The sequence below is a fragment of the Hippichthys cyanospilos genome, chromosome 4 (assembly GCF_059441005.1).
Source record: "Hippichthys cyanospilos isolate Australia breed blue-spotted pipefish chromosome 4, RoL_Hcya_1.0, whole genome shotgun sequence".
Lineage (NCBI taxonomy): Eukaryota > Metazoa > Chordata > Actinopteri > Syngnathiformes > Syngnathidae > Hippichthys > Hippichthys cyanospilos.
In genome coordinates this window covers 21,529,346-21,817,703 of record NC_142372.1, presented here as the reverse complement: position 1 = coordinate 21,817,703, position 288,358 = coordinate 21,529,346, and the positions used below count along the sequence as shown (strand labels likewise).

The following is a 288,358-nucleotide window of genomic DNA, read 5'->3' as shown; positions in this document are numbered from 1 at the left end:
AAAACCTAAAATATGTTGTTTTGTTGGTTTAAAAACAGTTTCTGGATTCATTTTATAAAATGGCGCTTTTTTTTTACAAAAACTTGCATTTTTTTGCGCCTTGTCCCCATATAAATTGCTTTAAAAATTGGAGCACATATTGCAAATCAAAATTTCAAACAGTCTGTCATAAAACTTTTATTGTAACAAAAACATGTATAACTGAAATGCAGTGGTAAAAATGGAAGATTTTACATGTTGATCAAGTTTTTATTTCTTTCATCCCCAAACGTGAAAACTCGCGGTTTATGCGCTGTATAAGGTGCGCTGGATTATAAGGCAGAGAAATTTTAAGGCATTCAGGTGCGCCTTATAGTGTGAAAAAAACAATAATTACCTTTAAATCAGCTTGTCAGTGGTTTGGTCAATAAAGCCCAGCATATCAAACCTCTGTTCCAAGTGTCTTCTCAGCCAGTTAGGTTAACATTAGAATGCAGCTGGTTCATAAATTCAAGCTGGCTATATTCAAACTTGTATTTTGATTTTTGTACAATCAAGCACTCTATCCTAGATAAGTATGAATCAATGCCAGGCTGTGTATAGCCACGAGGCCTCATACTGTACATCATGATGGAAGAATGTTTAGTTTTTCCATATGAACATCATAAATGCAACCGCCGATCGCAGCTTCTTTCACACTTACAATGCAACAAATTAAAATCTTTTACACACAACCTCATGCAATCATTGTTTATTCTCTCACCTTTAAAACAACATCTCCCTCCTGGATGTTTCCATCCCTGGCAGCAAGGCTCTCAGGTGAGATGTCCTTCACAAAGATGTGGCTGGCTAGCCGCAGTCCATATTCTGCTTTCGGTGTTGAAATACAAAACAAAAAAATGTTAGCAGAGAAAAATGTGACTAACTTTACGTCGGCGGTGTCCAAATTACGGTCTGTGGGCCATTTACAACCACCATCCATTTTTCACCGGCCCACACCGCATATTAAACATGACATTTGAAACGCCAAATCGTGGAAAAAAAGCGGACAAATAATGAAAACATAAAAATAACTATTTGCAACAATCCTGATCTAAAACTATTGTGAATAAAGATACAGAAATTTGATGAGGAGAAAAAAAATTACGTTTCTTCAACGTTATGCACTGTTCTAATTTATGAGGACATCATATCAATGATCCTCAAGTAAAAATGCCACCCAAAAATCTTTAAAATTCCTTATTTGCCTTATTACTTTTAATATAAAGCTGTGTAACAGATCATCACAGGAACTACAAAATGAGGACACTTAAAAAGTTTGCGTGATGGATTTTAGCATATTAAATTAATCTGTCAGAATTTTTAAGTGGCCCTTGAATCCCTCCATTTTTCTGTATGAGGCTCTCAAACTAAAAAGTTGTAAAATTGTGTAACCTATAACAGATTGTGTTCTATAATGTACAGTCAGGTGTTTGGGTGGACATTGTGCTGCACACCTTCATTTTTCCGCGACTTTACAAGTGTGACTTTGGAAGGCCTGCTAGGAGCAGAGGAGGCTTGAGACCGTCGATCCGAGCGCGGCGAGACGCTCCTTTCCCGCGAGGCACTGTGATCCCGTCTTCCGCCGCTGCTACGTTCACGATCGTGCCGCCGACTGCTGCTCGTGCCGCCGCTTGCGCCGGCGTAAGCACTTTGGCCAGCACGACCACTGCGATGCTCATAGCCGTCTTCCTCATCGCTTTCCTCTTCCTCATGCTCTGACATGGTCTCCCTGTCCCCTGGCCGAGAAACGGGGATCTGCACTTTCCTTTTCCTCCGAATGGTCTGCGAATTAAAAAACAGGAGTCTTAAGGCACACGGAGTCACAATGTTTCACAATGGCATTACAAAAATTAGCATTAGCAGCATGACAGTACAGCCAGAATTTAATCACTTGCCCTTCGGACGGAACTCATCTAAGTTGATACATGGGCCTGTTTGAAATGCATGTCCATAAAGCGCACGGATGTTTGAAATTGTCCAAAACCCAGATTTATAAACATGAATGTAGGTATTTTTATTTTAAAATACAATATTTATCTTCTAATAAGAGGCTAACACAGCTAATGAACACAAATGAACACAATGAAAAAAAAGTATTTTGTCAACACTTTCAATGAATATCTCTTTCCATCTTCCATGCTAATCAATCTACAAAGTAAACATGTTAAAAATGATTTCAAAATATGTGCAACATAAGTATTATATAAAGACTCACAGTTTGGTCAGAACACTTCTCTTCCCAACTTCTATGTTTATACATGGAAAGCTAAAATAGCCTTGACTGCCTTGTGGCAAAATATTTTCCTCGCGAAACTATTTATTTAACATTATCTATTGACAAATTTGCATGTTCTCTTTGTTCCAGCGTGGGTTGTTTCCGGGTACTTCGGTTTCCTCCCAAAAGCTTAAAAACATGCATGGTAAGGCTAATTGGACACTGCAGATTGCCCTTTGGTGTGTTTGCGAGTGCGATAGGTTGTTAGTCACTGTGTGCCCTGCGATTGGCTGGCAACCAGTTCGGGGTGTCCCCCGCCTACTGCCTGAAGACAGCTGGGATAAGCACCAGCGTGCCCGCGACCCTAGTGAGGATTAGCAGCTATAGAAAATGGAGAGATCGCTTATCTAATGACATTGATCTTTTGTCTGTCGCAATACAAGGCCTCTGGCACGGATATTGATTGACCATATATGTCTGTGATTTTGCATTGCATTGTAGACCCTGCCATATTGCATGTGCACCAGGATTCACTTCAGAGTTCATGCGGAATCATAGCTTAACTAGTTGCGGACAGTTAGCTCCAATTGAAAACTAGTTTTAGACACACTGAAAGGTTCAATTTTGTTCGGTGGTTGGTCAACACAAGACAGTAAGATTAAAAAAAAAAAAAGAAGACAGAAAAGAGGGCCGCAAAACCCTTGATTTTCAAGTGTCAGACTTACTATCTTTGCATTTTTGCCACTTTTGCGCAGTTGTTGCACAGCATACGCATGCTCTACGTTGTCCATAGACACTGCATTCACCATAACCACGCGGTCATTTTCTCTGAAATAAATAAATACATAAATACAATCAAAGATAATTAACACAGAGAAAGACATTTTGAGGGGATGTCATGGAAACCTACTGCAGCAACCCCTCTGCTGGACCTCCTTTTAAGACGTCCGATATCACAATGGATGTCTCTCCACTTTGAAAATGGGGGTTGTCTCGCCCACCTGAGATGGCAATACCAAACCCAAATCCAGCAGCCTACACAAACAATGACAAATCACAATATATTAACATGACGTAAAGCACTCCTTCAAACATATAAAATCAATTCATGGAAAGGGCTATTTCCATCTTGTATTTGTCATACTGTAAAAAATGTAAGACAAATATGTTCGTGAACCATACTTCCGCCCACTGCAGACAGCTCTGCAGAAGGAGGTCATGCGATTTAAACTTGCACCCACAAAATCAGCAGAGCGCCAGAAGGCCACTAACTGCAGCCAACAATGAGCTGCTCCTTCAGCTTCACTAAAGCTTCTACTAATTAGATTACAACAATCAGGCCAGTCTAGACAGGTACTCTAGTCAACTTGCTCCCGGGGCACAACAAGATCAATTGGAAAAATAAAAACTACATAACTATATTCATTCATACTTCTAGATGTGTGCGCAGTATAAAACCAGTTCAATACGTCATAGGATACACATCACAGGATTTCATTAATTAGCCGGGCCTTTATTTCCGTAAACATAATGATTTATTACACGCACTTTTGGGACATTGTATACTGTTAAAATCATGGCAACATTTTGAGAAAGGCCATTTTCTGCTCTAGCATGACGGGGTCCCAGTTCACATGTATTTTATTGGTTGAATAGACAAACATTCCCAAAGTCACCCTTCAAAAATGCATTGGAAGTATACCCAGTACAGGTCTTTTATAGCTGCAAGAAAGAGGACCAACTCATATTTTCTGCTGGCCTATTATTTGCCCCAATACCTTGCTCAGAGTACAGCCTTCGAAGCCAATCAGTGGTTCATACTCATTTCTTCTACGTATTAGGATTGGGAGGCACAGTGAGTCTAAGATAATGAAATCTGAACCAGACAAAAAGCAATTCCAAGCATCTCCCTCTTTGCTTTGAGCAGGAAGGAAGAGAAAAGAGGTAGTTAGGAAGTGGTTGCTGATGTCTTTCTTCCTTTAACTTTGTTTCCTGCCATCTGGGCTCCTTGACTATTGTTCCAGCACCATACATCCTGCTCCTACAGCTGGTCCTCTCGGTACGAGGAAAGAAGACATATGATTGGGTAAAGGACATTGAGGCAATGTAGAGGGAGATGATCAGAACAAAAAGGAACTACTTGGCAGTGAGGACACAAGATATGAACAGGGCAGAGGGAAAGACAATAGAGAAGAAATGGCAAAGTGAATTATAGGGCTGTAAGCACCTACCCTGTGAAGGGTCACTGTGTGTTGTTCCCAGATGACGGTTTCTTCCATTGCTGCACTCTGCAACAGAAAATAAAAAGGAGACATTTATTATAGCAAACGATAGTCAATGATGTGGAAGGTATTTCATGTAATTTTTCCATTTTAATAGCAGATCAGCTATATAAAACAGATAAAAGCACTGTGCACATTCATTAAAAACAGAGCAGCTACAAAACAACTACTGGTAATTAAAATACATTGCATCAAAATCACATAACGCACATAACATATTGCCTTGTGAATATTTGAGTTCATTACAAATGTGTTGTGAGTTTATCATTGATTTGCCTTGTTCTGAGTCAAATCACCTGGTGCATTTCGCGTGCCAATTTTGATTTGCATGAAGCTTGGTGTGTACTTGTTTATCGTGAATGTACAAAACTTAAGGTCACATTTCAAGTCAAGGGATCGGGAACCACAGCCCTTTTTGCAGAAAATGTCAACATTTAGCTCCCAAACTCCAGCTCATTGACCCCAAATTTGAGAGTTGCGCTGCTATCAAAAGGTACACCAAGTTTCAAGTTTATGTTTTGTTAAAAAAATTCTGATTTCTGTGGTATTTTGTCATGGAATGGCCTCATTTCTATTATATACAGTATTATACTGTACATGCAAAATATGGTATCATTGGATGCAAAAGGTGTTGCGATTAAGCAAGTAAACATTGTTTATATTGAAGGGAGACCTATGAAAAAGTAAAGAAAACGGTTGTAATAAGGTAGACGACGTCTTGATTTGTTTTCATGATGGGGACCCATAAGTCCACATGTGAAAAAATAAGGCACAACATCAATTTAAGTACAGGGCCACAAGTGAGGGAGCTATGAAAAGCAAGAGTAAACGTGCACATACTGGATTACTCCTGGCTGGGTCATTTGAAAGAGCTGAAGCAAAGATCAAGTAATTTAGCTACTGATCTGTCACGGTGGATTAACTGACGCTACACAAACATCTATTTCTATCACTTATTTTCCAACATTTGGTTGCAGCAACTGTATACTCACTTCTGTTTCCTCATCTTTCAAGTTCTTAAAATCACAAAAGAACAAATCGAACTTTAAGCGTTCTTTGCCTGGACCCAGAATGTAATAATTAGGTCTGGAACTAACATTTGAAGAGTGCTACGTCGCTTGCCTTAAATGTGTTCTCTACATTGCTTGCTTCCAGCTGATGAAGCACCGCTGCTGTCAGTTGTGTCTGCCTGTAGGGAGTGAGGTTACAGCTGTGTGTGGCAGAGTGCTGAGTGCAGTCCAATGTGGCAAGAGAACGAAAAGATATAAACACCACCATGCATGGTAGACTGCACATTAACTTCCACTTCCATAATTTGGCCTTCAAAACATCACACTGTGCTATCTGTCCCCGCCATCATTGACAATGAGTGTCCCATCCTTTATCAGTAAGTTATAGTCATAATTTGGTCCATCATCTTCTCAGCCCATACTTATTACGGTCATTACCTTCCGCTTTATTAATATTGTTTGAACGCACCAAAAAGTGTAATGACAATGGGTCATGGAATACAGAAGCCTCTTTTACAGGATTGTGCAATGTCCACCATTGGCCCAACGTCAATTTATTTATACGGAATATAATAAAGATAGCTAAAAAAAACATCTGGCACGTAGATTAAACATTCCTCTCTAACAACTGTGCCATAGGGCCTGCAACTGACCAAATATTTCAGAAAAAAATTAAATAATGACAACTAAAGACACACGTAATCTCAATTTAGTGAGATACCTGTAGATAATTTTTCAAGCAAAGCGTTGGAAGATGAGTACCAATACTATCGGCACTGGGCAGATACCTAGCCTAATTTGAAGGTATCGGAACCCGAGATGGCAGCCGATACTAAAATTAGCCGTTCTGTTGAAGCAGTTTAACAATCTAGAAAGTACAAATTATAAGAATAGACAGTGCCATTCATTTCATGAAACTTCAAGGAAATGTTGTATTGGAATAGGTAGGTCTTTCCTCAAAATGATGTTATTTTTTTTAATTTGTTTTACTTTTTGTTTATTTATGGGAGAGGGTGTCGAGTACAGATAGGACTAGTGTTCACAAAAAATAGAATAAAATAAAAACATAATTTAAGTGACCTTGTTCACCCCTCGTAGATATTTTGCAAGGAAGCTCATTTGTCTAAGGCACAGATGTCAAAGCCCAGTCTTCGTGGCAGATATCACTCTCAAAAGAAACCTGATTCATATGATTAGGACCATTTACAAGCTCCTGCAGAGCTTTGTGATGAGCTAATCATTTGTATCATCAAGTACAGTATGTTGGTGAGGGAAACATCAAAAACAATCGGGATCCTGGCAGTTGAGGACAGAAGCTTGACACAGTACTCATAGGACTGCTGTTGAAGAGTAGTGTTTGGCTAACGCTGGTATATTTACATAAATATGTATTAATATATACTGACCCTGCTACGAATAAATAAACAAAGAAGAAAAAAGGAACAAAACTAACTGCACTTACCATACTGTACAACATAAGTTGTTGTGGTTCTACACATCTCATGGTTTGCAACAATGAATCGTTTGGCCCCATCCTATTGAAAACAATGTTAACCCTTTGACCTTAATTTCCATGGCAGGTCTGTGTGGATGTTATTTATGTCTATAATTGGCGTGAAATTTGGGCGTCCCCCAAAACTAGCCATCCTTCTCGAGCGCACTGGAGGGCCTCTGTCTGCCACTACAACTCTCACAGTAATGCTGCTATTGTTCCAAGGGTTCTGACCCATTTAGCCATTGCTCCTTCTGACATTCCGAACACATCCATTTCTCTGAAGTGTTTTGTGATATATTCAGCCATCCGTTCACCCATTCAATCATCTAACTGCCCAGGCCCACCATGGGGAACTACACGAGGAACAACAGGATGATTAGGTCATGGAGGTCAGGCAGGCGCCCTTGTCCTTGAACTGTGGGTTGTGGTGTTAGGCACAGAGGTATAAAAAAGAAAAGCATAGCCAATGACTTCTTTCGCTGATTACCCAATAGGGACGTATATAGTATACAAGTAAAGACTCGCTTTTAGCATGCACTCTTTAGCTGAGAACAACCTCCAGAAAGGGAGTGTCATGGATCAAATGAACCAGGAGTTATGAGTGAGCAAACAATCTCTAGAGATACATCCTGGGGCAGATGTAAACAATTCTAAACAATCAACTAAGAAAATATTTTGAAAACAAGAAACCCCCTAACCGCGGGTACATGGCCTGGTACCGGTGCGCATTCGACCTATACGTTAGCATACCAAATGAGCTCACAAATGAGTTCATAAATTGTGAACTTTAGATCTCCACAGTTTTTTATTTAATTTCTCCTTAAACAACAATAGTGTCAAGAAATAAAATTGTTCAAATAAAGCAACAAACTGTGTGTGTGTGTGTGTGTGTGTGTGTGTGTGTGTGTGTGTGTGTGTGTGTCAATAGAATTGTGACCAACCTGGTGCTCTGCCTGTCCCTTAGACAAGTTTGAATATTTACTGAAACTGCAGCTTGCACTGTCATTGAGACTATCATGGTAATTACTATTCACTGCAATCTGAAATGATAATTAATATGCTAGCTGATTGAGTGTGAGCTATAATCAGCATCCCAAGCATGATACAGTGTATCCGGGTGGAAGTCTGAGGAATAAAGCAATTATGACAAATTAGTATTTTATCATCTGCTTTTACTTTCATCAACATTTTTGTTGAACAATCTGACAAATTCGGCAGCAAAAGCCTTGTGCTCTCTTTCACAAGAATCTACTTTGTTACTAGACATTGCAGGTCACACAAAGAATGCAAACCATGCACGTCTCATTCTTTAAACAAACAAAGCACAAAAATATTCATGGGCTATAGATCAAGGTTTGTTTAAGTGAGTACTGTAGTGTGAAACAATAGTGTACTTGATGTTGCCCAAACTAATGGTAGCCTAGTGTATTTATACTTCCATATTAGTCAGGCTTGAACTATGGCCAGTAAGGCCGGGGGCTGGGAAACAAAGAGCAGCAATCAAACCACACATGACTGTGCATACGCGCGCGCACACACACACACACACACACACACACACACACACACACACACACGATGTACAGGGTCTCTTTGTTCAAGCCTGCCTTGGCCTGATAAAAACTCACTTAGACTCTTCAAAGGCGAAACCACGGATTTTAGGCATACTGATGAAGTGAATGAAACATCAGTAATGACATGGACAATGATTACATGCTAGGAAAAGCCATAAAACTCTCGGCATATAGGACTTGTGTCATCATCTTAAAAATAAATACAAATATATCCATTGCGAGTTCACACGCCAAAAAAAACTCTGTTGCCAAGCATCACCAAAGAGGTTAGCCAAAAACAGCCACAGAGCTTGGTCACATAATCAACTTGAAGGCAGTGAAACCCCAAATCGATTTTGATCGCAATCACCTGAATCCGAATACGCCTGAAAATAACACATTCCTTTCCCATCAGAACAAGCCTTTCTTAAACAAATTGAAGACTACTGTAGAAATGTGAAAGAAACAAGTATTCCATTGTGGCCAATGACCTGTTATCCAAGTTGCCCATTACTTACCTTTCTAGCATCCTCTTAGCCGAAGCACAGGAATGATTCAAAATAGCAAGCGGAGTACAAGCTCATTATCCACTTGAACAGGACACGATAGTACAAGTTATTTTTTGCATATTTGAATGTTGGCTAAGATCAGAGTGTGCGTCTTCTAGAGAGAAGAGTGAGTTAAAGCCCTTCCAATGTTTTAGATCAGTGTTTCTACACTCCTTGACAGCCTGAGGCAGGATGTAAGCGAGAACAGCCACAGCACCCACAGGAAAACACTGTTTCCTGTTTGCAGGAAATCACTTCAGCTTCCACTGAAAAGTTGAAAATTCCTCCTTATATAGCTCACCTATTCTTATGGCCTCGTCACTTTAGGAGGTCCATCTCTTCTTTCAGGATTTGTAAGCAGACAAAAATCCATAATTTGGCTGTTTGTTGAGATTCTGCAGTATAGTGTACAGCTGGTGTGATTTGTTACGGTATGCAAACTTGAAGGGACAACATCTTGTAAGTTCAGAAAAAATGGAATTCTATGAATTCTACATCTAACATTAATTTCATTAATACATAACTCCAACAAGAAAGGCCGCCCTGTGCCAGCATCTTACATTGCACTAGGGCAGTAGTAGTAGTACTGATAAATAACTGAATTTTCAGTCATCCAGAGATGAAACAAGAAATCAATTTAATTGGTTAAGATTTATTATTAAAATAGCTGCCAACTAATTTAGTCATTGATGCATTGCCAAACTAAGTTTGTTTTACTGCAGTGGCCCGTTTTTGTTTGTGCAGTTTTTCAGAATCAGTGTGTAAGCCACTGTGCGGTAGTAATGGGTCACGGGTGGTTGTAGGTAACCGGTACGTTTGGAGAAGTAGCAAACAGTCAATAATGAGCCTTATTTTATGTCGTGTGACTCGGCAGAACACTCACTGCACCAAGCAAGATGGCGACAGTCAGTGGGGGTGGTGAAAAGTTTCCCACAAAAAAACAGAAACACAAAAACACAGGAGAGAACGCTTGACGAGTCGTACAAAGCCTTGGAGCACTTTTCACAAAATCATCTAAATCGGCAGGCAAAATTTGAAAGACAAGCTGGCTTGGCATGGTACGTTCTCAGCCAATCATGTCCACTTCCTGGTTTGTCGGCTTTAGTACCACAAATCAGCGACTGGAGCCTAACCCGAAAAATAGTGGTCGGATGATTGATTTGAAATAATCTACTATCACTCGGCGATAGTTAATTTCAAAGCAATTTTTTTCAAAATAGTGTGCATTCATATTTATTTTTTTGAATACTATTGTGCATGGTAAATGTTTTTGTAACAAATGTGATATCGTTTGTTTAAAAATAATTATGACTCAATGTTTATATGATCAAGAAAAATGGCAACCTAAAAAAAGCAGATTTTAAGATTATATATTTTAGAGTTGTATTTTCAATATCGTGAAATTTTTACTAAAGGTTCTCATACCGTCAGATTCTGATATCGTCCCATGCTTAGTCAGGTATAATTTTGTGAAGCTGTAACAGTAAAGGCCGACAATTCAAGTACCTTGTCTTTATTCTAGTGTAAAGCCTAACCCTAACTATGAAAACGCATTTTTATTACTGGTTTGTTAAAAAAAATACATGGGAAGAGGATGCTGTAAAATAATAATGACATATTGAACTGCAAATTGCAATATTGATTGGGAGTGTGGGGGTGATGTTTTATTTATTACTTTTGTTTTTAAATCAAAAATCTTCAGCACACACAGACAAAAGACCAAGCCCAGATACTGTGGACCCCAACTACTTTGGGGATAGGAACCAGGCTGGCCTGTGACTTAAAAATCTGTGTATAATTAAAGCCAATTGAATGCATTGGGGAAAGAACTAATCTTCAAAAACTAGAGAAACCTGCAACATATGTTTTTCAAGTAAAATGGGGGGTTGTGGAAGATTAGAGTGGGATCCATTTAACTCTTTCCTTGCCATGGATGATAATTCTCATCATGTAAAATACTTATGTTGTTTGCCAGTGACGAGAATTATTTTTCATGAACTGATGGATGAATAAATCTGCGGATGTCCAACTACAGGTATGCAAGGGTTGTGTGCCAATTTTCTTTTTTTTTTTTTTTGAACAGCACATTTACAGTTATGCAAGCTTCATAGTGTACCCTTGACCACTTTGCAGCAAAGTGACATTTGAGAAGCCAGGAAAGTTAACACGATGATGAAATAAACTAGGGAGTACTTTGCTGGCGATTAATGGATCCTTCTTCGATGCACGATTAATAATCAAGACTGACACAATATAATAGAAAGCTCTGATGGACAGAGGCCACTTTTAGAGTAGGTTTTATGACTGAGAGAAGCGATAGAGGACGGCCAGCACTGTGCATACACATGGATGGGTAGATGAGGGCAAATCGCCAATAGGCAGATGACAATGATGATGATGATGATGAGCCTAAATACTGATGTAGCGTTGCGCTAGCATGCTTTAATACGCTTTCGTTAATTAGTCTCAGCATCTCAACTCTGTCATACATCTCTTTGAAAAGCACCACAAGGACCCCTTTCAGCAGATCAAACTGATAAACACATTTACGCACCTCTAACAGACTGACAACTATCTGACAGAGACTTCCTACTGGACGGGTGGTGAGGCCACGAATAAAATACAAAACCTATAATCCAGGCTTTTGGATTAAAATGTTAATCTGAGCCATGCTTTCCTCTGAAGACTATTGCTGCTGCTGTCTCATGACAGCAGATGCAGAGAAATAAATAGAAGGACGAATGGACTAAGGGCTTGTTGGATACAAAACGGGAGACGACTGTCACGTCCGTGCATCCGAATCTTACAGTGCACCGCCACATTCATGAAGACATGCCTCAGTCTCAGCTGCATGTCAACCATTGAGGAAGGCATGTTTTTTTCTCACCCTCAACTACAGATGGGTAATATGGTTTAAAGCAAAGTCAGATTTTTTTCCCCCAAAAAAATTCTCATTCCCTATTTTGATCACTTTTTAAGCTTTAAATTTAGATGAAGTAAATTACATAAGTATTCAAGGCAACTTTTCATTGTTTCTTTTGTATTTCTACTGATGCAAGTTTTTTTTTTCCCCGCCCCCCCTCGTGAGCATGCTTGCACCAACTTCTACAGAAATAACAGAAAGACAGAGGACATTTTTGGTGGTACTGATAATTCATTCATCGTGAGTAAAATAAATAAATAAATAAATAATCAAAACATGAAACCTATAAAAAGATGACCTTTAGAACAGTAAATGGCATGCTGAATGTACATCAATTCAACATAAAATTAAACTGCATGACTCAACTTGGAAAAACCTAAGAGCATGAGTATTGCGGCACTTCTCCTCACAATCTTTTCTCGGATTTTACAGGTGACACAAGGGGACCCCAGCAAAATATTTGTGGCTTGGGCGCATATCTTCGGACTAACATCTCCAATCTCAACAAATGACTGCTTTAAAGACTTTTTATAAAGTTTGTTTTTGGCAATGTTTAGCGAGCACCATTGACTCTGAGACTGCTTTAATGAAGGCTCATTTTTTGGAATATACAAAACAATATGACATTCATTACGTTGTGTTGTCTGGTTCTTGGTGTTAGTTAGACTAGCTAGTTGTATTTTTGAAAAATAGTAATTGAAAGAATAGAAATTTGGAATCATTGACTGTTTTCGTGAAGTACCTCCTGTCTGTTCACGTTTGCGTTAGTAATAACTACAATAGGACTAATACTTTTTTTGGCAGATGACGCTGCACATGGTCAGCATCTTGACGATTTTGACTGTGATCATTTTGTCGCCCATAACAAAAATATCAAAAGTATTTCCATAAAGCAGTGTTACGTGCACATGACGACAAAAAGCTACAGTAGTGTATCTACTGACCCAGACACATGAAAAGCCTTTATTCCATCTCATGTGCAGCTTATCTAGCAGCAAAGTCATCCCAACTCAACCATAATAATTGTTCTCTGCCATTAGAGGCAAAGTGCTGGGAATGAAAAGAAAAGGCAATATTTTGTATTACCTTTCATTTGATTATCTTAAACATGACTATGTATGTAGATTTTTTTTTTTTTTGTATACAAATACTTGGGTCTCTGGAGTACCTGCCCAGCTAGTTTGAAAGTATGCAACAGGGAACTATAACTCAGTCCATTCCGTAATTTTTAAAACGTAGACAGCCAATTTACATAATACAACCCATACATCAAGTTTCTCCACCCACATGACTTGGCATGTGGGTTGGAAAAAAAGTCAAGCAAGCAGTGGCCACAGTCCAGCTGTCCAACAATACCAACCAAAAGGAAAGCTGAAGATCTACACTGTCGATCTTGGGGTGGGCAACTGCTGCCCTTGAGGGCCGGGCCGGTGCCCTGCATTTTCCACTTTTCTCTCCTAACACACCTGACTTAAGCTCATCAACAAGCTCTGCTGGACCTTGAAAATAATCCAAATCATTTGAATCAGGTGTGTTTGAGAGAGACAGGAAAACATGCAGGACACCGGCCCCCGAGGCCTGGAATTGCCCACCCCTGACAAGACATGTTATCACCATTAGCTTATGATAACCAGCATAACTATGTGAAGTCCTGCCTCTATAAATTAAAACATTAATGGTGCATGTTTGGGATGAAAAGAAAGTTCACCCATCTTTTTTTTTTTTTTAATAGTGTTCAAGGTAGACGTGTTTCTATGTAAACATTATGCGAGGGCAGCTCTTAAACAACACTATTGTGAGGGATTTATCTCAAAATTAAGCACCTCTGCAGCTGGCATGCAATTCCGATTCCGCATGAACAATGCGAAACTAAACAAGAATGAAGGTGACCTATAATTAACAATTTTGGGGAATAGACCAATTATGAGCTGGGCTGATCTATGCTGGTCTATGCGCTCTTAACTTCTCTGAACTATTTATTAATGTTTTTACCAGTCTTTGGAATAGACACTGCTGGCCCTGGGATCTGTCTCTGCCTTTTATTTTTCTTTGAAATCAAACTTAACAAGACTTCAGTTGATTTGACACTTGAGAACTTTATTTATTGTTGAAATCTTTGGAGATATTGGGAGTGCACATGAATGACAGAAGAGGGGCCTGGCTGAGAAAAAAAAAAGAAATGTATACGTGTGTGTCCGTATCAGTGTATAAGAAGCCGTTAATACTATAAATAAGCAACTTGGTTTGAGTTTGATGAGCTTAGGGAATGAGTGACATAGAGAGGCAGCTTCGTAGGACAACCCTGGCCTGGGATCCTACTACATTGTTTAAAAAATATGTAAGCCTCTACTAGTATTTAGTGTTAGTCTTGAAGTGTCAAACTCAAGTCCACAATCGCGTGTGTCCAGCATGTTTTAAAGGTTTTTCTTTATAACACATCTGATTCAAATGATCAGGATCATTATGAAGCTCCCGCTGATCTAGCTAATAAGCTAAATAATGTGAGTCGTGTGTGTTGCAAAAAAAAAAAAAAAACTTGGAAAACATGTAGGACAGGCCATTGCGGACTGGAGTATGACTTCGGGATCAAGAGGGTTATGGTAAATAAAAGCTTGTTTTTAACATCCTATAATATGGGGACCCACCCGAGGCTATTCATACGAAGCGGCCAATATACATACAAATTTGTTTTTTGTGCCAAAAGTTGGGTTTTGGGCCTTTTAATCAGGTGTGTTTTGCAGTCTGTTCCACTAAAAATATTTCACTGTTAAAAAAAAGAAATAAAAGGAATGAATGACAAAAAAGCTGTAAAATGTGGATCCCATTAAATGTGTTATCCTGCAGCACCTTTTTTTAGTTTCATAGAGGGATTGTGCTATGTAATTTATCTGCTTGCAAATCTTCATATAATACAAGTTTTTGACAGACGTGGATCTAGATACACATATGACAAGTTATGATATACTGTACTGTTAGTATGCTCATTATAAATTTTTGGTTACTTAATCATTAAAAATGTAGTTGAGTGTGTGGAATTGATTTGTTGATTTATCTTGGTCTTATTGCAACAAAGCTAAATTAGAATGTGGAAATTATTTCATCATTTTGCTCATCATTTTATGAATGTCATCTTTCATTCATTAATCACAGCTTGTGAATTTGGCGGCGCTATTAGATCTGGGCTTGTGGTTCATAATCCAAATGAAACAAAATACTTGAATGTAATTTCCACTAAAAGGTCTACTTCAAAACATATTTTTTAATTATGTACAGGCACAAAAATGTATGTATAGATCATAAATATTGGCAACACCACAATTCAGTCGACAGCGGCTTTAACAACCAAATATTTCAAATTAATTTTGATGTGCAGTGGTATTCCTCAATTTTATTTTTTTTTTGATTTACATACTTGCTATTGTGTCGTAATTCAGCAGATACATATATACAGTATGCACAACACGGTAGAAATGCAAGCACTAATCTAAGAAATGACTGAATTTTAGATGTACCACAACGAAAATGTAAACCATTCTGAAATGACAGGAACAATGTAAAATTAGGGTGTTAAGGGGCCGGTGAACCTTCAGGCTGAACAAAATATTTTTTTATGCTTTAAAAGAAAAAGAAAAGAAAAACACAACAGATACAAGCCACACCTTAGAAGAGAGCAACAGCATGCCAGCCTCTGCTAATGATGACTTCATAACAAAAAGTCAAAATCGACATAATACATAATCGACACACCTTTCCTTAAGTAAAGGAAGAATGAGGACCATCACATTATTTTTGCTGTGCAAACATCTAACGTCTAAAGATAAGTATGACAAGACATTAAAGTTAGCTTTTAATTTCACACTCTTGCATTTGCCTCTATTACACAACTTGCACAACTACACTAACATGACATCATAGTGAATGCCTCACACACAAACAAAAAAAAAAAATTATGAGCCATGCCACTGATTAAAACATTTATCCAGTACAATCAGTCATCTTGATATTTCTAAAACATCCATCAATATTCTGTATCTGCTTATCCTCACTAGAGTCGGTGGCTTGCTTAGGGCGTCATTTAAATCATTTTCTCTGATAGTGAAGTCACTCAAATCAATGGCTCAGGTCTTGGTTTGCAGCCAGAATGGTGCCTCGTTCACAAGCTGGAAACCACATCGACAACCCCCAAACACATTTGACAAATTACAAACGATATCAGACATCAAGTAAGCCCACCTCTGTAGTAGTTGGCGATATACTTCAATCACACTGAATCATGATCTGCTAAGAATGGTATTGGTATTTGCAAGTACTCAGAAAGTGTACACTCATACTGGTATTGGCCTGAAAAAAGTAGCACAGAACATCCATCCATCCATTTTCTATAGCCGGTTATCCTCACAAGGGTCTCAAGTTTGCTGGTGCCTATCCCAGCTGGCTTCGGGCAGTGGGCGGCGGACACTCTGGACTAGTTGCCAGTCAATCGCGGGGCAGGCTAGGACAATCATCCACGCACCCAATCACACCTAAGGACAATTTAGTGTGTCCTATAGACCTTCTGTGCATGTTTTTGGAATGTGGGTTGAAACCAGAGTGCCCAGAGAGAACCCACGCAGCCTCGGGGAGAACATAGATACTCCACAGAGGAAGGCTGGGGTCAGTTGGCATTGGAACTCAGGGCCCTTAACTGCGAGGCGGACATCCTAACCACTCATCCACCAAGCCGCCAGTATAGAACGTTCAATACTAAATTTGACGCATTCCGCGTGAGCAAACCTTTTGTGCTGTTTTTAACTTGAAAGCTGCCTTTTTAGCATGTTTAGGATCATTCCACAAATGTTCAAAAGAATATCGTGCAGATGATGGCTCCTAAAATACTCCAATGTGTTCTTCTCAGCAAATCTTGTGTATTTTTAGCTTAGGTCATTATACTGTTGGACCCCATGACCTGCAGCTGGGAATAAACTTTCCGACACTGGAGTGAAACACATTTCGCTCCGGAATGCCTTGATAAAGTAGTCTTGATATTTGCATGTAGCCTGCATAGATTGTAGACATCCTAAGCCTACTACAGCAAAGCAGCTCCAGAATAAACCTTCATCTCACAGTAAAGCGTAATCTTTTCTATACCCTGTCCATGCTAGTATAATGCTAATGATTTACTATTGATGGTCACTATGCTCCGTAGGTGGATCTACTGGGAACTGCACTTTATGGTAGTAGAAACTAAATGCAAGATAGGCACGGAGTTATAGCCAGTTCCAAAATTGAAACCTTTGTATTCAGCTTATCTACACATACAGTCAGTAACACCCCCCCCCCCCCCACACACACACACACACACACACAGGAGCCTCCCAACTCTTTCGCCCTCTCTCTCACAGATACACACACAAGTACACACACACACACGCAAGCAAACACACATTTTGGAATGTGTAGATAAGGGGACGTTGCCTCACTCTCTGCCAGTTTCTCATTGAAAAAGGTCTCCACCTTTTCAAATCCTCACACTTTGCTTGATTCATTACAATTTCACTTAATACATCCTTACAACTTTGTTATTTCTACGCTGAGATTATACCAAAATCTACACATACAAATTAAATAGTTACCACTGAAATCAAACCTAAAAGCAACAGGTCAATAAATACTAAAGAGCTTGAGCAACAAAACACATATGTTAGCCATCTCATTTTCCTGACCATTGCACAGCTTCTATAATTGATATGACTCCATTTGATTGGATGTTGAAACAAAATAACTATTCATGTTAAATACAGTATCTTGAATGCAGGCAGTGGTTCCAAATCATACGGTAGCTGTATCTGTGACTGACAATACGTTACCACATCGATACCACATTCAGGCAGGCAGTATTAGTCAAAGTGGTTAGTCAGAAAGGGTGTTCCTGGTCTGCTGTACGCAGAGTAAAAAAAAAAAAAAGTGACAGGAGATACAGCACAGGTACACCTTGTCTTGATAAATTTAGTGACAAAAGCAGTATTCAACCACCCAAAGTAGCAGGCATTCAGAGTATTTGATGAGGAATATAGTACAATAACATAATTAACATAATAATTCCATTGACTTTTCAAATTGTACATCATTTTACAAACGCAAAAATCTGAACCGATAGTTAACAGTCACATTACGGCATGCAACAAGAGGCCAAGCCCACTCAATGACATTCCCAAGACCTCTGAGGACTTTGCTACAATAGACATGTTGTGGGCCACAATCTATAGTGAATTAATGAGTTACTGTTTGACAGGCTTTTTTTCCCAAGCACTTAAATAGCAGCATAATTAGAAATTTCCAAAGAGCTGATTGCCTTGGGAAGGGGGCGCTTGCATTCTTCATATGGAATTCCAGACGAACGTCAAACATAATAATTATGAAGAGGAGACAAAATGTTGGATTATCTATGATGAAGGCTCTCACCACTTTGGACAGTCAAAATCTGAGTAATCATATCTGTGTACAGCGGAGCCTCAGTGAGCAACTGCACAACGAGTAAGATGGATAATGTGACATATTTTTAAAAAATATGATTGGCAAAAAATTGAAATAAATTTGAAAGGCCAAAAATGACATTTTGACTGCTAATTGATTCAAATGTGCTTCAAAGTAAATAATGTATTTGGTTTTAAGTAGGCTTCATTTTTTTTCATTGGTTTGCATTGAGCAAGTAAGTTAGCTGTGTTGCCTGTGTGCCAAGGTTTTGCCATGCTTTGGGTGAATGTTTTATTTACTTTATTTATTTTAGTTTATTGTTATTATTTTTAAGTATCACACCTTGAAGCCTTGTTTATATTCTGCTTGAATAGACATGTTTGAGCAAACATGCTGAATAATCGTGATTTCAATATTGACCAAAATAATCGCGATTATTATTTTGGCCATAATCGTGCAGCCCCAGTATAATATTATCTATTGAAAATCTGGTAAAAAAAAAAAAAAAACACTTTCAAATTAAACGACTATACCACTTAAACGTTGTCTTCTACTCAGACTCCTATTGGCTGACAAGTTTCAGTTAAAAAGTCAACAAATTTTCAAGGCAAGCCAAACTTCAGCAGCGTGAATGTGTCAAAATCAGTCCCATGTTTGAAACACTGATATTTGCTCAAGAAACTCAAATTAACTTGTACAGATGGAAGATCATTAATGAAAAAAAAAAAGTGCTATGTCCATGTTTTGGGAAACATTACACTTAACAGGCTTTACAGGCTTAACATATATTGATTTTAAATCCGTTTATGTAAAATTAACATTTATAATTAGGACAAAATAATAGTAACAATTCTGAATACATCTTGGGATGAAATCTGTTCCGTCCGCTTTCTCGCTTCCCTAACCAGCTGAGCCATGGCAAACACAAATCACCCTTCACTAATCCACAGTCCCTCACACACAAATCACCCTATGTCAAATCTCTTATGCCTGAAATAAGAATGACGAATCCTCGTAGAGAACAACCCTGCCCTGTCCAGCACTGCCCTTACCCGTCAAAAAGACCAGTCTGGAGTGTAAGTGTGAAACAACTCCTTCAGTATTCCAAGGAGCTTGATTCGAATAATGCTTTGAGGAGGGGTTTTTTTCAGCTCAGATCACCCATTTCTTTAGTTTGCATAAAAATCTGGATTTTTACCAAAGGGAAAAGAAGTCATGCCAGCTGCAGCAACTCAGGTACATAATATTCAAGCATGTAGTTTTATTTTGAAGTTGCCAGCAGCACCTGGTGGAGTGGCAGCTGTTATGTCTTATTATGTCTTCCTGACTGCAGTTGAGCCGCCGCAAACTGATGTCACCGATAAACACAATATCAACAGGAAATAAAATCATGTTCAATCAATAATTCAGGATACTTTTGAAGTACCTTTAATTAATTACACTGACAATTGCAGTAGTGACATTTAGTAGCTAGCTGCTAATCTCTCATATATACCAGTGATGTGCCATCAGCGTCTTCAAGGAAACATCACCAAAAGCACTGAACTGCATTTAAAACCGCGCAAAATATTCTATACATTTATTTCCAAAAGACGAATCCAAAAGTCCAATCAGATTTCAGCTTCTGTGTGTTAATATACCATCGTAACCTTCCCGTGGCTTTCAGACTCAGACATTCAGCCCCCATTTAGTTAAAACAACAGAATCAGACCTGGAAATAATCAGATTTTAATTTTCAATACCTGAGGCCTCAGGACATCCGCACTTTTGTGCCCCACGACTAGCATGAAAAATTGGTGTGGATCCTGACCAGATGTCACAATTAGTTAAGTATGTCTAATGCCAACAATGAGCCAACAAGTATAACTGGAACTACAGCAGTGAGTCAACACACAAATCCATAAACCTAGCTAATATTTAGTAATAGCATACACAGCTGCAGCCAGCATACATGCACATACGTACACACAATACATGTAAACTACACGCGTGTTATTTTTTTCTAAACTCGCGTGTTGCATTTTTACTTTCTAGAGATAATCAAAAAACAAAGCTGATAAAATGTATATAAAGTACTGGTTAAAAATAGCCCGTTGAGTAACTCAGTGAAGTTTGCAAACATTAAGACGGTCATGATTTGTCATTTTTTACTAAGCATTGGAAGAGAGAATCATTAGGGACCAAGATCAAATCAAAAAACAGGAATCGTCCAAATTCAAATGATGCACAATCAAAATTGTGACATACGAGATATTGGCAAATGCCAGCTAGAAACAGGGCCCGATATAAATACAAAGTCATATTAGAATACAAGGCTCATTTTTTTTTTTTTTTTTTGCAGGCTCTTTTCAGGAATCTGAAGCAACAGTTTTTTTATTAAAGAATAATATATGATTATCGATTATTATTAGTATCATTATTATAGTTATTAATATTTAATACATCTGGCCATTTTATGTTGAAACGAATGTTTGAAATGTCCGACTGCATTCGAATGCACCATACGTCTTGTTCTAACATTAGCAGCTCGCGAAGACTTGTGCCACATCATACAATGGCAACGTAACTGAACCGGTTTCTAGGCATATCTGTGCGCTGATGTTGGTAGCAAGGTAATGTGATGATGATATGAGATAAAGAACCATGATGATTGTTTAATACGGTTCACAGATGAAGTCTAAAAAAACCTGGCACTACTGAACACAAATGAAGTTGTGGTTCAAAAACCATTTGGGACTGCTGGCGGGAGATTGATCGATTGATAGTTCAGCGATTCCAGGTGTTTACATAGGCACAAAGTCAAAAATTTACAGAGCAAACAACAATGCAAAAAACGCTTATTTCCAGGCTTAGAATACCATAATATTAAGTTGTGAAACCCTATTTGAGTGTCCTAGCTTTGCTAGAATGGGCGTGTAATGCGGAATAAAGAAACTACCAAGACAGGTTACATAATATTTCCACAAAGCTTTTGAGCACTAGAGTGAATTGATGAATTATACATTACTAAAACCAAGACACTTTCCGATTTAAATTAAAGCATGAGCAACCACGTTATACAATACAAGAGACCCGTGCCTTTCTAAACTAATCACACCTCTTTTTGCCCAAAACGTAGCGCTAAATCAGTGACTTTAAATACTGATCAGTATATTGTTGCTGGCAGGCAGAAAACCTGAATGTTCATATGGTCAATTTCATATATTTTCACTAATCAATACTATTAATCTCTCACCACATCCTCTGATGTACTTTTTCACAGACTGAAAATAGCCTAATAACATATATCCGACCCCTCTTGAAAACTCAAACCTCTGAAAAGTGTTATCAAACTAAATGTCTCCCTTTACCCTGTAGGAACATTGCAGACATTCAGAATGACACAGGTGCGAGAAAACGGGATTGGGACATCTTTGTGGTATGCAGGCATGGGCCGATTCTGATGGTGTGATAACCGTGCACAAAATATCACGGAGTGACAGTATCGGCGTATTAAAATTGCAGCTCTACTTTTTTTCATTGCACACAATCTACAGTATTTTACTTTTCAACACAATATTGAATATTTGGTACATTAACAAATGTGTAACATGTTTAGTACAAAGAGATAAAAAAATTAATTCTCTAATTTTAAGATGCCCTTTTTTCCCCAAAACGTATAGGTGCAGCCTATAAATTGTAAATTAAAGATTAGATTTTTTTTCAATACCAATTGACAGACATTGATGAGTCAGCCACAGCAGCAGAGTAAAAGCAAGTTTGTGTGACTACCTTGAGCATAAATTTGTGTTTTTGATTAAAAAAATGAGCACGTAAATTTGCCATTTTGAAGTCGCCTTTTTAAGAGCCATGTTGAAAGATCCAAAAGGGACATGCTAAGCATCATAATTTGATTCAGATTAGTAATCCAATCATCTCTCAGAATTTGGTGACATCATCAAAATTTCACGTATTTATTGGTTTAAATTCCACATATTTATTGGTTTAGACATGCATATGTGTCATGTCCTCCAGCATGCTGCTTTGGTCTGAAGGGGTTCAGACAAACACCCCTCCCCACATCCAGTTACTGAAACCATGAATTTTAATACCTCAATATGTCATGTTTTCCCATCTGTGCTAATGTTATAGAGTGTGATGGGAGTTCAATTATGATTTCAATCACAATGCAAGGTATGTTGTGAACGCACCTCGAATGCTCCATTGAGAGTTGTTTGGAGAGATTAGACTTTTTAAGATATGGCATGTGACTCAGATTATGAAAAGTGCATCAGGCACGCCCCGACCCCATTTGTCCATTCACCCTTGCAATAACCTCTTTAGAATTGCTTTCAAGTATTCCGTTCGTCCTCTTTTCCCTCTCGCAGAAATACACTTGTCTCATCTGTTCATCAATGGTTGCGACAAATCAACTCATTTATGCTGGAGTGTCAGGACACACTTAACACTGAGTTCAGAATTCAACCAAAACAGGTCAGAACAGTTGAAGATGTAAACAAACAGGAGCCCTGATGAAATAAATCGGCCCTAGCTGTTGCTTTCATAATGGGCAAGCCCCACACCATCTGGCGACTTTTTACAACTTACCCCATAGCACGCATACATTCGGTGCATAGTAAAGTTTTACATATGTTTGTAAGGCCGAAGTTACTCCTTCGACTATATGAATTTGTATTACAAAGGCATGTTTGCTCCAAGCAATTTGAAAGCTAAACCCTAATCTGGTTTGGTTTCCACCACGGGGTGTTTTCGAGGAGGTGTACGCTGCGTCAGCTATGTAAATAGAATGACATCATACCAGCAGGACACAGTGTAGCTGAAGTGAAACAAAGAGCAAAGATGAAAGTATACCCAGTGTTTCATGTTTGTTCAGCTTTCCAATGAGCTGTTTATTATCAGAAGGCAAGCTTTCTTTAAGATAATACATATTCTTTCCTTCTCACGATCAGAAAAAAAAAGTAAAATATAGGTATAGCCCATGTTATGTACTGTAAAGCCACTTTAAAACAGTGCAGTATATTTGGGCTGCATGATATTGGGGAAAATATTATATAATATGTATATAATTCATAGTTTTTCCATGAGACAATATAAGGAAAAAAAAATCACCGCATTATTACAATTATTTGTAATAAACTACTGTTGTCCTCCTGCTGAATGACAACACAAAAGCTTGCATCTAGTCGATTTCAGACAAAAGCATGCAATTCCATAGGATAGTATTAATTATTGGACATTTTTTTTCTTTACACATATCATACATTCCATTATCGCTATGCCAATTTTTTTCTTTATATATTGTGCAGCCCTACAATATATGATGAGAGTGGCAGAAACGGATTGCCTAGCGCTTTGTGAATTTTACAGTGCCTCTTTATTGGGCTGGATGAGGCATGGGCGAACTACGGCCCTGGGACCATATGCGGCCTGTTAAGCTTTTCAATCCGACCCCCCAAACTTGAAGAAATTATCAATCAGGAGAGTGATTGTGTCCATATCCTGAAGGATAGCAATAATAAGAAAAACTATTTTGTTCATTTAATTTTCAGTTACTGGAAAATTCATTTCAAAAAGTTAAATACATGGGAGTTGAATAACACTGTTGTATTGCTTTGGTAAAATTTCTACTGAAATTAAAGCACATATATTCTAGATATCCTGAATTTTTCTCCTCGAGGTGAATCATTAAAATACTCCATCCATCTGGTCCTGGTCCAGCCTATTTGTGAAATTTTCGAACCCTTTGTTGCCCTCGAGTCAAAATGTTATCCTTCCATCTCAATGTTTCGAATGTGTTGTTTAAAATTAGATGTGAATAAGAAAGACTGCATAAAACAGATAAAAACAAATACTGTATAAGGATCTTGACAATTGCTTCTCAATGTTATGTGTATCCTGGCCACATCTGCTGTGACTCTGACCTAGAACAAAACCAACATGCTATGCTCTGTTCCTCCTTGCACTTGGTCTTCTAATTATCTTTCCCTCCTTCAGTGATGTAAATGGTGGAGTTTAATCATCAAAGCAAAGCAGTGGCTGTTCTTGCCTCACTGTGCAACACTAATTAATACCACCTCCTGCATTCAAATGCATATCTCACTCATTTCAATCTTGTTTTTTAAAACAGAAGCCTGAAGACTAGTGGGTCCAGTGACATTCTACATAACACCAACTCCCTTTTTGCATCCATGAATGTAAACAGGAATGCCAATTGTATAGGCCTGTATTGCTTATATATATATATATATATATATATATATATATATATATATATATATATATATATATATATCTCCTCATAGTGCCCTCCTGCCAATCTATCATGAGGCAGAAGTAAATGTTTGGATGTTGAAAGACGAAGCCCAGCACAGACATATTTGATTCACAGATGATTTCTCAAAGTGACAACGCATGATGGAGCTGCCGCGAAATTGAGTGAGGGCACGTCCACATGTAGCCTTGGATGCCTCTTTTATAAATCTCCATTGCCTTGGCACAGTCTGCTAATCATACAGTGGCGTCTGGGCCGAGGTCATAGTGTGTGAGGAAGATGGCGGTGGTCTCCTTATGAAACCCCAACATTAACATTTACTATTTTAGTGCTTTAAGTATAGAGATGATTCAAGGTGAATGAAGCGCTACTGTAAGGTATTATTCTCCCTTATTACTGTAGGGCGGTAGCATAAGTAGGTTGACAAGACGGCGATTTCACCCCGAAGGAATGGTTTCTGAACAGCTTCATAATCATGGTCAAGTAAACAGCACTCCTCAAAATTTATAACTTATAAAACACAAGTAAACAACAAATACACGGTGCTCCTTGTGAAAAAAATATAAAAGTTAGGTCTGCAGCCCTGCCTTCAGTGTACATTTGCAAAGCATAGGAGTAAGGAGAAAATCTCAATTGCATAAACTCTGACCTATTACTATCAGCTAGCATTTTACAATCGGAAGTTCTACAACCAACCAACATGTGCACCACCACATCACTACATTACAGTTGACAAAGCTGGTTTCGTCTAACTGGAACAACTGCCCAAACCTGAATTTCGCCACCTATAATAGACAAACACAGCACATTCCTCACTTGTCAAAGTGAAAAAATTAAAAAAAAAAATCTACATACTGCACGGTACTGTTGAACACACACACACATATGCAGATGTAATAAGAGGATTGACCCACTTGAAAATTCACTCAATGATCTGTTTACAAAATACTGTATGTCCTTCAGCTAATGTATGCTAGAATCAATACAATGTAGGTACACCATGTAACTGCAGCATTATAGGACAACCCCCCTCACCCCCAAAAACACATATCGCACAATGACAGATAGGAAATAGTTTGCTGTCTGTAATGAAAAGTACTGACCTAATTTCATATGATTCCGATTTTAAAAGCAAGACAGGAAAAACATAATAGTGGTTGCGCAGAATCCTCAAACCGTGGCAAATACCACTTTTCAGGAAACCAGTGAACAAAAAAAAATGGCATGTGTATCGAGCCATAAACGTTGCGTTGCCAAAAAGAGCAAGCCACTATCAACACAAGCAACCATCAAAAATTTAGGTTGCTCAATCTCTTTAAAAACATAACAGACCCACAGGAGACTGAAAAACAGTACCGATTTATTACAAAACATGGTGCTGACCAAGTTCGGACGGGAGGTTTGTGTTCCGAATCATGGTTTGGCAAGCCCTGATGCTCATTAAGATAAAAACATCAGAGTTTACAAAAGAACTCCTTCAGGTCACAACAACTAACAGCAAAAAATTGAGATCAAGAACACAGACAGCGGCTTGAATTTATACTTAATGGTAATGCTGTTTATTAGGGATCAGAGAAACAGGTGGATTCATTATTTCTATTATTATCTGGCAAAAATAAACCACGTACCAATCTAATACACCTCTATCTGCTTTGACTTTGCTATTTTCCAATCAAGTACTGTATGGTATTCGTTAGGATGCCCCGTCCCTGCTCAAATCTGTTATGACGTCAGAGACTTTTGCAATCAACAGGTTGTCTTCTGAGATGCCACATGGACCCGCGCATGGTCATTGTATCAGTAAGTAGATGCGTGTTATCAAGTAGAACAAACAGTATAACTTCAGCTTTGAAAGGGGAAAGGAGGGATGTCTGGGTCCAAAATATGCTACTAAGTATTGATTTCAGAATAACCTTGAGCTGTACACAAGCACCATTTTACGCGGTGTCACTTTTATAACAAACTAGCGAACTTTTATAGCCACACGAACAAGGAATTAGAACGAATACTTCCCACTCGTGCTCGTTTGGCGATTCGTGCTGAAAGGACACAAACGCTGGGTCGGTTTAACCAGCGCAGAAACCCACCTTATTGGACGTTTTGGAGGACATTTTCCTCTCCTGTTCCGCTCCCAAAGTGACAGCTTAAACCGTAGCGCTGCCTTTGTTTTTGATCGTCACTTGGCCTAATGCAATATTTCCCTCCAGCTGCCGCCACGCCGGGCCGTTGTGTTATTTTACTTTATCCGGTAAACATGTCACGGAAAGCCGTGAGGAAAGTCCAAAGTTCATTATCTTATCGTCGGTGCCTAGATCGGTAGCGTCATTCCAGTCCGATCAGGGAAAACGACGGTCTAAAAAAATACACACACAAAGGCGTGACTAAGCTCACTTTGTGTGGATGTCTCGTAGCTAGTGTCCACCCCTGGATGAAAAGTTGGGAAGAGAAGGCATCCTCACTACGACGGTGTACAGCAATGGCAGGCGGGGTGAACCTCTCCCTGCTCTGGGCTCTGTGAGCAACTGCCGTGTCTAGGCAGCGCGGAAGAGACCATTACACAAACATAGGGGTGTGTGCAATTGGAAACGACGATAAATGTGGACAGGTGATAACATAACAAATGAGTAACATACTATTTTTGTTTATAATTATTTTAATACATGGCTACGCTGGTCTCTATTTGTGCATTTTTTGCTTTTATTTGGCATACTTTTAAGGATGTCGATAAAATTATCACCCCTGTTGTCCCATGGAATACACAGTCCGGGATACAATGAGGAGAAGCGACGCCGCTGTCCCTGTTGATGCTGAATGCTCACTTTTCTACTGTATACAGTGATGCAAGTGCTATATTGTTGTGAGACGAAAGCCTTGCCACCGATGTGTGCATGGGGAAAATACTCGCAATTCGATTCTGTGAAAAAGAATATTTTTTAAAAATCTGTGGAAAAGGTTCGTGCCGTTTCTGTAAATATGTGTTGGATAATCATTCTTATCTTTCGTGGGTTATTCTGGGACTGTGCATGTGTTTTGTGTACAACAGGAATAACAAACAAATACGTCATACAAAAAGAGAAAAATGGCAGGATTGTTTGTGGTTGATAAGTCATCTCACAAAAGCCATTCAAGTCAAGTTCATACGACTTCCCAACCCCTACCCTCAGGATATAACATACCCACCTTGCATTGTTTTACGATGAACTCATGTTCTAGCAAATGAAAGTTTCAATATAAATGCCAGAATGTCAGAAATGATAATAATGTGATAGTACATGTCAGATACATTTACAGAAGTAAATGGTGGAATAAACATGACACACCCTGACTTTCCCCAAACAAATTCAGTAATCACATTCTCTAATCAAGCTTTCGTAATTATTATTTCCTCTGCCTCGCTTCCTCAACGGGAGAGAGGAAGGCTCAGCAGCAGTGTAGGTGGTCTTGAAGTTAATTCCCACCAGACCTAATCCTACAAGGCTAAAATACTACCACTCAGAAGTCATACTTGTCCCTGGGCTTTGCAGGGAAGAAAGACCAGGTCACACTACATGAAGAAACAATGCAGATAAGGCACTCCAAAACCTGTTTCCACGCTTTCACTTTTACAATTTAAATCGCGTAAAGTGAGTTTCCTTCCACCCAAAACAGCACTTGGTAAAATAGATAGCATACAAATGTTTAATACAAGCAAGATACATACGAGTATTGATGCAAGTCGCTCGCTCCTTCGGAAGCTCCTTAAGTGCCTGTCAGGATCAAGTAGTGCGGACAGCAGGATGTTTAGCATGATTATCCAGGTAAATTGAATGTATTATATAAAAAGGTGAATTAAAGATCCTTTAAAATGATGACATTACAAAAGGCTTCCTCTTCTCCTTGCCTCTCACTTTAATCCACACCTGTGATTGTGCCTCAGATGTTCTGATAGAGAGAGGAAAGTCATTAATGACAACCCACTGGCATCAAAGTTATCTTTGTCTCATATGCTCGCATCCCTGCTATTATCTATGCCTCTGTCCGTGTATATCGATGCATCTCTCTCTCACTCTCTCTGCGACAAGCATATAAAAGCATCACACAAAAAGGCTCAAAGCTCAGGTGCGCTCATGGAAGAGTAGACACGTGCAAATCAGGCGGCCATGTAGGCCTACATTCGGTTGAAACACATCACAGGGTTCACTCAACCTAACAACTTTAGCAGTGAAAGGGCTGCAGACATCCTAACACTGTGCAGCTGCCTGTTTATGCACACACAGGCTGAAACAAAAAAGAAGCTTCCCTGCAAGCCAGTTGTTTTCCGTGAAAGTTCTGAGGTAGATGGTGTATTATTATCTCCATCTGTCTTGAGTTTGGGTTCTGAGAGAGAGAGTGTGTGATCCCTCCATATGCCCTGTTGACTCAGGGCCATCCTGCAGGTCTAGCAGAGGGTTTTGTTTCTTCGCTCTAATTGAAACCTTCTGGAGACCACGGGAAGGTTTATATCAATCTTTCACAGTACTGCCGAACAGGTAAACTGTTGTTAGACTCTCAATGCATGTATTCATTTATTATTTATTTATTTATTATTTATTTATTTATGCCTCCTTCCAAAACAATCCAAATACGAGTGCATACTGACATTTTGGCACATTAAAGGCTCGTATCCAAATATCACTTCCTTGCTAAATTTTGCGACGGTAGATTAGTATCACATGACAGGATTAGCAGGCTCCTCTCAAATGCACCTCCGTCCTTCCAGGTCAATATTGTTCAAGCTTTTGTGGGAATCCATGCAGTGAAGACAAATGTGGTTTGTCCTCAAAAGGCCATATTTAACATTTTAACACCCAGACATGGATTCAGTCGATTGATTGAAACCATACTAAACATTAATGCCTGTGATGCAATCATTAAAACAAAACCAAAAAAAAACACCAAGCCACTGAAAACATTTCCTGCTTACCTTAAACACAGACTGTAGAAACATACTCACCGTTGGTCAGTGCTGTTATACAGCGTGGGAAAGTGGCCAATGTGTCATACGCTATATGTTTATAAATGGCATAGATGAGGGAAGTATTACACCTCATACATCATTAAAAACGTTCCATTTATTGTGTCTTCCGTATTCATATGTACCTCATTCATCACAGCCTCCCCTCTTCATAAAGTTCAACCATTGATGCCAAGATTGTGACTAAAACATGACCTACAAATTTTGATACAGTAATTTTTGAACAGTTACAAATGTTTTCTTTTCCCCTTGTTCCACACTTTAGCTTTAATAGCTATTAACGGCTATAAACACTGCAATGCGCTGGAACTCAGATTTTCTGCAACGCCTCAAAGCTTATCTATGGAAGACCAAAGAGTCCAGATTAAATTAATCAAAAATCAAAAACGTTTTGAAATAAACACCATTTTGATGAAGAACAGACAAATAACACTTGTGGCCATAAGGTGAAAAGGTAATGCTGTTATGAAATATGTTCTTACCATGATTGAACTTCTAATTACTGTAATGTATTAGTACTAATAAAAAAACAGCGTTATGAATGAAAAAAATACTTTTTTTTTTTAAACTCATAAACTCTTGGAAGATCAATGAAAAGTCACTGTTTTGAAAAGCATGTTACGATTATAATAGACACTATATACTATTTATTATAATAAAATGAGAATAATTATACATTAAGGAAAATTAACATTTCATAATATACCTTATTTTTCATTATAATGACTACAATATACATTTCTATATACCTAGTATACCTATATATACATATATACATATATATATATATATATATATATATATATATATATATATATATATATATATATATATATATATATATATATATATATATATACCTATATATATACCTATATACTATATATATACCTATATACTTCTTTTTTTTGTCGTGAAAATCAAAAACTGTATGTATTTCAATTTTTTGAATTTTTTTTTAAGTTGGACTCTTGGGTGTCCATACTTTACAAATTCAGTTGTACTTTTTCATCCCAATTTATTAATAAATGTGTTGTTCAATTGCATCTTAATTGAAAGCATTAATTAAGATGCAATTAAACAACAGATTTATAGTCATGGTGATAATGGTGACCCATTTGGACATGACCGGCGCATTGCTACATAAGTGATCATCTGAATACTTGTTAACACACATTGAATTATCATTATTATTATTTGTATCGTAAATAAGAAATCAAGCAAAACAAAAATCACTACTACTATAGTCAGAGAACACTGTGTGTATGCGAGTTTATCATCAAATACCTAAAGGACAGTTCATCCTTTTCCTCTCATTGTTGACTTATTTGCATACAATGGTAATCCGACTGCAAATAACAAAAGGTTACCGCCACAACTTTTTCACTTTTTCTGTATGACACAGTTTGCAATCTTGGAGAAATCAATCCTACTTGAAACATAATCATAGAACTTTTCCTAATTTGCCATTTCAACGTGTACTAGTGACATCTTTGATCCTCACCGGAAATCAAATGAAAACAACAATCCATCACCTAAAAAAAGAAGCCATAAAAAGCTTTACTGGAAGACAAAATGACAGAAAGTTTTCTGCAGTAACACAAATGTGTTAAATAGCTTGCACCAGGCTGCACATATATGTGATTTTTATCATCACATTCCAAAAAGGTGACCCAGGTAGCAGGTGGGTGTATGAGAAAGTCCTGTTGGCAAATTATGTTTTTTTTTTCCACAGTTTTTTTTGTTTTTGTTGTTTGTTTTTGTTCTTTGTTTTGGCTGGGGAAGAGACACTCAGTTTCCTCGCCTACATAAATAACCGACAGATATACAGTAATCAACAAATCTACACATATTTGGATCTTTGCAAACACAAATGCATACTCTTTCTAGTAACTCAACACTTACACCTTTTTTAAACTGTTAGCATCGCACCCCAGATATGTATACAGTGGAAAAGGCTGTGGCAGAATTGTCACATGCAGCAGGGCATGGCTCAAGCCGGAGGCAGGGGACAGGGTGCTTTTCCTTGCTAAAAATCTATTTAAAAAAGAAGTAAGCATACAATTCAGGTCTTGCATAGAATGGAATGGAATGGAATGGAATAGAATACTTTATTGTCATTGTACAGCTGGTATTCTGCGAATTTGGCACAACCTTATCCAAATAATTTTGTTAGTATTCTAAGCGATACAAGTTGCAACGTTTCTCTTTATCAATCTCAGAAATTTTTCTGCTACACTACCTTTGTTGACAGCAGAATTTTATACAAGGCAGTCATTTTGCACTTTAATTCTAAGAGGTTATGTATGTTGAATGCCTTGTATGTTAAATGCTAACTTTTTTTCCATTTTCTGCCATTTTTATTTTATTAAGACCGAATTGATCAGCCACTCCTCCCTAAAAAACAACAATTGGATGATGTGATGTGAAGTTTGTGTGTTGAGAAGTTGCGGTCATTCATAGAATAACTTATTTACATCAAACTATTTTGAGCGTGTCCAAATTATTTCGTCCATTTAAGAATGTAATTACAATTACCATATTTTCCGGACTACAAACCACACCGGTATATAAGCCGCAGCAGCAAAAAAAAAAAAAAAAAAAATCTTTTGCCACGGATAAGCCACACTGAACTATAAACCGCAGGTATATGGTGATAATATGAAACTTGTAAATATTCTTGATAGCATTCTGTCTCCCGTTGTTTAATTGATAGATTACTTTAGTGAACATTGCACAAACTGCAAATATATAAATAAATAATTAATACAATCATAAACGTATAAATAATATCATATATACTGTATACCGTATATCAAATTTACACGTCACAAACCTTTATACAAGATCTTGTTTCATTTAGACAGTTTTTTAAAAATATGTTTTTATTACTATATTTTAAAACTCTTTTTGAGCACAGCCATTGATTCCAATCTTTTCAGTTCTATTTCATAGCTGTTCCATAAACGGACTCCTTGAAACACATTTGTTTGACCGGTGGGAAAAACCAGCAGATAAGCCAAGCTGGACTAAAAGCCGCAGGGCTCAAACCATGATGAAAAAGTAGGGGCTTATAGAACGAAAAATACGGCAGTACAATCTTCTTAATTTTTTATTAGATTGACATGCAAATAGTGTACCTGGAAAAAAAAAAACTGTACTGTCAGTTGATCATATTATTACTACTTTTGAATTCAAACCCAAATGGGCTCAGTTGACCACGAAAGCAAAGAAGCTGGCCAATTTATGTCAATACTTAAGGAGTAAGTTATAGCTCACCTCAGAAAAAGTGCAATAAAAGCATGAACTTGCAGCAAATTGACATATTTTCAGCAATTCTTAGTGCGTACTGTACATCTAAGATAATTGGAGCGAGAGTTAATCCACATAAGAAACACACATAAGATTTTGAAGTTTCTAAATCACATGTACTGTGCTTTCAACTTGGAAAACGGAGTAAGGTTGAAATGGAGACTAACTACAATTCATTTAATTTGAAGCTATCTTAACAGGTATCCCTTGTGTGTATTTTTTTTATAAGCGAATGTTTAAACTGAAATTGAGGTTTGCTGACAGATTGTTGATTTTTATTCTTGATCCAATTCAAACAAAATTTTAGATCAGGGGAGGTATACTTTTAGGAAAAACAGCTGTGTTTTTTTGACCCAATCCACCCGGCCATCTTCTAACAAACAAATCGACAGATGTGAGTGAAATCTTAACCTCCTCAAAGGAGGTTTTCTCGTACTTACGTAGTCACTAATCCTTTGCAACAACTTAGAGGACTTACACTTGGAATATGCAAACATCAGGCAGTGCTTGGCAATTGCTTTGCTTTGTTTTAGAACAATCTCAGCACTATTACTATCATCATATGTCTTGCTTATTTTAGAATTTCTGCACCCATTTGGATAAAAGCAAGACTCTCAATTGGACTGCAGATTTGTAGCATTGCAAACTCCTGCATACGCTAGTTTTGCCTACGTATTGAATTGCTAACGCTTTACTCGTCTTAAAATGTCAATGGATACAACCAATTCAACCAATTGAAAACAGTATGTTTTATACCCCTAGCTTCTGCGTTCAACTGCTCTGTAGAAGTTAATGCACATTTTTATTCAAACATTCATTGATTGTGTTTTTAAGATCGGCAATCTCACCAATGATATTGCGTGCAAATATTTGAGGCATTTTTGGGGTCAAAGTTATCTTACATTGATATATTATCAGTGTGCGAATTGTGTATTTGTTCAATCTATCCATTCAGTTTCTATACTGTGCATTGCTTCTGTTCAGGGTCATGGGAAGGTAGAACCTATCTCAACATGGTTATTCTCAGTCACAGGGAATATATACAAGCAGACAACCATTACCATTCCCAATCACACTACCATTGAGCAGGACTCAAAACCATACTCCCGCACTGGAGAAATCACTGGAAATTAAACCAATGTAACCAACACATAATCAGTCATCATTTGACTCATTTGGATTCTTTTAACTAATCAATTCAAAATTATTTCAAAACTAATCAACTGCCTTCAAAGTCACCTAGGTATTTTCCTATTTGTACTAAATTCCTTTTTTATTCACCTGGCTCAAACTCTTTTCACTATACAGAGATTGTTTCTTCCAGACTTCTGACTCACCCACCATGCATAAACAGGTACAGTAGATGCACATCCACCAAAAAGCGATGGGTTTTCGTGGAGTTGGAATGTGGCGCTATTTCCCACATTGTGGCGTTTTTATGAGACGTCAATCCTTAGACAATTGTTTGGTAAACATTTATCACTTTGAATGTGAAATTAACTTGCATAGTGGATTTGGAAGCTATACTGATCGTAATCAGTGCATCCAGCTCTTCTAGCAGGCTACTTTGAAGGAGCATGTAAGTTAAGAAAGTAATATAAGCAGAGTGCTGTGCATATTCAATATAATGCATATTTGGAGGCGTTCCATCATCTAGTGTTTAAACGCTGCCTAGAGTCCACTTGTTTAATTTACTGTCAGTGTCAAAACACATGTTTGGTGAACGTCTCAGCAGTTTGTTCAAGAACATTAGCGGACATACTATATACAGTATCATGAAGATCAAGGAAGTCACCACACAGGTCAGGGATAGAGTCGTGGAAAGGTTTGAAACGTATTTAGATTCCAAGCCTTGAACCTCCAAGGAAAACCATTCTATCCATCATCCAGAAATCGGGAAATGTATGTTACTACTGCAGACCTACAACACATGGCCACCCAAACTGACAGAGCAAGTGAAGAGAACCCTGCTCAGACATTCTCTCGATCACATTGGAGGAGCTGCAGAAATCCACAGCTCAGATGACACTCTGTCCACTTGATATAAATAAATACCCCAATACTAGCCAACCTGATTTGGCTTCCAGTACACCTGACATGTGATTTTAAGGTGTTGCTAATTACTTATAAAATGTTACCATCACCATATGTTCCGTCTCAACAACCTCTGTTACAAAATGCCGGTGTGTTGATGACCCCGCAGGTTAAAAAGAAATCTGCTGGATCCTGGGCTATTTAAACCAGATGAAAAACATATTTTTACATTCGGGTATTTAAAGGCTCTGTTTGACTGCAGATTTCTTCTGTTCCTTCTTGCCCCCTTCTCCTACTTTGGATGCTGCTGTACAGACCTGCATTAAGTTTTGAGATGGAACCAGCAGGCCAGATTGTGAGGAGAATCTTACCCGATGGTATCTCCTGTCATCATGGCATCTTTGCACTGGACGCTTATTGCTTAATATGACACAATGTGTTATTTTTGGCACTCTGCATCAAGTGCAGCCAGTTGAGCTTCCTGGGATTCCTCCCAGTTGCGGTCCCCTCTGAAGGTTTCTTATTTTCCCTTAGAAAATTCCTTCCGCGAAAGTTCCTTCCTCTTCTGGGGGCTTTGCTCAGGCGATACCGTTGTGTATTTGGTATTTTGTGTTAAGCTATCTGTGATTTCTTTCACATCTGCAAAGCCCTTTGAGACTGGTGATTCAGGGCTATGCAAAGAAGAAAAGCATTGTTGAAAGGTAAAAGAAGTCCCATTTGCCATGAAAGGGACAACATAAACATATGAAGATGGTGCTTTGGTCAGATGAGACCAAAGTTCTTTTTTTTTTTTTTGGCAAAGCGCTATGTCTGGAGAAAAAAGTGGCACTGCTGACCATTCTCAAAACATCATCCTCACTGTACAACTTATCAGTGTCTAAATGTGCAAAACATGGTAGAGAGAGAGACCCAGAAGTCTTACAGCTGCAACTGCAGAGAGAAGTGGTTCTGTAAATGAGGGAAAAAATGCATGCATCTAAGATTTTGAAATGAATGTTATCATTTCTGTTCCACTTCACCGTTGTGTTGGTCCATCATATGAAGTCTAAATAAAGTACATTGGAAGCAGAAAGTGAAAATGTTCAAAAGATATGAATACTTTTTTAAGGCATTGTTAAACAAGTCTAATTTGACACACACTGACAACGACCTCACTGATCGGTTGAGAGTTCAATTTATTTGATGATCTATTTACGGATATGTTTGACAATGAACAAACACTACAGCATAGGACAGGTTATTTTACAAAAAAAAAAAATGGTTTAGGCATAACCAGAATTATAACTCCTCTAAGGTCATTCAAGTTTGTGGATGTCAAAATATTACCATACGGACTTTTAGCGTGATTAAAAGGCTGACGAAAAGGCATAAATAAAAGTGCTACTAAGTCCCACATAAATTGAGAGGCTGTTCAACAGCTGCAGCTTCAGTTAGTCAGTGTCGACTGCAAACAGCAGCCACTGAGGTGCCATTTGACACAAACTATAAGTGGCATGTAATTGAATTTCATGGAAGAGCAACGGATTTAAAAGTCTAATCTCAAGAGCAACTGCAGATGTAGTGCTGCCACGCAGTAAAAACATAAATCTATCAAGGTGGGCATTGAAACCTATAATTCAGATACACTTTCATAATGAACTGACAAGTGTGAGGTTTACCAAAGGAAATTCTCAAATGGAGGAAGAATTCTCAACAAACGCAAAAGCAAACTAATTGCATTTATAAAGATAAAGTATCATGGATTCATCAAAAGCATGGTATCAACAAGGTCATTTATGGCTTGGAAAGGCCCATGAGGTATGGTGGCCTAAAAGGCAAATGGTGTCGTGGTCAAACTGGCAACACTTTGGAATCCATAAAAACACTCAAGATTAAAGATGAAGAAATCCTGTAAACTAAACCTGACGGTTCCTAGTGAAAGATGATCTACAAATGACCTTGACCACAAGCTAATGTAACACTTTCTAACAGGAAAATGTGGGTGTAGAGTCAAATGACTGTGAAAGCCAAACAACATGCAAACATACAATTTGTAAAGAAATTTGTCAAGTACTTAAATGGAAGGAAAACAGATTGAGCATGTATGGACAAAAGTAAGAGAGAAAAAGAAGAGAGGAGGGTTATTACTAATTTAAGAAGAAGAAAGGTTGGGGAGTAAAAGAAATAGGCACAGTAAAGCCTTGCAATGAAAGGTTCACTGCACTAAAGGTTGAAAAGTTGATTGTGAAACGTGTTGCAGAGAAAGACAAAGAGAAGACAGGCAGACACTATAGAGCAGTGCTTCTCAAATAGTGGGGCGGAGACCCTGGGCACGAGGTGATTTCCCTGACCCTAGGAAAAAGGCTTTGTTTTTGTCTTGTGAAGTGTAATTGCAATAAAATAAGAATTTTCATCTTTTTTTATTATTATTACTTTTTTAGTTCCAGGCACTTTGGTGCACTTATTGTAGTTACTTTTTTTCTGTTTTAGAGTAATCTGTAACCCATATAAATGCTGTAAAAAATTAATTAACAGTTGTTGAAAGATGTTTTTTTTTTTTTTTTTCTTTCCTTGGGGGGCTTGGCAAAATATAATTGAGAAGCACTGCCACAGAGGCTGAATCAATGAAGGAATGTTTCAAGTCCAGTGAGGTCAGCTTAGGCCCGAATAAAGGACCTCCCATCAGTGAGTGACTCTTGCCTTGGTACTGCCTGTTACTGCTGCATTCCAACACCATGAGTGAACAGTGGGAGCTTCTTTCCAAGGAAAGCAGTTGCACACTGCGTCATGCTCAAAGTGAGCTTGAATATTTCATGATGAGATGTGTCTGTCACATCATGCAATAATTCTGCAAAATCAATGGGATAAAAACCTGAAAATAAAGTAGTAGCTACCTGCATTATGACCAATAAGATTTCACAAGTAAGCAATAATGTGGCAAATGTACTTGTGATTACAGCAGTTTGTCAGTTCCGTATTTTGTGAGAACAAATATTAAGATATATACACACATAGGATACCTTTCTACTCCCCTTCATTTGTCTACTCAAAGAGTGTTACAGCAGATGTACTTATTTTTTTGCAGACAGCTTGACCTCCACCAAATCAGCGCCCTCAACAGCCACTTAAGTGATTCAGGGTATGACATCATATGCTGCAGTGATGAGGGCACAGAGTGTTTTTGGTAACACAAGGATAAGCGTTGGAGGATGGTAATGGGAGCTAGCGAGTTAGAGAAGCGTACGGGGACACGGCAGCCACGGGCCCCGCTTAAAGCCTTGTGGTGATGAGATGCGATGGGACCCGACCGTGCAGAAGCTCCAAGCCTGTGTTAGCTGACTAATCCTCTAGCCGTCCAGTGCCAGGATCTAGACTCATCAGCTTTGGTGTTCTCTTGTCAAGACACATTTTTATAACGTCCCACTGGTCATTTCTAGCCGCTAATGCCCAACACAACAGCCCCTAATGCCAAATGATTACGCAGTGCTGTTTTAGCACATTTGTCGCCTGAAAAGAAAGAACGAGCCACAAGGCAGTGATGGGCTGACTCCCTGCTCAAAGGACCAGCTTGATGAACTCAGCAGAAAGGGAGTGGACCTAAAAGCCACTCTAAGCCACCTCTCTTGGGGTGGGCACTGTGGGGGCCTGAGCTGGGTCATGGTCGAACTGGGCGATGGGCAGAGATTTACAGTGCCCTCTTGTACAGTCTATAGACAGGTCCTGTGCACTCATACGTGAGGAGAGACACAATGTCCACATCCGCATCGATCCGGCATACCAAGTGGCGAGATGTAAAGGTTAGCTATGTAGCAGCACTTGGCAGGGAGGTGTGTGCAATGCCATGCAGGCGGGTTGTTATATGCTAAAAACACAATTAGAACTATTATATGCGTGGCTTCAAATAATAATGCATCATGTCATGATACCTAGAATAGATACTGTTAATTGTCATGCCAACGCTAAGGCCCTTTGTTAGGAAAGGAACCCTATTTAAGGACTGCTTCCTTAAATAGGATTCCTTTCCTAACAAACTATGAAGAAGTATATAGATAACCTTTGTTAGCAGTGTTTGTTTTCTGCATTTTTTCACGTATAGTAAAGTCTACTCTCTGTATGGTTTTACTTTACCGAACCTTGATAATTGGTAACCAGTGGATATTCAGATAGACAGCGCTACAAACCTCTAACAAAAACAAGATATATAATTGGGATGATGTTATTGGGATGATATCAGCGAACCACCTGGATACACTCTTGTATTTGTGATTAGCTTATGTGCAGTTTATGCAAACTTTGCTGCATGCCAAAGTTTCAGATATATATGACCATAGCACATATTATTTCTGATTTGCTTGGCATCAGTAGCTAATAACAATAAATTTGATAACTTTATACTGTATATGCGTTACTTAAATGCTAAAACATTTATCAAACAATACCTTGACAGAAAAAGAGACAATAACAAATCACAAATAGGAGTGTAATATTAGGTAGAGGATAATTCTCAAGTTCAAAATCTGTTTTCCTTTGCCAAACTACAAACGGAGGAACAGATGTTATCGACTGTTTGCTTAGCGCGCTCACCTGAGCTCCCTTCAGTCAACGTGTGCCACTGGCCTGACCATGTGACTCATGCAGCAAACAGCAGAGGTGTGCACAGCATCATTTTGCTGGCTTGTCAGTTTCGATGCCCCCCCAACCCACTCCACTTATGTCATCGGAGCTCGGCCATTTATTCAAGCCAAAATTTCCATCGCTCTATGTTGCTAGCAGCTTTAGCAACACAGTGTGATGCTAGATGATTATTTAGAAGTTTCCCTTTAGAGATGGGAATAAAAGTCGAACAAGTCAGGTGACTTAAAACACCCCCTTCAAAGCTTTGCCGAAACCATGTTTGCGCCACGGTTTTCTACATGAACCTTTCTTGCAGATGTATGCAGTGTTGCAATGGCAGCAAGGGATTAAGACTCCTCTAAAAAAAAAGGGAATATAACAACTCTGGGATCAATTCCAATTCAAAAAGAGTGACAAAAATAATGTTCAATTACTACAAAGTGGGAAAGGCATACCAGGGAGGTACTTTAGTAATAAAAACTACATATGCAAAGACCATCTTGACATATGTTTGTGTTTGACCACCACCTAGTGGCCAAATAGCTGATACTATCTGTGGCCAAAAATACAATACAGTATTACGACAAGAAGTTTCCCAAAATAAGTAAAAGAACACCCCAAACAGCAACCAGGCTGTCATATCCAAAAATCTGTAACCTGTAACTGCAAACAATTTTTAGTGGCTCAATTTTAGGTACAAATTTTAACCAGAACAGGGCAGTCAAGCACAAAACTTGCCCAGTGTGCTCATCAAGAAGAATGCAAAGAAAATAACATAGAAACAGCAGAAGAGGAAGTTATTGACATCATAGTAGCTAACAGGCAGCCCCACTCTCAAGTTTACTGTTGGAACTCATTAATGGACACATGGAATATGGACATTAAAGACACCATTACATGGTCGTGTAACATTATGTAGGTGTGAACTAAAAGGTAATGGGTTACTCATTTGATGTAATAATGAATAGGATAATCAACTTTTTAAAAGATTCAACTGTGACAGCCCTACTTCCTGCGCCACCATGTTTTACTGTCGTGTTTAGTTGTCGTGTTTATTTAGATTAGACAACATAGTGTAAACACAAATTTGTCATAAAACCTCAGTCAGTTATTATCAGGAAATCCCTGAATTAATTAAATCCAACGCAACATATTACACATTACTTATTCCATTTTGTGAGCTCCACTTAAAAAAAAAAACATAGATTATCTCAATATGGGGTGGGGGGGCATTATGCAGACCACAGCCACAAGGCTGTGCTGTGAGTCATTGCGTTGTCATGCTGTTAGTCAGTATGTACTGTGCAAGAGAGGCAGTCACATGGGAAGGTCAGACTGTATGACACACAAGTGTTCTGCGAAACAACATAATTTTTAAACAGATTCTATCTGAATCACAGCCATCCATTAACCTTGAGGTATATAGAGCTGACATAGTACTTAATCATTAAATGCCATGTCCCACAGTTCATGTTTTTTATACAAGAAATTACTATTTCGATGTACTGTAATATATCGTATCTGAGTTATTCTGTTTTTCCCCAGTAGCAATGCCCGCTAAGCTATGTCTTATGTTTTCCATAAAGAGAGGTGTGCTCTGCCTTCAGCTGATTCTATTTTTGGATACTTCTGCAGCCAGAGTGGAGAGGCACTTTATAAACCTCACAAGCATTTTAAGATATCCAGCCCAAGACGTCAGTCTATTTCTGACATTAGATCAAGAAAAAAAAAAAAAAACAGAGTCATTTTTATATTATTCTGAGTAAAATTTTGGATGCGATTGTATATGTTAGACTAAACACTGTTACTACATTTACTGAATTGGCTGATTAAAGTAAACAGTACATTTTGTGCAAAAAACACATATTATTGCAATAGCTGCTTTGGTTGATAATCCTAATAATATTTGGGACGTTTAAAATGGTCACAACTTCTCCCGTGTATCATAAAGGAAGATACCTCAGTTAGAACATCTAGCTTCAGAATTACAAAACATTTAGACACAAGCTCCATGAATAAAAGATCTTCACATGGGCATCAACACTTGAGAAAATAAAAATAGGTCCGCATTCATTTAACTTTCCAAAATATTGGAGCTGCAGCTCATCATACATTTTGAGCACATCTCTGATGTACATTGACTTCTGCCTATGTCAGCCCACAGGGACGCTACTACCTGTGTGTGTCTCTCTGCATGCATGAGAAGCTTGCAACTCAGCTCATTTGCCCTTGTAACTAAATTTGGCTAGAGCTTCAATGCGGACTGAGAGCAGAACCAAACTGGTGTGACATCTCTGAAGGCCGACAGATCATCTACATGACACTGCCACTGATAGGAGAGAAGATATTGATTTAAAAAGCAGCAGTGCTGAAATGAGATTCCTATGCGTTATGATTGGGTCACAGGCATGCACCTTGCTTCTGTTTTGAGGACAACGCGCCGAAGAACGACATCCACGTTTCAAACACTCGAGACTGAAGTCATCCTAACGGCAGCTGACCCTGTGACCCCTTCCTCCCTTCATCCTCTCTTGCTGTGATAACAGAGACATTCCTGGGCTTGTTCCCTGCCTCGCAATAGGCCTCTCCCTTAATTCCACCGGTGTGTGTGGAATGTTGGACAGATGAGTGGAGCGGTCAGGGGGATGGAGAGGAAATGAACAACATTTAAAAAAACGCAGCTCTGAAATAGTTCTTGATGTCTGGAAGACCGGACTGCCCACAGCAAGGCGGATTAATGCAATGGCGTGCACACAAGCTCACAATCAGATAACACGGATATAAACTGTGCTAACTGATCAAGATGGTGCTCTGTAGTTGGGCTATGTTTGTATAACACAGCAATTAGGACAATTTAGCGGTGAAGCCCTCAATTTCAGTGGAACCTTTAAAGTCGAATTCTCCAGATAGTTCATTGTGGAATCTAAACAAAATGCTTGGGAAAAATATGCTTATGGAGTTGAATACAAAGCACATTTACATATACTTGAGTGGAATTGAAAATTACATGAATCGACATTGGACTTGCCAAAGTTAAAATACAGGATGCACGTTTTACGTTTTGTAGCGGGTGACTTCTTTTTAGAAGAGTGAAAATTAGGAACAGTAATATGGGAAATGCGCATCTATAAGTTGCATTGATTTGTTCGTTTTAATTGGTGATCAAATGGTGTATGGTGTAAACAATGTTAAAAACATACTTAACACTGCTGGGTTATGATGGCAACAAGAGAAACAGAATATGTGGGATTTGAGTCCTTACTTTCATGCGGGTATCAAGTATTGGGACTGTGCTCTGAACATCGCTTCAAGATGTGACAAAAAACAATTAAGTTTAAAACATTTAAATTCTTTAGTTGAATGCGTGAAATTCAAAAGACTAATCAAAATATCAATTAAAATAATTCCATCTATTTTCTATCAGTCCTATTTGATTTCTCATAATTCTCATGGGAATGTGCTCAAAACAGAACTAGATTATTAGAAGAGGCGCGGTCAAGAGAATGATGTCCAAAGACTTGATGTTCATAAAATGTATTTACAGCGTGTATTACTTTCTTGAAGTTTTTCCCAGGAAAGCAATTCTGGTTGCACCATGAAGGCCGGCACCAATATGACTCTGAAACTTCCATCATGTACTGCCGAGAATCACTCAAACAGAAAATGAGCAACATGAGAACATTCCTGAAAGTCAGACGCTTGCCGTTTAGAGCTTGGTCAATTTCCAACAAAAAAAGAGGCACAGAACAAAGTAAAAAACATATAGCCTATAGTGTTGCCAAAGGTTAGGTGAGCAGAGCACCGGCATGAATAAATGTCAAGTTAAAGGAAAAATTTCAACCTTTAAAAAAATGCTCTCATCTGGGTGGCAGAGGCAGCCTGTTCTGCTGTAAAAGATGAGGGGCAAAACAGATGAGAAAAAAGGATATAATGCACTGCAAAATCATAAATCTTTAAAATGCCGCTGTGTTTGTGGAAATCAATTGCCTCCACTGGTTGCCATTTAATTTATGAGGGGCCATTACGGATAAACCATCAGCAGTGATGTTGAAGGATTTTCTGAAAAGAGAGGTAGAACCTGCAAAGTCTCCAGCAGCTTGGTTTGACTCGCACAGTTAAATTCCTATCTTGTATCACTGCCCACCTGCTGATCCCTTCGCCAGACCATTTTATTAAAAGAAAACAAACAGAAGAAATAACATGGACGTGGGAAATATGAGGGCAGCTAATCTGCTTGAAATATCACAGACAGTGTGTGAGCGTCTACTAAAACCAAGTCGGGGCTATAATAATGATCTCCTCACTACTCTAAAGACATCAAAAGTTATTCCTATTCGGTACGAAGTCAACTCAACTTTATTTGTAGAGCAATTTAACAAAAACCTGCATGAGGATACCTCAATGAACAATACTGTAGGAATCTGAAATGAAAACTCACGCCAATTTTGGTAGCACCTTTCAAAGCACCCCCCCCCCCCCCCCAAACTAGGAAATCTAACATTCGGGTAAAGGAGCAAAGTAAAAAAAAAAAAAAAAGGCAGGGCAATGTTTTGGGTGTTCAGGAAGCTGAAAGAGGAGGAACTGAGCCATGCAAGGCGAAAATCCCTATCACCTGACTGATCAGTCACCCCGTTCCACCTCAAAACTCACTCCTATTAAAATATTTTGACTAGACACCATTCCATAAATATGAGGCGAGATGCTCAACAGCGCAAAAATAAAACATTACAGAATGTTGTGCTTCTTGTTAATGTTATACTTTTAACTGTGTGGCATGTGCGCCAAGAAAGGTCCCATGCATGTGCTTTTTAAAGTATTTGCAGATATCTAATACAGTATAACCCCATGTTCATTAACAGTAACATTTACATAAATTGGGAAATAATCTCACCGATTTAAAGTACTAAAATATATTTTTAAACAGTAATTTAGTCAATCAGTGTTGGATTAGACTCCTCAAAACTTATAGTTCCTAAATCGTCATCTTCCCCAGACATGTTTATCCATGGTATACGTCCAACTTGTGGGAAAATTTTAAGGTTCCATAATTTGGTTGCCTACGTGATCTGGAATAATTTGAGAGAACTGGCATCATTTTCATCAACTGCAGAGATGGGTAGTGAGTGCCTTCATGCTTCATATCTTCGTTAATTTCCATCTCCTATTTGATCCAACATGTCCACATAGTGAGCATGAGAATGTGTGTCTTGTTGTGTATCGTGTGTTAGCCGGTAACACCAAAGTCAAGACGAATCAGTATCCATCTCTGTCTTCTTCCCTGTTCGCCCCTCTGATGATACACATATCTGCCACAGCGCCTGATAGTGAGATCCCCAGTGGGTAGTTCTGGAACGTCAATTTCGGTTAATTAAATCTTCCTGACTCCGCTCTGCTCATGAAGTCCCTGTGGGAGACACAATTGTACCGGCGTCTGCAGATGATCTGTCACAGGTTTATGCCTGAAGCGAAACGTCCAGATGTATTTTCACTTCGGATAAATTCAATTATTGCATTAGCATAATGAGGATATTGATTTGACATTATATGTCTCTTTTTGTCGAAGCTAAAATTCAGAATTCCATTTCTTCTCGTGACACTTGTCATTCACAATACAAGAGTTTCAATTTTACATCACGGACATGAAAATGTACATCTACAAAGACAAATGTGTTCCACTTCCAAACTACGTTTGCCACTGCTGCGATGAGAAACAGCGTCTTCGTCCTCCGATGTAATTAACTCCGAGGTGATGGGTGCCTTGCCCCATGACACGGTGTGGCGATAGTTAGTGGGGAAACGGTGCCCTCTGCAGGAAAACATCTGGCATTGATTTTTGTTTTTTTCCCCCTACAGAAAACAACATAGTGGCCGTATTCGTGTAGTGTGAAATAGCGTTGACCAGGAAACAAGCGTATGCGTGTCATTACAGCATTTTTAGTAATAAATACAGAATTCATGGACTGCACCACATAAATCGTATACACTTTAACGTAATTCATACTTAAAAATTGGAAATGTCAAAGCCTAGCACACAGTATTAACAGGAAAGGCATAAATGAATATAAATTATTTCAGTGTCAGGCATCAAAGACTCTCAGTATAAAATAGATTATACTAAACAAACATAAATAAAATGAAAATACATATTTTTGTGTGTGTTGCTAAGAAACAATTTGACCTCACAGTTGAGAGGTTTTGTGGGTTGAAATTTGAGCACGGGCCTTTCTGTCTGAAGTTTTCATGTTCTCCTTAAACTCTCCGACCTATAGAGAACTGGCAAGCACTTGGAGGTTATACATAATATGTTGATAAGCAGCTATTGGAGATGGATGGATAGATGGATGTTAGGTTTAATGAAGATTTGCCTCTAAATCCTTCATACAATTTTAAACATGTCGGTGTACCCCATCTCTCGCAGAAAGTCCAGTGGGATAGCCTGCAGCTTACTGACTCTCTACTGAATCTGCCTCACGGTTCAGAGGTCCAGGCGTCAATTCCGTACTCATGTGCATCATCTCTGGGCACTCCTCCTACATTCCCGAAACATGCATGGTAGGTGTAGTGGACACCAAATTGCCCTTGGGTGTGATTGCGAGTGTGAATGCTTGTTAGTCTCTGTGTGCCCTGTGATTGGCTGGCAACCAGTCCAGGATGTCCCCCGTCTATTGCCCGGAGACGGTTGGAATTGGCACCAGCAAGCGAGCGACCATAGTAAGGATAAGCGGCTACAGAAAATGGATGGATATAAATCAATGAAAAGTACAAAAATCAAATTAACTAAAACAACACATGTACCTGGAGAGAAAAAGAAACATTTAAAAGACCCACTAAAGCATAGTTGTCAAAGTCCAATCCTCGAGGGTCGATATCCTGCATGTTTTCGATGCTTCCTTCCCAAACACACCTGGTTCAAGTGATTAGGATAATTTTCAACCTCCTGCAGGGCTCATTGATGAACTAATCATTTAAATCAGGTGTCCTGGGGAGAGGAAACGCGGAAACACGTTGCTCCGGCCCTCGATGCCCGAAGCTCGACAAAGGTGCACTAAAGTAAATTCAGAGATTTTCTCTTCATTTGCATCAGGGGCTAAACAGCACAATTGAATTACGAATGACTGAAGTCTAATTACTTGGTCCTTGTCTACCAATACTGCGTGGTGTGGACCATATGTATGTAGCATATTAAGCATTTCTGGTGCAAAGGTGTCACGGCTTGCATGTTTCCAGTCCTCGCTTGCTTCAAGTCACTGGGAGGCCCTCGAGATGAAAAATAACTTGCGTGATAACATGGGTTTGTATTACAGGTATATTTGTTAGCTCAGCGCTGGTGCTAATGCCATCTAAAGTTGAAAGATGAAGAAACAACTCCTCCAGGCAACTCTGTGGGCTGTGATTCAGCCCTGTGCTCACTTGGCACCTGGCGGGAGATGACACAAAGCTATGGTCATGGGGAGTTGAGAAAGTCTCAAGCTGTGGGACGAATACTTGCCCCCCGAAGGACAAAGACTTGAAAATAGAAGCATACTATATGGAATTAGAGGTTTATGTAATCGTTTTAAGCCTTGTACATGACATGATATTACTTATTTCAAATTCAAATGAATGTTTATTCAAACACAGATATGCGGAGAAAGTTGGTCTGGTTATGTGCTATGCGGTTTTAAGAAAACAAGGAAAAAAACCTCAACTTGTACTTAGAGAAATACGGTATGTTGAAATTAAAGGTTCAAAATCTTTTATCCCTTTGATAGTATTTCTGACAAAGTCTTTCACACACCCCTAGTATCATAATTTTCCAATTGATTGTGTGTATGGTTTCATAACCTCAATTTTGTTGAATCTGCATATGAACAAGGTTATGCATAAAAAAAGTGCTTGCATTCAATGATCAATAGCTCCAGTACGTGGAGTACCGTGCTCGCTCATTCAGTTGACTCAAGATGTGCTTAATGACCAGTTACTCAATAGAACATTTCAAACATCTATAGAAATACTAATTCCATGCACCAAACAGCAAGGACTGGTCTGTGAGCACATTGCAGGGGGTACATGAAAACATATGATTATTTACTTGGCAAACCAAAATCAGAACAGAAGCGTGTCAACACAAGTTCCAGAGGTTGGGATACATACCGTATTTTCCACACTGTAAGGGGCACCTAAAAGCCTTATTTTTTTTTTAAAAGCTGATGGTGCGCCTTTATAATCAGGTGCGCCTTATATATGGATCAGTATTGGGATTGTAGATGGGAAATGAACTGATAAAGTAAGCTTTACTTTTTTTTGTGTGTTTACAGCTGAACAAGGTCGGTCATATTGAGATTTAGAGTTACTATTTGAGTTATTATTGTTATTACTTTCAGTGTTACTACATTGTGATTGAAAAAGTATTAAAATATGTCATTAATTGAGGGTGTGCCTTACAATCCGGTGCGCCTTATATATGGAAAAAGTTTTAAAATGTGTCATTAATTGGGGGTGCGCCTTATAGTGCGGAAAATACGGTCTTTACTACACTGGCACAACACCAGAAGCAAGCATACACATTGGATCATGGTGAGTGGATTGACCAGTTAAACGCTGTTAAACCGTCATCCAAGATAGCGTGTTGCTAAAGAAATAACGAAACCACCACTCACTACCAATCATCACATTGACTACTGATTAAACTTGTTTTAAATACTCTTCCTTCCTATACTTCCTTCCTTCCTCCCTCCTTACCTTCCTCTTGCACTTTATGGTATGTAGAGCCAACCAAAGTAACAAGGTCTCTCCATCTGGGTCTATCATAGATGAGATGTTGAGCTTATGCCGGGGTCACTTTGCAAGATTTAGGATCCAGAGCTATTACATGCGGCCAGCGAGTGCGGAGGGCACCTCTGGGTCATCTCCAGCCAGCTTACTGGAGATCGAAGACTGCAGTTTGAGTGAAAATGTATTACACATCTCCATTTTTAGCAAACATGTTGTGTTCTCCAGATTGACCGATTATTGGCCGGCCGATTATCGGGACCGATATTTGGAACTTTGACGTCGGCCTTTTTTTTTAATCCAGTCGGCCGATAAGAAGAAATCAATGTAAATGTGTTGCCTTTAAGGCTGATTCAACGGGATGTTTTTTTTTTTTTTTTAGGTATATTAAGGTATATTTTTGTCATTTTGCCGATAGAAGTACTTTCGGTTTTGCCGATGACGCATTTCCTTTTCCGGGTTTGCAGGGGGCTGTTCTTATCCGATAGCATTTTATCTGACAACATGCTCGGTGAATTATCAGGCAGGAATGCCGTATGTCTACTTTCATTGTATTTAACACATATGGGTATTGATATTAAGGCATATTTTCGTCGTTTTGCCGATAGAAGTACTACCGGTTTGGCTGAAAACGCGTTTCCGTTTCCAGGTTTGCACTATTATTTTTCTATTTTTCTATTTTTCTATTTGCATGGTTCAATCGGGCCACGTACACACACACACACACACGAGTTAAAATATTTTCATTACACATTTCTGACTTCAAGCACTCATTTGTGGTTTGTGTTGAACAATTGTGACAGTAGTTACAAATACAGATTCTTTGTAGATTTTTGTTGATTGAAATACTCTTTGTGTGATGTGTGAAATTTACAGGATTTTCCATTTATAGGGACATTAAGTGTGGTGGAGTAGTGGATAGCAACAACTTCAAATCTACCTAATTAACCTAACATGCATGATTTTGGAATACGCAAGGAAGCTGGAGTGCCTCGAAACGAGCACGAGCGTAGAAAACATGCAAAGCACACATAGAGAGATTTAAACTCAGAATCGTGAAGTCAGCGCGCTAATCACAATACCACTGTACACCTCAAAGCAAATGGTATGCATAAGTCTTCAGCCACTTCATGCCTGTATTTGACCCCGAGAGGTCAGTTCCATTCCTGCACTGTGGAGGTCACTCAACAAGAATGCTGACTCATTTCCTTGTATCGAAAAAAAAAAAAAAAGTACGTCCTTTCACTCCACGCCTCTTCTTCACTCCAGTGCAAGGAAGCATTGGCCAAATCATTGAGAGGGCAGTTTGACTGATAATTGGACATGCCATCTGGTCACCAACGAAATAATGGATGGGTGACATTCTTTAATCCCCTAATATCACACATCAACAAGGCGTTGTATTCTTATTCAGGTTTTATTTTGGCCTAAATTTGAATCCACTAAAAACCACCCCTTAAGTCAAACGTCCCATCTCAAATTGCTTTGAATTTGACAGAAATATGCCTGAATACACACAAATTGATACATTCCTTCCAAAACAACAGTTGTTAACTGATTATAAGAAGTAAATAGGTTTGATCCTTGTTATTAGGGGCCAGAGGCCAACTCTGCCTTGTTTAATGGTGTTGGTGTTGTCAAAACTGTGAGATGAGCACATCCCTCAGCAGGTAGCGTCCTGAAATAGCAACTTTGATCCTAATGCTGCACAGCACAGCCTCTGGCTTGTGACGACTCCATCCTGAGAGCCCCCCCGTCCCAGCGCAAGTAGTCGCTCGCAAACATACACGCAAATATGCACGTGCATAACAGGGACAGACACACACCCACTCAAACACACACTACCACACACACGCTGTGTATCTCCATGCATCCATTCGCTCTGATTAACCCATTTCCTTCTGGGCTTTTTCCCCCTTCTATTTTTTCATCACTCACTTCAGTTTCCAAAGAAGACAAACCAGAATGTGAGGTTGCGGGTCGGCATGCCAACTTCCTCAAGGGAGGGCTCACTTTACAAAGTTTTGTATTTCTGGTGGTCAATTTAGATGGGAGAGGACACCAAAAGAGCCCGGCACAGGAACACTAGACATTACCTCCACACATCCAAATGCAATCGGAGCTCTCAACACCATCACGTACCATCTTTCTCCTTCACACCAATGTGATTCACATCACATTTATATACCCTTTACATTCATTGGTCACAACAGTCGGAAGGATTACACAAGCTTGAAAGGCAAGCAGGGCTCCAAAGGTAATCACGATAATAATAAAGAAATAAGGATTTACGAATTTAATCGTGCTCACGTGATAATCGATGAAGTACACATCTAAGAATCAATTTATTTGTATGGTTATACAGCAGTAAACCGCCAATATTATGTAATTGAGGATAGTAAGCACAATAAATGGAGACTTTATATGTAGCAGTTCTCCCTACATTACTGGAAACTTCATTAACATGATCTGTCTAATACACCTTCCATACATTTTTTAGAACATGGGAGGAACCCAAAATGCCCACGGACGCGGAGAACAGACAAAATCCACGCAAGAAGGCGGGAGCGAGCGGCAGTTGAACCTGGGACCTCTGAGCTATGAGGGCGGATGTACAAACTCCTCTTCTCTCTCTCTCTCTCTCTCTCTCTCTCTCTCTCTCTCTATATATATATATATATATATATATATATATATATATATATATATATATATATATATATATATATATATATATATATATATATATATAAATGAACAAACTAATAGTGGCAGATGATGCCTCAGGAAATTAATGTGTTTTGGGATTGAGGCCAAATCATGTTATTTTGCCAATTTCCTCTTTTGAGATATCAAATTTCCCTAGTTTTTAACTTGTTCAAATGATGATATCCTTAAATGCTATTGGGATTTACTTTCCAGTGGTCTTTCAAAACTTCCTGCAAGTTTTTCTTAGGTACTGGTTGCATACGGTCAGGTGATTCCAACTCGACAACATTCATATCGCTTTAACTTCGGCAACTTCTACCCCCATGTAGTCTCTTTTTAAATTTGACAGGGAATTGAGTTTGGAATTAGAACGTGTCAAAATCTCTATCCATAACCCTGTAATATCTATTTTCGGAAACATAAGCCCGATTTTGTGAAATGCAATTAACGTCAGTCAAAAAGTTTCGCGGAGCAGCGATAATCAAAACATTTCACATATTATAAACATATTCGCCAAAGTAGAAAAATAATGGAAATATATTCTAACAAAATGAATACACGTTAAAATTAAGTGGCATGGCTGCTCACGACTGCTCGTTTCCCTTACGTGACCTCCCGGCATAAAACTGCCCATTCACATTACTTATACCTCTTTGCAATATCACATGTTCCTCCTACACCTCGGGCGAAACACCGTGCAGGTGTGGCGCAACGGAAACAGGCGAGTGTGCCCGTACTCAATGCTGTGGAGAATCCATCCCATCTTGTTAGACAAGCCTCTGCTGCCACATGTCATGAGAATCACACTCAAGTCCTAGATGAGCCCGTTCCTTTCTTTCATAACACAGCACATCTTTTAAATGAGTCAACTACTTTATACAGCACATAAACTTACATGCCAGGGGCTATGTCAGGCTAAACAAAGCAGGAAGCTGAACAAAATTGCAATAAACAGTAAATAAAAACACGGCCAGTGCAGACCGAGGGGAATTGTGAGTGCCGTTCCGGTGCAATTCAACTGCAGACTACAAAGTGTTGTCATTGCTTTTAAGAGCCTTGCATTATTCATTGCAAAACATTTCTGCTCCGAGACCAGCACTTGAAACGCAACCATGACACAGATGAAAAGCAAACGCAAAGGTGAACTGACATAAAAATGTCATTGACACTGAAGGTCGCAGGTCAGAGGGTCCAGCAACACATTGAGGAGGGCTCTTTTTGCATGCACAGCGCAAGCCTAGCGCCAAACAGAGTGTGACTTTACACCTGGGAGAAGTTTTCTTTTTGGTATTTTTCCAGACTGGCACAGGTAGAAGACGACATCTGCGGCTTTTGTGCGCCATTCTAGCGTGGAATGCTAATAGTAGGGAAGTGGGATCAGTGCTGACTTTGTGGCCACATGAACATCACCAAGATTTGGTTTTCAACAGATCTGTTGTTGGATTCTTCTCTTTTGGATCCTGCCTCACCCTTTCATTCGTTAGCTGATGATTCCTCCAGCATGCTTTCTGCCTTTCTACTCTTCCTATTGAAAAATGCTGACCTGCAAGCTCTCGGATGTGACCAATCAATAGCATGTAGAGGACAAATGACCGCCAGACATATATGAAGACACACTTTCTGCAATGAATGCAGGCCATTATCACCCGAGTCATTCCTTTAAGAGGCACACCAAGAGTGATTGATTAATTTAATTTTATGAGAACTCTTCTATATGACCCGGTGTTAAATAAGCCCTTCTAACTCCCAGGCTGCTGTGCGTGTCATAGATCACGGTTTCATCTATGTATAGAGCCAGAATTGATTATTCCTGCCCTTTCTGCCCGACATTACTGATGCACAGTGCTGTTGAATGATCTAACATGGGGGCAGTGAGTGTGTCATTATGCAGAGCACTCTGTGTCTTGAAACAGCTAATAAATCACTGCGATCAAACTGAAAGCCGTGGGGAGCCTGAGCCAAAGCCTATAGATTTGCGACCGGGTAATGTGAAACGCAATTAATGAGAGATATTCAGTGGCTGGCAGTGACGGCGGGCATAAACTTGCAGTCTGCACAAATGAGCAAACATTATGAGCTGAAAAGGTCTACTGATGAAATGGAAGAAGAAAGCTGCATAACTTTGGGCTTTTTTCCACTCCTTGGATAAATGTATTAAAAAAAATGTGAAACTGATATGAAGTGTGAAGTGACTGTTGAATTTAAATTGACTTGAAGATAAGAAATGTCAACTGGCAATGCATATTGCCAAAGCCTTTAGGTCTAGAACCTTCAGGTCATTTACATCTGACCTTGTAATGGTGACTTCAAGTGAATGACAATGCCGTTCTGTAGTTTGTAGTTTGAGTGACAATGAGTGGTATGTGTTACACATTTGTGCTCTTCTTAACAAGTCTAAAAAGTGAATAAATAGGTCATGTATTGGACTTAACAAACGTTGTGGTTTTCACTACCGTTACTACTTAAATTCACATAGTTGGTCATCAAACTTACCCTAACTAAAACATAGCTACTTAATTAATTCTTAAATATTTAGAACATAAACGATCATTTAAATGCATGTGTTTACATCAATTTTCATATGTCAAGTGCCAAGTGAAAAAAGGAAGCGCATTATTTCAAGCCAAGATATCAAATTGTTATTTCCTTGCATTCCTAAACGGTCATAACACAAATGAATTTCAGTAGTTGAATGGAATGTTTCGGTTTTTATTCTCAAAAGAAGCTCAGCGAACCGACTCTTATTCAGCATTCAGCATTGGTCTCTCATTTAAATGACATGTGGTCTAATACTCAATGTATATTTGGAAATGCATTAAATTGTATATTCTTGCAATTATTAGTATTGGTAGCAGGCTAGTTAGTAATTCTGCCTCACGGTGCAGAGGTTGTGGGTAGACAATTACCTTTCCTGTGTGGGGTTTGCATATTGTCCTCGTGCACTCCAGTTTCCTCTCGCATTCCAAAAACATGCACGGTAGGTATATTAGACACTATAAATGTGCCTAAGTGTGTATAAATGGTGTTGCCTTTGCATGTAGATTGTAGACTGACTGCATAGTAAGTTGTCTGTGCAATTGAGTTTGAAGGTAGTAAACTGACACATTTGATGCGTAAATGATGAGGATCGTATTTCTGGTACAATATACATAGGTTAAGGAAACACTTACACTACTTACCTCAACAATTTTCAGGGCCAAAAAAATTACAAGATGTAAAAGCTGTCAGTGAAAAACATTCTAGGAAAAACAGTCACCACTGCTGATGGGAACATCCTCAAACACACATCCTAATTTCCCCTTAGGATCAACTCTCTGTGGTCCATAGTGAAGCACACTTTGCCACACAGTGTATTAGACGACATAAGTCTGCAATAAATAATTACCATGAGAATTCCCCGATGATTTGACTCATTTTTAAACTTTTCAGCGTCTCCCCACAGCCTTCCGTTCTCTTTTATCACACAAAACAGCTGCAAGTAAAAGACAGAAAACACTGCATTATGAAGTAGATCATTTCTTCAATCTATTATTCATGCAAAAACTTATACCCATGGACTATTTGAGGTGGATTACTGGAAGGTAGGAGAAAGGAAGCTAATGTATCTGGGTTACATGTTCTAAGCAGTCGATAGTGCTGCAAGCTCAGTGGGATGAAATAGATACGAAAGCTTTTTTTAGCCTGCATCTTCTGTATTCTGCATGAACAAGGAGACATACACTTGGTGGGTAGTCACATAGTCCTGTCATCTCAGTGGAGGTCATGATGTACATGTTCTATATGCTCTGTTGTTGATTCTGTTTGCTACTTTAAGGAGAGAAATCATGGAGGGGAAAGCAGGAAGAAGAGAGGTGGAATTCAGAAAGAAATTGGCAGGTTATCTGGAGACTGTGTTTGAAGGCAGTCCTTGCTCAGGGATAGCCCTAAAAGATAAAAGTGTGAAGTCTGATTACTCCCTCTCCAAATATGGCCTGTCTTTAGAAAGGCCTGCCAACTGCAGTATTCACATCAGAGTATGAAATGGTTTGTACACCACAAGGGAGAACAAAATAGGGAACGTAAACTATGCCAGAACACAAAACCCGCAGATACTGTGAGAATAATGTGCCTATATCAATCTCAATAACCAAAGTTTGAGCAGTGCATCATCAAATCTGTTTCTCACTTCATTCAACCTCTTTCAGAAAAGAAAACGTGCCAATCGCCCAGCTAAGCCACCGGATTTTTAGCCGTAGCGCTTACCAGTTCTAACATAGCCAACTTTTTCATACACAGACTTTCTGTCTGGCCGAGACAATGACAGAAAATACTTGTCAAATTAAATTCTATTTGTAAAGTACATTTCATATGGCAGATAAACATATGATTCAAGATAAGTAACTCTGGATTGCTATTGGCTATAGGATTCTAGTCTATGAAAATGCTTTGATGGCACAATGCAAAGCATATGGGTGCCCCAATAATAAAAGGAAAAACAAGGACAAGCAGTACTTTTGTGTGCCTAAACCTATTAATTCAGATTGCCTTTGCAATCATATTCATTTTTTTGGATTCTTGGGAAGATTATATGCAAAGTGCTGCCTGTGTGATGTCCTCGCTACAGTGTTAATGATGTGCTAACAACGCAAAGGTTAGATGTGACAGCCCAAAGTGGCATTGGCATTAGTTTTTTTTTGTGAATATGTACAATGTTAGCCGCAGCTAATGCCAATTTTATGTTTGTTAGTTGCACGGTGTAAATTGTTGGTGGGAAGTGTGGATGAAATCAGTAAAGATGAAAAGTGGAACAGTAAACATCTGTGCAAAAAATAGTGTCTCGTTTGTGGGCAAACCGGCAAATTACGAAATTATAAAAACACATCATAAACTGTAACAAATACTGTGGACATCACAGGTTGTGATACCGTCTTACATTACAGTCTTGTTGGCGCAAGGGCTGGTGTCTCATGTCTCAAATTATATGCCAACAATTTTCTCTTTCGTGTCTTGAATTTTCTCTCGTTACTAGAGACAAGAGTTTTCTGCCGAGGCGTTTTGTACCCCGGATTTTTTGTAACAATAGGCGTTTGTAAGTAGAGAGGCCACTGTGTAAGGAAACAACCATTAACACTTGGATTTTTTTTTTTGGGGGGGCGGGGGGGGGGACTCAAATGGTTTTAGTTAGCTTTTATGCTGTTTTGATCAGTTGGAGCCAATATCAGTGGCTGCTCTGGGGGAAAAAATGTGTCCAATGAACCCCTGAGGCTCTCTGGCTGATCTCCAGCCATTGTCAACCGTGTCCATCTCCTAAAAGGTCTCTGCCAGACATTTGAATTAAGCACTTTAGCCATAATTTGCAGAAGCCTTACTACTTTACGTATCAGCCTGTCTCTCAGCAGCCCTTGACATGGTCGACATTTATGTCCTTCTCGCGCGCTTGAAGAATTGTGTCGGGATCAGTGGTGCAGAGTAGTTTCTTCCACTCTTATCAAAAGCGCCTTTTTATGATTATTTTTGTAAATTTAATTCATCATCTGCTCCCCTTTTACAAGTGCTCCAAGGTTCCATTCTGGAGCCAATTCTATTTTTTCTATATCGCCTTCTCTTGGGCACTGCTATTAAAAAGCCTAGCATCTCATTTACTTTTTATGTGGATGGTTTTCACATTTACTTCCCTCTGAAGAAACACAACCCTGGCACTTGTACCTAGCACTTGCTTAACTGCCTGGCCCACAACAAAGCTTGGATGGACCTAAACTCCCTCAGTTATGACCAAAGTCGGCTTGATGTGAAATTCTATAAAACTCGTAATGTCCCTAATCTCTTGTTACTTCCTTGTATGAGGCCTGTTGTCATCACTCTATGTGTAAGAGTTAACCATAGGATAACAGAGGAACACTTCAGCATCATCTGATACATTCAGTGTGTGCTTTTACAGTAATTACGGACACGTTGTATCTTGGCCAAGTAAGACTTTCATAATGCTCAGTCCATCTGTGCTCAAAATCCATCGACGCTCGCTCAAACTCTTACCATTGTACGCTCAATACTTTTTTCTGCGCTCAAAAACTTTTTTTGCACGCTCGCGATTGTGGCACAAATAGAACGCCGTACTACTTTTACTTAAGTAGATAGATCTGCACGTTTACTTTTACGCAAGCCAGTTTTTACATGGGTTTCTTTACTTTTACGCAAGTAAGCAATCTGTGTACTTTTCCCATCACTGGTCCAGGGCCGCCAAAAGCAGCCACGGCAAGCTAGCATTAGTCGCAGTTTGGCATGCTTTTTTTTGGGGCCATAAATTGTTGGTGTCTTTCCCAAAACAGCTTCTCACAGACATACAAATATACATGACAGACAGATATACACGCACACACGCAAGTAGGCATGAATTGACTGCTGTAGAGAGTGTAGCTCAATGGAATGGACAATCCCAGAGTTGGTCAGGCTTTTTAGCATCAAGCAGCTTATCCAATCACATATTAGATTAATACTTTTTTATGAGAGTATGCCAGTCATAGAGAGAGACATACGGAATATGTTGTGTGCTCATCTGAAAGCCTAGTAAGAAACATTGCATAACCAAAGGTCATTGTGTCATGCTCGTGTGTGTGGCTGTAACAAGTGTGGATGAAAAATATATATTTTTAATTCAATGGGTATGTCATGTTTAAGCTGTGGTTCAGTGACCATAGCCTGCTCTTTGCGTTGTAGGGGAGCCTGGCAAACTGGGCAACAATATTAAAGCTGGACCTGGTACATTTGATCCAGATGCACAGTCGATGCACATATGAGTGATGAAAATGTTGATCAAAAAATTGTATGCTAGCCCTTTTGTTCGTTTACTATATCATATAACGGGTTTTACTTACAGGGGGGTGTTTGCAGTTAAACAAAAACAACTCAGAGTAAGTGTTACATTCGTTAGTTTGTTTTCCTTATTTTCTCTCCCCGATGTCCCCTGGTATGCTTAGATCTCTGGTTCAGAATAGTCTGATTCTTTTGTTAAAAATGAAATCCAAGAAATTATTTTTTTTTAAATTAAATTTTGTGACATCTTGCACAAAAGATTTTTTGACAGAAAGAAGCTCATTAAGCTCTAGAATTGACAATTTCTTTGTACTCAGAGCAGGTTCAAGACACGCTGTGCTTACTTCACCAAAGCAGACGCAGAACATAACTGAGACTGCACAAGTCGGTATGAAGTTCCTTTCTTTTTATACTGACTTATTTACACATTTACTTATATTGTATACAGATAATACATGGTATAGAGTGTTATAATGACTTTAATATAAGTGGATTTTAAAGCCTATAATAACTGTTAAAAGTGTTTAAGAAAAGCAAAAAAGTTTAACCGCTGTTGATGAACGTGTACATTTGCACCTACATTGGAATCAAGCAGATCAATGCTGTCTAGGCTCTTGCTGCGGTGAATGCGACCTTTGATGCGGCGCAAGGAAGGTTTCCCCTGGCTCATGGGCAGGGAGAGGGTGGACATGGCAGGCATGGCCATAGCACCAACCCCCCCAGTAGCACCTATAGGCCCATCTGAAGACTCAGGAACACCAGAGGGTGAAGTCTCCCCGTCTGATGGCGTTACCCTGCAAGAGAAAGAGAGAAGACATGTTGATATTTTCTTATTTGCAACAGTAGGGTCATATCAACCGTGCTGTTCAAATAGAACGCAGCTATTTCTCTCATAAATTTCAAGCTTACGCACAAAATAACATCGTGTTGACCCAGATTCCAGCAATTCTCAATACCGTGATTTAAATTTTCAGCGCATGCAGCTTGCCAGCAGTAACTGATGCATATTCAAGAGAAAAAAAAAAAAAAGAGATCTGCCTTGGGAATCAAAAGAAGACAACTTGATGCCTTTTAAAGGACATCCTCTCCTGTTGGGTGAGGTGACAGTCAAGCAAGTGTGAGTAATTGGGCTAAATGTCAGCAGGCTAGCCTGCAGATGGTTACAAGGTATGGAGCATCTATTTGTCTTCTATACTAGGCCATGATGCTTTGTAGTTATAAAGAACTTGCCATTAGAGTTAGAAATAAAGTCAACAATTTTGGATGAAAAAATAGTGTTGTATTTCGGTGTTCTATTAGCATCCATGTATTCATATTTCTTGGTTATTTCCAGCTTTGTTTCCATACTAATTATCTTCTTACTTCTCCCTTTAACATCACAAGCAATCTTGGGACCCATGGCTGGCCAACTAAAGTTTGAGTACGATATTGTAAGCGCTTACATGAGCTCAAGTCTTTAGCCTATGGCATCTTAGTGACACTGTGATGCCGACCAATAGCAAACCAGCATGGTAAAGATGCCATAACGCCGACCAATTGCATGCCAGCATCTTAGGGACGCCGTGACACTAACAGAAAGCAGACCGGCATCTTAGTGACATTGTGGCACCGACCAATAGCAGACCATCATTCTAGTGACATAAGCAGTGACATAAGCAGTGACGCATGTAGTGAGTATGGAGTAGAGGCACTGACCGCCAAGTTTGAATTTTGCAATTGTTGTTGATGCCGTGAAGCGGGAAAAATGCCTAAAGTAGGGCCCAAAGGACTTCGTATTCTACTTCGTAACATAAAAAAAACGCAAGCCAGGGACACCGCAACCAGGGGGGCCGCTGTGGTTTCACTTGTTGCTTTTTCATGCGCTTCATAGGCCTTTTTATTGAAATAAAAGTTGAAGCTGCTACTGGTCAGTGTTGGGAGTAATGCATTACAAAGGTAATGTAATTACTAGAATGCATACATTTTTGCTATAACGCAATAGTGTAATGCATTACACACAAAAAAATTACGATTACAAACAAAAAAAAACCATTTTACTCGGTACAAATGAGATTAACGCGATGCATTACAATGCATTTTTAACATGAAAATGGTGTATTTTCCTCAAATTCGCCAAAAACACTGCGAGATTGGCAGAGAAAAGTCAGGAGAAAAATGTTTATTTCCTTTTTATGCTATCTGCTATTGCAGAGATGAGAGTGGCAGCAGCAGACAACAGGTTGAATATACCGTATGCTATAGTAACATGAATTCAGCGAAAAGAAAACACGCGGAGGATTGAAAGCGGGGATAAAACAAAACAGAGTCATGACAGAGTCAGAGAGTCATGACAGAGTATGACATACATAGAAGATATGCTGCTTCCACAGTGGATTAACCAGCATTTTGAAACTAGCAATAATGACAACGTATGCCATACTGTAGGTGTCCAACTCCAGTCCTCGAGGGTCACTGCCCTGCATGTTTAACGGTTTTCTCTCCTCAACACACCTGATTCAAATGATTAGCTCATTAGTAAGGTCTACAGGACCTTGAAAATGATCCTAATCACTTGAATCAGGTGTGTTTGAGAGAGAAGGTTAGAAAACATGCAGGACATCCCTCCTCCAGGACTGGAGTTTGACACCCATGAGGTAAGCTAATTTTCACTGTACATTTGCTATAGTCTATAAATAGATCTGGTCAAGGTGTATCAAGATGAAGCATACAAAAAAATCATGTTAAACTTTACATTAAATACAATAATTAATTACAATACAGATAAAATGATTTGTACTGTTTTTAGGCATAAGCCAACCTTCCACTGGATGTGTAATGAGCGTAATGAGCTACATTTAGAACGGCAAATCCATATTTCCAGTAATGTTGGTGGGAGTAATATAAAAGTCATGCAATATGCCTTTGATTTCAAATACCGTCATATTGTAAGGTAACAATTTACTCTGAAACAATTTCTTTTCAAACGGTAGTAATAAGTAATAAATCATGCATTACAGCTTTGACGTAACCTGCCCCACACTGCACTACTGGAAGCACAGGCATTTTCTTAGCACATTTAATAAGTCCAAAGGAGACTCTTATTAAACTGCAACTTAGTTGACTTTTAATTTCTTTCCCTTTCCATTCCAATATATGACTGCATTGTGCCTTTTTTTTGCGGGCTGCATAAAGCAGGATAACACACTTTCACCCAGCTCATGGTCAATTTTCAGATGTGTTTCTTCAAGGTGAGGGTAAATTCACTGTGCTTTTATAGGCTCTCATAAGCTTATCTTTCAGAAGTGGAATGGGAGAGCTGTGTCATGTTATTACATATACGCAGAAGAATGTATGTATATATACAGTGTATGACATTAAAGGGAATGCTTTTCATGAAGAACCCCTTGCGTTATGTTCTTCCTTTTTATTGAATCTATTTTCTACTTGTTGCTGGTGAGCTGATGAGGAGCGAGGCGCACTCTGAACTTGTCAATCACATTAAGACAAACGCTATTTTATGTTCACATTCATAACTCGAAACATGTTTGTGGAATGTGACGAGAAACTGGGATGCCCTGAGAAAACCCAGGAAAACGTGCGAACTCCAAAATGTAATCCCTCAAGATCACAACTGTGAGGTGTATGTGCTGAGCACTTTGCTCACTTTACTTGTTTATTCAATTAGAAAAACAATTGGCAGCAAAGGGGAGGTACTCATTTACACATTGAAAGAGATGCAGCACTTTTAAGTCTGTTGGGACAGCATTGAGGCTCACGGAGGTCGAGGCTGCTCTATGGTTTTGGACTCCACTTGAAGTTGTGGCTTTGGTCACAAGACGGGATGCTTCAATACGAGTGGTAAATCAAATATTCATAATGCTTCCCTAAATTAAAATGGATGAAATATTTGATGAATAAATACGTATGTGATTGTTTTTGAAAATCTCTGCCAGCATTGTTTTTCATCAAAATGATTAGTAAAAAATAATTAAAGACAACAGCTGATGTGCTTTTTAGTTCAACAGAAATTAAATAATGCTAGTCTTAGCATTCTTACCATGAAAATGACTGTAAGCATCCTATGGATAAAAAAGCAGAGAAGACCTTAAGTAGGTCATAGAAGAAAACAAACAGAATGACGTTTTTTTTCAGTGCATAATTGACTCCTGGCAAAGACAAACGGAATGGACAGTGACTGCATACGCTTGTTGACTACATGCAGACAATCACTTGTCCTATTGCTAACCTGTGGTTTGTTTTTTCAGTAGATGAATGGAGGGATCAATAAAAGCACAGGTGAAGAAAAAGATTAGCTTGAATTGTATTGTAATACAGTTTGTAAGATTTCTTGTTACCTCTTTCGTTGCCACTGATGGCTATAGACATCAAGATTCATTTTTACTGGGCTGCTATTGAACAGCAATGTAAGTAAAAAATAAATACATAAAAATATCACTGTAACTGCACTGGCAATACATTTATTAAAATGGCCTCTTAATAGCCCAGAATAACCTTCTGTCTAAGATAGTGAACAGAAATCAAACACACTAACAAAACTGTTAAAACTCTTCTCTCATTGGTGTCACTTGAGAAAGTACAATCAAAGTGATGGTGTGCACAAGAGCTCCACATACATGGAAACACCTCCATGTAAGCGCAGTATTGCTCCAACAATCAGTCATGAAACGTTCCATCCATCTGGTTCAAGAAAATTTTTCAACTCAAAATCTAGCCAAAATCTTTATTGAACTTTGGGCTGCGTGATTGTTTTATTTTATTGTCCGTCTAGAAACATAATGACAATGAAAATAGAATCTGGGAAGAAAACATGAAAAGGAGATCTTCTGGGATTCATTCATTACTTTGCGGTCAATGCTGTGGTATGGAATATTCATGCTTTTTATTAAAAAAAAAATCCATCTTGGGGTTATCTTACTTACAAAAACATGTACATTATTCATAAAACATATTTTGACTTATTACTACACTTATAACAACAATTTGATTTGTGAGTTGTCACAGTTTATAGACTTCTGGATAGGTATTGCCTAAACAGTGCGTAGAATGTTAAAAAAGTACAATGAGTACAATGTTAAAAAAATACAGTCTAAGGTTGAGCAACAAACTCACCTCGGACATCTCTCACCAAAAAATAGTTCCAAGTAGTAACAACGTTCGTGCTCACACAAGTGTCACTCACAAATTTTTAACAGCCACACATAATCATCAGTGTTGTATGTACATGATTGACATGTAGACCAGTGGTCCTCAAATGGGGGGGTACTAGTACCCCTGGGCGTACTTGAAGGAACTTCAGGGGGTACTCAACATTTGAAATAAAACAAACAAAAATCATTTTCAAATAAATATTGAATTAATTAATTGTTTCAGGAAAAGTTCATAAACACATTTCTGTTTAGTAGGTTATTCAATTTCAATAAAGTAAAAAACCCAGATTCTTCCTCATACTAGATTGATTGCACTTAACTTGTCTCGTGCCACCTCTTGTTACCTGTCAAGTTAATGATTTATTTTTGTGAACACATATCTACTACAATCCCAAAAGAGGACACTTTAGGTTGAATAGTTTTCTTTGGACAAATATTTATTCATAAATATTTCTTTTTGAGAACAGGTCTGACACTTTATGTTGATTATTTTTTGGGGGACAAATATTTATTAATACTTACGTTCATGATTTATATTTGTGAAGATATCGCTGCTTTAAGCACAAAACAGGAAACTTTATGTTTATAATATTTTAAAACCTTTTCTATTGTCAAAAGGACACTTTGGTTTGATTATTTTTTTGTAGACAAATACAAATAAAGTTTGAAAGCATCTAACATTGAATAAATCAGACACTGATGGCATGTTTGAAGTTTTTTTTAACCCAAAAATACTTTGCACTCTTTATGAAGTACTTAGCTGAATAGATATTTCACAGGGGCTACACCACTGAAAAAAGTTTGTGAACCACTGATGTAGACCACCTTCAGAGAATTAATGAAAATCAACTAAAAAGCCAGCAATATAATGTAGTCAAACTGTGTGGCGCGGTAGTCACCTGATTAGTGTATTTGCCTTCCGATATAGGAACCATTCTGGGCTATAAAATCTTCCTAGAAGTGACACCTACTTTTTAATAAATAAATACATAAATAAATAAATAAATAAATAAATAAAGATTATATACTGTGTTATCTTGCCACTTCAAGCTTCCCTTTTTGCAGCTTCAACGTTTCTCTGTTTTTTGTTTTTTTTTAATAGAAGAATATAATTTTACAGCAGAACCTACTGTGGATCTGCAGGCAGTGTTAGCGGCCGCTCATCATGCACTGTGTTTTGTGTTGTAAAAGAGAACAAAGTTTGTTTATATATATATATATATATATATATATATATATATATATATATATATATATATATATATATATATATATATATATATATATATAGAATACACAATGAAAAAAAATGTTGTGTCTTGACTGCTCATGAAGACCCTAATGTTACAACTATTGAGACTGACAGATGAAAGTAAAACATGCGCGCATTCTTGAGGGTGGCCTCTGAATGATTAATCGTGAGTGATGCTGCTGGTTTTTGGGGCAATATATTGAGTCACGCCTGTCATGTCACCGCAGTTTGAAGTCAGTATTTTTTTTTTTTTAAGAAAAAGGCAGACACACACAAAAAAGCTGGAGCACACTCACTGTGTCCCTAAAGTAACCTCTTCAGTGGAAAACAACAAAGCACGCGTCTTGTGGTACAGAAATAGAGAAATAACAAGAAACATTGACAGCAGTGAAAAGTAGTTCATGAATGTTGCATGAGACTTAAGCCCAAAATAGAATATATGCCCTAAATTAAACAGGTCAGTAGCAAACTTCATCAATCACCCAGGATCATGAAAATATGTATATGCACGTGTAATTGTTGTAAATAAGAATAAAAATAAGTACATGTAATTGAACTATAGTTTTGACTTTTCAGATCATGCTTTAATTTTTATTAACAAGCCCTAAAAGGGCAATGAAGTCTGTATTCATTGTTTATACAGTATAGCACGCAGCTGTCTCTTCAAGAAGCCAACTCACTGTGAGTAAACGTGATATATTGGAGGAGTACCTGGGTTCACTGCTTCAGACTTATATTAGCTAACACTTTATTATGACAGATGTTCACATGGAGAGCACTTTTCTCCACAGTACTTTAGTGAGGGCTACAGGGACATCAGTGTGTCATTTAACAATTCGGACACACACACGCATACACACGATATGCATGAGGTATCCGCAGGGTTTTAAATATAATTACCACTATGTATTATAGTGTAAAACGGTTGAGATAAAGCATTATACACTTTAAGCTAATGAGATGCCTTTGTTTATATGATCCAGTCCACAATGGGATGGTCTTGCACCAAAAATAGCTCCACTGAAGCAGTTCACTTTGTTGGACTTTACACGCTCAGCAGCCAAAAGCAAAAGTTTGAGCATTAAGACAACAAAGACGAAACAAAAGGAGACAGGTGAATAAAGCATGAGGGAACATGAGGCTGGAAGGCGAGATAAAGACATAGGGAACAAGGGGAATGACCATAATGCAAAGAGACAAAGGACAGAGGGACACTGTCAGTGTATGGCTCTGAGTGCTTCATAACGTCTGACTCTTCAGCCTGAAGTGATGGGGGCCGTTGAACATGCGGGGCCCGCTCCAACTGTAGCGGGCAGGAGTGACGAGAGAAGCGTGACACATTCTGCTTGATTCAGGCAACTTTGCTGATGAGCCCTTCAAATACTTCTTATTTGGCTCCTTGAAAAACATGGGTAACTTCAACCAATATCAGTGAAAATGGCTTTTTGCAAGGTGTGGCCTCCCATTCATTTTCTACACCAGGTGTCATTTGTACCCTTAAAAAATGAAAGCAAGTGCGTGCGAAGGCACCGGCTTCTTTGATCGAGTCAGGGTTCATCCTAGGTCGCAAATCTTTACGAGATGGTTGAACTTTTTGTTCAAAAACATGTTCAAAATTTCCTTGCAACAAGAGCAGTTCAGGCAACCATCTGGCTAATGTTTGCAAACTTTAGTGAACCCTGAGATGAAAAAAAAGAGCCATGACTTGCGCCCAGAACGCTTACCCTTCAGGGGCATAGGAGTTTTAAGGTCACAGGTAAGGTGATGCCTGTTTCAGCAGACTTTGTGTGAGAGACAGTAAACCTGGACTGGTTTTCAATTAGGGCCGTCTCAATCCGACATTGTGTGTGTAATATAGTCTCATGTTTGAGGTTGAATCTTCTATCGAAAATGGTGAAGGAAAAAAAGTTTTTTTGAGGGCAAAAAGACAATTAAAACCAAAACAATACGTCTGAAAATGGATGTTGTTATGACGCAGTCTGTGTCTGTCTGAATTTCAGATGAGCACACAAAGGTGTCAATTGGTAGGCAACTCCAGTACTGTAAAGCATTTCAGCAGGTCGAGAAACGAGCATTAGCATTAGTGTTAACGAAAACCACTACAACTATGTATGCAGTGTATGTGGTGCGTTCAAACACAGCCAAATATTTCAAACTAAGAGAGAAAAAAAAAATCTGTTAATGCATTAAACTTACACTAAGGAACAACATTAACAACACATGTTTATATGTGGGCTTCTTTCTTCTATAAACGATGACAAGAATAATGATGCGGGTGAAATTACTTCGGTATTTGATCTTATTCGAATCAAAGCTCCATTTAGTCACTTACAATACGTAATGAAATAACTACGCCAAAAAAAATGAAATAAAAACATGTATCATTCCAGCTGGTATCAAATCGATATCAGTATTGGACAGTGCTCTAGGCCAGTGGTTTTTCAGGGAAGTACCCCCTGTGAAATGTTTTCAGCCAAGTACCCCTTAACCAGTGCAAAGTATGTTTGGGTTAAAAAAAAAGACTTTTTAGAAGATTTATTAAACTTTAGAACCTTTCAAACTTAATTTGTATTGGTCCACAAAAAAAAAAAATCAACAGTGTCCTATTTTGCATCATAGAAGAGATCTGTTATCAAAAAGAAAAACAATTATTGTGAATAAATATATGCACTTTCAAATGCACTTTCATGAAGTGCCGCCTTCCTCTGTTCATGTTATTCGACATACAATGAAGAAATGCGTCAAAAACTACCTCAATATCGTTACATTAATAACACACACCATGTGTTTTATTTGGACAGCCATGATATGTGTGTTTTGTCAAATTTACCCAAAACTGAAAAAAAAAAAAAAGGGGGGGGGGGGTGACGTTTGTCAAAAGACGTGAAAACATGCATATTCAGGAGGGTCAGAAGATTTGAACTTTGATCTGTGGGCAGTAGTAGCTTTGAACTTGATTTACTATGTGAATCACATTAAAAAAAAACAACAACAAAAAAACAGGGGAAACATTGTTCAGTGGTAGAGTCAATGTCTCCCAACTGAAAGGTTGTCGGTTTGAAGTCAGAAGCCTTGTTATTTCATCAAGTGTTGTAAGTGACTAAATTGAGCATTTATTCAAATATGTTGAAGTGTCCTTGAGCAAGACACTGAACCCCCCAGTTGCTCCCGATGCTGCGTCAACAGTAGGTAAATGAATTATCAGTGTAAAGCACTCTGAGTACCTGAGATAGAAAAGCATTATATAAGTGCAAGTCCATTTTCCATGTACAATATATGGCCATGTTCATAATGTATTCCAATAGGAAACTGCCAGTTGTTTACAATTACTGTGCAGAGTGTGTATATAGTATTACAAAAGTTGTTCAGCAAAGCCATTTTAAGTGAACGTTAGCTCAAAATAAACATGGCAGCATTCTTATGCATGACAATTGAATCTATGAAAAGAATTGTCTATATGTCAAAATAAAAAAAAACACCAAAAAAAAAAAACACCTTCCATTTTCATTTTAGGATAATTCAATAGCTAACACCATTGGTGTTAATGGGGACACCCATTAACAGGATTATTAGGATACGCAATGGCCACAACGCTTTATTCCTCCAGACTGGTAACAGCAGCAGGAAACAAAACATAAAGTCAAGGAAACACATTACACAGCCTGTTAGTTAGGAGTCAGAGTGTGTAAGCCCATTTAAAGCCACCTGGGGAGAGACGGATGGGAAAAAGACAGGATCAAGTCTGTGCTTGGGCCAGACAGGCCTGACAGATGGAGCGTGGAGATTAGGCATATAGACATTCAATCAAATGAGGTGGGATGCGTGTCGTTTTCGGGTCCTGTATGACCCCTGCAGTGAGGAACTACTTTTTTTTCAAAACAGACAAAAACATGATGTTGCCAAACAACTGTAAAAAACACAATAGTGTTTTGTTGGGGTTTGCTGAGAGGACAAATAGCAATACTAAACTACACCTCATCAACTTCATTCCCAGCTTGACAAACTGAAAGAAATACACATCTCAGCAGTTTACTTTAACAAATGTAATATTACTGGGGGTAGGTGAAGCGCTGAGAATCACTATTAGCTATCATTTTCTTTGCCCATAAGCGACACATTAATTGTTGTTTTCCAATCTCTTTAGATTCTCTTTCATAGAGAGGTGTAGATTGGATACATATCTGATCATTTGCAATCCCATTCTGCCATTTTGATATTTCAATGTACGTGTGAAGCAATATTGCCACTCCTGGTTCCAACTCCGCATCCATGACATCTCAACTGATGAAAGAACAAGAATTTAGATTTAGCCTCAATCCCAAAACAAATTTAAAGATGCCATGAAGTTTATATTCCATCCTCTTGATTTAAGACTTTTGTTTCACAGCAGTATTCCTCATAAACATTTTTTTTCATCTCAAAAACAAAAAGAAAATGCTTTGCTGGTTCAACACTTTTTTTTTCTTTTTTTGCATTCAATGTAATCCAAAAGATTTTTCTTTTTATAGATACTGTCCAGTAATCACGTGACACTCAAAATATGAGCTGCATATATTATGAGGCAAGGGTAGGGTTATTCCTGATTGTCTTTGTCATCTTCATGGTTAATAGTGTTCATATTAAATTGTATTTTCATCCCACCTAACACAGCATGAAGTAGACTTGTCTCTGCCATTGACGGTTGATGTGTGACATAGCGGTTGTGTCCTCATTAGAAAATATTGCATTAAATGACAACCATAAGAAGTGATCAAAACATTGCATTATATAAATGACATTAGTACTGAACATTTTCATATACAAGGCATTTCAAAACTTTGCCACGGAGGAGAATTAATACCAAAGTGTTTGCGACAACTTGCTTTTATGTTTTGAATACGGAAAAGTAGAAACGGGCTTCTTAAAAAAATAGAAACTGACAATTATAAGAATAGCCTATTAAAAAAAAAAAATCATGTATAAGGCACATAGGATTATATATTATATATATATATTTTATATATATATATATATATATATATATATATATATATATATATATATATATAAATATATATATAAATATATATATATATTACATATATTATATATATATATATATATATATATATATATATATATATATATATATATATATATATATATATAGAGAGAGAGAGAGAGAGAGAGAGAGAGAGAGAGAGAGAGAGAGAAAGAGCGAGATAGATAGATAGATAGATAGATAGATAGATAGATAGATAGATAGATAGATAGATAGATAGATAGATAGATAGATAGATAGATAGATAGATACAGATAGATATACGTATATAGATAGATATATATTACTTGACGAGAAAAAAACAAGTTTTCACCTGAACGTTAATCACACTTCTACAGAACATTGAATTAACTAACTTAGTCCACATGATCCTAAAATAAAATACACCCAACGTTAATGATTATGAAACTGTGATTTGGCTCCTCCAAGTGAAATAAAAAAATAGGTCATATATGTGAATATAAGTTCTAAGCTATGTTAAAAAGATGGGTCTTGAGCCTGTCTTTAAAAAGAAAAACATTCTATGCCATGAGTGGGAGAATTGACAGAAAGAGAAGAGAATTCGCCCCCCCCCCATGCCCTTATTTATAGATAAATCTATTATCAATAAAAAGCGTAAACGTATACCTAAACCTGTTTTCTAATTAACATTAACAAAAAATATAACATAAACGTTCAATTTTTTACAGTAGTTATACAGGCTGCAATTTAGTCTAAAACACAAAAAAAATAACCAAGTGGATCAGAGTGCGTGAAACTTAAAAAAAAAATAAAGTTAATAATGCCAAAAATATAAAATAAAGATGAAAGTTTTTGTTTTATTGCAATTACACTTAATGACAAAAACAAAGCATTTTCCCTGGGGTCATCCGTGCGCTCCCTGGCATCACCTTGCACCCCAAAGGGAGGCCTTCCCCACTATTTGAGAAACACTTCGTTAGCATGTGTTTGTAGGGCAAAAAGAGTTTAAGGAGATACGCAGGACCAAAACAGTTTAAACATTTAACAACCAAAAAAAACAAAAAAACCTTCAAAAAACTTTAAAATCAATCCCAAAACACATGTGGAACCATCCATCTATCTTATTTGGCCATTATCCTCACGAGGGTTGCAGGCAGTAAGCGCAGTACATTCTGCACTGGTTGCCATCCAATCGCAGGGCATGCAAAGACGAACATTCACACTCACATACGCAGTTTAGAGTGTCCAATTTACCTCTCGTGCATGGTTATGTGGTTGTGGTAAGAAACCAGTGTAACTGTCCTGTAAAAGGGTATGGTCCACATGAGGATCCACAGAAATTATTTTAAAATGGTGTAATGTGTTTTAGTGATGTGACTGAACACATCGTGTCTTTTGAATGGTTCCTATTTGTGAACGATGACTCAAGTCTTTGTAAGGACTTCAAATTGACTGCCATCTTTGTAAATTACGGGCAAAGAAGGACTCAACAAATGCCATATAGCAGTCACATTTGTAGTTTTTGTGTCGCAGGGTTAATGCCATTCCTCTTGAAGTTGCTCTTGAAGCATTACAGACCTCCTCTGTTCAACTAAAGGTTCATCAGAAGAGTTACGCATTGCTCAACTTTCATCCCAACAACTGTGTATCAGGAGCAGAGCATTACGGAAGTTAATTCTATGCCACCGCCAAAGGGAGAAAGTAAAAATTAAACAATAAAGACCTTAAAGTCGAACCCTGAAGCACACACATTTTTTTGACCAAATAGGTAGTTATAATCCCATCAAGATGGTCACTAAGTTCACTCACCATTCAATCAGTCAAAATTCTGTATATTCTTCGCAAATGATCTCCTGATAAGGTCTCTAATTTGTTCGGAGTATATCTAATGGAGTGGGTAGTGAGTCTCCTAAGCAGCGCCTTCTCAACGGCTGGGTTTTGGAATGGGGAAAGCTAAATGTGTGTGTGAACATCAGAGCAGCACTATGGTAAACAGATTAAACTGCTGTCAAGCGATGTCTATGAACTGGACTCCTGCTATCACGAGCGAGACATAAATCAGCCAAAGAGAGGACAAGAAATAAAATAATAAATGGCATCTCTGTCAGGCAGAAGTGGAGCCCCTCTGCTGTGTCCTCTATTTGAGGGACAGCAGTGATGTATTTCCTCTTGTCAGCTCCCTGTGAGCCATGGTGTCAGTCGTGAGTCACCACAGGTCAAGAACGCATGACTCGCAGATTCCAAAAGTCATTGCTGCTGTGCCTCTAATGGGGAGACAGTGAGTCTCTGATGGGCCCCTCTTTCCATTCAATGCCTCCCGAAGAAGTTATGACTCCACCCTTACAAAGGTAGGATATATCATTGGCTGAACTACACCGACAATCAGTGTCGAATGAAGCTATTGTCAATGTTTTCAAGCGGCCCTGGGTGACTTTGGGTAAAACAGTTGAAGAGAACTTTTTTATTTTTATTTTTTAGTATAAATGGTCAAGCCTGAAGCAAGCAGAAAGTGCAAGACAATGCATTAACATGGCTCACTTAGGAAAGTTTATGGACCTCTGTAAAGCATATCTCCACTGATAAAGATATAACAGGTCATGCTGAAGACACTATTTAAACATTCTCATTCAAAACTAGCAACTAACACTGACAAACTAATTTAATTTTTTCTTGCATTTTTTTATGACAAGGTTATTTCCCAAATAGGTATTTCATCTTCTGTTTGACGCCTAGTCAAAGAAAAAAGAACATGGTCATAGTTTAACACACCCAATCATCCCATGAACCTATCCTTTCTCAAGCAAGAACTTTCTCACAAACCTTGCATCACAACATACTTTCCAGGGTATATGCAGTGTCAACAGGCATGGAGAATCTGAGCAGACAGAACAGGAACGCAAAAGACACTCTGGCAAATGGGAGCAGGACAGGCAGGCCTATCTAATGAGGGCGTAATTGGCATTTACAGTCTGTCGGTACCATGGACCCCTTTCGGTCTCCGTCGATCTGTTTGTTCGTCCATCGTTCTTGGAAGTGTACTCAAACCGTAACACTAAAAAAAATAACAATAAACCTCTGTCATCTGAATAAAGATGAAACTATTTTGAAAAATCATTATTAAAAACATGTCTTCTTTCAAACCATAAAACAATTAAACCTTTGAAAAACTTCAAACAAAAACAAAAACAGAACTAACAAATAAAAAACAAACTCGAGCAGGCGTGTCCATTGTGTCGATCGCGGTCAACTGTGGCACCGCCCGCCTATGGTTAGTCGATGGCACGACATCAAATAGCAGATCGTACTTTGTAGGATCAAACTTCAAAATACAAGCGTTTCAAGGCCGGTTGTTTCATAACATTACTTGATAACCAACATTTTATTTGGAAGAATTGTTTGGCTTCCTCGGAACGTTTCGAAATTATGAAATTACAACGTTCGGACAGGCAGCAGATTCCCGCAAGTGGCATCTAACTTTTGAGCCAACAAGTTAAAAAACTGATCTCGTCTCATAGTTTCTGCCCAGTAAATGTGTGTATCCTGCCTGAGACATTTTACTCTTTCTTGCCTGAAAGGTGAAGCGGTGAGTGCTGAATGCCCAAGTAAATCCGAACGAGTTAGACTCTGTCTCTCACTGCAGTTGGGCAAATCTTAACACGTTAGTGACACTGCCCAGATGTGTACTTGCATTCATGGTGTTTACTAAACTGTGTTTTGTAATATGCTCAGAATGTGATAAGAATAAGAATTTCCTTGTGTGGTATTACTATGTACTGCATATGACAAAACTCTTGAATCTTGAAGTATTAAGCCATTTTAAAAATTTCTCTCAAATAAATACAGAGTATAAATACAAAGCAATTCTTGTCAGCTTCATTAAAACCAAAGGAAAAAAAAAAAAGAAGAAATGAATATGAGTTGGGAGTCTGAATATTTTCAACTGAAGGTATTTTTGGAAAATACTGTATTGGGCTGCACTCAACAAAAAAAAAAAAAAAAAAAACTGTGACATGTTAGATATGTTACTCTTTTACTTAAACAGAGACACTCCCAAAAAAAAGATATCGGCATGGACCTACTCCCACAGGATGCGCTGAGAGTGGGAGGTAGTAAGGGGCCGAGCCGTGAGTCATTTAAACCCTTGTTAATCTGTTCCCTTTAGTGGTATAAACCATTTGAGAGGAGATTACAAACTCTCTGCCCAAAGTAAGAACATGCGAGTTCCTGATGGAGAAAAACACAAACACACACAAACGTGTATCAACCTCCCTTTTGCTAAAATACACGGAAAATTGTGATCTACAAAGCAGTTGGGTCATTAGTAGGGAATCTTCATCCGAAAATGGTTTTTGGCCAAAAGATAATCAAAGCCAAAACAATAGGTCCCAAAAACGGAGGTGTTGAGACAAAATCTGCTGCCAGCAAGCGTCTGTATGAAGTTTAGATGCGAACACAGGAGATAGAGCGCTGCAGCGACTATCAAGAATCTCAGCAGTTGGAGAAAAGACAACTTTGCCCAACTTCAAAATAAACGCACCAAAAAATGTGTGCATGACCATGCGCTTTACATAGAAGGCTTTTATTTTGCAGCTAATCTTTGTAGCTAGAGTAGGAGTGTGGCTAGCTTGAGTCCTTCCAGCTCTGTTCTTATCGCCATCGCTTCACAGAGCTCAGTGACTGTGGTTAACATGCTAGCTAATATTAGTTCTTATCTTCATCATGTTATATAGTGCTGCCCTGTATGCTTTTAGCTCCTTCGCATTGTCATTTGTGCAAGGTATTTCCCTTGAAATCAATAGCTTTTGTAATTTAGTTTTATCATTGACTTAATGAAATTTACCTACATTTTTGTACATTTTGACCCCCAGCCCCTGGTCCGCAGTAAAAATCTCAGGGGTTGACCGGTCTGTGATGATATATAGGATGGAGACCACTGCCACTAACACTATCCTGTGGTTCTCAAATGGGGGTACTGGTACTCTTAAGAGTACTTGAAGGCACTCCAGGCTTTACTCGAGATTTTAAATTAAAAAATAATCCTTTAAAAATAATGATTGAATTCATTCATTGTTTCAGGAAAATATAAACCCATTGTATGTTCAGGAGGTTATTCAATTTCATTATTGTAAAAAGCCAGATTCTACCCCTTGATAGAATGATTCAACCCAATTTCTCTTGTGCCACCTCTCGTTACCTGTCAAGTTAATTATTTATTTTTTGTAAACACATCTCTACTAAGATTCCAAAAAATAATATTTTTCTGTGGACGCATATTTATTAATGAATTAGTTCATGATTTTTGATATCCTCTGTAACCCAAAAAGAGGACGCTTTGTTTAATATTTTTCTGTGGACAAATATTTATTTATAATTTGTTTTTTCCTATCAGTGCAGAGACTTTATATTCATTAAAAAAATATTTATTAATAATGAAGTTATTTCTTTTTAACAGATTTCTTCTGTGATCCATAAGAGGACATTTTAGTTGATGATATTTATGGGGACCATTACAAATGAAGTTTGAAAGGGTCTAATGTTTAATTAATCAGACAGTGATGGCAAGTTGTTGTTGTTGTTGTTTTTTTTTTTAAACCCCAAAATGCTCTGCACTGGTTAAGGGTACTTGGCTAAAAATATATTTCACAGGAGGAACATCTTTGAAAAAAGGTTGAAAACCACTGCTCTAGTGCCTCTAGTTAACAAAAACTAGTGTTAAAAAAAACAACAACAAAAAACAGAGCACATTAAAATGAATCCCTCCTCAGACCTGCGCATGACACTGCGTGAGATACAGTCATTTCCTGTGAGGCGATATCCGACGAAAGATCTATTTTAATCCTTGATTGCTTCGGTTTTTGACCAAATATTCCTCTTTTTCAATTTTTTAGGTTACGGCCGAACATTTTTATTTCAGACGCACACATATCCGTAGTGTATGTATCACCAGCAAATTCAATTATATTCATTATTATTACTTACTCTGTGAAAACCTCTCACAAGACTGCACAAGGAACTGGACGGTTAAAAAGCAAAGAGGGAACAAAAAAAGAATACATTTCTGCACAATTTTGGGCAAAGTTGTGATATTCATGACAGGCCCACCCCAGACTTGGACTCCTGCTGAGGTAACTAATACGCATCATTGTCAGTTTGTGTCGGATTACGCTTCAAGGCCTCTTTGAGTGGAACTGGGCGAGAGTAGCAGGAGGACAGGAGTTATGAAGTAGAGTGCATGTGTGTATGTCTTCTTTCCACGAGGCAGGATGTGGGGTCAAGCGAATGAGAGGGCAGACTTGTGTGTGCGAGGGAGTGTGGTTTTGTGTGTTGTGGGCAAGAAGGGAGCTGACTTAATGCATCATTAAGCAGGTGGACTGGGAAGACCAGGCTGAGCTGTCACTCTTAGCGAGTAGCAGACAAGACATCTGGTCCATGATACAAGAGGATACGCCCACGTGTTAGGAAGAGCGTCGGACAGTTTAAAGAGACATCAGCAAGCTAATTACTATTTATGAACGTTCTCAAACTAATTACACTTACAACCGCAAAAAACAAACATGTCAACCGGCATCTTGTTTAGCAGATGTCTTCTGGGGAAGGCCGCTTAACATGCTGATTTTCCAAATCTTCCATTTCCCGGCCATGAGCAGAAAGGTATTCAAATGGCTTCAATTCGAGGAATCGCGCTTGCTTGCAAAATCCAGCGATCGACCAAGTCATCTTGTTTATTTGTAGTTTGAATCTGTTTTTCGGTGTAACTTTAATCTCAGTCAGAGCTCGAGCTGTGTTTAGTTGGATTAAAGAGTATCAGCTGCCCAATGGATGGGCAGACTTCCAGGTGCACAAAGTACTTTTAAGTAGTGGTGCTGTATATGGTTTTAGTCAAATGTACGTAATGAAATTATCCTTTGGGGTAGTGTGTCCTGTAATTAAGAATTAAGTCGCATCCTCTTCAAAAGCGCCATGTACTGTACTGTGATTCTAAACTACTATTTTTACAAAGAATCTAGAAAAAAGCTTAATATGCAGTGTCAACTGGGTGTGTTTTGAAAGTTTTCAAATTCATTCTAAAAATCTCAAATTATAATTAATAATAAACTTACACACACAGTGTTTGCACAAAAGTATTCACCCATTCATTTTGAAATGATAAACAGTATTACAGACACTGTACAATTGAAAGAGAAACTACAGAACCAAACCACTAAACTTTGTGAAAGGTGGCAAAGATGTCCAAATCCAAGGCACAGGGGCCAGATTTGGCTCTCAATTTCATTCTATGCAGTCTGTGACGGCAGATCATGTTGTGAATGTTTGCGTCATGTTCCTTGCTAAACAACAACATTGTCTTTTGATAAGTATTGTTGTATCGCAAGCATTTCTTTCTTTCTTTTTTTATTATTTAGTGGCTTCTGATTTCAAAACTAATTATCGTTGTATTTTTTGCGGCAATATGAGGCAATCACACATATATACTGTATATGTGTTCACAGTCATAGCGGCCCCCTAAGGAAATATTAACATGATATGGCTCGCAATAAAAATGATTTTGACACGCCTGTGATAAACCATACAAATATTTCAGATAGTTATTACTTCAATGTCAAATTTATGTGATAGTTAGTCCTGTATTTACAGTCTGTGAGATTACGCAGTAGCCTCCCAGATGTTAAATGCAACAACAGCAAACAAGACAAGGAGTACAGAAAGAGAAGACATTTTGTCCCATCTCTGTGATCTCACGGGCCCTGCACGAATCGGAAAGAGATGCAGATTGACTCTTAAAAACCGATGCTGGATTTTCTGATTCGAGTCAGAACATGAAATAGCACTGTTGCATGAAATAGGAATAGCGACACCCACGAATGTCTGAGCCACACTCACATCTCAGTGTGTGTGATGCATGTGTGATTGGGAGGAGCGCATGCATGGTGTGAAAATTCTCCTGTTGACCAGAGTACAACAAAGGAGCCTCGACGTACACTATGCTGGTTTTACCGGCTCTAGTCCGTCTGGTACTCTGCGCTATAGTAGGGTGCCGGATTTTCAAAATTAAAAACTGGGGCACTATCATTTCGCTGAAAGTCAAATATGTGATACGATCTCACCCGGAACTATTGTTTACAAATGTAATCACTAGTCAATTTGGTGGCTGATGATTATGTTTATTACTTTGGCAAATACTTGCGTAAAAGGTCAAGTACTTGTGTAAAAGTTCAACAGCGCCATTCTGATTTTGCATCGTCAGATAAATGATAAAATAGTTCCATACGTAGCCGCTGCTACGTGATCACATACTCGACATTGATGTTTTGTTATTGAAAGAGTATTTGTAAAGACTTTCGTTTTCTTATCGACACCGCTATCAATCGTTGAATGCAGACACGCTTTGCCCCTGCTAAAGCCCCGGCAAAACGTATTCGGAACATGAAAATACATTGGGACAACTAACCACAGCTTGCATTAATTCTGTGTTTCTATGGATAATTACAAGACTCGAAAATAGGAGAAAGGTCACAAATGTGATAAGAGATTTGACTGTTCAATTCTTTTTGTAATTCATTTATCGCATGACTCGCTTTGATCGCCGCAGACTATTCATAATAGGTTTGGCTTAAACCGGGAGTGTCTCTGTTGCATCGCTTGCTGTGGCCGCAGAACTCCATCCTTAGCGAGGGGGCGGAGCCGCCGGCCGCACACCTGTCACACATCTGTCACCAGCAACCTTCTTAGGTGCTATTCTGAATAACACATTTAGTCTTTTCAAAATGTGATTGTGTAATTACCTGCAATTGTGATGTGTATTGCAGCTGATTCATGCATACGCACAAGAAAACCAATGAGGCACATTCATACTGGATCTCAGATGCGATCGATATTTCAAGATCGACATTCTGCCGAGATGCCGCCTCTAGGTATTGATTGTATGTGCTACAGAGGTTAGAGAATAGGTGGACAAAAACACGTGACTTGCGGTAACATTTTTCCACTCAGTGGCTGCCATGCTCACAATAATGGTGGAAATGATTAAAGTTGGTGGGTGAAGCTTCCCAATGCGTGACCCTGGCTTCACCACAAATAACGATGGACATGGCATGCAAGGGAATGCAGGGAGTGACTTCATGGAGGCGCGGAAAGCGAAGGCACACCCTGGATCAGCTTCGCTTCGTTAAAGTAGCTGTCGGAGGCAATACAGTAATCCAGTTTTAATGGCCATGCCCCTTCCCCCACCCTGATGTAATGGCCACAGACATAGCGCCGCGCCACTCTTAAAGAAGAAGCGTCAAAACCGAGTCACCGCTATGTCCCTTGCATCCAATTTGACAGCATAGGCTAAGGAGAGAAATCAAATCCTTTCCCTTGTGTGACTAAGTCGGGCATATTACTCCAGGCCAGTGATTCCCAGCCATGGAGCAATGGGACCCTTGTGTGTTGCCATATATCATCAGGTGTGCCGTGGGAAATTGTCAGTTTTCATTTCATTAGTCCACAAATTATTATCTATTAATTGCCACTGAATTCTTTCATATCAGTTACGGCGATCCTAAAAAAAAATGAAAGGCAGAATTGTTCAGTGCTTTTCCACGAGATGGCAGAAGATATCATAAATGGACGTATTCATATCGGCCTGTTCAAGAAAGCGCCTTTCCACCGGATTGTTGCCATTTATGTCCCTAGACAATAAATTGTGTGAATGCACAAGAAAATTACTTGCAAAGTACAGCATTTTCAGTTGGGAAAGTGTCCTGCAAATTCATTTGATTGTTTATTTAATAAAAACACTTTGGCGGGTTGTATTTTGGAATGGAAATACAGACACTGACTGACTAGTTACAATAATGCTGACAATCAAGATGGATGAAAATCAATTTTATAACCAAAATCAATTTCTTTTTTAAATATTTGTTTTTCTCCCAACCGCATGTACTTGATACATATGCACAGTATGAGTAATCACCTTTGGCTTTGATGCAACCGGAAAAGTTGAGGCTCAATAAAACATAAATGACCGTTAGCGATGTATCTGAAAGGTTCGAGCATTTCAACAAAAATACTAAAGGAGAATGACAAACCTGTGAGACAGAAATGTCTTCACAGGTACTCTGGCTCATTTAATTTCTGACAAACACAGCTTTTGGAGAAAGTAGTTCTGAAATAACGTCATTTTGATTGACTTTTGCAAAACCTGCCGTGAACAGAAAGGCTGGCAACTAGAACAGTCAAGCAAGTTGAAGATAGATATTTTGGGGGGGGGGGGTTTGTTTTGAGTCCAGGGGCACCCCAACATTTCTTGAACGCACAGAGAACATTGCAATCTTCAAGAAAGGAGATGCGGCCTTCACCTCGACATGCTGAAGAGCGCCTCCAAATCCAAGACTGTGCTTCTGCATCAGAGAAAATAACCAGCCCTTTTTATCCAGAAGCCAAAATGAAATTAGGTCAACAAAAAAGTGCCTTTCAGGTAAAAGATGGAAGCAAGATTATGTGCGCACCAAGTTTGTACATGTAGAGAGCATAGCCTAGTCAGCTATGAACGATTTCAATCTAAATCGCGACTGCAACACTGATCTCAAAATGACACACAAACCTTTTTTTTCTTCATGATAACCTCTGACGGTTTGTTTTTAAGTGCATAAGGAGTCAGTGCATTTGTGCCCTTCAAAAGCATTGATACTTATCATGTTACAAACATGCATGGTGGTGATATTAGGCAAGCAGACGATCCGCGACATAAAGGGGGCACCACACATTGGGGATCAAAATCAATTCTGCTCATTACTGCACTTTGTTTCATTGATCCGGTCGTATTCAGATGGATTTGCTTAACTCTGGAATTCACACTGTGACTGAACTACGGTGCAAATCAATTCATAGATCTTTGTATCTTCCCACCTCCATCTACTTGTACTTAAACAGACAACTCAAATTCCAACACTTTAAAAGCTTGGTCAAACATTACCCATACACTGTCCAAAAAAGTCTAAATGCTTATAGACCAACGGACTGACAGGTGGCTTCTACCAGAAAATGCTCCTGTGAATGAGTGGAAGTCAAGAACAGAGGACGAAGATGATTATGTCATAATGTAACTATGACTGTTCAAAACACAGACAATCTTACTTGACAAGGTTTGGTCAGAACTGCCTAAAGATGAAGTCATGACTGTTCTTTTGAACATTTGAACAGGGATATGCACCCTGGGACTCACATTAGGAGAAGGAGCACATGGGATCTGGCTCTTAGTACTGATTTGTTTTTCCTGCAATATTGTGTAAATACAGTAGTGGAATATTTACATTGGGTAATTATTGTGCATGCACAGAAATGTCTTACAGTTTGCATTATCGCTTATCATCTAAATGATGAAGTTGATGATGACAACCGAAGTGCCGGTTTGCTTTCCACAAAACAAGATAGGCAGATATCGATGATAACGCGTGCATGTGCGCGCGTGCGTGTGCGTGTGCCCGCGTGTGATGGCTGATGTTGTTTATGTACCATTAAAGCAGACAACTGGTCAAATGGAGTGGAAAATCATACGCACGCATAATGAGTGAAGCCTTCAGCATGCACATGAAGGAAGCTACTGAATAAGTCATTATGCAAGTGGATGCGCTTCTTTAAAAAAACAAAAAAAAATCAAAGGCAGAAATGGGAAACGCGTAGATAAGATGGTCTTGAAAGGAAAACAGCTGGTGGGCTTTAAATGAGTGTGATTGTGAGAACACCTGCCCGGTATTGTGCACGTGTGAAAGTAACGCACGATCATAACAAACATGCAAAGTGAGCCACGCACGGCTGCACAGGAAGCCAGAGGCGCGCGCGCGCGCGTACACACCTAAACGTGCATGTATGTTGTCAAAGGTAAAGAAAAGAGGATTGCGCCGGAGAGCAGCGATGCAGCTACTTCCGTCAACAGCTGCTCATGCTCAGCTGCAACTTTGACACCTTCCGTGACTACAACGCTTAAGAGGCTCAAATGAAAGCTAGCTATTTTCCCCAACACCCAAGAAGATACATGCATGCACGCACGCACACGCACCGAGCCTACTGTACTGTATGTACACTTCCAACTCACCACAGCTGTCTCTTGGCGGGGAGGCAGTCTTTGTTAGAGGCTGTCACTCCCATGGCCATCTGCATCACCGTGATGTATTTCTGGTACTTCATCTTCGGGCTCCGTCTCTCGACTTTGGAGGGAGCGCTACTTCGAGGAATCCGCGCCCCGCACGAGCGGCGCAGGTGAGCGTGCGTTCAAATGTCTCCAAAGGTCCCCCGACATCCGCCGCGCGTCCGGCGGCGTCAACGGCGCCATTTCCAGGGGGAGCGGTCCCCGGGGAGCCGAAGGAAAGGTACCACGCCGCCGCCACCCTGCATGTCTGCGCGCTGCCCCTCTAATCTCATTAGAGCTCAGAATAGATTGGCTAATCCATTCAATTTTAGGCAGGACGGGCTCATTGTTGAGGCACGCCCGGGAGCGGACACTTGTTTCCCTGTGCCCACCCTCGATTTTGTTTAGTTTGATCCCCTCGCAAAGAGTGAGGAGAGCAGAGTCGGAGAGGATGCGGCGGCGGCTGCATCCATGAGTCTGTGAGGTAGGAAGAGGAGTGCGCTCACAGAGGAAGAGAAGAAGGAGGAGGGAAGAGGGGGAGATAAAATGCTTTAGGAGAGGGGGTTAGAACCTACGAGCGGTGAGAGAAAATCTCAGCGACGATGGGCGCCTTTTTGATGTTTTAAATAGGCAGAGGGGAGAGAACCAGAGTGTGAAAATGATAACGAGCGTAGGAACACACAAGTATCCAACATGGCACAAGATAACAAAAATGAATTTTCATTATTTTCTTGTTGTCAGCTCTTTTGAGGAGTGAAATATTTGACATCAGGCTGCCCTAAACTAACAGTATTTGGAATTACCTCCATTTTTTTTCATCACACCTATGCTAAGCTGTAATACAAAATCTAAAAAAAATAGTGAAGCACAATTTGCTATTTCTTGATGTTTAAGATTTCAAATCAGAGTTGCGGTGCTGAACAGGAAAACATGAAACATTTGGATGTTATGCTTATGATGCTCATGTTTCCTTTCTGAATTCTCAAAGAGAATTCCCTTTAAAAAGGCTGAATTTGTGGGTAAATGGCTGTTTGATTTGAAACTCTTCATTCTTTTTCAGAAGGTAAAATGTTTCAAGCACGAACATGACAAGAAGAATCTGCGTTAATATACTCCATAAGGCTGCGTGGTATCTTCTCATTTTGATCACAAATGAGCTGGGAAATTCACAGACTGTCACATCTGGGTAAGGCGGGTGAAGAGAAGGATTGTGTGGGACCCCAACAAATGTATAAAATTGAGAGAGATGTGGCTCAAACAAAGAAGGTTTAATGAAAACTGAGGCAGAATCAACAGGAACAAAAATAATACGAAATAACAAAAAATTCAAAACTGAAACAAACGCATGGGAGGCAGCAGGGAACAGAGACAGGAAGGTAGGAACTCCTCGGGGGAGATGGTGGACTTGGCTTAATTGACAGCAGACAATATCCCGACAAATAAATTGAAACAAAACTGGGACTTAAATAAAAGAAGACTAACCAGGGAAACATGCAACAGCTGGATGGGAACAAGAGGCAGGGGAAACCACTTGAATGGACAAATGGTTGGGGACATGAAGACAGGTGTAACTAATCAGACTAACTAGATCAGGGGTCAGCAACCCGCAGCTCCGGAGCCACATGCATCTCTTTTGTCCTTATGTTGCGACTCTCAGTGGTTTTGGAAAATAAACAATGCTTGGTTTAGATCGACGACGCGGACGGCGTAATAAGAGACGCATTTGAATTGCGGTCAATGACGTTTGTATGCTTGGGTGATAAGGCGACATCTAGAGGATGTGTTTGGTGCGAGTTGACACGAAACATGATGTGAGACAGCCAATCAGTTTTGGGAAGGTAATAACAGGAAACGGAAATATAGTGAGGCCTTCCAGATTAAAAGTACACATTTTCAGAGTAATATATAACTGAATATTAAAAACGAACGCGCTTGAAGAATTCTGAACGCAAAATAAAAGTCATCTTAGTACCCCTGCGGGTGAGCAAGAATGGACTCAAACGTTGAGTCTGTTTGCTTGTTCTTTTCTTGAATACAAGATGGTAACAACCTTTGTTAACACAAACCCCGTTAATAACGAATGGAGAACGCAAACAGGAAATACAGTGTGGCCTTCCGCATTCAAAGCAGGTATTTCGAAACAAGGTAACACTGTTAAGTGAACAGTACAAACTGGAGCAAATCCTCCTGCCTGTCTGCCTATACATACATACATACATACATATATATATATATATATATATATATATATATATATATATATATATATATATATATAGAGAGAGAGAGAGAGAGAGAGAGAGAGAGAGAGAGAGAGAGAGAGAGAGAGATACCACATACACCACCATAATGTACCACATTTGTTACGGGGGCAGTAGAGAGGACCCAAGAGCACGCACGGACTGGTAAGAGCAATGACGGAACATTTATTGAGCAGAAGGTGCGGGCAGTAGTGGGAGCTGATGGGAGCATGGAATAGTGGTGGAGGTTTTGGAGTCAGTGGAGCCGCAGCTTGACTGGCAGCCGGGCGAGGAAAGGCGGACGGGACGGGGGCTTGGGCAGATTGGTTAAAGCGACAGGCTAGCAGGTGGTCAGATACAGGCAGGGTCGAAATACCGAAGGTCCAGTCATGTCGGCAGGCTTAGGTTTAGACAATCTAGCAGGTGCTTGAGGGTGTTCCTGGTTCAAATACTGAACAGGTGATGAGCTGCAGCTGTGGTGATTTGGCTGATTGGCAGAGGAGGCAAGCAGGTGTGGTGAGGTCAAAAAATGAGTTGGCTGAGCTGGGGAACTGTGACAACATTATTTTTATTAAAAAAAAGCAAGCAGACTGAACCAATGTCTGAATCCATCCTTATACGTAATCGCATATTTTCCGAAGTATAAGCCGAACCGGTATATAAACTGCAGGTAATAAAATGAGATATTTCTGCAAAAAGATGGTACATGGAAGTTTACTCGTTTTCTTTTTCATTTTTCCTAATTGCCTGCCAACAGCAACAGCCTCTCTTTAACAGACTGAACATGCCTGCATGTTTAGTCCCAACGTATTAAAAGAAAATGGATGGATGGATAGTTTCAACACGAACAGAATACTGTTAGTTAAATAGCAGTTCAAAATCAAAATCAATACTTCAGCACTTCAATACTTCACCTTTTTTTTTTTTATCTCCCTATGTTTGATGGATTAGTTTATTGAACATAAAAACACATTGCAATTCATTTATACAGTCATTAAGACATGAATAAAATCATACATACTGTGTACTATGTATAAAATTAACACAAATTTACCCAAAATTGTATTAATTCTCTTATTCAATAAAGACATACTTTTTTAATAGTATATTTTTAAAACTCCTTTTGAGCACAACCATTGATTCACGTTATTTCAGTTCTATTTCACAGCTGTTCCATAAATTGAAACTTCAAACACACAGATACACACATTTGCTTGCTGGTGGCTAGCAAAAAAAAAAACAAAAAAAAACAGATAAGGGCTCAAATCATGAGACGCGGCTTATAGTCCGAAACATAAGGAATGTATATATATATATATATATATATATATATATATATATATATATATATATATATATATATATAAAACAGCAACCCGATAAAAAACCCCAAACTGACTTTGACAGTGAAAGATGCAGTTGACCCTCACAATTCATTTGGGTTCAGGACAAAGGGGCTGCCATGAAAGGAAGATTCCAGTAGAGATCTGAGAGGCAGGCAAGGATCCTTGAAGCGTGATGCCGGAGACAGCTGAGTAGTACACATCTCAAGAAGATATGAGGAAACATTGGCTCAGTCTTGGGAATGGTGAATTCACCAGATCCTCAACTCCTAAAGGCTCAACATAGTAGAGTAGTGAGTGATCCAAAGAATGTTTACAATGGTTGTATGTATCACTTACATATCTACGAAGGCAACTTTCATGATGAAAGATACATACAGGTTTTGGAGCAACATATGCTGCCATCTTAACAGCATCTTTTCTAGGGATGCTGTTAATGCATGCTACATGTTTTGCATGCTACATCAGCCCGGTCTTAAACTAAGAGTGCAAGTACTAGACTGGCCTGGCAGCAATCCAGACCTGTCTCCCATTGAAAATCGAGGGCATATAATGAAGAAGAAAACATGACTACAGACAGCAGAAGTTGTCAATGAATAAGCTATGTTAAATGGCCAGATAAATATTTTTCCCACTTCTATATTATCGGTAAATCTATATGTGTTGTTTTAACAAATGGTTGACTGATCTAAAGTGTTGAAAATACCTTGCTCTCTTAGTCGATGCAATTGTAATTGTTGAGCAAATACGCCGGGTTTGGGATTTGTAAAGTGATGTTTCGAGTCAAATGAGAATTCCACACAACACCAGCAATACGCAATGTATTTAGTGAGATTATAATGTCATGTTCTGCCTCCTTCTTTGTTGCGTTATGTTTTCTTGATTTTTGGTTTTAGTTATCATTATTTCTGTCATGTTTTTCTTGCTTCCCATGTATCTCTCATTAGGCTACTGTGTTCACTTGTGCATGTCGACGCTCTACATTTTGTCAACTATCCTCCGGTTGTGTCTTGTCACTTCTGTCTTGTTCATGTGCTCCTTGTTGTCTCGTCAACTGGCCTGCATTTTGTTCTTTGCTTTCTTTCAGTCCGTGTTGATTCCTTGTTGATAATATTGTTGTTTTGTCCTTACCTTAGTACTCTCATGTTTCATGCTACTGTGAGGCCTGTTTTCTGGTTTTGGTTAGTTTCTGTTTCTCATTTTTGAACTTGTTATTTTCAGCTTGTTTAATCTAAATAATATAATAATATGGCTGCTTTTATGTTTTCTTTGAATGAAATTGTTTTTTTGAAAGCGCATATCTGCCTTGCGTCCCTTCTTTGCATCATTTACATGCACAGCCATACTTCAATAATATACTGTATATACATTATTGGTTTCCTATGAATTGAAAGGACCTTTACAAAACAAAAACAATGAGAGTGGAATTCATGTTTATTTTCTTCTAACTCTAAAGACTTAAGCCTATTTTATGTACATCAATGATTGGCAGAATTATAAACACAGATTATGATGTGCGTGAATTGTTTACCATGCATCTCTTAATGTATACTAAGCATGTGATGCCAAGTTCAGTAAGTCATCCTTCCGCGTCTCACAGGCTCTGTAAAGATGCATATTGATCCAACGATTGATTCAGTGTCAAATTGAGATGGCCAGTAAACATGAGTCTTAAGTGAGTTGTCAAGGGCAAAGAAATCTTCCACGAGCACATAAAAGTCATGATACGGTTACTGCATGCTTGTTTACATTCGACAGAATTGTCAATATTTCAGCAGTACGATGCAGGGACCATAAACGGCCACACATTTTGGGGTATCTAAGACAGAGACTGCAAAAAACATGAATTTTTAATATTCAATGCATGTTTTTTGTTCTTTTTTTTAACCAGGTAAAAGCATGATTTGAACAACCCATTTATGGTACTAAAAAAAGACCAACCCAATATTTGGGTAATTTAAATGAACTTTCAAGTTTGATTTGCTAAAAACAACTCTAACAATGGATCACAATTGGGTAGATTTGTATTTAACAATCCAGAAAGTTGGGTCAATTTGAAACAATATTCGGTCTGTCCTTTTTTGATTCATAATTGGGTTATTTTTAACTGTTTTTAGATTGTAATGACATTAGATGTCAAGCTTTAGTTAAAACAAATATGTTTCTTTGTGTTAGGCACCAGGCATGGGAACGATTTCAGATTCAGACAGTACGATAACCTTGTGCATAAATATCACGGTATGACTATTGAAATTACAGCTCACTAAACATATCATTTTAAAGTCTTCACATTTTTCTACATTATGAAAACAGTTTTATTTTGAAACAAGATTCATAACAGCATTTATTAAAATAACAAACATTTACCATGCTAAATTAAAAAAAGATACGTAAATAAAATTATAACAAAACTTTAGTGAGCAACACTTGCTCACCAATAAACATATACATGAATTCTTCCTAATTGAACACACCCGATTTTAACTGAAATGTGGGCACTTCATTAGTATAAAATAATATTTTTCAAAATGGTCATTCAACTATGTGTATCAATCAATAGTACAATGTGGATTCTGTCATTTTGTGTTGACTATTTCCCCACGCAAGCACACATGTACACAAAAACAATCCTCGTGTCACTCCGGATCTCTTCCGCTTCTGCACTACGGAAAGCGGAAGAGATCATACGACACCAAATTTGCATTTGTTTTGAGTAAAGCCGCTCCGTTTGGAATACTGCTTTTTTGTGCCAAGTAACATCCGAGATTGCCAGTGAAACACCGCGTTAGACAGCTAGTGGTGACCGACATTCGTGTTGAAAAACACCAGAAATTGTCACGGGGATAAGAGGGAAAAGAGCACATGAAGACAGGTGAGCACCGTTAAAGTTTCTTTATTTATAAGCGGATACTTGCTGACGTGAAAACCGCTGCTTTGGTGGATAGCCAGGACCGGGCGAAGTCAGAAGGAGGCGGGCAGTCGGGTGGCTAAGGGCAAATAGGAACGAGATACAGGCTAACTTGTAGAATCGGCAGGCTGGTGATCGGGTTCAGGCAGGGTTGAAACACTACAGGTCAGATCAGCAGGCTATTGGACAGTCGCCGGTGGACAGGGTCGATTCACGGGTAATCAGGCAGCTGCTGGAAAACTTGGTGTTGCACATAGAGTCTATCTGGCAGAGGTGGCGAGGAAGAGACTGGGTTTTATAGTGACCAGCAGATTGGCAGCAGCTGTTGATGACTGTGCTGATTGGCAGAGGAATAGAGCAAGTGTGATAAGGCTGAAAATGAGGTGACTGGACAGGTGGACTCTGACAGACATAGCATTTAGAACGGTACTTTTTACTTTTGACGCCGCTTTTTGGTGTCGACTGATGTTAATACTGTACTCCAAATGGCCTCTGCCATTTTTCAAAATGAACATTGGTCGCTGCTAGGCATCTAGAGTGGTGTACTCGATGCTGTCTCTGATCCTGCTAGGCGTAAAAAGTGGTGTAAAAAAGCAAATTTACTTCTTTGACGTGCGTTTGCGTTGCTGGTTTTGAGATATAAGTTGGAATGTCAATAAAAACACCATCTCTACTGACTCCGCCTCGAACTCCGACTGCGACGGTATGTATCTCATTCACTCGCTATAGGACAAGAGCATGTGTGAGCATGCTTGTGTGTGTGTGTACGTACGTGCGTGTATGCATGCATTTTGCGGGGTGGGGAGGATAGTCAACGTGAGGTGACAGAATCCACATTTTACTGTTTATTGATACCTGCCGTAGTTAGCCGTAGCCGACAAAAAAAGAAAATGAACCGCTGCAGCAGAGGAGGACATCTGTATGATACACAATGAGAGCTACATTTGCAGCTACTCGTTAAGGTAGAGGACGTCGGAAAAAAAAAAAAAAAAACTAAACTTACAAGTTTGGATAGACTTAGATGTTTTTCAATGACCGCCACTTCTAAAACTGCGACATATCTGCAATTGGGTTATCGCCCCATGTCTCGTGGCAAACAACACAAGTATTTAGTGAGAATTATTGTGCACGTGGGCTACATGAAGCCCCAGGCTGTCAGTTGCCCATCCCTGATTTAAGCGATACTGAGCAGCATTATGTGTCTTTTTGCTGTGAAGCACCAATGTAAGGTGAGGTTAAGCCCCACAGTCACTGCAATTAAATATTTACTGAGGCTCCTAAACAAGGTGAAACTGCTGTCTATGTACCCAGAGGCCTGTTGAGATTGCCCATGCATCTGAAAAAGTAAATGTAGATAATCAAGAATGAATAACAGTGCAACGGTGAGGGAAATAGTCAGTGAGCAAAAACAGATAACACTGGCTGGTCACACAAAGAGAAGCAGCTGGTGGGGAAGGTCAGAATAGCTGCTCTCAGCACTGCTTGATGTTGGCAAAACAGCATCTACCCAAAAACGCAACACAAAATGTCTTTTTCAAAGTCAACTGAGCATTCACACTTCTTCACATGCCTAGATGAGATAGAATATGTGAAAGTGATGCCGGAGAGGAGACGTAAAAGTGTTTCAGGTCGTGGTAAATACTCTTTACAAGATATTCTTGAGCGAGAGGGAATTATGTATCGCTACTTATGTTGCATCATTACCGTATAACATTTGGATTGTGTGCAGGAGGCAGTTTTAGTACATCCCTTGTTGAAAAAAAATCCTCACTAAATGCAGACCATTCACTGTTGTTTAATACCAGAGCAATGGTGACTTCAGTTGTGTAGAATAACATTTTACACAATTAGCTCAACTGAATGACGTTGTCACATGACAACATTTGTTGGGGATGCGGGCACCAGTCAAATAGACCATGCATTTACAATGGGAGAAACAGGATAATACATATGAAAAGATTTTTTTTTTTTTTTTAATTTCTGGTGTGTTCAGTTTCATTATTTATTTTGTAAACGCAATGTGATAATTAACAAGACAATAATATGTATATCTATATATAGATATGTTTGGTCAGCCATATTTTGTGTGATGAATACCTACATTTGTGGTGTTCTGCTCTGCTTCTCCCCTGTGTTACTTTTGCTTTGGTTGCAGAGCTTCCATTTCCTGGCCTGGGGGCATAAAGCCACGGGCTTCACTCCTGAATCTCATCAACGATCAAACCACAATTTAAGTGCAACCGGAAGAGAGGGGCAACGTTGGATTATTCTCTGAACCTGCTGTTCTGTTTATCCTCGTTTTTAACAACATCTGAGCCTTTTCTGTTTTGCTATTTTACTTTTGAAATTTTGAGTGTTTGTCTGTTGTTTTTTTTGTTTTGTTTGTTTTTTTTAATTGGTTGAGGTAGTAGATTTGCTCTCGGTGTAATATTGATTCATGCAATACTTCCAAAAAAGTAAAGCAGTGCCTGCTAACACAAATGATTGGGAAGGTTTCACAAATGCAACTCCGGTTTTCTCCTCCATTCAAAAGTACCATCTGACTTATTATCAGCGCACATTTCAAAAGCCACCATCTAGTATTGTAGGGCATCCAATGTGAATATTTGCAAAAATCAAAACGTTCCTCAGTTTGAACATCAAAACAGTTTGTCCTTGTAATGAATTCAATTGAATTTAAATTGAAATGGATTTTCAAATCATCATATTCGGTTTCGTTTACATTTTAAACAATGGACCGTCTGGATGTGTTCATATGAATTAAATCATATTGTCGAACAGACACCATTATTTTTACATTGAAGATTTCTTGAGTCTGGTGATGGTCATGACAGTTTCTCTCAATGTACTGAATCATTAGAATCAGTTCATTTAAAATAATACTTCAAAATACTCTTTCATCGAGTTGTCCAACCACACCTCCGTGAAAGGAAGAAAACTCTCAATGGAGACACAGATGTCACCCATACTTATGCCAGTTTTACTGTTATTATTTGTGCTTTCGATTAATTATTGTTAACAATAATCACAAATGTGATTATTGTGAGGAACAATACATACAGTTCGTCTGCATACATTGATTCCAAATTACGATTTCGTATGAAAATGAAAATATATGTGCTTCTTTTAATCTGGATTGCGTCAAACTGTTCTCATAGATAAACAGCTGTCAATAAAAGTGTGGTAATATTGAAATTCCTTCTTTTGAATCAAAAATCACTCATTTTTGTTCACTGGTAATGGCAGTATGTTCACTCACTGATTCGTCACATTGTTGCAGATGTATTAAGCAGTTAAAAAGCTCATGTCCAGCTAGAGCGTATCATAAACGTATCACAAAATGAATCCGGGTTTGAAGCAAGCTCCAACGAGCCATTGCCAAGCCATTCCAAGGTCATGTAAAGAATGTGTAGCTAAAGTGCTTCACAATAATGCTCAACTTTAACTCATTCAGTTCCAGCTATTTTCAGACCCGCTTTTACTCTAAGATTTGAAATTATTGATGAATGTCTAGACTCTAAAAAGATGTATAAATATATCTTGGGTAGTAATAACTTCATCTTTTCTGAAGCAACGTTTGGCTGTTTCACTCTGAAGGTCTATTCTTGGTATTTAAAAACACCATTAGGAGTCTGTTCCAACACCTGGGCTGTAACAGAAACTTAGCCCAGCTGTTTGATTTTGCGTTGGTGGAAGGAGATATAGCGAAGAAGGTTTGGTTGGAGTGAGATTTCCCCTTGGAGTGGCCACCATCCCAACCCGTGACCATAAATTACAGCACCCTGGTCCCAGGCCACGATTAATCACATGACCACAGCAGCCAGATTAAATCTGTAGCCTTGGACCGTTCCTCTGTCCCACTCTCTCTCAACCTCCTCTGTCAAGTGAGATGCATACAAACAGCAAGCACACACAAGGAAACAATAACTTATAAACACAGTGGTGTAATTTGTCAGTATGTCACATGATCCGCATTTTTACCTGTCACCACAAGCTCCGTCTCTTTCTACATGAAACGCTCAATGTTTCCTGTCGCTATGCCCTGTAATTGAACAATGTGGGGTTTATGTCGAGAAATGCTGACATATATCAAGAATGATAGAGTTTAAATTACTTGCAGTAGACTGCAATTGGTTGGCAAGCAATTCAGGCTGTCCCCTGTCTACTGCCGAAACACAGCTGGGATAGGCACCAGCAAGCCTGCGACCCTAGTGAGGGTAAGTGGCTATAGAAAACAGATGAATGGATGGAAATTATTTACATACAGTTTTTCTATTACCTATGGTAATTTATAGTTGCAATTAAACATTTATATATAATTTATGGTTGCAATTAAACATTCTTAAAAATCTCTTAACCTTCACATAACCTCATCAAATAACAAGCCTTCCTTCTTCCATCATAGTGGATGCTATATTGTAGCAATGAACAAAAATAAAGAATATGCAGTAGCAGTTTTGTGGAAAAGGGCAAAGGGCACTTTCCTTACAATTGAAACCATAATAAATGTGAACAAAATTACACTTTAATGTCTACATTTGACATTCTGTCTTGCAAAGCAAACTGGAGTAGATCATGTCGATTCATTGCGCATCTAGTATATATAGATTGGATAATCAATCATTGTCAATCAGATCAGTTAAATGATTCTCAATCGAATTAGAGTCGCAGCTCAGGAAGCCCCAAATTAATACGCCGTATTTGCAATACGCATGTGAAATGATAATACAAAATCCACAAGTGTGGTCAATGAAACCTAATTCAGCCACGGTCCTGAAACTTAAATAGCTACAGGGAAAACTGAATGGAATTTTACACAGTGGGTAATGATCCGAATAAAAGGAATGTTTACTTTATTTAATAGAACTGTAAAAGGGCATCTAAAATTAAATCTTTTAATTTGAAATGCAAGGCTATCATGAATCACATTGCAGTCTGAGTAATCCTATTAAAGCAAGTGGGAATTAGAAGTGTTATGTTGTTTTAATTAAGTATTTGTTCACTGAATCCAAGAAATATACAGTATATAGGATGTGCCCAGTCTGTATTAACGATTAGGCATAGGTGGTGACACAAGAGGCAATCAACTCACGTTGAAACATCAGTCTGATACTTTTGCACACTAATGCACAGTAGAAAAGAGCAAAGACCAATGGGGACCTCCAAGTAAATGCCACATCTGAGACTTACCAGTGAAGTATGATGCTAAGAAGGCACACATGGATTCTACAGGGGGTGATTTAAGCACTTGAAGCCAACCGAGTGTAATGCAATATGTAAATGAAACAGTTGTCAAAATGAATCTGCCTGCTGTTACTTGCAAAGAATTGCATGTGACAAGACTGAAAAAAAAAAACAAAAAAACAATCACGCACGATATGCTCCTTCTCTTTATTCGTGACACTATTGGTTCAAGCTCAGGTCAGAGATATGAAGCACGAGTCAAAATGTGCTCACAGCTGCAGCTTTGATAGTTTTGTCTTGAAAGTCAAAGACGATTTGGAAACAGTGGCTGTATTAATATTACTTTGCATCGCATACGTAATTCATAAGGGCAAGGGATTGGGATGGAGTTGTGAGTGTTTTGAGGATTCTGTCAATGGATGCAAGAAAAGTGGACACGGAGTGACTGCTGTTACTGCTTGGATGATCTTTTATGGTTCTGGGGGTGCATACAAAGAGCTATATTTCCACGCCCAGTTCGAGTCACATGTGAGATGCAGTGTAAACACGTACAGGTGCAGGCTTAACTTGCTTTTCATATTTTCACCAGTCAAAATGCAAGGTGCAGGATTTGAGCAGTTGAAAATGTCAAAGGGAACACTCTTGGTGCACCAAAATGCCTACCGTGGCGCACAGCGTTCTGCCAGCTTCACAAACAATTAAAATGAGATTGGCTCCACGCTAGACGCTACACACTGGACGCTCCACACAATACCCTTCAATTTTTTCTGTTCCACTCAGCTTTGTTGTAAATATTTACTGAGCACTATTCACCCCAGCCTGGAGTATATGGTGTATTTACAGTTTCCAGTTGTAAATAAATTGGAAATATCGCCAACAGGAATCCCGGATTCCAGTTCATAAATTATTCAACATTCAACCACAGCACATCAGCAATATGTCCAATCCCGAGACATAATGTGCCCAAGACTATTACATTTACATTCAAACTGCATATAAAATGTCTTAGATATAATGTGTTGTATATTGCCCAAGTACAGTACAGGTGCGTATAGAACTACATTTTAACCCTTTTAAAAAAAACCTAATACTTGGAAAGAATTATATGGTATTTTTGTTTTGTTTTTGTTTTTTTGTGGGGGGGGGGTATTTGTCACTTTTGTTGACAAATAAGTATGCACATTTTTCGCATGTAATTTCTTTTTACTGGCGGACTTTGTTTATTTTTTATTCGTCATCATAATCTCTCATTTCCCTGGTGGCGCAACCTTACCTAAAACAATCAAGGACGGAGAAAGGGGAAGACTGTTTTTCAGTTTGTGTGGATTTAGGGGAGTTTGACTTTTAGCGGTTACACTGTACAGATTGCTAGTGTAAATCTTCAATGATACAACCATTTATTTTCAAGAGTTTTCATAGATGATTAGATAAGAAACCCGGCACCATTTCTGCCTAGCCTATAGTCAAACCTGGGGGGTCTTTTTAAATTATGTAATCATCACCAATTCTTGACCGTAGACGAGGTTTGATGTCACTGTGTCTCCACGCCGTAGGGTGTGAAACCAGCAGCTTTCTGCCCTCCCACTGTCACCTTTATTAGCATCCTGCCAGGCTGAGTGCCATGTTTACCTCAGAGTTGCTGAGTTAAGTGACAAAGGGGGCATTGGGGACATTAGAAAGTCATTGTTTACAGCAAACATAAATCAGTAACAGATGCGCTTATTTGCATCAAACACATATGACTATGCTGGTGTTTCATGTAATGCTTTCAGCTCATTTATTTTTTTATAATGAGAAAATGACTAATTGTTTGAGTGTGGTATCTCCACAGACCATACACGCACACGCACACACACACACACGCACACATACGCATGTATTGTTATAAAATGTTTAGGATGAGCTCTGAAGTTTAGTTAGTCAGAAGGGGGCAGAGTAGCCAAAGACTGTAATTAAATACACTGTAGAATAAATATACACACGTGACATAAGTCTGTGGTATTTTTCTTTTAGGCTAGCAAATGTTCTTTGTAGCAGAAGGTATCACTGTGAATGTCGACAGAAAAATGAACATATTTGAATCTCGGAGATCTAAAAACAGTGCTTCACCGTCTTTTTTTCATTAAAAAAGATAAGCTGTATTGCAGGCAGACCCACTGGAAAGGTTTCCTGCATGTCAAACAGAGGAGTTGACTTTAAACGCACATGCCACCTGCACTCCTACAAGATAGGTGATATCTACCACTGAGTACAGGAGTGGATTACAACTCCTGGGCAGTAGTGGATTACAACTCCTGCCCTCATTGGTCGATGTCGCGCAAGAATTCAATCACGTGTCTTGTAGGAGGGCATGTGAACCGATTGACTGATTGTCTTGGCAGTCTTCTCCAAGTTGTTGTTGTACCACCGGCAGCGGTCCCAAAGTGAACCTCGCATGCGAGTGACAACAGCAGGTGGAAGGAGTACGATGAGGACGAAAGAGGGCATTGGGAAGATGGTTTAAAGAGTACTGTTGGAATAAATTAGCATTTTGAGTTTAGACTCTGCTCCTCAGTTATCATGTTTGGTCAGCTATGGGCCGGTTTGTCATGGTGCTTTAGTAACAAAACTAAAAGTTAAATATGGTAAATATGTTAAATAGGGTTAAATATTGTAATTTTGTAAACACTTTCATGAGCCTGGCACTATCCTCAAAACAGTTGCTAAATGACGAATGATGTCAAATAACTGGATGATTCAAAACATGAGTCAATACAATATAATTTTAGAAGAAGTACTAGGTGTTGTATTCTGTTTGTCAGCCAATTAATGAAGCGGATATGCAAAGTGATGAGTCACTGCGAGGCCACTCAGCTTGCATGAGAACAGAGACTCCCAACTGCATGTTATGTATGCCTGAATTTGTTACCCTGAATTGCTCGTCTTGTATGATGTATTTTTTAGTCAACAACACATCCTTCAGAGCTCTTACAGTTGACAGAGAAAGTGTTCTTAAGGGGTATGAAAGGGAAAGAAGCACTCAATATACAGTTGCATTTACTGCAAGTGATTCATATTGAATGAAAAGTCTTTTGTTGTGTTGTAGATATAAAAGACATAAACAAAATAAAAAACATATTATCATGGATTTGTGTGTTACCACTTCTGTTTTGTCAGAGATAATACTGTCCACACAGGCCGTGATGTAAGAAACGGATTGTCATGTAGCATTATACCGTTAAACTGTTTTTTTAGGCTTTGCTTGTGCACTTATTAAGAAAACTGTCATAGTTGCTGCTTTTTTCCAACGTGTGTAGAGTGCACCCAAAAGAACACAGGATTTGAATGATGCTTGAAGGCTTACATTCGATCATCAATCATAAGTATGTATAAAATTGTTTTTGTTGGAACCACTTCTGGTGGATAAATTGCATGCAGTAAGAAAACCTCTTTATTAGTCTTTTGAATGGCTCACCATTCATGAGGAATGCTAATGTATTGTGATGAGAAGCACAGCAGTGCATGCGTGTTGTGCCCATGTAACGTGTGTGAAATCTGTACTGTCAATGCCAAATTGTGTTGCTATGGTACTTCAGGAGGTTTTAATAAATAGAATATTTTCATGTGGTCCTGTGGTATCCAAAGTCATCTTCTTACGCACTTGATGTCAACTTTATATCTTTCATGAGAATACAGACAGCATTACCAAGTGGTTAATTGTGGTCAGTTAGCCTGTTTTAGACTGACCTGTAACCTGTATAAAGGCTGCAAAAAAGTAGTTCAGAGGTTTTGAAAGTTGTTTCATATTTGTTTTTTTTTCTTTTGTTATTTTTAAAAAGATGCAGTTTTAGGTATACTTATACAATTTTTGTGGATAATAACCTTTTTTATAGTTGGCATATGGGTTGGCGGTGGGTGCAAAAGGTTTTCTCTTTCCTTGTTTTTTTTTTTTTTTGTGCACAGTATAATTGAGAAGCCCTGAGTTAGGTTGACATGAGGACTCTGACAGCAGCACTTCATTTTTTTATACTCCCAAATTCTTGAGGTAGTCCGGTAAACACAACATTTTGTAAAATGGAGATCAGTCCCACACTGTACTTTGGAGGAACCACTCAGTGAAATACATCATAATGAACAGCTCTTTATAAAGACTCAAGTCCCATCATTCACAGTAAAAGGGGGTTCAAAACATCCGGTTCATTCCTGAAGGTAGCGTAACTACCAATCAGTAGTTAAAAAAAATAAAATAAAACAATCTGAGGAATTCATTCTGTTTCTGTTGCCTTGAGAATTACAATAACCTGCCAGATGGTCCCAGTGAGCAGATAAATACCCCATTCTTATTAGAAGAACATGGGATGAAAATATTGAGAGATTAAAGAAATGTTAATAAATGGTAAGGATAGTACACAGGTGTCAAACTCAAGGACAGGGGGCCAGATCCAGCCCGCCACATCATTTTATGTGGACCGCGAAATGCTAACAATGAATTCAAGTTTTGGTATAAAATACCAAATTTGCAAGTTTTGCTATTTCTTTTTTTTTGTTTTGTTAACAATACCCCCTTTGAACAGTTTTTTTTAGCAGACTCTTATTTCAAAATGTGTAAAATGTATTTGCTAATAACTTGGTTTTGTAGGTGCTGCTCATGTTATTTTGATTACAGTGATCTGTGTTGCAAAAGGCAGAGGGTATACCACACTGAGCATAGTTACAAGTTCAAAGCCAGGCCCATTGCAGGTTGCCTTCCTGCTGATGGCAGAGGTAACCTGAAACAACAGCTGCCACAAAGTAGACACTTTTTGAATTCCGGACTTGCACATTGAACATTGGTGAACAGTTAAATCAAGGCGTGCTTGATGAAGTCTAATCATTAGATATGTATTGTTGCTCTCCAATCTTGTGTAATATCTATATTAAGGATAAATTATTTGCATAACAAACTTAAAAGCACTGCAGCTCTACAGAGTGAAACTACATTTTCTTTTTATCCAGACTTGTTTGCATCTAAATGATCACTCATACCACACAGATAGGACTGTTCTGGTCTGCTGCTGCAGCTTTTCAAATAAACCCTGCAGAAATGTAAAAAGACAGTGTCAATTAGCAGATGCCAGGCAGAGCCTGTGTTAAGGTCTGATTTGGTGATTAGTTGAAGCGGAGGGTCAAATTACGGTCAGCCAGGATTTTGTTTGATTAAGTACAGCTCAAAAGCTCACTACCGTACCTATTTTGTGATGGGAAACAGTAATGGCACACTTGAAATGGTGGCCTCATAACTGCACTAATGGGAAACAATCAAGCAAGCTTTGTGTTTTAGTAATGAGCATAGAGAAACAAGAGGTTCATCTGAATGCAATTTAATTTAACATACCGTATATCCAATTATTGAAGAGGACAAAAACTGTTGTACAAGTCAACTGTGTTGTGAAATGTATTTAAATGGACAGTCGGTGGTAGGACAAAAAAGTTATTCATTTTAAAAATACATGATACATTTCAATAACATGCACATAAATGTGTCTATTATGTCAACAAAATGTTTTTTTTTAATCTTTAATCTTAAGTCTAGTAATCACTAATTATGTTTCATACGGCGCGCTGCACAGACAAGAGTCCGCCATGTTTCAACCCAATCTTTTAGCTACAGCTAGCCGTAGGAGTAAAACTGGGAAAATGTGTACTTTAAATCACATTTCGAATATCGATTTGTGAGCAGCCGAGTTTTTAGTTTGTGTGCCAATTGCAAATACTGTAAAACAGGAAAAAAAAGAAGGTTTGTGTCTTAATTATAAATAAAAGATGGGGAAGGAAGAGAAGAAGAAGAGGTCTAGTCCACACAGAAATCAGTGGAAACTCTCACAAGAGCATGACGATCTGATTGGGATTTTGGAAGACCACAATTATTCTACGCATTTGAAGTCACAGAGAGAAGGCTTCACTATATAACAAGAATTTACCTTTGCGCTATAGAAAGCGTGAGGAAAAAATGTAGTCTGGAAAGTGTTATATTTGGGCTATGGACAGGTCCATAATGTGCAAAGGCTTGGCGTCTTTGATGTGTCCACGGACACCTGGGATGATCACTACCTGAAATGCTGTGATTCTGTGTTCACCGACATTATATCATCTTGGCATGTCAATATGTTGGTGATGGTGAGCCCGAGCTTGTGTTTTATTCGACCGGCAACAAAGCATTCTTGTTTGCATTCAGAAATAATAAAGCATGGGTTCAAAAAGAGTATGTCCCTTTCTTATCCGTGTTGCGTTTGGTGAAAATTGCGTTGTTGCATCACAGTGAGAATTAATTGTCAGCAGGCAGTAATTATTTTAGCACAACAACCGGTCAAAATCAGAATATGCACACGTTAGAGCATTGGTGTCATTCTTGAGTTAGTCTTGACCCTTCTATGCGACGTATGCTCTTGGACATCTTGGATTTCTTCTCTAGATACTGGTTTTGACTTAGAAAAATAAACTTAAAAGTTCAGTATTTTTGCATTCTCTATCCACAAGGTATCATCAATAACATCATTTTATTAATCATAAATAATTTCTTAGTCTCCAACCTTCAGCTTTTTGTCCTCTTTTTCTTGCTACTTCACCTCCTTCCTTAATATCCTCATTCTCACTCCACTTACTCTTCCTGTTCCTTCCATTTTACTCGATACTGAAGACATTCCCGTGGTTTATTTGTAGCGCTCAGGCTGATTTGAAAGGGAATAGATTATCTACAACTGATTTTGTTTTTTTTGGGGGGGTGACAGCACAGCTAGACAGTTGGCAGAAAGATCTAAATAATAGTGATACATTTGCATAGATTGCAAGTGTGTTGATCATTTGGGAGTTATGCATAAAGCAGTCAGTTGTGTTCACATTTTGCATTGTTTGTGATACCATAATAGTGAGCAAAGAAGTGCTTGTGCCTTTAGTTTATCGTTTTACGTATTCTTTTGAGTGGTTAATAGTTTTAGTAACTCGACTCCTATGAATTACTGTTTTAGTTTAAGCATTCTGAAAAAACCTTATACAACAGAAGGAAAAAAAGAAATCAGGCTACCTATTGCTAGATGCATTTTATTCTTATTCATAATATGATATTATTGTTTACATTGGTTAGATATGGAACAGTGTTGGTCTTGTTGGTTCAGAGAGTCTCAACAAGTAATATGAAAAATTTACAACCTCAACCCCACTGCTGCATGGCTTCAGCAAGCAAGAAACAAGTGAAATAATCATAATAGCATTAAAGATGCATGGTATATGAAAAATATTAGCAACATTTTAATCAATGGAAAAAAAAATATTCGGCAGATTATGCCTTATAGAAAGACAGCACGTTACGCATAACAGACTTGTAAACTGTGTGTGTGTGTGCGTGCGGTTGTGTGTCTGAGTGTGTTGCGAAGAAAAGTAAGGGTTTATGTTTAGATGACAGCATCCTGCACTGGTTAAACAAGTGGAAACAGGTCTCCAAATTTCACAAGATCATAGACTTCGAGAGAATCCAGATGCCCAATATTATTCTCAAACACAACCAGATTTATTCTCTCTTTACATCCTTTTCATGGAAATTGAAAACCTGAGACACAGACTTTTTTTTAAGTAAAGAGATACTTTACTTAAGCATTAAAGGTAATACTTTGTAGATATTTACTTTGACCACATTTTTGCACTTGGTGTTGACTGAAAATGACATCATATGCTCGTGATTCAGATAATGACCAATCATTGCTCACCGGTTTTCTGGGTTTGGTGACGTGACCTTCACATGCTTAGAGCTAAAATGTGACTTAAAAGGTATTAACTGTACATAGGCACCAGATCATCATGACTGTCATGTCATTTAAAATTTATTTGTCTAGCCCTTGTTGGAATTTATTTCTAAATCAACATAAACTCAAGTTAGTAATCTGACTCCAATTTGTGACCTTACCCAACTGCCACTCATCCAACAATTTGCGCGCTCGTTCTGCAATAGAAAGGTATCAGGAAGCCGGCATTTTCACACACGAGTGGATTTATTCCTAACACACAGCACCTGGGTCTCGGGTCCCTCTCAATACAGCTCTGTACGCCTCTGTTGCCACCAGCAGACATACGTCACATCCGAATTGCCCAGCAATGAGTTATACTACACAATATGCAAATGGCACAGCAACAAAGGTATCCTGGCATTATTCTATTGGCTATGTGTATACTGCAGTTAACTTTAGCTTGCTCTCATTGGTCTTTCTTCCCCTGCAGAATCGCTTGCTTGCTCCTCCTGGTTGTATTTTTCCTCACAGTTGTTTTCCACCAGCTGCCTCAGGGTTATCTCGTCTCTGCATCTTCCTTGCGTCTCTGCATCTTCCTTGCGACCACCACCGCTTGTTCTGCAACATTCCACTCTTGCACCCCTTTGCAACACACATCCTGTCTTGCTCCACCAGTCACACGCCCAGCACTTTACAGTCTCACACTCTCATACACAGGATGTAGCAACATTTAATGAACTACTTTAAGCTCAAACTCTTATGTTCCTTTACCCTGAATCCCCACCGTTTCAAAGATGTTCACAGGTGAAAAACAATTCACAGAAAACATCACAAATACAAAACGGCATCCCCTGAACAAAGCTCCAAGAAGGAACTATTAAAAAACCCCATTAGGGGAAAATCAGAAACCTTCAGAAGGCACCATAACGGGGAGTGCCAAAAATAACAAAATTGTACCATATTAAGCAATAAGTGAACAATACGGATCAAGTCAAGTTTTTTTGTATAGCCCCGAATCACCGAATTCTCAGAGGGCTTTACAGGTGAAAAAACGTCAGAGACTTCTTTACATCATAAATACACAACAGCATCCCCTGATCAAAGCTCCCAGAAGGTGAAGGAAAAACTCAAAACCCCCCACAAAGATGCCATGATGCCTATGGACAAAATATCAATATTTTACAGCTTTCAAGTGTTAATCAAAATTGCCTATCATGCCTAGCGATGTCATGAACTTCGCTTCAGACGCCTACCGGGGACCGACATTTATTTTGAAAAATGCCAGCTGGCTTTTGAGACGGGTATGCAACTCCAGGTGCCATCAGACGTAAAAAGCAACGTTTCAAGCGATGTGTGCTACGTTTGAAAAAGAAAGGCGGTTGCCACTAGGCGTCGAAATCGGATTTCCACACACCGTTTCGGACGCTGATAGCCATAAAAGCAATACAGTATTCCAAATGCTGTATGGCACAACTTAAAACATACATGGATTAGCATTGGTTGTATGATCTCATCCGCTTGCCATACACATGTCAAGTTGAAAGAAATGTGTGTCATAGGCTATGACGTAAATCTTTGTTGACAGAAATGTTGAAATGTAATATTTATTCTACACATCTTCACAGCATTTGTCAATGTTAAGAATGTTTGTAGCATGTTTGTGAACTATATTAAAACCAAAAATACATTGCCCCATCATTTTCCATGTAAATACATTTTTGTTAAAGAACCCTATGCGCTAAAGAACAATTAGCTTGTTGGGATCTGTGCCATACTTCATATAAATGTGTGGAAAAGTCTAAAATAAAAAAACAAACACAAATTCTATAAATTCTTAGGCATAATCTACGGGTTGCCGGCTATCCTGCAAACGGATGGTTAATGTCTCCGATTTGCCTTATCTGCTATATTTATCTGAGTTTTTGGGGGGGAAACAGAAGGTCTCAAACTCTCCGGATCTGCGTTTGTGTGTAGCAATCATAAACCGTAGATTTACATCATCACTCTACTCTATTTCCTGCCAAAGACACACACGCCAGTGATGTTAATAGAAGGGAGTTCGTTCTGATTTGACAAAATTTGGTGACACTACTGCTGCTTATCGGCTTGGCATACTTGTCAATGGATGAAACCGCACTGTGATTCGTGTAGCAGCGATTTTCTTTTCAATGAACAAATCCATGTGGATGGAGTTTTTTTTCACAGACGAAAGGGGGAGAATATGTGGGTTTAAATAGCCCTGGTTATATGTCGTCAAGGCCTTATACTCTTTAAAACATAATAATACAGGAAGCATTACACACATTGGCTAGCATACGTGTGTACACTACATCTGAAATATTTTGACAAAAGCGTGTGGTAACATCTCTGCTCTACCTCATCTCCCTTCACTTGGTCCCTGTGTGTCTTTTTCTTTTTTAAGACTCAAATTCCATCATTCACAACGAAGAGTCGATTCGGTTTGTCCGGGATCATCACATTACTAAAAGTAATGAGAAGTGGTGTGATGTCAATGTTATCCTCATTGAAATCAATGGAAGAAGATGTTTAAGTGTTTGCTTGAATCTTACATTGCTTTACATTGCTGTCTGTGGGTTGCCATGTTTCACAGCCCAAATTATGGATGCCTTTTTGACTGATTGCCTTGCCAGTCTTGTCCAAGCTGTTGACTACAGTAACTCCAAGAGCTATCTCAGAGTGAATTAATCTTACGCGTGAGTGACAATGCACAACTGAAAGACTACAGTGAGGATGAAAGAGAGCGTTGGGAAGATGTTTCAAAGAGTTCTATTGTAATAAATACATTTTGAGTAAAAACGCTGCTTCGCTGGTTCCCTGTTTTCATGGTTGGTCAGCTATGGTACAAAGAAGGTTTTCAACATTCATTAGACAAAAAACAAAAATGCTGTCATATTTTCACAATTAAATAATGTTCTTCTAATTTCTCTAACATTATGTATTTTTTTGTTGCGTTTATCAGAACATGAATTGCTTTTTAAACTGTGTTTGTCTCTGATTTTCAACTGTGTGCAGCCTTGTGAGAATATGAACATGTCACATTTTTGATTTCCCAATAGTCAACCTGGACTGTTTATCCCTGTTCCGTGTTCCAAACACAAGTGAGCTGAAGAGACAGTACATCAAAGATGAGGTGAGCAATGAAACCTCATCCTGCGGCAGCCCTTAATCCTTAAACACCTGCGATTTCAGGCTCGCTGCTTTGATTTGATATAGTTTAATGAAAGTACACATGGCAAGCAGAATAACATTATATCGTTTTGAATGCATTTTATAACAATAGAAACATGGACAAATTCAGATTACTTTATGCTAAAGTAAAGTTAAGGAAAAACTGTATCCACTTATTGTTACATATTTTTCTATTGTTGCCCACTCCATCATTTACATCATAATCAGTGTACATGCACTCACGTAGCAATACTGTTACTGTAGTCGGCAAAACATTACAAAATTATCATATCGCCTATTAGACTGCGATTTCCACCGCAAATTAATTCCTTCCTTCGGATCAAATACTATGTTTACAAAATGTGATTATGGATTATTACTTGAAAAATAAAGATGCATTTTGAAAAACACTCCTACTCCTAACATAAACAGTTTCCTCGTATTTGGGCCAAAAAGCCCGATCGCATAATGTTTCAAAGCAAATGGCTTGTTATGAATAACTGCGGAACCCGAGCGGATTCAGTGCCCCAGCCGACCTCACGAGGAAGTGGATTGTCAATGAGAGTTTATTAACTGAAGGCGCATAACAAGCGTGGAAACAAAAACAGTCCCGAAAAATAAAGTATCAAATCGAAGTCACGAATTACAAACCCAACGTGTCTCAGTGAAAAAGAACACGGGATGAGAAAACTAGAGATATGGTGAGGGTACTTGGAGCATGGCGAAGAAATAACCCGGCAACAAGCTCTCCTGCGCCGGCCGGTTATAAGGCCTTCGTGGTGGACTGTAAAGTCAGCCTGAAAGGCATCCTTCGTGACAAAAGGACTGTGAACTCAGCCTAAACAAAAAGCACAATTTTGAAGCAGAAAACGCAACAGGCACAATTTAAAAGCAGAAACCACAACACGGTTAAGGGTGCTCATTTATACATGAGCAGGTACTGTAACTGTAATGCTTAAAAGACTAAAACTGAAATTAGTAGCAGTTCAACCTTGTCAAAGGTAAACATTTCCTGGTTAATTGTGCTGCAGTAATGTAGGTTATGCCACTGTGGGACTATGACAAGAACAGTGGTGGATAAGCCACTGCCCGTTTTCCCCTCCAGTGGGAAGCAAGCTTAGTGGACAAAATTGGCAGCAAATCAATGAAGACAGACAATGACAGGTCCAATCATCTCACTGTTAATGAACTATATAAATTACTGCCGGATTTCTAATCATCCAAATACAGCCCAGCATCATGTCGTAGGAAAGAAGTAGATGTGCAAAATGAATGAAGAGGGAGTGAATAAATGATAATGATGGAATTAGAGCAGAAGTTAATTATTATTTCAAATAGGGTGGTTCAAATTCAAATCTTCTTCTCTCTAGTAGCCATTGATCAATTTATTCTTTGTGTACTGCGCTTAAAAACATTCCATTTATCGATAGCATTAAAGAGATGCGTTGATTATGTCGTTTTGATACGGAGGGAAAAAAATTGGTTAAAATGGGAGACCAAACGGATGTTTGCTCTTCTACGTTTACTAAGCGCAAACAGCTCTTACACTGAACACGACCTGATGGGGGGATACAAACAGGGAGTGGCTTCACTGTTGTCATGGCAACAGAGTTCGAGCTTCTTTGAAGTCCTTGGACCAGTCACGCACACAACCTGTTCAATGGTGGAACTCAAATGCATTTGCGGTAGCCCATAACACTCTGTAAGAGATTCTATTGCATGGAGACAGAATTAGAGTACTTCAAGCCCATTACTTGGATCAGAACCATCCTGGCAACACCCCTGCACTGCAATAACCGCTTTAATAGGCTGTCACTATTCTGAAACACAAGGCTAAATGATGTTACTGGAATGGATATTGGGGGAGGCAAAGTGTGCTTTGGTGTGGTTGAGACAATTAAGCGCCTGACCTGCACACAACCCCAGTGCTAGGGTTTTGTACAGCACAGAGCAGGAGATACGTGGTGCAGGGGACAAACCCTTGCGAGACACCATCGAAAAATATTGGTGTCTTGGTGGAAACGGTCTGTCCTACACAGCCACCCTGATGTCGTTTTGAATAAATGCGATTTGAAACAAAACCGCTTGCATTAAAAGCTCTGAAGTTGAATTACTCCTTGCAGCTATAAACAACAGAATATGTACCGTCACCATTTGATTTCTGAGCAAATAAGCGGCACAATGAAGGACTGTCTGCTGGTAAGAAAGAGGAGCAATATTACATAAGCGATGTTAAGGCCTTGCCTTATTTTACCTCCTACTCATTGCACTATGAAAAAAAGCGTTACGAGACATACTCAAAGACTGGGTTTAATTAACTTGAGTTTTGCTTTGTAAAATGCTGTCACCTAGCGGTCAAATTTAAGACGGCAGGCCTGTGCTCTTACTTTTTATGAAGGCACATTTAATACTTAAAAAATTGAACTGAGTGGTTAAAGTAAAAACAGAAAAATGGCGTAATGTAGAATAATTAAATTAGTTGGATAAAACAAAACGTACCCGTGGATAACCCCAACTACCCCCCCCCCCCCCCCAAAAAAAAAAAAAAAAAAAGAGTGGCAAGCAGACAGACATCTAATTTAACTCAGTTACCTAACGTAGCCATGTTTGCAAATAAGAAGGCCTGGTTTTCAAGCAGTGTACCACAGTCGCTTCGGGATTTTTGGCGTAAGTTGTTAATGAAGAAATATTTACACACGCGCACAACTACTGTTGAGCTAAACTAGCTTAAAATTGTCGTGATTGTTCTAGTAAATACCCGTACATAAAAAATCAAAAAAATGTGCTGGTACTGGTATTTACAAAATACTTTAATAAAAGAAAGAACATGTAAAAGTGAATTAGGCGTTTCTACCGTTTAGTTCTGTACTACGACTTCGTTTGAATAAAACGCTAAACAACAAACGCATTTTAAGATGTGTCAATATGTTAACATCTATATAAGCATGAATAAGTTGATACTATTTTGTTTCCAAGTAGTTGTGGAGGATGGAATAGTTACAGGTTGGACAACAGCAGAGTATCTATTCAGTGATGATGCTAAACACCCTGACACACTCAGGTCAGTACAAAAGTGTTTGAACATTCCACAAGAGACGATCATGCACTAATGTTGCTGTTCTTCCTTTTTTCCCCCCAGGGTTTTTCAAAGCATGGATTACGCCTGGGATATGGTGACTGTTTTTCACAGCTTGTTCTTGAGTGCATGTAAAAAGCGACAGAGCACCAAGTCAGTGTGCATCGGTCACTATGTGCTTCCTCCAGCCCCAGTGCAGGATGGTGAAGATTTTAACTGAACAGATGTTTGAATATACCACTGAATTCATGATAATGAAATGATAAGCAACCAACTAATTCAAACCATAAAAACAACAATCTTTAAACATATACATATGCCCTCTAGAACACTTTTATTTATTCATGTATTTATTTTTAAAAGGAGAATCAATATGACAGCAGCATGGACAAATAATGAGGCAACTTTTTTCTTTTTTAAATACAAGTTAGCAGTAGAAGTTGTAATAGTCTTGGATGATCTTGACTAAAAAAAATCCCAGGTCCGCCCTGTCCAAGACCAAGGCAGTGAAATTGACCTCAATTATGAGGTGAGACTGAGAAAATTAGTAATTTGAAATGAATGTAATGAAAAATAGTCTTGAGACTAGTCACAACACCAAAACTACTCTTGAGAATTCAAACTCAAGCATTTGTTGTTTCAGAGTGTTAAAATAATGCTGGAAGTTGAGTCTGAACCATGATAGTTTTTTTTTAATAGTCCGCACTGAATCTCAATTGGCAACATTTTTAGTTTCTGTCCTGATGCAGCCATAGTGGGTTTATGACCCACTTTGGGTCCAGAACCACCGGTTGAGAATAAACGTTGCATAGGATAAAGGTAGCATTCAGATAAGTATTAAGTGTTTTAATGATTGTATTTTTTTTGTGTCCTAAGTGGTGCGAAATGTGATTGGAAGGCTGATTTGGGAGCATGACCAAACACCGACACAGGTATAATTGATGACACATGGTAATGTTCCCATTTGTAATTTATTGAAAATCACCATGATATGACTGGTCTCTGACTGTTTGTGATTCCAGGCTGCCAATGATTTCAATGGAGCGTATTGCTGCAGTGATGGGATTGTTAATATTTGACTGCAAAGATGACAATTAAGAACCCAATGCTGTAATCTAACTATTCTAGTAGGGCTGAATCATTAAGCACAAGTACATTGTATCCTGAAATGTGCAGGTGTTACAATTTACAGGAATGCATCTGTTAAAGGGGAAATCACAAATCTTTTGGGGATGAATATCGGAGTGATTTGTTGTAAAACTTTGATCACTTAGGGGTATGTCAGGTATTGTTGTCACCATCCAAGTTGTTTGTTGCGGCCCAGGTGTAACACCCAGTCAGAGTTGAGAGAACATTGACCATTTTTATGCACTTCACTGGAAAGGAAATGCTGTTTATTTTCAAGCGTCAGCATGTAATTGATTTTGTTCATGTAGGTGTTATTTACTTACCATAAATGTGACATGGAAAATGTGACATGGATGTGTCCTTGTGTGTTTCTCTTTCCTTATATGGATTTTTGGTGAGAATTGAGAGGGGTGCTAAGGGTAAACATGGCTGTCTTGCTCAGTCACCTAATGCATACGTTTGTAAAATAATAAAATAACCTGGGACCTCAGGGTCAGCTGCTGTCACATTTGAAGCCATAGCATAGAACAGTGGTTCTCAAATGAGGGTACGGGTACTCCTAGAGGTACTTAAAGGAACTCCAGGGGGTGCTTGAGATTTTAAATAAAACAAACAAACATGCAAAACTCCCTTTAAAGATAATTACTGAATGAATTCAGTGTTTCAGTAAAATCTAAGTTCATTAAACAGATTTTATGTTCTGTAGGTTATTCAATTTCATTATTTCTAAAACCCAGAATTTAAAGATAATTACTGAATGAATTCAATGTTTCAGTAAAATCTAAGTTCATTAAACAGATTTTATGTTCTGTAGGTTATTCAATTTCATTATTTCTAAAACCCAGATTCTCCCTCATACTAGAATGGTTTGACCCAACTTGTTAGGTGCCACCTCTCGTTACCTGTTAAGTTAATGATTTATTTTTTGTGAAAAGATCTCTACTATGATTTCAAAAGAGGGCACTTTAAGTTGAATATTTTTCTGTGGACAAAAATGTATGTATTTCAAATTATTTCATTTTGAGGTCTCACACTTCATGTTGATTATTTTTTGTGGACAAATATTTATTAATAATTAAGTTCAAGATTTATTTTGTAAACAGATCTCTACTATGACCTCAAATGTGGACACTTTGAGTTGAATATTTTTCTGTGGACAAATGTTGCATTTATTTATAATTATTTTTGAGAACTGGTCTGATACTTTATGTTCATTATTTTTGTGGAAAAATACTTATTAACAATTAAACTAATGATTTATTTTTGTAAACATATCTACTGTAATCCCAAAAGATGAAGCTTTATGTTGAATAATTTTCTGTGGAAAAATATATATTTGTCATTCTTTATAAGGAACAGGTCTGACACTTTTCTAAAAAAATACAAACAAACAAAATGATCATAAATAAACATTTGTCCACACACACACACACACACACACACACACACACACACACACACACACACACACACACACACACACACACACACAAAACTGAAATTGTCCTCTTTTGGGGTCACAGTAGACATGTTCACACGTGACAAGTTGGGTCAAATATTTAGTATGGGGGCCAATCTTGGTTTTTAAAATAATTAACCTACTGAACAGAAAATGTGTGTTTTTTTCCCCCTTAGACATACAATAATTACTTTTAAAGGATTTTATTTATTTATTTTTTTACAATCTCGCGTACCCCCTGGAGTTCCTTAACGTATCCCCAGGGTTAACCGTATGCCGATTGGAGAACCACTGGTCCAGAATTTCATTTACAACGCGTTTACATTATTTGAAAACAGTTCAAACTTTGCAAACGTCCTTTAGAAATGCTTTGCTGCGATCCGCCATGTTAGACAAAACGAAGTTGACAGGACTATATTTTGAAGGTGACTACACATGCACAGTATATCAGACAACATCAATGGAAAACGTACAAACAGCTGTATTCTACATACTAACATTTTTAACAAAATTTGAGTTTAAATGGTACCATCAATGTGCATAAAAATGTTTCTGTGAAGGAGGCTATATGATGAATATAAACGTCCACCCCTTCACTCAGTGGACTATGCCGTTCAAGTTGAGCCAATGGCGTATTTGTTGTGGTCCCAACCCCCAGAAAGAAGGCGGCGATGCACTTTGATACTTGGGAGAATGATAGTATTCTGGCCGCCGTTTGTCTGTCGGACTTCGGTTGCTTTCTAGTCTCTCCACGCGCGTGACAACACCGACTGGGTTCGGTCATGGAGCAGGACAATCTGTCCGTGGTGCTGCATTCTCAAGGAGACCTCAGACTGGTACATTCCCTCAAATTTTCATTTGGCAAGTCGGTGCAAGGTGGCAAGTCGTTGCAAGGTGTGCTTGTACAGTACTCATTATACCGGTTTGTGTTTGCGTGTTCCCCAGGAGAAGCGCCCTATCCCGGAGCCAGGTCCCAATGGTACGAAAACCTCTATTCTTGTCTCCTTTCAAATATTATAAGAGAGTTAATTAAGATACACACACGATCACTTCCACTCTTTCAAAATACTGTATTAAAATGCGAGCCTTTTAAAATAGGCGTATTAGATTATTAGATAAACTTCTAATAGATAATTAGATAATATTTAATATTATAAAATATTAGAATGATATTATAATTAGCTGTCATAACTCATAACTCTCGCCTACATGGGGGCCTATGATGAGGCGTTGCCAGAAATGCTTTAATGGTGTGGCAAAGGTGTCACAACACATCGGTGAGGGATTGCACGAGGGTTTCATGAAATGAAATGATTTTACTATTTAAAAGAAGTCATTTAAATATGTAGTTGATATTTTAAAAAAGCTAATTGCCAAGGTGTATAAGAAAAGCACATGCATGTAAAAATGGCAAAAATTTGGATTTAAAAAAAAAAAAAACATGGGGTGACCATGGGTATCCATGACCACCATGTAGCTACACCACTGGATCCACTCAAAATCACAATAATAATTAGCTCTCATTCTGCTCGTGTGATGTATAATCAAAGGTGGACAGCTTACATTTTTTAGCTGGTCCAACTTTCATCAGACCCTCGTCCCCTTTCCGTCATCATCAGTCAGTCATTTGTTCAAGACAGACACAATTGTAATTGTCAGTCCGTCTGTGTATTTCTTCCGCCACCACCAGAAGGTGAAATTTGACAATTTTTTTTCTGGTCCGTCATTCATCAGGTCAACTTTTGTAGGCACTCACACTCTTTATTTTTATTTTTTAATTAATTCATTCATTTATTTATTTCACTTACACTTGAAGTTACCACCATGTCTGTGGTTCTACAGTTACACTGCAATTGAAACGTAACAGTAATACAAGTGTAATGCAAGACAAAGCCATGTTTATTATCCCGCACCTGAGGGAATGCAAGAGACAGTGCAATTACCAATCATGTCCACTGGATCGCATTATCATGCTGTGGCTGGATGTCAGTTCTCATTTAAAACTGCCTGCCCTACACCTATAGAAAGCGGGTTCACATACACTACAAGCAAAACAATGTACTGCTGAGGTTGAAATTACTAAAAAAAAAAAAAAAAAAAAGTCTTTAATTGGGATATTAGGAAACTTCTATCTTAGTTTTCCTGGCCAAGAGCCAATCAGAGAAAAAAAGGGTGCCAAATTTGCGTGCCGGCCATCAGTTGCTTGAAAGAGTGACCGCCTGCAGTGGTAACGAATCCCAGAATGCTCTTTCATTCATGTAAAACATATTTAAAAAGCAAAATAACACAAAAATCTTCTCGGAACACTTCATTCTAAACATTACTTTTAACTTTTGGTCAGCAAGATCGTGTACAGTGTGAGTACTATTAAACTAAAAAAGGGAGCAACTACAAATTAATCTGTGGTAAAGTTAGCTGTGTTATAGCTGTGAATGATAAGCAGTGAGTTGAATCAATCCTGTTTATTCACTCAACTACCTGTGCGCATGTTTCTTCACTGCTTGGTGGTGCTGTAAAGTGACTATCGTCACATTGCAGGTTGATTGCTGTTTTTACTGCACTATAAAGATGCAGCAACATAGCAGATGATCATGCCAGTCAGTTGTATTATATTTAAAGAAGCAAAAAGGGGAGTGGCAGGCTGACGGATGTCGAACGGACATCTGACGTAATGTGTATCCCGACGATTACAACGGATGAAAATTGCCGTTTTATTTTTTTTAGCATTTCCGTCATTTGTCGATCCATTGGCAAAATGTGCGTCCGTCTGTGACTGACAGTCCGTTAGTGGCGACAAAGTGCCCACCTCTCTGTATGATGACAGCAAAATAAACATAAGCAATCGACCCCGGAGTTGTTCTACTTTTGATGGAAGTGCGTATTATTTTTCCTTTCTTGTGTTATAAAAATCTCGCAAGTTGTGTATTAGCATTCTTTTCTTGCCTAGAAAAATCCCACCAAGTTATTGATTGATGTTCTGTCATCCGAGAAAAGGGTTGAAAGGGTTCGGCACTTTTAAGCTATTCACGTTTTCAGTGTTCTCTATCCGACAAGTGCCCTCCTCACAGTGGTTGTGTCATCTTTGCCTTCAGAGGTTTTGCTCCAGATGCACTCAGTTGGCATCTGCGGCTCTGACGTCCACTACTGGCAGCACGGCCGCATCGGGGACTTTGTGTTGACAAAGCCGATGGTTTTGGGGCATGAAGCAGCTGGACGGGTGGTCAAGGTCGGCTCTGCGGTCAAACATCTTCAAGTTGGTGAGTGACCCCAAATTCCTTTCGCTTTAAGATTTAGAATGGCTTTCAGTTCACAGGTGTGCATTATCATCGGTTAATAGCTTAAATTTCGTGTTTGAGACGATTTTGCAGGTGTTCCAAAACTTTTGACTCGCTCATTAGCAAAACGGGCTTATGTCAAGGTTGAACGTTTTCACTAACAAGCTCACATTTTTTGCTAATTGATTTGGAATTCTTTTTCAATAATATCAATTGACTTTTCAGCAATCTCTTTTTTGATTTGGAATTTTTTCTCAATAATATCAATTGACTTTGCAGCAATCTCTTTTTTTCAATAACTCATTTTCATTTTCCTTGTCTTGTATCTGGGTTAAGTAGAAAAACTGGATAAATGTTTGAAATATGCTACAAAGTGTATTGTTATAGCTGAATCCAGGCATCATATCGTTGCATAGTCGCATATGATTAATTGCTAATGTATTATCCTCAAATATCAAAATTATTTATGAAAATGTTATTGATCATATATTATTGTACAAACATGGGGCTATGCTGGCTGGCGATATCTTCGTTAACACATCATCAATTAGTATAGAAAGAAATGAATAAGCACAGTCACCTCATGGTGAATGATGCATATGGCCTATGAGGTGTATATGGTTTTTCCTGAACCTCGGTTCGAACAAGACCTACTCAATGGTAGCAATCCTCACCATTTTTACTTGATACTGTCAACAAAATCTCCAAAAGTTTAAATAGAAGAGAAAATTACGCTGCACGGCTTCCTTCCCCAGCGTGTTGAGATACTGTAGGTCTGTGGTCCCCAAACACCGGCTGCGGATCAACAGGTAGCTTTGTTTTTTAGCGCCGCCTCTGGCCGCTGTTGATATTACATTTTGTAGTGAGAAGGATGGTGTGGTTTTAAGAGCAGTCGGTTGGTGATGCACACGTTGTTTTGTCTCTGTGAAATCTGGCCCACGACTGTCTGTAAGTTGTACTTTCTTTGTTAGAATGTTGATGTATGTACAGTATTATGCCCAAAATGAGTTTGTTTGTTGATCCAACAACTTGTGACCCTGGATATCATGCTAGCTAATATTAGTTCTTGTCTTCATCATGTTATATAGTGCTACCTTGTATGCGTTTAGCTCGTTTGCATTTTCATTTGTGCCAGGTATTTCCCTTGATATGAAACGCTTTTGTAATTCAGTTTTATGATTGACTTAATGTAGTTTGCCTACATTTTTGTACATTTGGACCCCAGCCCCCGGTTCGAAGGAAAAAATCTCGTGTTGACCGGGTCCGTAGTGATAAAAAGGTTGGAGACCACTGCTGTAGGTGACACATTGACATTTTATTTTTAGGATGTAAGGTTAGGTTACAAAGAGAGGACATGATATTTATTGATCCCCCAAAGCAACCTGAACTTTCAAATGAGTACAGCAGTTTGAAAAGGAAATGCACTTTTCATGTAGACCTACAAATGAAAAGCTATGCATTAAATTTCTATTCATCCATTTCCTACAGCCGCTTATCCTCACTCGGTTCGCGAGTGCCTGTGGAAGCCATCTACAGGCAGTGGTTGGGGGACACCCTGAGCTGTGCATGTTTTTGGAATGTGGGAGGGAGCCGGAGTGCCTGGAGGGAGCCCAGGTAGTCTCAGGGGGAACTTGCAAACTCTACAGAGGAAAGCTGGAGTGAGCTGGAATTGAACTCGGGACTCTGAAGTGTGAGGCTGATGTGCTAACCAACCTGGCCCCGTGCATTGAACTTTTTAATTCGTATATGATACATTAGCTAGTGCGTTATTGACATTATTACGCCACACATCTATTCACTCAAACATCCAAACTTGTTTTCGTTTTCTTTTTTCTTAATTTTACAGAGCTGAATGCCGTTTTCACTGAGAGGTCCGCTGCATGTAGGGCCTGGAAAAGCATGAATTATGTCAGAACCCTGAACGATGCTCACCATCATGTTAGTCATGCGCCTTTTTTGAACTTTTAGGAGACCGAGTCGCCGTTGAGCCAGGTGTTCCCCGTGAAATGGACGAGTTTTTCAAAAACGGGCGCTACAATTTATCTCCGACTATCTTCTTCTGTGCCACGCCACCAGACGATGGCAACTTGTGCAGATACTACACGCACAGTGCCAACTTCTGTTACAAGTAACCCCAAATTACCTAACAGTGTCCTGTTGTTTGACTGCGCCATACTTACTCAACCTTAGCACGCATCCTGTTCACTTTGAAATGTGTTTCTCCCTCCAGGTTGCCAGATAATGTGACATATGAGGAGGGTGCTCTGATTGAACCTCTGTCTGTGGGCATCCACGCCTGTCGCAGGGCTGACGTGACCCTCGGCAGCACCGTGCTCATCTGTGGTGCAGGTGTTTTATTTAACAAATAACAACAGACACTGATATTTGGGAGGGAGAAACTGATATACATACAAAAGGATGAGTCAATCATGCCTGTACAAGAAAGGAATCTGTTTTGTCAGTGAGCAAGTTTCATCAAGAAGAAAACAACAACAAAAAACTGCCGAACATTAACATCTGTAGCAACAGAGTAATATTTAAGGAGGAATCAAGCTAATAGAAAACCAAGACATCTACAGTATAAGAGCAGAAAATGATCAGTGCATTGTAATATGGTACCAAGTTTGGACCCATGATATAGTGTTTTTCCATTATTTAAACATATCCCGAGTTGTACATACTAATACTATTACAATACTTACAGTAAGTTATTGACATTTTAATGAAATATGCATAGAATTAAAAAGGTATATAGTTATTTTTTTGGATCCACATTTCCTGAGATGGTATTTGTATTTTTCTATATACTATAATCAAAAAAATCATTAAAAAAATCAAGTAGGTAAATGCAGTAAGTATAATCAATTTATATTTTGAATTTAGTTTCTGAAATATTAAAATGTTTCGGGATGCATTTTTAATAGCATCATTTGTATGCTCTTATTGGAAGCAATAAACAAAAATAAATGCACAATGAAGACTTACAAGGCTCTTGTGACACCCCTATAACGCTAATGAGAGTTTCGATTCCAGGTGTTGTTTTACCTTTGAGACACATTTCTCTCAGGCAACTCTGATTAAACTCTAAATTGTACGATTTACGGCGTGTTGGTCTTTCTCTCTTATTTCATGAATTTCGTAATTAAACATCCAACACGGGTTAAAAGATTTCCGAGTCACGGCAGTGTTTAATGAGGTTGTCGTTATTCGTTGTGTGTTCGTTTTTGTCTCGCAGGACCAATCGGGTTGGTCTGCTTGCTTGTGGCCAAGGCCATGGGAGCGTCGCAAGTTGTAATCACCGGTAACATGACTTCCGTCGAAACACAACTTCTCCTTCTCCGAATGCTCACTGTCTTTCTCTAATCAATCACCTAATTGCCACATTCAGATCTGCTCCCTGAGCGTTTGGCCATAGCCAAGGAATTGGGTGCAGACTTCCAGCTGACTGTGAAGCGAGGGGACGGACCTCAGCAGTTGGCCAGGAGGGTGGAGGACAAACTGGGAGCTCAGCCTCACATCACTATTGAATGTAGCGGCGTTGAGAGCAGCATCCAAACTGCTATCTATGTACGTATGCTTGTCTCTACCCTATTGAGGTCCGTGCAGTGAGCTCAGAAACAGGTTCCGTGCTGTAATTTGAAACTACAGGATCTTCTTAGGAGGGCCATTTAAGTCCTTCCTATATAGCCATTTTGACCCGATTTCCATGGATAAGACACTTGTAGCCGCGAAAATGGAATCAGTTGGGTGTTAGCAGCCAGAATGTACCACAATATTTTCATTTAAAGAAGCAAGCAGACCGGACCAACGTCTGAATCCCACCTGTGTTCTATATTTTTTATTTATGATGTTTTCTGATTGTATACATTTATATTACATATACGTTGCACTTTTTTATACTATTTTGGTACCAATTTTTAATATGTATGACCAATTTTGATGTTTTTAGCTGGGGTTCTAAACGCATTAGCTATTTAACTGGTTTGATTCTCGTAACATGGGAGTCCATTGTAATATGGCTTTCGAGCCATTTTGCTAAACCCTCGGTCTCTGAAGAACTTTTGTTTCAAGAAAAAAATTAGACGGAATTAGACGGTGGTGGTGGAGGAGGAGGACCTTATATTCTAAAATTGAAATGTATTTTTACATATAATATTTCACATAATTGCATATCTCTACACGATGGCAATAGTAAAGTTGTATCAAAGTGTATCAAAATCATAGTTTTCAGAAAAATCACAATTCAGGTTTTTGCTAAAAAGTTCAGCACGATACCAAAATTCAAATTTCTTCTCCCATTTTTTTTCACATCACAGAACGCCTGCCCCTGGTAGTGAGAAAAATCTCAGAGGAAACACTCCAGATGATGAAATGAACACATTTGATTTCTTGAAACACAGACTGCACATTGTACGATAAAGAATAATGCATGTGTGCACGGCCACATTTCACTTCACCCACCCCACAGAATTTTTTGGCTTTGCCCCTGCCGGACTCACCCCCCTTTGACAATGGCAGGTCAAGGAGCTCATCTGCATGAAGAAATGTGTGTGAGGGTTGTAACGTCAATTTACCCTCATGTTTTAGAGTAGTGATGGTGAAAGCGCACTCCCAGGCATATGATCAGAAATAGACAAGATATGTCCAGGATTTCTCTTGATGGATGGGCTGGCACTCCGCAGATTATCTTCTAGGCTGTTTTGATGTTGTAATGCACTTAAAGATAATTACTTATGCAGGACTCTGCATTTGATCAAGTAAGACACTGCGACTGTGTTCTTCCAGGCGACCCGCTCAGGAGGCGTGGTGGTGCTGGTGGGTCTCGGATCAGAAATGGCTACCATCCCTCTAATCAACGCGGCCGTTAGAGAAGTTGACATCAGAGGCGTCTTCCGCTACTGCAACACGTATGGAAAACAGTCTCCTCTAAAACTGATGTTCATTATTAATACTTATATCATAAATTCCTACTACTAATGATGCAATATTCAGCAGAATGTCTGTTTGAACTATTTTGCAGTTGGCCCATGGCCATCGCCATGCTAGCTTCAGGGAAATTGAATGTCAAGCCTCTGGTGACTCACCGTTTCCCCCTGGAGCAGGCGGTCCAGGCCTTTGAGACCTCGCGTCAGGGTCTTGGGATCAAGGTCATGTTGAAGTGTGACCAGAATGACCACAATCCATAAAGCGCAGTGAAACTGTAGTGATAACAAACACACCAAACTGTAAAATACGAATATTAATGATTTGATCAACATTGGAAATTATTTTATGGATTTTAATCCAGATTTTAGACTGTTAACGCTTTAACGCTAACATTTGTTTATATGGTACCACTTCACGTGCGTTTATCAATTTAAGCCAGAAGAGGGAGCTAGAGAATCAAATTTGAAACTGCATGGCGCACGATTTTCTGCCCTTGCTTAAAAGATAATGAACTTTAACGTATGGCGAAATAAGGCGATTGACACTGACCACTCAAAAATACTGGAACACGACTCAATCAATATCAACTGTTATATAATACGCATTCATCAAATTAAAGATCTTTGGTTGAAAATTGACAATCCTGTCTCCATTTATTAGAGCGAATGATCAAAGCAAACTGCAATATATATATATATATATATATATATATATATATATATATATATATATATATATATATATATATACATATGATGAAAAGTATGTGTGCAGCATATGTTGTTTTTTTTGTATTCTTATTTGCGAAATGGTTTATCACTAAAAGTAGATTAGGTCTCATTTGCAATAAGTATATGCACAAAAAACGCTTCTACGTCATAAAAATAAAGTAGTCTAATAAATAACAGTAAAGTAACAAAGAATCCCATCTTGTGTTGCATGAACAATATATTCTCAAACTATATTTATTGTTCACATCATTTATGAACTCAGTCATGTCAGATTGGCTGCAAACCCTGAAAGTGCTAAAAAAAAAAAAGAATTATATTTGCATGCTACTTAGCGTCGTTTTCTTTTGTATTATTTTTTTTAAACAACCCTCCAAAACTTGTTTTGTAGAACACAACCGGAAAACATGAGTTGAACAAACAACCCAAAAATTTAAGTCAGTCCATTTTGACCTAAATTAGGTTGGTTTTGATATTGCATTTAGCGTGTACAACAGATATAGAAAACCAATTTACACAGGTTCAAACCAATGGGTAATTTATAGCTTTAAATGAATCCAACCACGTTTTTAGGAAGAAGCCCAAGTAGGCATAGGAAAACACTTTAAAGCCGTACACAGAACGGTTCCATTTTGAGGCCGAGGTCCCATCCACGATCAACAATTCATAGTCAATTTCGACGAATTATGGGAGAAAGTCAGAGAATCCAAATTACTGTGAAAACGTGTGAACTCCGCGCCAAGGTAATATAATGAACCACGATTACCAGACTTTAATATGTGACCCAGTCCCACACAACCAGCCAGGTTTAGCTCTGATTTTATTATCTTGCCACAATGACATGATACTACATTACGAGGCATGCACACCGATAATGTTCATGTGGTTCAATGGAATACAGTGCATTGTTAAAAGCATTACTCTGTTGTAAGGCTTTTACAGTCACAGCGTCATTCACAGTTGGCCCTTTCCCTCCCAGGACCCAAAAGCCACCATTCAAGTGGAAGATGGCGTTTGGAGTGACTAATCCGAGGTGTTTCACTGTTTTCTCTTTAGATGAGAAGCACAATATTAGACACGTTTCTTTTTTTATGTACAGACATTCTAATACTTTGTATGGCAATGGGACAGCACACACAACACATTACATTCACAGTCCACTCATTGTTTGGATGAGTTTCAGTCAGGAACACCAAAAATCAACACACGCAACAGGAATCGGACAGAAGAAACATTTTTCCCCATCGTAACTGATATATTGAAAGCGTGAATCTTGCTAGTTATTGTTGTTTAGGTGTGTGTGCACATGAGCTATAGAAAAGTCTTTAGCTTTTAGTGTGTATTGCCATCAATTTAAACCAAAGTACAGTATATGGCATTTCTCCCTTAAGTGTGCAATGCACATACCAGTTTCATTCACATGTATAGCATATTTAAATCCATGATTTCCAATGACAACACCTCTGCTTTAAACAACAATCATTACTGTAACCTGCAACTGATGTGATGTTCTTTTTACATCAAAGCTCCTTACGTCACCTCCTGTCACATTTCTAATGGAGTATTCATATGGGCAATAAATAAACACCTGAAAATAAATCTATACAAGACATCTAGCTGAACATACCGGGTTCTATGTGTGAATTTAATACAGACTGTGGCCGGTTAGTCTTTCCTTTCCAGTGTGGGGATGAGAGCATAGAAATGACCAAAAGATTCAAACTGGGGAAGGGGGGCAAAAACATTCACACAGTTTGTTCAGTTCTTCAGGTGGGAATTGAATCAAGAACATGTCTGTTGTCACATGTCTGCACAAACAATGAAGACAAGGTAGGGAAACGAATTGACCTGTCAATTTGTACAATGCAAGATTTTATCGACGAGCGGCCGACAGTCTGCCCATCGGTTTATAAATACATTGGCGTCTCCTGGCCTGTGAGGAGTCGGAACATGGCTGCAGGCATGGTCTTCATGTGAATCTAAAAGTCAAAAGGAGAACTGAATCAAGTTGGGTTTGACGTGTATTTATGCGTGTGCGTGCAGCGTCACCTCGCCGACTGAGTTTGAGAGTGCCTGGACAATCTTCTCATGCATTGTGGCCACAACACTCTGCCCATTGATCTCGATGATCCTGTGGCCCACCCGGACCCCCCCTCGCTCTGCGATGCCTCCCCGCATTAGACTGCAAATCTAAAGTCAGAGCAAGGCAAAAAACTAAATACAGTATTATTGTACTAGTTGTTCCCGAAGATTTTTTGAATCTACATTTTTATGCAGGCAGAATAGTGGTTGAAAAATCTTAAACAGGTCAAATGAAGCTAAACCAAAATTCATAAAGCTGTGGGTGACACCTACAATGCCATTCTGCACGCTGAATCCCAGCTGGTACTTAAGATCAGGTCTCTTGATGAGGACCGTCGTGACACAAGGACAGCTGACAATGTTCATTTTCACCTGGACCTGATTCTTCAAGCCCTTTGACACACACACACACACGCACATAAAAAAAACCCAAAAAATGTTTAGAAAAACAGACTCTCGGTTTCAATGGGGATTCATTATTGTATCCCAGTACCTTGATGATTCCCTGACATGTGGCGAGTGGCAGCCCTACAAGGCTGGTGTTGTTGATGGACATGATCTGGTCTCCGATGCTAAGCTTGCCCGAGCGCGCCGCCGGACCGCCGTTCATCATGTTGGCTAATATGACAGTGGGCAGGATGGAGCCCCAGCCGGACTCCACGATCACCACACCGAGGATCTCGCCTTTGTTCTTCTCCAGCTGCAGCTGTGGATCGGAGCAGTGAAGATCTCTGTTATTATCCATGGACTCTAAGGCAGACGATGGGTCACGGTCATCTCTAGTGCTTTTTCCAGATGCAAAAAAAGATGCGCACTCTAAAATCGATTATGGGTCAAAAAGACTGACCCAAATTTTATAGGTCCATTTGTAAAAAAACAATTCATTTTTTGGAGAGTTGTTTGTCATAAAACTACCCTGAAAGTTGGGTCAAAATGACCTAAATATTGGGATGGTCCTTTTTTGACCCATAATTGGGATACTTTTAACCCCTCTGTTTTTAGGCCACATTTGTCCCATTGGCCAACCTTTGATTGAGTCCAATTTGTCATTGATTCTCAATCTGCTAGAACTGGCGTGAAATAATTGTACTGCTTCAACTTTGAAGGTTCTCAATTCCTAGGTAGTGAAACCTGTTGTTGTGCGAGTTCCATGCCAGATTTGGCGAGACCTTGAAAAAACACCACAGTTGCACAAATATGCTTTAATAAGCTATTATTCACACAACGGATATTCCGGCGCCGTGGCTCGGCCAGACCAGTCTTTTACCAGTCTGTTACTTTAAGTTTGTGTCACAACACCGCTTGCCTTCGGAAATACGTCAGCACTCAACGAAACTAAAACAGAAAAAAAATGTCCATCATAATCTGAATGTCACGTTACAGTCCCTTTATTAAAAAGATAAAAGTAAACATTTAACAATAAAAGTGTCTCCTGTATATCTGCATGTTGAAAAACAGACAACATGCTGTTTAAATCATCCGTGTATTGTTATAAAACTTCAGGAAATGATCGACAACTGGACACTTGCCTCATCCTACACATGTATGCTATGCACTTAGATTGCCATGACCTAAATGATGTCATCATCCACGCTGAATGCTCACAGTGTGCTCCTGCAGCTGTTTACGGCAGCAGATTCACTTAAATAAAGCAAGCTGCCCTGGAGGCTTAATTGCTTGCCAAATGCCCATGTTGCCCATGGCTTCAAACAAAAATGCACGAGCTAAGTGTGCATCAGCTGTGTGCGATTGTCAAGTGCAACCTCTCTGCTCATAGAGCAGAAAATGAATGACTGCTTGTAATCCTTCAAAAGCCTCTAATAACATTTATGGAAAACATGTGGCGTATAGCAGCAAATGACAATTTTTTTTTTTCCTTTTCCCACCTCTTTGCAGTTTTCAGAATTGGAAAAGTGGATGAGGTCATCGTTGTACATCTCCTGCGTAGTGATGCTGTCACTGTACTCCTTTTGACTCAGGTCCTCTGGGTTAATTCCATTGGCTCGCAGGAACTCCTGATAAGCTACACTAAAAGCCTGGCCGATGGACTGGGCGATGAGCTGAGCCTGTAAAGAAAAACACAATTAGGTCAACCTGGGGTGTAGAGTCAGTCATTCCGGGAACAAACCAAGCAGAGAGAATGTCGTACAATGTACAACATGTTCAAACAAATGATAACTTGACATCAGTACATTGTGCTACGATCCTATTTTCCCCACGCGTGTAAATGTGGACGTGGAGCCGAGCCAGCGCACTGCAAGTGAAAACAAAATGTGTGCTGGATAAGCGATTGTATGCTTCCAATATGACTCTCCGCTGACCTTTAATTCCCATCACCAAGATGAGACAGCCTTTCAATGACTGGCACAGACGCTGAGCTGCGGGCTGCCCTGTGGAATATGGCTCAAGTTGCCAAGTCCTACTCAATCTGCTGAAGCAAGACACGCTTGCAGCTTTGGACTGAACAACGTTGCCTGTCCAATTTGCATAATTTCAACTATTTATTAGCTCTGAATTTACTTCAAAGCGAAAACAACCAACAGGAATACCCTCAAAAGGATAAAAATAATATCGATCAATTGTGGTCCACTTACAAAGCGCAATGTTACATTCATTCTGATCAACGCATACAAATGAAACCTTTGAGTCACGATTGGGATTTATTGGTCATGTCTGGAGAGTGATCCACAAGAATGATATAGTAGAAACATGACAGTTATTGCCCAACAGTCTCTGATGCTACAATTAGTTGCAACAGAGTTAAGATAATGCCCCACATATCAAAGAATCAATAGATTACATCACACAATGGGCATCGTTTTGGAAAAGTTCAGCACCAGGAACGGAGCTACATCGTAGCCACCGACGGCCCGAATCACCCCGGGCACTCTTTCGGCCTCCTCCACACAGAGAGGAAGATTTCCATCATCAGATAATTGTTCCATTTTTAGAGGCATACAGTATTCTTAGACCCCTTGCAGACTCTGTCAAGTTCCCCCAAAACGGCATTATGCTTCCAGTATCACATCTTAGACCCACTTTTATTTAGTCTGAGGTCACCAACGTGGTGCCCTAGGATCACACGAGTAGCCCGCAAGCCTGTTCTGCAAATATCTTACAAGTGATTGAACATTGTGATTTTCTAAGAATTTTACAAACAATTATACATATACTCACATTTTACACTCAATGTACGTATTTACTGCAGCTGTTCCTTAATCGTTGTAAGAAATCGTCAACATGATCACATGAACTGGTTGGTCTTTGTATTAGTAGCAAAGAAATAGCTCTCATTGACCCTGATAAAGATCAGTGCCATTTTTTTTTCTAGATTTAACAAGCAAGGCTAACGATGACATCATAGTTAAAAACACTTACATCTTCTGACTCAAAGACATGGCATATCATCTTGTACTGCTTCTTGGCCTCAGGCGCCCCGGGAGTTGTTTCAATGCAGTCTTGGGAAGCTGTGCGTGACATTCGACGTCTTGCCATTAGTACCACAATGTTTCCAATATCAGCGATGTAGGATATGGTGCGCAATGCGTTGTCCATCATCGTTTCCTTCAGACCCAGCAAGGAAGCAATAAAGGACATATTTACACCATTGTGAAAATATATACTATGAATTCATAACATACACATTTAATTAGATAAGTGTTTATAATAATAAAAAGCACATGAAACCAACTTGATATAGAGATCATGTTGCTACTGATGCATACGCAGTAGTCAACCTGCTCATACTAACAAACTTAATTTTCGTAGACTTTCATGACGAGGACTGCCTTTTCTTTATTTTTTAAAGCCCCGCTAATTACTGTATTACTCTCATCACCTAATTTGTGGTGTGTGGTAGTTTAATACATATCCTGACTAGTACGGTTTTTACATCCCATTTTGGAATTGTTCTCATTATGTCTAAGTGTCACTACGGTGCCTTGTGATATTTAAAACTGTTTTGTTGCAAAGTGCTCGGATACTTGGGGAATGCAGTGAAACGGCTGGGTTGACACTGCACTGCTACGCACATAAACATGCAAACAATCACACGCACAGGGCCTGACAACCAACATGAGTCATCCACTTTCATTTTGGTCGGCTAAAAGCAAAGGGTACTGAAATATCTATCATTAAAAGGAAAACAATGGGTTGCCTAATAACACTAAATAGACTAGCAAAAAAAAAATTAAAAATCACACAATTGCATGTATAAAGGAAAATATATTCATGTACCAAACTAAAGCTATAACCAAATAGCTGGCACAAGTATGCGTTGAGTCATCCTGCGTGCACAGATGTTTGTGAAGCATTTTGGGCATTATGAAGTCTGCTCTAATCCTCTGTCACGTCATAAAATCTGCAGTGGGATTTCAGGAGAGGCCTCTTGATTGAGAGTACACAATGTTCCATCTCGAGTAGGGAAGAAAAAAAAAGAGCACTTGGGGAAACGCACTCACCTGTGAGTCTGCATTGAGGACCTTGATCCTCTGAGTGGAGATGAACAGATCAACTTCAGTGAGGGTTTGAGCATCCCCATCTGGGCTCTGAAGAAAATCAAATATGCAAAAACTGTCACACTTCACCACTTGCACAGGAGTTACTTAACTGTGTGTCAGTCATTCACAACAGCCTACGCGGCGAGTAGCAGACAATTAGAACATAGGTGTCGTACTCCAGTCCTCGAGGGCCGGCATTCTGCATGTTTTCCGGTTTTCTTTCCCCAACACACCTGATTCAAATGATTAGCTCAATAGCAAGCTCTGCAGGAGCTTCAAAATGATCCCAATCATTTGAATCAGGTGTTTCTGAGGGAAAAGGTTTGAAAACATGCAGGATATCGGCCCTCGAGGACTGGAGTTCGACACCTGTGAATTAGAATATGCTTATTGAATCTAAAGTAGTTTAAATGTTGGGGGGATAAGTAAACAAATAAATGTCCTGTGCCAAGTAGAAAGACCTTTGGAAATGCACCTGTGGTTCATAACATTACTGCACTTAATTCTACTATAGTGTCTTGCATCAAGACAGTATTATATAATTTTAAAGGACGTTTGACACGTAACAAAAATATGAACATTAAGGGCTCTATGAGTCGCCCATATGAGTAATGGCTCCTCATCAGACCTTCTTACCCAGTATCATTTATGACAGGTGCCAGCATCTTACCCTTTTCAGCAGTAGCAAAATGCATGGAATTCTAAATCATTCGAAGCTTTGGATGAGATCATAGTGATCAAAATAGAGTGTGTGTATTTGTGCGTGTGTGTAAGTGAGGGGTGAGGGTGGGGAGGCGCGGGGAGTGGGGCGCTTACATTTCTGCACACATCGAATGTTTAATGTGTGCTATTATATCATCTATTTTTAGATTAATTGTGAAAAAATCCTCCGTCATTTAACTGTAGCTGATAGCTAGCTACGTGCCACTTTCCATTGGCTAAAATAAAATGACAGTACTGTAAGGCAAAACTTGAAATTGTACCTATCACAAGAAAAACATAAAACTGTGCAGTAAATTCATTCATACTTCTTTAAATTCAAATACAACCTTTTGGAACATGCATGCTGTGTCTGACAAAAAACAAACAAACAAAAAAAAAACCCGAGAACTATCGGTAATCAGAAATGACCACAGAAAATAAAAGGCATTGATGGCAAGGCGCCATCTCATTGACCCCTCGCCCAGCACCACCCAAAAAAAACAAAAAAAAACAAATGGAATGGTGAGAGAGGATGGAAGTGGCCAAGATGTTTTCATTTTGCTGCATTTATTACACACCACTTTTTTCTTGATTTTGGCAGCCTTCTGTACCCTCTGGCAGGCGGGCGGCCAGGCAGGAATTTGGACGAGACAAGGTCAGCGGATATGGGAGCACAAAAAACAGGGGGAAAGCAAATAAAATAGGTAAATAATAGGTAAGACAGCAAAACCCCAAACCAAAAACAGCTGCGATATTACATTTCTCTGAAAAGTTGTTGTTTATGTGTGCATGTGTGTGCGTGCATGTGTTTGCGCGAGCGTGTGGACATTGTTGTTTATGTGTGTGTGTGTGTGTGATTACGTGTGTGCGTGGGTGTATGTGTGTCGTAGCAAAAGCACCTGCATTTTGGTTATCAAATATGACTTAAAACAGCAATTACTGAGTGTAATGATTGCCTTGTTACTGATTAACACTGTACAGTATTTGAAAAACAAGGAAGCAAAATAAATTGTAAATCTGAATACATGAGTTATTAAAAAAAAAAAAGGCTACATTAAAAGTTGGTTCAATAATTGCTCGATAGAGGCACCCCTCCACATGAAATAATCCCAAAGAGACTGGAATGCATGAAAACAGTATTTCAATTAGGTTCTTCTTGCTCAATTGGGCTGCATTGAAAAAAACTACCTGCAGGATTGGGTCACCATCTTTGGTGTTGAACTGGTTTGCTAAAGTTGGAAGCTGATTTACTTTTTTTTTTTTAAATCAACGTAGTTGATTTTATCCTTGGTTTACATTCACAACTCATGTGATGACATTTGACAGGAATAGGGCCTGAAATCAACTTTTGCTATCAATAAACACTGGCTAAAAATGACGTGGTCACTCTTTTCAGCAGCAACCAGTGCCCACAATTTTCTGTGGCTGGACTTTTGCCCAGGATTCATCTAACACATCTGTATCAGCACAGTAACATTCAAGAAGAAAGCTTTTTTTGGTTTCTGTTGTTTGCTCTCTTTTTTTGTACACGTCATGATTTGCTCTTTCCACAGATCTCTGCTTTGGGGAAGCTGAGCAGGGAGGAGACAGACAGCAGGAGGGAGTGAGTGAGGATAAAGCCACATAAATATTACATCAAATGGTAAGTACCATGCAGAAAAGAGCTGCATAAATAACCTACAAAGGCTTTGGTACAATTTACACTTGATTTAGTTCTTTAAGCTGAGTGTGGCACAAATACAAACTCTTGAGTGTATTACGTGGATTAGATTATTGAAAAGTATGCCTGTTGAAAATACAAACACAGACCCCAATTCCAATGAGATCGGAACCTTGCATAGAATGTAAGTTAAAAACACAATATAACGATGTGCAACTCTGGTTCATCCTACATTCAACTGAATACAATTTATAACGCGCCATATTACCATATTTCTCTGTGTACAAGTCGACCTCATGTATAAGTCAACCCCCCCTTTTTTTACTTGAATTTGGGTGAATTTTACAAAAACGCAACCATAAGTCTACCCCTGACTTTAGTGGTTACACATACCATGGCTGTCCAATCAAAACACATCGTGTGTGTTATTAAAATGATGATCTTACGGCTTTTAGATGCATTTTTTCATCGTATATTTTATGGGGGCAGGAGGTGGGATTAAAACGAGACACGTGTGCGGTAATGTGGGAGCGCGTAGACGCAAATGCTGAAACTAATGTTCCAACAGTTAAACGTTTTGAACTTTCAATATTTTATTGTCGTTGACACAGCTGAATATGAATTTGTCGAAAAGTCCCAAAAGTCATCATTACTCCCTGACACGCAAAGCCCGGACATTCTCTCCTTCCTGCTCGTTACTTGCACAAACACCCTTGTTAGTCTTCAATGGGTAGTGATCTTCGTACCAGTCTAATTTGTTTGAAATGGAGGTCTCTTCTTCACCCAGGTGAGCATCTGTGGATCTGTTGCTCCTCGCTGTGTTTCTCCCCACACTTGCTAACATCCATGTGTGCGCCTTGTCACAGCTCTTGCTTTTTTGTCAAGCCACCTTTTTCTTTTTATAATGGGTCAAATTCCGCCAGAAAAATGATCCATGCAACCAAGAGGCAATGATGTGGCGTTTGATAAAAGTGCAATTGCGCTAAAAAGCATGCATACTATGTCGAATATATATATATATATATATATATATATATATATATATATATATATATATATATATATATATATATATATATATATATATATATATACAGTGGGCCCCCGGGTTACGAACTTAATCCGTTCAGCGGCTACGCTCGTATCTCGAATTGCTCGTATAGCGGGCAATCCAAACCCATGTTAATTCGTGAATGCGTGCAACGCGCGCCGAAGCCTTAGGTAAAAACGACACACTGCATACATATATTAAAATTGAGTGACATAATCTGCTGTACACTTGCATTACATGATAATTACAATGAATAAATAGCTTTTACCTTTGAAACGACGAGACTTGAGCTGGGTGTAAGCAGAGGGGGGCAGAGTGTAACGCTCAAAAGTTAATACGGCGATAGATATGCTATTGGTCTTACAGTGTTACAGTAACTCTTTCAGTCAGGGTGCAAATCACGCAGAAACATCATCCTCTTATTTCTTTCTTTACTGCTGCTAGTAATTTTAGAAGCTATGTCTAACAGATAAAGTTTGCAAAGTCTTCACAACATTCCGTTTTTCACTAATTTTCTCTCCTTCCTTCCATCTTGTCCCATCAAGCTAGATAAAGGCGTTCGGCCAATAGCATATCGGCATTTCTGTGATTGACGTGTGACGCCGGCCAATAGCATCTCCGTGAGTGAGACCGGGTGACCTTAATCGACCAATAGCATATTCGCATCTCCGTGACTGACTGATAATTATTCGCACTTTTTTTTTTAAACGGTTGGAATGTATTGACAATTAATTTAAAAAAAACACACACATTTAAACCAATGACAATTCTTTGTCCTGCAATCGGCACATTTAATTTCATGTCAGCTGTTTTTCCCTTTAGCTGTACAAACACTACACTTAAATGGTAATATATTTAGACACCGTGAGACAGTTAGTGTGACGTTGTAAGAGCAATAGCGTTCACGTTACTGCCACAAGTATCTACTGATGATTGATGATGTCGCTACTGTTGATTTAATTGACGCAAATAAACGAGAACATTTCCACATACTCAATGGCCGGCATGTCGAATTGCTCGTAAGGCGAGAGATTTGTTCGTAAGCGGAGGACAAAAATCTCCCTGATCCACGCTCGTAAGGTGAATTGTTCGTAAATCAGGGTGCTCGTAAGCCGGGGGCCGACTGTATATATATATATATATATATATATATATATATATATATATATATATATATATATATATAAAATCATTTTAAGCCTTGTAAATAAATGACATATTACTTATTACGCATTCAAATTAATGTTACTCAAACACAGGTCGACCTCCAATATGGTGGCTGAAAATGAGGAAAAAAACTCTAATTGTACACGGAGAAATCCAATACTTCCAATAGTCGATAGGCTTGGATTGCGGGCTGGCCTATCTAGTATTCACACTCCTTAAAAATGAAGCTTTTACGACAAAGCAAAGCTGTTGCAACAATTGCAGAATGTGCCTGGGTATTTTCTTACTAAACTAAGCAGTGAAAACAAAGGTGTTGTTGGGAGAGCAGCTTGTGTTACTCCAAAACCGTTATGTAGTTTTCAGGTTTAATGGTGCCTTCACCGGTGTGCGAGTTACTCATGCCATGGCCACTAACACCCCCTCATACGATCACAGAACTATTTTGCTGATCACAGAGTCACACAAACACAAGTCAAGATTTCACCCCACGATAATTAACATGCCGACTAGAAGACTTTGCATCAGCCCGTCTCAGATGAGCTCACGGCCAGTCGTTCACTTTGCATGGTAAACGTTGAAGATGTATTGGTAGGGTTAGGTAGTAATAGTAACAATAGATGTAGCGGCAATCTTTGTCAACTGACAATTGTGTTCCTGTGGCCCATGCGGCAGTATCCCCTCTCACAATGAAGCAGTTTTTTAATGCACTGCCGCCTGAGGAAAGGTCACAGACATGCTGTCTTTTCAGTCTTTCTCCTGAATGTCTGAATCTTTTCATGAGTTCCACTTGGTTGTGACCCTTGCCCCATCCTTACTTGTGAACAGCTGGACCTTTCCAGGATGTTTCTTTCATACCCAATCATGAGACACTTGTTTTCAATTACCCTGTTGCACACAGGTTTTTGGGAGTATTTGAAGCATGAGAAACTACACAAGTGTCAGGCAGTGTCATCGCGTAAATAGACAATGACATCAAAATACTGGTGATTCTCAATTCTACGTACAGTTTTGTTGGCCAGGGGCTACCATCATACTATTTAGAATGAGTGAAGCCTATGCATTGCTACACTGGCCAAATACAGAATATAGCAATGCTGTGTATCATTGTTTAGCACGTTAACAAAATTGTATTCTGGTGTTTAGTACCTTAACCCTGCTGACGGCCTCCTGAGCTTGCATCATGCGGATGTTCTTGGAAGGGTTTCTCTCAGACAACAGCTGAGTGGAGCCCAGGTAGTTAGCAGCAAAGATTATTCCATCAATCAGATCTTCTGGTTCGCAGGGTCCAGGAACTACACCAGGGAGAAAGGAGGAGTATTAATAGCTAGTCAACAGGAGGGAGTGCAAGGGTTTGGTGTGGGTATGGTGAAACAGAGCCAAGCACCACAGCGATGGAACAGTAACAGATTGTGTGAGCAATCACAGCGGCATGATGTGTGAGGAAGCCTGGGTTGAGATTAATCTGTCTGTGATATGTACTAGATGTGGACAAAGCAGCCACTCTGAAAAATGTTGCACTGTCACAGTCCCAGGAAGCAGACAGGCGACTGAGTCCCTCACCCATCACTTGGCCTAACATCTGTCAGCAGGCATGGGAAGAGCGCAGAAGGAGCCCACCCAAGTGGTGGAGCTCAAAGCTTCGCCATGCGACTGCTTTATTTTGAGCATACAGCAGGTGTACAAGCAGATGAACTTACCATCAACGAAGCTGGGGAACGAGGCGACTTTTTTGGTAGTCTAGAAAACAAAAATGTAGAACATTGTTACGATGTCATATATATATTGAAATTTTAAGCACAGGCTGCAATTTTGTGAATGGTTGTGGAGTGTAGCATGGCTGCCTCATGTCACAAGTTCTACTCTTCTGATTTAATCCTCAACTCTACCATGACCATGAAGGGTTTTGCTATAAGTGCGGGACCCGTGGTAGTGTGGCTGTCGGACAATGATGGGTTCATGTTACACTCCGGGCAATCTCATATGTTAGTGACATCTACCATCCCTACCCATATATGATGCATTATATGGTACGTGTATGTGCCAAGTTAAGTAAGGCATCTGAGATGGCTCCGGGGTCCTCTGAATCCAGGTCAATTGACATGTGCAGTTGCTTTGTGTGATGTGTGTTTGTAACTGACATGGATGTGCTGTTTTTGAAAAAAAAAAAAAAAAAAAACAAAAACAAGAAAAAAACGCTGGAGTGATGGTGAAAATTTGCTATACTTTTGGTAGTTGAGTATAATTATCCCTCAGCAATGTAATTATTGCATGAAATGGAGGACATTGGGGAAACGTGACACTTGGTAAATCAGCAGTTGAGTATTGTATCCATTTGCATGACTTTTGGGCTGCTGAGTTTTACTACTATTTTGTTTAATGTAGAGTTTTGCATTTTACATGAACACAGCTTGAGTTAGGACAGAAAACGTGTTTATAGCAGATGACGAGAGATCACGTTTGTTGACGGGTGCAGTTGGTTGCGTGACATACATCTGTAACCCGCCATTGATGTGTTCTTTGCAATGAAGAGACACTCCGCATACTTGGATTTATTCATGTTCACGCATTCACCAAAAAGTGATACAGTAAATGCTGGTCCAGCTGCATTGTGCTCGAGTGTAGGGAGTGTAAGAATATGCAATTATTCCTGCACACATTTCTGTGGAAGCTAGATAAACATAAGAAACGTTATCTGGCAGTGAGCTGTGACATGATTATTCTTCGGTTTATTCCTACGGGATGCAACTTGCTCACTGATGACTACCAAGGACAAAAGCAGCATGTGGAACATATTTGCACAAAACTACCGCTGGCTCTTATCTGAAAGAAAAGCAGCTTTCATAAAACGAGTCTCCAACAAATACATAAGTGCAGGACATGCTGACGTGTACCTACAAAAGGATTCTCGTACGCAGTCGCTCTCATCAATTGGAACTTCAAAAGAGCAATATCTGTAGTTTTTAAGTGGACTTGACAATTTGACAAAATGTGCAAAGCTGTCAGAGATCACAGCAGCAGGGTGTGAATCTTACATCTGGTATGTTGTTGTTCTCCAAGGGAACGTTCAGATCAGAGCGCTGCTGTTTTCTGGGCTGCTCTGCACCATTGTTCACCTGGCAAATCAACGTAAACAAACAGGCATCAAAAAATGAGTATAGAAGAGGTTATCGTAACAGTAGCCAGGAAGATTGCGAGGAAGCATTTGGACCTGCAAAAGACATTGGTGAAAAAAGTTAGACCTTTAATAGCACTGGTTAAACTCTCCAAGAAAATATAGCACATTTTCTTCAAATAAAAAAAAAAATACCAAATTGTTTGGATTGGAAAAAAAAAAGATTCACGATTATGCTGTCTTTCACTTGCCCTTCATTTATTTGAATTTCGCCCGAGCTCCCAGCAAATTCACGGTTATAAGCAGGTCAGCCAGCACACAAGCACACACGGAGGGGATTATTCTTACTCCCCGGGATACACGCACTGTATCTCGCCATGCACAACCGCTTATTAACATTCTACCATTGCCGGCACAAAATAAGAGCCTCTCGCCATTAAAGCTGCACCTCACTGGGAGGGCAGAGCGGAAAAGTAGAAATGTGACATTCAACGCAACAGGCAATGTTGTTGAGCAAATGGAGCTGAAACTCATCACTACATATGTGACATTAGTGCCCTTCTTCGCAAAATGAGAGCTTAAAGACCCGATTAGTATTCAGTGTGTTCTCTAACCCAGTTGTGCAAACAGCAGTTAATGAGATTTGTATTATTCTGCGGGATGTGATGCTAAAAACTATGTCACTCCAGAAAACTGTATATGTTCCAAAAACCCTGTACAAAACACACTTGCGTCTGTAATATTTTGTAAAAGCATACTTTTGTTCACTTTGTGTCTTACAAGCTGCCAATCTCCCTTTTTTGGTTGAATATGTTGCTTTCTATATAATCATATAAAGCGTATGTCCATCTAAGACCTATATGCTTGGCTTGACTTATAAGGAATATCGCAGCAAATTACTCTATTTTCAACGAACATGCATAATTGTATTCAATGTATTAAATCCATATTTAAAAAAAAAAAAAAAGACCAACTACAAACAAGGGCATTGTGTTGGAAAATAAGTGTTTGTGTTTGTGCCTTGTAACCAGTAGCTGTGCACTTTTGCTAAATTGTGTGACCCACTTCTGGTCTACAAATGAGCACCCACACAGTAAACATGCAAGCACACGTACACATGGTAGAGCAGATGTGCATTTTAACAACATTAAAACTTATCTGTTCGCCATCTGATTTAGTGAGGAAGCATCTGTGAAGGATGTTTGTGTGTGTCTGCAGTGTATGAATATGTTTTGTATGTGCATTTATTCCACTTTGTAAGTGCAGCACACAAGAACAAAGAAAAATCAAAGACGATGGGGGGAGGGAGAAGAAAACACATATTTTCTGGGAAGAAATGAGAAACATTTCCTCTGTAAACTCACAGACTCGCTCGTGGCCACTATCTCTTCTATTATACTCCAAGGCAAGAGTCTGTGCCAGCCAGCTATCAAAAAGATGGATTACAAATATCATTTCTGTGCACCTACTGAATATATATGCATTGCTGTTGTGCTTTCGTTCATAACCTCTTACATTTTGTACGTTTGCCTCAATACTCGAAGTACGGCTAAATCAAAGGGTAGTTCCAATCAACGCGATGTTCAAATGTGCTCGTCCTTCAAATTGCCCAAGCTTCTCCAAATTCTCTTAAACCGGGCAGAATGTTTTTATTATATGTGTCTGAGGTGATAAGCCCCGAGGGAAGCTGTTGCTAGGTTTAGCTCACCTGCTCCTGTTGCCATCTCTGACGATCTTCTGGGGAATGCGGTTGGATCTTGAGGCCCCTCTGGAGGTCAGGGTTGTTATGATGCACAGAAGGCAGGTTGAGGGACTTGGGTCTGCTGTCATGGTGGTGGCGAGCTATCGAATAGGTGGCGGCGTTGGGCTTGGTGTGAAGGTAGTCACCGGTGGGCGGGTCCTGCACCAATTCTTCCGGACTTTGATCAGTGCCGCTACTTAGGCTCCCCATGCTCATACTCATCTTTATCTCAGCGACTATCTGGTCGATGTCCTCTTCCGCTTCCTCGCCCGTCTCCCCCTCCACAACTAAAACCTTCCGGCCTCGGAAGGGGGAGACGTGCACAGAGTTCCCATTGTCCTCCGGGGCATAGTAGTCTCCTGTGTAGGACCTTTCATGTCTCTCGTGTTCATCTGCTTCTTCATCTGCTTCCTCGTTTGGGCAGTACTCCTCGCTTTCTGCATCGTCCTCGTCTTCCTCGTCCTCCTCGCCGGGCCGAGGCGTTCGTAGGGATTCCTGCATGGCAGGTTGCTGTTGGTGGAGATTGTGATGGTTATGGTCCAAAATTGGTTCTGGCCGGCCATTGTATATCTGCTCATCTGGATCTTGCTCCACCACCTCACAGCGCACTTCTCCCTCACCCTCAGCCCACTCTTCCACCGTGTGCCTTTCACTACCAGTCCACGGTTCTTGCCTGCCTGAACCCTCCTCCCTCCACTCCTCGTCACCCTCTTCATCTCCTTCCCTCCATGCCTCTGTCATGCCTTCTTCGTCTTCTCTCCATTCTTCTTTGGCTGCTCTTTCTTCTTCTTCTTCTTCTTCTTCTTCATCTTCCACCCACTCCTCTTCTCTAGCCTCTCGCTCTGCCTCTCCTTCTTCAGCCCAACCTTCAACTGCCTCTTGGCACTCGGCGTGGCCTTCACCTTGCTCTATCATATGGGCTGGCTCGTGAGCGTGTTTGCAGTCTCCGTGGCTGCTGCAGTCCATGTAGCTCTCATCCTCGGGGCAGTACCGGATGTAGTATGTAACGCCTTCATCCTCCTCTGCCAGACCTGGAAGGGTTCATGATCACACACATGTATGCTTCATTATCCATAGTGATTAATAAAACAGGGGACTCGAAGGAACTACAAAAGCCCTACTCAAAGCACTCTGCCAAGGCTGTATATTTGTATTTTGAATCAAAATCATGGGACAACTAATAGACAGGCACACACCATAATGATCGAAAATGTTTACCTTGCCATTTCTTTTCTATCGTCTTTATCGTCATTTACACTCATTTGAACAAAGCTTTCCATCCTTTATGCGGTATTAAAATGCTACAGTATTATTTTTGTTACAATGCATGCACTAAATTGATCTGTGACCAGGGATGAAAGAGAAAAAAAATTGACTGATGTTCATTTTATGCTTAAATGACTGCAGTCACTTAACCTAAATTTTGCAATGCAGTGGAGTGCACACAAACTACTTTTTCTTAGCCAAACAAGAAAATACTGTATTTTAAAACACAAAATTTAAGTGTAAAATGAAGGCATTAAAGCAAACAGTACATGCCAATAATAATGGAGTTCACCATCAAATATTTTTATGACGTCACATCTTGTGCATTTCAGGCATGAAAACCACTCAGGAGTAACAAAGGTAAAATGTATCTGAGTCCGGGGGGATGCTCCAACAGAGGAACATTTTAAATATTTCATACTGAAATGTATCAATTTGAGGCATTCTGATCTAAAACATTAAAAAAAGAAAAACAATTACAAGACAAAATAAATGTAAAATGAAGTCGTGTTGATCTATGTATCTATAAATGATCACATTAAAGTATATACGCAAGATTGGGAGAGACTCTTTAAAAATGTCTTTTGATTCAATTTCTTGTTACCTGTTAAAAATCTAGTCAGTCAATGCCATAATATTAAAGTAGCTCCATCAATATCAATTAATTTTGGACTACACCACATCCAAACATTCTAATGAGGACAAAAATATTCTTTATACAACGTACTGTATGTTTGTATGAAGTGAACGCCCACTATTAGCATGGGATAAGGATTGCAACTAGCGAATCACACGCACATGCACGTACATGCGCACACATACGTTCCTTTCCCCTCCCTTCACACACCCTAACAACAACAACAACAACAAAAAAAAAAGAAAGTTGTTCTTGGTACAGGTTATGAAATGGGAAAAAAGGACACATGAAAGCCCGTGTGAAGGAAATTCCATTTTTTGGAGATTGTAACCATGTTACAGTGCTAATTTTGCATCCTAATCCAGTGGATCTCAAAGTGGGATCGGCGGCCTACCGGGGGTCCGCGGCCTGACTGTAGGGGGTCTGTGAAATAATGTAGGTGTTTTGGACTTGATTTAGTTGATATTTTAACAGTTACAGATTTTTGCCTTGTTTGGATTCGTCATTGTTTTAGCGCCGCCTCTGGCCGCTGTTGATAGTGCATTGATGGTGCGCTCTCTACCTAGAATTGTAACATTTAGGAAGGGCAGAACATTGGCTTATTATTGAAAGAATATGTCATGTTCCCAGCTTTTTAGGCGGGGTCCTCCTGCAGCAACGAGGGGGCGGGGCCACCGGCCGCACACCTGTGGCACATTTCCATCATAGGCTTTTTAAGGCCAGGCACGGCAGGAGAGCGATGGCGGGTTATACCTTTGCCAAGCTCCTCTGCAGTCTTGTGAAACCCGTGGTCCCGGTTCACGTTTTGCCTGCCTCGTGTGTATTTTGGATGGTACTTTGCTCCTCTGGTTTTCTACCCTTTCATGTGTTTTTGTTGTACTGTTTCAGTCGCTCTCCTGTGGACCCCGATTGCCTCACACCCTTTTTTGGACACGTTTTGTTTCACTTTATTTTGTACTTTGTGATTTCTGTTGTACTTTGTCCTTTTGGCTCCATTTGTTCCATGCTTGGCGTGCGCTTTTTGTGAATAAATGGACTTCATTACATTCACCTGTGCGTCGGGTTGGGGTCCTCCCTCGCTCACTCACGGTTTTTCCTGACAATATACATGTTTGTGTTAATTTAATTTAATTTTTTATTCAATTGTGAAAGTATTCATTCCTCTTCAACAAATTCAAGTAGTTGAATATATTTTTTAAAATGGCATAAATTTTAAATTTGTTAAAATGGGTTTTGTGATGAAGGCAGCAAAGCTAAAGTGGCATTTGCTGTTTTTGACCGTTTTTGACTCAATGCTGTGTTTGATTAAAGGATTTCAGCAACCTTTTGTGGGGAAATAGACCTGTTTTTCTTTTATAAGCAGGCGTGCAATTTGCAATTTTTATTTTCTAAACTTCAGTACAACTGAAAAGTAACAAATATACTGTACTTGTTGTCAAATTGAATATGGTGCTGAATAAAAACGGTACTTATGTTTGGCTTAAATGATTTTTTTTGTTTTGTTTCCGCAAACATTTGCAATTCGGTTCCTTGGAAAATCTGCTTTCTAAAAGGGGTCCCTGACTTCAAAATGTTTGAGAGCCCCTCCCGAATGTGTTATTTTCCTTCACTGATGCATTTCGAAGAGTTCCTTGCTGATTCTGCGCTTTCGGTCCGAGGAGATCATAATAGACTTCCATTCTCGAATCTCCTTGCTTGCTTTTATTCAGAAAACTATTCCAGAGAGAGTGTGATCTCCGTTGCTAAGAAATGTAATAAAATTCATCCATCCCATACATTTACTTTAGCCGCTTATCCTCACAAGGTTTGCAGGCTTGCTGGTGGCCTATCCCAGCTGTCTATGGGCAGTATGCGGGGGACACCTTGAACTGGTTGCCGGCCAATTGCAGGGCACACAGAAACAAACAACCATTCACAGTCACAATGGCATCCAAGGGTAATTTGGAGTGTCCAATACACCTACCATGCATGTTTTTGGAATGTGGGAGGAGTCCGGAGGGCCCAGAGAAGACCAACGTGACCAGAGATAAACAGAGGTTCAATGTCATAATTATCTCTTGGATTTACATCGGGACGAGGTACTAACGTGCAGTACATTCGCACCAGGCATACAGGTCAGATTTAAGTATTAAATAGGCAGTGATGGGAAGTAAAGAAGTGCAAATACTTTGTTACTGCACTTAAGTAAAAATTGCCTATACTTTGTACTCTTAGAAGTATTTTTCAGTCACTCACAGGGCACACAGTTATGAACGACCATTCACACTCATAAATACACCTAAGGACAATTTAGAGTGTCCAATCCACCTTCCGTGCATCTTTGTGGAGTGTGGGAGGAAGCCGGAGCGCCAAGGGAACCCTTGTGGGCTCGGGAAGAACATGCAAACCGGAAGACCGGAGCGAACTGGATTTGAACTTGGAACTCGGATCTGTGAGACGGGCATGCTAACCACTCTTCCACAGAGCCACCCCTTTTTGAACATAACTGACAATATTTATCTTAACAGCATAGAGGAAACCAATTAGAATTGTGATATTTGGATTGCAAAAAAAAAACACTTTTTACTTTTTATTATACTTTAAAGTACTTTTCAAAGCCTGTACTTTAACTTTAACTTGAGTAGATGTTTGGATCAGCAGTTTTACTTTTACTCAAGTCAGTTTTTACATGGGTTGCTTTAGTTTTATTCAAGTAAACAATCTGTGTACATTTTCCCATCACTGTAAATAGGGATGGTTGAAACCATTTTTTTTTCTGAACCAGTTCAAGTATTCAACTCAAGTAGTCACCAATCCTGATACCACCAATGCATTTGAGACAAAATATTTTCTTCCACGACCACTAAATAATGACATAAGTTAAAGAAATACCTCTATACCTCAGAACTATTTTCCTAACATAATGGCATGAGAGAGCAGGCGATATTTGTATCAACCACGGTCGCAAGAGTAGATACCTTGATATAATGCTAAGTATCCGTAACATAATACTTGGTACCAGTACTGGGAGAAATTTTAGTTGTATGCTGCAATACTTGCTCTTAAGAATGGCATGCCTCAAAGCAGGTTATTTGGTTTAATGGAATGAAAATGATTTAAACCAGAAGTCATGTGAAGTAAGCAGACAGATTGCAGAAATGTTTGACCCAAACCATGTATCTATAGTAGACAATCATTTTTTTTTTCTTTTTACACTGGTTTCCTCCAAATTATGTAAATCCTTATGAATACCTAAACAGTGTAATCTGATGTCAGACAGACCAAGAAGGAGTAAAAAAAAAACGTGACTGACTTGATGATGGTTAAATCCCTTTTTATACTCAGTGATGAAATCACTCACCATCATCATAGTCTTCCTCATCCTCTGAAGTGTTGTTAATGTAGTCAGAGCAAGAATCATCATCCAGGCTGTCAGCTCCATCATGAAAGTCTGCTTGGTTGTGGTTATCTTGCTCATGTTTATGTTCAGGCGTTGAGGGTGTCGCAGGTCTCTGCTCCTCTAATTGGACATTTGGTTGATTGTTGTATTGCTTCAGTTCTACATCTGCATCCACATCCACTTCTGGATGGCTAGGAACCTCATCCTCACACTTGAGAGAGGAATATCGTGCTTTACAGGTACGGGGAAGCGGCTTGGGCACATGCGATTCCTTGGGGTAGCGGGTTGGCCGCTGCCGAGGATGAACGGTGTTCAAATCACATGATTCTGTATGATGAGCTGTGGGACAGGAGCTGGCCTCGCTGTGGCTCCCTGGCCTCTTCCTTTGAGCCATGTTTGGTGGTTTAAGTCCATGCATTGTTATGGTTTGCTCCTAAGCAACAAACAGACAGACAGATACAAAGAATTGAGCAAATTCCACAAGTACGCGTCAGAAAAATCAAGCCAAATATCACATTTTGGTTGCTTTTCGAGGAGGGACACATGCAAGTTAAGGTTGTGGAAAAAAAAAAAAATCATATTGGAACTAAGTCCATGCGGGCAAATTACTATGACTCTTTATGAGCAAACATTATTTTTGTCACCAGCCATTTTTCAGTTGTCTGACACACCCTTCGGTGCCCTATCATCCGTTGTCAGCATCCATTTGACAGCTTTCCACATTTCGGCCCTCCACTATAATTCCAATCATTAGTGATTATAAGAATTAATTGGCTGTGCGCCATACAGCTCAAACAGCTGACACTGAAGTACGAACAAGTAGCTACACAAAAACAACTCTGCAACAATTCTCACCCGAACCAATACCGCGTGTGGACATCAGCGACATGACTGATTAGCTGCTGTGTAGTTCATAGACACTCATTCATTATTACAAAGCTGGACTTACTTGAGAGTCGACTAAATGTGAACAAGAAGACAACCAAATGACGACTGAACAAATAATTTACTGACTAAGACAGCACTGTAAAAGCCCATAGCATGCTAAACCAAGAAAACCTAAACCAAATGAACCTCTTACCTGAAGTCCTGAAATGAGATGTGGTGTACAATAGCCCTGGTGTTAACAACGGCCCAGTGTTCCCTCCCTTCGGCCTTTCCTTGCTCCTCCCTTCCCCCCACCAGCCGCTACACAGCATGCACCTCACTGACTCCACCCGCCCTGTTTCTCGATATTATTTTCTAACATCCGCTTGTTGAAGCACAGCCCCTCCTTAACAGAGAGTCGGGATCAGTAACTACGGGCAACTGCATCTCAGGGGTGGGGAAAGCTCCCCTTTGACCTCCTCTTTGTTGGATTCCAACATTGAGAAGCTCTTGGATTTTGGCATGGGTTTGTCCTATTGAAGCAGCATTTTGTTTTTACATCTTCATATTTAATGACTTGCAATTGAAAAATTACTTTAAAATTGTTGTTTTGAATAAATTACCATTTTCAGTGGATTTAGGACAATTCACACATAATTACATTTTCTAAAACTATTGCCATGTGATGAACAAGCGGGATTTAACGTTAACTCAAGTTTTGGGTTCACTCAATGCAGTATATAGGGAGTTATATATTTTATAGATTCCAAATATATCCACTCATGTTTAACAATCACCTGCTTAATTCCTCCCATGTCAAATTGTTATTATTCTTTTGTTTTGAGGCTTTGTTTGTTTGTCATCTGCTGTCAAGGCATCTTTGCACTGCCTAATACAGCACAATGTGTTATTTTTTAGCGCTCAGAATCTAGCGCAACCTGTTGAGCCTGATGGGGAGACTTCTGAAGGTTTCTTATTTTCCCCAAATGGGATTTTTGAGTTTTCGAAGGCCTTTGAGACAGCCGTGATTCAGAGCAATACAAATCAACTTGACTTGTTTTTAATAGAATGTCACTTTATCTGACTGACTGCATCGCACCTAAATGTGTGGATATACGTAGTTAATGATTTATTTATATATTCATTTATTATTAAAATGTATATTTATTTTTAATCAGTAAAAAAAAATGCTACAAATGGACATCAAATACTAGCTGGGAAACTAGCCCAGAAACAAAATCCCAATTGTCTGCTTTGAGCGGCAGCCGGGGAACAATAGAGCCGCGCTATCATCTCCGGTGAACATATTTCTGTCTGCCACAAAATGCTTTAGCTAGAGTGAGATGAAGCTTTAAATTATCATCAAACACTTCCCTTGTTTGGCAGATTCATGTTTGCATTGTATTTATTCAAGGTTGAGAGAGTGAAAGAGAAAGTGAGAAAACCGCAGAAAGCAGCAGATGGCTAACCATAGAAAGGGTGTTGGGAATACTAACGTCTCTGCTTGAATTCTAGGAATGACCTCCAATCACTCTTGTAAATGAGAACAGGACTCATTGGGACAGACACAGTCACCCATTTCTGACCAAAGCTTTTAACAAAATTGTGGAGTAGGGTGGGGATGGGACTGGGAAGCTATTGATTTCTGTTTCTTCCTTTCAGTTTACAAACTCTAATTTCAACTGAAACATGAAAAATAGATCTCGATAAAGCTGCGCAAAATTGCCCCATGGTTTCATTCTAAAAAAAGAGCAGCCGTTGAAGAACCTCTGAGTTTTTGGCAGCACAGGTTCATCATTCTCTAAAACAGGATATACGCGTGCTTGATTATTGTCTCGATCATTGATGCCAGATGGAAGCAAATGATTGGTGCATGTACAGTTAGCTCAATCCAGATTATTAACTTGACTAAAATGGCCCTATTATGGAACTTCAACTTCACCTTCAGCAACACATTTTAATTTACTCGTTACAAAGTCCTACCGTAGAAAATGTTAAAGTGGTGAATATGTGCATTTGGCTGCAACAATTTGTTGTTTGTTTGGTTGTTTGGTTTGAGTTTGTTTGGTGTTCCGCAAGCTGAAACGCTTTACCAGAAATAATTGTAATTCATCAACATGACCAGACAAAAATTCCAAAAATTCACAAAGATGCTGGCCACCTGTCACGCTGTAACTGTTTACAAATGTCAACATTTAAAATGTGTATTTTTCAAAAGTAGGGATTTCAAACGAGCAATGTTTAAATTGCTATAACTTTGTCCGTTGTTGAGGTACCTCCATGTATTATATACGGTACCATTTTATATACATATCCCCTGTTTTTTGCTGATAATGTGGACAGAAAACCCCCCAGCGCAAAGTGAAATCTGTGAAGTATGATCCCAAACAGGAATTTTCATGTATGCATATTTGGTTAGCAGAATTTTTAAAATGTGACAAGTAATTATACTTTACGTATTTGCGACAAAGATTACTTCAGCACAACATTTTTACATGAATCTTTAATTATTAAACCTCCTACAGTACAGTAACCATACTGTTATACCTTGATAAGGGCAGGAGTTCAGGGCAGAAATTCACCCCAGCCCAGGAGTTATAATCCAGTCCTACCCTCACTAGTCAATGTCACACCCGGAGCCAATCACGTGTCTTGTAGGCGTGCCAGCGAGCTGACAGACTGATTGTCTTGACAGTCTTGTTTAAGCTGTTGACTGTCGAGGAAAGTACTTCTACCAGTGAACCTCACATACGAGTGAGAACACACAGAAGAGGGAGTATGGTGAGGATGAAAAAAAGAGCATTGTTACAAGAAATGCACTTGGAATGAATTGGAATTCTGAGTGTAAACTCAGTTTCACTGTCGTCATGTTTGGTCGGCTACTAGCCCCCGTTCTAGTACGATGTCCGAGGAGTCCCCGAGACATGTACGTTTACAGTCAACACACTGTTTGGCATGCAGAAACCTGCACAGAGCATGTGTTTGGCATAGCATGATAGCAGAGGTGGGCAATTCACATTTTTTTGCTGGTCTGACATTTCTCAGAGCCCTACCCCCTTTCCATCATCGTAGCATGATAGTTACAGTAGGTCTAATTTGTTTGACATAAGCAATATTGTGTTTGTTCCAAGTATAGCTTGACATGATAAAAAATACAGCCACAAAATCTACAGTTTATATTCTTACGTTCTTTTTGGCTTGTACCCTGAGAAGAGGATCACTAACAGAACCAGACGACATTCAAAAAGGAGTTTCTCCCCAACAGTCTCATTGAGATTCAGTATTTGTTCTCACTAAAGCCTCCCACTCACTTTCAAGACGACAACAACGAAGCGTTGCAGGAGACAGGAAGAGGAGGAAGGCAGAGTTGGTTAGCAGCAGGAATGGCACAGGACCACAGAAACCCTTTGGACGCTTCCCTCTCATTGCGCCTGCCAACGTTCATTTTGCTACCTCAAGCACAACTACACCCTTGACCGTTTCCACAGCAACTTCTGTTTTCTTGTTTTGTTTTTGCATCCTCACATAGACGGATCTAAGCCAATTATCAAAAAGACCCTTCTAGAGAGTGAACATTTTGCATTCAAATAGAGTCATTATGCTGATATAAACTTTTTTCACAAGTTTGGACACTTGGAACTTTTTATGTGTATGGATGCATCATCCACACTATTTACAAAAAAGTGACAAAGGAGCCTATACACACCTAAGCATGGACATTTAGTTATTGTTGAATCTCTGGCAAGGAAACTCAACATGGACAAAAATGGAATTTAGTTAGGGCGGCAATAAAAACAAAGCCGCTGGCATTGTCGTACAACCATGGTATATTAAACTCCAATGGCTATTAGCAAGTGATCAGCTAAAGATTTTAAATTATTCAAACATTTAATTCATTCTCTTTGTTTCCTTTTTTCAACCTTGTTGTTATAAACACAAAATTTTATCTGGACAGCTGAGGATTTGGTACTCTTGGCACTTGTTGTTGAATAGTCACAAAAATCCTGGTGCATGCTCATAGGTTAAATTACTTGAGAGTAGGCTCCACTAAATCTTGTAGGTCTTTTTATAGCTTACTGAGGCCTCTCTAAAACGCATCCCTCGAACTGGCGTGCTATTCTCAATGAGAATTTCTCATTCATTGTCATTTTATAATCAAGCACAGATGCATAGCCTCCCGTTTCTGTACCTTGTTGAGGTCTTTTCAATCCAGAATGGCAGCCGTTTAAAACTGCGGATACCGCTGGCCTTGAGTTAATGGCTATTAACCTTCCGATTCTATATTGCAGGGGTGGGCACTTTGCCAGCACTGATGGACTGTCTGTCAGTCCGTCACTGACGGACACCCGTTTTACTGTCAGACCAACAAATGACAGGAATGCAGAAAAACGGCGAATTAAAAATGTCGGTATTGCAATTTTCACCCATCGTTGTAATCCGTTGGGATAGACATTAGGTCATGTGTCCATCGGGTGTCCACAACCCTTTTTGCTTACTGTAATATGATTCAACTGACTTTGTTGCAATCAGCCCGCAGTAAATATGACAATAGTCACTTTACAGTACCACTAAGCAGTGGAGATATACTGTATGTCCAGTTGAGGAAATAAACTGGGATGATTCAGTTCACTGCTTGTCATTCATAGCTATTACAAAACAGACTTTACAGGAGACGTATTTGTAGTTGCTCCCTGTCTTAGTCCTGGTTTCATTTCTTGCTGATAAGACCATTCTGGGATGTGTTTCAAGTAACCAATGAATGCAGACCACATTTGCATCTTTTCGCGGATTGGCTCTTGGCAAGGAAATGCAAGATATGAGTTTTTTAATTCCATAATTAAATATTTTGTGTGTGTGCGTGTGTGTGTGTGTGTGTGTGTGAATTCAGCATCAGCAATGCGTTTCAGTTTTAGTGTATGCGACAAATTTAGACAAATGTTAATGAAACTGTCATCCATAGTTGTAGGGCGGGCAATTATAAATGAGAACAGACAGCTACGATTTCAGTCATGTAAACATGATAATGCCATCCAATGGATGTGATTGTTAATTGCACTCTCGCCCCCCCTGTAATAAACATGATGGTGTGTTATACTCTACAGAAAAAATATGTCACCCTCTAGTGGTGGTGGAAGGTTGGACAAAAAAACGGACGAAGAGATTGCAATTTTGTCTGGCTTGAGAAAATGACAAACCAACAATGACAGGGGCGGAGCTCTGATGAATGTTGGACCAGCAAAAAAAATATAAGTTTCCCAACTCTGCTATTTTGACAGGACAATACACTATCAGAAAAACTTCCCAAGCGTATGTCAGACGACACTATTAGAACTAGGTTTTATCTCACAGTCTTTCAAGTTGACGTTATCTCATGAAATATGCCAATAACATTCATCGAATTTAAAGATAACACATGTTCCAACATTTTATGCAAAAGGCAAAAAAAAAAAGTTCATGTTTTGTTGTGAGATAGCGGGAACAGTTGCCCCCGACATATGGATTGGTGATGGGCACCTAAAATAAATATTATAGTTTTCACTGGCCCTTTGATAACTATGAAGGTAAAAAAAGAAAAACTGATTCAATAAACGCAATTCAAATCCGAGGTATCAATGGACTGTAGCTGCAACTAATGGCACAAGATAAAATTCATAGCACAGCTCGTAGGTTCCCTCCGGCTTCGCAGGTTTGCCTCATAAATAATTCTCTAAAACATTTTAGTCCTCTTTGCATTATAATGATGTCACTCTAAAATCAAACCTGTGGATGTCTTCTCATCCTCAAATGTGGCATGAATACAAATAGTGCTTTTGTTTGTGTCCCTATCACCACTGGCCAGCTGACACAGAGAAGAGTAATTGTACAGACAGGCACCGAGAGGAGCAACACGATACAAATGACAGACGGACACAAAGAGGTTTGCTGTTGTTTATCAGTCCTGTCCAATGCTGTTGACATTTTCCTTATCAATGTGTATGTACTGAATATTTAGGCTGGTTGATGATGGTAAAAATAATAATCATGATTATTTTGGTTTATTGAAAACACAGTTTGAAACAAAAAATATTATTTATTGATATATCATGGCTTCATGCCTATTCATTCCTGCATGTTGAATATGTTTTATCTGAACACTAAATTCTTTTGGCCACTATAAAACCTTGTGAATATGATGTGAAATACAGGTCTCTTGCACTCCCATTCAGGTGCATCCACAGCTTTGCACTTGTTTAAACCGTAAAAAAGCAGTTTGCTGAGTATCTTGATCTAATTTATTTTGTCTTTGTTTTATATTGTTATTTGCAAAAGTCCTGGGGCTTATTGGACTAACATGGAACCTAAGGTATCATATTTTGCACCGTAGCGTTCCACAATGTGGATTGAAATGACAATATGTGTATGACGTTTTTGAATATTCGTCATATGAAAGAATATCATTCCAAGGAGGTCAATGCTAATTACCCCATTAGCACGTCAATAGGTTTTTACCTTAGCTTTAGCTTTAGCCTGTCAATGTTTTTAAAACCAATCAAGTCTTCTATTTAAATATACCATGCATGTAATTGTTTTTGCTGTTTGTTTAATTTTCCAATAAACTCAACTGTCATAAAACACATTTAAAACACATTTAAAGAGGCCAGAATCACATACACATAACATGCTTTCCGCACAAAAACATGGTGGATACAGGGTACCTTCACAATGTGAGCAACATTTCAAGTTCACCTAAGATCTTTAGAAGGTGAAATCAAGATCATGATTAAATCACAATTTGGCGATCCCTATTGACTATATAGTACAAATCTATTATGAATTTAGACCTGTTTGGCAGTGTGTGCTCATATCAACCAATGTCTCTTGCTGTTGCATCCCAGTGCACAGCAAGGGCGATGTGTGTGTGTCCATGTGCGAATCTGTCACATCAATCGTTGTGAAGCAGTGTCAGATTAAGCAGGAGTTGCAACACCTCCCGCATCCTTCATGCTTTACTGAACCCAAGGGAAACACAGCCAGAAAAGGAGACTGAAATCTGCCCAGCATACCTACATATAAAACACATATTTGGAAAGCAGTACTCCACGTATTAGTTGGGGTTTCAGGGTGTTTTTCTTTTAAATGTCAAATTAACTGCTATCTACTGCATATAAATATCAAAATCCATGTGTTTTGTCATGTTGTGTAAAACTGACAAGGAGTTTCACACCTCTTGCGAATTTGGCTGCGGAGTGTCCCATGATATGAGATATAAATGTATGTTAGGAAGTCTTTCCAGATGTTAGCTTGGAGAAAACGATTCATTCATCCATCCATCCATCCATCCACCATCTACCACTTTATCTGGAGTTGGGTTGCGGGGGTGAGGCGCTTCCACAGGGAAGCACAAACACTCTTCACAGCCACTTCATCCTGCTCTTCTGAGAGGATCCCCGGGTGTTCCCAGGCCAGCCAAGAGACATTATGTCTCCAGCGTGTCCTGGGTTATCGTCAGGGCCTCTTCTCGGTGGAGCATCCCCAAAACACCTCACTAGAGGCGTCCAGGAGGCATTCTAACCATATGCCCAAGCCACCTCAACTAGCTCCTCTCAATGCAGAGAGGCAGCAGGTCAACTTTGAGATCCTCCTGGATGATCAAACTTCTCAGCCTAGCTCGGACAGCCTGTGGAGGAAGCTCGATCAGCCGTCAGGTATACATGTCGTCCTTTTGGTCATGCCCTGCAGCTCGTGACCAAAGATGACAGTCGTCTCCTATGGTCCTACAGTCCTGATCAATCACTTCATCGAGTGCTTCGCCTTTTGGGCTCAACTCATACTAATATACAAGTCATACTATTTTTACCCTCTAGCCATTTTAAATTATACTTCAGCCCCTGACGAAACTTATTTTCCATTCGTAAATCTAAAGTGCCCATTGAGGAAAATATTGTGTCTTATTTATCTAGCCAAAGGTCAATACCGAGGAGAAATAAATCAATGACCAAAATGCCAGCCAACAGATAGAAAGCCTCAGTCAACATGGTGTGCGGAGTACTAATTTCACATTCCCACGGGATGGGTCCAGAGGTCATACGGGATAGAAAGGACATTGGATGAGGACGTGAATGACCTCATGAGGTCTGTCTCAACAAACTAAGCCAACAACCGAGCCAATCCTGTGATGACGAAAATCAGGATTATTGGATCTGTCATTTGAATCTTCTTACATCACATCACTGTCACTCCGCTCTAAAGCCACACCATGGACCATTGCATCATTTATGTCTGAGATATATGTATATGCTAGGTAAGCACTGACACACACAGACCGGTGTAAATAGAATGCATAACAACCTGTGAAAATATTGATAAAGACCAGAGAGACAAGTTTGTTTTTGTGATACACTGCTATCATCTGTATTTATAGTAAATGGTTTAAGACTTAAGAAGACTTTGAGCTGTGAGCTAGGTAGTCTTTCAATTGAAATGCAAAATATTTTCCGATACAAAGAATGGAAAGAATTGAACAAAACTCTCTGTATTAGCCACTGATGGGTGAGTTATACTATAGAACAAACTATGCTGCTTTGGTTCACTACAATATTACAGCGGGCAAAATAAACACCAACCATGTAAGATGCCGGCAAGTAGCTGAAATGTGATGGTTGATGATGGATGGTATTCAAGTGATTATAGTTATGAAGGTTTTGATGCAGTGTCAGGATGTGTGAAAACTATTAATTTTTTCCTCTCAAGAAGGAAGAATGTTGTTGCAAATTAATAAAAGATGAGTGTTGAGAAGCTCCCAATGCTCCTGAGCACTCTTCTGTGGTTTTACTTCTCGTCAATCAGGAACCGATATGTTTCTTGAATTAAGTTCTTCATTACAATCAAGGCAGTAATTTGGGGGATGTCTCAATTTAACCACACGTGTTCTCTAAAATGGAGTCATATGGATTTATATTAATGGTGGTGTGGATAACCCCAGGGAAAAGGCTTTGTTTTTGTCATGCGATGTGTAATTGCAATAAAATAAGAATTTTCATCTTTTTATTTCATTTTTTTTAAGGTTTCAGGCACTTTGATGCACCTGGTTGTTTTCGGGGGGCCAAAAGTTTTGTTTTTCCTATGGGGGGGCTTGGCAAAATCTCATTGAAACGCACTGGTCTGGAGGAATAGTAAAACATTTTAGACTTTAAAAGCTGTTATAGCTGCCAGCTGCTCTAGCTGCCAAGGGTTTACTAACGTCACACTGATCCCCAAATTCCCCAAAAATTGTCGCTCAGCAGGTGAGCAAATACAATTGTGTATATGTAAGGCATCCATCCATCCATTTTCTACAGCCGCTTACCCTCGCTGGTGCCTATCCCATTTGCAGTAGGCAGGGGCTACCCTGAAGACAGGGACAAACAACCATGCATGCAGCCTAATCAGACCAAAGGACAATTCAAAAGGGTACATACACCTACCAAGCATGTTTTCAGACGAGGGAGGAATCAGAGGTGGCCAGAATGTAAGGCATCTAGATCAGTGGTTCTCAAAGTGGGGTCCGTGGAACCCCGGGAGTCCATGGCCTTACTGCAGGGGGTCCGTGAAATAATTTGAGTCTCTTGAAACTGATTCAGTTGATCTATTAACCGCTACGGATGTGTGCCTTGTTTGGCATAGCCAAATCAATGCGACGTCTGTCTGCCTACATGGAAGCCGAGTAAGGACAGAACATTAAGTTATTAAAAGAAAAAAAAAACATATATATACTGTATATATATATATATATATATATATATATATATATGTGTGTGTTACTAACAAGGCGATGAAGACGGCAAAACTTATGCTGCTTTTTACTTAATAATTGTCAGCAAACTTTAGGGGGGAAATTGACCCGGTTTGTTGTAAGGAGGCAAAGAATTCGCGATTTTTATTTTCTAAACTTCATTATTGCTGAAAACTTACACATAGACTCAATGGTGTAGTGGGGATTTTTTAAGTGGGTGTATGCGATTCTGGGATGTTCTATATATACATCCAGAACATCAATCATAGGCTACAACACCAGTTGAACTAACGTTAAATTTAATGATTTACTACAAAAAAATCACAGGCCAACGTTGTTAAGCATAACTCGCATTAGAACAATGAAATAGAAATAAAAATAAAAAATCAATGTTTTTCTGCTTTTTCTCTGTCATTTTAGTGCAGGGCTAAAACCGAAATAAAAATTGAACGTGGCGTCGGGAGAAGTGGGTGGACGGCGTACCCCCGCGTACCATGCCCTCTACACCCCTGCATGTACTTGTTGCCACATTGCTGTTGCTTAATAAAAAGACCACTCATGTTTGGCTTAAATTATTTTGGTTTGTTTCCACAAAGATTTGCAATGGGATTCCTTGGAAAATGTACTTTCTAAAAGGGATACCTGACTCTAAAAAGTTTGAGAACTCCTGATCCAGATAAAAAAAACATGAAAATATATTTGACAAGCTACTCCTCTGGACTGTTTAATGACATATCTCATCCTCATGGGTCCAATACCAATACCAACAGCTTCAAGGTTGCCATATACTCTTGGCAGTTCTCTAAGAAAAACAGCTGCAGCAGCATCGTTGGTGTCACTTAGGTCGTTCTTTAAAAAAGGCCAGTGGGTGCGCAGCAGAGAGGAATGGATGTTTGAGTGATGACAGTCTCCGTGACTGTATTTATCCATTCATTTTCGATGTTTCTCATCCTGTTCAGGGTCAGGAAGGTGGAGCTTATCAGCCGTGGACTTTCCTTGTTGTATGGTACCAACGCACTGCTCTACATGCTATAGTGAGAATGACATTTCACCAAAAGCCAGGTAAGTGTCATGGTTTGTTGGGTTGTGGGTTTATTTTGAGGGGTTCTGTTTCTGTTTACGTTTATAGTTCCGGTTTCTGCCCCTGTCGCGTCTGCCTGCGTTAGTTTTGATTTAGTCCACCTGTCTGTTACCTGCGCCTCGTGTCCTCCAATCTGCTCCCTTTGCCTGTTGTCCCTGCCCAGCTGCCATGTGTTAGTTTGATTAGTTTGTGAATGTATTTAAGCCTAGTGTCTGTTACAGCCCGTGTCGGATCATTGTCTCTGTCGTGTCAGGTCATTGTCGTCTTGTAGTCCCGTCTCGTCTCGCCCATCAGTTTCGTGTATTCCTGCCAGCCTGCCCGTAGTGTTTGTTTTCCGTTTTTCCAGCTTGCCTGCGCCCTTAGTTTTTGCCGTCCTGTTTTTCCCGCTTTTTGTTCCCGTTCGTTGTATTAATAAACATGGATTTCATCAACCCCCTGTCCCGACGCTCCCCTGCTTTTGGGTCCTCCGCAACCACGCCGGCGTTCACACCCGCCGTGCACCCCCGTGACAGAATGATCCGACCAACGCAGGACCCAGCGGGAAGCCCGCGGCGGCGGACACGACGCCGCCGCCCCGTCCGCATCCGCTCTCAGCCCGCCGGCCAGCCCCGTTCCCCCAGTGTAAGACCTCTTGTTTTTTCTTCCGTGTTTTTCCCCTCGGAGTCCGCGCCTGTCCCCGCTTCTGATCTGTCCCCCGCGTCCGTCACTTCCGCGTTTCCCTCGTGTTCCTCCGACCTCCCTTACGACACGATTCTGTCCCCGCACGTTTTTTGTAGTTCCGATTTCGCTGATTTGCGTAGTTCACCTTCCGTCCGTCCACCTGATCACTCTTCCTCTCCTGCTCGCGCTCCTCACTACACGTTAGAGTCTAATTTTTCCGACATCGAGGATTGCCCTCCCTTCGTCACGTTTCGTTCCAGTACCGGTCCTGATTTTGTTTACCCGCGTCCCTCTTCCGTCAACACTTTTTATCATATTCCGTATTCGAGCCCGTGCACCTCTGATTATGATTTTGATTCAGATTTTGACTATCAGTCCGGCCAGTCCTTTTACAGTTCGTCCGAAGACTCCGATTCAGAGCCCCTATTTGACCGTGACCTTTTCGTGGGCTCCCGGTTGGCATTTCGTGGCCGCCGGTGGAGGGGCCCGCGAAAAGGCCACCGCCCCAGTGACCACCAGAACCCATCTGTTCAGCCTTCCGATCCGTTCCCTCCTGTCTCTGTGTCCCCCTCTTGCCGCGCCCTGCCTACTTCCTCCTGTCCTGTACCACCCTCTTCTTGCACCCTGTCCCAAGCTCCTGTCGCGTCTGTACCACCGGTCTCTGTTCCCCAAACTTCCTGCCGGCGGGCTGAAGCGGCACCCGCCCCTGTCCCAGCGCCAAGGCGGCTACCCGTACCTGTCCCAGCGCCAAGGCGGCTACCCGTACCTGTCCCAGCGCCAAGGCGGCTACCCGTACCTGTCCCAGCGCCAAGGCGGCTACCCGTACCTGTCCCTGCGCCAAGGCGGCTACCTGTCCCTGCGCCAAGGCGGCTACCTGTCCCTGCGCCAAGGCGGCTACCCGCCCCTGTCCCAGCGCCAAGGCGGCAGACCGCCCCTGTCCCAGCGAGCCGGCGCCCGGCCTCTGCGAACCCTGCGAGCCGGTCCCCGGTCTCTGCGAACCCTGCGAGCCGGTCCCCGGCCTCTGCGAACCCTGCGAGCCGGTCCCCGGCCTCTGTGAACCCTGCGAGCCGGACCCCGGCCTCTGTGACCCCTGCGAGCCGGACCCCGGCCTCTGTGACCCCTGCGAGCCGGACCCCGGCCTCTGTGACCCCTGCGAGCCGGACCCCGGCCTCTGTGACCCCTGCGAGCCGGACCCCGGCCTCTGTGACCCCTGCGAGCCGGACCCCGGCCTCTGTGACCCCTGCGAGCCGGACCCCGGCCTCTGTGACCCCTGCGAGCCGGACCCCGGCCTCTGTGACCCCTGCGAGCCGGACCCCGGCCTCTGTGACCCCTGCGAGCCGGACCCCGGCCTCTGTGACCCCTGCGAGCCGGACCCCGGCCTCTGTGACCCCTGCGAGCCGGACCCCGGCCTCTGTGACCCCTGCGAGCCGGACCCCGGCCTCTGTGCACCCTGCGAGCCGGACCCCGGCCTCTGTGCACCCTGCGAGCCGGACCCCGGCCTCTGTGCACCCTGCGAGCCGGACCCCGGCCTCTGTGCACCCTGCGAGCCGGACCCCGGCCTCTGTGCACCCTGCGAGCCGGACCCCGGCCTCTGTGCACCCTGCGAGCCGGACCCCGGCCTCTGTGCACCCTGCGAGCCGGACCCCGGCCTCTGTGCACCCTGCGAGCCGGACCCAGGCCTCTGTGCACCCTGCGAGCCGGACCCCAGGCTCTGTGAACCCTGCCCGTCTGCCTCCCAAGCCAGTCGCCCGTCTGCCTCCCAAGCCAGTCGCCCGTCTGCCTCCCAAGCCAGTCGCCCGTCTGCCTCCCAAGCCAGTCGCCCGTCTGACTCCAAAGCCAGTCGCCCGTCTGACTCCAAAGCCAGTCGCCCGTCTGCCTCAGTCATCCCAAGTCAGTCTCCTGGCATCCCCGCCGTTTCTGATTGGCCCCCAGTGGCCGTCTCTGTCCAGCCTGCCGTTCCCAGTGCTGCCAGCCACGGTGCCGCAGCCTCAGCCTGTTGAGCCACCAGCCACGGCGCCTCAGCCTCCTGAGCCGCCAGCCTCTGCGCCGCTGCCTCAGCCTCCTGAGCCACCAGCCACGGCGCCGCAGCCTCAGCCTGTTGAGCCACCAGCCACGGCGCCTCAGCCTCCTGAGCCGCCAGCCTCTGCGCCGCTGCCACAGCCTCCTGAGCCGCCAGCCTCGGCGCGGCAGCCGCAGTCGCCTGAGCTGTCAGCCATGCCACCATTGCCGCAGACGACAGAGATGCCAGACGGTTCCCCGTGGTCGCCCCTGTCCCAGGTCAGTCTTGTGCTCTCACTCGTGTCTGTGGTCTGCACCCAGTGGCTGTTCCCTGACGGCGTCCAGCCGACGCCTCCGCACCTGCCTGACGGCGTCCAGCCGACGCCTCCGCACCGGCCTGACGGCGTCCAGCCGACGCCTCCGCACCGGCCTGACGGCGTCCAGCCGACGCCTCCGCACCGGCCTGACGGCGTCCAGCCGACGCCTCCGCTCGGGCCTGACTGCGTCCAGCCGACGCCTCCGCTCGGGCCTGACTGCGTCCAGCCGACGCCTCCGCTCTGGCCTGACTGCGTCCAGCCGACGCCTCCGCTCTGGCCTGACTGCGTCCAGCCGACGCCTCCGCTCTGGCCTGACTGCGTCCAGCCGACGCCTCCGCTCTCGCCTGACGGCGTCCAGCCGACGTCTCCGCTCTCGCCTGACGCCGCCCTGCTGACGTCTCCGCTCTCGCCTGACGCCCCGCCTGCCGATCTTCAGGGGCAACCGGGATACAAGCCTACCTGGGGTGGCTTGCTGTTCGCCATCGGGCGCCCAGGTCGCCCGCCTGACTCGGCCCGCCGGGCACATCTGCTCTGGCGTCCTGGCCGCCCGCCTGATTTGTCTCGCCGGGCGCCTCTTGTCTGGCGTCCGGGCCGCCCACCTGACTCGGCCCGCCGGGCACATCTGCTCTGGCGTCCTGGCCGCCCGCCTGATTCGCCTCGCCGGGCGCCTCTTGTCTGGCGTCCGGGCCGCCCACCTGATTCGCCCCGCAGGGCACCTTTCGTCTGGCGACCGGGTCGCCCGCCTGACTCGCTCTGGCGACCGGGTCGTCCTCTGGACTTTCCCCCTCGGGTGCATCCCGTTTGGCACCAGGGGTGCCTTTGGACTGTTTTTGTTTTTCTCCTGTGCCCTCCTCCGGTCCCCCTTCCGCCCACCCTGCCTCGGTTTTGTTTGCTTGTCGGTTTGTTTTGGGACGTCTGGGATCCGTCCCTTGAGAGGGGGGTTCTGTCATGGTTTGTTGGGTTGTGGGTTTATTTTGAGGGGTTCTGTTTCTGTTTACGTTTATAGTTCCGGTTTCTGCCCCTGTCGCGTCTGCCTGCGTTAGTTTTGATTTAGTCCACCTGTCTGTTACCTGCGCCTCGTGTCCTCCAATCTGCTCCCTTTGCCTGTTGTCCCTGCCCAGCTGCCATGTGTTAGTTTGATTAGTTTGTGAATGTATTTAAGCCTAGTGTCTGTTACAGCCCGTGTCGGATCATTGTCTCTGTCGTGTCAGGTCATTGTCGTCTTGTAGTCCCGTCTCGTCTCGCCCATCAGTTTCGTGTATTCCTGCCAGCCTGCCCGTAGTGTTTGTTTTCCGTTTTTCCAGCTTGCCTGCGCCCTTAGTTTTTGCCGTCCTGTTTTTCCCGCTTTTTGTTCCCGTTCGTTGTATTAATAAACATGGATTTCATCAACCCCCTGTCCCGACGCTCCCCTGCTTTTGGGTCCTCCGCAACCACGCCGGCGTTCACACCCGCCGTGCACCCCCGTGACAGGTAAGAACCTTCATTCATCCAATTTTGTGTTTTCATTTGACTTGATCATGTCTGATGTTCCATGTCATTCTTCCACGGTCATTTACGTTCTTTTTCTTATGGAAGCCATGAGCTACAGGACGTAAATCAATAACATTAAAATTGTTCGTAGTTACAGTCAAACGCATAACAATAAAAGTCACTAACATGTTGGCATTTTGGATCCGATGATATTAGATTTGAAAAAACGGATACTTCTCCGTTATGTGGAGCGGGACCTTCCTGTGTCTGGGCTATAGCTTCCGCGTTCCGGATACTGGAAGTTCCGTTGCAAGGAATTGATCGTTAATGTAATATAATCGTGGAAAAAACGTTTTTGTTGTTGTTTTTTTTTCCGGGTTCAGGAATTTCCGACTGAGGTCCGTAGTTGGGAATACTTACTTTTTATATGGCAAAATGAGAGACCCAGGGCTCGTCTTAAAGCGTTGCAAATACCCAAGGAGAAGGAGGGATATTCATGAGGCATTACAGGATATAGTCAAATGCGTTATAACCTTAAAGAGAAATTGAAAAGGGAATAATTAGATCGATTACAGAATTTAAATACTCTGAATTTTCAAAAACTTAGCAGCACTATTTCTTTAAAATAAGGTCTCTTCGAATGCTGTTATCTTCCGTGTAGATATGTATCATTATTTGTTGTATCAATAAACCCTTTAACCATGTTTTAATGTGCTGAAAAGTGCAGTTCCATTTTAAATCACTCCATGTGTCACGGCCGTTCTTTTGCAGGCAATGGATCAAATCTAGATGACAGCAAATGAATTCCATCTTCCGCTTCTTTTATTTTCTCCTCATACTGCTTAGCCTTGACATTTAGCTTGTCATGTTGACATCCTACTCCATTCTCATTATCCAGTCCACCTCTGTAGATTTTTCTGTTATTATGAGAAGGTTATCGGTTTGCAGGAGCATAATATCTCCACACGCAACCGTGAGAGCTATGTTCATGTCGTCGCATAGACCACTATTATGCTTGCGACATGAGGTTCTTTCCTTGTAAAAATTTTGGTTAATTTGTGAAGAGGGTGCAACTCGCCGGCTCCATATTTAATGAGCCTTGAGATAGCATGTTTTGCTGTTAGACAACACAATTAAAATGGACTTGACTATTCATATAATGCATTGTGTTTTAATCTTGTGGTGTGGTGACCTTAATTGCTCAAGCTGCTAACCCAGCAGTTATTGGGAAAAGGTTTCAGACTGAGCCAGTGAATTGATTTAACAGCATAAACCAATGTTTGTCGAACTTGAAGGTCTGGTTTCAAAAATGTATTATTGTCAAAATGAATAATAGTGTTTTGCATATGAACCATGTTTTTACCCAGTGGTTTAACCGTTGTGCAGTATTTTGACCGTTTGGGGATAATTCTCTTCCACATCATTCTCGTGGTATTTTTGCCAACGGATGGCACACTCCTGGAAGTGTGATAACTAAGTGCTCGTGCCATGTTGGACTTTGTCTTGTTGTCATCATCTGGGTGAAATTTCAGCTCCATAGTGTCTTCTTTCAGTGTTTTCCCAATTGATGTAAAGATCAAAGAGTTGGACAAAATACCGCACAAGGTTTGACAACAATACACTTTGCCTGAGTCTCCCGAAAATATAAAATGAATGTACAGACGGGTGGATCGGTGCTCCAGTGGTTTGCACATCCGCCTCACACTTCAGGGACCCAAGTTCAAATACACCATGCTCTGGCTGTTCTGTGTAGTGAGTGTTTGCATGTTCTTCCTTAGCCTGTGTGGGTTCTCTCTGAGCACGCTTCCTCCCACACTCCAAAAACATGCATGGCAGAATTATAAATTGTCCTTTGGTGTGATTGGCTGCGTGAATGGTTGTTTGTCTCTATGTGCCCAGCAATTGACTGGCAACTTGTTCAGGGTGCCCCCCGCCTACTGCCAGTAGACAGCTGGGATAGGCACCAGCAAGCCTGCGACTCTTGTGAGGATCAGCGGCTCTAGAAAATGGACGGATGGATGTACGGACATTAAATAAGATGAGGAGCTCCAAAGGGATCAGCATGCCTGCTGATCTTTTCATTGATTCTCATTCGGAGATACTGTAATCCACTAAAGGTGAGCACAAATTCATATATTGAGCGGTGGAAAATGCTCGAGATCCAACAAACCTCGTATTAATAGAAAAAAAAAAAAGAAAGGCAGCAGGGACCAATGTTCAATGAGACCGTACAGAACCTGGGAAATTGGTGTGGCAAAGAGGTAAGTAATTAGATGACTCACTCAGGCCAGGCATGTATTAGACCCAAAGAAAAGGAATCGTGAGACCAATCATACCAATATAAGGAAAACAGGTCAACATTTTGAATCTATATTGTCACTCATACAAAAACACATCATACCTACAAAAATCAAATGTCAGGACAGGAGTCTCTCACTACTCATAACAAGAATAAGGAAAAAAAAATAAAATGGAAGTAATAAAAGTCGATATAGGGCAGAGAAATGAGGATTACCCACTCAGACTTTACCCTATTTAAAATGAATTGAAAATAATGATATCTTTCCTGCCTGCGACCCTTGTGAGGATAAGCGGCTAGAAAATGGAGGCATAGATGGATGGATGGATGGATGGATGGATGGATGCATGGATGGATGGATGGATGGATGGATTGATGGATGGATGGATGCATGGATGCATGGATGCATGGATGGATGGATATCTTTCTTCTTCTTTCAACCAGCACAAAACTCAAAAAGTAGAAAAGATTAATGGCACTTTGAAAAAGTGGGCTGCTTTCAAGTTCTTGTTGAATGAGATATGTGCCTGTTCAAAAGCACCTCAAGTCATGGCAAGGGGGCTGTCGTTTCTCATCCGCCACCAATATATGGCCCTCCAATCAAAAGTCACATTTTGACCTACTCCTACAGCAAATTGTTTGCATACAAAAAATGGCCAGGTATAATCCACGTCAGCTATAACTCTGGGGGTACATTTTGCAAGGAAAAATATGATTTGTACAGTGTACATTTTGTTAATACACCTCTGGGCTATCACTGTTTTCCACACCTTGATTTTAAAATGAATAATAATAATCATCATCATCATGTAGCTCGCTAGGGAATCTTACAGGCAACTAAAACATTTAGTTTTATCCAGTGTTTTTAATATCCAAGTACAGTACTTAACTTAGCCTGATTTTATTATTTGCTATCTTTACAAGTAGCAATCGCCCAAAACAATGTCACTGCAAAGAATCATCAAAGCACATTCAAAAGGCTTGAGAAGAGCAATAAAGGGGGGGAAGCGAAACAAAACAAACTTAATGGTGTCATTTACTTCATGTTGTCCTTGAGTTATTTATCACAGCAGCAGTGTTTGTGCCACCACAACAAGACACTCTCATATCAATTTTCAGACTAAATATTCCCTTTGAACATGGGGTCCAGTGCACATGTACCACCATGTAGCCGCCGTGATGAATTTTAAATTGTTGCACAAACAAACGTTACCTAATGTGCAATTTACCTCACAAATGTATTCATGTTTGTTTATTTAGCTAAATAGAAGCTATAATCAATTTAGGAAAAAAAAAAGTCTTAAACTAATATTGTTCTAAACAAGCCTCGGACAAGGCCTGTTTGCCAGTGGTTGTCAATCAGCAAACACACCTTCCTTTCCAAATAACATTCATCCCGACTCGCATTCTTCATGCTTGAATGATAAGTATCACTTGAAATACATTTACCTCGTGTATATTGACAATAGAGTGCAATGTGTCATCCAGAGGGGGACATTCAATTGATGACAATTCCCTTCAGTAGCCCAGCAATAAAAAGCAGCAGGTGAGGTTCCATGCACATCTAAATGCTAATGTTTCTTGCTCCTACAACAAATGCAGACACTAATCGACTGCATTGCTGAAATCAGTAACGGCAACATTACAACAGCAACCTCGAGAAAGAGATCGCAGTCTGATACGATTTTGTGAAAATGGAACTTGCTTTGCCAGCCAAATGACTTCGAATTATAGATGCAATGAATAATTTGCAAATTGCAAGTAATTGATTATTAAACTGATTGATAACTTGTTTCATTTAAAATTGGTGTGTAAATTCTTAGAGCCTCAACTTTAAATATTGCCACATAGACTTGGCCTAGTACTTCTATCTCATTGACTTTGCGTTGAATCAAAAGGAAGCAACTACAACTTGCTATAACAAGGGAATACTACTAAGATCATTTATCCATCCATTTTTCTAGGGTCTCTGGCCTGCTGGTGCCTATCCCAGCCGTCTTTGGAAAGTAGGCGGGAGCACTCTGGACTGGTGGCCAACTAATCACAGGGCACGCAGAGACAAACATCCATTCATACTCACAAGAGCAATTTGGAGTGCCCAATACACCTTCCATGTACTGTATGTTTTTGAAACACGGGAGGAGATCGGCGTACCCGGAGAAGACCATGCGACCACGGGGAGAATATGCAAACTCCTGCTAATTAAAAAATGTGATAAAAGCGTGGAATGTTTAAGAAAGTTAAAAGAAAAAAAAATGTTATTGTAAAATACAATTATATTTTATGAACCTTAAAGTATTTGATGTTGCTATAGATGATAAGCATTTACTTGCTATAAATTAATAGCAAAATCTTAAGTGTAGCACAGCTCTACTTTGATTTCCATCGTTGCCCAAATGTTTGCCATGCCATTATTATGGAATCCTACACTGGAATCCTCTGGGATGAGGGAATCCTTTTGGCTTTTTTCCTCTCATGAACAGGTAGTTTATTCTATAAACTAGAAAAGAATGAACTTTTATTGTAATTCAAATCCAACTCTTAGAGTTCTTGAACAGTTTCTCTTATATTCTTACATAAATGTAGACTTACACCGTAAATCTCTCAGGCCATCATTAGATGTGATGTTTAACAAAGCAATAGCTGCCCAACAGCTGCATATAAGTCATGTTTCAATATGTTGGTACTGTAACAACATGTCGGATTGCAATCATTTGAAAATAGTGCACCAGTCAAAATTTCGTTATGCCATTATTGCTATTGATTCGCTCGACATTCTGTTCGTGTGGCTTGAGAAATGTAGCAATCATTGCAAGTGACGAGAATTCCAAAGACTTACTTCTCTCATGTTAATGGCTTTCAAAGCACCGTCAGGCAACCATAGAAGATGTTATAAATAATAAAGTGTGAAATGAAGTTCCGATATTGACTGGATTTCTACAAAGTCAGTTGAAAAATGCAAATCCACAACTGCACATATTCAGAGTAGCTCCTTCAAATAAACAGCCATTGGCATTTTTCTAAGCTATTATTGACGCAAGCCACAAGATACGATCACATACGGAACTTCCAGTCACTTTACTTTTCTTTAATGAACTATGTAATATTGTCCTTATGGCTTCCATCTTGTTTTGCCTTTTCACGTTGACTATGGCTGCTTTTTTCCCCTGTGTAACAATTGCCTTTGTATCCATGCTATTTCATGGAACCTACAGTTCTTCTACAGTACTGCTGAATATGTCACAGATACTAAAGGAGTAATCAAGAAAAAAAAACATGAACATGGCTTCACAAATCCCAAGTATTGTAATGAGTAATGACCGTTCAATGATGCTGCCTTTTCATGATCGAGCTGCATAATAAGATTGTGATGATTTCACCGTGTACTCTGTTATTACCTGTTTGTAAAAATAACTCGCCATATTCCAAAGTGAAGCATCTTCAATTAATAGTATGCATTGGCGAGCTTGACAGCAGCACGATTCCAATTTTAAAAAAGGTATTAAAATACGCTGGCAGTAATACATATTGCAAAGTACCTCACCGACTCTCTTAATTACTTTTCAAGAGTCATCAAAAAAGTTCAGAATTTCCGTCTTATGTTCCATTTTCAAATACGTTCATGTAAAGGTAAAACTGTACTGCCTTTGGTTTTGCATGGCTTTGATGGAGGGAAATATTAATTGAGACACTTCTCCCAGTAGTTGAGAGAGTTCTTTCCGGGTAGATGTGCTTGGGTGATATAAAATTGAGCTCTATCAAATTAATCAGTATATTCCTAAAATGCAAGGCTTACAGAGCAAGATATATTACACAGCATGATACATTATAGCAACTGTACAAAATCCTTCCCGGGTATCATTCATGATTTCTTTTGCTTTGTCAAACATAACTATTGATTTTGTTTACAAATAGCCCATCATGTCTCATTTGTACAGCAGTTGGCATTTTTCCTCTACACCTCGAGCCCACTTTAGTATCCGTCGGCTGCAGTATGAATAAAATCCCCGCAGCCTGCAGGGAAGGTGTTTGTCCTTGAGTGCAGGTGCTATATAGCAAACTATCGACTAAGCAGGGGAGTGAGCCATTCTCAAAGGGATGATTTAGAAGAAGTGGGGCATAATATTAGCAGAAAAAGTGGGAAGATGTGTGAAGGTCCCGATGGAAATACGACGTGGCAAGCCACTCTCAATGTATTAGCATCTCAACATGTGTACATCCTCCACAGCCCTAAGGGTTTGTCATAGCTCCGTGGGAGCCCTTTACTTTTTATTGACAAGCATCTTCTGTCCCAAAGGACAACACGCTCTTCCTCAAACGCACTCCAGTTCTCCACCAACTTGCCACAATTTTAAACCAAACCAACTCAACCCGCTACTGTAATATAGGCCACACATCACATTAGCTGCAGGCTAAATATGTAGCTATTATTTTAGAAATAGAGACACATCAGCTTGGGGTCACTGTTGTACGGTATGTGCATGAACATGCTATATACGGGTATGCCTAGTTTTCTATGATTGTAATTTGTTCAGCGAATTGATATTTTCAGTGATTCGGAGAGATGGTCCGATACTTTTGACATATTTATGAATGCGATACGGTGCCGTCCACCACACATACATGCAGTATATGACACGCAAATATGCAGTACACAATGTCATTAAGCGGTCATTCCACCTTGGATAACCCAGGAAAATGGGATGTTGAAACCCCAGCCATTTCAATTTCTGTGAAATTTGGTGGAGAGTTAGCTCATAGCACCGGAAGCAAAAATGTCAAATGCATGGGATTAACGGTTTATCTTGATTTTCACAATCATGGGTCCAATTAAAAAACAAAAGATCCCTGGAAGAGATAAATCACAAAGAATTGAAACGTGGCAATTGTTTTACATGACTTTTGATAAAAAATAACTTTTGCGCTATATTTTGTCCTTGAAATCCACAAAGAGACACAACCAACCTTAATGCCACAAAGAATGAATTGTCAACTATAACATAGCAAATTATATAGGAGGGCTTTTCTCTCATATTTGAGGAAGTTGGGATACAGATCCCCCGCTCAGTAGGGCAGCGGTTAGCGCCTCACAGTTCAAATTCACCTTGCTCCGGCTTTCCTGTGTGAAGTTTGCATGTTCTCCCCGAGCCTGCAATGGTTTTCTCCGGGCACTCGGGCTTCCTCCCACGCTCCAAAAACATGCATGGCAAGTGTATTGGACATACTAAATTGTCCTTAGCTGTGATTGGGCGTGTGAATGGTTGTTCGTTTCTGTGTGCCCTTCAGTTGGCTGGCAACCAGTGTCCCCAGCCCACTGCCTGAAGTCAACTGAGAAAGGTTCCAGCAAGCCTGCAATCCTTGTGGGCATAAGCGACTCTAGAGAATGGATAAATGGGATACAGACGACAATATTCTCTTATATTAAAAAAGAAAAGCCCTCTAGTTTTTTATATACATTTTAGTTGTGCTGTTGAGGTTGGACTTGTCCCTTACTGTGAATTTTAAAGTCAAAGTATAGACAAATGGCATTATATGCAAAGCACTCTGTGTATTCAAATGTAAATTTGGTGTCAATTGCCATTTTTGCAAAGAAGTGAAAAAATAGTGCAGCATTTCAGGAGCCATTACCTTCTAATTTAGGACATCCGGTTGTCACAATTTAATGTTCATACACACAAAATTTCAGCAAAATCTGAAAAAAGGAGCATTTCACTCATTGGGTGAACTGATGTGGAATGTCCACAACAGCGAAATAACAAAATCATGGTGCAGAGAGATTAGCAAACAACTGCTTCATGGAGGATGGCAAAGACAATGATAAATTATCATTCTGCAAGAAGACAATTCTATTTATGTGTGCATTCTTAATACCTCAAACTGAAAGAAATTATCTGATCCTCACCCATATTTAATGCCTTCTTGATTAGACCATGTACCACCCTGCACAAAGATTCATGGAAATGACTTTGTGTAATCTTGCTAGACGTATGCAGTAATGCTAACTGGAACAACTGCTTATTTCACATCTAGTGGTAGTCCCTACTTTAATCTATATCTCTGGATGAATTCAACCAAATATTGCATGGAAGCTTTGGAAACGGATTTGATGAAAAACATGATGTCTGTAACCCAAGTTGTGTCTGACTCACTCTCACCACACGGACGGAGGTGGAATCGAAACGGGCTCTGAAAACCAAGATGAGGGCGAACACTGGACGTCACATCTCATTTTCCAAGACAGGCTGTGTCTGCCTCCCACCCCACGAACAACAAAGATCAAGAAACAAGCCAACAAGTGCCTGCCATCCCTATGTTCTTATGAGTGCTGACACACAGTGACACAGCCAGTGATGAAGATGATTATTTTTTGTTGGTTTGCTAAAAACACGTAAAGAAAAACACAACTTCTATCTATCTATCTATCTATCTATCTATCTATCTATCTATCTATCTATCTATCTATCTATCTATCTATCTATCTATCTATCTATCTATCTATCTATCTATCTATCTATCTATCTATCTATCTATCTATCTATCTATCTATCTATCTATCTATCTATCTGACGAAAGCAATGAAATTCTTCATTTGTTGGAGCAGCGTGTGAGAGTGTGAGAAATGTGAGATAGGCTAATGGAGAGACTTGAATGAGCTCATTATGGAAAGGAACTCACGCACCAAGCGTTTGATGAAGACGTTACAGAAGAGTCATCAACGTGAAAATGAATGCGATCGACAAGCGCCGTTAGAAAATAATACGCACCTTTACCCGACAAAGCGATGCTTATTATTGGACCAACATGAAGTATAGCTTCATGTGAACATACAAAGCATATATTTACGGAGTTCAATGGGTGTCTTAATAGCAGCGAGGCAAGCCGCCCTATTGTTAGCTCCGATGCGGAACCCTTCACAGGCTTAGCAGATCAGCATCCAGCGCTCCCCAGGATGCCCTGGAGGAGAAACGCCGATGCCCAAATCTGCGGGGCGCTTCTCGACGCAACCCGACGATTAAAACTCTCTACTGTCATTCCGTTTGATTAAAAGTCAGTCTTACCTGGGTAGCGTTGCCGTGCCCAAAAATTCAGCTCCTCCCGAGAGCAATGAGAGCTAGTGTTGGCAGGCCGAACATCCCTCAGCTTGTCTCACCGACAGAAAGCGTACCGACTCTGACAGTAGCGGCGCCCCGGAACCAGCATAGTGGCATAAGAGTCCACTGCGGCTGTCTGGGTGGTTGGTTGTACGAGGGCTCAATCAGCTGCGCGAAACGTCCCGGAAAATAAGATAACATACGCCTAATCATAAATAAAAAAGAATTGTATATGATGTAATATTAAAAACAATTAGTCTCATTGACTGAATAGTTCAGTTCAAAACCAAGGTTTAAAAAATGATTGCTGCTGCCTGTTTTAAACAATGCCGGTTGCATAATTTGGCAAAACAACTACAAAAACAAAATCCTGTGCTTTTATGCTTTCTAGATGATATCTACACAGTATATTTTAAATGAGTGCACTTTCCCATACGCAAGCCCATACCTCGGCCGACTTCATGTGCTTGAGTGACTTTAAGAACACATTCAAACAACTTCACAAATAGGTTTGAACAACTTGATCAATAAATTCCAATGACTTTGCAGCACAGTCCAAAGACATATTGCCCAAAATAATTTAGTCCACATTGGCACTTTGACGCTTAGCAGGGGTCACCAACGTGTTGCCTGTGGGCCAAGGGTCGCATGAGTACTCTGCAGGCCTGTAATGCAAAATAGCTTACAAGTGATAGAACCTTATGATTTTCTAGGAATTTTACATACAATGATTCATATATATTGAATTTACATGACATACTGCTCTTAAAAGACATTTACTACAGCATTATAGTGAGAAATCATTAACAGGATGTGTGAAAGTGGATTTAACGTTAACCAATAAGATTATGACAGATACTTTAACCAAATTTGTAATTTCAGAAGTGTGTATCAAACAAGTAACTCTTTGTATTATACAGTACCAAAGAAGTAGCTTTCAGTTTCGCAACGTTTGGTGTTTCCTGGTACATAAATATTGACTGCAGTGTCATGCAGTGGTTCTCAACATTCAGTGATGTATTCCCAATAAAACATCCTTCATTTCTTCAGCCAACTAATTTGCTCCTCATTTGCTTGATTATATATTAAAAAAAATATACTTGAAAGAAAGTTTCGTACCATCCATGTCTGATTAAATAAACATTGGAAATACATTTATAGTGGTCCCTGTTGGTGTATATTGAAAATATAGATTGTGTAACATCATGTTTTATTCATGACTCATCTGCTTCAAAATTAAGTCACTAATGACAATACACATCAATCCATTAACTTAACAGTTTATCCTCATAAGAGTCGCTGGCATGCTGGAGTCTTTCCTGGCAGTCTTTGGCAAGTAGGCGGAGTACATCCATGAGTTGGTTCAACCAGACTGGTTGCCAGCCAATCAGAAGGAACATAAAGATGAACAACCATTCACACTCACAAAAAACACCTGAGGATAATTAAGAATGTCAAATGTACCTACCCTGCATGTTTTTTGGAAATGTGGGAGGAAACCTGAGGAAGCACCTAGGCACGGGGAAAGCATGCAAACTATACTGTACACAAGACCTGTGCATGTAAGGTGTGACGTACTTACGACAATACATACTACATACGGCGAGAATACCTTGCTTCTCCAAATCTTTAGCACTATTTTTTTTTTTTTTACTCCTCCCTGGATTATGTTCCTCCATGTGCTTTTGTGTGTGTTTTTTTTTTCCTATTGCAAGCTCTCAATCAGTCAATCAATCAATCAAGAGCGTAACTATGGTTGATTTTATAAAAATTACATCGGGAACGGTATTGCCTTCAGTTGTACTGCAGTTTTGCGCTTTCCACTTGTGTCATTTTTCATACAGGTTTAAACAAAATAACATGTCTATTAATAGAATGTACAGATAACAATTTTGTAATGAGTAAGAGTAAACCTCACAAGGCAAATGAATTCAAGAAAAAACACATTCTACAAATTAATAACGTGTATTATTTTTGGCATTAACTGTCTAGTCCTACCATGCAGGCTTATTTAAATGTTTTAGGACGAACTGCGTGTAGGCTCAGGTCAATTAAATCATATCACTAACCTGACAATGACAGATTCTATAAGATGAATACATTTGCATTTTTGTTTTTAAAATAGCATTTTTGCTTGAGGGTTAACACCTTTTTAGGGTCAAATGACTACTTTATGTAAACACAATATTAACTAAATCAATGTAATAGTCTCACCTCATGTGTTCCCGAGCTCTGCATGGCTCTGCTTTGAAATTACCTTTTAAATATTAAACAGCAATCTGTCTCCAAAAAGCTTCATTTCATGCACAAACAATAAAAAAGTGCAATGATTTAAAGTAGCGTTTGCTGTTAAGATATTCACTTTTAGATTGCACTTTTGTCTTTCCTGTTGTTTTAACATAAACATCAACGAAAATCATGATAAACTATGAAAAACGAGGCCAAAGTGAGTTGTTCATTCATACGTCAATGCTGCCACCTAGTGGGATATTTAGTATTGCAATAATGAGCATTTCAAAACTAATGGGGCTTCTCTTGGCGTCTGTAATAGATGCACATCAATACAGTTGATAATTAGCATTTGAATATGTTGCATTATACTGCATTCCTTTTATAAAAAAAAAAAAATTGTCACGTTATTTGATAAATATATAAACTTGCTTCCCTTGATGTGAGGTTTAATATGTTCTATAATTGCGATGAAGTAATTGTGGAATTGAGAAGTAGTTGTCAAGTCCCCACTAGCACAAATGCATGCGTTGCCAGCTTCAATATGTTTAGTGATGACGTGGCTATTGATGGAAGTTCGTTCAAATCAAGACAATTGCAACAAAAGTGACAGGATGGAGTCTCTTTGTGCGGATAGATAATGATCCTAAACAACAACGGAAAATCAAGACTATATGTCAAATTAGTGAGCGGAATGGCCTATATTACGAGAAAAGCCGGACTGACACTGAAACGAAAACTAAATAAATTGAAAGCTGTATTTACAAGCAATCAGTAAGTGAAGGTGCATGGTTTCAGTACTCGTTCGGGCAATGCACTTCAGGGAACACGTTTGGTGACGTTTTTAGAATTGCAAACATTTCGAATCACTCTTCTTGGTGACGGTAATGGCTGTTTTGAAGCGGGACACTAGAGGTCAGTAGTAAGCTACTCAACAGGACGCGCCGCTCGCGAACGTGAACGGTAAATTGATGTGCTATGATTATCGACAGGACAGGGCTGTTGCTGTAATGTCTTTCTTATTGCAACTACGCATTACTCATGAGATTGACACTTTTGTGCAACGACGGCGTCACCGGGGCAAAGCAGAAAAACTTAAACTATCTGAACGCGAGTCAGTCTTGAGCATATAAGCACGATGCGCGCACATATCCCCACGTTAACACAATTATACCACCAGCACTGAAGAGCGATGAAAACGGGGTAGCTTTTGATATTAAATTATTGATGAAGTAACGACCGGTGACATGAGGAAGATAAACGAATCTGGCGTCTGCGTTATGTTTCGCATTTATTCATAATATCCGGCATTCCTTCTCATTTTTCTCTACAAAAATATGGCCAAGAAAGCAACACGTTATGGAATCAGCATTCTGGCTTACAGCCAACAGTTCCTGTGATCATCAGTGTATGAATATAAAAAAGTCCTTCAATGTACTCATTCATGTGTCGTGTGCGATCACGTATGAGAATGCGTGGATGATGAAATGACCAACACATGCAGGCGCGCCGATCTCGTCGCCCCAGCCTCCGACCTCCTCCCGACTTTCTTCACGTCACCCCGCCCGTCTGTCTGTCGGATCCTCCCTCAAACCCTCAGAATCATCCCCGAGAGCCACTTGAAGCTGCGAAAAGAGACGGAGGGAGAAAGTGAGAGAGCCAAAAATACACGCAGACACCCCACATCACCTAGACTACCTGCTCCGGCTCAGCAAGGGGAGGAGGACGCACAAGTGCAGGCGCGTCCATGCGTGCCGACCGAGCGAGACAATAAAAGGACAACAACACATCGAAAACTGGAATGAGAGTTTAGCTAAGACACTCTTTGGGGGCGAAGAGCTTATCTTTGCTGCGAGAATCAGCCTAAATGAGTACATTCTGAGAAGAGTCATGCATCTCAACAGAGAAGATAACACCAGTGGTGAGTAAAATAATATATTTCTATGCAGTATCTTTTCTGTGGACAAAACAACTGCTCCATTTTACGGAGTTTAGAGGTTTCGCTTTGCTTAGCAGATGCCCTTGAGTATGTCACGTTCATGTCAGGCAGTGATGCTGGGGGTCATTGCAACAAGCTGCCAACTGCCATCTCCTATTGCTCGTCTGCCCCCCACCCCCTCCCCAAAACACACTCACAAAGCGTGCATCGCAGTCAGATGGGATGTTGCAACGCACCTGAGGTGTCCAGTTCGTGAGGCGGCCACTGGAGCACTTGTTGTGCTCGATGTGGCCTCAGCACAATATCACAAGGTCATCCATACGCGGTCAAATTAATGAGCAGTCTGCTTGTTTGCATGTCTCCCAAGTGTGTGTGTGTGTGTGTGTGTGTGTAATAGTGTTCTTGTCCATGTGTGGCTGGCAATAGCAGTCACCAAGATGTGTGTGGTTTATCCTTGAGGTCAGGTGAAACAAATATGATGTGGAGTGAGACAAACCTTTCCATCCAGATATGTTACGACTTAGTAAGTATAGCTTGCCATGCAACTGCCTGCACCTACACCATATGTAGAAGACTGAAGTCGCTAACACCTGCTGCTCTTTGGGACTTTAAGAAAAAGAGGAAGCACAATTGATTCAAAATGCATATGTTTCTGGTGCTGCACATACATTTCCAACAATAGCTGATGGATTTGCAGCAAGGTACACTTTATCTCAACGTAAGTTTGATTTCTCCTCTGGTTGGGTGTGAAGAAGGAAACTGGCATATTTCCAAAATATACTTACTATTTTTACACTCCATACCTGGCACTTTTTTCTGCGCTTACACATTTATATGGAAAATGACTTTTTAAGTGCAACAATCACACAGATTAGAATAATTCAGGAGACGTTATTTGATTGACTTCAATATTCACTATGACCGATCATCTCTATGCGGATTTGTGTGTGGGCGTGCGTGCATGTTAAATGATACATCATTAGCAGGTCCATTCGTTCCGTTGTAAGTATTATTGTCATATTTGAACAGCTTGCTAATTGTGATACAGTGTTCCCTCGTTCTTACCGGTTAATGGGGATTGAACCCCCCCAAACCCCAAACCCGAAATCCGTGAAGTTGGACCCTTCGAATCTTTGAAACTGTGTATTTTGCTACTAGCACTTTTCAAAATGTGAAAAGTATTTTTACATTACATACTTGAGACAAAGATTACTTCAGTACACACATTAATGATTAAATATGTAATTATTGAAACTTACAAAGTAACTGTACTGTTATCTTTTGATTAGGGCATGAGTTGTAATCGACAGTACAGTAACTGTACTTGTCGAAGTGTAAGTGACATGTGTGTTTACAGTCAACTTGTCAGTTTGGCATGCAGGAAACCTTCACAGTGCATCTCTGCGCTTTTTAGCTTTTTTTTTTCTTTTTGTGAAAACAAAACCCAACAAAAGCAGCAGGCACTAAAGGCGCGAAAAACGAAGCGCGAAGTGGCAAGGGAACACTGCATTACAATTTTGGCAAGCAATTGTTTTAGCGTTGGTACTTAGCTTTTAAAGATGCCAAGCTTTGTGGCAGCTAATATTTTGCTTCTACAAGCCAAATAGCTAAACAGTGACTGTTAATTGCTCTTGAAATATCACCAGAAATTACAGTAGTTGCAATTTCATCAGAAAATACATTGCGCTAGTAGTGCAATAGTGAAAATCTAAATGCACTAAGCAAATGTTATTGCACCACTTTAATCTCCAACAAAAACAAAAACATCTTGTTACTTTAGATATACGTATAAGAGCAATAGCTTGTGCTTACAAATATATATTCTCTCAGGTTCTTGACTCCATTGACACAGGGACAGATAGTTGTGAAAAAAAAAAGAAAAGATAAACCAATTTTATTCTAAATGTTTAAAAATATGATGAGTATAGCTGTAACCAGCATCACAAATCTTTTTGTCTCTCTCATCCAATATATTGGATTTAAAAGTCAGGAAAGTCAGGATACACACACAGACATATACATATATATATATATATATATATATATATATATATATATATATATATATATATATATATATATATATACAGTCGGCCCCCGGCTTACGAGCACCCTGATTTACGAACAATTCGCCTTACGAGCGTGGATCAGGAAGATTTTTGTCCTCCGCTTACGAACAAACCTCTCGCCTTACGAGCAATTCGACATGCCAGCCATTGAGTATGTAGAAATGTTCTCGTTTAATTGCGTCGATAAAATCAACAGTAGCGACATCATCAATCATCAGTAGATACTTGTGGCAGTAACGTGAACGCTATTGGTCTTACAACGTCACACTGACTGTCTCACTCACGGTGTCTAAATATATTACCATTTAAGTGTAGTGTTTGTACAGCTAAAGGGAAAAACAGCTGACATGAAATTAAATGTGCCGATTGCAGGACAAAGAATTGTCATTGGTTTAAATGTGTGTTTTTTTTTAAATTAATTGTCAATACATTCCAACCGTTTAAAAAAAAAGTGCGAATAATTATCAGTCAGTCACGGAGATGCGAATATGCTATTGGTCGATTAAGGTCACCCGGTCTCACTCACGGAGATGCTATTGGCCGGCGTCACACGTCAATCACAGAAATGCCGATATGCTATTGGCCGAACGCCTTTATCTAGCTTGATGGGACAGGATGGAAGAAAGGAGAGAAAATTAGTGAAAAACGGAATGTTGTGAAGACTTTGCAAACTTTATCTGTTAGACATAGCTTCTAAAATTACTAGCAGCGGTAAAGAAAGAAATAAGAGGATGATGTTTTAGTATCTGTGTGATTTGCACCCTGACTGAAAGAGTTACTGTAACACTGTAAGACCAATAGCATATCCATCGCCATGTTAACTGTAAGCGTTGGACTCTGCCCCCCTCTGCTTACACCCAGCTCAAGTCTCGTCGTTTCAAAGGTAAAAGCTATTTATCCATTGTATATATTGTATAATGCAAGTGTACAGCAGATTATGTCACTCAGTTTTAATATATGTATACAGTGTGACGTTTTTACCTAAGGCTTCGGCGCGCGTTGCACGCATTCACGAATTAACATGGGTTTGGATTGCCCGCTATACACGCTGAACGGATTAAGTTCGTAACCCGGGGGCCCACTGTATATATATATATATATATATATATATATATATATATATATATATATATATATATATATATATATATATATATATATATATATATATAGCTAGCCCAAGTGGTTTTAAATAAGATGTTATTAGGTCTTTCATGAGATCATGTACCCTGGATGCTTGATTATGCATATTAATTCTAATTACCCAAGGGCATCATAATGGCTCCTGCATCGTATTGTTTCTGAGTCATTTTTACAGTGTGGTCCCTCTATGCATAGTTGGCTTTTTATTTACTATGGTTTCGGTTAGAACTGCTTTATTATGTATCTCTTTACAAAGCCACGACAAATTGTATTTTTGACCCAAAGTGTAGCTTTTACATGATTGATCGAAAATTCTACTTTGTAGAATGAAGAAAAGGTCAGATCCAAACTGTATATTTTGTGTTAGACAAAAACAATAATAGCAGGAGTTACCATTAAATTGCCAATTACACTGTAAGCTCTGACATATTTTCAGAAACTGCCAATTGATAGATCAGGGCGGGGGCTCCAGCGGCTTTTATATACCGTATTCCTTTCTATGATATACAGTAAATGCAAAAAAAAAAAAAAGAAAAATCTGGTTCGCGGTACTGTGGTTGGCGAACACTGATCTGGGGCAGCTGGTCTGAAATGGGGGTGCAACTACACCTGGGGACAAATGAAGACAATGCAGGGGGTATGTGAGATTTTAACAGGGTTACTGCAGGTATAGGCAAATATAATTTCATGTTTTTTTAATGTCCTGACAGGAACAATACAGATTTTCTTTCAGGGTGAGAGCAAATTAATTGGAACCTGGAGCAGCGCAATGTTAAATTCTGTTATAGTGATTCCCTTGTGAAACATCGTATGCCTTTTTGTTTAAGTTCTATATTGACGCACGTTGTCTTTAGAGACACAATGTTCCGAAAATGATTAAATCAGGCACAGATGACACAGCACTCAGTTTTAAGTGTTTTTCCTTTTTTTCTTGATATATTTTATTCAAAAAATGCATTGCGCTTGTACTTGACTGAGAAATATTTCAGAGAGGGTACATTGTTTAAAAATGTTGAGAACCACTGATCCATGTTATTTTCTACCGGCCCAAAATTTCAAATAAATAGTAAGGAAGGGAAGGCCAAGTTATAAATAATACTATGAAACAAACAAATAAAAAGATACGTTTTGAGCCACAACCTCAGCGGGAAAAACTCATAGATTTACAGATGTAAGATTAAGTATGTACAGCAACACACTAATGTAGGATTCACCCCAAAACAAATCTTTGTCTGTGCTTCAGACATCAGATTTTCAGTCCATTTTGAATAGAAGATGAAGGTAATAGCTTTTATGATGCTTCTACGTGCTTCTTTTCAGATATTATCTTTAGTGAAAGATCTGCATTTACCGCCACCCCCCTTATTTACAACACATGCACAAAAATAATTTCATTTCTTATTCATATTTGTATTGCAATAATAACAGGCATAAATATACTTCAATATACCCCTTGGGTCTAAAGGTCCATTAGTAAGCTCTGTGGATAATGAGTACGCATGCTAGTGAGAACACAATCAAGCAGGCAAGATAAAAAAAAATGATAGGCTCTTCGAGCCTTTTCTCGCCTCATTCCTAAATTACAAAAAGGGTAAACAACATTTCAAAAAGCAGTTCAAGCTTTTAAAATTGTGCATTTTGTTACAAATAATAAATGCTGCAAAAGGTGAATGTCCGTTATGTATTAAATATTTTGATATCAATATAATTATATATAATTATTATCATTATAATATAATTATATATACATATAACATTCAATATAATTATACATATAATTACATTATAAACATAATTATGTGTTGAATGTTAGAAAACTTGGAAAACATTACCTGCTGTCCTCATCCTATCAAGTTGACTTTTACTGGTCCAAAAGTCATCCTTTTGTTTTTTCTTTTTTTTATCTATACTGCTCAATTAGCAGCGCTCCTTCCGTGCAGAGGTCGTGCAGCGCTGGAGTCGAGCTAACTTACAGACCAAGCAGATCACCAGTCAGTGACAAACTGACTTGTAGACAGGCATCCATTCGCACTTACAGTACATAAACCTACTGTAAGTTTATTTTGCTCAATGATGACGCCCAATAATTCGCTTTTCATGCCAATCGCATGGCATATAATGACAAACGATCATTTTGACTAGATAAAGCTGAGCTGCACCTTGGACAGATTGCCAGTAAGACTGGGGAAAAAAAAGATTCAACCTCTTCAAAATGCGTTCAATATGCTTTGTCCTCCTTTAGTCTTTTTGTCGTTTGGCTTTTTGAAACGGCTGTCATCTGTAGCTCATTATTTTGGTGTGATGACAAGTAGGGATGAACTCACATTATGAACTCTTGGATAGTAGACACATCTGTTCGAAGAATAAACTCCAAACTTGAACCGTGATGGGTGACACATTCCATATGTGGACACATGCATCACTAGATTCGGTTAAAATAGAAATCTATGGAGAAGCTCCTTACATAACTCTGTTACAGCAGCATGGCTGCACTAAAGACACAATTCTCATAATTCTCTTTTGTCTTTGTTGTGCCTCCTCTCACTTGACCCCATTTGGCAGCATGTCTGGTCGTACTTTTTGCTTTGCAATTATTGATAAGTAGTTTCTAGGAAAAAAAACAACAACAACAAAAAAACAAAAACAGAGTGCCAGGGATGAAAAGGTTTTGCGATCTGGATGAGGTTGCATCAAAAAAGTAGCCTACCAAGAGTGTGGGATGAAAGAGTTACTGACAAATATAGGGAGCTGATGGACAGAAATAGATAACTGGAGACTGATGCAGAGAGGAAAAGTGAGGCAAAGTCTCGATTTTGAGAGAAGAACTTTGTTCCAGTTCCCGAAAGTAAGTGCTTTTGAAGAAGAGACAAAAGGGAGAAGAAGACACACACTATGCCTTTTAATTTGTGAACTCATTGAAGCAACACTTGTCTCCAGACACTGACAGCGATGATGGTACTAAAGCAAGAAAGGATACCACTACAAGCAGGCTGTCCTTTTTGTCTACTACCAAATGTTTGAAAACAGAACGACTCTTCAAAGGTTTTGACTAAGGGCTAAATATTCATACAAAATGCAGCTTCTCAAGCATAAAAAGTGTCATGTCTCGATGTGCAAACCTCATTTGCGTGTTTACGATTTGGGTGCAATGGTGGGTGTTTTGGTTTATCAAGGGTATTTCTGACGTGAACCAGGCGTCCATAACAATTTGGTGACACAAAAAAGTACCGTATTTCTCCGAGTACGAGTCGACCCCCCTTTTTTACTTCAATTCAAGTGAATTTTACAAAAAAACGATTAGAAGTTTACCCCTGACTTTAGCGGTTACATAGATTATGGCTGTCCAAATATAACACATGCTGTGTGTTATTAAAATGATGAAAATGCAAATATTAAATGACACATTTCTTCATCGTACATCTATTGACAAAAATTCTGAAATTCATGTTGCAACAACAACATGATTTGAAGTTTCAACGCTTTATTTTTTTTGACACAGCTGAAAGTTTGAAAAGCCCTAAAAGTGATCATCACTATCTGACACGCCAAATAGCGCCTGCCATTTAACTCACGGACGACCGCTCCTTGCTGCTCGTCATCTGCGCAAACATCCTCGTTACTCTTCCACCGGTAGTCATTTTCGGACCCGTCCAATTTGTTTGAAATGAAGGTCTTCGGAGATTATTTGCTGATCATTTTACTTGGGATGTTCTTTCCCCAAATTGCGACGGTTGTGAGATCAGAGCGTGGAAGGTTGCCCTTCTCGTAAATGAGATGATAATACTTATTTCACATTTGAATGAATGCTTTTCAAACACAGACTTGTGAAAAAATTGGTCTGTTTTGAGTTATGCAGTTACAAGTCAACCCCCATAAAATGAGGTTGAAAATGAGGAAAAAAAATCTCGACTTGTACTCGGCAAAATACGGTACTAAACTTTTGATCGTATTTGATTCAAATGTGGGTGGCACAGTAGACGATAGGTTAGCTGGTCTGCCTCACTGTGCCGAGGCCGTGGGTTCACGTCAAGCTCCGTCCTTCTTATGTGCATTTTGCTTGTTGTCCCTGTGCCTGTGGATTTTCCACGGTACTCCTATTACGACCGTGTCGCTAGGCGCGTTATGACGCGATGTGTGTGGAGAGGTCATATGCCCTGGCACATTATATTAAGGGCATTGAGAACTGGTTCTCAACCAGAGCCAATTTCTGATGCTCTGTCTCAAGTCATGGCTTTTAGGAATAATGATTTTTGGGGAAAGTGATGCCCCCTGTGAGTTTTTGTCTTTTATGGAATATGTTTAGTTCTTCTGGCGTTTCTTTTACTTTGGTACATGAAGTCGTTTTCAATCAGTTACTTTGACTCTGGGCAAAGCTTTAGTTGATAGGCTACTTCAATTTGGACAGAATTTGCCTAACCTCATATACTGTATGTATCTTTCTACCTGTGTAGTGAGTATGAATATATTTGACATCTCTGCTGTACAATACGCTGCACTGTAAAAGGACGGTTTCATTCCTTTTCCCACTGTCCTTTTCCCAGCAAACACATTAATTCTTGACAGGTAAATTATTCATTAGAGGTGGTGGCCAAGCAATTAAATAAACTAATGCAAAGATGCTCCCAGGGACTATTAAGAGTAACACAAACATTTACTTCACAGTGAATTACATTGAGCCGGATGCACATCAGTATTATTAGGAGTCCTGGCTTACTGGGAGGGAGGCACTGTCATCGATGGAAGATGTCGACCTTACACAAGCGTGCGCAGCTACTGCCCCCCCCCCCCCCCCCCCCCACTTTGGTTGGCATCCATTTAATATCCTGCAGGCCCTAGCTGGCATCCAACAACGACTATATTTCATTCCTTGTGCCAGCCATCAAGCTGTATGTATGTGCTTGAAAATCCAGGTCGGTATAAACGTATGTACAATATTCAATCAATGTTAGTTTCTGGGTAATCTGGGGTGAGAAAGAGGTCTCACAGGGACTTGCTTTGATTATTCTGGCGGTCTCGGGGAACCGAGCAATTGCAGGTCATACTTATACTAAAATAACTCTCATTAGTTGACTGGCTGCCTCAGAGTTTTCATCCATTTATGTCAGTGGATCCTGAAACTTTGAATATGTTAAGAATGAATTTAACAATCCATCATAAAAATGAGAATAAATGATCATTTATAAATCCAATAATGTTGCACTGAAAATTGTGTGAACCAATAGAATTTCCTAGATTAGATTACTTCATAATATGTCATCAAATTTTCATGCGAAGTCCAAAAATTGACATGTACATGACCCGAACTTTAAGGAGAGAACGCCTAGGTGGGTGAGGAAAAGTGGTATATACCTTTTACCAATCCAAACGAACATCATGTATCCAGTTTGAATGGAATGGCAAAGATGCGTTCAGTCTGCGCACCCTACATTTGGATGTAAATGTGTCATGACGTCGTCCAATGCGCGCTTTCAAAATGACGGCATCTTGTCAGAAGCAACAGGAGAACTTCTTTTAAAATACTTGTAACTCTTTTTATGAAGATGTTGCTTTGTTGCAATTACTGCGCTAAAGAAGCAAATGAACTCCAACTTTACAAATGATGTGATCGATGTTGTGTCACACGATTGATCTAATGTAAATGGCAAAGTAAAATACAGTAGATCAAGGTCACATATAACGGGAGATCGTCTCATTTGAAATGATTTAAATTGGAATTCCCCAAAAAGTCTCAACGTAAACCCAGACTACGTTGTGCAAAATCACCAGATTGTGTTCTCTTAAACACTTCCAAATATTGAATTAAATCCCCTCTCTACCAAATGTGGAATGGTTATCCTGCATGATTTTTAGAAGAAGAAAAAATATATATGACCACATTGGATTGCGTAATTCGTTTCATTAATGACATCGGTTCTTGCAATTTTCTGTACCCTTTTAAATGTTAAACATATATTGCAACAGTGCAAATTTTCTGTTGTATTTTTAGTCTAAATAGTATATTTGTCCCCTTTATTTCTATATTCCGCTCATTCCCGCTCTTACTGGCTGGGATGCGATGAATGTGTGAGTGTTAGCAAGAAGCTGAAAGAAAAAACAGGATCATTATTCTAAAGTAAATGAGAATTTAAGGTGTGTTTTTTTTCAAAGCTCGAAGTGCTAAAACTCAACTCACAGCAAAATCAAGAAAGTGTATTATCTATAATATCAAATCTGCCTTGACCTGCACGCTCGCACTGGCAATTGCAATTATTCTGTTTTGTTATCGGCCATCTACAGCGTTCTCTCTGGGGAAATGAAATGGAGAAATATGAGGGCGCAGGTTTGTTTATGGGTTAGCCTAATGGAGGGCCCCATCACACAAATGAAGATGCTTGCTCATGCACACGTCTTTTTTCGCAATGAGGGGTGACAACATCTGCATCTATGTAATGTGGAATATCAGGCAGACTCTGTACCACACAAGTGTGACTGGCTTGCATTTTTCAATCAATTTCCTTCTCTCTCATTTTAATAGATTGTTTTATTTTTGATGATTGATCAAAATTGCCATCGCATTAAAGATGCAGACATTATGATGATGAAAAGAGGTCAAGAATAATGAGGGTGGGAAAGAAGGGGGAGGGGATCAAGTGCAACAGTGGTATGATTTAGGAGACAGGCCAAACCAAGGTGATGCAAACAGCAAGAAAAGATGGATTGAGGAAATTGGATTTATGTCTTGGCAAGCGTGCTCAAGGAGCTCTACAGTCATGCAACGTTGAGAGCAAACCAAGCCCTTTGGCCATCACGGATCTTTCTATCTATCTATCTATCTATCTATCTATCTATCTATCTATCTATCTATCTATCTATCTATCTATCTATCTATCTATCTATCTATCTATCTATCTATCTATCTATCTATCTATCTATCTATCTATCTATCCATCCATCCATTCATCCCGCAGGCTTGCTGGCGCCTATCTCAGCTGGCAGTAGGCGGGGGACACCGTGAACTGGTTGCCAGCATATTGCAGGGCAGACAGAGACGAACGACCATTCATGCGCCCAATCACACCCAAGGATAATTTAGTATGTCCATTTCACCTGCCATGCATGTTTTTGGGGAGTGGGAGGAAGAACATGCAAACTCCACACAGGAAGGCCGGAGCCAGGTGGCTTTGACCTTTTTTCTTCACCGAGTCGCCCTTCTCTCTCTCTCTCTCTCTCTTTCTCTCTCTCTCTCTCTTTATTTATATATATATATATATATATATATATATATATATATATATATATATATATATATATATATATATATATATATATATATATACTTGTGTGGTGTTGGCCCCTAGCTCTAGATAGATATACTATGTGATCAGATAACCAGGTTAAAATCCATCTAGTTAACAGGTACAGCTAACAGAATATTAAACAAATAAATAAATAAACAAAGAGCTTTACCTGTAATCTTCCAATCCATTTCCCCCCCTCTGGCTACCTATCTGAGGCTTTGGGTCTCAGCATACAACTAGATTGCAAAGTCTCCTTGTGATATTGTCCTATAATGTGGCAACCTGTACTCAATAAAACAAAAACAAAAAAAAAAAAAAAAGGACAATGCTTTTGGATCAAACACAGGACTCAAACACATGGAGGTAGAGATGAATAGCAGAAAAAAAACAAGACCAAAAAGGGAGAGAGAGCAATCATGTGACAGAGATTGTGTCTTGTGCAAAAGCCACCGTGTGTGCGCATGTTTAAGTGAGTGTGTTTGTTTTGTATGATAAAAGACAAATGGGACACTGCAGATGTAAAACAACAGGTTGAGAGGCCATTTTTTTTTCACACAGTGGATTGGACTCTATTTAGATTCTTGGTACTTTGGTTTGTACGTTACAGTGAGCTGGACACGAAAGCACATACACGCAAACACACATTGTTTTAGGTTTCCCCAACTTAACTTTTGTCAGTGAATGCAAAGCCGCTATCTGAGTACGGTTGGCCTCAAGGAGACTGACTGTTCGGTTTTCTTTGTTGCATGCTGCTTCCGACTCACGGCAGGGACACTGCTAAAACACCGTCAGTGCCAGAGCTAGGGGCCAACACCACACACTCAGACAACCATCAGCTGTGATATTAACCAACTTATTACTGGAGGCAAGTTTAGAATCTTGCCAAGCTTTTTTTTCTTCACTGGTCCTAGTCTTCTTTCGTGGCCCTAGTTTTCTTTCATACTGTTTTGAACCTTGTTAATCCTCGAGCCCATCATTTGACATGAGAACTGCTGGAATTAATCTATGCGCATATGTTTTTTTTTTTTGTGTACTTACTTTTTAGTTAGAGTATTTATTGCAACACTTTTGGGGGACTCAATGTATTGTTTGCATTTCATGAGCCAAGGGTTTCAGTCCTTTTTTCTGTCTTCCTTTAGAGTCAGTCTAGAGAATCATTCACCTGTGCTCGGTTTGATATTGCTTGAAAGAATACAGTGGGTATTATGTCGTTTGCATATTCACCGGCTTGTTAAATTGCCGCAATGAATAAACTCCATAGATTGTATTTCTCTCAAACAAGTTGAATGTGATTTCATTATTCTAAGTATTATTATGTTTTAGCCAGTTATTTTCTGTTGTTTCATATATTTGTACATCATGTAGTATATTCATCATAGAATTAAGTATTAATCATAGATTGTAGAGCTATATATGATTTGATGTTGACTGCATTTTTTAATGTAATTTCAAAAGCATTATTGAAAATGAACTGTGACCATTTTGTGGGACATTTAATGATACCTTAATCATATAATGTTTTTAAGCATTTTGACCTATGAATACATTTTGCTGTCAAATCATTCACCATCTTGCCCACTCCTCCTCCTGTCTCTTTCTTTACATCACTTCCTTTCCCATGTCTTCCGGCTCTTTGGTGAGTCACCTTGCCTGTCTAAGTAATTATACACTACCACAGGCACACTCATGCACAAATTCAAATATAAACAATTTCAACATTCATGGGATTTTTTCTTATTCAGAATGATAGGGAGAAGCCACATTCTGTAAGAAAGTCCATAATGGACTTTCTTACAATAATTTCTCGCACATTAACAGAGAAGGAAAAGTCAAGCCCCCCAAAAATCATTACATGGACTATGTAAGTGCAACAGCAAGTGTTGAAATGTCTGTCTTCTGAAATGAATAAAAGTAGCTGGATTTGTCATTTTTACTCCACAAATTCAATATAGATCAGAATGCCATGTAGTGGGACCGTGTAGAACCCATTGTGCATATTAGGTATTGTAAAGAATCAAACGTGCATCAATTTAATGAAGTGAAAGAGAAGATCACACATCAAATTAATCATCACCACATCGCTGGTCTTTTGGAGAATTAGTAGGTCCTCAACCAGTAAATGCTATGACGATTAGAGTGAATTGAATGTCTATATATGTGTGTTAGTGGCAATCCATGGATGGATGGATTGATCTGTTTGCAAGGTCATCGGAATGTTTTTCGGAAGTGTGCATCAAACTCGTAGCCCTTTGCATTATACTGTGTCAACGAAGAATCTCTCAGCTTCAAAACGGTGAGTAAACCCTGTAATATAGTATTATATAGGATCAAATCATTTTACAGTGTGTGTGATACAAGCCTGGCCATAATTGAATGAATATATTTGGCAAGAAAACAGTTCACCATATCAGAGCCACTTACTCTATCGCTGTTCTAATTCTATTTGCTCAGTGTGTGCTTTGCATTCTTAAATATTCTTGTACCCACGCAAATGTGGATGTGACCATATATCAACTAGCGCAGGACTCTTGATGCGTTAGGGTTAAGGTTAGGGTTAGGGTTAGGCAAATGTAAACAACAAAGATGCCAGATTCTGATCAATTGTATTTTTTGGTTCAGCATAACACATTGTGTTGTTTGCAAAAGTTCCTTCCCAATTCCTTTTTTTGTTCATAAATAAGTAATACATTGCCATTCAAGAAGTTCATTCTTGAAATGACTTCATGCAGGCAGAGCGGTATATTTTCAATTCAATGGCTCCCTCCATGGCTCGTAGCTCCTGCGACAAGTTCAGGAAAATATTTTAAACTTATGCAAGCCAGCAAGATAAACAGATGGGTACTGAAATACAACCTCTTTGGCAACATATCCAAGGACTCCCTTGTGATCTTGAGCCATGCCAATCACAGACTCTTTGGCCTTATGGGACATTCTTTCAACAGATGTAATGCACCTTAACCTATCTGTGACTGCCAGTAATTGGTGTGACTTGGGAGAATCCATTGATCAGTATATGACTGTTCTCAGAAGCCATCGATCCATCCTCAAACTGTCCTTTTTAAGCCCTACTTACCAAACACTTTTGAAATGATTTACAAAATACAGAACACAAAGGGTCTGATTTTCGGGATGCAACTATTGAGTAGGTTTGGTAACATTAACATATAGAAAATTCTAAACAAATATCAAGTATTCTGATAAATATAAAAACAAAAAAATGGTTAGTGAAAAACAATCAAACACAGAAGACCATATTCCCACTTAATTACTGTATTTTCCGCACTATAAGGCGCACCGGATTATAAGGTGCACCCTCAATTAACGACATATCTTAAAACTTTTTCCATATATAAGGCGCACCGGATTATAAGGCGCACCGCCGATTAATGACATATTTTAAAACTTTTTCAATCACAATATAGTAATACTCAAAGTAATAACAATAATAACTCAAATAATAACTCTAAACTCTCGATAGCATAATAACTCAATGTCAATTTGAGCAACCTTGTTCAACTGTAAACACACAAAAGAAACAGGTAAAGCTTACTTTATCACTTCATTCCCCATCTACAAATCCCAATCTCAATTTTGACCCACATATAAGGCGCACCTGATAATAAGGCGCACCATCAGCTTTTTAAAAAAATGAAGGCTTCTAGGTGCGCCTTATAGTGCGGAAAATACGGTACCTATGACCATACTGGGCTTTTTAATGATGAGCACTTTTTTTTTTTTTTTCACGTAAATTTTAACTGTGCTATTTAGCAGCCCTCTGTGTTCCTCATACAAATCTCACCCCACAAATTTTGGTTTAAGACAAATTTGCTGGCTGGAACAGTACCTTTGAGTCCGCATGCTTTGTTAAATTGTGATCATTAGGAATGGCAACTGTGTCAGGCTGTGATCATTAAAGTGTGCAGTCATTTACATCTTATCACGCCAGCACATATGATGTACTCGAACGCTGCTTGCTTGTAGCTAATTTCATGTAGACACAGCTAATATGGAGCATAACGCACCAGTAAACACTGGCAAAAGGTGCCACATAGTTATCAGCGTAATGTAGTTGTTTGTTAGCACCCTGAATCGGCGCTTGAACATGATTTCAGAACACTATTGTGTTGTTTTTATCGGGACAACAGTTGCACTAGAGAATACTCAACTCAAGAACAATTTCAAAATAAAAGCGAAAAAAAAGGCATCGTGTGAATATGATTTGATAAACTAGAGTTTATTTTGAAGTTGGCCTCCTCATTGTGTTCCTGATGTGTGTCCCTTGCAAAGCAACTGTTACTGTGATTGGGTTAAAATACTTAGTACTATTTCTGATGTGTAAAGGGAATTAACATCCTATTATTCTTAAAAATTAATGTCAATTATATGTGCTGGAGCAGCAAACCATTTAAAATTTTGCACAGTGAATTGATGTTAAAATAGTGGTCAAGGTGACCTTTGGAGGCTGCATACTGGAAGCACATTAAGTAGAAATGCAAGGCTGCTGGCAAGGAAACTGACTCAACTACTTCATTCAATGTGTACTATATTTCGAGCCAAGAAACAGTGTTAAGCAACATCCACGTCTTGTAGATCTTTATTTGAAAACTAGTTGCAGTTGGAATTTTGGTGTGTGTGTGTGTGTGTGTGTGCGTGTGCGTGTATGTGTGTGTGTATAAACAAACTTGGCTTCTTCATTTCACTACTCAGAATGAAGGCTGCAACACATCCACCAACATTTTTGTTCCACAATATTTAAGTGTTAGATTGGCTTACAGTCAAGAGCAAAAGCGTTAGACATCTTGGCTGACAATTCTGCCCTAAGATGAATCACAATAAAAAAAAAAAAAAGTTATATATATATATATATATATATATATATATATATATATATATATATATATATATATATATATATATATATATATATATATATCCTCTTTAATGCATTCAATAATGAATAACTCAAAACAATGGCAATAAATATTCTCATTTGACAAAACAGGCCACCACGCTTATATATATATATATATATATATATATATATATATATATATATATATATATATATATATAAAGTACATACATTCTTATGAAAAATAATCCTGATGTGGATATTTTTAAATCTTTATTTACTGTAATCCAGACCCCATAGGATTGTTTGCTATTAAACAGACTTTATTGTACTTATATAAACATACATACAAATTTTGTATACATAGGAATTAAAAAATGGATACTGCGTAGTGTTGTATAGTATAGCCCTATGAAGTGCTAAGTCGTCAACACGACCACACCCACTTCTCTGAAAATAGAATCCACTTGCTTCATTCACATAATGACAAGGCCCATTCATTTTCTGTTGCCATACCCCTTGGTTAATATTGAGTAGAGCTCAACAGAATTTGACTTCTCTTATGAATTAGAAATGACTTATTAGAGAGATCATGAAATTAATCATGACAAGGAATTCCAGTAAGACTCTAATGTTATGAGTGCAATAGGTTAAATTCACATCATAGTGGTTTTACCCCCTTCTTATTTCTGGGCTTCATATCATAATACAGTCTGTCCTCAGCATCATGCCATACCTCAAAATCTTGCAAGCTACTAAGTCCTTGTTCCCTCCATAACCTTTTAGGCCACTAAATTAGGGCAACTCTTACTTTGCCTTAGGAAATGGTGCTAGATGTCTTCCACATCTAGCATTTTTATGATACCTTTTCGTCAAAACATCAAGTGATTCAAGTATGTTTGAATTCATTCAAAAATTTAAACATATTGGCATGTACATTTGAACGTATTTGCAAATATGTTTGTTTAAATATTTGAAGATTTGCTTGTAAGGGACAGGAACAGATACAAATCTCATGATAGGAGTTGATTCAAGAGATCGAGTCCATGAGAACGAGATTATATTTTGGCAAAATTTTTATTGTAAAATAAGTACAACATTTTCAGTTTTCATTTTTTGGGCAGAAAAAATAAAAATTAACAAGCCAATGTCCATGTAAACATAAACAGCGGCTTATCTAGCTCAAGAAAATGCACGTAGCTTGTGTTGGTAACGGTGGCGTAATTTGTTTCTGTTTAGCAACAGTACTTTGAAACTTCAAATAAACTGGGGTGCAGGTTTTTTTTAAATTTTTTAATTTTTTGGGTTACTTACATGAGTACCAGGACGTAGTGTTTTAGTACGCATTTTTTTCTTTCATTAAAAAGTCTTCCTCAATGTCGCGACATCGCTGGTTTGCACGGTTCGTTCGGGACCCAGTTTAATTAGTCCAGGGAGGTCAGAGTTAAATACTCCGTCACTGTAGAGTGACAGCGTAAACGATCTCATTCACACCCTCGTGAGAATGCTACGCAGCTCTGACAGCCTGTCCAATCCGCTTCAGTAAACAAACAAATATCCTCAGAATAGGAAGACATGGGACATGCTTGTTTAGCTTCATGAAAGGCGAGGAGAAAACTGTTAGAAAGAGTCTGTGGTGTTCCTGCAATTTGTCTCGCAACCCAGCAAGATGGCGATTAGCTATTGCTTCTCCATTACTTTGTTTGTTGGTTAGAAGTTGCGCTACATTCACGAGTTCTTTTCATACTTGCCAAATAAAGGATGGCTGAAATAATTCCACCCTGTTTCAAACACACCTATTTTTTCTGCTAGCTGAGGACAGGAGCGTCAAGCCACGGCACATCTTGGAGCCACTTTTCAGGGAAATAAAATGTTCGGCTCAGGCTCGGTTGTTGTTGTGGGTGAAAGTTAGGTAGGGTACGCAGTGAAGCATGCGACATTATCATCAGTGAGAGAGAGAGTGCGTACTGGGTTATAAGGCACGCCGAGATATAAGGGTATTTTTGTTATTTGTCACTGCTAACCTCTGCTGACTGTGTTTACCCGATACTCTATCAGCTAGCTAAAAATGTTGCTCTCAGGTGATTCATTGCAATTTTTTACAGGAAAGCCACACTGATTGAGGTGTGTGGGTGTGAAGTGTGCATGCAATTTATCACAGAGTAAAACATAACAGGACAGGAAGTTAATTATTCAAATGTATCTTGGGATTAGAAAAGTATACCTTAATTCCCGGAGAAAATCAGGAGCATACATATTACTGATGCTTGGTTGGCAAAATTACATGCTGTCAAGCTAATTAATTAGAGGTAACCACCGCAATGACCGATTTCTCCTAACTTGAGCGTTTAATTAATTGTGCTCCTGTTAAGGCATCTGGGAGTTGAAAGGAATATATGCTTCAGTGCACAAGGTTAACAATTAATTTCAGGTCTGCAAAATTGAGAGTGTTTTGTGCACACTTGGGCTTAACATAAAGCATAAGATGTATGAGAGTAGATGACAAGGAACTGGTGGATAATTGTGTGAGTGGTTTGTCACAAGCACTCTGTTCCCAAACATATATAGTACACTTTTAGAAAGTCTACAAGGGAAACAATAAATCAAAGAGTTGTGAGGCTAATGAATTTTCGTGCTGAACAAGTGCTTCCAGAACGGCCAACAGAAAACTGGACACTGTGCAAGAAACGCACGAGAGCCACAGCTCACAGTTAATTTTGATTTTATAGTAGTCATATGTTCCTTGGCTCCTTCTTCCACTTCTTGGCTCTCACCGCCGTTGACCTGTTCATTCTATTCGTTCCAAATGTTCCAACACAGAACCATCGTGACACTGAGCCTCCAACTGCCAGCTGTAAATTGGGGGCACACAAGATGATTGTCAATAAATATAATGCCCTAAAAATGTGCATGTGTGTGACATTCAGTTATGTTGGAGAAAGAAGTGACCCAACATATACCCAGACTGAATTTTTCAAGGTGCAAGACTACAACAATATAAAACAATAGGGAAACAGATTGAGGTGGGCGTAAAGAAGTTTGCCATTTTCTGGATTGAAGACATTTTTGTTGAATTTAGATTTGAAAGTTGAAGTCAGCAAATGCCTTAGGTGGTCTTTCCAAGACCAGTCGCAGATACCATTATGAACTAGACGCCCACTGATTTCTAAAAATAAATAAGGTCAAGAAGGAAAAGATAACCTTTCAAATGCAAAAAATAATGTTATTCAAACATAGTGTAGTATTCAGAGATTGCACACGTGCACGCACGCACTCATGCACACACAGTGTTCCAAATCACTTATACACTCATTTTGGTGAGATAAGTCAGTCACGTCCATTACATTTTAAAAATGTATGAGAAATACGCGATTTCATTATAGTGGCTTGTTTTATCATTAACTGTTTGAGATATCCTTATCAATTTCAGTACCTGAACAACACTTTCAAACAACACTACGACCTACAAATTACGGTCAAAATATTTTCTTCTTTGCATGCCTCTCACCAACCACTAAATTCATCTGTCAAGACGTATAACCTTGTTTCCTCTGTACAATGTTTACAATACACAATAAAATGGAGCAAACCCAGGGCAGCTGTTGCATTTACTGTCTTTGCCTTTCATTTGATGTCCAGGCTTTCATCACATTTGTATCAGGGAAGCTGTCTGGTGCCGTGATGACTGCTTCCATCGCAGATCTTTTGTGAGTTTGTATATGATCAACAATACAGCTGCTTCACAGTAACATAAGCTAAAAGCCAGTCAAGGAAGGCAAGCCAGCTGAAGCAATGTGAAGCTGTTGTCTATGCCACAAAGAGAACAGGCCAATCAGATCATCCGTAAGTAATAGCCAGTGGCTTTTAGAAATCTTGCTTCATCAGAGAATCATTGCCCACTCAGTTTTCTAATTCAATAGAGTGACAACATGCACAGGCAAACCCCCAACCACTCCATTTTTTATTTTTACTCATGTCATCTTTCTGTAGCCATCTGCTTCTTTTATATTTTGTGCTTCGATGATCATTTTTGGGTAATTGATTGTGATAAACAACTACTTGTGTACCTCCTCAAAACCCAATACAAGCTCACCATTCAGGGCATTCAATTCACATATCAAATTGTGTAACGTTGGAGATGCCAACACATGGTAAATTTTGATCCACAATTATAAGATCTCACAGATCTTTTTTTTTTTTTTTTCGGTTTTGTTGTTTATCGTACAGCAAAGCTTTTGCTTGCACACCTTTTTTAGGTGGAGAGCACATATGTTTGCTGATGTATAGCAATCTCAATTAGCATGCCGTAGTGTCATATGATGTAAAGATGGACAGTGACTCAGGATTAGATATTTGTATAATATTTTACTTTAACGAGAACTGCCTGTAACAAGCAAAGGTTGGCATTGAAAAAACAGCTTTGATTTACTGTATGTGAAAATGGTCACGTTCAATGCAGAGGGCCACTTCTACAGTAGTGAGATTAGGTGCTCCAATGCAATGTTTCACAACCGGGCATACATGAGTGTATTGCAGGGGATATGGGAAAACTATTTGAAGCTCTGATGACTGATGAAGATTAACACAATGGTTCTGCGACTTTTTTCAACACTCGTATAAACAAAATTATTTTAAAAGCGTTAATTTTTCTATGGTGATATATATAAAAATTTTGGATAGCAAAGAAGGGTGCTTTCTTTATTTTGATTCATTGATATAGCACCCACTGGAATGGAAGACACAAGTCTCAGTATTTGCTTACATTTCAAACACAAGTGACTTGATACAGCATTTCTCGTGATGAAGTAAAACAGCAAAGTGATTTTACCTGCATCATTCTTTATATCTCAATCAATCAATCATGATTGATTTATATGTCAGCTCTTATACGTTGATAGAAAGTCCACCTTTCTGAGATATAACCCCAACAGTTGTGTTAACCGTCCTGAACATGGTTGGAGCTCAGAGTGCTGCTCGGAAGCACCGGACTGTGATAAAGGTTAGAGATTAGTGGACCTATGCTATCAATAATTTTCAAGGGTCAGAAGATAGTGTGCTCTGTTTCCCGTCTCTGAATCTGACCTTGATGTTGCTAAATCTCTTCTGATGTAATGTGTGATGAACGGGCACTCATTAATGGGTCCACACCAAATCATAGTATGACAGTGTCGCTGTGTTGTCAGCGAGACCTTCGCTTGTCAAACAGACAGAACTCAGTGTGACTAATGATTTGATGTGTTGAGACAACTACTCAGCACTTACACACAATAACTACAAACATATGCTGTACTGGATGAGTCAAGCCTACAGTATTTGACACATTTGTGCAACCTGAATAGATATAGATAAGATGAGGAGCAACAACCACATTTTTACAATGGATTAAAAAAAAAAAAGTTCATATGAATATATTTTAGACCCCAACCCTACTCTTCATTTCAGCTAAGGCGAATATTGATTGGAAGCACTCACAAACGGCCTACCTGGTTGGTGACTGAGGTTAAGCAACAATCACAACAATCACGTTCTATTCCCAAAAGGGGAAATGATATTCCAATTGTTTAGGCTTGTTTGCTATAAGCATCAGAGATTGTTTGACCTTATCAAGAATTCTTTATTACTTTCCGCTGACCGACAATGTTGATAAAGTATCAGATATCGAAGGACATTGATCCTTTCCCAGTCAGAGCACTACTGTTTCAGTAGAATTGATTCGTTTTCACATCCTGAAAATATTGCGACCTTTCTAGGGGCTATATTAATGCCTTGGCAAAACAACAGTTATCCTTCATCTCTGTAAAATGGTTGAGTGGGCACATTAGCACTTTTCATCCCTCTTAATAGCGTTTGGATTTATTAGCTCGTCATAAATTCTGTCTCATTAAACAACAATTTTATTAAGATCACGATTCTGCTTCAAACTTGACTATCCATATTTATTCTGTACTTGGGAATGGAGTCAATGAAAATATGTTATTGTTGTCTATTTATGTGTATAATGTTTTATATTTTCTAACTTCAAGTGTGAATGCTTCAACCAAATGCACATATCAATACACACCCACACATACACACAAATATAAATGGATGGATGGATGGATGGATGGATGGATGAATGGATAGATAGATAGATAGATAGATAGATAGATAGATAGATAGATAGATAGATAGATAGATAGATAGATTCTCTCTGGACACTATATATATATATATATATATATAAATTACTGTATGAACTGTCAATAGTAGAGCTCAGTACTCTCAGTACTCTCCTTCGTCTTTGAGACGGTGGGAACAGGGGAAAAAAAGGGATGAATCAGATACTGCACACACACAGGAGAAGAACTTAGATGGAAGAGTGATAGTATCATTGCAATAATGTCACTCTGCCAAGATTAGAACTTGAATCCTGGCTGACATCTGTGGCTCTGAAAGTAAGCACATGCTCATGTTTTTGAGAAAAAAGCTGAAATTAGTAAAGCAAGGCAATGCCTTTTTTTTTTTTTTAATCTTCGTCATTAAAAAGTTCCAACTGTGTGAGTGAGGCTCCCCTTGTTCATAATAAGCATACAAACAAGTTGTTGATGAGAAAATGTGATCGCCATCTAATTTTTTCTACTACATTTTACATTTTATGGGAATGTAATAGAATAGGATGGGTGCAACCCCCCAAAAGGGCATTAGCAAATGAATTGTTCTAAGGCCCCCATAATCTCCTGAAACCCAGCCTAACCATTTGTGTCCACTCTTGAGTCCATTTTGAGTCCAAAAACATCCTAAGAAAAAAACAAATGTGTGTGTAGGTGTGTGTATTTCATTATTCTTGCAAAAATGTGTCCCGAAGTTGAAATTTGAATTGTTTTCATTTTTAATAACATTGAGAGCATGCCACTTTGTATTTCAAAACTACTGTAGTTCCTCCCTGTGGTTCATTCCTGCAGTTTCACAGTCATAACTGCTCTCCAAGGGAAAATATACTGTAACGATTGACAAAAACAAATTTGGAGACCAGTGGCTCTGACTTTACGATATACATTAAACTTGGTGCACACGTATTGATTTGTCATAGCTTATCTGACGGGTTTGTTTTTATGTGAAAGTTCTCACACAGGATGATTTAAAAATTGCCATGGGTACATTTACTGTTCTTTTGGTGTCTGAGTCACGAAAGGTTTAAAAACTGGCACAGACTTTATTGCACATGCAAACAAATGTGGAACCTTCTGAAGGGGCGCAACCAGGATCTGCATCATGCGATAATGGACAAACATCTCGTTTTGCGCAATGAGTAAATTGTATGATGTAAAGTGATGATTTTAAGTGCAATGTGATTCATCAAACCTATAAAAAAGGAATGGAAGGCAGGCTCAAACCTGGTGAAAAGCTGTACCAGCGCAATGCAGGCAAAATGCAAGTGGTGTTTTAGAGGGGGCCGGGGGTTCAGTTGTTCTGCTTGCGTAAACAATTTTTGAAATGCCAACAAAAATTGTTGTGATTTATTGTCCAGTCAGCAATGCAGTTTTGGAATTCTGCTTGACCTAAGGACCATATTGTAGCGAGTCGCAATCAGTCATACCATATCAACATTGACAAAACTCATCTCAGCTCTGTATTTTCTTGTATCTGGGTCATTTGAGTGTCGAGCCAAAGCAAGATAGGTACTTCCCATCCCTCTGTAGTGTCACGGAGAGCCAGAGTTATTTTAGCGGAAGGAGTGCAAGGCAGGAGTCTTAGTCTACTCCCGCCCCTACTCCCATGGTCACACCAGGAGCCAATCACGTGTCTTGTAGGCGTGACTGAGAGCTTTGCCTCTTCATAGTCACACACACTTGAGAGGGAGACGCGGATGGATATTATTAATCAGGTGAGAAACCATTTCACACTGATAAATAATATATTAGGGTGAAGAAATAAGACTTTTGCCATGTAAACAGCTGGGAAAGCGGTGGTAGTGTTTGATTTGACATGTAATTAAAAAAATGCTTGACTTTTTAAATGTTAATATCACCACGGTTCACCTTATTTTATCGCGGCAGCCAATATCATGATCGATCGCGATTAAAACGAGTCATCGATTAATTGTCCTGCCCAAGCTGTAGGATACTTTGTATGTAAAGCCTTCACTACAGAGATGACAAGCCAGGCTGAACTTCTCCTCTTCTACTAACACATGTCCCTAATAAAGTTGATTTGTGAATAAAAATGGCTCAGCCGGCCTTCCCTGGGGATCTTGCTGCCTGTCTGAAGCACTCTTTGATACGTCAACTCACCATGATATTAGGGGGAAAAAAATAAAAAAAAGAGTATGTTGTACTGATGTCCTATGCCGAGAATATTTCAACTATGAACTCTTATATCCTATATGTTTGTTTAGTTATGCTGCTTTTTTAAAAAAAAAAATGTACACCTGTTACCAACAGGATATCCAATCTGAGGGAATCTGCAATTTAGTGTCTGTTACCTTTTGATCTCGTTAAATCAGGTTCTTGGTGTTATCATAGTTTCAGCTGGGCAGAATATGGTGTTGCTGGACATAAATTGTGTTCGGAAATATTGAACAGGTTTATCATTTGTAATTGTCAGACTTGTTACCTGGGTATGGAAAAAAAAAACAATTGTAAAACACCACATGAGCCACAGGGACCTGAGACTCAATCATTCTTTGCTGATTTTGATCACAAGGAAAGACCAAACACTTAAAATTAGGCTCAGCTAGATGAGTGTTTAGAGAATAATGGCGATTTCCTCAGCTTGACTTTATATTTTACTAGATTTAAAATAAATCAGATTTTTACTGCTGTATAGACTCAATCTTTAATGAAAGTGCTTTCACAAATTATGACCTTTACCATTTAGAAATAATAGCCTTTCTCCTGTGCTTCACGGGAGGTTAATTGGGCAGGTGAAGTTCAAATCTCCTTCTGACTTCATGACAAATGAAGCAGATACAAGCCTGCAGTTCATGTGGTGTTGAGCTGCCATCTGGAAGGCGTTTGACCTTCACTAGTATTATTAAATCCAAAGTGATCTCAATGCAAAGGAAAGATTACATCATCGGACTGAACAACTGCAACATAACTAAGGGTATATTGCTAGACAGGCGCCCATGCAATTGGAGTTCAAACGGGCTGGCGCAAGTCTCATCTAACATGTTTCTGGCCATCTTGCGATGTTGGATTGCTATGCGCCCAAATGGACTCACAGAAAAAAGACTTCACTAAGCGTAAAAATCGGCGCATCTTAATTTTGCCAGTGCAAGTCTAGTTTGACATGTTTGTGAATTTGCTTTGCCTCACTGGGTGTTTTAACCTGATTTTAGACTATGTAAAAGTTGTTCTGTTTCGTGGCAAAGGTGATGTAAACACGATTGTGTTGGACTAGACGGAAGCACGTGATCCAGCGAGTCTATTTCTTCTTCTGCAATGTCAAACTCCGCTTATTCTTTGCATGCCCTGGTGCTTTATGTCATATGCCCAAAGTGGGAACGGATCAAATTTTCACCGGCCCACAGCCCATGTTATCAAATCAATAATATGTAGACCAGATGAGAGGCATTTAAAAGTCTAAAACTGTCGCCAAAATCGTCTTATGATGCGCTGCGTCATGTGTGCACTTAGTTCCAAAATCTGTAAATGTTGCTGAGTGACATCAATGATCTCCCTGCTTGATTGACTGGACGCCGCTTGTATTTAAATCACTTGATAAAAGAGAATGTCAGTTATCGCTTGATTGTTATTATTTTTTTTAGTGGCTTGAATTGAAAGCTTGAACTTTATTTCGAAGCAACACTGTGTGAACGTGATTGATTTCAGACCAGAACTGCGTTGTCACAAAAGAGGCTGCGCACTCCTGGTTTAGTGTTGTCGTGACTAAGCTTCCGGAAATAACTTCAAAATAAAACCCCTTTGTGTCCTATGTTACTTGTACCGTGTCCAGTTTATGATGAAGGATGACTTCTTCACGAAGGATGGCTTTGGCTACGGTGTCGTGGTTTGACAGGCAGCGCAGTGTCTTGTACGTAGCACGTTTAAACAAATAAACAGATTAAGTCCCAAAGATAAGATGGATCTCTGCTTGTTACATCCCAACATGGCGTACAACATTGTAAACACTCCGTTATGGCCAGTTCTACCATGTGCATGGTCTAGGAAAGTACTCCACACATGTATACAATTAGACACAAATACAGGGACCTCATGTTTAAATAGGAACGAATCCTTTCGTTGACAAAAGAACTCTTCACTCAAAAAATTCGGGCATACCATCATAAAAGCTTACAATGGTGAAATTCCCCCATAAATTTAAGGCAAAAGCAAGGTGAAAACCTCTGTTAACATTCAAAATGAAAGCATGACAAAGTTACATGAGAAAAAAATGTTCAAGAAGCAGATTATTTGGCCTAATGAAGCCAAAGAGTGAGTGTGGTTAAACAAAAATAGGAGAAGCAAAAAAAAAAAAATAATGATAATAATCGCTGCATCGCATCACATGTGTTAGACTTGATGGACAACGCTAAGGCAGGGGATGACATGGCTTATTGAATGTGTACAAAGGTGTTAATTGAACAGGATGAATTTGAGGGTTTTTTGAAGCGTCATGGCCTTCTCCATGCTGCTTCCAAATCAGTCGTTTTTATGTCTATAATTTACAACACTTTTCATTGTGATGCATTACAACATACTTTGATGCACACAAAACGAAGTTACTCACATTAATTGGCTTGGCCTCTTCAGCTTCTGACTGCTGGCTGGCTTTCGTTTGTCGACAAATGCTTTCTGTGAATTTGTATTTATAACACCGATTGAAAATGAAATTTATTTAACAACTGTAATGGCGAGTACATGAGTAAAAAAAATGTTGCTAGAATCGTTTGGCCTGTTTAATGTAATTAAAGAAAAGTGCTTAACAGAGTTTCTACTGAGTTGCTCCGGTCCTTTAGTTTGGCATATAATATTGATGTCAGACAGTATTTAAGCTCTTAGTTCTCTGTGATACATTGTCAGAATGTTAAGTCAAGTCAGTCTGTTATAAATTATTTGTGTGAACATATATCAGTGGTTAAAATAATGGATACACGGAAATGAACAAGTTGTCTGAACGATTCACCAATTTATTTCCGTATTTGACCTTTTGTGAGCGTGACAAGAGCAAGTTTGAGCAGATGGAATTAAACCTAAAATTTGTCTTGTGAATAACAAAAGTTAGTTTGAGATCACCCTCTATATATTTTATGTTTTAGTAACGACTCAAATCTGAGAGCTCTGTCCCACTTCATGCAGGTTTTCAACCTTGCCCTGGGAAGATTTTCTTCTCTGTTGCTCACCCATTTGTTGAAGATATTTGCGTGAGTCATTACGATCTTTCAGAAGTCCACTCACCCATAGCCGGCCTTGTCACACGGAGTAAACCTCGAGATCTTCCTCATTACGAGCAACAGATCACATCGCTCACAGAAACACACACCTTACTGTGCTGCTTGCAGACTGTGAAAAACACAGCTGCCACTCAAGTACATTAGCTTATGAGACTGCATCACAAAAGCGCACACAGCGCGTCACGTGTACCGAACCAAAACACATGAACATCTGTGTTTTGCCCAAGATTTAGCCGCTGACTGAAATCACACGTCCCACCTGCTGAACTCACATAATTTACTGGGAATTTATCTGGGATTTGTCTGGGCGTGGGTGGGTGAGAGAGTGTGGGAGGTCTGAGTGAAGGCCAACGTCCCGCATACTGTCCCAAGCCAGTTGGGATTGGCACCAGCAAGCCTGCGACCCTCATGAGGATGAGAGGCTCTAGAATATGGATGGATGGGATACAGATCACAATGTTCTCTAATATTACAAATTATTATTGGATTTTTGTGTTGTAAGACATTTCCACGTCTGCATTCTCTCCGTCTCTTGGCTCTCATTTGTCCTTGTCATGTGACACGAACTACCCTACAATTTAGTGTTTTGTTTTTCATTAACCTAAAATGTTTTGAATTGTAGATTTATACCTAATTATGAAGAAATATCAATGCAATTATTTGCTAATCTTTTCCAAGTACCTTGTTTTGCTTTGCTTTACGCAATAGGTTCTTAATCCTTGCTGTAAAATGTTAAACCCTCAAGAACTAACAGTTGTCAAGGAATAGTCAAATATGATAGATCAATACAACTTTTACCTTCAAATAAAATGAAAATATTCGATACAAAGATGAAGATAATAGATGATACTCAGAAAAAAAAGATGTACAGTTAAAACCAGAAGGCCACTCATTTTTACTTCACTCAGTGTCACGGGGGTGCGCGGCGGGTGCGAGGAGGAGGACCCAAAAGCAGGAGGGCGTTGAGACAGGGGCTTCATGAAATCCATATTTATTAAGGAACGGGAACAAAAGCGGGAAAAACAGGACGGCAAAAACTCTAACTAAGGGCGCAGGCAGGCTGGCAAAAACAGAAAACAAAACACGAACGGACGGGCGGCAGAAAAACACGGAGCTGAGGGACGATGGGCGAGACGGGACTACAAGACGACTACGAAAATGCGACAGGGACAATACGACAATGACATGACAATGATCCGACAAGGGCTGTAACGGAAACTAGGTTTAAATACATTCACAGACTAATCAGAAACGCACGGCAGCTGGGCAGGAACAATAGGCAAGGGGAGCGGATTGGAGGACACGAGGGGCAGGTAACGCGGACAGGTGGACTAAATCAAAACTTACGCAGGAAGACACGAAAGGAGCAGATGAGCACATATGAAAACAGAAAGGAACAGAACCCTTCAAAAGAAAGCCACAGCCCAAAATCCAACAAACCATGACACTCAGTTTGGCTATTCTACTCAATGGTATATGGCTGCTTTATATGGCTTGCGTTATGTAAAATTGACAATCAAATGAGTCTCATGAATTTCAAGGTGGACCTTCCAAAAGAAAAACAAAAAACAGCTATTTTCCTTCGCGCAAAATTGTTGTTGTTTTTTTTTAATCAGTTCTTTTCGAGGAAAGCCAAAATGCCCATGATCCTTAAAGGCCTTCTCCTCAGCACTCGTGGCTAATGCCAGTGGTTTGAGCGACGCACGTGTCACCTCCTATGGAGCTTCACCTCCTCCGTGTTATGCTGACCTACAGCAAGAGACGCTCCTCTGGAGGTTGTATATGATTGAGTGTGCATATTCTATGAGTTGCACTGGACTCCAACAGTGGGCTGAGTGAACCAAGCACAAGCACATGAACGCAGCAGGTGGAAGGAGCTCAAGAGAGGAAGAGCATGAGCAGAAATATGGAAGGTTAGTGCAGACTTATTTCACAGAGAAACAAGGTTGGAAGATGAGCCTACTATGTACTCACCTTTACCTGCTCCACGCTGAGTTCACAAGCAGAGTTACTAGATAAAGTCAAAAGATCAATATTGATAAGTGCATTTCTGGCAAAGACGGAACGTGCAGCTATTCTGTTTGTATTTTTAGCCCATCATTACTGCTGTGCCACTTAGACACGGAAATATCACAGCCCACTTGCTCTCAGTTTCCTCAGCTGCTCTCCATGATGGACACTGTGCTGCTCGAGCGTTATCTTCGGTGAGCTGTGCATTTCCACCAAATTCAAAGAAATAGCAAAAGTATATCGTTTGTGACAATAGACATGCAGACAAGAATTTTATAAATCTTAATTACGTGTCATACATCATGACATTACCACAAAGGAAAACATTGCCAAGACACTAGAGGCTGCAAACAGGAAGATGGGCGGACAAGAATAACAATGAGAGAACACAGAGGTGGGAGAAAACAATCTGCAGCACTTCTGCTTAAAAGGAAATATCATTGCATTGCTTTCATAGACTATTAACTAGATGATCAGTGGTGATTCATAAACAGTAGTGGGTCTAAAACACACATTGAGTGTGAATGTGAATGTGAGCATTTGCGTTAGTGCATCTTAAGACTTTCTTGTTTACACTTGAAGCCACAGGAGAGAACCAGTAGGATACCGAACGCAGCAGGTGCCTCATCTTCACGTAATTCACATTTCACGTTGCACATGCTGGTTATTTACTATGTGCCAGCATTCATACAGAGAACAGTATATAAGCCTATGGTGTGTGTCTGTATGTGTGCGTGGGTGTGAAATTTCAGATTTTGAGGAGCATTTGTTTGCAAAATAAAAGCAAGAGTTGTATTCAACTATAAAGGATTCAATATTTTTATAGTCATATGTATACTATTATTTAACCTCACAATGATTTTTTTTTTTCCGTTCACTTCCCCGAGTAGCAGACTGCATGCCATCTTCGATCAATAAACAAATAGCAATAAAACAACAACAGAAACAATGGTGCTGATAATATATTGCAAATATCATGTAGAGCAAAATATTGTGGCACAATTTGCTGGATTTGGTCATGTTACATTTGCAGACTGATCTGTGATTGGTAGTTACTAGAGCCCTGACTATGTCAATGTGTATTTTTTAAAGGTGTAAATTGCACATGCGTAATAATATAGTTATCAAAGAAATTGTTGACACAATTTGATCTTTTCACTGCTGAAAATGTCTCAATAAGTTTAGTATCCCTTTAAATGTGAAGGGTGTACTGGTACACTCATAAATGTAATAAGAATGTGTCCTGGTATGTGTGTATGTGGTCTGGATTTCCATGGTAAAGACAAAGACACTTCAGTATCTTCCTTGTAAGTAAGTGAATCGTCTAAATTAAGATGGTGTAAGCCATAATTAAAGTTGCTCTAAGTAAATGGGTGTTTCCTCATTCAAACCCCAGCTGCTTCTTAAGAGTGTATGTGAACACCCACCACCATGGGCATGTGAATTCATGTCTAAAATATGATTGAATGTATTGCGTAGATAAAGCGTGAGCAAGGAACGACTGGAGATGAAAGAAGTGTGAGAAAAGAGGGGAGTGTGCTTTAATGACGCTAAAAATGTTTGCCTAAATCCACTGTATCTACAGTGTTTGGCTTAAATCATTGATGAATGTTCACATACACAAACAGGATGAGGAAAAAGATTTGAAGGGTATAAAAGAGTGATTCAGGGGTTTGATTAATTTTGCAGGTGGAAAGAATTTGGCACTTGTGAGTTCTCTGTTTGTTGCATTGAGTGTGAAAGAAATGAAAAAGAGATATTTTCATCTATCAAGGCGGCAAACAAGTTGCTGAAGGATTCGAAACGTATAGTAGCTGTGAGAGAAAACGGAAGCGAGTAATTGCATGGCTTGTGGTCCCTTGATATGATCTCATCCTGACATGTGCATGTCGTCTATTTATACGCAAAGCATGAAACGGTTCTCTAGCGATTTAACACTTCTCAGTCTCGTTGGGTAACTAACAACTATCTGATGATGATGAATAGAGAAGAAAACCAGGCCAGCGCATCATAGGGCTTTGTTCCTGACTGCAACTACGTACAGCATTCCCACAGTATGAATTCCTGTCATATTTCTGTCGTGCCTCACTCCCGTTACAGCACAAAACAAAGATGTTTGAATTGGAATCCCAACTAATCCGCTTGTCTTTGTCTTCGACTGTCTCTCACTTAGGTTCAGTGTCCCTCAGTGTATTCCTGGTGTCTTTGGCATTCCTAATATGTGCCCTTTGGCTGGTAGCCCTATGTGGTGTCTGCACATGGTGTCAGCGTAAATTGGTAAGTAGCAGAACTTACATATTGTCTCTTCAGTAGAGTGATTTCGGGGTTTCGTTACTGTCAAAGGACAAGGGTGGAGCCAGTCACCAGAAGGAGTCATGCCTTGTCACTAATTACAAACGTCTTTTCATCTTTGGATGTTAAAGCGTATGGGTCATTTTAGATCGTCGTGACATTTGTTGCTGGCCTCTCACGGAGCCATTGTCCATATGTCAAATAGTAATAAGAAATATGATTGAGACGTGGACTGGTAAACAGTTCAAGTAAATGTGAGATGGAAAACCATATGCCTTCTGCACTTTAAGATGAGTAACGATTGCAAGAAAATATCACACACACGCGCAGTCCAAGCTAACACAAGGTACACACAAGTTTGAATGTTATCCCTGCCTCACTAAGCCAGCTAATTGCCCGTCTATTAATGCATATCCAAAACATTGTATTCCAATTTGTTTAAACACAGTCTTTCACCAGGCACATACTGTACTTATTGATCCAGTTGGAACACACCTGGTAGTTACAGGCTTCCCCAAAACTGCCGGAGCAATTCATTTATTTTTTGCCTCTTCCACTAACAATTCCAATTAATCATTTTAAACTTCATTTTGTGCTCATAGTGTTCTCCCAGTTGTTTAAAGGTGACAAATATCAGTGCTACCCAAACCACAAAACCCTCTTACAAATAAGACACTTTCCGCCTCTTTTACCCGAGTGGCCAATATCACGTGTAGTCTGAAATCTGTTGGAGTAGCTAAACATGCAATTTAGCACTTGCTATTGGGAATCTAGCAAAAGATTGCAATCTTAGTAAATCACATGCAACAATTTAACACTCACAATTTTAAAATCTCAGAAAATCAGGCCGTGTGTAACTCTTGTCGCTCTAGATCATGGATTTTCAACTCCGGTTGTCCAGGGCCACCATTGTGTTTTAGATATTTCCCTCCTCCAACACCACTCATCTCACCTGCAAGGTCTGCATAAATCAGAACATTTGAATCAGGTTTGAAGGAAGAGGGAAATATCCAAAAGCAGGTATGCTTGTGAAATTACAATTCTCACATTTGTTCTCAAACTGTGTACAAAGAACACACTGTATGTACAGTGGTGTCCCACTGGTGCAACTGACAAATATTAAAATACAAAAAATGCATTCAGTGACAGATCTTAAAATTAAAAATACAGAATGTAAAACACAGGTGTCGAACTCCAGTCCTCGAGAGCCAGTATCCTACATGTTTTCAAACTTTTTCCCTCAAAAACACCTGATTCAAATGATTGGGATCATTTTGAAGCTCCTGCAGAGCTTGCTAATGAGCTATTCATTTGAATCAGCTGTGTTGGGGAAAGAAAACCGGAAAACATGCAGGATGCCGGCCCTCGAGGACTGGAGTTTGACACCTAAAACATGATGGGTGATGTCTGTCATGCATGGACAGTGAAAACAGCAGAAGCCTTAGCATGTACCCTCGTGGAAAGTCAACGTTGAGACTTACTGCTCTGGATATATTTGGAGAAAAAGTCTCTAATCCAGCATCTGGTGTTGAGGGTAAATCCGATATCCAGTAATTTTATTGTAAATCTGTCCAGTATTGTGTTAAAGGTCAAAAGTTCAAAGGAACAAAAAGCACCTGAGCTTAGCACCACTGCTGTTCCAGGTGAGGGATGGCAATGTGAACCACTGAATTAGTAATTAGTATTAGTAATTAAGTTAATCTGCTGTGGACAAATAATATAAAAAAACACACACATGTATACACACAAAACACACACACACACACGAAAAAAATATATATTAAAAAAAAAATAATATATATATATATATATATATATATATATATATATATATATATATATATACCCGAGTGTGTGTGTGTTTTGTGTATATGTGTGTGTGTGTGTGTGTGTGTGTGTTTTTTTAATTTGCCCTGATTAAGGGGTACTTTGCTGAAAAGATATTTCACAGGGGTGTCTACCCATGGTTTGAATTACCTGTTTCTGTTACAGATTTCAAGTCCAACTAATCAGCTTTTGTGCATATTGGTTGGTGTGAAATTGAAATTGTAAGATTACAACATAACCAATACACAGAACTGAAAGCAGATGCTTCAATGGCGAACACATTTAACAATTTGTGGCCTGTCATGTTCTCGCCTGTAACATACGCCTTTTGAAATTAACGCGGGCAGTTGCCCTTTCATTTTCATGATTCTGTGACCTTGGACTGAACGTGTTCACGGAGTGTTTACTTCATGTTGTCCATGCAGACTACAAGGCACTGGAGCCAAAGAAAAGGTTTGCATATTTGTCTCTGACAGCAAACACAATCGGAAACTTTACTGTGCGCCATAATCAGGGCTTTGTGAGCCACAAGCTTTGTGTGTAGTGGCTGCTTGCCTCATGCCCCCAGCACCATACTAATGATTCATATGTTAATAAGACTTGCTTGGAGCAGTTGGCTCTGCTGCTGGAGCAAATGTGATTCTACCTAAGCAGTGCCGTTCGAGCCACATCACATCATATTTGCGTTGTGTGGTGGTATAAACTGGGGACACAAAAAGTCTACATACCACTGTAAAATGCCAACTTTTTATAATATTATTTTATTTTTCAAGATGCTTTGAGGGCTATCTATTTTCTAAAATTTGTAACTTCTGTGCAATACTTGAATTTGTAATAATGTGCCTCGAAAGCCACAAAAGCTCAGGATTCAAATTGTTGTTGGACATGAAAGCAAGTGAGTACTTGTGTACAGGAACTTAATCAATTTCTTTATTATGATTATCATGATCAGTATTATTATTTTTATTACCATCATCATCATCATTATTGTGATTATTTTTACCCTCATTAAACAGGAAGCACCAGCTTCGGCAAGGTCTGTGTGAGAGGTAGACTATACAACTGAAGTCAAGAAAACCGAAAGCAGTCAAATTTACCATGTCACCATGCAGTACGTACAGTGCATTTTTAAAGAAGGCACAGCAGTGGTTTTTTAATTACATATTTGTTTTTATAAATAGTGGTGCACAGATTTGTTTTTGTTTTTTTTTTTTTGGTACCAGGAACAGGAAAATGGCACATCGCTGACAATAGTCATCACTTAATATCTATGTATCCCTTTCCTATCTGATCGGATCATTACTGCCAATGAAAAAGGAATGAGCTGGAACACCAACAACACTATTGTGAGACCAGTCAACTCATAGCCCTAAATTGTTCTTCACAGTAAGAGCACTTACTTTTAAATTGTTCGAGCTGACTTTCTGTGGAAGGCATATTACCTGTGTAGTAATAATAGTTTTGGAGGGAAAAAGCTTCCTTCTAAAATTACCTGCATTTTCAGCTTTTTGAATTTGTAGTTCACTTCAATGAACTCATGGAGAAACATCAACAAGTGAGAAAAATGTGGAACAAATGTCAACGTGAATACAATACTGAATTGTTCATATCTGCGGTGTGACCATGGGGATGAGTAACAAAACAGAAGCCTATTTGTAAGAATTAAAAACATTACGTGTATTAGTAAAATTTCAGGCTGAATAAAGTCCCAAAGGATACAAAAATGTTAAGGCTTGAAGTATTTGCTCATGCACTCTTTGCTTAGTGCAAAACCAGAGCCCTGACCCTGTGGAAATATGTACAATCATTTTTGCACTTTTTGCACTTTTGGGAGGAAACACATGCAAAGGCAAGATGTACCATGCTGAGACCCTTACAAAAAAGATTGAATGGCATAATAAAATCAAAAAGTCCTTCGGCAAAGTATGTGCTCGAAAGGTTGCTTACATATGCATCGCAAAAGCTTGGCCTTCTGGCCTCGAACATTTTTTATTCTACTGTAACTATAATATAACATTATGCAACCACATCGCAGTCCTTAATGCCAGTATCACTGTAAACTCCTTGCTTATCTTTGCTTATCCTTGGGTTATCTTTGTCAGTGTTTTTTTTGGTTTTTTTAGCATTTGTCTGTCTCCTTTTATTCTAAATGCTATTTTGCATTTGTCCTAATATCACTTTATCTCCATGTCCTTGTCAAGGTGTCACCAATTTTGCTGTTGTGCAGTGATTCCATGATACCATTTTTACAGTACAGTACCTGCAACTTTGTCTCATTTTGTCTTTTGTAATAATGTTTTTTATACAGTTTTTTTTAGTCCATTTGCCCTCCAATGGTAAAATATGAAAAACAAACTTTTTCTCTGCTTTTTCTTCAAATTGAAATACAAATTCAGACATTATTAATGAAATTTGTGCATTCACTTTGAAAGCACAGTAGTTTGATTTATTAAAGAAGTCAGCCCTAAATCAAAAGAGAGGCCTTGGATTCAAATCTTGGCTAAAGGTAATCCATGTTCTTCCCGAATATCTCCTCCATTTATCATATTGATGTTACTGTCATTGAAAATTTAAACCTTTCCTATGCCTTAATGTGAGCGTTTTGTTTTTTTCGGTTGGAAATTCCAAAAGTTTCAGTACGAGTGTGATCAAGTGTGAAAATCAACTGACAGCTCCTGAGTTATGTCCTCTATCTCTGATTATTTTATTTTTTGTTAGGTGCAGGAGATTCTAAACAACAAAACGAAAAAACAAAAAACAAAAACAAAAAAAACCCACAAGACTGGGCTACAGATGGCTTTTTTTCCATGTATCTTATTTATCATGGTTGACTGTCAGGACATTATGACATTTTTAACCAGTATGACAAAACAAAATCTCAACTGAGACAAGATCAGGATTATACTATACTACAGGATTATACTACTGTACTTTGAGCCCTCGTTGGAGCCCTGGAATTTGGCAAAAGGCACCCGAATGACTCTCAGACTACGAGAAACAAAACATTCTGCCTCAAGATAGGTATGCTAAGCCTGTGGCATCATATACAATAATACTTGAGGCTAAAATTGCGACCAGAGGTCGATCAAAAAAGCATTAAGCAAAGGCCGTGAATACTTACGTGAATGAGATTTCTCATTTATCCTTTTTATTAAATTTAAAAAAAGGAACAAAAAACAAAAACACCTTCTTTTCACTTTGTCGTGAGGTATTGTGTGTGGAATTTTGAGTTAAAAGATTATTTTAATACAATAGTATTGAGGCTGTAACATGACAAAATGTGGAAGCGAAACACCGTGAATTATTTGCAGCTGTACTGTAGGCTTATACAGTTTTAACTACACTAGGTAGATAATTATAAACATTTTAAGGGGCATCAAGTACAGATTATTTTTTTGTTTTTTGTTTGCGACAAGGCTCCATTACTGAGCCCCATGTGCATGCTGCCCCCAAATATTTTTTGTGCATTTTTTATTGTGTCTCAGTCTTGCATAGGTTACTTGTTAACTGCTTTAATTAAACATGAGACAAGAATATTGTGTCCATCTTAGAATAATATAATTTGTGATTTAGTGCCTGCCATAAATTTGATGTCAAATCTTAACTGGAGCTTAGCTGCCAGGGAGAATTCACTCCATGTCATAATACTAAACGCAAGGCTAACGCTGTTATCGCCAACAGTCTGTTGTGTGACAACCATGATGGCAGCAGCCCCCTGATGAGAATACTTCAGAGGGATGCATGACCTCAGTCAGTTTTCCTAATTCATTTTATGCTGCATCCTTGATTTTCTTTTGCATTGTCATTTACATGGCTTTTAATTTAATCCAGCACCGTTATGCGCTTATTTGCTTTTATGTTGTGCACATTTGTTTTTGCCCATCCTCCTGTTTGCCATGCCCTCCCACATTCCCTAAACATGTACTTTCTCCAGCTTCCTCAGCTTTTGTTGACATTTTTATGTCCCCACACTCCTCAATATGTATTCCACCCCACGATTGAAGCTACTCGCATGTTTACTTTCTAACATGTGACACGGTATATTGCTGGCACAGATGTTCAATTCTTTGTTGGAAAAGTATAACTGTATATTGTAAATTGTACTGTATATTGTAAATGAATACAACAACAATAATTGTTCCAATAGAAATGTGTAGGGAGACTGAAGGATGTATTTTCTCACACGTTGAACTACTGCAGCCAAAAGCTGTCGATGCACACTGTTAACAAGTTAGATTTTTACTTTACATATTATTGTATCTGTATACAGGGACATTGCAGTACATGTGGAAATGTCAAAACACGTGCATAAATAATGTGAGGTAAAGTTCACAAGACCAAATTCTTCACAAAGACATCATGGCATCATGACATTTTGCAATATGCAATATCTTAAATTATGCATCTATGTTTACATAAATCAAAATATCATTGCTGTCCAATAAGTTCTTAATTTAATGCCAGAACAATCATTCAAAATGAGCTTCCTCCACCTCTCACGTGTTCTGATTTAAGTGATAGCAACACAATGTGCTGAAAATGCTAGTCTTGACAACTTGGCATTACAATAGAGAAATATGGTAGAGGAATTATGAGTATGTTTACATTTAAATTTAAAAAAAAAAAAAATTCAAAGGTTTACATGGAACACAATGGGCTCTTCAGTACACAGTATTTGTAGAGAAGGGAACAAGGATCGACATTTTAAAATCTGAATTTACTAACTATATTAATGTGTTTACAGAATTGATTTTGCATGCAAGGTGGCACAGTGGCAGACTGTTTAGCATGTCTGCCTCACAGTTCAGAGGTCCTGGGTTAAATTCCAGCTTGCCCTGTCATTCCTGTGCAGGGTATGCATGTTCTCCGTGTGCCCGTCTCTTGACACTCTGGTCTCCTGCTACATCCCAAAAACATGCATGGCAGGTGTATCAGACACCCAAAATTGCCCCTAGTGTGAATGGCTGTCTACCAAATTGGGCAAAACAATGCTTAAACTGACATGAAAATCAAGATGCGCCAGTTTTTATGCTAAAGACCACTGGGTGGTCTACCTAATACGAGCCATTGGCTTAAGCCACCTTTGGGCACATTTAGACAGTGCCTTGCGCGATTGGAGCCCAACGATACTGCTGACTTCTAATCCAAAATACCTCATAGAACAGTCAGCAGTTGTTATGTCTTTGCAAGCTTTGCATGTTTTTTATTCATTTATTCTTTTTTTTTTTTTTTAATGTCCCCGGGAGAACAAAAACACGTGATTTTGCTTCATAGAAGTTTGTTTCAGCTTTACAATGTGAAGGTTGGTGGAAACAAGTGATTTACCTGGTAGCAAATGATCGAAAGCCGGGTAGTTGCTGAGATCTTTCTGTTGTAAGACCCTAAAAATACTCATCTAACCATTGCAGAAAAGACGGTATGTTATTAGAGAAAACTTGAATTTTTCATGTTCAACACTTCTCATTTAAGTTCAAAACACTGCAAAATCCAATTAGTCACATGTGGGTGTTATTTTGGTACAGTTGCATTTTAATAAAGATCCAATTAAACTTCGAGCTCTTAGAGATGAACTCCTGCTGTATGGGATGTTTTCACACTTAAGGTTTAGTGGCTGTGGAGAAACATTAATTGTGAATCATCTAAAAGTTTCGACTACACAAAGTTTTTCCACATTTAGTACTTTTTGTAAATCTTTTTATACTTTACACCGATAGTATAACAATGTTTAAACGGTGTTTGTGTGTGACAGTACTGAGCAAGCGGTTTAGAATTATGCATCATATCCACAGGTGTCAAACTCCAGTCCTCAAGAGCCAGTATCCTGCATGTTTTATAGGATTCTCTATAGGATTCAAATGACCAGCTCATCAGCAAGCAGGAGCTTGAAAGTTATCCTAATCATTTGATGCGTTTGAGAGAACCACCAAAAACATGCAGGATATAGGCCATCCTACAATATATTAAGAGCCTGGATGCTGTTTAAACCACAAAATGTACAGTATACCTATAGTATTTTTCCCTAATGGAACAAGTTGTTATTTATTGGCCAGCCCTTTATGTTCCATGGCCTTGCTGAGTTCAAAATGAGAAAAACATTATGTAAGAGCAGAGAGTCTGTGTAACTAAGCTGAGAAGATGGAGCGGCCTCAATGTTGACTATATACTTATAGTTTGATAAAATGCCGAGTCCTAGCTTTAACCACTGAAACCATAACCATTAAGTGGAGGAAGAATGAAACCTAAGTATGCATTCCACTGTATTAGTGACATGCAGTAATGGTAAATGGTAAATGGACTTTCACTTATGTAGCGCTTTTCTACCTTAGGTACTCAAAGTGCTTTACACTAACTAGTCATTTACCCATTGATGACGCCACAAAAGGAGCAATTTGGGGTTCGGTGTCTTGCTCAAGGACACTTCAACATGGTTTTGGTGGTTGGGGTATGCCTCTATAAAAGTCTGCTTTGTTATTTGAATAAACCTGTCTTTGGGAAGCTTCTACAAGAATACTATATTGGTGAAACATCATAGATACAACATTACGATTGATACGAGCTTCTGCCAGAAAAGTTCAAGGAATGGTGTCAGAAAATATGAAAATATTTATCTAAAATACGTATTTACTGAATGTCCTACATCACAACAAGCTCCTTCATTTTATTTCACACATACTAGACTATTGCCCCTGCATTTTGTCACATCCCCCACTCACTGTGCTTTGCTTTTCAGGCAGTGTTCTCCTTCCACCACGAGGTGGCGGAGTCACTGGCCGCACACTTGGCGGCGATTTATATTCAAGGGCTTTTTAAGTGTGCTCGGAGCAGGAGAACGACGCCGGGTTATTCTTTCGGCTCTTTTTCTCCACGTTTGACCATTTTTTGTTCTGACTTTGTTTTCTAGTTGTTCTCCCACTGACTCCGCTCCCTCGTTGTCTTGCATTTATTGGACTGAAGACTTTAGACAATTTTTGTGTCATTTTGATTTTGACCGTGTGGTTTTGGTTGTATTTTGGTATTTTTGTTTTTGCTCCACGCTTGTTGTGCGCCTTTTATTTCTTCATTTTTTTGCTAGTGAACTCTAGTCAAGTGTCTTGTTGGGGTCCTTATTCCGCTTGTGCCCCACAGTTATTTGTGACATTTGTTTGTTACTGTGTAATATATATGTAGTTTATTTTAACAGCAAACTCTATTTGAAATCGAAAATGCAAGTTAAAAATGGCAAATTTCGACTTTCTGTCAAAATGAGATCAAACAACAGTAAATTTAGCAAAAACATAAAATGATTTGGTCTAATGGGCCTCATAAATTATATGGCATGCCAGACTGCCCTTCAGGCCTTGAGTTTGAAATAAATGATTTTAGAGTTTTAGTGTTAAAAGACAATCTATGTGAGAATACCAAAAATAGATTGTGTGACTTTGATCCATCCATTTTCAAAAGGCCGCTTATTCTCACTAGGGTCGCTAGCTTGCTGGTGCTTATCCGAGTTGTCTGCGGGTGGTAGGCGGGGGACAACCTGAACCGGTTGTCAGACAATTGCAGGGCACATCGAGACAAACGAGCATTCACACTCACAACCACACTTAAGGGCAAATTGGAGTGTCACTACTACACTTATCATGCATGTTTATGAAATGTGGGAGGTGGCTGGAGTAACGGGAGAGAACCCACGTGAGCATGGGGAGAACATGCAAACTCCACACAGGAAGGCCGGAGCAAGCTGGAATTGAACTCGGGACTTTGAACTGTGAGGCGGACGTGCTAACCACTCTTCCACCAAGTGTTTGTTCGTAGAGGGCTTATTTTACAGTTTCCATAGCAACAATGTACATATAGATTGGCATCTTTGTCATTGGTTTGGTCTCTTTGTATTTGTTTTAAGTAACGTGATTTGTGCTAGCATTTTATCTACACTCTTGCCTGTATGCCTTCTGCCTAATCTGTACAGATGTCACATTGTCTCATGGTCAGTTAAACTGCTTCTAATTAGCTACTGACTTCCATATTTCTGTAGATTAGATGTCCTAATTGTACATAGTGGTAATTTGTTTTGGTCCATTCATGTTTTATGCCTCTGCTCTGGTTGACTTAAGCTTGTTTTTCTTGCTGTACATTATGGATGTCCTCTGCCTGAGCCCATCCTGCACATGGATCCACCAGCCTCCACCAATCCCCTCTTTGTGCCCTCTTCTAATACCATCCGTCCAGCCAGCCATCCATTTTTTTTACCCGCTCATCCTAACTAGGGTCGTGAGGGTGCAGTAGCCTATCCCAGCTGTCTTGGAGCAGTAGGAGGGGTACACCTCATACAAGTTGCCAACCAATCACAGGGTACACATAGACAAACAACCTTCCACACTCATAAACATAGCTTAGGGCAATTTGGGGTGCCCAATGTGTATGTGCCCCTTTGCACTGTAAGGAGGAGTTCTAACCACCACTGTGCCGCCCCATTCATTCATCATTGGTGATTAACTCATTCGAATCCAAATGAAGCAGGGTAATATTTTACGAAAGAATAATTGTTACTGCATTTAAGACCTGCAGTGAAAACATTGAATAACATTTCTATCTTTATTTTTGATCCAAGGAATGTTTTTACTTAAAACCATTTCATGCAAAAGTCCCCCTTTGACAATACAGTAACTGTACATGTAGTATATCATCTGCAGTATCCCCCTTCACGCTTTACCTTGTCTGTGCACAGGGGAAGAGGAATAAGCCCGGGGTGGAAGCTGCCAATTCTCCGGAGTCTGTAAGAGGTCGAGGGGAAAATAAAGCCATCAAGTAGGTGATGGGAAATTTGTAGACGGGGAACACTTGGAAGTGATATATGGCGCTCTGGTAACAGCTAATCTTTTAGCATACTAACCGGTATAGCATGTCTGTATCGTTTTCTTTCAAATGGATGCAACAATTGTAGAATATTTGTGAAGAATAGAATGTATTGTTGTAGTATCATTGTATGTTTCCGAATGCAAATCGGACTCTGATAGGATAGATTTCTTCAGCCTTCTGTCCTTGTTATGACGTGCTCATGTCATATGTCTTATGTTGTTTTAACACTCTCTCTGCAGTGATCTTGACAGAGACTTTTGGAATAACAATGACAGCAGCAACGTGCAACAGAGGTGGAGCTCCTACCCACCGAAGGAGTTCCTCTTAAACATGTCTCCCTATGCGCCCTATGGAGACCCTCGCCTCACACCCAAGTGAGTCTCAGTCAGTGCCTTTGAGGCACAATACTGTATTTAATAACCAGCTATGGCATTCAAACACTTTTGTGCTGGTAGTCGATTGGAGCTTATGACCAAAAACATTCCACTGTGAATAAAAGGGTTTCCATGAAATACATGAATGGTACATATGAAATGGCCTACAGTTCTTGATAACCTAAAAGTGGTACAGAACATCTCAACTTGTATTTATGCTGGTGCACATACTGTATTTTCACACAAGACTCTCTTCGTCCCTGGTAATCCTCATGTTTTCCATTCAAGCATGCCCACACTATGGTGGTGTTTAGTATGCACTGCCGGCCATGCAGCTCCGATAAAGATGTGCGCTGCCTTCCTACGATATTGCTTCAATTTCAGGACCATACTTATGTTGGGAGGAATTCCAAGTGCTCTAAAATAATGCCTAAAGATTGTAACGTTTTCTGGAACTGGTGAAACAAAATAAGGGGCTGAATTACCTTTATATTGATGCAACAATTCCATTGTTTGAGGGTGGTCGTCAAGTCTAGGAATGAACTTTTGCATCCAAGGTGGCAAATTTGATTGTCCCATTCCCTATAGCTTCACTTGCTTCATTAGACCTGCATTAGCCCCCACCTGCAGAGCATGAAGCGTTACTATGGGGACCCTGACAGATGAATTCTAGATGTTTCAATAACTTTGTCAGCTGTTTAACTCTGCTTTCATTCATTTGTATTTAAATGTGAATATCAGTGAGTGTTGGCTTCATATGTATTTACAAATGAACCTTTCAAAGAGTTTGTAGCATGCACTGGTCTCCGTACTGCCCGCTTTTGTCAGACTTGCTGTTTTGTGGTTGCGTAGCATCATGTCCTATCTAACCTTCTCACATATTTGTTTCCCTCTGTCTTTGCTCCTAATTTGTCAACGCCTTCACTGTCAACTCTCAGAGCTGTTAGTGTTTTAAGGAATCTTTAAATGTCCCCGACTATGATGCCTCATATTTACAGTAAAAAAGTGGTACTTCTGAAGTACAACACTGTGAGATATTCAAAAAGTGTGAACTAAAGGAACTGTAACTAATTCACTTTCCTAAAACATATTTACTGTTCATGCATCGTAAGAGATATTTGAAATTTCAAGAGGACACAGTATAGATGAATCACTGTAGAATAAACTGTAGAAAAAAAAAAAGCTGTTTAATTTTTTTCGTTGAATGACAAAGGAATATCCAGCATAATCATTTAGTTGTGCCCTGTACGTATCACCAGTGTGCAATGCCCAGCCTAAGTGCGCATGGGAGTTATTATCTTTTTTTTGGTATTTACCTAGGCTTTGTAGAAGTAGACTGAGTCTAACGGAGTGTTGTATGATGGAACAAAGCCAACTCCTAGCCAGTTGTGGCAGCATTCCTTATTTGCATTAAAATGGGGGGAGTTCGAGCAATATAAAATTTTGACATTGTGGAAACAAACAGATTCACTGGAATCTGTGAGTGACATTGGCGTGCACGAAGTGCGTTTGTATGGTAAACATTAACATTTCCTTGGGCCGTTAGAGACTGCCTTGCACCCACGCCTCACCCCACATTACCAATTGTTCGACAGCATGGTCAGGGTGGCCACTAAAATGAGGTTTAAGATGCTATGATCATAATTTGTCAGATTAATTGATTTCTACAGTGATTCGGAGAGACTGTCACACGCTGCTGTTAAAGTTAGGAATGAAATGCGGAGAAATCCACCACACACTCCCATAGAGCGCCGAATTTGACTGTCTGCACCTTCATCAACGATACCAAAATCATTTTACAACCCCTGCACCACCATTTAGACCTGCATTTTGGGTAGTCTAGAATTTTTTGTCTACTTTTTCTCACCAAATTGCCAAATGCACTAGGGAAATGTAATAGAAAATGCCCTCAGTCTATCCTATCCTCGACAGCAAACTGGAAATGCATCCATTTTTACACCAAGCACAGGGGCGCTAGCCTATAAAATGTTCCTCTGTCTTAGTTTTGATAACACGTGATGCCGTAGCATTGCCACTTTGAATGGGTAACACTTACTGCATGGACTATATCTGCTGGAACACCTGCAACAACCAATGTAAGGTTTAGGTCACAGCTGCCCTTAATTAGATTTTTTTTTCCTATATAATTGTTAATACTCAAGTACTATAGTTGCTTCCATTCTCGAACAGAAAAGCAAAGATTCATTGGATCTAGATGATGCTACTTTAAGTCTGGACCTCTCAGAAAAGTCCAGTGATCTGCAATTGTAATTCCTGTTCAAAATATAAACCTTTAAAAGCCAAAGCACTTGAAGGTGCAGCAGTGGTGTTAAAAGACTTGTGAAAAAAATAGCTGCAAAGGACTGCAAAGTCTCCGGTAACAATCTACAAAAGTAGCAGACATACTGCAAAAAGCACCTTATATTTTAAAGTGTGGTTCATGTGCAATTCTCATGAGAAGATTGTTTATTGAAACACTCTTATGATAAGATTTTAGGACACCAACGCAAGATGTAATTGAGACAAATTCTCCCGCATTTTACGACACTAAAAGTTACACAGTAGAGAATGCCTGCAGTCTGTTTATTTTGCCCTCTCAGCACTCGTTGTCTAAATGTTGTCACAAAAGATGTCCTGGTTGAGTCTTGTAGTATGTCTTCACGTCCTCTGTGAAAGGTTTCTGTGCTGATGTCTTGTCTCCTTGAATTTGTGGCTCATCTTTAGTGAGAGGGCACTTTTTTGAGGAGTTTTCGTTCTGAGAAACTTTCGCACAAACCCTCCTAATAAAAAACGTTTTTTTTTTTTTAAATCATGACTTGTGAGCTTGACTTGACTCTGTTTGGTCTCCTCAAATGCATCTGCTCTCTTCAAACGTTAATGACAATACCCCATTGTGGCCGATTCAAAGTGATATAAATAAAGTTCACCGCATCTTGATAAATTCGGTCAACAATGAGAAGGTACAGCCAATCATTTTTTTGCTACCATACAGTAATAGTTATTACTTCTAAATGCCCGCAGAAGAAAACTATGTGTTCCCCACAGTCAGCGGGGCTAATCAGCAGATGGGTGTTTCTTGCCTGTTGAACACTTGTGCCTGCAATTTGCCATAGATAACCTCCGAGGTAATACTTGCTCTCCGACGTTGTCCGTTCGTCCGTCTTCCGTCTTGGTTCGTATCCTCTCTCGATCCTTCCCTGATGTTTGTCCGTCTCAGTGGGGCTGTGGATAAAAGTGGGCAGGGCGGAGCTGGACCCTCGCCTGGGGCCAGTGACAGCGTGGTCGGTGCTTGTTCTGGGGCTGGGGCAGGGCCGAGTCGCAGTGACAGCATTCGAAGCATGCTGACCGGGGGCAGCAAGGCTGGACGTTGGCAGACGGTCCAGAGCCACATGCATGCAGGAGGCCTGCGCTTTAGCAAGTAAGTCACTCATGGTTTTGGTGGCAGGGTATACCCAATGGAAGTGATGAGTGGGTGGGGGGCGGGGCAGTGGAAACTGAGTCAGGCATGACAATTGCAGTGATGCGCTCTCTTTTTCAAAGCGGGAACATTTTAAACTGCTGTTAAAGCCCTCAAGAGACGCCATCGAAAAATATGTAACAGTCACGAAAAGAAAGGCGGACGGGTCATTATCAATGTGCTCCTCGACTTCACGAATGTGATTTGGGAAAACTCCACAAAGTTTTATACCTTTTTCTTTAGGTTAAAATGTCGAAGAAGTCAGCGCTCCCGTTTTAATGTTCCAGATCAATTTACACTTTGATTTAATACCGGTATTTTTTTCAGCATCAAACCGTTCAGTTTGTCAAAATGTCTCTAGTTTAACGTGAACATCTGTTGAAAGTTTTTCTAATTTTAGTTTTTTTATTTTGTTAAATTTAAAATGTACAACTTTGGGTAAACTTATGCAATTTCTTTAGAGAATGATCTTATTAATTGAGGGTGACGTGAAATGTTTTCTCGCTTGTAGGACTTTGGGACTTTTCTTAATATTGTGAAAAACTGGTTGCTTGAGTCAGGGCATTTGTTATATTCAGTGCAGAAAAGGGTTAGATTTTTCATTGAAATTAGTTTTCAATGTGTTTTGACCTGTATTTTTTTTCAAGGGCTTTGTATCCTTTGAGTAACATTTAATTCTGATTAATATATTCAGACTTTTATTGATTTACACACATTTCAGTGTAAAGGATACTAATGCTTAATGATTATAATAGTTGTCAAGCCCAGTCAAAACTGCTACTCTGCGGGCTGTAATTTAGTTCGGGCTGTGACAATGTCATGGCTATCAAGGAAAACACTGGCTCAGAGGAAATCTTAAAAATAGCTCATCTGCTCATCTTTTTTAATTCCAAGTTGGCTGCTGCATAAAACAGCAGGGGAGGTATTCTATTAAGTCATTTTCACAAATGAAACTCTTCTTCAACATGGTGAATCCAGCCTGATTTAATCTAATTCCCCTGTTTATCAGGCGAAAGCAGCAAATGCACTTTTTTTTGGTCGCAATTTGGTTTCATAACAGCCAATCTATTTGCTAATAGCAATCATTTGGACTTCCTTCTGCATTTAACCACATTCAGCACACATCAACAAGATTGTATTGGCAATGTGCAAATGATCACAAGTTTTATACTGCATGATTAAATCATATATTTGTAAATGACATTATATAGAATGTGAAATCATTCAAGAAGTCTCACTCAGACTCACAGCCTGCTTCCTTTTACTGCTGACATGGGAGCCGAAACTGGGCTTGGAGCTTTTGACTCATTGCATATGCATAATATTACCTATAAATCCCAGCACGGGAGGGTCACCTCTATTACATCTGTATATATTATATGCCCGACCAGTAACTACATATTTATTGTGCGTTGTGCAGTATACGATCATCAAGAGTTAAAGCTGGCTGTACACAAGAGCTTAGATAATCTCAACAGTATAAAGTACCACCAAAAAAGCATTTCACCATATTAGCCTATATACAAACCTACATTGAAAGAATTCTGTAAAACCTAACTCATCTATATTTGCTGAAAATCTCGCCTACTGTATAACCATTTTCCGAGAGTGGGAAAGCTCAGCGGTTGAGTGGTCGTCTCCCAGCTAAGAGGCTGTGGCTTCGATCCCCGACCATCGTGACCATGTCGAAGTGTCCTTGAGCAGGACACTTAGCCCCCAGTTGCTGCTGATGCATCATCGGGAGGTAAATGACTACAGTAGTTAGTGTAAAGTGCTTTGCGTACCAAAGATAGAAAAGTGCTACATAAGTGAAAGTCCATTTACCATTTACTCTCTGAATTGCCTTAATATGTCACTCGAGCACTCCGCTATGGTGCCGTGCTAGCTGACAAGTAGTAAGTGTTGATAGCAGACGGACTTTAATGAACAGTAGCATAAAGGAAGATTGCGCCGACATTGACGCTATAGAATTCGGGGTGGTAAACGGTTCAAGATGATGCAGAAAACTGCCATAGCCAGTCAACTGGTCAACTGGCAGCAGATCAACATTAGGTATGTGTCAAACCAAGAGTAGGAATAGCAAAGTAGTAATTGGTTATTTTGAGGGTTGCCATTTAACAGGCAAATGTTCACTAATTTAACACAAGTTAGGAATCATAGTGTTTTGGAACTATAATTTGGGGCGGTGGTTCTCAAAAGGGGTTATGTGTTCCCCTGGATGAAGGCACTCAAGGGGAAATGTGAAATTTTAAGATACTGTATATTTAAGAAATAACATTCATGCAAAATTCCTGAAATATTTATTTATGTAGATATTTCAGGAAAACCTATCAGTTCCTGATATATGGCATGTGACAGAACCTGTCAATCTCTTGAAAACTTAATTTAACATTTATTATGTCTTTTGTCACCCTTTTACTATTATTCCAAAAAAATTTTCACTCAAATAGAGTATTTGTCACTCATTATTTTCTGTTTTCAACAGAGACGACTGTATTGTAAACTTTTGTTTTGTTTTAAAACTAACAGCATTCAGAACTGACAATGTGGGCTCGTAAGTCTAAGGTTACCTTATGCGCAAGAATGCCGTTCATTAGGCAATGTATTGGCAATGTAATAAGAAGAAGACATACAGTAGAAGGTGATTTGCTGGCTTAGTTTCCCCAAGTCGAGCAGCACAGTCTGTATGGTGTCAAGCCAGACAGCAAATGATCCAAATATAACATGTTCTTTCCATTTTCGTTGTATTGATATGTGCTCACACAGATAGCTTTAGCTAATGTTCATGTTGCAAACAGCCCATTACACAAAAACTAAATCTGATAATAAAACAAATCGATTCTCTTTATGTGTAGTGTTATAGTATTCCTGTATACTCTCTGAGGGCATTTTTCTTTTTAATGGCTTTCGCTCCTCTGTTTGCCTTTGTATTGTTGTATTTTTCACTCTGTCGGGTCTTCACCCTCTCCAGTTTCCCTTAATTACAAAATCATTCAAGGTTTAAAGTCACCCTAATTGACTTTCAAGCAAGAACAAAAGTGAAGACATCATTCAGTACAAATAATGGAGTAGAATAGAAAGCACTGACTACATGATGCTTTATGTGAAGCAGTTTTGGCAGACCAATTACATACCTACTGGTGGGAAGTAACTTCTGGTCCTGAGTGGGTTAATAAGAGACCAAATCCACATCTTAATACACTTTGTCAAAAATTTTGTTCAAACACCGCATAACTACAGTATATGTAGTACATGTATAACCCAAAGAGGAGATAAAGATTTTACTACATAGGTTTACCTGGGACAAAAAACTATGTTGTTTACTCAGTCCAAACTTTCTACACTGTAAACATTTTCACTGTGATTTCATCGTAAATTATTGGATACATTGTGCATTATATATATATATATATATATATATATATATATATATATATATATATATATATATATATATATATATATATATATATATATATATATATATATATATATATGCCACTGTGTGTGGGTGTGTATATATATATATATATATATATATATATATATATATATATATATGCACACACCCACACACAGTGGCATACTACTGGTATATTAGCCTGTTGTCTGTCCTGTAAGAGTTGATCCATCAATTCTCATGGGGATGTTCTTCTGGCTTTCTCACAGAGTTCAAGCCGAGTTAATTCTGTAAAGCGCTGCAAAACACAAGTTCGAGCATTAAATCCTGCACAGAATTAGCCCCAGACAGGGTTGTTTACACCTCTTTGAGAGGTACAATCTTATAGACCGCAGACAACAGTGACTGAGGAGAGGACAGAGGCAGAAGCATTATTACATTAGTAATCAAATGATAATTGGTCTAATTTATATGATGGTTACTCAAGATGGAGGAGAAATAGAGTGAGACTTGGGAAAGGGTCAAAGTGAAGAATAGATAAATAACCGTAACAGGCATGTAGCTGGGTTCAGCAGATTGAAGCATGCATGCGTTTAGAATTTGGGAGGAGACTGAAGTGCTCTGAGAAGACCCTGCTGGCATGGGGAGAACAAGAAAACTTCACACAGGAAGACTGGGGAGAGCTGGAATTGAACTGTGAAGCAGATGTTGTGCTGCCCAGGTCAAATCTCATTAGAGAGAAATTAAAACCTTTAGCGCTGCAGATGTGTATTGATCGCTTCTTTTGTTTTGAAATTCATTTTAGTACCGCTCAAAGAATACACATATATACAGTATATATTTAATCAGGCACACCTGCACTATCCAATTTGTTCTAATGAGAGACCTATATCAAATTAAAAATGCTATACAAAAGCGAGAGGGAAAAAAACTGTATTTATTAGCTTATGTTATAGCAGTCACATGGCGGACTAATTGCTAAGACATCTGTCTCACAGTTCTCATGGGCATAACTGAATGGAATTTGCATCCTCCCATGCTTGTGAGAACGTTCTCCAAAAATGTTCTCCTTAAGTGAAATATTATATAAAATATCTCAGGGCATCAAGTTGACGTTAATGAATAGGAGATAGGGAAATGAATGAATTCCGAGATTGAAAATTGAGCCACAACGGAAGAAAGACACCAGTGAACAAACACGTAAACAGAGTTCAGGCTACCCTAATCTAGAAAACTAACCGAACTAAACGACAGAAATACTTTCTTGAAGACAGAGAATCAAAAGCCAGATGAATGATGTCCAACAAATTATGAGCTCTTAACAGTAAAGTGAAGTAACTGGAATGGCAAATGATGGCAAGTAACGCAATAAGCTGGCACCCTGCTTCTACTTCTCTCGTGCTTATAAACCTGTCTTATTTTTATAGACGCACAAGTACAAATCAAAAGTGGCAGATATGCAAAACCAGAAAAATAGGATCAGGACTTTTAACACTCGAAACTGTCAAAAGGTGTGAGTGTAAATGGCTGTTAGTCATTATGTGCCATTTGCTGGTGACTCGGTGTGCCAGCAAATCCAAGTAAGCTGAAACGCTCCAGCTCACTTGAGGTGTTTCTGACATCTCTGCCCTTGTTTGCACTGTAGTTTAATCAGGTAGCGCCTTTACCAGTAAAACTGAATACATTTTGACACACTCCGTCAATACATCGTTGTATTGTGATTCAACACAGATCAACCTGAGTCAGAAAAAATAAGTAAAGGCAGATGTTTGACAATGTTTTCTTTTGATTCAACAATGATTATCAGACAGCTTTTATAGAGCACTCCGGCTTCCTTCCACACTCCAAATACATGCATGGCAGAAGTATTGGACACTCTAAACCGTCCCTGTTATAACTATGGTTATTGATTTTTTCCAAAGTTTGAAATGTCTTACCGCAATTGAATGTACCATATGTCTAATCCTTATGTTAGCTTAGGAGTAGGAAACGCCAGTCCTCGAGAGCTGCTATCCTGTATGTTTATGATGTCTCCTACGACATACCTGATTCAAATAATCAGCTAATCAGCAAGCTCTGCAAACGCCTGATAATAATCCTGATCATTTGAATCAGGAGTGTTATAGAATGGACACATTGAATACTGTCCATGCAGGATAGTGGCCCTCAAGGAGTGGTGCGGCCCACCTCTGTGTTAGCAGTCAGTGGAAACTTGTGTCATATCGTATAACAGCAGTACAACTGACAAGCAGTTTCTTATTGTCCTTAATCAGCAAATCTAATTCTTTAATTAGAGGTGATGTATTTGTAGCTACGTAATTTGATGGCAACGATTTGTGATCAAATAGTCGTGAGGATGAATCAAGCTCACTGGAACGTTACCGCCACTTTGAGGAAAAACTTCTAAATACTAGCCTGATAAGTCTAATGCAATGATGCCCATGTATTATTTTGTGTGTTTACTTTGAAGTTAGCCTATGTAGTGCATTGGTGGCGCATTACGTGAAGTTGTTATGGCTTACTTGGCATGTTTTTGGGCATCAAAGAGACATAAATGAGTGATTTTTTTTTTTTTTTAAATACCCGCCTTACTCAAGGACTATTCGTTTTCCTTCTATGTCAGTTCAACATGCAGCAGTCATAAAAATGCACACGTTTTTTTTCACTGCGTAACCCACGAACCATGTGCAGCTTGAACCATGGCAATTGTTCTGTACGGATCACTGGTTAAGTCTAACGAAGTCTTGCACTCTTGAACACAAATGAACTGTCGCTCGTAAACCGTTTTGGGAACGTCAGCGAGCACTTGATTCTCAGTTTGACAATTCTGTGTATTTAGGGATACCTTGCTACAAACAAATTTGTTTTATTAATCGTATATCGCCTGTGTTTCTGCGCAGTTTCGGAGATGCCTCCCTCTCTACTACCTCCACACTGGAGCACATCCCATCCTCGGCTGTGGCGCGTCCCCGGCCCCTAGTTCGACAACAGAGCCTCCAACAGCCCCTGACCCACCAGCCCCCTCCGGGTCCTAACGACCCCCCAGTCACCTCACAGAGCCTGGGCCAACTGCATACGGGCCCAGGTGCTGGGGGCCACCGTGGGGGCCCAAGAGGGGTCCGGGGGAGTACGGCTGGAGCCTCCCGGTACAGAGGGGGAGGGGCAGGCCGCTCCAGGTCAAATCCAGGCAGCTGGGACCACATGATGGAACAGATTCGCCACAGAGGGCTGGATGTCAAATCGTTCTTGTAAGTGCTCCTGTGACACTACCTTGAACTCAAGATCACTTGAGTCAGGAAATATACGTTTCCAGGCTACTGGCGGTTCAGAATACTGACCATGGAGATCCTCCATTCTCCCACATTGATAGATCACAAAGGATATGCTCCATAAAGCGGCTTCCTCCACTAACGGTGAATAGATACACACACATTAACGTGCACATGGGTCTGTGGTCCTGCACATCTTCTATTACAAGTGTCTTGAGGCCATTGACCTCCCTGCCAATGTGAATCATCGTTTAAATAATGCCGGCCACATATACACTGTACGGGGATATGGCACGTACCTTTGTCCCTGAACCTCATGAATCTCAATTGGCCAAACACATTTGTTTTACAGCCTGAGGAGGAGATACTCAGTGGGTTTGTGGAGGATCACTGTGGTCAGGAGGGTAGGAATAACCAGATGCGGTCATATAACCAAGTGACTCCCGGTCTGCCATGCAAATGTGAGTCTCACCATTCCTTTTCCAATCGATAGAACCGGTGTCGTGGCAATGATTTCTGCGCCCTCCAGTTGGAGTGCACGTGTCGTTTCTGGTCATCTGTACAGATCCATTCCCCTTATTGATAGCCTCATGCTGCTACGGTTTACAACTCCCCAGTGGGCCACTGTCTCTCAAGTGCTAATTTGTTTTCTTGCTGTCAATATTTCACCAACAAAATGCCTCCTGTTAAGCAAAGTCAGAATGGTGTAAATTGGCTGTCACAATGGAAAATGAGCCCCCCCCCCCAAAAAAAAAAATAGAGGCCTGTTTTGTTTTTATATGACTGCATGCACAGGGCATAGCATATGTTAAGCGTGCACACGGCATAGCATATGTCAAGAGAATAAAATTTCTTCTAAAGACCTTGAAGGTTTTTCTCTTCAGCTTATGACCTAAGGCATTGCTTTGATTTTTATTTTTTCCAATTAGTTTGGTACTCCTCTCTTTTGACACACTTTGAATTTCTGTGAGCTCTTGGCATTTCACCATTTTGAAACAGAAATAAGTCATTTCAAACTGATTACATCTTTTTATACCCAAATGTGAGCTGACTCACTGGGTTTCTCTGAGGAATTAGAAATTAATCAAACATAACTTTCAACCACTCACGCTAGTTTCTTTTTTTTTTTTCTCAAGAACTCAAGTAAACGACTATGATTTAACAAAAATGGACTGTACTATTCTCTATTCTAGTCTTCCTTTAACAAAGTAAAATCCATGGATAAAAATGGTTTCATTTCTGGGTGTTTGTTTGTAAGTGGCAGTATACATGCAAATCCCACTATGTCCAAAATTAAATAGTTCAAAACAGCAGCAGGAGAAAACGAATAGTCTGCACCTTCATCTTGATACATACTACCATTTAATTCTTCTTCATTGAAATATTTGATGCGGCAGCCCTCAAGTTTGTGTAAATCTGCGGCTGAAGTTTTTCAGCCAACCAAACAAAATATAACCTTCCTAAAATAGGAAAATAACATTTTAGAAGAAAGACTGCATGTGCTGTGGAAGTGTAGCAAGCATTTTAGGTTAAAGGTCTGTTAAAAATTGCATGTCTGAAAAAATTGAGGTAAGAATCTGTTCTAGGCTAAGTGTGCAATGTACCACACTGTGTAAAAATGTCCTTGGAAAGAGGAAAAAAAAAGACAAGTCTGACATAATGCAAGTGTTTTATTTCCAAATCTAACTTACCAATGGTTAGTTATCTGTTAACATCCATTTGCTAACTCATGAATTCAGGCCAGCATCAATTAATAGGCCATACATTTATGGAGGATTAAAAATAGATAAACAGTTCTTTGGTTTTGGCTGTTTTCTGGTCTGAATATTCAATTTTACTGATTTATTCAGTGTCTCTATTCACATAAGGGTTTCCCTGTTATGTAGCCTGCTAAAAATTATTGGATCCTTCCATGTCTATCCTTCTTGATTTTGGGATTGGCTAATTGGTTTTATCACAAAAATAATGTATGATTGTATGTTTTGGGCAAGAGTATGTTTTTCATCACTATTGATTGGTAAAACTATAAAAAGAAGCTTAAAGTTATGTGCAGAAAACAAGACCAACCTATCTAGAATAAAGTAAAAAGTTCACATTTCAGAAAGCAACAAATAATCATGTTACTGATAAGGATCATATTGTGTTGTGGAGCTGATGAGGAACCCAAGGCAATGAGATGCTCTTAAGGCTTGCAGAAGAGGAAGACATTATTGTGCACACATGCAGCTGGTAACTTATATTGTGTCTTAATGATACAATGAACAAGAAAGTCTACAACATAACCTATATATAATCCTTGCCCGACATAAGCCAAGACAAACACACACACACACACTGTTCACAATACGAGCAGGACAAATCTAATTAAAGCATAACATTTAAATGGGTTTTATACGACTATTGACGAAGAGTGCCGTAAAGAACCAAACCAAATCGAACAAAATTAGATACAGCTACATTGATTGGTAACATACAATGTTTCATTTACAAATAGATTATGACATTTTAAGTGGACTTCTTGTCAATGATGTAAATGATCACCTACGTATCTTTGCAAATATTCAAAATCATTCAAACGAAAAAGTAAAGCGAAACTAATTATTCACAAATAAGACCTGGAACTCAACGAGCCTTTACTGCCAACAAAATTATTCTACAAGTGAAGATCCCAAACTTGTGGGCCAAGTTTTTGTCAATTGTAACTGCACTGTATGATAAACATTGTGCATCAAGAACAGTAAATAGAAAGCATCAAGGCTTGGGTATTTCATTATTGACACAGGGTATAAAGATTGCATATATATATATATATATATATATATATATATATATATATATATATATATATATATATATATATAAAGAAAGAAATTTTTTTTAAAAGACTGTTCAAACACTTGTTTTGCCTATTTAAGAACAAAAGGTGCTGAACTTAATTGGAATGAATATCGAATGAAACTTGTTAATATTATGAGAAACAGCAAGACCACATTATCGGGCGCTCTTTTAACAAAACTTGAGCAATACATAATTGACATGGAGAAAAGTAATTCATAATATACAATGGCTCTAAAAATAGGCTAAAAATGTTGTTTGTGAGAAAATTAAAGATATACTGTAACTGATGAATTTAGAGGAAAAAAATGACCAATTTTGGTAATGAACTCACTAAAGAAATCCCTAAAAAATAAATGAACGATGCAACTATGTTCCGCCATCTAAGATCACACACCAACCTTTTATCAGATTTCTTTCGCGAGGTTAGAATTTTCTTAGCCATTTCCATTTCCACAGCCTATTGTTTGCTGGAGAATGTTGATCAACATATCTTGATTATTGCACATGAAACAACCCCGTGTTCTAGTATCCATGAATGTCACATATTTGCTCGGGAGCGATTGCTCTGTTTTACCGAGATAAGATCCTATTCGGTGTTTGCACAGGTACGAACATGCGCGTTCTTGCTCTATAAATTGCTCTCGTAATACTGTATAAACAAGTGTCCAAAATAACATTGTTTGTCAGTTTTCATTCAAGACGAAAGGTGTATAAGAGCTATTTAATCAAATGTCACTTACATGACTCTGAATAGGCTGAGCTGTATAGAAGATGGATGGCTGAATGGATACGTGTGCTATGACAAATAAAAAGATACAATTTCCATGTGATAATATATTGAGGATCGTAATTATTGGACAATGTACAAAGTAAACAGATGTACTGGAAATGAACCGGTGTTGCAACATGCTCGTTTGCAGTATAGTGAAAAGTAAATGCGGAACAGATACGCTGAGCTTTCTTGGCTACACAGTCAACGAACAAAACCAAATGTTTCGTCACTCTCTTTGCATACACTGAAATGATATTGTGATGTGTCTCTTGCTTTTTGTGACATCTGCGTCCAGCGAAGGGAAGATGGTCGTTCTGTCTCTAGCAATCGGACTGGCCGAACAAGATGACTTCGCTAACCTCCCTGACCTACAAGAAGCGCCAGCGAGCAAAGAGAATGAAACCACACCCGAGAAGAGGTAAATGGCACATACAGTAATTAGAAAGTCATTCAGTGGGCCTAAAGAGTTACTGAGGTGGCTGTGTGTCATAAAAGACTGAATGAGGTCATGCCGTAATTGATATTCATTCGGCTCAGGGAGGTACTCTCGTGATGAAACTACCTGAGGTATCTTCCACAAATTGGCCTTTCATATCATCAGGAAAAAGCCCATTATGCATTTATTTGGCTTTGCTTTAATCTGTCAGGTTTTGGCTTCGTCATTATTTGGCTGGCGTCATTAGTCACACTTCTCATTTTCTAATTATCATGCTGGATCAACAACCCTCGAAAGAAATTACTCTATAAGTTACCTTTTGTAAGAGATAGAATATTGTGGCAGCTGAAACCATACATCTGAATCCATATATTTTGTGTCCGTGCAAAATTACAAACATGTGTGAACATGTGACATATTGCCCCACCTTCTGGTATGTCATCTCACTAAAGATATCAAAGGATTTTGAAAAATACAAGGACAGGACTATTGCTGTTCTGAATGGACTGAATGTAACCACGATCAACTAAAGAAATTAATTGAAACAGCGTTTACGGACATAGTTTCAAAATTAATTATAATTTCCATTCAGAAACACTGAAAACAAAACCAGAAAGAAAAAAAAAAAAAAAAACTTTCCTCAGACTTATCCTTCGAATGAAAGTTCTGGCTCATGGAAACAGATTTTCCGAGGGGAGTATTTTTCAAAAAGCTGTCCCTGACTCCAAAAAGTTTGAAAACAACCTTCTAAACAGCATTAACATTATTTACTGGAAAGGTCCACGAATTCCACCGAAGTTTTGATTTCATGCTTTTTGCCAGAGCTACAGTCCAAGTCTTGTTTCTGGGTGTGGAAGAGGCCTTCCTCAAGAGCCAACAAGATTCCTGAGTATTTTGTTGCGCTATTGGCTTTAGTTTCTTTTGGCTTTATCAAATTCTACTGGGGCTTGAGAGGCGATTTCTTGTTGTTTCATTCAGATTTAGTTTCTCTGGAGCTAACTAGCTGTCTGTTGCTATGGTCATGTCCACTGGTTTGAGACATCAGTCACATGGTTTCCATCCCCAATTGTCCAGTTACCTCTACAAATACTTTGAGGCGGTGCATTCTGTGCAAGGGCTGTCATCTTCTGAAACTCTTTTCGAAAGTCTTCAGTGGAGAAGGGAGGCATTTTACTTTTATCCTTGATGCTAATAGCTGCTAATTAGCATGCATTCCTCTGTTAATGTAGGGTGACAACAAATATTGAAAAAAATGCCCCTAGCTGACTAACTAAAAAGAAAAAAAACATATACAATGTAATACAGTCCCAGGCTAAAGTAATAAGGCAGAATATTGCTCCCTAACACACAGCTTGCAGTATATCAGTAAGGCAGTCAACGGGAACATTTGATTGCTCACTGATATTATAGCTGACAAGAAAATGAATGCACAGACTGAATGCGCAGCTTGACCGTGACTTGCGTAAGAATGTAAACATTTCTATGCATGAGGCATTTTTCGCATCGTTTGACAAAAATACAGTTTAAAAACTGAACGTCTGTATTACTGTATTTTGATCCTAAATTTTTGTAGAAGTGTTTTCTGTTTTGCTATCTTTAGTGGCAATCTAAACCCTTCAGTTGTGCATGGGGGTGTGTTACTAAAACTATGTCAACCGTAAATGCTAGTTCCATTCCCAATAAATGGCAAATATTTTTTCACGGACTATAGCTAGGTAGGTTAACGCCTGCTTTTATGTCTTCAAGCAGACAAGGGTCATTGGGAGGGGGACTCCAACTCCTTTCTTGTTCTCCCCTCATGGCCTTTCCTCTTCATTGTCTGGAGGACTGTCAAGCAGGAAACTCTAATCACAGGCCACCAAGAAGCCTTTTGCTCAAGGGGTTATGTAGGCCAAGTTGTCTAGTGTCTTTCCACAAGTAATAACAGCTTTCCATCATCATCATCACTGCCCTCTCTCACATCCTGGTCTCTGCATCAGCTTTGCTCCTTGTTACTCTCTGCTTCAGTAGCTTGCTGCTGCCAATATTAGTGGTGCCCAGTTGACTGAAACAATGAATCCCAGAAAATATTGAACAGGTGAACTTGAGCTACAGTGAGGCAATGGCAGTGAAACGTGCTTAAAATGTCTTTGGTTTATTTATTCAACCGAATGTAGTCTAAGCAAAGATATTTGCAAAAGAAATAGCAAATTGGTTCATTAATTGAGAAACATTGAAAATCAGTGAGGCAGCACGGTGGGACTTTTTTTGAGTTATCGTTTTGAATTATCATTTGTACCTAAATCAAAAATAATATAAAGTATTTGTTCACAGTTTTTATTATATTAACTTTTATCTATCAAAAGTACTGTATGTGCTGTTCCAGACTCAGTGTTGATGAGCACTCAAAGAATAAATACCCTTACTGTTATTGGTGTGAAAATAATTGGTGTCAAACATCCCTAAAACAATACCAAACCTCATTTTGACCAACAAGTTAACTGTTTTTTTTTTTCAACCCGCTCCAATGATATAGTACTGTAATCATGGCTCATTTCTTCTTTGCTTTTTTCAGGCAAACCTTTACACCACACGCACACACACACACACACACACCCAAACTATACACACAAATCTCATGTAGTGTATTCCAACAACCCTGCAATAAATCCTCCCTTTGTGGGAAATATAAAGTTGTATTGAAACGGTTTGAGAAGGATATACATTTATCCTAATCATCATTTTAACACCTGTAATTTGAAATACTTGCTACAAGCATAATGAGCTATTGTATTTATCTCTGATTAGTTTATTGCCACGCAATATGAAAGTAGGACTTCACCCAATGGTTTACATCAGAGCCAAATGATTCTATTCACCCTATACAGTATTTTGTCAAAGACCAGTTCATTTTTGAGTTCATTTATAAGTATTGTGTAGAGACAATGTCACTCAAACCTCCTCTTCACACATAGCTGTAAAACTGATGAAAAACAATGTAATTTGATTGTCAGGCTTGTACCACACACCCACACTCAACCCATCTGCTTGTCCTCCTGGTTTTATCCGAAAGTATATTTTTGAGACTCTTTCATCCTTTACATTGATCAAAGGGTCAGATTGTGAACACAGCAGCGTTGAACAGTGACTCACGGATTTCCCTCACCCCAGCTCCTTCATCCAGTTCGAACAGTTGAATCCTGAGATGTTCCCAGACCAACCAGAGACATAGCCTCTTGAGCATGTTCTGAATATTCACAAGAGCCTTCTCCTTGTTGAATTTGCCAGGAATATCTGGAATACCTAACCTGCATGTCAACGCAGCCTTTGATGATGAAATTTGGATTGCGGTGTAGCAGTGGTTGGCACGTCCGCCTCCGCACCCGGGACCCGAGTTCAAATCAGCGCGCTCTGGCTTTCCTTTGTGGAGTTTGCGTGTTCTCTCCTTGCCTCCGTGGGTTCTCGCTCTCCGGCTTCCTCCCACATTCCAAAAACATGCATGGCAGGTGTATTGGACATACTAAATTGTCCTTAGGTATGATTGGGTGTGCGAATGGTTGTTCTTTTCTATGGGCCCTGCAATTGGCTGGCAACCAGTTCAAGGTGTCCCCGCCTACTGCCCATAGACAGCTGGGATCGGCACCAGCAGTCCTGTGACCCTTGTCAGGATAAGCGGCTACAGAAAATGGATGGATGGATGGATGGATGGATGGATGGATGGATGGATGGCACACCTCTAGTAGTGTGACAGCTAATTAGTCGTGCCATTTTGAACATGTTGTCCTGTTGACATGTCTCCATCTGAGTGAAATTTCAGCTCAATCGTGCCTTCGCTCAATGTTTTTCAATGCATTTAATCTGACCTCATAGTGATTAAAAACAAATACTAGAGCCAGGCGATATAGCCAAGAAATACATTTGATTTTTTTTTCAGTCATTGTGGGTTTAATCAGAATTTTTTGTTTACGCCTTAATTGAACCGTACGACTTATTCAAATATCAACCCTGTGCAAAAAGTTCAAATAATAATGTAGGCTGATTATTCATCCATATTCTTAGCCAATTATCCTCACTAGGGTTGCAGTTTAAACATAAATTTAACATCTTAGCTTCTATGAAAATATCTAAACTCGCTTGTGCATAACTTGCTTAACTGTCATAACTGAATAGTGAAGTAACTATTTTAAACGTTTATTATAAACATCCCATCCAGCATTCTGTGAGAAATTTCAGTTTTATGATATAGCTAAGTTTCAAATCGTCAATGTTTTAAATGACGAATCAATCAAATTAATTAGATTTATTGCCCAGCCCTATACAATACTAAGAAAGCCTTGGCAGCCGATTTGAGCTAGTACATCCCAATCTTTTGTCACCCCTCCTTTTTAAACAACTTCTCAGGATTTCTTAGCAAGCTCAATGGGCTTCAAGTGTGATTATGGAAACAGCTGCTGATGTAGCTGCTTTTTGCATATCTGAGAACAGCAACTATTGCAGCTGTGATTGCCTTTCATTAGGCTATTGTCAGAGGACACATTTACATTCTAGCAGTGTAATCGCCAGACAAAACAGGTGTGTGTGCGTGCGTGTGTGGCCCTCTTTGTTGTGCGTGCAAAAGTCGCTTTGGGTTACTTGTTTGGCTGACTCAACCGAAACCGACTAAAGACCTGTGCAGAACTGGATGCAATGTGACACCTTCAGCTAAGGTTGATGAGAGCTTTGACGCCAATTGACTTATTATCAGCACAGAAAGTTGTTGGTACACAGAGGAGCTGAAGCTTAATGAGCTTACAGATCCACAGAGCGCAACCGAGAAATAAATTTGAGAATATTTCAATGTGTGCACAGGCCTTGGACAGCCTCCAAGCTCAAATGTACATTTGTACAAGCAGTCAAATGTGCCAATCAAAGAGCATTTCAAGCAAGCATAGAACTGTGTGTTTGCATGTCCTGACTTTTATAGTGTCTAGATATTTTTGAACACAGACACAAAATAAGATTTTTCAATTTCATATTTACTACAGTGCAATTACACATGCAATTTTTCACTCGGAAAAAAAGATTAAAACAATGACTCTATCAAAAGGATTAAAACTTTGAACACATGCAAATGGACATAAAACATAAACAACCAAATCTATTCAAAGATTATCAAGCCAGTCAAACACTGGAGATGAATCCATTAGTTGTATTAGCTTGTGTGTTGAGGCAGCAGTGACCGGGTGATTTGTTCCCCTCGGTGAGAAGCGCTGAGTGGGCTGACATGGGCACATAGGCCTCATCCATCATGAGATATTGGAGTGTTGTTATGGTTCACAGTTTCCTTGGTTTTGCAGATGATCAACATGGCCTATGTATATATGTTTATGGAGTCTCACTTTGCGCCAAGGAGCTCTTTGGATCCCTCATCCCTCGTGTCCATCCTCTTACTGTCATCTTTCCATTCTGCTCTGGGCTTTGGCTGAGATTTTTGTTTTTTTACAGAAATTTAAAGAGTACAAAAATGAATGTTTTCAATTCATTCTTCACATGTATTATTTTTTACATTTGCGGCAGTTTTCACAATCTTTCATATGACAAATTAACAGTAATGTTATAGTTGTTCGATTCGCGGTTATTTGGGTAAGGCAGTAACACAACCCTTTTAGAAACGTAGGAAATTGAACTTTTTCAGGGAAGCACGAACAGTGACAGCTCTGACCTTTCACTGTGCATATGTCTGACCTCTGTGAGTTCTCCAATGGTTGTCCACATGTGGTTTAAAAGTCATATAGAAGACGCTTCAACTTTTCTGCGACCCTGAACCCGAAAGGATATAGAAAATGAATGAATAAATGAAGTTTTCTGGAGCAGTGGCCTCTTACTTGATAACATAATTCTGCATAAAGTAAAGTGATTTTTTTCTTGGCCCTCCTCCAAACTGCAGTGTTGTCGTTTGCCCTGCGTCGTGGACTCATACTTTCAAATCAACGTGCATCCATCGAACGCATGCTTTTCGTCATATGGTGGTTTTTGTACACAGAAAAATATATTTAGCAAGTAATTAAAGATTAGAAGCACAAAAAAGATTTTGCTTGCTCAAAATCCATCACTGTTGACTCAATATATTGTTCAGTGCTCAAAATCTATCCTATCTTTTACAGGTTGCTCAAGATAGTAGAATGAATATAATTGCATAATAAAGTGCTTTCTTTAGGCCAGAAACAACGTCAATATATATATATATATATATATATATATATATATATATATATATATATATATATATATATATATATATATTTTTTTTTAGTATCAGTGACAAGTCAAATATACACGATGAGGTAACAATGAGCCTGATAGTAAAAAATGAAAACTAAATGGTTCGGAAGATCAAAAAGAGGAACAAAACTGACAAGTTGAAGCTAAGCACACAAACACTCAAAGTAAAAAAGCTCATCTGTCTACCAAAATGGACTAAATTAGCGGCTCGGTGGCACAGTGAATAGCATGTCTGCCTCACAGTTAAAGGGACTTGAGTTCAAATCCACCTCGCTCCTGCCTTCCAGTGTTGAGTTAGCACGTTCTCCCCAAGCCCGAGTGGGTTCCCTCGGGGCACTCCGGCTTCCTCCCACACTCCAAAAGAATGCACGGCAGGTGTAGTGGACATACGAAATTGTCCTTAGGTGTGATTGAGTGTGTGAATGCTTATTCGTCTCTGTGTGCCCTGCAATTGCCTGCCAACCAGTTCAGGGTGTCCCCCGCCTACTTTCGAAGCCAGCTGCACCAGCAGTCCTGCTGCCCTTATGAGGAAAAAGCGGCTCTAGAAAATGGATGGATGGATGGACTAAGTTAAATCGGTGGAGGCGATATTAAGAAGGTGATGACAGATGTTACATGTAAGTTCATTGTATTATTTTAATAGATTTTACTGTGACATTTGCTAATATCCGTTGTTGTTGTTTTTTGTTTTTCTTTGCTCAAGTCTTGTAAATGCAGTTTTAACCATGGGGTTACTTTGTCCTTTTTACTGCGCGATTTTTGGGACTCCAAACATTTCTGTTGGGACCCACATCTTTTTAGTCGGGGATCCAACGGTTTCCAGAGATAACACTGAGCACTGAAACTGTTTATTAAAATAGGTTTACCAATACTGAGGTTAACATTGACCTATACTAAGGCAACGCTTACATTGCAGTGCAATAGAAAGATTGTAATAGATTGTCTCCACCAAAAAGGAAGCAGTAGTTGACATGAAAGGGGTGCTCACATATTAGTAGACAAAGCAAACAACCTTGTCTAATCTTTCATATTTACAGTATCTTTTATTTGTTCTTTGCCCTTTAGTTAGCTAGCCTGTGGCTTTGACTCTCTTTTTATATTCATCCATCTTCTTTTTCATACTCTACCCTTTCCTGAGGATGGTGATGCTTGTGATGTTGCTCTCAGAGCACAACTCCACTGTCAGCGTAGATGACTGTCACTTTTGCCAGAGTGATGAATCTGCCCTACTGCTGCACATCTTGAAAAGAAAATGATATTCCTCAGTGGACACTTTCCATGCATGAATTTAAAGTGTGTTTGTGAAAATGATTTTGCAACATTGCATCCCCTTAAGCTCTATGTTGAGAAGGATCTCTCGAAAAAAAAATTTTACTTCTTTTTGTAGATACATTGATATAACATGCATAGAAAATGTGTGTCCATTCATCACAATTTGTAGCTCGCTACAGGGTAGTTGGAACAGCAAGCTGAGAGCTTATTTCATGAAAACGCTAAGGTAGATGTAGGGCCCAGGGCTAACGACAATGGACAGAAATACACTCGTAAGATTGAATTTCCTTTTATCCTCTGAATAAGCTATGAAACTATTCCGAAAGGCTGGCAATGCAGGCTATTGACAAGAACAGACTACTAAAAGTAATTGAGGCAATGAGGTGCACACCATGTGCTTCCTCAGATTTCACGGTTATTCATGAGAATTTAAGCCAGACAAAAGCCGGAACAAAATTGGTGGGGCAACGAGCAGTTTGGCTATCGTGGGAACAGGGCATGCGGTCATGCATCTATAGCCCACTTTACGTTCCTGATAAGGACCTAAAATGTTATGAGAGTGTTACAAGCCAACTGAGATCAAATATTTTTGGTTTGTATTCATTCACTAGATATAAGATTTACTTTTTTTCCAAAAAATCAAGACCAAAAATACAGGTGCGTCCTGTAAACACTAACTCAAAGATTAGACTTTTTTTTTTTTTAATTCAATGCGATTTGAGAAAGATTGATCTATCAGCCACATGAGCCGTGTTTTGACGCATGGGTGCACATTTTTATATTGGCTCTATTCTTACATGAAGATTCCAAATACTGCGTTGTGTCTCAACTCCACTGCGCTGTGGTGCACCACCGCAATGATGGCAAACACCCCTGCCCGCTACATGCGTCTCCACCGCGCCACATCACAGAGTCCCCAGAAGGCCATACTGCGCTTGCGCGGGGACTTGTGAGATAAAAAAATAATAACAGCAATAAAAGCTTTCCGCAAACAAGCCAAGTTCCATTTGTGGAAAGTTTGCATGGATAACCCTTTATTGTATGCTTCATTTACAATGGGTGAGGACATACAGTATTCGTTTTAAATTTTAAGTTAAAGTTTGCTTTTTTTGTCTAAATGACAATGGCACAGAGAAGGAGAAGCAATCTCTTTGGGGTTCATCCAATCAATCAAAAAAACAACTGCTTCTAGCGCATTCAAGGTTACACTGGTGGGGCGTTTACTGGCCACTCACAATGTGGAAAAACTGAAACACACACAAGTGCAACTAATATACATGTAATTTACGGATATGAACACAATCAAATATGAAGAATTTACAATGATGAGAATTATTCTATTTTGGTTTAGTTTTCCTTTGGTTTTTTGTGGGGGTTTTTTTGTTGTTTTTTTGGGGTTTTTTTTGTTTTTTTGTCCTTATAGGCTGTCCTATACACAGTAACATAAGAAATACAAAAATTTCTAGCATTAATTAATTATATAATTATAATTATAATTAAATTTATAGCATTAATTTTTGTAGGGGGAGAAGAAGCATGTAAGAATGATAGGCTGTGCAAAATGGAAATATTTTAGAAAAGTATAATTTGTACGCAAATTGAGCATTTTAGATGGCTGAAAAGACTGAATTGTGTTCATAGATGGAAAATTCAGCTCCAGAAAGTAAAACCCTGCTAAGATTTAGCTTTAGCTGTGCCTGCTTCTACTCAACCAAGCTCGTTGGCCTGCCAGTTAAATAAAATTACTCAACTTGAGAAAACAATAAAAATGTGAAAACATCCGTGTTGTCATTTATGATGTTACGTCTTTAAAAATAAAGACCATGAAGACCATCTATTGTTGATGTGTATCTTTTAGGCATTTAGGAATATAAACCAACTTTCAACAACTACTTTTTCTTCAACAGCATTTATAGAAGTTTAAAGGTTTGTCTAAGCAGAAAAACAACAAGCACATCAAAGTGCCTGAAAAAAAAACAAGATGCCAATCCTTATTTTAATCACAAGTACACTTCACATGGCAAAAACAAATCTTTTTCCCTGAGGTCATCCACACACCCTCAGCGATGGCCCACTATTTAAGAAGCATTGGGTTAGGGATAGGCAATCATTTCTGATGGTTAAGGTTATAGCATTACGTCAATGAAGGTCCTCACAAGAAACCATGTAGCCAAGTAGCCATACAAATGTGTGTGTGTGTGCTCTGCTGAGTATACTTGGATTTTCCTGCCCTCCTTTAAAGGGTCTGGTCGCCATGGTTACTCCAACTCTGTGTAAAATGCATGATGGTAGTGAGTACAACCTCAAGTTGGTGCGCACATTTCTGTAGTCATGGTTACAACAACCTCTAAGGATGAATTATGTAACTAGTGTTTTTTCCTCCAAGATAGTCACATGCAAGCATAAAAGGCCAACACATAGCTGCAGATTTGTGACATCCTGTTTGAAGCTTGAATTAGCTTCTTTCTTTGAGAGTGTATATTACCTTTGTACCTGTGGTGGTCAGAAGGAAAATATATCTGGTTTCTTAAAAAAAAAAAAAAAAAAGCAGCATAGCTCTCTGAAACAGCCGGCATTGGCACGCTCACAGTGGACTTATTTGTTTATTGAATGAATTTAAGTTTTGTAAAACCTCTTCAATGGGATTCTCTACCATGTTAAGCTGCCATACTGAAGCTAGGTGACTCTCCACCTAGTGATCACAAAAAATAAATCCTCATGTTTACATCCTTGGGCAATCGTGAGTCCAAGCATGAAAACTCGTGGGTACAGCCCAGTCAACGCCTTACCATCATATCCATTTGTAACACAAAGCCATGCATTAAAATAAACTAAAATACAAAACGAGACACAAAAACAGGGTATATACAGTATTAAACTTTATAATATTGCTCAGTTTTTATATGAATACCTCGAAATGGGCTTCTGAAGGTCAACTTTAAGTAAGTTAAAGGTTTGCATATTTTATAACTGGAGGTAAATAATTTCCTCAAATTAATAAAACAGTTATGGAAATATATGTGGTCATTAACCACTGGTGGAAATTTTGACCCAGCTTTTTAATGTTTCTGATGTGTGATATCAAAGAAAAACATTTAAAAAAACCACTAGGAGGCTAAAATATTGCATAGATTGTCAAAACATGACAACTTTAAATATGTCACGCTGCCGTCCCTTCTAGCAAACGGGAAGGTCGAAAACTACACCCTCATTGGGGTCAAATTTAGCCCATGCCGGGCTCATTTACTGCCATTCAAAATTGGAAATATTCTCAATTTTGGACATAATGAAAACCCAATGTTTTGTCACGCATTTCCCCCGATTTTTGCATTAATCCTTTCAGTGGCAACTTGCGAACAGGGCGCAATAGAATTTTTGTGTTGACACCCTGGTTAAGTATAGTATGATAGGTTTGTGCCGGGTTAGGGTTAAACCCTTATGTCAGGCTGTGCTGACCTGATTGAGATTGTTGAGTAAAAATGTATCCCTCCACTGAATCTTGACTAGAAAATAGTGTGTGCATGGGTGTGTGGTTATGTAAGTTTGATTGTCCTTGTGGTCTCTGATGTGTGTGCTGGTTGCTGATTTAATGGGGTATAGTGACTTCTCAATGATCTTAGCACTCCTACAAGTAGGAAATTATTGACTCTTGGGCAAGAGATCCAGTTGACAGGCATATATTATGTCCTCTGAGGCCACCGGTGAATGTTTCTTCTATCCCTTAGGCTCAAGCACAACTGCTTTGACAAGAAATAGCTGTTTTAAAGTTGGAAGATACTAAAGTGTGTGAAGCATTCTTTTTATTGTAGTTACCATAATGCAGTGCCCCTCAATTATGTTTTGTAAAGCCCTCCCTAGGAAAGAGAAATCATTTTGCCACACCGACCAAAAATAAGATTATTATCTTTAAAATGGTATACGTATACCTAAAGCGGTATCCTTTTTAACATTGACAAAAGGAAAAAGCAATATGAACCAAATTTCAACAACTGTTGCCAATCCTTATTTTATCACCATTACACTTGGGAGCAGGGGAGGGGCTCCTTGTACCACGGCAGAAGAAAAAAGATAGTTTGAACATCGCTAGTCAATCTGATGACCTGTAGTTGTGCCGGTTGCTGGATGTTTCCACTTCTTCAACCTTCTTTACTTTTGAAAGTGTTGATAAAGTGTAGGCTAAATGGCACTGTCACAAATGATTATTTAAGTAGTCACTTAATCAGTGATTATTTTTTCGATTAGTCGACTGATTGCGACTGGGTTTTTTTTTTGCTTGAAATTAAGCAAAACTCTGATGCAGATTCCAAATAACCTCATGAGCCCTTTGCTTCACCAAGTAACAAATACCCAAAATATATAATACAAAACCAAATTCTTTTGGCTCTTCTTCATGGGGGGTGTGAAGGTAGTGAAGGAATGAGGTGGGAGGGAAAGCACTTGTCAAAAAACACGCATTGGGACTAAAATAAGCATATGATGTGTAAAATACATTAAAAAATTAATCAAAGCGACTAGTCAACAATGGGATAATACATACAGTAATTAACATAATTAATGTTCTCGATTAGTTCTCGACAGTAAAATTCTCTTATGTGCCCACTACCACTGTTACCCTCGTAAATAGTTTTATACCGTCATAAAATAGCTGTTCCATAATCTAATTAATTTATGACTGACGATGATGGTTCGGCTTTAAAAAATAACGGACTGATGATGATGGACGGTGATGTGCCAATTTCTACAAACTAGTTATTGCTGTTAACGTTCAAATTAAACTTAGAAAAAATGAATGAAAATGCCAAATTACTGTTAATTCATAACTTTGTTCTGAGCTATTAACTAGTGAAAATGACTAAATAACCAGGTTTATATTTCAGCTTCTGGGGGGCATTGAGGGTTCTTACTGTAAATTGTGTTGATCATTTGTAGAGCTTACACACACTCGGTTAATGTGCATCGATCTAATCTATGCTTTTATTATTCATTGTGCAATATTGATATTTGACTATAGCTTAATATTTTTACAGCTTAACACAGACAAAATGCTATGCTCTTTTTACCAGTTTAAATATCAGGTGTTTATCCTTAGATGTTTTTTTATGATGTGGATCTATTTGTCTAAACTTCTAATCTTATATTGTGCATGTCAGAAAAAAATCTGAAACAGCACCATATATTACCTGTAAAGTTGAAAAAACGCATCAGGTTTTCATCTTTGTACTTTAATTAGAATTCTATGGAAATATATTTCACATGCGATTGCATGTTTCCTTGTGCAGTATAGTGTATTAAGAACAATGGTCAAAATATGCTCTTCAAGGGGGGAGCCATGTAAAATCTTGCCTAAACATCTCATCGGCCCATTATCGTGTGCTTACATGGTGTGGTTCTGGAGGCAGTCAGTGGACCAGTGTGTCAGGCTGCTGGTGTATTTGTATATTGGACATGTGTCTCAAACAGACGGCAATACATTTTCAATTCCTTCCGTGCTGCATTGTAGCTGCTCTGGCCTGCGGATCCAACTGAAGAAACACAGCGTGACAAATCAATTGTTTCTCCTCTACATTGGGTCAGCATCGTCTCCTCTGTGTTTTTCTCATTTGCTTGCACTCTCTTTTGCTTGTCTCCTTGTGGTATAACCCCGTCCAACAAGCGCCATTCAATCTGAAGCTTTCTCCTATTTGTCCTGCTGAATTTAACATGGAAATTAGCTTCCGTTTTTGCCATTCTACAACTTTTCAGATGAACCTAATCTGGGCTGTTTTGTTATCCAGGCTTTCATGCTGACTCCTTTCACCGCTAAATGTCTTTCTCTTTTAGGTGTCTCCTGTGATTTTCTTGCATAACCGTGTGGTTGGATCTCTCTAATGAATTATATTAGTCTTGCAGGTTTTAGAATTTCTTTTTGTGATTCTGAGAGCATATTTTTCAACTCCAACCCCAGTGATGTTATTTTTCGATACTTTTCAGTTGATTGAATCTGTAAACTTAGCTTTTTATGTTTCTGATAACCATTGTTTTGAGTGATTGGAAACCGTATTTAAACCTGAGACAATATGAGAGCGATAACAGACATTTTTATGCATGTACAAACAGGTGCATGCAAATAAATTTGAACGACACAGAAACTCTCACTTAGTTCAGTCGTGCAGGTCACAAAGTTTAACTAAGACATAAATTTGCTACACGCTGAGTAGAATATTTCTATAATTTATAGCTCACAGCTAATGAGAACATAAAATTCATCATCTCAAAAGATGGAATATTTTACTTGAGAAACTATCTGAATTATTTTTATATTAAAGCTACTCGGGAAATGGTCTTTTTCTTAATGTATTTAATAATCCGGTCTAATATATAAATTTCACTTAAAAATGAGCTGCTGAAATAAACACATTTCTTCTTACACAATATTAATATTTGTTAAGATGCACATATTCGCTTTGGACAAATGGAACTTTTTGGAACAAAAAGTGGAGCAAAATATTGAAGTAAATAAGGCCAAATTCTGAACTGGTCTCTACCATATACAGGTACCATAAACAGTTAGGCTAGTTGTGTAGCTGAGCTCTGAAAGAGCATACCAGTGCGCCACTCTCTATACTGTTTTGGAGTTTTCCTGGACTGAGGATAATGATGCTTGCTCATTCTAATAGATTCCAAGCGGAAATCCAAAACATATTGTCAATCTTAGCAAAGAGAATATTAGAGTATCTTTTGTGCATGTTCAGTGCCTCCAGCTCACTATCTGTCACCTCGTGGACCAGGTCGCTTTGTCCCTCTCGTTCTGTCTCACGGACATGGCCGCCACTTTGTCCCTCTCACTCTGTCTCACGGGCATGGCCGCCCACGTCTTGAAATGGTGCGAGTGTGTTACAGAATCTGTCTCCCCAAATAAATCAGTCATGTTGGCACACTCAGTGGCTGCCACCTTAGGAGCTGAGATTTGTGTCATCTGTGTTACTTTTTATGCGCAAACTAAAACTCAGGTTTTGTTTTTAGGTCAGATGAGGTGGTACAATGTTGCATCACTCTCAGTGGGTCAAGGTTTTAAATTTCACCGCTGGCTGATCTGTGTGTGTTTTTTGTTTTGTTTGGGGTTGTTTTGTTTTGTTTTCTGAGGTTTCTCTGGGTACTTTCTTCCCACATTTCAAGAACATGCACAATACATTAAATCGACACTCCAGTATATTAATCTGTGAAAATGTCACTAGATTTTTGTCATTACAACATGCGTGCCTTAACTGACTGGCAACAAAACTAGGGGGGTTCTATTTACCTCAAATTATAAGAAACACCTGTGTATAAGAAGCACCCCAAATTATGGAGTCAAATTCTGGTATTTTCTCTGTTACCGTGTAAGTTATATATTTGTTGCGCTGTTTGTTGTGAAGTCAATTACATTTCAGATTTCCCACACTAAGAGTGTTCGTGAACGCCAGAGATGAATGCGCTTGTTGTTTTTCTTTTTTACTTGCGACGTGGTTTGAGATAATTTTACCATAAATTACCCAAGGTTGAGCAGCATCCGTGTTTCTGCAAGTTTCTGACTGTGTGTATATGCCAAAATACCATGGGACGATGGACTCTGAAGTTGGTTCAGTCTGCACGCTTTGTGTTCCTGAGAATAATGCCGTAAAAACCTCACCTAACTCGAGCTAATGTTAGCTGCGACATGCACTTGTTGTTAACAGACACCTGACTTCCGCCCTCCAGCTCGTCCGGTTTTGGGAATTATTGTAAGTAATATGGCCAATATAAAAATGAACACATGTGCGTCAAAACTCAGCTTATTTGGCTGACAGATCAATTGAATTAAAAAAAAAAGATAACCTAATGCTCAAGTGTACATTCAGAGGACGCACCCTCACTCTTGGCCTTCATTTTGGGGGGAAATGTGTGTCTTATATTTAGGGAATTACGGTATTTCTAATTACCTTTTATTTATCCAGGTAAGACAACTGAGAACAGATTCTCATTTCAAATGTTAACCTGACTGTACACAAAAGGCTAAGACAATGTAAAATCAAAGCTTTAGATTGTTTTTTTATGTTGTTGTTTTGGTATTCTCCTTATCAGTGTGAGAAAACACCACTTTTGAATCATGACTCGTTGTTTGTTCACAGGAATAAAGTATGCTCAGTTCAGAACATATTGAATGTGGTGAAAGTTCATATTGTACAACAAAAAAGGACATTCAAATCGACAGGTTCTATTAACATTATTTTACCTTTTCATTGTCCTCTCTTAATGGCACTGCTTCGGCTCCCAGTCTTGACACACAGTAAAGTTTAAACAAACAGACAAATAAGGCAGAAAGATTTTGGCAGGCTCACTTAAAAAAAACATACCTTTTGTAGGCACATTCTTCTGTTGCAGCCTCAACGCTGTCACATATGATAAATCCAATCTGAATTTATAATAATATCAATAATATTTGGTAAAAATATGTATTATTCTGCGGCAGCCGTGCAGTATGATTGTAATCTCTTCTACTGTGATTTCAAATGAAGAAACAGTATGCAAATTATAAAACAGGATTGTACAACAGTAACTGACGGAGTACGGTACACTGCAAGAGCACAACTCAGGCAGATAATCTCATAATAAAAAAAGTTAGTGCGATAAGTGCAATAAGTGATGAGTTTTACCGATAATCTAATCATAAATGGGCACTGGCTACTAATGCAAAAGCTGTAATTTTTCCGCTGTGTAAGTTAATCAAAATATTATCTAAGAACAATTTACTCTTGGACATGTTAAATATGGTATTAAAAAAATTACAAAGTAAAATGGCAACAATAGACATTGCAGTTGTTATTGTGGTTCAACAGTGAATCATAAAGCATCTTTTTCTTGTTGCCATAGACTCAAAATACATTTTGCGTAGTTCCTCGCTAAGGGGCTATGCTATCGGTGAGCTCAAAGTAAATAGGTTAGTTTGTTAAATTATTGAAATGAGTGCTGAACAGCCATGGCTAGAAAGCATTGGTTGGGTTCCATTAATGTTGCATGTTAAGTGCATGTGCCCACTGTGTGTTTTTCTATCTGTTGCATCTCAGGACTGCGGGTAACAAACCAGGCAGCAGTCCCAGAGGTCACACCCCAGATGAGAGTGGACGCCGCCAGGGCTCAGGCCACGAAGCCAACTCATCCGTCTCCGATTTAGCCAACTCGGTCACCAGTGAAATGCTCATGGTAACACGCGATACACATTGATTGATACACTACGATCTTGTTTCTTTGAAACTGAAGTCATTCATGGTGGTCAGAAAAGCCTTCTTAAATTAAAGCAAATGAGATGACTATGGTTATACTATTAGAGGGCACTTCCAGATCATCTCCTCTGATCCGATATCAAAGTGACATGTAAGCCTTGAGACAATAAGCGGGACAAGAGGGTTGACGAGAATATGGAAACATTAAAGCCATTTCAAATAGCGCTGTTGTACAACAGTGAACAACCTTTCACAAAGAGAATATCAAATGAAAATCATAGTCATTTTAAAGGGTCGGTATCATGAAAATCCTATGTTTTGGAGATTTTAACTAAGTTACAATGTTAATTTTTCACTCTAAACACCTCAACTTGTTATTTTCCATCAATGAAGCATTTCTAAAATTCTTTGCGTATTTTGCACTCTCAGTACCGGCCCCGCCCAAGCAGTTAAAAATGGCTTATGAGAGGCAATATGACAATAACAGGCCTTCGTACGTTCTACACTGCCCCCCTACCGCCCCTGCAAGAATAAATACATGCTCTTCTGATCCAAGGAGACGTTCAACTTTTTTTTAATTTCGGTTTCATTCCAGGGACAGGAAACAAGGACAGGAAAGATTTAGCACCGAGTCGCCCAAGTGAACACTAACGTTTCGTTTAGTAGTTACAAAGTTTTCTTGTACAAAATATCAAAGTGGCAAAAATGTGTGTTTGAGAGCACAAGGCTGGACAATCAACAATGGGAGACATAATTCACCTGGAGTGGAACTGTTGTTATTGGTAGTGGTTACCAGAGGGGACTAATTTGATAGGAGGAATGGGTGTTACTCTGTGTGCTCTCTTGACATGTCTTTTATTTTGTTGATAACTCCATTTAATTTCAACGTCGGTGCAATGCCTGTTTTTGGCTTCTTCGCTCACTCTGCCCATTTGTTTTTGTTGTTTCGTTTTGGCTTTAGAATGACGTCATGAAGGGGTGCAGTAGCCGCACGGTGACACGTGAGGCTTCAGCAAATGAGCCATTTCACTTCCTGGTTAGAAATATCAGCACCCAAAAATGTTTTCATTTAATAAATTGCCAATGAGCCAAAGGTAATATTTCAGAGTTTTATATGGATATATTTAACTGTTGAACGTGAGCTTGGCAGTCCTTAGGTCCTCTTGCATGAAAAGTATTAGCATAAAAAAGGGCGGGAGCTTACTTCTAAGTGTTTAAAATCATTTAAACTCAAAACACAAATGCCTGCCCTTCTCCTAATCAAGCTATCAGGTATTGTAAATTCCGTACTGCAAAAAGCGCCGGATGAAAAGATGTAACAGCTAACTAGAGTGTTAAGAACTAATTTCTATAACCAGCGAATACAAGGGATCAATGAAAGGTTTCAAGAATCAGACAAACTAACATGTATTTTCGAACATTTATCTTTCAATCCCTAATAATAATCCCTGTCAAGGGTTGAGCACTTGCTACTTGTGCCTTTATCCCAGTGTAGAAGAACTCTTTTGTTTAAGACATGCATCAATGCTTCATAGACCCAAAACTTAAAACCTTTCATGCACCCCTTGTAATTGGCTGTGAATAATTGCCCGCTTTGGATTAAAACCAGTGTCGCTACATTATTAAATAGGATAGTTTTGAACAAAGAGCTCTCATTTGTCAAAAGTGTTTACCTTAAACACAAGTAGATGCTTTTTTCACCTCAAAACAATACCATACATATAGGTATATAGCCTCCTGGAACCCTTCCCGAATGCACTTTTGGTTACACCAAGCAGCATTCGCTGATGAGCTTATGAGCTAGAGTTTTTGCACTTGGGCCTATGCTCATTAAACCCAACTATTTATTTTTGCTCTGAATTGACGAAAACACAACCAAACACCATCTTTCTCTCCTTCTCTCTCCCTCTCTCTCTCTCACTCTCACTCCTTTCTTACTTACCGATTACTTTCTTTCTTTCTCGCTCGCTTCATCCCTGTGTGAGCGGCACAAATAGCTGATGTATGCTATATAGGAGGGCGGACTTGGACAGTTTCATTGTTCCAGTGTGTTGTGTTTGGTAATTTCATTGGTCAGATGTGACAAGACTATGTAGCTGGATGTATTGACTCCTTAAAGCACTACAGTAAAAATTCATGAAAAGCCGCAGGGTGCAAAACGTGGGGAAAAAATGTATCGGCTTATAGTCCAGAATTTATCAGACATTAACCCTGTCAGCTAACCCAACCAAAGTGACTCAACGAGGCTCTAGTTACCTTTTGACTTTGATACATTAGAAGGGCCATTGCACAACAAGACTCAAAATAAGCAATGTTACATCGCAGTTTGCAGCGCAGAGTTTGCATTTTACGCCTCATCAAAACAGATTCAATAGCAAAACTGAGAGTCACAGAATTTTACTGCTTTTCTTTTAATTTTACAGCCAAGATTGTCCCAAAAATGTTCACTCTGCTGCTTGTGAACTGCATGCAAGTAGACTACAGGGCTGTCAATGAAAGCGCAGTGCTTTTTACTGTATGTTGCAACAACCTTCAGCTTGCTACCAACCCGGATAAACACATGGTAAGGTTGCTATTACAACAGTAATCATCACCTCCAAGAAGGTGAATAAGATAAGGATTTTTCTCACAAATGCATGATGAGGAAAGATTAGGAAGTCATGCTAATGCTAAGATGACCTAAGTTTGACACATACAGAAACTGTCTAGCAGCAGAATTAAGAACTTGATTACACTTTGAGTACACTTTCCAAAGTTATTTGGCTGAAACCACATTAAAGCAGAAGGTGTAGAACAACAAAAAAACAGCCAAATTAATAAATGTCTGGCCTCTGATAGAAAATCATCTTCTTCTAAACGAAAATCACAGTTCCCTTTTGCGGTACGTACGCTCAGGTAAGTGATCGATACGCATTCAATTGTATTAATATACATAGTACAAAATATGTACAATCATGCCATATTTGATTATCTTCACTGTAGATTCCAGAGGTTTGATGGGGATTTTTGATGTCTGCACAGTAGATTTTCTAAAAATTACACTTTCAACAAGCTTATGCAGTTGTAGTGGGGCTCATGATGCTATAAAATAGTCGTTATTTTTGGTTCTTATCTTTTAAAAAATTCTCTGTGGAATTCTAAAGGGCTTTTTTTTTGTGTTACAATAAAGATTAGGTTTGTTTTTCCACGTTTGTTTAATACAGTCTCGCATACATGCACTTTGCACTTGCATGACTAGAGCTTATCTATTTTCAAAATTTGTTTGATTGGTTTCACTTTTTAGGTTAGTCCATTTTTATGCCCCTCAATTTTGGGACTTGTTTGTGTAACTATTGATACAAAAAGGTGTAATACTTACTTGACAAGATAACGCTATTTCTTAAAAAAAGGCAATCAAAATGGCTCAAAAGATAAAATTCACCCAATTGACATTGTTTTCAGATCAACGTGCATCACTTATAAATAATAAAATGGTTTGCGCAGGCTAATCAAAATTTAATAACGTCAATGTTGTGCTCACAACCTTTTTATCTAGCGCCTCCAAGTGGCTACATCAAAAACAGTTTAACTAGAGTAATTGAGAACTGTCCTGTAATATCCACCATCCATCAATTTTCTATATCCACTCACTTTTATGTAATTGAATGAATACTTTACTTTCTTGGCATTTGCATTAATTCTCTCAGAAAACAGGTATCAAATAATGAAGCAACGCTATGAGTCTCATGCATCATATTTATATTTATCTCAGTGTTTTTCACTCTAGTATGTATGCTGTGAATGATTAGTCTAATTTCGTACAAGGTATATTTAGCAGACACATGAAGTCTAACAACTCTCAACACACCCAAACACCAAATGTTTTGTTCTGTGTTTTTTCTTGTTTGTTTTATACTTCCGACTTTGACCCACCTGAAAATAGGTACAGTAGTTCTGGATTAGTCAGAACCAAGGTTAACCACCCTCAATTGGGCTTGAGAGGGGCATGCGATTGTTTATTCATGATTTGACATGAGCAGGTGTGAGTCACCTGCGCATGTATTTCTGTGGTCTTTCTGTAACACTTTAACACACAGCCAAACACCAAGCTCCCTTTTTGCTCTACATTTGTGGACGAGGAGTTGACCATCAAATTATACAAATGACAGTGAACAATGAAATGGGAGAATTCAAGAAAGGTCCAACAGAGGGCAGTCTACCTGTAGTCCATCCATTCTTCCATTTCCTATGACCACTTATCCTCAATAGCATTGGTGTCAAAGTCAAGGCCCGGGGGCCAGATCCGGCCCGCCACCTCACTTTTTGTGGCCCTTGAAATGCTGATTTGACTTCAGGTTTCTGACTAAAATACCAAAATTGCAAGTTGTCTTTAACTTTTAAAAATTTGGGAAGAAAAACAAACATTTTCTTATTCTCCAAATCTCTTTTGAACAGTTTTTGCCGGCTTCTGATATCAAATCTTGGTAAATGTGTGATCAACACACTTAAAATGTATTTGAATTCACAGTCATTCCGGCCCTCTGACAGAAACTATCACTACAATGCGGCCCAAAATAAAAATTTGTTTGACACCACTGCTCAATAGGTTCGCAAGCTTGCTGGTGCCTATCACAGCTGACTGACAGCTGATACCCTGAACTGGTTGCCAGCCACTCACAGCACACGCAGGGACGAACAACCATTCACGCACCCATTCACACCTATAGACAATTTAGAGCGTTCAATACACCTCCCATGCATGTTTTTGGTATGTGAAAGGAAGAAAACCCACAGTAGCATGGGGAGAGCACGCAAACTCGAGAAAGGAAAGGCAGAGCACTCGGGTCCCTCAACTGTGACGCAGACTCTGCCACCGTGCTGCCTACTTGTAGTCATTCTGAGTAATTGGTAATTTTACAGACTGATCAGCATATAAGTCAACATCCCTGCAACTTCAGTGCGTTTTTTCCTCAATTAAAATATGCATTTAAGGTTAATGTTGGAACATGAGTTAAATCTGAATGAATTGATATTACATTGCTGTGTATTTATGATTTTAAATTAAATAATGTGGTTGTTCATGTAGTTGTTTAATAAGCACTGTATTTGGGGAGGGTTAGTATAAGGTTAAAGAATGACTTACAGACTTCCTTTTTTAAATTCATTTAAATCTTTGTTAAAGGCAGGAAGTGGTCATTTGAACTGACTTTAGTGTCGTGTTATGTTTGCAATCTGCTTTTTTTTTCTACAAAACTAAACCACTTTTAATGAACATACTCAGAGATTGGTAACGTTGTAGCATTTGGCAAATTAACTGAGATTCAGACGCAATGCTAAAATATACATATTCTCACATTTGAAAGCAATTTTAGAACATTAAGACTGATTCTGGAGAGAGATTCGACAAAGAACAACGTCAAAGAACAACGTCAAGCTCACTGATTGAAATGCTGTATGTGTGGAAAGTATGGAATATGGCGTCGTATTCCTCCAGTGATGCTCCCAGCTCTTTTCCTAACAGACTGCACATTTTAACTGGATTTCTGCACCTCCCTTCAGGCCGCACCTCCATCAGTCAGAGGGTCAGTCTACCAACAGATAATCGGCCTGTCATACCACAGCAGTCATGCACACTTGCCCTTCAGCGCAGTGGATACTGGCCATGTGACAACACACTAAGATAGTTTGCATTATGGATCAATATAGACGTATGGAAGAGCTGGTCCTCTACCCTATCCTGATTGGTTACTCAATTCCTATCATGTAACATTACGATTGCCTGTCGCTTTGAATCTTTGTTATAACATGCCCTCATTGTGTCCTTTTCTATACCGAAGTGTGTGTTTGTGTGCATGTCTGCGTGTGTGTGTGGGTGTATACACATATATATATATATATATATATATATATATATATATATATATATATATATATATATATATATATATATATATATATATATATATATATATATATATATATATATATATATATATATATATATATATATATGCATTTACTGTGCTCTAGCCTTCTTGTGTGGCGTTTGCATGTTCTCCCAGAGCCCGTGTGGGTTCTTTCCAGTCAATCCGGCTTCCACATTCCAAAATCATGCATAACAGGTGTATTGGACAAACTGAATTGTTCTTAGGTGTGATTGGGTGCGTGAATGCTTGTTCGTCTCTGTGTGCCCTGCACTTTCCTGGCAACCGGTTCAGGGTGTCCCCCGCCTACTGCCCATAACCAGCTGGGATAGGCACCAGCAAGCCTGTTAAGCTTGTGAAGATAAGCAGCTCTAGAAAATGAATGTTTGGACCACACACTGAACAATGTGTTTGAAGGACACCAACCTGTACTGTACTGTTCTTTGTTTAATAGAATAATGAACAACATGGTGTGATTGTCGAAGAAGAATCAAACTGCCCTGGCTAACGAAGCTGTATTATAAAAATACAAAGAGAGGAAACGGATGCGAAATTGAAGATGAATATTTGAAGGGCTGTTGTCTATGATTTCCTGCATTCTAGCACTATTGCAACATTGTAGCGCTCTTTACTCTGATTCAAATTAGGAATCTCCGCAAAACAGTATGTGAGTGTCACTCACTGATGAAAACTAGTTGCAGATAACTCAGTCATGTCCGTAAGTTGTTGTCAGTTAGCACTCAAGCATTGATTTCTTTTATTTCTGGTATTGGCTTATCGCATCATTCAGAAAAGTGCTGGCAAACACCATGCATTCCCTTCATATACTCAGGCGAAAAAAAAAAAAAAATCATGGTCATTGTCTCTCCCAGTTGTCTCCAGGCTCAGAAGAAGACGAACACGAGGGTCCAGTGTGTGAGAAGCTGGGTCGCATTCAGTTCAGCGTGGGCTACAGCTTCCAGGACTCCACCCTAACCGTCAAAATCCTCAAGGGCCAGGAACTGCCTGCCAAGGACTTTTCTGGCACTTCTGATCCCTTTGTCAAACTCTACCTGCTGCCTGACAAGAAGCACAAACTGGAGACCAAAGTGAAGCGGAAGAATCTGAACCCACACTGGAATGAGACCTTTCTGTTTGAAGGTTTGACTGGCAAACTTTTTTTTTTAATTCAAGTATGGTCATTTTGTAGATTATTTCATGTAGTAAAATCAGATCTGTTTGTTGATTTATCAATATATTCTCTTGCTTTCATAACTCATTGTATAGTAAGATACTGTGGTTGGCATATCTGTCTCACAATTCTGGGGTTCATGTTTCTCATCCAGAAATTGACAAGAAGCACAAACACTTTCCTTAAAGTGCAGAGTTTGCACGTTCTCCCTGTGCTTGTTTGGGTTTTCTGCAGGTAATGAAACTCTCTCCCGCACATCTAAAGACAACAGGTTAACTTCATTTAAGACACAGTATTTTCTATACTATCTCTCCCAAACTCATCTGGAATAGGTTCCAGCTCACACCTGATGTTAATGACTGTTGTATAAAACAAAAAATGGGTGGCTCTCGTTAGAAAACATACACTTTACATTGCAATCTGGGGCCATACATGCATATACATTTTTCATTACAGTTTACAGTATGTTTCATTTTTATTGTTTTTATTTACTTATTTTTTACTCCGCTTGAATTAGATTTTAGAGTGTGTGTGAGTTTAGCTTTAGTTTTTTTAATGCTGTATATGGAGTAATTGTGAATGTAATTGTGAATGTAATTGGTCAATCAGTATTAAATTAATTTGTAAGAAAGTAAACTATAATCCATCCATCAATTATCCAAACCGCGTATTCTAGGGTCACTGGCATGCTGGAGCCTATCCCAGCTCTTTTTGGGCAGTGGATGGGGTACACCCTGAACAGGTTGCCAGCCAATCGCAATGCACACAAAGACAAACAGCCATTCACACTCAAAAACACACCTAAGGACAATTTAGAGTGTCCAACACACTTACCATGCATGTTTTTGGAATGTGTGAGGAAAACAGAGATCTTGGAGGAAACCCATGCATGCACAAGGATAGCATGCAAACTGCTCACACAAATTCCAGAGCCAGAACTTAAGCGAACCCTTAGCCTCTGCTCTGACAAGCCGATGTGCTAGTCAGTTTGCCCCGATGCCCTCCAAAAGTAAACTAGAAAATCTCAAATTACTGTTGGACCATGTTTCTACTGGATGGTCTACAAATGATGAAAATGAAGTACAATATTGCTGTTATTTATTATAGTGAAGTATGTGAGAAAACAGTTTCAAAGATCAAAATTAAGGACATTTTTAGTTAACACTTGTAACTTGGAGTGGGAATTCTGCTTGTGTGCATTTCTCTTTCAGGGTTCCCATTTGAGAAAGTGGTCCAGAGAACACTGTACCTGCAGGTCCTCGATTATGATCGCTTCAGCAGGAATGACCCCATCGGAGAAGTGTCCATCCCTCTCAACAAATTGGATCTGGCCAACATGCAAACATTCTGGAAGGAGTTGAAACCATGTAGCGATGGCAGCGTGAGTAGGGGGGGCGGGGGGGGGGGGGGGGGGGGGGGTTGGGGCAGAAGGGACATATATATATATATATATATATATATATATATATATATATATATATATATATATATATATATATAGTGGGAGGAGGGGAGATGGGACAGAATGTAATGGGTGATGTCATCGCTGGCTGCTGTGACAGTCCCTGGGGAGTTGGGCTCGTGTGCCGGTGGGAGAGGATACAAGCAAATACTGAGCGTCTGACAGTTTGGCGGATTAAACATAGACTGCTGGAGGAAAACACTATAAGAAGATAGAAGAACAATTGGAAAGAGCTTTCAAAATAAACAGGCCACTGTTGTGTATGATTTCTCCAGGGAAGCCGAGGGGATCTGTTGGTGTCTCTGTGCTACAACCCCACGGCCAACACTATCACTGTGAGCATTGTCAAAGCCCGCAACCTCAAAGCCATGGACATTGGAGGCACTTCTGGTACATACGCTCCTTTAATTGGTTGCTTCATGCATCGTCATCACTTTGAATACATTGAAATATTAAAGACCACCGAGAACAACTAAATCCATTACGTCATGCACATCCAGTTGAATGCAAGGTTAACAATTTGCATTGCTCTTCCCAGACCCCTATGTGAAGGTGTGGTTGATGAATAAGGACAAGCGTGTGGAGAAGAAAAAGACGGTGGTAATGAAGCGTTGTCTAAACCCGGTTTTCAACGAGTCCTTTCCCTTTGACGTGCCTGCCCACGTGCTGAGGGAGACCACCATAATTATCACTGTCATGGACAAGGACAGGCTTAGTCGCAATGATGTCATTGGAAAGGTATATCCTTGCCTCTTCTCCTTTCCTTCCTGCCACTTCCTCCTCCTGTGTGTATTTTTGACTCCATAACAGGCCAGCTTCATCTCATCACCAGAATAGTCTCTACTGACCCCTGCTGGTCCGTATCATGCAGCCTCGCGGCTGATAAAGGGATTCAAAGTGTTCATTCTAATGTACTAATGTACATTCTAATGTACTAATGTACGGCCATGTACATGGAATATATGTACATTAGATTATTGAAAATATTGCTTCAACTCATTTTGTAAGTCTTGGTCGCTGCCTTTAGCGGGCCCTAAGCAGAACTTGTTTTGGGAGCTCCACTCCCACACCGTGGCATAACCTCTGCTAGTATTAACAATACAAGTACAGTACTGTATATAACTTCATTATCGGGTGTTGATTTTTGCATCACTTCTCAGAGCCATAAGGCCGTATGCTACATCATTCACTTATGTCACAGACTGGCTGCAGTATTTTATTTTGATATTTTTTATATATTATTTATGTTTCGATCAAGACAAAAATGATGGCTGTTTTTTTAATGCCGTAGCAGGAACAGTACATTTTTATTTTCAAAATAAGAGCAAATGAGTTGAAACAAGAAACAACTTTTTGCTCCATTGTTACAATGACTCCTTTACAAAGGAGGTCTGCGTTAATTTTGTTTAGAAAGGCAGGGTTCAGCATTACTCAGCTGAAGTCCCTCGGCAGGGACTCAGCATTACATTAATATTGTCTGTAATAGGACTGGGCAATAAATTTGATTAATTAGAATAATGAGAAAAATCACAGATTTGAAAATTAGATCAATCTTGAAATCCCATGTTTTACAAAAGTGTCAGAATGCTGGATGAGTGGTTTATAAGACATGTTTACACCAGTTACTCACTAACTTTTACTGACTTTTCCAACCCTCCTTGACGCCAACACTTGAAAATAAGTCACTAAAAAACATTTTAGAAATGCCTATAGGATCAAACGCTTAGACTCATTTAATAAAAATGTGTCTTTGGGTTTGCATGAGTTGAGTTATTTTAAGAAAGTTACGCACAAACAATGACTGTTAAGTCTACTTAAAAGTGATTCGAAATCAGTATACGTTATCGTTGTCTGAATATTTTACAAAATGTTTTACTAAATGCGACTTTTAAATAAATGTTTGTTGTGTTTCCCACTTCAATCAAAACCAGGATAATCCGGAAAGACCGGCAAAAATCCAGATTTTATTTTTTGGCCAGATTGCCCAATTTGAGTCCGCATCGACTCCTTTACAAGCTCTTATCAAAAACCTACTGTAGCACTCTCTTTTGCCAGCAGAACATGAGCTAACGTCGTCTCTTCTGGTCACAGATTTACCTCTCCTGGAAAAGTGGCCCGGCGGAGGTAAAACATTGGAAAGACATGATGGGTCACCCTCGTACTGCCGTGGCCCAGTGGCACGCACTCAAGGCCTGAGGGAGCGAGCAGGCTCGGTTCCCCGCGCCCTCCGCACACATCTCCTGGTCTCCGGCTGCAGACAGCGCGTGTGTCACCTCTTTGTTCTCAGGCCTCTTTGAAAACCCGTACTCCTAACTTTCACCCCTTGTCAAACTGTGATACCCACTTGACCTCTTCTCATTCCTCTGACCTTTAAATGTATTTGATGTCCACCCACTTCCTCCTTGTACTGTCTTTTTATGAGATTTCAGTTCACAATACCACTGTGTCTTTCTTGTCAACCACTCCTAGTGTTAAACACGAGAGCAGTACCTCTCGCCACACCACAATACAAACTGTGAACCAAAAATGGATGATACGTGAATCCAAAACTCCTATATGGTGAGAACCACAGAGGTCAGACACAGCCCCGTGCGCCAATGGCACTGCCCCATCTGATGTTGAAGTGACGGAGCGGCCTTCGCTTCTTACTTGCTCTACTTCTTTGTTGCTGTCACTGCCAGTCAATATCCTGATGATGTCCCAAGCTTCAGGAAATTGATGAATGGAATAAGCTCCATGTAAAACGGAATGGATGTAAAGTGGGCTTTTTGCTTTTTTGCTCTGGCAGCTGTGTAATCATTCACATTGACTGAAACCTCTTGTTGTCCGTGCGTGCTGTGGGTGATGTACTGTGACCCCAAATGAAGTTCTTGAAAAACAAAACAAAAAAAAACGGAGGATTCAAAGGCAAAGCCTCGAGTACTGGTCGACGCTGTCCGGGTTTTTTGACCAAAAAAACAAAAACAAAACAAAAAAAAACAAAAACTGAAGAATAGAAGTGTGTGATGTGTTATCTTTTGTTTACAAAAAATAACTTAAGCATCAAGTTTTTCCAAATAGAGAAAATAAGCAAAGGCCAGCTTCACAATGTGCAATTTGTAACATGTTTTGTGTGCGTCAGTGGACGAATGAAGGAGCATTTAGGGCTTGAGAAGTCTTGATGATAAAGCTTAGTGATTCTAAGTTGATAAAATGATGCATATTTTAATCATTCCAAAGAAAAAACATGAAATTCCAGAGTCGAGATTATCATTAAGCAGTGCCCCCCCCCCCCCCCCCCCCCCCCCCAACATCCTTGCATTATGAGACAAAATAATTCTGCTTTTTGACAGGGGATTCAGAATAAATCTGTAAAAGTTTACTTCTGCCTTCTCTCCAGCTGCCAAATCTAAATTCTTTGCCAGTAGCAAATAAAGTTTGGTCCATCTGGATTTTGCTTCATTCTGGAACTTTGCCATCCAGTTATTCTTTGCAATGGGTTATGGACCAGAAAATACCTGCCCTAAAGTACTTGTTTTTTCTACTTTGTGAATGAATAAAGGAAAGTCTAACATTTGTGTGTGTAACCATAGGACGTAAATATCTAATAACACTGCATCAGCTTTACTTTTTTGTGGGAAATGACTGATTTTCTTTGTGTTTTGTTTTGTCTTATGACTTTTAAAGTCTGCGATTGTAGATGACAATGCTGGAAAAAAAAACTCTCAGTAATAAATAACAGGGTTATTTTCTTATTATGAGCATGGCAGCTGGAAGCTCAATCTTAGAAAGAAAAACGTTGACAGGTTTTGTGTTTGGACCAAAGCAGCTCGCCACACTCCTGCTGGCCGGGCCCCAAAATACCCCCACCATGCACACATGCTATTTGGCACAACATGCTTCATGTCCATATCCCACCATGCTTTGCTGCTCACCATATGCACACAGTGAGCAAGAGCCAGGGAGGGGGGGGAGGAAAGGTGGGACAGGACATAGTCATGGGTCGTCACCTCCCTGCATCACGACAGGTCAGCCGAGCGCGTCACATCAGCCCAAAATAACCTACAATGTAGTTGTTTGTGCTGATGGCCATGCGTGACAAAGGAGACATTATTTACAACACCAGAGTTACATTCCAAGCGCATACTACAAGTCACCTTAATTAATTCAGTAGTTAGGTAACTGTCAGGGTTTGCAGAGTTAATATACAAAATGAGCTACAAATTGCCTTTTTATGGACACAGTCATCCAGTTCAATACTACACATGGACCGTTTAAATCAAAGAGGTTATCCAGCAATATCTAATGTCCACATCGTATAAAATACAATGAAATGTCTGTTATTGCCAGCATTAATTGGGTGGATCTGTCTGTCTTCGGATGGTGGTTCAATGTCTCATCTGTAATATGCATAATGTGGAATACTGACTTTTTGTTTCTTCTTTTTTTTAATTGTATAGTGTATATAAAAGATAAATGTGTACATACAAAAAGTAATGTTTTCAAATCCATCCTTTATTCCACTTATACACCAACAATTTAAAAAAAGGTATATTCTGCGAGGTAACTGTTCCAACATATCACATTTCTTAAGTCTGCAGGAACTGCAACTCACTATTAGTTTTAATGAAATATACATCTTAAGATTTTCACATCAAATTGTTGCAATAGACACTTAAAAAAATAACGGAACTTGTGCTTTGGAGGGAAGAAACTGTCTGAAGCAAAACGTTTTGATATTTATAGCAACAATTTGAGTTAACACAACAGAGCAAGCAAGTTGTTTGCTCAAAAATATTTGGCTAAGTAGTTGTACTTTAAAATTGGGGGGCCTTTTTCTTTGTAGAAAATGCAGTAAGCCAGTTTTCACACCTTCATTCAAAACAAAATATTTTGTTCCATTTTCCAACCTTTTTTTTAGTTTTATTGATGAATGCTACCTTGAAATTTTGAGCTCACACTTTTTTTCAACAGTGTAGATAGAAATTAGAAAGATACCAGGGCTGGTACTGGCCTCTCTTGCAAACTAAGTTTGGATAAAAAAATGGATGGAATTGTAGAAATGGATATTTGGACTGGAATAATTATGTAATAATTTAGGATGGATTAAATAATGATGTTCATCCACTTATGTGTAGACACCGATGCTAATGATTTACCACCTATGTTGGAAATTCAGGGATAAATATTCATCAGCAACAAGTAATTTCTGTGTTTACATTTCCAAATTATTACTGCAACATTCTTAGGTATTCACACTGTGCCACCAATAGTGAGCTACTTTTAGAACATGTCGATGGAGGGTTTGGGGGCTATCAGGTTTCTGCAGCCACAAGGTTGGAGACACCTTCTCCGGAGCATTATAATCCACAAAAAGTGGAAAACAATGGATATGTATGTATTGAGAATTGGTTTTAATATTTTTTACTAATTGGACTTCCTGTATTTACAAAATTCATGACTTGATAGCAACAATAGAAACGTTTTGACGTTAATATCACAACAAATATGAATCGCCTTAGACAAGAATGAATAAATAATTGTACTTATCTGCTGCATTTAGCACAGTGCTTCCCTGAACAGTCGATGGGCGTGAGGTGATGTCAGGCATATGCACGGGTTTATTATATATTATGCCATCTAGTGGAACATCCTTTAATTGTTCTGACTTTCACTAAATGTCAGCATAGATAAACAGGACACACATGACTGTAAACACTTGTTTTCCTTCTATTCACGCTTTCCTAAACAAGATCCCCAGCAGACTACAACTCGGTGTATTGTTGCAAAGGAGATTAAGTCAAACAGAAGCTTTTATCCAACGCATCCATCCATAAAAGTGAAGAGGCACACCAGTGAGCACTTCTTCTCAAGCATTCATGGGAGGACAAGCTGAATGCTGAGGATGCAGGAGGTGGAGGGATAAAGGAAGCAGAAGAATGAGGTATTGAAATTCCTGGTGAGCGGAGGGTGGCGACACAGCTGAGGATCACATACGGAGCTGTCACGACACAGGAAGCAGCGGTGGAGGATGACAGCAATGCTGGGCCACAGATAGGTACAGTGGGTGTGCGTAGGAAAACGATGAATGTACAATCCAAAGAAGTCTCAGAGCTGGGATTTCTACAGTATGTGCCTTTGAATTGTGGGAGGACCGGAATGCCCATACATAGTCAAAGAATATGACAAAGAGAAGGCCTAAGACAAGATGCATCTTCGTGTGGTTTTGAGCAAACCATTGTGTTTCATTCTTTGCACACGCTCAGCTTCCAACAGTTCACTCTCCCAGGTATAGGCATGCATGCATTAGGAAGAGATGAAGTGAGTGAAGGGCATTGCTTGACTCAAGGACTCGTCAATGTGAACTGGCAGCTCTCCAGCAAACAATAACTTGTGATGGGAAAATTGATACTAAAATATTGATGCACGGATATAGTACCAATCACAAGTTTGAAAGCCCCCTATTCAGTGTTGGTTTTTATTGTTTTTTTTTTTTTTCCAGAATTGTAGATTAATATTTAAATCATCGACGTGATGAAGAAATATTGATCTAATTTTTTGTTAAATAAAAAAAATAATTTTGCTTCACAATTTAGGTTCTTTAAAGGGTTACTGAAAGAGTGTTTCACCATTTTGTTTTACTTATTTCACAATTTTCAAAAGTAAAATGTGACGTCTTCATTTGACAACTATGGCAAATTATTTTTCAAGTATAAGCAATACCAAAAAAAAAAAAAAAAGATATTTGCTGTTGACTGAAAATAACACCATGTGTGCTCAAGGCTCAGGTAACAACCATTCTCGCTTGACAACATTAATAGTACATGTAAAATAACTTAATCATAAAATTATAGACAAAATATTAACTTTATACTACCAAAACTGGCGTATCATGTTTATTATCATTTGCACATCTTGGTAGTTTCTCAGTGTACTGGAAGATATGGATGATGGGATGCTTTACATTGTAAAGCAAACTCATTTTTTATCGTGGGCCACATTGTTGTTATGCTTTCTGTCAGAGGGCCGGAATGAGTGTAAAATGAGTGCAAATCATTTTTTAAGTGTGTTCCTCGCACACACTTTAGCGTGTGGAAGGAAGGAATGAAGGAAGGGAGGAAGGAGAGAGGGAGGGAGGGAAGGAAGGAAGCAGTGAAGGAAGGAGAGAAAAGGATCAAAAAAAGAAGGAAGGAATATGAAGGAAGGAAGAAGAGAAAAGCAGAGATAAAAGGATGGAAGGAAAGTGAAGGAAGGAGAGCAAGTGAAAGGAGGCAAGGAAGGGTGGAAAGGGAGAGGGGAGAAAGGAAGAAATAAAGGAGGAAGGAATGTGAAGGAATGACGGAAGAGATAGAAAAGAAGGTGAAGAAAGAGAGGAAAGGGAGATCAAAGAAGCGAGGGATGAAAGGAAGGAAGGAGAGAAAAAGGGAGGAAGAAAGGTGAGTATAAAGGACAGAAAAAAAGGAAGGAAGGGGAGTAAAGGACAGAAAAGAGGAGGGAAGGAAGGAAGGAAGGAAGGAAGGAAGGAAGGAAGGAAGGAAGGAAGGAAGGAAGGAAGGAAGGAAGGAAGGAAGGAAGGAAGGAAGGAAGGAAGGAAAGTGAAGAAATGAATGAAGTAAGGAAGGAAGGAAGGAAGCAGTGAAGGAAGGGAGAGAAAAGGAGACAACTTTGCAAGTTGTGTTTTTAAGCTAGTGACTTGAAGTCAAATCAGTATTTCACGGGCCACATAAAATGATGTGGCGGGCCGGATCTGGTCCTCGGGCCTTGAGTTTGACACCTGTGCTTTACAACATGGAATTCATTTTAATTCATGAGTGGGTTTTTCAAGATTTAATGGTTGGAATTTATTGGTGACTTCATGTGTTTGAGACAATGTACATGTTGATTTCTCAAACTTTAACTGGACAGTATGGTGGGAGGGTGGGGTTTCGCTGGGTACTTCTTCCCACAGTCCCCAAAATATGCTTGTTGGGTATACGGAACACTCCAAATTGCCCTTAGGTGTCTATGTAGGTGGGGGACACCCTGAACTGGTTGCCAGCCAATTGCAGGGCACACAGAGACAGAAGCGTCTTTTCTTTTGTGCTTCTTTTTTCCTGCGTGCTCCTTTGACTGTTTGCATCCTTTTTCTTGCTTGCGTCTTTCTTCTTTCAAGCTTTTTTTCCCTGCGTGCTCTTTTTATCATGTGCTTCTTTTTTCTTGTGCGCTCCTCTCTTGTAAGATGTTTTAGTTTTTTGTTTGCAATAACTGTTTTTTGTTTGCTAAAGTTTTTTTGTGTGATTTGCACTGTAGTGATAAGGTATGACCGTCTTGTGATGGTTGAATGCATGCGTGAATTCGGACTATTTTTTAAATACAGTTGTGTCTCTTACAATATTAAGAGACAATACCAACAATAAAACAAAAATCTTTCAAAACTTCAGAGAGGAGCCATTGCTAATGTCACTATACTGTATTTAATAGAATACACATTTTTTTAACACATAATGAAAATTGTGTTCGGCACATGCTTTTTACTGTATAACATTAAGTTAACCTTAACTGATTAATGAATAGCATATATTCTAATTCCACGGGCATGCCCAATATTGCTTGATCTAATGTGTGTACATCTAGCCAGAAAGCTTTTCAACCTCAGTTTAGCAGTTGAGGAATACAGTGAAGGGATGGGAGCACAGGGCCATATTTAAATGCCTCCGTGCAAACATTTCGGGGCTTTAAAAGAAACGGTAATTTCAGCGGCAATTAGGATGCTATAAAAACATTGGCTTTCTCTGAAATGAGACAAAGTGTCTCCTAATGAGCCATTTGAGCATAAAACGTGTAATAACTTCGAAGATGATCATCCAGGTAAATGGAATATGGGTGCTTTGGATTATTCATAATAGGGAAAATTCACTTGTTAAAAAAAAAAAAAAAGTATGGCATATATATGTGGTTTATATACAGTTTGTGGTATCCATTTATAGTCCTACCGCACATTTTAGTGGGCTCATTCAATCATACCTTGTTGCTCCCTGCTGGACATACATTGACACTGCAAGTGCAACATAAATGATTTAAATTACATAATGCCGTCTTCTCTTCTCTTTATGTAATGTAACCCGAGATCTGCGGACAAGATCCAGTCCGACAAGTAATTTCTTATAGCCTGGTAAATTTTATTTAAAAAAAAAAAAAAAAATCCACAAAAATTAGGAGATATTGTGTAACAAAGGTATTTGTGTTAAAGATATAGTTAAATAATGAGAACATATATGGTAAAGTTGCAGTTCGGTTGAGCAGTGGTTAGCACATCCGCCTCTCAGTTCAGAGACTCGAGATCAAATTCAGCTCGCGCTGGCCTTCCTGTATAGAGTTTGCATGTTCTCCCTAGCCTGCCTGGGTTCTCTCCAGGCACTCTGGCTTCCTCCCACCCTCCAAAAACATGCATGGCAGGTGTATTGGACACACTTAATTGCCCTTAGGCATGAAGGTTGTTCATCTCTGTGTGCCCTGCAATTGGCTGGCAACCAGTTCAGGGTGTCACCCGCCTACTGCCACAAGTCAGCTGGGATAGGTACCAGCAAGCCTGCAATCCTAGTGGGGATAAGCAGCAAGAAAATGGATATTCAATATTCTTACCTCAGCCAAAATGGCGTCAAGCCCCTATGAATCAGTGCAGTGCCACTAAACAGAAAACACAACTTTAAATAGCATCTTAAGTCGCTCCTGGACAGAAACCAACAATTGGGTTTGAATAAATTGTAACATAATTCACACTGTGCAAGCTGGTAACATTGCAGTTGTCTAATGATGCAATTGAAAAGAAATATGTAAGATTTTAGTTGATCATTTAGAACGTCATTAAATCTGCCAATATGTGAACTGCACTGCGAAACTAAAACTAAGTTATAGTGACAGTCTACCCGTTCAAATGCCAGGTTTTTGTGATATAAAGAAAAACTTAAATGTAGGCCAACATAAAAGAGGAATAATTAACAACAGAGATCAAGAGATTGTACATTAAAAGCCTCGAGCAGATTTTTTTTTTTTTTTTTTTTTTTCTAGACAGTCTTATTTCCAGCAGTAGTAGCCTGAAAGTTTTCTTCTAACACTGTAAGGTGGTGTTCGTCTTGTGATGAGCAGAGTTTATACCAAGCAAACATTTTGGAATTACAGCTCAAATGTTTTACCTTCGGCTTTATCAGGTATAAAACATTTTCTCACGTGCACTTACTTGGGAGATTTCAAAAATGAAAAGAAAACCATGTTGAGGGAATCAAGAGATGATCAGAAATTTATTATACAACAAGCTTGTGGTTGATGCAACATAAAAGTTCCACAAAAACTAAATTCCATGCCAAATGTAGTGTGCTGTTTATAAGCAGCTTAGTCATCTAAACTAAATGTATCTCACATGTTCATACTTATAAGTTTCAGATATCAAGGTGTATGTGGATAAAACAAGACTACAATCATATCAATGAATTGCAGCCGGGAAAAGATTGCACACAACTGACTTGCTATAAGTCTTATCTTTTTAAAATTTAACACCCGCAAAAAAATGAGTCTGTTGAAAGTAAGTGGTGGAAAGTAGCCTTATTAGCCTTTGTTCTCCAGGTATTCCAAGCTGGGGGCATCCAACCTCTGCTCCTGGTTGCGATTCTTTGTGAACTCCTTTAGCATGTTCATAATCTCTCCTTGGTAAATTTCTGGGGTGGGCTGAGCCTCTGTAAGCAAAAGAGAAAGTGAATATTCTTTTGACAATATTACAGAAAAAAAGATTACTAGTAGCGAGTCTGTTTAGTGGGTTGGTAAATATTTTCAGTGAAGTTTTATTCATAGAAGTTTATTTGTTCACATAATAAGCAGTCCGATGCTGACATTGCCCAGTTTAGTCAACTATTTGGTTTAGTCTGACGAACTCCCTCTGGAAGGGTAAATGGAACACGGATGGCAGATGCAACTCGACTTTGTTTATTGCCTTAACTCGCATGCACTCATTGTAACAGCAATTGTGTTCGCAGTAGTTGGGGCAACAATAGCAGCATCAGTAGCAGAAGTAGTAAGTGGTAAACCGTCATTGCATCTTAGTTAAACCGTTGACTCAGGTGACCGCTTACAGCTGGACACGAACACACTGAAATAGAGCCCCGCCCATCAAATGATTCTTTCACCTGTTGCCCAGTAGTAGATGTCCCAGTCATTGCTTGGTTCATTGATTAGTCTGTCATACTGCTGTAGCTGCGTCTCACTCATCGTATTCAGGTATCGCTTGGCAAAAAGACTGCAGAGAGACACAAAACCATTAACTGAAAACAATGGAAAACCTGGAGTAACTTTAAACACATTAGTTAACACAGTAGCTGTATGATATTTCTAAAAATATCAGCAACATCGTTTGATTGTCTGTATAATGTGAGTGAACATATGAACTGTCACAACAATGCTCAGCTTGAATAGACACATATGTCTTTCTGTCTGCACTGCATCATATAATGCATTTTTAATTAAAGTGAATGGAAGGGAAAATTGCTACCTCTGTGACAGTGTCATTCTAAATTGAGTTTTATTGGATTTGTAAAGTCTGAATTTTGTGTGTAGGGCTAAATCATGCAACTGAACATACTGTATTAGTTTAGCCTTGAATATTGCCAGCCTTTCACCCAAATGACAGCTAGATAGGCTATGGCACACACAAGACCCTTGTGCGGGTAAGCGGTACGGAGAGTGGATGAATGGATTTTTGAATAACCTGAGCAATATGCAGTTCTCTAACATGCCCCTTTTGCGGCTCTCGTAGAGCAGACGTCGTCTCTTGATGTCAATGGGTTCTCCAGCCTTTTCCTCCCATGGGGGCAAGGGGATCTCAATCAGGTCAGTCCTGGCATCATCAGGTGCATCTCCACGATAACAACGGGTCGGTACCAGGCCAATGACCACGGGTCTCCATGATGTCTGGCAGACCGCCGTCACCAGCTGAAAGCACAAGTATCATTAAAAGAAATTTACTTTTAATTTCAGAATTTCAGAGAAAATGTTATTGTTGTTTTTAAAAAGCATTAACTTATCCTCACTAAGATAATGTTTTGTTTTATTATAATGTTTACCTTGGCAATCTATAGCATGCAAAGATATAGATATCAACTACAGTCAACCCGCAATTTCTGGGGGGTGGGGGGGGGGAAAGTGTGTTTTAGCAAGGTTAGAATGTCGAATGTTTTAATTTCTCTGCATAATACAATGTTTAAAAACGGCAAATGCATTTTCCTGAATGCATGCAGTATAAAACATTCCTAAATTCTTCCGGCTTAAAAGTACCAGCTAAACTGAATTAGCACAACTAGTGTCGCAAAACTCACAACAGAAGCCATGGTTATACGATTAACAGTTGCAAATTAGACAATACTGTACAGTATAGTGGTACGTACGGTACTAAAGCACGTTCAGTCGAGAGGTACGATTTGTGGCAACGAAGTGGTAAAAATCGATCTTGTTTTGGTATTTCAAAATACAGTTGCCAAATGACAGTACAGAACAAGGAGAGTTGCATAATGTCTCGTGCCTTCCTGTTGTACAACAACTTGCCGTATCAATATCCTCGCAATTCTCAAAACAAATTCTTCGGTAACAGATGAGGCATATGAATACGTGTATGAAATAAGTATATAACGTACATGGATACATCAGGGGAAAAAAACACTTTAGGGTAGCTACATTACATGTAATCTGCATACATTATGGAGACTAAGCTATAAAGTGCATCGATTAAATCACCCTCACCTTAAAATAGTAATTGATAATTTTTTGAAACAGTATTACACTAAATTATTATACAAGACTCACTCTTTTTGCAATGGCCGAGGACAGCATTTGTCTTCGCTGCTTACGAGACGAAAACCACCTTCAGCAGTCCTGTAGAAAAACGTCAGAAACCATAAACGCCCCCATGCGTCAGACGCCATATGATTGGCCCGCGCTAGACACGTGACGCATTGTCGCTATTCTAACATTTGTGTTCGTCTCAGATAAAGTTCTCGTTACAAAGTCACACAAACAAGGCACAAAGCTGTTAGTACACAAGCTCGTTTGTAATCAGATCCACTCAAACGTATACCGGTACATGAGTTTATGACTGCATCCCCCGTACTGAAATCCGAGCAAGTAGTAGGAACGAATATTCCTTTATGTTGCTAGCCGGTAACATTTAGTCAACACACATGAACAAGCAGGTACGTTAGCAACACTACCGTCAGTGGCCCAAATGCGAAACTGCATCAATCTAAATAACCCGTGGAAAGACGTGTGCGTTCCTTACATTAAACATTATTTGACCGGGTATTGTTCTGGTGTGCTACGCTTACACGTCCATTGTTATCCATCCGATCCCAACGTTTGCTAACATTAGCTAATGTTCGGCGTCAACAAAAGTGTAAACCTGGCCCAGCATCATTTTTCGCTTTTCGTTGGTGCTGCATCTAGTGTAAATGTGCATATCGAAACTCCCCAGCTGAAAAAGATAAAATAGAGCAATAAGCATCACAGTCATCGTCACCCTTTGAATGATCTCCGGCCCTCGTGATGGCTGCAGCCGGACCGAGTGAATCCAAAACGGCGACCGTAGACCTATACGGTGAGCCGAATCCCAACGACGAGGTGAGTCTTGCGTCTTACAGCTTTTATTGCAGAATCAGGGACACCTGCGCCGATTTTCGTCAGCATGAACTTTTCTAAGTGTCAAAAACACGATCTTAAATTGCAGTTGTATTCCCGTTTAGCAAAATGGTTAAGATTTTGTACAATGTTTTACCCCGCAAACCTCCTCTCAAAATATGATCCTGAGCACGGCCACGTTATACGAATATTGAGTTAGACACACTGCCTATAGTCAAATCTTTAAGATAGCTGACCTTTTTAATCTCTCCACAGGATTTGGCTGGGATCGATGAGGCGAATGACCTCTTTGATGATGCTGTACTTTCTGGCTCTGTTGATCAAGACAAGAACGCCAGCTTGAATTCAGATGCTGGCATGATAACGCCAACTCAAGTGGAGGATAAAGTGACCACATTGAAAGCTGATGAAAAGGAAACAAACCACCCACGAAGATTCTCATTATACATAGGAAATTTCTCTTGGGTGAGTTGTACATCGTGCACACAATATTTAACGTTGAAAAGACATGTTTTACACTTGACACTGTATTGGTGGTATGCTTCATGTAAGAAGAGAAAACATTACATTAAAATTTGCAACGTGTGTGACACTGAAATTGCACATTAGTCGCAGTTGAAATGCATAATGTGTTTCCGATTGGTAACACTTCTACTTCAAGAGAAAAATATTATAATTCCTATACTTCAGTTCTGTTTGGGACAAATTCATGACGTGGCTATTAATCATTTTGTCCTGTTGGAGAAAAAAAAAGTACCTCAATCAACCTTTTGGAATTTGCTATATTTTTGTATAAATTGGTCATAAAAGACATTGTCTTCATCTTAATGACAAACCAGTTTGAACGTTTTACATGGCCAGTTGTTTTAAATTGTTTGGTTACAATACAGATCTGTGTGTGTGTGTGCGCGTGTGTGTGTGTGTTTGTGTGTGTTACCCTTTTGCACCATAAGAGGCTAAGCTACTTCAACCCCCAAAAAAGAGATACTGACTTACACTTTATGTCTGCAGTATGTTTAACCTGTTTACATATATAGCAACTCAAAATTCATTGTGTATATGTAACATGATGTAATAATCTGTCATTAAAAAAGCGGGATGTTTGTGCATTGAATATTTTTAAAAACAACTTTGTGCACATTACTTCATCTTTTTTTCTTTTTGTGTAAAAACACTTGCAAAGCGCCTGTTGCAGACCCTTGCTGTGCAGCAATTTGTATAGTAATCAGTGCCAATGTTTTTATTATCCTCTCACATCAATACCATTTAGTGGACATCTGACAATGACCTCCTGCGCTTGGCCCAGAAATTGGGAGTTACTGATGTTGATGAAATCAAATTTGCAGAGAACAAAGCAAACGGCCAATCGAGAGGGTAAGTAACTTTATCCTCTTTTTTTTAAACTATCAAAACAACATGTGACTGAAAAGGTATTTTCCTTCATGTTATTTTGCGGTGATAATAAGTATTAATAGTGCAAATAATGATGCCTGATTCCATAAAAAAAAGAAAGTTTTAGCCCATAAATCATTTACTGTTATTCACACTTACTGTAAATAACTCAAAAATCAATATTTTAACAGGGCCGGCAGTGAAGGAGTGAAATATTGGCATAATTACCTACCCTGTACAGCACTATCTTGGCCATTTTTGAGCAGTACACACAGCCTTCATTTGAAGTGTACACAATGAGATCAAAGTAGCAGCTACCTTCGCTAACTCTCAAATGTTGGGATTGGGGCCTAAGCTTTGCCATTTCATATTGCCTCCTTGAGAACAAACAGTAACGACACTTAATCCAATTCAACTTTTTTTTTTTCAAAGAATCAAATACATCTCATTTTTGTACATTTGATGTTTATACACATAGGCTAATATAACGAAGGGAAATTAAATTTCAGTGGCACGCTGCTTTAAAAAGGCTTTAGGCCTCAAACCAGCTATTGAATGCTGATATCAGTAAGGGACTTGACTTATGCCCCTCATCATCTCTGTATTACAGCTATGCAAAGATCGTGGTGACTTCTGAAAGGTCATTAAAAACATTGCTGGAGAAAATTCCCCAATGTACTCTGGATGGGGAAAGCATAGACTGTCGTTTTGCCACTTATCAAAACATCAGTATGTTTGAGGATGTGGCTAATAAACGTAAGGCTCCTCCTACTTTCACCCATTCCTCGTGTTGCACTTCATCTTGACTCATAAAGCGATGCTCCTTGCAGGATTCCCAATGCGCAGTAACTCCAAGGACACTGAACCGCAAGTGTCCTCGTCCGTTTCATGGGAAGCCAATCCTCCCAGTATACCCACTCATTTTCCATCGCATCCAGTTGGAAATGTATTTCCCCCTCTTTCCAGCCCTTATCCCGGCCAGCCACTCCCTCCCCCTTTCCCACCCGTGCCACCCAACATCCCTCCGCCACATCTGTTTCCCCCTCCACCTTTCAGCACGCCGAGCCAGCCGCCTCCAAGTCTGCATATTAATCCAGCTTACTTCACTCCAGCACAAGACAGACACAGAAGTCATTCTTATGGTCAACAAAAGTGAGAAAGCATGCATGCAATATTTCCAAACATAATTCATTATACACGGGTATGAAATCATGTGGGTTTGCATTGTACATACTATGTACCTTGCAACTTATTTCAGGGGAGATAGAGATTATGAAGAACTGTTGAACAGAAATAGAGCTGTGGCTAGCAGCGCCATTACCAAGGCTGTGACTGGTGCAACAACTGGTAAGTTCACCGAATGTTGCTGAATTTTTGAGACATACTAAAAAAAAAAAAAAAAGTATGAATCTTTTAAAATTAGTACTAAAACTAGTTGTTGTTGACTCATTGATTTCCCAACTTGTTTCTAGGCTAAGTATGTGTGTGCTACATATTGTTTATCAACACTTGCACGACTGTAATTACAGGAGACCTGAGAGTTGCTATGGAAACGCTATTAACGGCTATTGCCATCATCAAACAGTCCAGTGTGTATCGGGACGAGCGCTGCCAAGCCCTGGTCACCTCCCTCAAAGACTGCCTGGTGTCCATCCAGGGGAACAGCGCCTACAGGTTTGTTAGCCTGAACTTGGTTGGTACCATGCATGGAAATTGCATACAATACTAGACAAAATTTATACAAAATAAATAATGTTACAAAAAAAATATACACATAAGTTCATTTGCTTAATGTTCACATTTAACATCAGACCAAAGTACTTCTTTTTGTATCGTCCTACTTTAAACTTAATTATGATTATAGTTTTACCGTTGACACAATGGAGATTTAATTTCTTATGAAATATGAGTCTTTTCGCAGCTATGACGTAATAACAGCTTTACTCTTTAAAGCCCCGTCTCTCACAGTGTGGTTGCTGTAACCTTCTCATGACGTTGTCCTAAAGTCTACTGCTGCGCGCGTAAATGGTCTGACACTTATATAGCAGGTTTTTATCGTTACTTGAGAAGCCTGATTCCAAAATGAAGCGATCAATTCCAGTCATTTTACTTAGTTTTCTCATGACACATATTTGTGTGTCACTTGAGAGCAGAGGAAAATGACTGTGGTTTTAAAACTGCGGCGTCAATGCAACCAGATGAAGACGAGTGTAAGAGATGCCGATTCCGATGCAATCAGTGACCCTTGCTGCATTTTCTGTTCACATTTAAGCTCACTTGAACTTAACCACGTCGATGTATTTGTTTGAGTTCGCCTGGGACATTGAGTATTGTGTTGTCTTATATCATTTGGAAATTTTGAATCATTTAACTTCTATCTCTTAAGCCAGTGGTTCTCAACCTTTTTTCTGTGATGTACCTACCTACCTAATAAATATTTTTCCACAAAAAAAATCTGCATAAAGTGTCAGAACTATTCTCAAAAAGAAATAATTATGAATTAATATTTGTCCACAAAAAATATTCAACTCAAAGTGTCCTCTTTTGGGATCATAGTTAAAAAAAAAAAAAACCTTTAACTTGACAGAAGTGGCACATGACAAGTTGGTTGAAACTTCTACTATGGGGGACAATCTGGGTTTTTAAAATAGTTAAATGATTAAACATCATACTGAACATAAAATGTGTTTTATGAACTAGTATTTTCCTAAAAGGTGATCAATTCAATAATAATTTTTTGCACGTTTGGTTGTTTTGTTTAAAATCTCGAGTACCCCCTGGAGTTCCTTCACGTACTCCCAGGGGTGTCCGTACCCCCAATTGAGAACCACTGTCTTCAGCTTTCAAAAAGTCTGACGGCAGCATTAACTCTTGAACGAATTAACTATCATGTCTGAGGCTCGAGCGACTCATGCCACTTAAAACGAACCATAACATGAGAAAACAGCCCTCATTCATCAATATCACTTTATTTTTTCCTCCCTATAGGAGTGGTAGTCATTCCGGAGACCGGGATAGAGATCGGGATAGGGATCGAGAGCGTCACAGGGAAGAGTCCCCTCGTTGGGAGGGTGCCGGGACATCGAGAAGGCACAGAGAACGTTCTTGGAGTCGAGAGAGGGACAGGGAGCGTTCACGGGACAGGCATAGGGAATACAGAGAACGCTATCGCTGACTTTGTAAGATCGTACCCAACACATCCTCGTGAGCCGCTACCATCATCATCATCACACTCGGACTGTCATCGAAAACCAACTTTGACCAACTGGCACGTTCGCCTGTACATTTACGCTGCGTGCTCTACTGACGATTCTGCCACCAAAACAATTGCATTTAATAGATGTCACTTGAAGTTGCAACATGTATTAATTACTAGGTAAATTTCACCAAGGATTTGTTTGTTCAAACAGAATGATGACCCCTTTAAATTTCAGTTTTTTTTCTGCCTTTGTGCTTAAATGATCTAATTTCAACACAGTATTCATAATGAAAAACAAAAACAGTTTAAAAGTGGTTGCTTGTTTTAATGAAATTTGGAATTAAAATACCAATTAAGATCTTTTGATATGACTTGAAATTTAACTCTGGTTCTTCTACCTCTTGGTCACATTTGAAATATTTGTTAACTATTAAGTCAACCTTTTAAAAAAAATTATATAATTCAGTAACCAGATGTGGTTTGCCTCTCTCTATAGGGCCTTACAGGAGACCAAGTAGACCAGGCCAAAAACCACAAGGTCAAAGCTACTATTTGAAGCGCTTTTGTCACGATGTTCCTAAACTCTTGTTTGGGTGTGTTGGGTTTAGTTTTATATTGTGCCTTTTAGAATCAAATGTGTCATGATATGGAAGAACATGAGTTAAGTTTCCTTTTCATTCCATATTCTTGAAATACTGCCAGTGTAAAATTTGGAGGAACGTAAATTTTGAGCAAAATGCCGAAACCTTTTTTTTTTTTCATAAAGTATGCTAATTTCTGTCTAGATTCCATTTGACATGTACAAAAGATACAGTCTTTAGTTCTACCAACCTTGTAAAGACTAAAGGTGTATCTCCAGAAGTCTTTGTAGTTTCTTCATTTTGCTCTTCATGGGCCTTTGAAATAGTTAAAAGAAATACTCTGTGCATAGTCATTCAGATTAGAATCCTTGCATGTGCAAGACACCTCAAAATGTATTTAACACAGTGTCGTTGTCTTTTTGTAATATAAAACAGTTCCCCAACATTTGTATGTTTGTCAGACTTGCAAATTTTCTTCAGTTTTATTAAGGAGTTGTCTTGCATTAAATGTATCTAATTGTTTTAGTGACATGTCAAACCTACTTTTCCACAAAGAAAATGTCTTAAAAGACTGGCATTTGAGGCTCCAACTTAAAAATTGCAATTTCACAAGCCAAATAAAATTGACAAAAGCTTACCGTTAAAAAAATATGTATAGGAGCAGATGTTTAAAATGGCAAGAGTATAAATTGGCTATCAGGTTCTCCAGTCTGAGTTCTAGGTTTTGCAGGTCTATTTGTGTATGTGTAAGTAAGTATGACCCATTAAAAGGCGATGTGGCATTTGTCAGTTTTATTGAAAGAAAAAAATAAATCTGACGTATTTTAGACAAAGCAACATTTCTAATTAAAGTAACAACGGGAAATCAAAGTGCCCACTCTTCTAGGAGGCAAATTGCATTTACTTTTCCAGGGGGGCATAATTCAATAACTTCTCAATAAGATCCACGTGTGACAGGAGCATCCTTCGACAGCAGTATCTCTTCAGGCCCAAAGCATCAAGTGCATCACTGAATAGGTGATAGGAAAGGGTTACGTTTAATCAAGTTGATAACATACTCCGAAGAAGACTTGACTTTAAACAGTTCACTTTACTGATGCACGCTATTTGACTATATCAAGCTCGAGTTATAACCAATAGGTATTTGCTAAAAACAAAATACTTTGAAGATTTTTTTGTTGTTGTTTTATCTTACCCCTCAGTGTACTCGGCCTGGAGCAAGCCAAGGTACATCTCCCACTTGTTACCCACGATCTTTCCACACGTGAAGCACCGCACAGGTATGATCATTTTCACGACACCTAGACAACGAGACAGTTCAACTCCAAAATTCAAGTGGAAGGCTAAAACATTGTAGTCATTGGAAAGGAAAAAAGACGTTTCGAAAAGCGAGGTAGGCAAACTGCAAATAAACAAAATATTTGAGCAGGGAACGTCTCAATTACACGTTATCAAATATTGTTAAACCACTACCTCTTTAATTGTCCAGTGAGATAAAAATGGTTATTTTGATATTTAGCGACCGTCAAAACACTATTATTTGTAACTTCTTCCATAGCATGGCCCAATTAGCTCATGTAGCTAACAACAAATGCCCATGGTGTGGCCATGATGTTAACGCCAACGTGAGGGCTACGTGACTTCCTCCGTTCTCAATACAAACGTCTACAAACTACTAACGACATGAAACTCAAACCCATGGCCCTATTCAACTCACCCTCGGTGGTTCAGTTGGAGTTACCCAGCGACGTAAAACAGTGACACAGGAAATGTACAGTACCGCCTCAGAATTCGTCGTTCGGTATACAGGAAAATACTTCCGGTGAGATCATTCAAAATAAGAGTGACGAACTTCCGGTACGTCTATACGGCACTGAGGCGGTAGGAGGTCCTCTTATCGTCATAATGTAAAATTATGTTTATCTGCTCCGGCGAGGCGGTGCCGAGAGCGCAGAAGAAGCACAGAAGTATTTGGAATGAATTAATGAAAGAAAATGACACATTGGGGGTGTCTAGGGTGAGAAATTAACATTGTTACATGTTTAGAAGGGGTGGCGGGCCGTGACTTTCACACGTACGCCTTCAATGATGTCTGGAATAAATAGCCCCCATGCGCACACGTACGTATTGCTGGACTACACAGGCTATTTTCTGGAGCTTTTAAACGCCAATAAACCCGCATCAGCCATCAAAACTTGTCATTCTAAGTTATGCTGTCAAAACTTAAAAAAAAATAATTTAAAATAAATATCCGCGAAATGTTATGAAGTCCAAATTACAAATCTTAGTTTAATATAAGAAGAACATCACTGTATTTCTTTACTATTAATTGAATATGAAAGAAATAAAATAACACATATTAAAAATGAAACAATAACTAAAGAAAAGGCTTGCACTCACCAAAACGGCGGTCACAATCGACCAATGTTTTCAGGGTCTCCCGGTTTTTCTTCACCTTTTCATTATGAAGGTCTCTTTCTCTTGGCACTGAGATGTACAGTGTCTCCACTCGGGAGTTCCAAAAGTTTTTTTTAAAAGCACCGTAGCGCATTGGAAGCTCTTTTTACATTCGGACTGAGATGTACAATACTCTATATCCACTCGGGTGTCCCAAGAAGTTTTTAAGAGCACCGTTGCGCGTGTGTCCAGCCGTGCTTTGGTGTCTTGTTGCTGCCTTGGTTAAACAATTGAAGTTTGCAAATCCAGTGTAGCTCCAAACACCAAATCGTTCATTTGTTAACAAAAGCCATTCCCAGCAGAACTATTTGCCAGGGTTAGCTCAGGCCCGTGGTAGCCCAGTCAGAAATATGACCGTGTTGGGACAGGTTCGATAATAGCTACGCTACGCCTCTAAAGCAATCAGGCAAAGCCAACACCACGAAGCTTGCTTGTTGAGCATTGCACCGCCTTCCTGCAGTGAGCATCCATTCACATCACGTTCAACGTGAGCCTGGCGATCTTATGACTCGGTTGGCTATTACAGCTGTCTAAGTTATACGGGTTGCTCACATATCCATCTGCACTCGCGCAGAATCCCGGGCCGTGTTGGAAAATCATTTTATAAATTAAAAAAAAAAAAAATTATATATACGTAGTAAATTAAATTTAAAATAAAATTGACTCTCATTATAGTTATAGTAATTATTATCAGGTTATGTTAGGCCAGCAGAAAACGCCTTGCTGACCCTGACAGTCCATCACCTGTTAAAAGCTTCAAAAAGCTGAATTTCAGTCATACGGTCCCTTTACATTGGTTTAGCCAAATGTAAATGTGTTTTGTTTGTTGTTAATTTGTTTTCTGAAAAGTAATTTTGTTCATGTCTTTTTGACCATGTAAATTAGTTTTCTTCATAACTAGTAAATGAAAAGGTGTAATTTTTTTGGCCGACTAGGAGCAAAATAGCTTCCCATTAACTCTGGATTAACTTGGATGAATTTGAATTATTCTTTCAAAATGTGATTATTATTATTGTTTTGTTTTATTTTCAAAGAAAACACGTTTGGTGTTGGTTCACTGCCTTTTATTATTGGTTGTGTCACAACCGCATTCTTTGTGTACACTGGGGAAGAGGGTAGCACTCAAGATTATTTATACTGTATATAAAAAAATATACCATAACCATAATTACAGTCACCATAACTACATCCTTTCTTTCACCTCTAACATTGTAATTTTATTGTACAATCAAATATCATACTTAACCATCAGTTGTGTTAATACATCATCAATGTGAAATAATTTGCTACAGCACAGCAATGTGCTAACTTAGGAATCCTACCTGAATTATTGCATTTATACGCTGTTATTATGTCAATAAAAGAACACTTTTTGGGACTCTTGATTTGTACAATGTCAGGTGAGGTTAGTTCTAGTATAGACGTTGCATTGTTTGGGCGGGCTTGGGGTGTCTGACACATCGATGTACACACATACAACATTAATGATGACTAATATGTTGCGAGCATGTTCACTTGCAACCATAGACAAGTGATGTGCTCTATTTGAACATGGGGATTTAGTGTGTGAATAGACAAAACATGCAATGGTTCATTGTGTGCAGATATGAAATAACGACTGCTTGAGTAATCCACTTCCGGTACATTAGCACTCTGAATGTGCCTATCTATACTTAGTTATTATTAATAAGGTCCTGAAATCAGAGGTTGTTCTTGATGGGATACACAGGGAGCAAAGCACAGAGTAAGGAAGCCTGACTCAACTGCAAGCACAGAATTTGATACCAAAACACTAATGACTGGTCTGCCAGTCAACAATGTTGTATTTACGATAAGAAGTGAACATATTGATGCAGAATATTTGCAGATGTTATACGTACATGAGTGGGTATCGGGTTTTCACATGATTAGATTGTCACATGAACAATATATTCTACTTCAATCTACTTCAGAAAATAACATTGCAACACTAATCTGCCAAATACACTGTCACACAAAGATTACCCAACATCATTCATCAACCACAGCATTCACAATCTCTTGCCCCTTTTGTTAATTTATCATTTTACATGACATTATTTCATGTCTGCTCTTTTAAGAAAAAGAAAAGCGAATCATTAAATCTGTGATAATTGAATCACACCACTCCAATCCAGGAGTACAATTTTCTGGAGCTCTTTGGGAACTGTACATAGGTCATTTACAGCATTGAGCAAACAATAAAAAGCGGATACAAAAGCTGCCTTACAGAGTTTTGTCTAGTATGTTCAGAACTATGGTGTTGCATCAACATCCATCCATACATTTTCTATAGCCGCTTAACCGATTGTAAATAGGAAAAAAAAGCACATAATGTTTGTAATAAAACCATTTACAGTTGTTACATTTGTATGTATATATGTTGGTTAACCAAAAGAAAGAGTAACTCCCCATCTTCAATATCAATCATGATTATTTGTGAACCACTTTTACGATAAGCTCATTTCTCAGAATTATCATTTTAATTTCTCCTTGCCAGCAGTATCGCCCCGATCAAAATGGCACCAACTGCAATTACAGCACCGCCAATGAGGAAAGGTTTCAGGTGCTCCAAAGAGTCTGTGCAGCTGCCCGCGTCACCTTCTGCCGCCCCATCCTGGGGAAGGGGAATCTCTGGCTCTGGAGTTGCAGGAGCAGGCTCAGCTTTACGTGGAGCTACTGGCTCTCTTTTCTCTGCTTTTGATGGCCCTTTGGGCACAGGAGCTGACTTGGCCTTGGCTTCCATGGATTCTGAGACGGAAGTGTGGGCTTGTGTGCTGCTGCTAGCTCTGTGCTGCTTCACTAAAGAAAAATAGCAAACAGACTTAGGTATATGATCCCTATAATTTGGGTTTGCGCTTCACACGTTAGCTTCTGAATGAGAAAGTAGAAATATGCACAAGCATTATGCAAAAACTGCTCATTAGTGTAGTGCATTAGCAACCCCTGGCAAGAGGGCCTCAAATATGACCTTGAAGAACTACCACTTGTAAGGATGCATTATGATACAACACTAACACTATTAGTATTTTGATCAATGCAGCAATGACATAATCTTTTGGTGAAAACGTGCCACTACTGCCTCCTTTTCAAACCCTTAGCTAGGGATAACTAGCTACGGGAACATCACTGCAGCTCAACTAAGCCTATTCCTCATCTGCGGCTGAATATTTACAGTAATTGTTCCACTAATCAGATCTAATCCCTGTGCAATGCTCTTGGTTTCTTGTCAAATTTCATGAGTCATAGGGCCTATAAATAGAAGACAAGATGGAGGTGGAAAAATAAGTAATACGTGACTGGGGTATCAGTGAAAGTTACAAACAGCCCATTGAACAAACATCAGTATATATCTCAAAGTGTCGCATCTCTGAAAGCAGACTGGACGACACGTTTTGCAAAAGTCGATGTTAATAATGCTGCTGTCAAATGAGACGAAATTGACATGACGTACCTCTTTTGCTGCTCCCCAACAATTACTAGAATATTTGAACGATGGAAGGACCACAGCAGTCACCGGATGTCACAAGGCCTTAAATGTAAGAAAATGACAGAACGCAGGGAGATGGAGGGCAAGGGAGGCAGGAGGGAGGAGAATGTGAGCGAGACCGGGATGTACCATCTAGAGCACAAGACAGGGGGAGTCTTTTCTTTCTGCCGATTCTCTTTTCAGGTTTGAAAAATTATAAAATGAGTATGTCACAATTGTATGTACTTAAGTTCACAATTATACAAAAGTGGGTATACATAGATATTAAATGATGGTTATGAAAACGATTCACGGATCAGAAGATTATCTAAACACTCTCATTAAAGATCAATGCCAAAAATGTAGTGCTACACTAATAGCACAAGAGGTCTACTGTATTTGCAGCTTTTTTTCATTAAAAATATGTAGTTCCTCATCATTATTATTATTATTATTATTATTATTATTATTATTATTATTATTATTATTATTACTATAAAAGGTTTGTTACTCGTTCCTTTGTTTACCAATTCAATTCAACTTTATTTAGACAGAATCTGGTTTGTCAAAAATAACAACGTGACGGGGGTGCGTAACATTTAAACTAATATCACACCGATGTGTAAAATGCAGAGATAAACTTCTAAGCACACCCCATTAAAGGGACAATGCGTAAGATTTAGACCGTTTTTCATTACGGACAGCAGGAGGTGCTGCAGGTGCTGCATTTACCATTTTCAATAGCTTTCAGAGACATGGAAGGCTCCGGATGAGTGCCAGCCCCCATGTAATATAATTTAATGATAACTAGACCTATGTTTAAAACACATTGTTGATTGTTAAGAACACATTTATTTGCAAGTTTTTGAAATTTATAATAATTTAATTATATCTTTTTTTTTGAAAAACGTTCTAAACCTTACACATTGTCCCTTTAAGGAGCAATATAAAAACATGATGAACATAAACTGGGATTATTCCCACTTGCAACATATGAGCTAATAGTCATTTGAAAGGCCTATTGCGCTCTGGCAATTTATGAGGACCTCCTGTGGTCGACAAAAACATTACATACGGTGATCGAACAGTCAAACATTGTGCTGAAGTTACATTTTAACAGGGCTATACCATGGGAGTTAAATTTTCGGAGATATTTACCATGTCACAATGTTGATTTCTCACCCTAAATAGACCAAAGTGTTATTTTTCTTTATTGATGCTTTATTAAGCATTACTTGCTTATTCTGCACCCTCAGCCACTGCCGGAGCAGATAAACATGACTTGCGAGAGGCACGCCCTTATACCACCCGTGAAAGAATAAATACACACCAACCTTATCCTCATCTTTTACTTTTGTTTTGGCACTGGAATTTAGGAGCAGAGATTGGAGTGGGCCAAGTAAACAGCATTTTTCCGTGTATTAGTTACTGTAGAAAATGCCAAAGTGGCGAAAATGTGTCTTTGGGACTACATAGCTGGACAATCAACGTTTGTAAATAATTCATCCGGGGTCGGAACTGTTATTATGAGAACACTTTTTCCATCCGGGACTGATTTGATTGGAAGAACGGCACCTAATGAGTGCAGTCTCTTGACATTTTTGTTTGACCTTCAGTCCCCGCTTCACGAGCCTCATGAAAAGTTGTCAAGGTGACGCATGAATGTTTCGTGGACGAATAGCATTGAACAAAGTCATGAAGGAGGTGATACAGTCACACAGTGAGAGGTGCAGCTTCAGTAAACGAGACGCTTCACTTCCTGGTTGGTAGGGTTAGGACCATACCACCATGCTTGGTACCATGAAACTCATATTTGATCAATTAAATCACCAATGTAACGCACTGTGGGTGTAAAAATATCAGGATAATGCCCTTTGTATTCCATATACCGATTCTAAAGCGAATATACAAACAAACAAAATGCAACACATCAACATGCAATAAAGAACAATTCTGGCAGCAGGCTATACTTGCGGAAATATCACTATTTATTTATTTATTTATTTAATTTTTTTTTTTAAATTAAAATGAAAATCTGACCAACGCCATGCGAAATTGGTTTCTGGGCCTATATTTTATGCTTTTCAACTTTTCAAGCCATTTTTACCTTGCCAAGCACAACAAGCACACAGTCACCACAAATTTAAAGCATGAGTTTGTTTGTCCTCTAGATGGCGTCCCAATATTATTTAAAATAAGCAAAAGCCTGGACCCTTAAATCCAGTTTCACCTTTTCACCAGAGATCCTTGTCGCAGTGCATTACGTCACCATCTTGAAATATTGTAATGTCTTAAACCACATGTTGACAGTTGTGTGTGTGTGTGTCTGTGTATTTGTATGTTCGCTTTAAAGATCTCTTAGAAGTGACCATCTTTGCTCATATCAACCACAACCTTAGTTCACAGGTAATTCAATTCTACCCCTGAAATTAAACTATTATTACACACACACACACATATATATATATATATATATATATATATATATATATATATATATATATATATATATATATATATATATATATATATATATATATATATATATATATATATATATATATACACCTCCATCTTGTCTTCTATTTATATATATATATATATATATATATGAAAAAGCACAACTAAAAATAGTACAAACCATTATTTTTGGAAGGTGACCTTATCATCAGTTTGAGAAATGAGATAAACCTGTAATTTCTGTCAAACTTTCAAGTGTAAACCATAGCTGACAGCGTCACCTGGCCATTGAAGACATCACGACCTGGTATATTTCTAACAGTTGTTTTTCGCTTGATTTAGTTTTTCCTTTTTTTAATAGATTCAACATAATTTCTCTGGCCATAATATTATCATAGTACCCATGAAATCGGCAATAAAAACATTAAGATTTGCAGTTTTTAAATTTTGTTTTGATTTACCACATGCTTTAGTAAAATAAATATTGTGGTTTTAATTTCATTTTGTATTACGTTTGATTCGTGTGTTTATTTTCTGATTTGAGTGGGATCCACGCCCAGTGTACGTCCTACCGAAGAAAGATTATGTGTCAAGATGCACTAATTCGGGTTTCTTTATGCTACGATAAGGGCCCTCCTTAAACGAATGCTTTGCTGCAATGAAATGGTCTCACGTGCTTTGCTACAAACAAGCCGATTGAGACAGTATTCGTATGGTTGAGTCATAGCGTCAATGCATTTATTAGACAAATAGCAACGTTCTATTATTTCCTGGGTGCGGATGTGCACTCTCCTGGTAGGTATTTATCTCGCCTAAACTGACTCATCTTTGAAACAGCAGCCGACTCCTCGATATTCACAAACCACCAGTGGCGCCCTTTCTCTGCAATATTTCACGAGTGCCTTCCGTTCAAGAAACGAGTCAGGTATGCGCAATCAAAACGCGATACGCGATATGCGCAGCGAAACGCGGAAGAGGGATCGCATCTTCGTACGCATTTCATTGTAGATATGTACCGGGGGATGGGCCCTCTTCCCGTGGAATGCTGCCTCTGTTTTGCCTGCTGTCGTTGCTGGGGATCGGGAGTTGTCCGGCGCCCGCTAGCACATACACGGCACTGAATACAACGTGACACGGGCTCATCCTCTTGCGAGGTTGTTATTTGTTCCGTGGATTTTTATCACAACCATTCAAGCTGGACTGGAGGAGCACGGAAAAGTGAGCTCCCAGTGAGGGAGCTGCTGCTGCTGCTGCCGAAGACGTGTTGCTCTGATAATCATCACCGAGGACCGCTGCGGATCCACACGACCCCATTACTTGACATTCCCCGGTCCATTCATTTGACAGCTGGTCGGTTGTCAAAAACCTCACAGTGAGGCGTATACGGACTTTCCTCTCCCTACCGCATCTTAGAATCGGTGTCGGGGAGAACGTGTCTGACGTGGCTTGTCTCCAGTCGGGGTGATATGGGCGAGGAAGCGGAACCGATGCAGTGGTTCACGGCAGGGCAGCGTCAAAATACAGGTGAGAAGAAGCGGCCACCGGGTAAACACACTTTCAATAAATGGGCGTCCACCTTTTCTGCAGACACTCTTTGAGCTGTCGGCTGGACGGGCCACTATTTATTTATTTATTTTTTTTAGTCGTACTCGTTTTGGACATGTTACTAGGCCATCTCACAACTAGCTAGGCCCGCAGGGTGCTCTCATGACTGCAACGCGACTGCTTAAGCGCATACACGTGGATATTGGATGCCGACACCAGCACACGCAGCCCCCTTGAACCTTTATCATAAATGGCAAAACTGCGTTGCTTACACTTCATAACCACAATTGCTTCAAAAGGAACTATCATGACTTGATGTGGAGATTGACACCTGTCATCGTTTCAAGGCATCTCCGAAGTGGCTGACAACCAGGGCACCTTTGTTTATCAAACGGGTCGCAAACTCAATTTGTCAGGGGGCGACTGAGTGGTCGAGGCTGGGCTGCATCATGTATTCAACCACAACAAAAGTAAAGGTTTCAACTTAGTACAGTATTTTTGAAAAAAAAAAAAAAAAGGCTAGTCGATTGTATCAACACAAAGTATCAGTAAGAATTCAGAAAAGTTTTGTCCGAACACGAACTGTTTTTTAAGACTACAGGCCTCTCTTAATTATGCCAGCCATTTTCTTTGTTAGTATTTTTTTTTTTTTTTTTTGAGAGACGTGACTGGGACAGCAATTAAGGGACAGTTCATTTATTTAGCCCTTTTCAGCACTACCTTTATTTTTTAGTTATTATTAATTTGATGACATGTTTTTTTCATGTACAATTAATACTATTTAGAAATGCATCTTGCCTTTTGCTGTCAACTGAAAATGACAACCCCGCGCAAAACTCAGATATCGACCAATCACAGATCACCTTGTGAAGGTCACACGACTAACAGGTAAGCCATGATTGGTCACAAAATATTAAAGTTTTACTGCTGAAAATGGCAAAATAAGTGCACCATCTTTTAAAGGTTGTGTTTTTCCTTCCTGATAGTGGCGCTTCAAAGTCACATTTCAACCATAACTTTTAAAAACATGAAGCAGAAAAGTGTCAATACTTTAGCATATTGATGCACTCAAAATATTCCCCTTTGATTTAAGTCTGAAACAAAAGTGTGTGTACATACCTTGTTCAAAGCTATAACTAAACACAGTAAATATGATTGTCTGTCTCTGTATGGAAGAAACAGTGCATATTTATCGGGCTCACTACCTCTTTTTTGGCACCATACATGGTCTCTTCTCTAATTTGCTGACACATGAAAAGGAGTAAAAGTACATTTGTTGTTATATTAGATGTTTCCGTCTGGTCCCAGAGAGCCCCTTTCCAAACTGTTTTTGATGTAAGCTTCCTCCGATATATCAGATTCAAATGATCAGGCTCATCATTTGAATCAAGTGTGTTGGAAGAGGGTAATGTTGAAAACAGGCTGGGCAGGGCCTTTCGTGGACAGAATTTGGAGAAGCCTGTGCTATTATAGTAACAATTTACCTGTAAATAAATTTTATGGGATATTTTGATTAGTTATAGTTTTAAGCCAAGTAAAGCATATTTTTTCATCAAGCATTCTTTTAAACATGTCGAGTGCCAGACAATTCATTGATTCTAGCTCCACCACGTAGTAGTTGGTACCCTAATGAAAAGGGCGAAAAAAGAAAAAGCATAAACACTTGGTTTGTTTTTGTGGTGTATATCTGTCTTTTATAAATGAAACGTCATGGACTCATACAAACATATGCAGTAAGACTCCGCATCCCTGCATTTATCTAATAGACACAGACCTATCCTCTGTTACTGGATTTTTTAAAATGTGTACCTTGATACTGTATGTTGTGGATAAAGCTAAAGCAACATCACCACACTTAAACAGAAGGGCAAATTATGTTCTTGAAAACATCGCACGCATAATGCTTGATCAAGGGATAGTGGAAAGTCACGAAAAATGAAGGATTTATAGCAGGGCTTGCGGATTAGTCTGTCAGTCAGTCCAAAGATTTCCAAGGTGAAGTTTAATCTTTGAGTTAGTATGCAAAAGCTCTTGACATTTGACGTTGATAAGTGTTTTAGTACACAAAATTACTTTAAATACATGTACATGACAGCACTCTCATGCTATGTTGCACTGAAACCACTTAATTTGTTTCTGTTATCGTGGAACAGGAAATATAGTTTTCACTTGTTTTCTTAACTGCAGTGACAACCGCCCTTGATGTTAATCATGGAGGAATTAAAGGCATCAGTCATCTCCTGGCCACATATCCAACGCATACATCCAAATATTCCTCGAGTTTCTTGATTGGTTAACTTAACAGTGTAAGACGCACAGCATCAGTTGGCATCAGATCTGTGGTATAAGCTGTGCGACTGTTCTGTGCGTGTTAGGTGCAAATGTGCGACCCCACCCCGCCCAGTGGGCCTTGCAGGAACTGATACTGTAACTTGGGTCCTTTTCAATAATGTATCACACATAATGATTAGTGTTTAAAATATTTGATTGAATGCTATAAATGTCTGCTGTCAGCACGTCATCACCTTTTCAGTATCTCACCATATAGTTTTACATGGTCTGCGATTATTTGCTACAGACAGGTTGGCAGTTCACCGTTTGCAGCCCAGCGCTGGCAAGCATCCATATACACAAACAGGCACATGCAAACACGAATGCATCGACTGAAACACGAGAAAATGGAGAGGAAGGAGGTGAAAAGGATTGAGTGGGTGGCGGTGGGAGAAAAAGATGGAGAAAGAGGCAGAGGGAGAGTAGGAGTGAGTGGCACATGGCTTTCAGTCTAAAAAAAGATGAGCAGTGGTAAACCAAAACCAGAATCTGGCTTTGTTAGATAAGGAAGAGTAAAGCGAGAGGAGAAAATGTTGGTTTCCTCTGCACCAAAAATGGTGCAGATGTACTCGCTTGTTTCTATGCTCGCAAATGTCCTCTAAAATATGAATAGTGAATGAGTGTGTGGGTTGGAAGGAGAAGGAGAGAGCATTAGGACAGGGAAGAGTGAAGAATGGGAGGGAGTGCAGCAGAAAGGAGAGGGAGGGCTTCGTTTGGATGGACAGCATGCTGCTGTCTTCTGATGGCTTGTGGAGCGACAGGCTGATTAGAAACAGCGAGAAGTGGATGTGGATGTGACAGAAGATGAAGGGACTCTTAAAGCAGTGTCATTCTCACCCAAGCAGACATGAAAGTGAGCATGGAGGAGATTGAAATTGGAAGTTAACCATCATGGTAGCTCGGTTTGCCTTCACCACTCCAGCTTGACATTTTATGTGCCCAGGTTCCACAGAGTATACAATATTCAAAAGTTTGGAAGCACATTCTTATTAGGTGTTTTCAATTATTTGAAACTGACCTGAGTTTTAGAATGAAACGTATTGTAAGTCATCAAGATTATGATGAAATATTGATGGAATAATTTGGTTTACGTATGTTAATTAAACTAAATATAATGTTATTTTTTTAATTTTTTAAGTTGGAACCTCCTCGTCACCAGTTATGGACTGTATTAGCGATTATTGAAATTTAGAATACTGCACCAACACAACAGTAAGACCACTGATTATCCTTACTAGTGGCGAATTCCTCCTGGTGTTGAGTAAAATACTATTTTTAACTCATAATGAATACTTCAACAGCATCTATTTCTGTCTCCCTTTATTTATCGTAAGATTGCCCCCTGCTGGCTATTAAATGAAAAAAAAACTGAAGCTACGGCACACTGGACTATAAGCGGGGTTCAAGGAGTGAGTAAAAAATAGTGGTTTATAGTTCGAAATTTATGTTTTGTTTTGTTTTGTTTTTTTTGGGGGGGGTGTACTATGTGGTCAGAATGAAAACCAGAATGTTGTTTTCTCTGCAGAAGAAGTAAGAAAAACCTGCATTCATCTTACAATCTCAATATTAGTGTAACAGTAGCGGCATCCTTCATCACATTGTTTACATTGCCCCAGTTACTGATAAGGTTTTGTAGTCGTTCAACCAGCTTGAACGGTCTGTCGAGAGTGTATGTGTTTGCAAGTCAAACGAAATGTTTTCGTTTGCCTCAGTTACATCGAGAGAGGAGAAATGACAAAGAGTAGGAGCCTAGAAGGCCTTTGTGCCACCGCTTGGCTTATTACAAAGTGACAGGGGAGGGGAGGAACACCAGCTGCACGTCAGCCCTGATCGACCTACTGTTTGTCTACTGGGCTGTACTGCTATTTGGACATTGTATGGGTTCTATCAGATGTGGTTCTTAACCTTAACACTATTGAAATAAGTTAGAGATTTAGCGGTTTTAAATTGTGGACTTTACCGTTAAACAATTTGTAATCTTCCATAGATGTCCGTGATTTCAACTTTCTTTAACAGGCAAATAATGTGTAACCACACGTTTGCCGTTTTATTTCACTGTACATGTCAAAGAATATGCTATAATGACAGACTGGGAGCCCTGTCATTGTTGTTACACCATTGTTGTTGGGTCACGTGGCTAAGAGTCGGGGCCTGGCATGCAGCCATACACTGTGTTGCACAAAGGCCCTGCTCACGTGTAGGGTTGTGTACGTCTTTTCACAAAATGTATGGATGCCCTTTTGATTCACAAGGACTCAAACGATAGTAACAAATGCAAGTCACTGTATGCCTTGCTTAAGGCTGTTTTTTTCCTCACCACAAGGTAGCGTTCTGTAATCTGTGCATAACCATCTTCATTTCATGTTTAGTTCAGTTTAGTTTATTTATTTCAATTGTGAGAAAAAATTGATTACTGTACATGAATGATCCCCCCGAAAATATTAAACTAAGTCCTATTTATATGACTGAAAAGGAGTTGGAAGAGATAATTCCACTCCCTTTTAATAACCCCCAAATACCCTAGCCATTAATCATATTGCCTCACTTTTCACAACAAAATGCTAAATTATGTTCTACCTTCTGATCGCTAAACACTTGGCTTATAGCTCCACAATGTTAATATGTACACACAGAAACATTTAACATACATAAATACCTAGGATACAACACAAAAATACCTGAATGTTAAGAATAAACAAATGAAAAACAATATAACCAATAAATAAATACTTAGCACCTATTAAATTCATTTTATGTCATGTTTTAAATATTTAAGTAATGGAACACAGTTATTACCCAAGAGGGCTATTAACACAGTTCCCATACTGCAAACATCTAATAAAATGTGCAAGTTAGAATAGTAATAGTAGCCATTTTGTGGTAATGTTGTGTTCCCTCTCCCGCCAAAAGGCACGTGAGGCTTCTGCATTACACCGGCACCTCTCTGTCAGTAATCAGTCCATTACTTTTGGATAACAGGACTTGAACCAATGAACAAATTAAACAAGGCACATGTGTACAGTACAGGTACCTTTGTGTTAGAAATCATCTGTTGGCCTACATTGGAAGGCAGCAACAACAGAAATGCACCAACAGTCCGAGAATGGTGGAAGTGAAGGCCCTTGGGGACCTCAATGCTTCGCTTTATTCAAACAGATACAGTAGATATTAGTCCAGTCAAATCTTGCCTGAAGTCAGAGCCTCTCTGAAAAGATTTATAATTACTATTGGACCAGAGTCTGTGTATGCTTGTGTTATTTAATTGTGATGATATTTGAGTAGTGTGGCTTTGAGCTTTGTTACAAACACACTTCTTGAGTTCCATTAAGCAGAATGTACTTTTTTTTTGTGGCCTACTAAAAGCCGACGATTAATTACAGACATGAGTGATTAATCAGAAAAACGTATTAACCTACCAGCATATGGTTACTGTTTATGTTACGCTGTCTTAGTCGGTTTTGAGATTTTGAATCTGCAATTTTGAACCGTTTTTGGACTTTTGCAGGTCTCAAACTATTGGCGCCCTCTCCTAGACTGCTATCCCTATCAACTTTAAATTGGGCATGTTCCATTATAAGACGTTGCTTAACAACCAGGCCAAAAATCTTGAAGATCTGTCAACACATATGATGGAGGCGAGGCTTCAGAACTCTTTTTCTGTACATCCTAGCCTGTGGCTGCCACTGATGTGTTTTGTAGGTCTTAAGGTGTTACTAATGCCTAAAGGTTTTCATAGTTCTAGGTCAAAAGTACTGGGTTTGGCTTTTTGTTCCACTATAGGTGGCACTGCAGAGCCACTTTTTTTTTTTTTTGCTTTTGTTTAAGGAAACACTAAAATATCGCCAGGCCCAACAAGTGTGCAAAATTTGGTGACTTTTTGTGCATGTTTACGCCTCAGTAGGCCAGATCGTTTACGGAGGAAGAAAAAAAAACCAAACCTCCAGTCTCAACTAGTATTCATACAAGCAGTTAACGTTTTCTATACGCCTTATTAAATCTTTATCACAAAACCGAGAAAATCCATTCATGGATTACTGTTTTTATCCTTTTATTTATTTTTTATTTTTTTATGTTTACTAATTAGCTTCCCAACCGAACCCTAACCTGGAGAATGAGAGAAATAATTCTCTCATTTCATGATGAAGTAGCAGGTGACGATGCTTCACATTGTCTTCGATTGCAATTTGCCTGGCAGATAATTGTTGTCCAGGCCAGCATTTTTTTTTTTTTTTACAGAGTATTTCACTTTCAAAGTTGTCTTTTCTTGTTCCATTTTATGCCCTTAAATTGTTAGAAGAGTGTGCTGCACCATCGCAAATATCCTTTAATTCAGTCTCTGGTGTTGGACCATGGTTCAACAACCACACATAAATGCTGCTCGCACTGTTGATGCAATTTATGTGTTACTTAATTACTCAAACAATTTTATATCATTTGTGTCTCTTCAACTTTAATTTTCCTGCGGTGGCATAAGTGTATTGCCCTCTAACTGTCTTTGAATTTTATATCTGGTATTGTCTGACTATATTCACTTTTATTGGATTTTGTAAGCACCATTAATCATTGAACTGTCTTGTCACTTCATAATTGGATTATGTCTGGGTCTCAGTATGTTATTCTGTTGGGTATTGGCAAATTTACATGTTTTAATTAACGAGGTCTCTCTAGTCCTGTGGCATGAGCGCGGCCAGGTATTGTCACGTAATGGAAGAAAATAATGTAGTCTTGCAAACATGACCTTTATTATGCTCTCAAGGTGCAAGCTTAATGAATTGTCTGACCTGTTAAATGAAATAATTTGACATGGGTTCATTTCTTGTCTGTTTTCAGGGCTTGAGAGTGCAAACATAATGGTCGCAAACATATTTTGTAACAATGGCTGGGAATATTGTTAGATTTGCTTATAGACATAAAAGCGCACCGGTGATAAAATCACATCCGCATTCATCATACTTTTACGATCAATGAAGACATTGACGTCATCACATAACAATATGAGAGACTGTCTGCGGCCACTTGGTTGTAAGTGAAAGAGCGTCCACCATTCTGATTGGCCTCATTGAGGTCAAACGCCCATTCTGAAGGTCATGTGTGTTTTCTATACATGGTAATGAAAAATGCTCTTAAAAGGGATCATCATAGAAGTGCTGTATGTACCGTATTTTCCGCACTATAAGGCGCACCCTCAATTCACGACACATTTAAAACTCATTCCATATATAAGGCGCACCCTCAGTTAATGACATATTTTAAAACGTTTTAATCACAATATAGTAATTCTCAAAGTAATAATAATAACTCTAAACTCTCAATAGCACAATAACTCAATGTCAATATGACCAACCTTGTCCAACTGTAAACACACAAAAGAAACAGGTAAAGCTTACTTTATCAGTTGATTCCCCATCTACGAATCCCAATCTCAATATTGATCCACATATAAGGCGCACCATCAGCTTTTAAAAAAAATTAAGGCTTTTAGGTGTGCCTTATAGTGCGTAAAATACGGTACTTTTGTATGAATTTTTGGCAATCAAATCATTATTTATGCTGCCATTAAGTAAGTCTTGAAGTAGATTCATTTATTATTATTATTATTATTATTATTATTGTTTTGCATATTTAATCACTCGACTCACTCTCAAGCTTTATTTCATACAAAAAACGAATTAAAACAACTATTAATCAGCATGCATCCCTCCACTAATATTTCTCAAACTACTGCTACTACAATGAAGAAATACAATAACATTTAAAACTTAAATCTTTTATTTCTGAGAGTTGTGGCCTGGTGGGAAGCACTAGTGTCTTTGTTGGCCCACCTATAAAGTCCAAATTTAGTTCTTCTTTAGAGATCTTTAATGTCAAGAAGATCTTTAATGTCATTTGCATATGATTTCACCAACTGTTGCTTAAATCTGCTTTCTATTTGAGTATCTTGAAATGTCATCATAAAATAAAGTGACTGAAAAAAATGTGAAATTTATATTGTGACATTATGATAGAGCATGGAAAGTCATCTTAAAAGGCACTCAGTTGCTTGAATCTTATCATCCAGGCCTTTTACATCTATTATAGCGTGAATGGAAGACTGTGCATTTAGATGCTTTCAGGTCTGCTGTGAGGAA

At 39.3% G+C, this 288,358-nt stretch overlaps 10 protein-coding genes and 2 long non-coding RNA genes across 30 annotated transcripts in view; 7 read left to right on the top strand and 5 right to left on the bottom strand.

The window, feature by feature from the left end:
- tjp1a (tight junction protein 1a) overlaps positions 1 to 81,851 on the bottom strand; it is a 108,096-nt gene extending 26,245 nt beyond the window's left edge. For 3 of the 11 annotated variants that reach the window (XM_088412222.1, XM_088412228.1, XM_088412224.1), the window contains exons 1-7: positions 81,430 to 81,851; positions 58,533 to 58,746; positions 4,468 to 4,524; positions 3,147 to 3,271; positions 2,962 to 3,064; positions 1,476 to 1,803; positions 743 to 849 (exon numbers count right to left, since the gene is read on the bottom strand). In XM_088412222.1, the coding sequence (XP_088268348.1) occupies positions 743 to 849; positions 1,476 to 1,803; positions 2,962 to 3,064; positions 3,147 to 3,271; positions 4,468 to 4,524; positions 58,533 to 58,746; positions 81,430 to 81,521 (1,026 nt within the window). In that variant the 5' untranslated portion in view covers positions 81,522 to 81,851. Of the gene's footprint in view, positions 1 to 742; positions 850 to 1,475; positions 1,804 to 2,961; positions 3,065 to 3,146; positions 3,272 to 4,467; positions 4,525 to 26,858; positions 27,267 to 58,532; positions 58,747 to 81,429 lie in introns of those variants that run through there. The other 8 variants (XM_088412223.1, XM_088412225.1, XM_088412230.1 and 5 more) reach the window with 6 other exon arrangements.
- Positions 81,286 to 91,140, top strand: LOC148425005 (uncharacterized). The gene is made up of 2 exons (XR_015865273.1): positions 81,286 to 81,703; positions 90,109 to 91,140. It is a non-coding gene; the product is annotated as an uncharacterized LOC148425005 (long non-coding RNA).
- Positions 91,141 to 106,578: 15,438 nt separating this feature from the next.
- terb2 (telomere repeat binding bouquet formation protein 2) lies at positions 106,579 to 108,614 on the top strand. The gene is made up of 5 exons (XM_088413619.1): positions 106,579 to 106,729; positions 107,042 to 107,123; positions 107,202 to 107,341; positions 108,015 to 108,070; positions 108,161 to 108,614. Exons 1-5 carry the CDS (start codon positions 106,666 to 106,668, stop codon positions 108,215 to 108,217), a joined length of 399 nt encoding a protein of 132 aa, XP_088269745.1. The 5' UTR covers positions 106,579 to 106,665; the 3' UTR covers positions 108,218 to 108,614.
- A 1,772-nt stretch (positions 108,615 to 110,386) lies between these two features.
- sord (sorbitol dehydrogenase) lies at positions 110,387 to 118,567 on the top strand. Its single transcript, XM_088413337.1, has 9 exons — positions 110,387 to 110,561; positions 110,671 to 110,704; positions 112,818 to 112,982; positions 114,969 to 115,128; positions 115,231 to 115,349; positions 116,236 to 116,301; positions 116,389 to 116,567; positions 117,786 to 117,907; positions 118,021 to 118,567. The coding sequence occupies exons 1-9, from the start codon at positions 110,508 to 110,510 to the stop codon at positions 118,184 to 118,186; spliced, it is 1,065 nt and encodes a 354-aa protein (XP_088269463.1). The 5' UTR covers positions 110,387 to 110,507; the 3' UTR covers positions 118,187 to 118,567.
- Positions 118,568 to 119,457: 890 nt separating this feature from the next.
- Positions 119,458 to 165,586, bottom strand: apba2b (amyloid beta precursor protein binding family A member 2b). Of its 2 annotated transcripts, XM_088413566.1 has the most exons (14): positions 165,452 to 165,586; positions 139,912 to 140,383; positions 134,636 to 135,699; positions 132,848 to 132,928; positions 131,513 to 131,552; positions 130,962 to 131,107; positions 126,516 to 126,551; positions 125,197 to 125,283; positions 124,115 to 124,300; positions 122,623 to 122,802; positions 121,230 to 121,442; positions 121,010 to 121,129; positions 120,704 to 120,844; positions 119,458 to 120,633 (listed from the first exon to the last, which is right to left on the bottom strand). In XM_088413566.1, the coding sequence occupies exons 2-14, from the start codon at positions 140,366 to 140,368 to the stop codon at positions 120,562 to 120,564; spliced, it is 2,823 nt and encodes a 940-aa protein (XP_088269692.1). In that variant the 5' UTR covers positions 140,369 to 140,383; positions 165,452 to 165,586; the 3' UTR covers positions 119,458 to 120,561. The 2 variants fall into 2 exon arrangements, with proteins under 2 accessions (XP_088269692.1, XP_088269693.1); XM_088413567.1 differs by lacking the exon at positions 126,516 to 126,551.
- LOC148425002 (uncharacterized) lies at positions 151,492 to 155,175 on the top strand. The gene is made up of 2 exons (XM_088414001.1): positions 151,492 to 151,630; positions 154,242 to 155,175. Exons 1-2 carry the CDS (start codon positions 151,572 to 151,574, stop codon positions 155,017 to 155,019), a joined length of 837 nt encoding a protein of 278 aa, XP_088270127.1. The 5' UTR covers positions 151,492 to 151,571; the 3' UTR covers positions 155,020 to 155,175.
- Positions 165,587 to 169,248: 3,662 nt separating the features above from the next.
- On the top strand, positions 169,249 to 255,612 carry syt7b (synaptotagmin VIIb). Of its 4 annotated transcripts, XR_015865485.1 has the most exons (14): positions 169,249 to 169,634; positions 200,551 to 200,654; positions 211,204 to 211,283; positions 211,574 to 211,708; positions 214,926 to 215,126; positions 221,466 to 221,813; positions 225,740 to 225,862; positions 242,455 to 242,590; positions 249,386 to 249,653; positions 250,896 to 251,065; positions 251,422 to 251,536; positions 251,685 to 251,884; positions 253,238 to 253,410; positions 253,616 to 255,612. XR_015865485.1 is itself a non-coding variant. In XM_088413942.1 (13 exons), exons 1-13 carry the CDS (start codon positions 169,604 to 169,606, stop codon positions 253,340 to 253,342), a joined length of 2,016 nt encoding a protein of 671 aa, XP_088270068.1. In that variant the 5' UTR covers positions 169,250 to 169,603; the 3' UTR covers positions 253,343 to 255,612. The 4 variants fall into 4 exon arrangements, 3 of the variants coding, with proteins under 3 accessions (XP_088270068.1, XP_088270069.1, XP_088270070.1); XM_088413942.1 differs by having other exon boundaries at positions 169,250 to 169,634; positions 253,238 to 255,612; XM_088413943.1 differs by lacking the exon at positions 214,926 to 215,126 and having other exon boundaries at positions 169,250 to 169,634; positions 253,238 to 255,612.
- A 5,762-nt stretch (positions 255,613 to 261,374) lies between these two features.
- sdhaf2 (succinate dehydrogenase complex assembly factor 2) lies at positions 261,375 to 264,832 on the bottom strand. Of its 2 annotated transcripts, XM_088413371.1 has the most exons (5): positions 264,660 to 264,740; positions 263,951 to 264,019; positions 262,860 to 263,083; positions 262,282 to 262,391; positions 261,375 to 261,834 (listed from the first exon to the last, which is right to left on the bottom strand). In XM_088413371.1, exons 2-5 carry the CDS (start codon positions 263,975 to 263,977, stop codon positions 261,707 to 261,709), a joined length of 489 nt encoding a protein of 162 aa, XP_088269497.1. In that variant the 5' UTR covers positions 263,978 to 264,019; positions 264,660 to 264,740; the 3' UTR covers positions 261,375 to 261,706. The 2 variants fall into 2 exon arrangements, with proteins under 2 accessions (XP_088269497.1, XP_088269498.1); XM_088413372.1 differs by lacking the exon at positions 263,951 to 264,019 and having other exon boundaries at positions 264,737 to 264,832.
- LOC148424998 (cleavage and polyadenylation specificity factor subunit 7-like) lies at positions 264,309 to 270,732 on the top strand. Its single transcript, XM_088413370.1, has 8 exons — positions 264,309 to 264,760; positions 265,034 to 265,243; positions 266,049 to 266,152; positions 266,781 to 266,926; positions 267,001 to 267,322; positions 267,429 to 267,517; positions 267,700 to 267,844; positions 269,159 to 270,732. The coding sequence occupies exons 1-8, from the start codon at positions 264,686 to 264,688 to the stop codon at positions 269,343 to 269,345; spliced, it is 1,278 nt and encodes a 425-aa protein (XP_088269496.1). The 5' UTR covers positions 264,309 to 264,685; the 3' UTR covers positions 269,346 to 270,732.
- On the bottom strand, positions 270,728 to 271,791 carry polr2l (RNA polymerase II, I and III subunit L). Its single transcript, XM_088413373.1, has 3 exons — positions 271,668 to 271,791; positions 271,146 to 271,251; positions 270,728 to 270,959 (listed from the first exon to the last, which is right to left on the bottom strand). The coding sequence occupies exons 2-3, from the start codon at positions 271,238 to 271,240 to the stop codon at positions 270,851 to 270,853; spliced, it is 204 nt and encodes a 67-aa protein (XP_088269499.1). The 5' UTR covers positions 271,241 to 271,251; positions 271,668 to 271,791; the 3' UTR covers positions 270,728 to 270,850.
- Positions 271,792 to 273,456: 1,665 nt separating this feature from the next.
- LOC148424996 (uncharacterized) lies at positions 273,457 to 276,039 on the bottom strand. Its single transcript, XR_015865266.1, has 2 exons — positions 275,880 to 276,039; positions 273,457 to 275,227 (listed from the first exon to the last, which is right to left on the bottom strand). It is a non-coding gene; the product is annotated as an uncharacterized LOC148424996 (long non-coding RNA).
- A 3,161-nt stretch (positions 276,040 to 279,200) lies between these two features.
- The window catches only part of dagla (diacylglycerol lipase, alpha), a 32,633-nt gene continuing 23,475 nt past the window's right edge, over positions 279,201 to 288,358 (top strand). For all 4 annotated transcript variants that reach the window (XM_088413511.1, XM_088413510.1, XM_088413509.1 and 1 more), the window contains exons 1-2: positions 279,201 to 279,279; positions 279,363 to 279,878. The gene's annotated coding sequence lies outside the window, so the exon portion shown is untranslated. The remainder of the gene's footprint in view (positions 279,280 to 279,362; positions 279,879 to 288,358) is intronic.

Bases quoted from the DNA above. Each gene is read 5' to 3' on its own strand.
- apba2b (XM_088413566.1), bottom strand. From the start codon at position 140,368: ATGCATGGACTTAAACCACCAAACATGGCTCAAAGGAAGAGGCCAGGG. The intron at 135,700-139,911 runs GTGAGTGATTTC...GAACCCTTCCAG, and splicing joins TGAGGAAGACTATGATGATG to GTCTGGCAGAGGAGGATGAA. The intron at 121,130-121,229 runs GTACTGGGATAC...TGTGTGTCAAAG, and splicing joins CATGTCAGGGAATCATCAAG to GGCTTGAAGAATCAGGTCCA.
- terb2 (XM_088413619.1), top strand. From the start codon at position 106,666: ATGTTTGCAAATAAGAAGGCCTGGTTTTCAAGCAGTGTACCACAGTCG. The intron at 107,342-108,014 runs GTGAAGATTTTA...TTGTGTCCTAAG, and splicing joins TCCAGCCCCAGTGCAGGATG to TGGTGCGAAATGTGATTGGA. The intron at 108,071-108,160 runs GTATAATTGATG...TTGTGATTCCAG, and splicing joins ATGACCAAACACCGACACAG to GCTGCCAATGATTTCAATGG.
- sdhaf2 (XM_088413372.1), bottom strand. From the start codon at position 264,826: ATGCTGACGAAAATCGGCGCAGGTGTCCCTGATTCTGCAATAAAAGCT. The intron at 263,084-264,736 runs GTATAGGTCTAC...TTGTGCTTTCAG, and splicing joins TCGTTGGGATTCGGCTCACC to CTGGTGACGGCGGTCTGCCA. The intron at 262,392-262,859 runs GTTATTCAAAAA...GTCTCTCTGCAG, and splicing joins GAGAACTGCATATTGCTCAG to TCTTTTTGCCAAGCGATACC.
- LOC148425002 (XM_088414001.1), top strand. From the start codon at position 151,572: ATGGTACCAACGCACTGCTCTACATGCTATAGTGAGAATGACATTTCA. The intron at 151,631-154,241 runs GTAAGTGTCATG...ATTGGCCCCCAG, and splicing joins GACATTTCACCAAAAGCCAG to TGGCCGTCTCTGTCCAGCCT.
- polr2l (XM_088413373.1), bottom strand. From the start codon at position 271,240: ATGATCATACCTGTGCGGTGCTTCACGTGTGGAAAGATCGTGGGTAAC. The intron at 270,960-271,145 runs GTAAGATAAAAC...TCACCTATTCAG, and splicing joins CAGGCCGAGTACACTGAGGG to TGATGCACTTGATGCTTTGG.
- LOC148424998 (XM_088413370.1), top strand. From the start codon at position 264,686: ATGGCTGCAGCCGGACCGAGTGAATCCAAAACGGCGACCGTAGACCTA. The intron at 266,927-267,000 runs GTAAGGCTCCTC...TGCTCCTTGCAG, and splicing joins TGAGGATGTGGCTAATAAAC to GATTCCCAATGCGCAGTAAC. The intron at 267,518-267,699 runs GTAAGTTCACCG...CTGTAATTACAG, and splicing joins TGTGACTGGTGCAACAACTG to GAGACCTGAGAGTTGCTATG.
- syt7b (XM_088413942.1), top strand. From the start codon at position 169,604: ATGCATCTCAACAGAGAAGATAACACCAGTG. The intron at 211,284-211,573 runs GTAGGTGATGGG...CTCTCTCTGCAG, and splicing joins GGGGAAAATAAAGCCATCAA to TGATCTTGACAGAGACTTTT. The intron at 225,863-242,454 runs GTAAATGGCACA...GTTGCATCTCAG, and splicing joins GAAACCACACCCGAGAAGAG to GACTGCGGGTAACAAACCAG.
- sord (XM_088413337.1), top strand. From the start codon at position 110,508: ATGGAGCAGGACAATCTGTCCGTGGTGCTGCATTCTCAAGGAGACCTC. The intron at 115,129-115,230 runs GTAACCCCAAAT...TTCTCCCTCCAG, and splicing joins AGTGCCAACTTCTGTTACAA to GTTGCCAGATAATGTGACAT. The intron at 116,568-117,785 runs GTACGTATGCTT...GTGTTCTTCCAG, and splicing joins GCATCCAAACTGCTATCTAT to GCGACCCGCTCAGGAGGCGT.